The 288,358-nt window shown below is 30.2% G+C and overlaps 1 protein-coding gene across 1 annotated transcript; it reads right to left on the reverse strand.

Moving 5' to 3' along the window:
- Window positions 1-2,981: 2,981 nt before the first annotated feature.
- Window positions 2,982-197,159, reverse strand: LOC107440653 (E3 ubiquitin-protein ligase MYCBP2). Its single transcript, XM_087158274.1, has 78 exons — window positions 196,742-197,159; window positions 193,075-193,138; window positions 188,983-189,201; window positions 187,379-187,532; window positions 186,230-186,432; window positions 183,776-183,911; window positions 182,672-182,778; window positions 178,804-178,869; window positions 178,617-178,713; window positions 174,560-174,630; window positions 174,059-174,200; window positions 173,133-173,209; window positions 171,508-171,712; window positions 165,702-165,869; window positions 165,431-165,583; window positions 163,859-164,063; window positions 160,037-160,209; window positions 158,320-158,490; window positions 151,829-151,951; window positions 147,823-147,904; window positions 144,949-145,078; window positions 142,675-142,930; window positions 138,340-138,418; window positions 138,185-138,259; window positions 134,185-134,525; window positions 133,976-134,103; window positions 130,625-130,716; window positions 129,813-129,947; window positions 129,654-129,737; window positions 126,767-126,863; window positions 122,895-123,087; window positions 122,086-122,372; window positions 116,030-116,314; window positions 114,649-114,744; window positions 113,188-113,283; window positions 110,919-111,128; window positions 109,657-109,791; window positions 106,038-106,216; window positions 104,913-105,049; window positions 100,106-100,206; window positions 95,240-95,434; window positions 93,886-94,141; window positions 90,413-90,640; window positions 90,280-90,335; window positions 87,703-87,875; window positions 83,975-84,119; window positions 78,931-79,128; window positions 78,683-78,854; window positions 77,395-77,495; window positions 77,205-77,321; window positions 74,838-74,972; window positions 74,325-74,421; window positions 73,109-73,233; window positions 71,542-71,788; window positions 67,876-67,962; window positions 67,241-67,793; window positions 64,448-64,607; window positions 62,363-64,351; window positions 54,402-54,551; window positions 51,818-52,111; window positions 50,883-51,107; window positions 50,013-50,078; window positions 49,148-49,390; window positions 47,528-47,695; window positions 46,019-46,276; window positions 43,678-43,955; window positions 40,108-40,198; window positions 39,909-40,028; window positions 38,031-38,147; window positions 27,025-27,153; window positions 24,474-24,609; window positions 21,724-21,821; window positions 20,592-20,777; window positions 17,393-17,500; window positions 12,034-12,243; window positions 10,949-11,056; window positions 9,453-9,618; window positions 2,982-3,225 (listed from the first exon to the last, which is right to left on the reverse strand). Exons 1-78 carry the CDS (start codon window positions 196,912-196,914, stop codon window positions 3,110-3,112), a joined length of 14,226 nt encoding a protein of 4,741 aa, XP_087014400.1. The 5' UTR covers window positions 196,915-197,159; the 3' UTR covers window positions 2,982-3,109.
- Window positions 197,160-288,358: the final 91,199 nt, after the last annotated feature.

The raw sequence follows: 288,358 nt of genomic DNA on the forward strand, positions 1-288,358 counted from the left end.
ATTTGAACCACTCTCTGTCATTATTTGTAATATCCGACATCATCCAAACAATCAAATGTCAGTCTTCAAGCATGATTTTATAAATTTTTTTTTTTATCATTTCTTGACGTCACATGTCGACCAGAATATTCAACAACCTCCTCGAAATTGTTTGTGCAATTCAAAAATTTGACTATGTGACATGCAATTATCTCCAGACTTGCTTTAATATTTTAAAACATGCAGTTGAATTTATTTACAAAATTCAACAAGGAATTCCAAATTAATGTGCTACTATCATTCCCGTGGCAGAATTGCGTCGACATTGTCGCAGAACGTTACAGAGTTTTTGCAGAAAGATTTTTAATTTAGGAAGTAAACATTTTGGTTTTCCTTTCTACATAATTTCTCGAAAAATGTTTTTTCTTTTCTGCTGATTTTTTTTTTTAAAGATGTCTTTTTTGCGCATCAGAGAGGAAAGAAATAATCATGATTTTCTATTCTCATTTGAGATTTTAAAAATAAATCTGTAGTGACTGGCTTCAGCTAGAATTTCAAAATAATAATCTAAAATAAAAAAATCAGAAATTGCGAAAGTGTATAAGATAGTTCGCTCTAGAAATGTTCTTTCTTTCATTTTTTCCTTCTTTAAAGAATTCCATAACTTACATACAATTATTTGAGTATCTCATTTTTTTTTTTTTTTTTAAAAGAGTCCCATTCACGTGATTCTAGATCTTTAATTTGGAAATTACTGCACGGGTTTTACGATATTTAATTTATGTACGAATCTTAATTTACTATCATTTAATTTATTTACGAATTTTAATTTGTGTAATGATTTAAAATTCGAAAGAGGACATAATTAGTGCATTTTTCCACCTACAAAATGCGAGAATATCGCATATAGTATTAGAATTAAAAAAATATTACTTTGACAATTGAGAATTTTTATAAGTTTTTATTCTATACTTTCTTATGTCGACACAATGTTTCTGTTACATTAAATTAGTAATTGTTATAATTAAAAGTATTTTAAAGCAATATATTAATGCTAGGGAAGTTTGTCGCAGAAAGCCCGAAAAAATTCTGTACTATGATAGGTCTTACTCTAATAAGGGGGGGAAATTAGTAAATTAAATAACGTGACGGAATAATGTGCCACATGCACCAAAACCGTCAAGGTCAACTACATTTCATTTCCTCCCTCTACTTCAAGGGCATGTGCAGTTCAGTAATTTAAGTGTTACCTTGTACATAACTTTAGTGAACTGTAAAAAGTTCTCTTCTGGATTTGTAAAATGACTAATAAATGTAAGCGATGATTAAAAACTTTATTAGATCTGAGAACCTTCTGTAAACACCCTAATTTAAGAACAAGTGAAAAAAGCTTCATAAAGGCAATACTTCAAAACTGTTTATAAAACGTTTAGTTTCAAATGTGAATTTTGCATCAATAGCACCATTGTTTGTTTGATGTGTTGATTATAAATATTGGTGATATCTAAAATGGACTTGTTAACGTCTAGTGTTCTCATTTAAGGACAGTTTTTTTACAATAGTTTAATCTGGTTTCACGATCAATTTTTTTGTCACGGGAAACAAAACTTATATATGGTAAACAAAACAGTGAAAGAGCACACCCCATTTAATAAATATCTTTTAAAAATACGATTTGAAAAGTTTTTTCTATTTTTGAGATTGATTGGTAACAGTAACTTACTATCTAACAATAGGAAGTCATCATAATTTGCTTTTAATAACAAATATGCACTGTCATTTAACTGAAATTACAAATTTTGAAATTATGATTTTTTTTTTAAAGACAAAAGCTAAGCTTAAGTGTTCCTTTACTAGTTAGTTTACCCTATCTACCATTATATAATAGTTCAAATAATCAAGAACTGTTTTGTAATTTGTTTAACAATTAGGTGGAAGCTGAAAAAAAATTTCTCACTTAATTTAATGTATTATCACTCTTTTTACCAATAGCACTTGTCACATGATTGCAATGTAAAAATTTGGGCGTTAATAGGTTACTCTTGGTTTACAGGCATTTATACATTGTTATTTTCACAAATTTATTATTCACATTATGGTTTGCAAATCAATAAGAGCAAATATTTCTATTATTATTAGTGTTTATTTATCATGTTTTCTATTGTATTAAAAAAAGTCAATAAAATAAATTTTGCTGAACAGTGTGTTGTGGTGTAGTCGCAACTTTTATTGTTTTAACAATCTTTTCTGAAACTAATTTTCATTGCTGTCATTTTGAAAAAAAAAAAAATTCCCCTCAAATTGATATCTAATAATTACTTTCTTAATAATGACCCCATGGCAGAATCATGACGACGTTGTCGCAGAACGTTACAGAGTTCTTGCAGAAAGAATTTCCCTTTAAAAACTAAAAAAATTTGGTTTTCGGGGCTTCAAAAATTTTTTTCTTCTCCAAAATTATATTTAAAAGAAGCCTTTTTCGCGCATCAGAGGGAAAGAAATGTTCTTAATTTTTTGATTCTTATTTGAGAAGAATTAAAAATAAAGAATATTGAAGCAAAAAATTTCTTTTCTGCAGAAATGTTTGAAAGATTTTTTTTCCTCCACAATTATACTCAAGAGATACCTCATGTGCATCAGAGGGGAAGAAATACTTGATTTTTTTTAACCTTTTTTGAGAAATAAAATTTTTGGTTTTCTTCCACTGATTTTACGATTTTTAATTATTTTTTTATGTGATGATCTATGAAATGCAAAAAAGGAAATAATTAGTGTGAGACAACCTCAATTAACCTCTTATAAAATATTACATATTAATTTTAAAAGAAATACATACAATTTTATTACATCCAAATAGGCTTTTCTTTGTAAATATAGAACGTTTTCATTACTTTAAATTTAGTAACATGTATATTTGTTATTAGTAAGATTTGTTGCGGAAAGCACCCCAAAAAATTCTTCCACAGGGAATAATGTTGCGTTGCAAAGACAGAACAGCAAAGTTGATATTACGTAATAATTTATTATGAGCTTATAAGGATCATAATTTACAGATTATATACAAAATTTGTAATGTACATCCGGAAAATGTGGCACTTGAAAAGCATATTATACACGTCCAGTATCTCTTTCAAAATGTGTGAGCATTGCGGCAGACTCCGCATCCGAGAGCAAACTCTTCACCTGTGGGTGGATGCTTGACATGAAGAGGACATTCTTCACCTTCAAGCTGTTTAGCTTTAGGGCCTGAATGGGGAAAAAAAAGAAGAAAAGATTACCATTAATTCTTCGATAAAACATTGATTTTAAATATATACAAAATAGTAATACATGTTTGGGGGATTATTACGTTTAAAATACACATGAAAGGATGGTGGAAATTTTTTTATTTAAGAACCTTTTTCAAGATGAAATCTCGTACAAGTCTTGCCTGCAGGGTATCTGGTACATTTTAAGCTTTTCAAATTCATGACTTAGCGAAGTTACCATTTTCTCTGACAAAAACACAACAATAAATTTAAAAAAGCATTATAATAACATTCATTAAAATGATAGGTATAACCAAAAACTGTTATACTCTGCATCTTCATATTTATAGATTTTAAATTTAAAAAACGACGTAAAGAAAGAGTTGAAGCTACAACATAGCTGAAAAAAATACAAAAGCAAAAAATTTTTTCTTCCTCTCTTCTCTGCAGAATTATATTCTAAAGATACTTTTCTTGTTCATCGGAAGGGAAAGAAGTATTCCTTATTGGAATAAAAAAAAAATCGCCGATGACTGGCTTGCTTCAGCTAGGATTTTAAATTGATAAAATAAATAAATTAAAAAAATTCTGAAATCACAGAAGTTATTCGCTCTAGAAATGTTTTTTCTTTCATTTTTTGTAAGAACACCATAATTTTTAAAAAACATCATAAAAACATTTTATATTTTAATAAAATATGACTGAGTGAGGATTTTGTTACAAATTCAGATACTTGGAACACCACAAAATTAGGAGGGGGGGGGGTAGATTCCATTTTAAAAATTAGATTTTTTCGATGACTTAAATCCATGACTTTCCAAGATTTTTTTTAAAAAATAGTTAAAATCATGACAAATTTTGTTCAATGCCGAAATTCATGACTTTCCATGATTTCTTATGACTTTCCAGGTGGGCAGATACCCTATACTTACCCAATGTCACTTGTTTTATTGAACAGAACCGATTTTTCGCCTTCACATTAATGATAATGGGTGAGAAAAATTATTTCTCCATATTTGCAGTTAGGTCAGGTTTGTACAACGAAAATAAACATAAACCTGAATAAGATTTTATTTACTAAGAAGCATTATATTAAAAGGACGGCGAAAACTTTTTATTGCAAATTCTGTTTTATCTCAATAATTAATTAAAAATTTTAAGTATAGAAAAAGTGAGATCAGGCAAAACTAGAGAAAGCTGGAAAAAAATTGAAAATATCAAAATGTAAACAAATTATTGGAAGAGAGCTTTTCCATTGCATGATCCCAAGTTATCTTTTAATAATTTATTTTCATTTTAATATTTTGAAAATATCTTTTCAATTCTAATGTCATGGCCTTACTCTACGTTTGTCTGAACTTACTTTTTTTATACTTTAAATTACTTATGGTGGTGAAAGAGAATTTGAGTTGAAAAGTTTTTCCCCTGGTATAGTGACCTCTTAACTCTTTAAATACCGAGCCCTCCAAACCACAACATGCCCAGAATACCGCAAACGCCCGAAGTAGGGAAACAAGTAGCAAAAATTTCCTACCCCCAGTTTTACTCTGCATTGACAGAATGACTGATCATCTCTTTATTCACCTGTGGAAATATCCCCAAAATAGGAGTTCAAAGGGAAGAAAGACATAATTTGAAGCAAGAATATCGCTAACGTAACGAGATTTATAAAATATTAATAAATGCTTGCATTTGTTTTTGGTTTTCATTTTTTTTTTAATTTTATTATTTATATTGAAGCATAAGTATGTAATTCCATGTAATCCAGTTATACAAAATCTAAATAAAACATTTAAATTGATAATAATATTCTCGCACAAATAAAATCCTTTTTTTCTTCTTGTATAACAAAAACTAATATAATTCAATAACTTAAATGATTGAAAAATGAATTTTAAATTTCTGAGAAACCAACATTTAAAATTAACATCAGTCATTAAGAAGAAATTGATTTGGTGATAGTACTAAAATATTATTCAACCTAAATATGTGTCTTATTTTATATCAATTTATAATATGAAATAAGAGAAACTTTTCTTATTATTTAACAAGGCTCTGAAACCATTAAAAATATTATCCCCAGAAACTATTAAATCCTCCTCAAGGTATAAAAAATATTTTTCCCTTTAGCCAGCATTAAATTCATTTCAATGTAGTTTTCATTTGTAAATAATATTCCTTCAAACGCTGCACCATAAAAGAGTTTGTAAACTTGTGCATAAAAATTAAAAAAATGCTGAAGAACTATTGGAACAATAATATTTTAAGTACAATATTTCTATATCATTTTAAAAAATCGAAAAGTTCAATTTTTTTCAAATAAATTATCTTATCTAGAAACTATATTTTTATGTGAATTTCAACTCGGTGCATCGGAAAAAATTTTTAAGTTTGAAAATGAAGAAGTATAATAATTAATAAAATTATTTGTTATAAGGTTCTTGTAAATAATCTAAATTGTTTAACTAATTTTTAATTATTTGAAAGTAAATGACTCGAAATAGATGCCAAATTTTGTATATGTCTTTCCATAATTTATATAAAAATATTTTGAAGCATCCATTTCTTCGTTTTTGAAACATAAATTATTGCTGTAATTTTTCCACGTGTCCTCTTCATACGAGTATTTGATAATTTTTCTCAAGAATTTTTAAAATATTGTCATTAAAAATAAAATGCATAAATATGTGTATTTAACTAAATTGATCTAAAAAAATTATATTCATAATAAAAACAATAAAACTGCTTTTGAATTTCTATAAATAAATGCTATAGTAAAAGTAAGTTTATGTGCAATTTAATAAGAATCTAATAATTGAAAAATTATCATAAATTGAAAAAGTGGATTGAAAGCAAACAAAATAAATGTACAACTATATAACAATATCTTCAAAGCTTAGCAAATATATATACACATACAATGTCTAAATTTTTATTTACTAACTATTAATTTTTCTTAATTTCATTTTTAAAATTTTTAATGACTATATTTAATAATCTATATTTAACTACTATATTTAATGCATAATTTTTTAACCTCCGACCCCATCGTTAATCAGCCAGACAGCTATTCTTTACGTATGCTAGGGAACACAATTACTTCCTATTTCAACACTGCCTTCTTGTCTAAGATTTATCTTTCTGTCACGTTTCACTTGTAATTATTTCTTTTTGAGTATGGGACTAAATTGTTCTGCATTTTACTGAACAGTTGGAAATCGGCATCTGTTTATATACATATGGTGCAGTATATATGGGTGTGGTGACAAGAAATTTCTTTGAAAGGAAAGCGGAATATCAAAGAAATTTCTTACACTACCACACCATAATTTTGGTGACAAAGATATCAGTCCCAACTTCAGGTAAAAATGGAGAAAACCTACTATATGACATGTTAATTTTCATTTAACAATAGCCTTTAGAAGCTATGCTGATAACGCTTATCTTCTACAGAAATGAATGAGTAAATTGTAACATATCTGGGTGGTCTGACAGCTGAATGTAGAACATTCATTATGAAGGAAAAAATGCGTTTATGAGAAATTAGAGTTAACTACAGATAATCCTCCTGTGAAGAAACCCTTTTGTATGAAGATAAGGTGTAAAATTGAAAATGAATAAATTCATAGAGATTTAACTATTTTAAGAGTTTTGACACCAACACATTCTCCACTAGTAAAATTCGTGTTTTTAGATCAGGTGTTAACAATTAAAAAAAAAAATGGGTCGTTGCAGCTTCAAGTGCAATACCTACGTAATAACAAGCATTGAAAAGGTGAAAATAGCGAAGCATTCATAAAACAGCAAGACAACGTGAATGATTTACAGTTGTCGAACTACAAATGCAGAATAAATTTCAAATAATAGTTTTGGTACCCATCAAAGCAGTTTTTTCTCTTGGATCCTACTGTTATAAAAATAAAAACTATTTTGTAAGACATCAAAGCCTACGCTCTAATTCTAAAAAAATAATGTTTAATTATTTATTTTATATTTAAAAATAGATTTATAATTAATTGTATTTAGTAATCTTTCAGTCTTTTAATTATTTATTTTATATTTAAAAATAGATTTATAATTAATTGTATTTAGTAATCTTTCAGTCTTGTAGAATAATATATTTTTAAATTACTGTCATTTCTTTTTTCTGAAAACGCTGCAAATTTCGAGCTGTTTATTATCGTGAACAATTGATATATTTTTAAAGACACAATAACTAAATAATTTAATGCTTTTAAAAAAACACTTTATCACCATTACTCGAGAAGTATTATCAGAAAAAGTTCAGTCGTTAGGGGCAATAGTAGTTTCAGTTGGTGTTAGATCTTCGAATTCATCTTCATCCCCTGATTCATTAAAATCAGACTCATCCAGTCTCATCATTGAAAATTAATTTAATTCAAAGTTTGAAAATTATTTTCGAAATTTTTTCGGTCGAAGGACCTTTACAGCGAAAAGACAATTTTTTGGTTAATATATATATATATATATATATATATATATATATATATATATATATATATATATATATATATATATATATTATATATATATATATATATATATATATATATATATATATATATAATATATATATATATATATATATAATATATATATATATATATAATATATATATATATATATATATAATATATATATATATATATATATAATATATATATATATATATATATATATATATAATATATATATATATATATATATATAATATATATATATATATATATATAATATATATATATATATATATATATATATATATATATATATATATATATATATATATATATATATATATAATATATATATATATATATATAATATATATATATATATATATATATAATATATATATATATATATATATATATATATATATATATATATATATATATATATATATATATATATATATATATATATATATATATATATATATATATATATATATATATATATATATATATATATAACAAGAGAAAACAACTTTACAAAAGCAGAATGATATAAAGCAAACTTTTGTTGAAAAATCCCTCTGCTTTCTTCCCTTTTTGTAAATTACCTTCAAGGGCGATTACTGCCACACCTCCCCCATTGTGTGTTATTTTTCGAAAAGGGGGAAGAATCTCTAACTCGTTTCACGGGCACTTCGGGCGTTTTCGGTAGTCAAGCTTACGAGGCGTTTCGGGCGTTCCGGTAGCGAAAGAGTTAATGGTTTAAGGAACTGTTATTTAGACTGGGTTAATTATTTTTCTCTTTTGGCTAAATTTACACACATGAACACCAGAGGGAGAATGTAGCTATTAATTGCAGGCTTAAGACTAGGACAAACATTCATAGCCGTTGACTAGTTTCTGAGGGGAAAAGCTATAAAGTATACACACTGTTGGCTGTTTGTTGAAATGGATGGAAAAACTGTTGATAAATGACATGGATTTTTGATGGAATCGCCGTGATTTGAGCGCATTAAAGAGTGCTAGCAGAATAATGTATAAAAAACAGCACAATTTGATAAAGCCACAAAGAAAGGGCTTTTTTCTAAATAACAACCGACACCAAAAATAATTTTAAAAAAACATTGGACATTCAAACATCAAAAAGATATTACTAAAATTTGCATGACATAATAATATCTTATTTAAAAAAAAAGTTTTTTTTTTAAAAGGGGAAAAAAACATAATATAAAAAGGAACATTTTATTTATGCTTTTTCTTTTGGAGAAAAATAAGACTTTTAAGAGTGCCTAATTTTTACGATGATTAATTTTTTATGATGCAAAATTGAATTAATTCTATTGAGAGCTTTATATGTATCTTAAAACCCTACAGAAAAAGAAAATCCAATTCATACACAAAATTTCATTCTCCACAGCAAATAAGAAAAGATGAAATTATCTCTCGATACAGTGCATTTCAAGAGGTATCTATTTTTCATCACCTTTCTTTACTTGCTCAGGTAGGTGGCTGAATGAAGGAGGGAAATCTTTCTTTTAATTGTAAAGAGGGGGAAATTGTGAAACGAAAATAAAAAGTGAGATAAGTGACTTAAAAATAGTGAAAAAAAGTTACTATTTTATAAGATAGTTAGAAGAAACCTTGTTTAGTCACCCTGTTGTGGAAAATTTAATTTTTGTCTCAGACAATAGAAGACATCTATTTACTCTTAAAATATCTGAGTAAAAAAGACAAGCAAATAAATTACCTGCAGGACAATGTGGAAGTTCTGTTTTAGGAATATTTGTCACTCGTTGGAAATCATCATGGCAAGCATTGCAAAAGTGAGTAGTGCCAAAACAAAAGAATACAGCAACGGAACAACAGTATCGACACTTATATTCCAGGAAGTCAGTACCATGCTTGGGACACATCTAAAAAGAAATGATTATTCTTCTACAATTTTCAAATATTGTTTGTTTTAAGACACAGTATTTCTAAGACAAGGTAATATATCAATACGGAAACCACATTCCTTATTGAGGCCCTTCAAAATACAATATCAATTCTTGATTTTACAAATGAAGGGAGCTTCTATTTTAAATAAGAGGGATTGTGAGGAATACAGGGGTGATTTTGAGCCAAACTCAAAATTTCTTGAGTAAAATCATTAATAACGCATTTCAAAAAATTTATGTCTTTATAAATTCAAATCATTGATATTTTCACAACATGAAACTCTAAATAAATCATATGCAGCATAATTTATATTAATAATTATGTATCAGTTTAGTTTTTAATCTCTAATCACATTTATTATTATACCAGAAAAATTATTTACAAATGAAAAAGATATTAAGAATAAATTCTAGTTCTAATATTTCTAAATAAAATATGCAAGAATGCTTATACATAAATGTGATGGGATTTCCGGATCACAGTTATTGAAATATCTGGATTTTTTCTGGGAATATAATAGTATAATTTTAGAAAAATTCTCTGCATGTGAAATTCCCAAATATGTTTTCAACTAACCATGATACTTTTTTAACTTAGTTTTTAATGTGTTTTAACATTTTATCTAGAAATAAATAAAATTCGTTTTTCTTTAAGAAGTTTCCTGCTTTTTGACTAATTCCTTTTTTTAAACAATGAATACTTCCATCAAGTTGAAATTTTCTCAAATACCTTTACATACTGTATTGAGATTGAATAAAAAATAAGTAGACGACTAGTTATGTTTCATATCTAAGCAATAGATAATAAATAAATTTTTGAAACAAAATTAAATGAACGATTAGAAACAACATAACATTCCCTTTAAAACTGCATGTTTTTTCTAATCATCCATTCCATTGTTTCGTTCTCTTTTCAAATTTGAGTATATTACTCAAAATTTGTTAAAACAGCGCAACATGAGCTTTGGGGGATAGGGTGTATGCTTCCCAAGTAGGTGCCACAGGTTCAAGTCCCAGCAATTTCTGGTCATTTCAAAATATCCAGAGTGGTAGAGGGATCATTGGTCAGAATCCCATCGCCATCAGGTTTTCGTAGCTGCGTGTGACACCAATGCCAGCTGATTGCATCAAGAAGAATTCCGTGAAGGCTAGTTTGTCTTAATACTTAATCCAAGAGTTACCCTGCTTTCAGGATTGAGTTTAAAATTACAAGGCTATGGAATTAAGCATCAATCTAAAAATGGGTCAACGTAGGCTATAAACTGAAATAAAAACAATGCAATGCAGTTAAAGAAAAAAATCAGACCTGTGCTCTTGAGACATCAGAACAACCTCCGCAGACAAGCTCTGTTGGATCATAATCATCCCCGGCACCCGCTTCGGCATCACATCTGGCTTCTCCACCATAGTATGCCTGCAATAATTAAATGAACAAATAAGATAATGACTCCATTAATATGCAGGACGTTTCATAAAAACCTCCCTTAATATTTTTTTTTTGAGAAAAAAGAGCACACTTTAGGGTTTAAAATTAATATTAAAGCGAGGGCAAAGCAAAAACGTTGTTAAATATCACAAGAAGTTTTGAGGGGTAAAAACAGGCATTTGGAAACAGGAAAGCGAATTGGTTACACAGAAATTCCAAGCATAAAATGTAACTTTCTTTTAAAATGGCACAAATAAAAATAATAAACATCAAAAAATTTCCAAAAATTGAAAGCGTAAAATTTTTTTTTATTGGGAGGCAACTTAGTTGTTATAAAGAGAACATTCTATTCCTTGTTATATAGAGAACATTCTAATTTAACATTCTATTTAAAAATTTCATTATAGGAAGAAATTTGATGTTAGGAAACTTTGTTGTAGAGGGACTATTTTTTCAGTTAATAATTTATAAAGCAAACTATGTTCAATCCTTTTATAATATTAAATAAGATAGAAATTAATTCAATTATTTAAACAATTTACATAGGAAAAAATCCAGCAGATTTTACAAAATATATTTTACAAATGATAGGCATTTAATTAATCAAAGATAGTTAAAAGATTTTTTAAATAAATTTAAAGAGTACTGAATAAAAATAAACTGAACATTTTATAACAAGATTTTATAAATGAGTTCCGCTCCATTATGTATCAGAAATACTTATTTAAATATTCAAGTAAGCAACAATCTGTACAAAAATTCTATTTCAATAGGAAATTTTTTTAGGAAACTTACTCAATTTTATGGAGTTTTCTAAAATGTACAAAAACCAGGAGAATTTTAATTAAACCAGGAGAAACTGGCAAAATCCAGTAGAGTTGGCAACCATGAACATGGCAATTATGAACTGTTTTGTTTAAATTTTTGATATTTTTTCCACCCTAGAAGAAACTTGTCAAAATTACCTTCTTGCACTTGAAGCAGACATAGTAAGCATATCTGTCCATAGCGAAACTTGCAGGATCATTATAGAATCTAGCACCAGGTGTTGTGATAGCTTCTGCTTTATGGAGACCTTCATATTCTAATCTCATGAGTGCTTTTCTCTTGACATCATCAAAGAGGCTCCTTGCCGGATCTAGTAAGTCCTTCAAAACATTGTGATCCATTGGTACCTACAACAACAGTTCATTCATTATTCTCGAATATTTGGTTTGAAGATTTCTGTTTTATTTCCAATAAAATTAATATTTTTTTTCTTTTACGTAAATAAATTCATAACATAAAATATTCATTATTTAAAACAAGTACATATATTTCCCGGTTGCCACTCAAATCTGGAAAATAAATTCCATATACATATTTTACACAATATATAAAAAGGAAAAACACACTGTGCTCTTTTATGGGCTAACTATACTAGTTAGAATTGCAGAAAAAACTTGAAGAAATAAGAAACAGCCAAATATACTTAATAATGCTATAAGTAAACAAAATAGTTTAGTATAACTGAAATATTATCCTTAAACACAAGATATGTTGCACTTTGAGTGGACACCCTTTTTAAAGAGGCTGAAATCGAAAACAAAATTCCCTGTTGCAAGTGATTTTTGAATTCCCTGTATTTTCCAGGTTTTCCCTGTGGAGTGGCAACCCTGTATTTATAAAAAGGAAATACACCTCGAAGGGAAAAAAAAAAACTAACTGCATCGAAAAATAACAAAATAAGCGTTTAGAAAAAATATATAATTGTTACTGCCACTTTCTCTCAAATCAGCATTAAACGGATTCATCAAAATATAAGGGGTAATCACAATATGGTTGTTGTTGTTCATTTACGTCGCACTAGAGCTGCACAATGGGCTATTGGTGACGGTCTGGGAAACATCCCTGAGGATGATCCGAAGACATCACAATTTTGATTCTCTGAAGAGGAGATGGCACCCCCGCTTCTGTAGCCCCACGACCTGCACGCGAAGTCCAGCACTTTACAGTAGCACAGTTTAACGAGGACCAATACCGCACACCCTCGGTCCCTACGCAGACTGAACCAAGTGGTCACCCACCCGCACACTGACCGCAACCAGTGATGCTCGATTTCGGTGATCTGCTGGGAGCCGTATCTTAACGATCTGCGGGTTTATTTTTTGGGTATTTTCCCATATTTTGAAGGGAATCAAAAATTTTTTTTGCATACAATCAAAGTTCCTTTATTCATTTTTGCAAACAAAATAATTTCAAATAGTTATTTGTTGCATTATTTTATTTTATTCGACGACAATCGAAAATCTGCTGGGAGCCGTGTCTTAACGATCAGTCCACTGCGGGTTTATTTTTTGGGTATTTTCCCATATTTTGAAGGGAATCAAAATTTTTTTTTGCATACAATCAAAGTTCCTTTATTCATTTTTGCAAACAAAATAATTTCAAATAGTTATTTGTTGCATTATTTTATTTTATTCGACGACAATCAAAAAATTTAGAAATGTAAGACGTACAATTTTTTAAAAAATAATCTGAAAGTAGTATTGATAAAATACAAAATTTTAATGAAATCGGTCGTAAGAATTGAAATTTTAAATAAAAGATATTTCCCTCCCCAAAAAATACAATGCCTCCTCAGGTTTCAGCAGCATACCTAGAGTATTATTTACAACTAAAGAATATTTTTATGTACTTTTGTATTTAGTTTGTAATTGTTTTATCCAGATACAAAAGTAATAATTATGGGACGAAATATATCGAGTTGTTTAAATTTTTCGTAAATATGTATTTAATGCTTTTGTTAGGAAATAATTTTTCTTTAGAAGTATTTTTTTTCTGTTTACCTTTGTCTTGCATCAAGAAAAAGATAAAGATATTTATCAATATTGGAGTCTTTCGACATTTATACAGCTCTGCATCGTGCTAACTAATTCCAGAACTCCTAACACAGCAATTCTTTTTAAATCTCTGTGGTGTACGGATTACAGTAAAAAATGCAAAAAAATCAAGATATTGGAGTTGATTTATTTCTGATTTTTGCTGAAAAATTTAAAACTTATAAATCTGAAATTCTTAATTGAAGATCTTGCTAATATTAGCTAACAAGGGTTGAATTTTATATTGATAGAGATTTAAACTGTAAATCTTTAAAAATTTAGCGGTTAATATTAAAGGTAACGTAGTTTGGATTTTATATGTTAAACGCTTTTATAACATTATGTTGCAAACGGCTAATAATTTAGGTTTAAAACCTAAATAATATGTGAAATGTCAAGGGTCTGTCCAGGATAAATTCACTACCTTTCAGCGGTGCCTTCACAAATTCAATTTTAGGAAAACCTGTAGTTTCACAAAATACTTTTGCAAAATCAAGTTCGTATGCAAACCCCATTCTCGTTGCAATCTATGGAAAAGAATAGCTTTTTTGCCAGCTGTCTTTCACGAAGAGGTAGCACATGTTTGGTCAGATAGTATAATGTGGTAAGCCTAACTGGTTGCTTACGCCATATCAAAAAGAGATTTTTTTAAATTGAAACAATGAGGCTCTCCCTACAATAAATTTTACAGGAAGTCGAAATTCGAACATTAGTCTAAACATTCGCATATTATCTTCAACACTATTGTAAATTTATTTATTCTAACAGACTTATTTTTTATGAAATTTTTTTTTCTCTGTGAAACTCTTTTCTGTATGACCTAGTCAAAAATGTTCTCATAATGAAAATAACTTTTAGTACTAGTACTGTTCAATGCATGTTTTTATTAAACTCAAGTTGAAATTTAACTATGGACAATAATTTTTATGGAATTTTAAAATTGGATGCAATTTTAAGCCAACAATTTTACAATAACAAAATTATATTTTTTATATGGGGAAAAATGCTTAGAAAATTAACTGTCATAAATAATTTTTATTTGTAGTGATAATTTTTGAAAATATTATCTTACTTTACCATGTTTTTGTTTTTGATTGTTTATTGCATTTCATTGTTTTTGATTGCATTTGATTTTTTTATCATGATTTTAAATTTTCAAAAAATAGGTACCTCTCAAAAAAAGAAAAAAACCTAGACAGAATGTGCATGAAATGGCTAAGAATTTATTTCAGCAGATTATTTTAATTCAGAGAACATTTTAACTAAAAATTTGTTTTAACAATGGAAAAAATCGTTGATTCTCTCTCTCAAATGAAATACTAAGTTGAGTAGTCCACAAGAACCTAAAAAATTTTAAAAATATTTCTGAAAAGAAAATTTTTAAACACTCTTAACTTAGGGAAATATTACTATCACTTCCTTTAACTAATCATCATCATCAATGGCTTGACAGCCCAGGGTGAGCCTTGGCCCTAAGTTTATTCCAGGCTTACCTTTTTCCTGCTGGTGATTTTCAGTTTTTAAGACCAAAAGGTCCTTTTCTAGGCCATGTATGAATCTCGAATTCGGCCTGCCTCTTTTTTGTGTGTCGATTGGTCTGACATTGAAAACTCTTTTTGTGGTACGGTCTTTGTCCATTCTGGTAACCTTGCCTGCCCATTTTATTCTTTGTCGTTTAATAAAGTTAATGATGTCGGGTTCATTATATGAGTGATAAAGCTCTAAGCCACACACCATTTTTTTAAAATTCTTCTAAAAATACTTCTCAAGACCCTTTCTCTCAAAGGTATACAACATAGCCTCATCCGTACAAGATGGGGTCCAGATTTCACAAGCATATGTTAAAATTGATCTTAAAAGAGATTTACATAATAAAACTTCTATTTTTTCTATTCCTTTAACTAATAATCCAATATATTTTTTTTATAGAAAAATAGACCATATAGCCGTGTTATTTTGCACAAAAAAATGAATATTAGGAAAGTGAATAAAGGAATTAATAAATAGAATGAAGACATGGACATTTTTTTATTCATTAATAATTTTTCTTCTCTTTATTTCCATGTCTGCTTTGTATCTTTAAATTGTTTTATGGGTTCTATGTATTTGCAGAGTAAATAAAACTTATTATTATTTTCTTCATTAAACTGTCTTTTCTTTCATTCTTTTTTATCCTTATTGTGTTATACACATGGGGTGGACAAAATAATTACTTCTAATATATACTTCTAATTACTAATTCTAATATATACCTTTAATTTAATTAATTTGAAATATACTCTTAATTTTTTTCATATTTCTAAAGAAATACTTAAAGAATCAATTTATAATTTTTAAAGTCTTTAGCTCATGTGATTTCTCATACTTATCAATGAAGTTTAAAGCTTTTTAAAAAGTTAAAGGTACCATCAATAAGTTACAAATAGAAAATAGTGTTTTTAAACGTCCTATGCCAAAAAATATAGCAACATGTTTTTAACTTCTAACAATTACTTTAGTTATTACATGCAATAATTGAACAAAATTTTGTAATAGACTAAATATTTATAGAGATATTGACATTTTTATAAGAAATTTAATTTTTTTTTGCTATAACTTTAAAAATATTCAATAAAATTAAACAAAATTTTTAGAGAAATTTAAAATTAATGGAAATATGCTTGCTTTAAAAAATTCACTGAGAACTGTGTAATATATAAGAAATGAAAGTATCTTTTTTTTATATTTCACATACGCAGAAAAAAATTACTACTTTTCATAATTTTTACATATAAATACATATAAATACATATATATATTTATATACAAAAATATAATGGTGGTATAAGATGGTCCCCCCCCCCAATAAATTTTAGCTGACGACGTCAATGTTTTGGCATCACACAATTGCAAACTTCCATTATTATAACAGGGTGCGCAGCCAAATCTTTCAACAAAAAATAAGCACCTCTTAAGCACTTTATATATTAACAAAATGCAAAATAATTTTCAAAGACTTTACATGATCATGATAAAATAACTAGTTTTTGACAAAGAGCTCTTTTATTGGTTATATTAGCCACTATAAAATGACCAAGAGATTTTTCGGTTCGATTTCACAAGGTGTAAAATGAAGCTTGAAATCGAGAATATCTTAGAAAATGCAGCAGAGTTAAACATGAGAGTGCAATAATAGCACCGAACCCAGCTCAGCAAACCTGTAAAATAATTGGCGCTTTCATACGCTATGGACCGACGGTACACCAAAATGGATTGTGAAAATGTTGAATAGAATAATGTGAAAAGCACGTTTTTGCATAATATATGTCGAAATTCGACATGGTAAAGAAAAAAAATCTTTTTTTCAAAAAGGGAAAAATTAAGCACTTTTTAAAAACATCTAAGGGCTTTTAAAAGATGAAAATCGAAAATAAGCACATTTTAACACTTTTAAAAACACTACGCACCATGTATAAACACTAACCTGACAAATAGGACACAAGGAAAAGCGAAATGTGATACGTGGACCAGACCATTTCTTGATCAGCACTGCTCGGCAACAGTGAAGATGAAATACATGACCACAGGTCAGCTGCAATGTATAATAGACACTCATTAATGCATTTGATGAATTTTTTTTTTATAAACAAAAGAAAAATATAAGAAGCATACTATTGAACGGTTTCTTGTTCTAACCCTGCGCAGGGTTCAAAAATTCTCAAAGCATAATATTTCCCTCCCCTCCTTCTTTTGAATAAAATTATAACACGCCAAAAAAGAAGTCACAATCAAAAATTTGTTACAATAATTTTGTTACAATAAATTTTTCAAAATATTTTTAGGAATAAAAATTGTACATTTTAAAAATATTTTGACAATTTTTGCTTCCAGAAAGAAAAAAACATAATTTCAACAATGCTGGGATAAACTATCATATGTATTAAAAATAATTTAAAATCAAAATACAGTCAAACCCCGCTATAATGAACACGGTTTATAGTGAAAGAAATGTCGCTCCTGTTCCTTGCCACACACATATAAAGTTATTTTTTGTGGACCAATTATAGTGAACCAAAAAAAGAGTGGAAGTTATTATGAACTTCCAGATTGAACTATGCCTCAGACTGATTTATTTTCTTCATTTTTGTAATAATTTCGAAATTTCTACCTCAAAATAAATAGATATACCGATTTTTAAAACCATCTACAGGGTGGAATGTAGCAATGTGAATTTTCCTTGTTTGCTTCTTTATTGAATAGGTTCAGCACTCAAAGAAACCGCTATCTTCCTGTATCTGGATCAATGCTTGGAAGTCAAAACCGATGAATTTTCTAAGCAATTTGATGAGACTACTTTTATGCGCTGGAATGGCTGGTTAGGCAGGTTTAAAAACCGGAATAACATAATTTCATAAAAATCGGAATAACATAAATTCAGGAAAAATGATCGGAGAATCGGGAAGTGTTTCCATATCTGATGTTGAGGATTGCACATCAGCTAAAGATTACAAATTTTTTTTTTGTACACAAGGCGAAGAGTAATAAAAAATAAAAGTTAACACATTTTCGTTACTACGTATTCTTTTTCAGTCATTTTTGTATTTCATGTTATTCAAATAATGTCGTGTAATAAAAGGGGTGAGTTTGGAACCACTACAGAGGTACCACTCTTTTTACAAAGCATGTGCAGTATCCCCCTAGTCCACACTCTATTCTTTTCTTTTAGAATGCTTCACTCTCCTCATAGAGTACCCTTCTAGACAAAATACTGAAAGAATCAAAATGTTAATAAAAGAAAATACTTTCTTCCCCTTGCTTGTAGCCCCCTCACACATTTTTTCTAGTCTCTCTAAAATGCTCTATCCTCAATGCCTGGTCTAATTCTAAATGATAAAAGAACGATTTTTGTTTAAAAAAGTTGAACTAGCAAATTGTTCCTATCAACTATAGTGATGCTAAAAAATTACTTTAAGCACTTTTAAGGGTCCTTATTTTCCAAAATAAAAATTAAGCAGTTTTTAAGGACCGTGGGAACTCTGCATTAGTTCAAATTGTTTGCAGAAGATATATAGTGAAGGGAAATTTCGGTCCCTCAAAGGTTCATTAAAGTGGGGTTCAACTGTACTTAGAAACAGTAAAATTTAAAAATTATTAAGGTCCCAACTTAAAACACTAAATAAACATACAAAGTTATTTATGGTATTTTTTAGATTGATACACAAATTTCAGAGAAAAACTAAATTCAGAAAAAAAAACAAAATTCTAAAAATAAAAAAAAATTTAGAACAAATCACAGGAAACATTTATAGAGGACAATCACAGGGAAATGAAATTCTCATACTTTTCTAGGAAAATATCAACAAGATTCCAGGTCTATAAATTTTGCAATTTACAATGAAATGTTTTCAGAAAATATAATTTTTTTTATTTAGTATGCCTTGAAAATCACTTCTTCATAGAAAATACACCAAATACACCAAAAATACATTTTATTACAAACGAAATTCAATAAGCCTGCAGATACTTTTGAATTATGTGTGAAGATATTTTATCTTACTATGAACACAAGCATTTGAAAGGGAATTGAAAAAAAAAAAAAAAACAAACAGAAAAACTAGTAATAGAGTTTATTAAATAAAGAACTCTACATCACTCATATAGCCATTATAAGAAGCCACCTGTGATTAAGAACCAAAATTTTAAAAACAATTATAACCAGCTTAGCGAATAGCAAGTATTGTTTATATTAAAGAAAACATTTGAAATAAGAAATCGAGAAACAATGAGCGCTCTGTAGAAAAATTAATTTTCCAAAAACAAGAAAATTTACACATGCTTTAGCACAATTCTTACAAGAAATAATACTATTACATGTTAGAATTCTGAAACTTATTGTTAATCTTAATTTTAAGAATTTAGTTTATTAGGTTTGTTGGAATATTTTTCCAAGTTTCAAATTTACATTTTTAGAATTTTTTTAAAAATCCAAATTCCTTGAGAATTCTTTCATAATGTACATCTTTTTTCATACACTGTTAACTTCCTCCCGCACCAATTTTTTTTAAAAAAATAATTCCAAAAAATCAACGTATTTTTTTAAATTTCATTAATAAATACAAGGAACTAAAATAAAGCATAATACACAAGTTTTAAGTTGAAATTTTAAATTTTTTACGCGTAAAAAAATATTTAATTTACCATCAGTTTACTATCCTAAATTCTTGGGCAAATGAAAAAAGTTAAACATTAGTCTTTGTATATGTTCACATCTTCATAATCTGAAAAATCACTTTCACTTTTGCTCGTGAACGTGCCAATTTTTTACTGTGTAAAGTCAGCGACCATCGTACATACAGTTGTACAGAACACATCTGCAGTCCCACAAATAGCGAAAATCCCAAATAAATATTGATATTAATAAATATTGGTAAAGTTTTAATCACAGCAGAATATTATAATTCTTTATTTCGCTTCCGGCCAAGTAAAAACATAATAAAACAAAATGTATTGACGAATTCGGCTACGCCCGAGTTTACTCGGGAATGTATATATATATATGAGTATGTATATATTTGCAATATATACATACTCAGGATAATAAGGGAAGAGGTTAATGCAAAAAGGATGAGGGGAAACTTCTGCTTCCACACGAAAATTTACTAGAACAACTGACAAAAACTAACTTGTATAGCAGGAGCATTGGCCAGTGCTTCTGTGAAGCAAATCATGCACATGTCATCGGCATCTTGTTTTAGACTGGAGACATCTCCACATCGATGCAGGCATGGAAGACAGGAAATCTCATTGCTGATTCCTCCACACATGTGACCACAAGAAAGCATTTTTGAACACGAATTGCTGGCATGCTCCTGAAAAAATTTTGTTCGTTATAGATAATAAATGTAGAAATTTTTTTTTTTTAAAAATGGTGTGCAATTAAAGTGTATTACATAATTATCAACCCTGTTGCAGAATTTTTTGGAGCTATCTGTGACAAAACATTGTTGCACTAATATCTTTCTGCAAGATACTTTTAATAATAACAAACATATATGTTACATGTTTTTTCTATTTTTTTATTTCCAATGAGCTGCACAATCGGTCTTGCTGATGAGCAGACCTAGTGCAGTCTTCGGAGGTGGTATCCACTCTTTCAGGACCACCACAATGGGTGAGATACCGTTGGTCATGTTAATTTGAATGTCTAGTTTCTACCACACTAGATGGCAGCACTGAGACTCTATTTGGATGCTAAAGTGCATTAGGAATTCAATTTTGCCGGAAATGCCAAGAGCCAATAAAGCACTCCAGGGATCTTTTACATGCAGCATAATCATACGACATGGCCTCTGAGGATTTTCTGCATCCCAAAAAACCGGTGTCTGGGCCGGGGTTCGATCCTGCAGACTTGGGCTCAGAAGGCCGACGACAAACAAACTGCGCCACCCAACCACATATGGTATATGTTACATGTTACTAATTTAAAATAACAAAAATGCCGTGCTTACAAAAACCGCATACCATCCGCATAAATTGCATCAAAAAATTATTATCTGAAAGCATGATTCAGATAATAATTATTATGTGCAAATTTCTGAAGAAAAGAAAAGAAATTTTTTTTTGCTTTTCAAAAGAAAAATCTTTCTGCAAGAACTCTGTAACGTTCTGCGCCAATGTCGCTGCGATTCTGCCAAGGGTTTATTAGAATACATATATCATTGTAACATATATGTTATTTGATCTTATTGTATTTGATCTACATGTTATTTGATATGTTATAGATCTTAGCTAAAATTATTCAAAGTAAAGAAATACTTGGCATTCTGGTTCACTGCAAACATTTCCAATAGAAAGAAGACCAGTACTGCTGCTTGACTGACAAAATCTACAAATACCAGATGAACTTGGCTTTCCTAGAGGAAAAATAACAGGTCAAACACTGGTTTTGAATTAAGTTTAAAGCTGAAAAATAAACCAAAAAAAAAAAAAAAAAAAAAAAAAAAAAAAAAAAAATAGTGCGAAAAAAAAAAAAAAAATAGTGCGTGGAGTCCCTCTGCGCCGAAGAAGTGAAACTTCGTAATGTGGCAATGAAAATAGGAAGGGGTAGAAATTGATTTTTAGTGAAATCATATTGTTTCTTTAAGACAAACTTTATTAACAATGCTCACAATTGATTGCATCTTTTAATTATCATTTTCGAGTGGAGAAATATCCAAATCTATAACATTTACAATGGGATTATGATAACTAAAGTAAGATACGAAATGTTTGAGTTCTATTTTTTCAATATTTCTTGCAAAAACTGCATCAATGGTAGTTACCCCTTTGGTTGTTGAATCATTCCTACCATTTATCATTTCCAATCCAAATTTGTCTTTAAGGAAGGTTAATAATGTTTCAGCTTCAAGTAACGAGAAATTCACATTAAAATCTCCTGCAAGGATCACAGGCCGTTCACAATAATCAATTTCTTCACCAGTAACGTACTTCACCAGTAAAATACTACCCTATCAAATTATATGTGTATCAAATCAAACTAAAATATTTATAGAAAAACAATACTTTTATGACTTTTATTATTTTTATGCTAGTGAGAACCAAAACAATATGGAAATGAATGAGGGAAAACTGGATCCTACCACGTGATTTCCCGGCCAATAAAAATGTAGCATTAAACGTTTAATGCAACCTTGTTGGAAGTCGCATAAGAAGTTTCACTTCAAAAAGGAAAGAACACTCTGATATTTTTCATGAACTACAAAGCTTTTTAAAGAAAATTTTAACTTACTTCAGGGGCATATTTTTGTCTTAGGCATTCAGAAAATATTGTTTACGTTTAATATATAGCATAAATTGAGCCCCAATGAAACTAAAGTTTTTACTAGAAATAATTGTTAAATAAAGATGCTAGAATTATTTAATGTAAGCCTTTCTCCAAAACACTTTTTACTGCCAATTTTTAAGATAAGGTTATTTTCCAAGTTTTGAAAAAAATGCTATAAATATTTATGATCAATCAATTTTTTGTCGAAAGTAAATTCCATAAAAATTTTTCTTGATCCTTTTTTACTGTAGTTTATTTTAAGAAGACGAACTCTATAGGATCTTTTTAACATTAAAGATATACTCATTGAAGTCAATTTTTTTTAAAAAAAATGATAAATTAAAAAAAGTTTTATTTTGCAAAACATTAAAAATCTACAAGCTTTCTTGATTCCAAAATGACATATTACATGAATGTCTTAGGGCAAAACAAGAAAGAAAAATCATGAAATAAAGGTTATAAATAAAATAAAATGTTAAATCAGAAATAGGAAGAAATTAAAAAGAAAGTATAGCTAATTTTTTAAATTAATTAATACATTGCAGTGGTCTCTTTAAAAGAAATTTTTGTTCGTTGACGGACCCTTCACAAAATAATTTTTCGTTTAATCGGACTCTTCACAAACTTGTTTATCTTTGTTATTGTTTTGTTAATCGAATAAACCCTTCCCAGGAAGGGGGGGAAAGAAAAACAGATGTAAGCGAACTAAGTTTTGTCTTCGGAAGACGCTTCTTCCTTTATTCTTCCGAAATGAATATTCTGCATTCAGCAGTATAGGTTAAATACCAAATTATTTGTATGTTGTATCTCTAATTTAGTAGCAGCAATTGTTGTTTATTTTTTAAAATCTATTTTTTTAAAATTATAATTTTACAGTGTTGAGCATAATCTTGTGTGTCTTTACAATTTAAAAACGCCGTGTTTGCAGTAACAAGACCCTATTTGCACAAATTCACAAAAACAGGACCCTGGTTGAAAGAATGGGACATAACGTTTATTTTGTATTCGCAAATTACGAATAATTTTTTCAAAATTTTACAAAAACGGATCTTTTACAAAATGTCTGGACAAACCCCTCCATTGAGTTAATAATGATACACAGTACAGATAATTTTATAATTTTTTTTTATAAATCTAATGATCGAATCTTCTCGTTCTTAGGACCCAATCATAATGATTTAAGTGAATGACCTCAAATATGTTAATTAATTAAGGCAGACAATACTTGAAGTTACGAAATCAGACACGAAAACGTATTTTATCTTAACATACATTTTTTGGGGGGAAAATTTGGATTTTGACCCTCGAAGTATAAACAATTTTGAATACAATTATAAAACTTGTTTATTGAAAGTTAATCCTAAGCAAAATGTAATTTTTTATCATTGTTTTATTGAATAAAAGTAAAAAAATAATTGAATCAAAAGGTATATAAATTTTTGCACCATTTTAAAAAATCTAGTTTTACATGACAAAGTACAAAATAAACCGAACAGTTCCTGAGAAATTGAATTTTAAATGTTTTTGTTGTTATTGCACACTCTGTACATTGTTTATGAATTAGCTTTTTAAACGTTCCCGAAATTAATGTATGTGATCCATATATTATTCAGAAAGTTTTAAATGGAGAGCAAAAGAAATTATTTAAAAAAAAATTGGATTCTAAATGAAACTGCATTTTCTCTTTATAGATAGATGCCTTTAAAAAGTAATTTGAGTTAGATTATAAATGAAGAAATACCTCTGTTTCCTTCTCTGAACTCCACCATAGCCTTCAGTGTTCGGGAGTCAGCTAAGCACATGACCCAAAATAATTTTGTTCTTCCGCATCCCTCATGCAGATCCACCTTGATGGCCTCTTCCTCCTCTTTGAATACCTAAACATACAATTAATTACATATACTTAAACCCTGTGATAGAATTTGTTTGGACTTTCTACATGACATGCCTCTTTAATACTAATATGTTTCTGCAAGATACATTTAAAATTAACAAATATACATGTTACTAGTTTTCAAGTAACAGAATCATCAACTTCAAAAAAAAAAAAAAAAAAAAATTGAACACACTGATTATTTCTATTTTTGCATTTTTTAAATCATCATCACTTAAAAGTAATAAAAAAATTGTGAAATCCGTAGCAGTAACTACCAGAAAAAAGATTGACGGCGATACCACCTGAATCAAACTCTTCGCAAAATTGGTGTTTTCATTTCGAAATTCAGTTATAAATAATATCGTACTTAAAATATAGTATTTTAAAAGCTATGAGGTATTAATTACATGAAAAATTGGAAAAAAATTTCTGCAGAAAAGAAAACCAAAATTTTTTACTTCCCAAAGGAAAAATCTTTCTAAAAGAACTCTGAAACATTCTGCGACAATGTCGTCGGATTGCCACAATTCTGCCACGGGGTACTTATGTTAACTGAAAGTCAAATTTGAAGTTACTTTATAACTCCACTTTCCTAAATTAAAAACGTAATATCATGACTCAATGTGATGTGCAACAAAGCTTTTTCTCCCCATATAAATTGAGTACTAGTTAGCTCTGCCCCTTACATGCTGATGCTCGCAAACCCCAAAGATAGCTTTGCAAACCATGCTCGTTTTGCTGGATACTAAGTTAAACCCATTTGAAATGAGCACTAGTGTTAAATCTTAAGAATTTAAATCAATTATTAAAATATTTCAGACTAATTCCAATTTTAGTCAGTAAGTTAATGAAATAAAAAAACTTTAAATTGAAACAACTGACATGCAAAAGAAAAACAAAACAATTATGTTTCTAAAAAGAAAAACTATTAAAGATTCACAACTTAGTTAAAAACACAATTATAAATTTCAGATCTTTGAGCTGTCACCGTAAAGTTGTCAAATAACCTAACTATTAGGAAGTCAAATTGAAATGAATGATATGAAATAGAAAAACTTAAAAAAATTCAAAATTAATTACAACAAATACTATTAAATATTAACAACTTGTTTCCTAAATTTCAGAACTTGAGAGGCCATAAATAAAAGCTTTTTTCTTTCAAACATTAGGCCTTGCCATTGAGAAGGCAGGGATACTGGTTTTCGCTTAAAAGAAAAAGACATGCAATTCTTAGAATAAAAAATACTCTTCAGTGTTTTTCTCAAGTTTGTAACAATTAGTCTAACAGACCTTTAGGGGACATTAAATTTCTAAGTAGCACAATGATGACAACTTTTTAATTTATGGGGAAGAATTCCTGTGAGAGTGATGCAGTTAGAGTTGATAATCAATAAATTTTATTTTAATTTCATAACCGTCGTTGGACGGCCTACCCAATTTTGGGTTTATGACTACTAATATTAAACTCCGTAGCCTCGTAATTTTGAACCCAATCTAGAAGACAAGATAACTTCTGGATCAAGTATTAGGGGAAATTTGCCTTCGTGGAAAGGAAAACCATGAAAACACGGTTAGCCTGATGGCAGGGGATTCTAAGTCGTGATACATTCACCACGGAGGACATTTTACCTCAGCACTATGGTCGGTGCAAGTCATCACTGGGATACGAACACGGTTCACCACATTGGAAGGCAAACGCTCTATTCCCTGACCCATCACAACTCTCAAATTAGCATTAAACCGTATTAGATTCCTCAAAATATAAGGGGTTAATCATAATATGGAAAAAATAGTTTAGTCAGGAGAGCAGATAAAAGTTTGAGCCTCTCAATATTAATTATATTTCTTGTATAATAGCTCTAACTTTAAATTGCAGCATTTTTTAATTTTTTTAAAATCAATATGAGAAAACAACTGCTTCATCATCCTTGCAATTTCCACAATGTAAAGCCTCTTCATTTGAAGGAGCACACATGTTTTGCATAAGGTGTAAAATCTGAAATTCAGCCCAAAGCAGATATTTATTTTATCACTATTCGAATCACGGGTAATACTTAGCATCATTCACTAGCACACGAACAAATTAAATTATAAATTTGAAAATCTTCATACTAAAATAAATAAAATTAATATAATAAGGCAATTATTAACTTCTAATACAGAAACAAGAAAATAATAATTAAATTTCAAAGATTTCCCCTTAAAAAAATAGGGCACCAACATATTGCTATAAAAAAATAGAACAATAATACTTAACACCAATATGATAAAAATTTGATAAGAGTAGAGTTTGTTTACATTTCATTTTATAAAAAAGCAGTATTGTCATTTACAAGTAAAAATATACCAATATCAATAATAAATAAGGCTTAGCTTGTAATAAATGTAAAACAATGACAGTGATCTTATAACATACCTGTCTCTGATGGTTTCGAGTTTTTCGATTCAAATGTAAATATCTATCACATTCTGCACATAAATTACCACAAGTTGAGCACAAAATAATTGCAGGTGTTTCAGAATCATCATGATTATCACAGAAAGGCTATTGTAAAAAAAAGAGTACAATTCATTAAATCCAAAGAAAAAGCAAAAAGACGTAAGGCATTAATAAACAGAGTTTCAAACAGTTGAATGACTTTGTTTTAAGTGGAGGATTGTGATAATCTAAAAACACGCATAAAAACAAACACCGTAGTTTTGCGGACACACACCGCCTTGGGATATATGCCGCACACATAAAATTTGACTAAAAAGGAAAAGGATTTCCCCAGAAAGGCATCAAAATTTTATTGAGTGATTGATCATGAAGTTAATGCATCTGTTTCTAATAACAAGTTATGTACAAAATAAATGATTAAACATTTAACAACCATTAAAGTTATTATTAAATATACAATAAAATAATATATGCGATCTTACTAAAAATCAAAAATTATTTATTCTGATAATTTTCATCATAACTTTTCAAATGTATGTAAAATAGTACTGTGTACAATTGCGCACAATTCAAATGCAACACAGTCGCATTATGTTAATAAATACCAATTTAAAATACTTGAATTTTATATAAAACAAGTGAACCTAAATATAATTAAAATAAGCTAACAGAATACCATAAATTTATAAAAAGAATCTTACTGGGCACAAAATTGCACAGTATAAAACAACCACATTGTTTTTTCGTAATTTGATTTGAAATACCTAAATAATATTAAATCAAATGATTAAAAAGATAAAAATCTCTACATAATTAAAAAAATATCAGTAATAAAATAAATTTTGTTTTGAGCAAAAGTGTACTATGCAAAGCCATTACAAGTGCAGGCTGTTTTTTTAGTAATTTAAAATTTCTAAAATTTTAACCTATCAAATGAGAAACAGCTAAAAGCCTTTTAAAATTATTTTTAAAAAAATAGATATAGAAAATAAACAAATAATGCCGTTTGGAAAAAAATTAAAGAAAAAAGTGATCGCTAACACATTATTTCTATTGTAATTAAATTATATCACAGTTATTAATAGGTGAAATGATTAAACAGCTAAAATTTGTTAAAATAAACGTTAAATATAGAATAAATAAAGAAGTTCATGCATTCCTCTTTTATTCACATGTTCATACATGTTGCATAATTTTACTCGGACATCTCTAAATTTCCGGATTGTATATTTCCGAGAGTAAAAATAATAAAGTAGTCCTTCAGCTGAAAGTGGTGATAAACTTGACCTTCAAGATAGATCATTTACGCATTTCCCCCCTCTCATTGACTTGCATATTTTCTTTAACTTTTTTTCTTCGCATTTGCAGCGAAAGAAAGGATGAGGAGGACTCGTATTTCTTTGATCCTCGTAAGAGACTATTTGCGAGAAAGGAATTCGTCAACGACTTCTTTGTTTAAAGCATTTGTTACATTCTTGCAAACTGTTTTTCATGCGCATTGTTAATTCTTCAAATTATTATTCAACATTAATTTAAAAAATAGATCTTTGCAAAAGATCAAAAAAATAAGAGTGATTATGAATTTTTGGAGAATCAATTTAACAAAATAGAATTATCAAGCTGAAGTAGTTAAAAAAAAACCACCATCGGATAGCCCCCTATTAAACAGGCTTCACATACTAAACTTTAATGTTTTAAATCATAAATGACATGCCTTATCAACGCTAAATTACGGTATATAAATATATACTTGGCAGTGACCATTGCTAAAAAATTATAGGATACAAAATCATCTGCATCAAATCAAGATAGCAAGAAAGTGATTTTTACATTTAATTAAATCATCAGCGCCATTTTGTAAATGATAAATTTTGCATTTTCTTGTCTGATTATTCAAAACTTTTTATTTCGTCAAGTTTTGAAATCATTTTAAACTACAAATTTTATTGTGTTTCCAATGAACAAAATAACAGGCATGGATTCTTTGGGAAATTGAAGGGTGAGAAATAAAAATTATGAAGTCATGAAAAAAAACAGCTTAAGAATAAAGAATGCTTATCACCCATTGTAAGGTTAATCTATCTTCAATTGATGTGAGAAAAGCACATATTTTACGGAAAAGAAACAAAAATAGTGAATATTATTAACAAACTTCATGTTGGATCTTCAATTTTAAATTTTGCTCATTAAACAAATATTATAATTCAGAGTTACCACTCAAATTTGGAAAAAATATTCCCTGTGTTTTTCCTGTACATATTTTATACAATATATTAAGAGGAAAAACACAATCATTGTGCTCATGTATGAGTTGTATTGGAGAAACTATGCATTTATAATTGCTGAAAAACTTAAGAAAAAAGGAACGGCTGAACAAACTTAAAACAAATAATGCTATAGTAAATGAACTAGTTTAATATAGCTGAAATATATCATATGCACTTAAATATCCCATAGATTGCACTTTGAGAGAGCTGCTCCAGCCAGCATAAGAGAACGACGTCTCCATAACAAGCTCTAAATATCTTCAAATAAAACAATTGTATTTCCTTTATTTTTCTATAATTTCTGTTAAAATCACTATGTAATTCTCCAAGGCATCTCAGGTGAGTCTTTTTTGGCCTCTGGAGGGGCTATTTTCCCAGTAATGAGCATTTTAAATTCAGCTGTTCCATCAAATTAAGGTTAGAGTACTCGGCGGTCATGTTTATATGATTTCCAATGTAGAGCTACTTCTTTGCCAAATTCATCACCTTTTAATATTATTTAAACTAGTTCATTTTTACCTCAAAATATTTCTTTTACATTGCTCAAGCGATTTCCTATTATAATATATATATATTTTTTTAATTTTGGTCGCCTGGTTCTCTTTTAAACAGTTATCTATTTTTATGTGTCCTGTATTTAACATAGCTTTTCGCTATACTATTGATCAGCAAAGTTTAAACATTGACTTTAAACATCCATAAACTAATGTTAATCTTAAATTTTTAATTATATTTTTTAATAGATAATACTTTAAATAGTTCGTGATTGTATAAAATTAATATCTTCTAATTATCTCATTTCTATGATTTTTTAAAATATATCCACTTTCCTTAAAATCATCGGTGTTCTATCACATAACAAATCAAAGTAAATAATATGAATAAAGACACAGTTATTTTTTATCATTCAGTTTCATAGCTCACTTTTCCTTTTGTTTTTTTCTATCAATATAATACTGCAAATAGCCTAATAACACAGGATCATGTATATTCCATGTTAAATAATAGTTTTGAAATTCAATGCTTACACTTAGTATAAAGATACCTTTTCTTTTTTACATATCTTAGTGCCATGTTAAGACTACTCATACATAAGTTTGGGTCATTATATTTATTTCTCACTGTATTTTAATAAAATGTTACGAATCAATTTTGCTTCCGTTTGAGTTAAAAAATTTTAACCAATAGCTCCAGACATCCTGACCCAAATTTAATTTACTTTGTTTTCTATTCAATATTTTAACCATTCAGGCAAAATACTTAGGATTATCTTAAGCAAATAATTAAGGTCATTCAAGCACTCTCTCCCAACCACCTGACCCTATTTTGACAATTCTTTGTTCTCCACATAATCATTAAACAAACCCTGAAAACAACATTCTTTGTTTCAAATTAATATTAAAACATAGTTAAATCACTCGCTCCCGACCACCAGACCCTAAAATGAATTTCCAAAGTTTCGGGACCAACCAAGTAACAAATTAAATAAACAAATAGAATGGTTAAATTCTTCATTCCCAACTTTTAATTTCTTAACCCTAATTGATGGAACACCTCCACTATTATGATATTTACATAATGACATTATGTAAATATCATAATATGACATAATGACATTATGTAAATATCATAATTCATTAAGATTCTCTCCCACCAATCTCTTGCTGCTCTATAACTGTAAATTAACACATAATACTCACAACCCAATGTTTACTATTCTTACTTTATTCTTTTTAAGTTTTTCTGATCTTATTTATTTCTTAATCTAAAAGATTGCTTCTTGGGGGGCTGGGATTGACTCATTATCGCCACATTTCTCATTGCATTAAAAAAAAAAAAACACCCACAAAACAAATATTGTTACACTTCAACACAGCCTTTTGCCTGAGACAATGGACTTCAAAAAAAGACTGGTCCTGTTTGGATGCCAAAAATCCAATTGATAAACTACTACTTGTAATTATAAGAAACATCAATCACAGAGTTAGAGACCAATCTCCTACTCTACCAAAATACCAACGTGAAAACTGCTACAATGCAATTCGTAGTATAAAGGAAATCTTGACAGAGAAGACACAACAGGACTTACTAGTTCCACAATCTGATCAATTAACTACAATTACGGAATACTACACCAACGTACAGTGAAGTCCTTAAAAGACCTCCTCCACCAGCTCCAATCATTTTACCAGCTAGCAAAGACTGCACAACAGATGACATTATGAAAACAATTACGACCAATGTGAATAAGCCAATAGTGAAGAAAATATACAAAAATGATAAGATAGTGGAGATAAAATTCTACAGCAACTACGACAAAGACAAACAGAATGTATAAAGAACACTGGACTACCATATAAGGATAAAGTCAAGCGATTGAATTCACTCATTTTACTTAATGTACCAACAACCCATAATGACGAGGAAATATTGGACAGAATCAAGCAAAGTTCTAAATATCACGATGATTTGGACGAAGTGAACATCATAAAATCAATCTCACACAAAACTGACGAAACCAAAAAACACGTTGTCCATAAAGTCTCGCATCCACTAGCTCTCCATCTACTTGACATAAACTATATATATATTGGTTTCAACAAATGTTACATAAAGAAAAGGATAACCCTCTTACGCTGCAGACGCTGTCAGCTCATAGGACATCACCAAGATAATTGTAAAAATCAAGTATCCTGTGAGACATGTGGAGGAAATCATCCCAAAGAAAACTGCACAAATGAAACACATTCGTGTATCAACTGTTTAGAATCAAACCAACGCTACAAAAATAATTTCAACTACCATCATACCGCAGCGGATCCAGCGTGCCCGAGCTACCTAAGAACACTGGACGATCTCAAGAAACAACAATAAGTTCATCAGCAGAAGATCTTCTCAAACCAGCATCTGAGGTACTAAGTCAGACAATAAGACACTTTCCATCCAAAACAGACTTTGAAGTTAAAGCCCGCAGACTAAAAACTTTTATATATACGTTAAATTTTTATTTCATTTTAATTTATTATTTATTTTAAATTTTATTCTTTATTAATTTCTATTTTCCTTAATTTTCTTACTTTTTTACATTTCAAATATTTTCTCTCTTTATTTAACTAAGAGTAAAAAAAAAAAAAAAACATATATTAATTTAATTCTTTATTCTTACAAAATAATAATAATTTGCGATAATAATAATATAATTTATAATTCTTTAACATATATTTTTTATCCTTCACTTCATCTTAACATCCTCTTATCAAGTCAAAATTTTCTTCTGGAGTGCTCAAAGGTAAGCTACTTTAAGCTATCTTTTCTCTGATGCATAATTCATATCTTACTCAAATTAAAAATTTCACTATTTCAACAAACCTTGATAATTTAAAAATTTTACAAATTAACCTTCAGAGGAGTAAGTCAGCAATGGTTACACTACAAAAGACAGTTACTGAACACGACATTGACATAGTTTGCTTCCAAGAGCCATACTGTCCTAAAAATAAAATTCTCGGCTTCCCTTTTCACTCAACTGACAAAAAAAGTGGTATCTTTATTCTCAATAAATCAGTAATACCCCTACAATTAATTTCATTGAATAATTCAGTAGCAATCTCAATAAATTCTTGCAACAACCCAGATCCACTAATCTTAATCTCATTTTATAATTCCCCTTCGAACAATGAAGATCAATTAATTAAAGATCTACTTTTTTACACCTCAAAATACTCTAACAACTCTACTCTTCTAATTTGCGGGGACTTTAATGCACATCACGACTTCTGCGGTTACGCTAACACTGATGCCAGGGGTGATGCACTGTTTGAACTTATTATGTCTAACAATCTAGAAATATTAAACACCCAAAACGCTCCACCAACTTTTGTTACCACTAGATCTTCCTCCTTTCCAGATTTAACGCTAACAAATAGTCAGGAGCTTCTCAACTATTCGAATTAGGAAGTTTTAGACACAGAAACAAACTCTGATTATAAATACATCAAAATCCAACTAAACAATTCTTTTTCTTTCTCATCCTTTATTAGATTTAAAACAAAATACGGTAATCATAACAAATTTAAGAAAAACTTTTCAAAATTTCATAATGAATTAAATAGTAATTTAGACAACATAAACACTCCATTACAACTAAACGATTTCACAGATGATTTAATCAATAAAATTTTTAGTTCTTGTAAGCTTTCGTATGAAACAAAAGCATTTAACAAGCAATCGAATCCCACATGGTGGAATAGTAAATTGTTGATACTCCAAAACGGACTGCAAGCGATTAGGAAAAGATACCAACGTTCAAAAATAGAAGATGAAATTACCAAATACAAAATCATCTATAAACTTAAAAGAGCCCATTTTAAAAAAGAAATTCTCCAGGCTAAATATAATAGTTGGAAATTTTTATGTGAAAACACCAACAATACATTTGGAAAGCACTATAAAACATCTTTTAAGACAAATCCTCATCCCTCTATATTTACAGATATATTTAACACTAACTCACCTTTAGAAGAAGCGTCACATATTTTAGAGAATCTTTTCCCAGACAATGACATAATCCCAATAGATAATTTCCATTACCCAAATTCTAATCTTGACCCACCTTTTACACACAATGAATTAGATAATTTAATTAAAACTCTAAATAATAATAAAGCCCCTGGCATCGACGGTATTGATAACATAATAGTCAAAAAGCTTTTTCTATTTTTTGGTAATCTAATTCTAAAATTTTTCAACAAATGTCTCTTACTCAAATGCTTTCCAGATCATTTTAAAAAAGGGCAAGTCTTGCTATTTTTGAAAACTAGTAAAAATCCGAAACTATTATCATCATACAGACCAATTACACTACTCCCTTGTCTAGGCAAATTTCTAGAAAAACTTATTACCAAGAGAATAAACTATTATATAGAAAAATATAAAATTTTATCAGACAAACAATTTGGTTTTCATTTTGGCAAATCTATAAATCATGCACTTCAAAATTTTCCAGATAATCTAAAACATCTCAAAAACAACTTTAAACATGTCGCAGCCATTTCCCTTGATATTAAAAGCGTTTTTGATAATATACAATATAATTTAATTTATAAAGAAATTTCAACTTCAAATCTCCCTAAAAATTTATGTCATATGATAGAAGATATCAACAGAAATAGAATTGCTATTCTATCAACAAATCAAGGATTCAAAACAAAACATAACATACTTAAAGGTTGCCCACAGGGTTCTTGCATAGGTTCGACAGCTTGGAATTTTTTAATCAATAGCTTGCTCAATACAGATATGAACAATCAAATTATACAAGCATTTGCAGACGACATCATTCTATTAACGTTTGGAAATTCAAGAAGAGATTTAGAAATTAATACTAACAACACACTCAATATTATTCAAAATTGGCTAACAAGTAATAATCTCAATTTATCAATAGACAAATCTGTTTTCATCCATTTCTCCAACTCAAGCAGGGGTCAAATCTTCAAAATAAACAACCAAAAAATCTCACAAAAGAACTATTTCAGATATTTGGGAGTGATATTAGATAGGAGTCTTAACTGGGGTCCACACGTTAAAGTACTGAAAGAGAAATCAAACCAACTACTCACTTCTCTTTTTAAAATTAATACAAAATCCTGGGGCATAAACCAGAGCGCTCGTAAACTCATATATAAAACTGCTATAATCCCTTCCTTAGCCCATGGTTCATGTGCATGGGCACAAAAAATCTCGCCTAGAATCTCAAGAACTTTAGACTCAATCCAAAGGAAATTTCTTCTGAATATCACAAGAGCCTATCATTCCACTCCTACAGCTGCTCTACAAGTCTTAGCTGGATTCCCACCTCTCTCAGAACAGATTGTGTCGTTGTCGTGTTCAATAATCATAACTCAACTTAAAAAAGACATTTCCTATAACAATATAAATTATCAATACAGTACTTACGAGGAAAAACAAACAATAACTATTTTTCACCCCTCTCAGTCTATCACTAATTTAATCAGTTTAGAAGAAAATAAGAACTATAATCACTTAGATCCATACAATTTTTTCACAGACGGTTCGAAAACAAATACTGGAACTGGTTTTGCATTCTACAACATAAATCATTCTAATCATTACACAATTAATAATAACAACTCAGTCTTTCAAGCTGAACAACTTGCTATTTTAGAATGCATTAGATTCATCAAATCACAGACTTCATTTAAGGCATCTAAAAAATATACAATCTGGTCGGATTCTAAAGCAGTATTAGACTCTATAATCAACCCATGCACGAAAAATTCACTCTCGGCTAAAATACAAAAATTACTCCTTAATACAAATATATTTATCTCATGGATTAAAGCACATGATGACAGAACAGGTAATGAAAATGCAGATGCCCTAGCTAAATTATTGACAACTAAACAACAAAATTACTCATATCCCTTCCCGATCTCACATCTTAAGAATCAACTTCAGAACTCTGTATCACAAATTTGGCAAAATTATTGGAACAATTCAGATAAGGGAAGAAGATTATATAAAATTATTAATAAAGTAGATTATTTTAAGATGATACCATCAAAACAAGAAATCTCGTTTCTAACTGGGCATGGTCCTTTTCCATGTTATTTTAAATATCTAAACATCTCAGATAATGATCACTGCACCTGCGGCCTTCTGGGCACACCAGAACACTATATTACGGAATGCATCTATACAGCTTCATGGCATACTCGTGCATTGAGTATCACTTATCTACCAACTTGGCAAAAACAATTCATAACTAACCAAACAGTAACATTCATAACTAAACAATTCATAAAACCAAATTATTATTAGTGATGAATTTTCTTTCTGATAATGATAATATTCTAAAATTTTAAATATAAAAAAAATTATTATATATTTTGGAATGCCTACCTATATGTTGTAAATACTGTACATATCTTTTCTATTTAACTTTTTTTTATTATTATAACATTTTAATTACTTTCTTTTATTATTTAATACCTATAAATCAAAATTTTAATGGAGAACTAAATATATATATATACATATATATTTTTTTTTTATTACCTTTTTTTTTCTTCCTCTTTCTATTAATTTACTTTCCAAAATTCATTTATTGTCACTTTCTATAGGTCATATATATATTGTTTAAACAATAATTAATATTTCTGTCTATTTGTAAACAAATTAATATTTCTGTCTATTTGTAAACAAATTAATTTTCTGTATATTTGTAAACAAAATTTTAACCTCCTTTCTTTTGAAACTTTAAATAATTAATTGAGGTTGGCTGGAAGTAGTTGCCAGACGCGGATTATACGGGTAAGGGTTTCACTAACCTATGCACGTATCCGCGCCTGGAAGGAAAGAAAGATTGCACTTTGAGAGGTTATCATTTTTAAAAAGACGAAAATAAGACACAAAATTCCCTGTGTTTTGCCAGTTTCTAAAGAAAAACTCAAAATTCTCTGCATTTTAGGTGATTTTTAAATTCCCCGTTCTTCCTACGGAGTGACAACTGTGTAATACGTTAAAGCCCTTGGGGTGTAAATGTAAAAAAAAAAAAATTTAACACAAGTTTGGTTAAAATGTTAAATGTAGATGCAATTCATTTAGCTTTTGGTGTATTAGTAACTTTGAAACACTTTCTTTCACAAAAGCTTTTTTGCTTAAAGACATTTCCTTAAAACATTTTTTTGGTAAGATTCTTCTGGAAGGCATCAGTTAATGGTGATTTGGATAATTTTGTCCCATATCTTTACTTAAAAATTGATAAGTATATTATTTACGTGGTTTTTTTCATTGTATTCAATGTTATAATTAATAAAATAGAAAATTGAGTTAAAAAAGAAAAATAAAGTCAAAATTTGTCATTTAATTTCCTAAAAAAAACCACATTTCTACAAAATAGCAATTAAAAGTCCTTCACCAAACTTTATAGAATAGTTTCAATCTGTAGAAATGGAATGTACTACAAAATAATCTTAATTTGATAGCGCATTAATACTCACTTGGAAAACATAGTCACATTGACAATAGAATAAAACTTAAACAAAGTGATTATTGATTGCTTTGTAGTAATTTATGAAGCATACTTTATTATATTATGTATGTATGTATTAATATTAGGCTAAGTATAGTCCAAAAATTATTCCAGACTCTGTACAACTTTTCTCCTATGTAATCTTCTATGCACTCATTTTCATTTGAGTTGAAAGTTCTTCTTTTCATTTTGCCTGCTTCTATCCTCTTTTCTTTATTTTCCTTTTCAAGTTTGACAAAACTAAATTTCTTGTTTTCAGTCTACTTGTTTTTAAAATTCCATTTTATTATTTTTTTAGTTCTACGTCAGTTCTTGATTGACAAAAAAATATAATTGAGATGTTTTTAAATCGTATGAAAACGCATCACGATGTTACATTTCAAAATTGTGTAAATATGAATTGTGGTCAGACATACGAATCACAATGCTTTAATGATGTATAGAATAAAGGGCCTTTAAAAAACGAAAATAAGCATATTTAAGCACTTTTCCAAAATGCTACGCACCATGTAATATGAAAAAATAAAGAAGCACTTGGAAAATATATATATTTTTCAAAATCAAAAACTAGATAGGTCGCAATATTAAAAAAAATTATATTTTGATAAACGTTTAAAACTAATTTAAAATAGTTTGTGATAGCAAAATAAAAATCTTACTCTAGGTTGAGATTGTTGTCCATCACCAGCATTCTTAGATCCAACCCATTGTCCAGAAGAGAGACGTTCAACATGTTCTTGATCGAGCACACACAAAGAGGCTAATGCCAGCCACAGCTACAAAACATAAATCAGTTATTAAAGTTCGATATACAGCCACTCAATTGCGTATTGAATATAGACGAATAAAATTTAATGGAACCAAATCATTTTATATGAAACTAATGTTAAACGTTCCCGTTTAAATGGATATTTGTTGTTTTTCATCCCTGCCTGATTGCATAAAGAAATGAAACAAATTTTTTTATTTTTGAGAAATATTTCATCAGCTAAATTAGAATTTTCGTTTTTCAGTTAAGATAAAGATACAATAGGAGGTCACTTCAATAACCATTTTGAAATTATTACTAAACAAAAATTGTGTTATATTTACTTTTATGATGAGCTTTACATAAAATTATTTCCAGCCGAAACTTTTATTAGGAATTAACTTTACATAATATTACTAAACAATCTGGTGAAAAACATGAACTAATTTCAAAGCAACCAAAAGTAAAATAAATAAAATAAAAAAAGGATAATAATAAAGAAAAACAGTATGTTAAGTTACAATGTTAACTGAATAAAATAATTATTATGAAGTTTGAATTTGATTCTAATAGACCTAGGGTTTTTAATGAAAAACCTAGATGGGCTGAGATTTTTCAAACCTTGTTTATTACAGATCTGTTTAATTTTTAGTATAACAATCGTGAATTTTAAAAACATGTAACTGATGTTTATAAATTCACAATTACTTACAACACATTGAAATATCATACAAATTTATTTAGTTTCTTAAGATTTTTGGCAACTGTTTTCGTTATGGATTACTAGCTAAAAACTTTTTTCTAATAGTTCTTTTCCTAGGGGTTTACTTAATTCCTATAAGCTAATGCACTACCAGTAGAACTGAATTTCTTGAATTCTGTTGATTTTGAAGGCCAGTGGAATTCTTCTACTTAGGTTCTTTAGAACTGCCCCCCCCCCCCAAGAAAGGCACCATCATTTCTATGCGCAGTATCTCCTTGTCCACACTCTTTTCTTTTAGAATGCTTCACTCTCCTCACAGAGTATCATTCTAGCCCAAAGGCAGAATATATTAATGAAATAACCACTATATAAATGAAAGGACAATCTTTCTTTCTCTTGTCTGTAGCCCCCCCTCACACACTTCTTGTCTCTCTAAAATGCTCTACCCTTGATGCATGGTCTAATTCTAGGTAATAAAAGGACTTTTTGCTTTAATAAATTTAAAATAAATATTGTTCCTATCAACTATAGTGATGCTAAAAAATTAAGGACCTTCAAAAACCTAATACCAAAATTAAGTACTTTTAAAGGCCTTTATTTTCTAAAATACAAATGAAGCAGTTTTTTAAGGACCTTGGGAAGCCTCATCTAGATTAGAGTGATAATCTGAACTTCGCACCTTGTCATTTTTCTGACTGCATATAACATTAGAGTAGATATAGAACCACTAAAATACGATTAAAGAAGGTGCAAACCGATTTGACGCATAGCCTATGACTATAGGGAATAAAAATTAGCCACAAGCAATAGAGGGTTGCTAAAACAATTCTGGAATAAAACTTGTTTTTATAATGATCTGAGTAATAATAGAATGATTAGCACCATCATTTTTCTCATTGAACAAGAATCAACTTTGCGATAAATGGAAAAAAAAGTAAAAATTTTAATGGCAATGTTGTGTCCTTTTCTGTCGTCTTTAGATATCCGCTAAATAACGAACCAATGAAAGAAATATATGGTGTTTATTACATAAAACAATAATGTAAGCTTTAGGAGGGCATTTTTAGAAAAGTTAAGTCAACTAACCGTTGGTGTTTTCAAGCATTCAGTTGGAGATCGATGTTGTTCCTCAAGTTTTGTCAAATTCAAAATATTTTCAGCAACAGCACTCTTTGTAATGTTAGCCCAAGCTTCAGTCAACTTTCCCTAAGAGACAGCCACAAATAAATAATTAAAGATTTGTTAAATACTACCATTACAAATTTAAAGATAAAAGCACACTTACAGCTGCCATGTCCTTTAGCAGTTGAATAATAACTTCAGCAAGTTTGCGTGACATACAGCCCCTGAGCCACCATCGACTACCAATGTCGTCTCTTTTGAAACAAATATTCCAATTAGTTAAACTGATTTTAAAAATACTTTTTTAAAATAAATCTATTCTAAAGACCAGTATAAATTGTTCTAATTGCTTTTTATTTCAATTATAAACAATACTATTATTCACAAAATAAACAATACTATTAACCCGATAGAAAACTTCATTCACTTCAGAAAGAAAAAACAGTCAATATGCTTCAAGTGCATCAAGAAATAGGTGCCCATTTTGCAAGACAAGAATTAAAGAAGCAAAAATGTAAAGAGGCCAACGAAAAATGAAGCTGAGAAACAAAACACGAAAAGCCAGACGCCGAAAGAAGAAAAATATGAAGACAGAACAAGAAAAATCACTGTGACAGAGAGGCAAATGCATTTCCAGGTGTTATGGAGAGGTGCGTCGGAACTGATGTTAACTAGGAAATCAGCATTCAAATGAATAAAAGAAGATTCCAGGGCATCAAGATGAGCAACTGGGATGAGTTAGTATTGGCGAAACTGAATTTATGCCAACAATGTGAAACAATCGAAGATTTCTCGAATTCTTGATAACAGACAAATCTATCCTTTTCCCCCAAGTAAACATTTTAAAACAGTTCCCCAATGGTTGCATCAACAAGGAATGTGGCAAATGCAGCAGGAATTATCAAAGCTAAGAGGATCGTTAAGAGATTTGATTTTGGTAACAGGCCTAAAAATGACATTAAAACCAAAACAGGAGAGAATATAGCAATTTTAAGCCAAATGGGAGAAAAAAATGGTGAAGTAATAAATTCTCTGCAAGAATTAGAAGAAAAGTGGCTTTTGGGTTCAGTGAATTTAGCAAGAGCTGAATCAGCTGAAGGGTCGAATCCACGGATAGTAGCAACTTAAATTTTTCCATTACGTTAATTATATATACATATACAATTATACATATATTTACAATCTAACCAATGCCAATTGACGAACCATGAAATTAAGAAGGAATTGTCATAAATCAAACACTGTATTGAAAATATTAAAATTTAAAAAACCATGAAAGAGAACAAAAAAAAAAAATACAAATAACAGTGAAAATTTTACTTAAAAATATATAAAGAAGGAAATTCGGCAAAAGGTGGAAAATGTCATCCCAATACTTGTGATAAAGCACCAAAAATAATTTATACAGATAACTTAATTTTTAAAAAGAGTAACATTACTGAATTGCAAATGTGGAAATTACATTTATAAACACAGTTAAATCCCGCTATGGTGAACCTTCAAGGAACCGAAATTTCGGTTTACAAAAACCGGGAGTTCACTATATCGGTAGAGCAAAAAAATTTTAACTCATATTTCGAAACTGCTCCCTTTTATTACACATTATTTAGTAACAAAAAATACGCTAACTTTTATTTTTTACTAGCCGCCTAAGGCGGCCAGCTGTCCGCCACGCTGAAGGTTTTCACAAATAAAGTTTTTTAAAACGTAGCAGGAAATCTGAAGATTAGTGGACAATTAAAGTGTTCCTGTCCTGCAATTTTGTCTTCATATCCAGTTCTGCTGCAGATGTGTTATAGCTCTTGAGGATGTTTGAAATTATATAGCTACAACGCTTAAGAAAAAAAAAAACTAAAATGCTAAATACATGAAAAGAACACGAAAACGAATAAATGTTTTATGGTATCAATTTCTATTTCTATATAATTTTTTATGGTATCAAATTCTATTTCTATATCTGTTACGTCACGCACTCAGGTATTATAATTTGATCTAGTTGTGCTTGTATAATTTTGATCTAGTTGCGCTTTCTACGTCATTTTGTTAACATCGTTTGGTTTGTTATTTAACATCGTTTGGTTTGTTATTTCTAAGTTAACTTTCAAAAAATTGGCTGGCATCAGCATTTTTATTCTTTAAGTTGCTTATTTTTTCTTTTGGAATTCGTTCCTTTTTAGCAAAATGTTTTTCAACCTAATCGAATTCTTTGCCGACTGTTCTCTGTATATATAAAGAAAATAAAGTAAATATTTTTAAAGTGTTGTGAAAAGAATTTTTAGTTGTACAAAGTACTACAATATCGCTACAAAAATTATCGTCTTCGCTTAAGAAAAAAAAAAATAGAGCGTGGAAAGAAGAAGAAAAACTTATTATAACAATTATGAACAGCGACAAATATATGAAAGCGAAGCGTTCTATTTACGTATCGAATATGTTGCCACATTTTTAATACAAAAGTTAAACTTTTCTTCACTTTAATAAATGTAAACTAATGAGAACTTTACAATTAAATTATTAATTCCTTCGTATATCATTGGTTTAAGTTGTCGAAAATTAATATTTCAATTGTAAGGTTCGCATTAGCATACATTTATAAGAGTGGGGAAAAGTATATGCATTTTTTAATAGTTTTTTGAATATGGCTCTTTGAAGACGAAAAAGCAGATGAAAAGCATAGACTTACAAAATGACTGATAACTAAATAACTAATCCAAATTTTTAAAAAAGAAAAAAAATACTTCTTCATTATGTCAAAACACAATTATGTGCCGAGTTTCGTGCCTGGGCGAGGCTTCTGGGGCGATATATTGTGATTACAGACACACACACACACACAGCCGCTTTTATTATTATGTATAGATTACTCTACATCTTGCGAGCAAAGAATTTATGGATGACCTTAATTTAAGGATGGGAAACTGAGATAGAAGTAGCAAACAAGAGAAAAATGCTTACGGCTACATTCCACTCAATAGATGGTTTTAAAAAGAGCTATATGTATTTCATCAGGGTTGACACTCAAATCTGGAGAAAAAAAATTCCCCCTTTACCCTGTACATTTTATACTCAATATATTAGAAGGAAATAATAATTACTGTGCTTTTGTGTGAGCTATATTGGGGCTAACTATATTTATTAGTTTTAATTGCAGGAAAAACAGCTGAACATACTTAAATAATGCTATAGTGAATGAAATAGTTTAGTATACCTGAAATATCATGATTATATATCCCCTTAACATACGCTTTGAGTTATCACCATTTTGTAAAAGACAAAAATAAGAAACAAAATTCCCTGTATTTTCCAGTTTGCAAAGAAAAAAAATCAAAATTCCCAGCATTTTTAGGTAGCTTTTAAATTTGCTGTATTTTCCAGAGTTTCCCTGTGGAGTGGCAACCTGTTTAAGTAGAAATTTCAAAATTACCAAAAAATGAAGAAAAAAAAAATCAGTCGAAGAGAGAAAAACGTTAATAATATCTAATTTCCTTTCTTCTTCACTATATCCACAATAAATAATATTATATGTGCATAGCAAGACACAGGAGTGAACATTTCGTTCACTATATCAAGGAGTTCACTATTAACCATGTTCACTATAATGGGGCTTGACTGTATTTCTAAGAAAAAATCTGAACTACGAAATTATTAAATAAAGAGTTTTTTTTACACAAATTAATTATTCTTATATTTCAGCATAATCAATAAGTTTTTGCAAGAGAATGGAGATGATCACCTTGGATGAATAGAGGTAGCTAATGTGACAGTTGTAACACCTTTTCCTCCTCCACTGGAAGATGATCCTCCTTTCACTTTGGTCTGTACAGTGATGGCTTTTGCTATGCAGGAGAGGAAGACATCCAATATACCCGTCTTGTCTTCTTCTTCTTCTTGTTTGCTGCTCTCTTCTGAAATGATGCTGAAATCTGCTGGGGGGAGGGAGGGGACGTCCAGAATGGAGGCCAAAGTGGGAGGACTCACTTCAGGGAGAACTCTTCTCAGCAGTGAAGTCACCTAAATTCAATCACAAAACTTTTTTATAAATTCTTTTCCAAAAAAACAGGAAGAATATGCAGTAGAATTTTGTGTTACATAGATTCATTGAACATTGAAGTATATATAAGTATAAATGAAAATTACTTTAAACACAAAATTATACACTTAAATTAAATTTAAAAAAAAAATTAAAGCTTTAGAATTTGGTTTATCTTAAAACTAACTCAGTTCAAAATACTTCTTCAGTTTTGTTTTGAAAAAAAAATGAACTGTTTCCGACAATAAAAATTACTACTACAGGGTGCGTAGCCAAATTAATCAACAAAAAATAAGCAATTTGTAAGCACTTTACAAGCACTCAAAAAATATTTTTAAGCACTTTTAAAAAATATAATTAGGCAGGGTTGGTAAGTTTTCGACAATTGACGGTTTTATATTGTTTTAACCGACATGTCAAAAATCATGAAATTATGAATCATGTAAAACGAATTTCATACACTACGAACTAACAATACGCTGAAATAGATTGGGATTGAATTAATTGTGAAAACGCTGAATAGAACAATGTGAACTGTGTCTATTTGCATAATTCGTAGCTAAAATCAAGCACTTTTTAAAAACAACCATTCAAAAAACCGCGTTTAAGGGGTTTTAAAAAATGAAAACAAGCACCTTTAAGAACTTTTTAAAAACGCTACACACTCTGTACTAGCATATTTAAATATTTGTGAATATCTGAATTATCATATAACATTGATCATGCTCACTGAAGAATTCTTTTTCAAGAAAACACCTGAAAGTTAATGAATTAGAAGCTCAGAATGAAGAATTATGAAATAAATGAACAATAATGTTGTCTGAAAAACAGTTTCAGAAGTTATACACTAATGATAAAATGAGCTGAAAATTTATTTAATTTCTTTTTTTTTATAATCTAAGGAATGTCTTGCTTTCTAAGCATCAAATCATTTTAATATTAATCTAATCAAATCTTTTATTTTCTGTTACTCTAAAAAGTCAATTTCTCTTTTAATAATTAGAAGAATTTCTAGTTTTAAAAATGGCAATATATCAAACATAAACGTTAAAATTTTAAAGATCTAAACCTTCATTATTAATTTCGTTAGAAAATTATATGTATTTTTCCTTAACACTAAATGTACCAACACCTAATGCATACATATTTCTACCATAGCTGGTCAAATGATCGGACTTTGTTTCGTAATTGAATGTATAAAATATGGATGTTAGGTATTAAATAAACAAACAAACAAAAAAAACTTTATAATTAAACAAAATTGCATCTTTCCAATTTTTATGCACTACAAACACAAAGAATATGAATTTTTAATTAATTGCTAAAAGCATTTTTTACATATACAGGGGGTTTCCATTATACATTTTCGGCAAACATATTTCGTCGAATCATTATTATTTCTATAATTCTTATAATTATAATATATAAGAATTCTTATAATTAATATTATTTCTTCTAAGAACTTGTGCTATCCTGATTGTTTTAACATTTTTCTGGGTAAAAACTAACAGTTAGTTAGAAATGAAGTAAAGCTATCAAAATAAAATATAAACTACCTACTTACCAAAACTTTTAGTTTTTGTCACTTTTTCTGACACAAAAATGCAAATCTAAAATTTTAGGTACTTTCTTGAAATTTGAATTCATAGTTATCCTGATCGAACTGACTGCGCAACAGTCTTTGCAAAAATGTGCAACTCATGGAATGCAATATGCTGAACAAGCATTACATCGTAATTTCTGATCCGATAACCTTATAAAGCAATAAATTGTTCTCCCAGTTAAATGACTGGTTGTGGTAGTAATAGGTATCGACAAGTATTATTTGAAACAAACAAAATACGAATAAGTAAATAAATAATAATAATAGAATATTAAATGCATATAACTGTCAGGAAAAGTCATGAAGTGAAAAGTGCAAAAGCAATAAGATGATATGCAGATTTTCGATGCAAAAGTTCTTAAACGGTTATTTGGTCGGTTATGGCAAAATGTCAGAGTAATAAAAAAAGTTTTAATGCTGACAGACACAGCAAATACATACTTGCCGCTGAACTCTGGCAGATCCCGTGTGCAGGAGACTGAACAAGTCCCTGAGCAGTCCTGCCTGCTGAGCTAAGTAGGAACGGCCTACACTGGAACCACTGAGGGCCAGCACCATAGATAACATTTCAAAACAATAAGCATCAGAGGACTTTGGCAGTTCTTCTGTTGACTGAGATTTGCTGCATAACAAGATTTCCCATTCATCTCTCACACAGGATGCTTCTTTTCTAATAGCAGCAACAATATGGGAACATACCTTTTTTTTTAAGGAGGAAAAAAAAAGGTTAAACTATATAAATATTTAGACAAGGAGTTATTCACATAGTGTCTACCACTACAAAAATACAACTCATTTCATTAGTACATAAGACATGTTAACTCAATTCTATTACATCAACATCTGTACTTCCAGATTTCTACTTCGGATTGATTTTTACGCGTAAGCTTGAAAAAAGGCTCCATCAAATATTATTATACAAGTAGTGTTTGCAATATAACTCGTTTTCTAAATTTAAATGGCATGGAACAAACATCATAAAAATTCTGAAGATACTATGCCCTGCAAGATACTTTGCTGTCATAGTACTGAAGATACTATGACAGCATACTATGCCCTGCAAGATGCGACTCAAAAAATAACTAACGGTGATATTTTACACAAATATAGCCAAATAAGGGATAACACTTAAAACATAGCATTTAAGTGGTTACATTAATTTTTTTAAAATTAGGCTCGCAACCAGTTAGAATTTGTAAATTGCAGGAAACTCATACGAATGCTAAAATTTATGAATAAATTTAAACACAAATCGCAATAATAAAACCTCCTAGAATAATAAGCCTGCTCCCACATTGCCTCGTAAGCATAACATAACCGGAGGGATGCACCGGAAGTTTTCCAAATTTCTTCCTGTTTTCAGAAGCTTGTTATTGTTTACATTCAGTCAATCATCAGGGTTACCACTCAAATCTGTAAAAAATATTCCCTGTGTTTTCCCTGTACATATTAAGAGGAAACACAACAATTACTGTGCTCTTGTGTAAGTTATATTGGGCTAACTAATTTATTAGTTTCAATTGCTGGAAAAACAGCTGAACATACTTAAATAATGCTATAGTAAAGAAAATAGTTTAGTATAGCTGAAACATTCCATAGATTACGCCTTGAGGGGTCACCATTCTTTAAAAGACAAAAATAAGAAACAAAATTCCCAGTTCGTAAAGAAAAAATGAAAATTCCCTGCATTTTCCCTGTTATTTCAGGTGATTTTTAAATTCCCTGTTCTCTCTGTGGAGTGGTAACCCTGTAAGCGAAGGGATTCGCCGGAAGTTTTCCAAATGTCTTCCTGTTTTTGGAAGCCTGTTATTGTTTACATTCGGTCAACCATCCATATTACTTTTTAAAAAAAAAAAACATAAAAAATATACACATTTATGCAGTTATACATATTTTTTAACCTAATACTCTTCGTTCATTAAATTAATAAACAGTTTTTTGACAACTTACTTGTTTCTGCAAATGAGTGAGTTTACTTCTGGAGAATAAAATTCCCACCATATGTTCTTTGAGATCATTTGTCTCCAGTGTGCTTTGAGAGTGTGACAACTGTGCTTCTGGATTGACATCATTCTTTAAATCATCCTCAAACTCGCCCTTGATCAATTTCCCAAACACCTACGATTATTGAAATAATATATATATATATATATATATACATATATAACAAGCAGTTAAAACACACATTAGAGCTTCTAGTTATGAAATATTAGATCAAAAATCTGGTACAAGTTCCACCTTAATTCTTTCAAGTAGTTTAAGCTAGACTCATAATGAAAATTTTATACTTGTTTAAACACAAAATAAATTAAATAAATACTAAAATTTGAGTGATTGATACATAGAATATAAGTAAATATTGAAAGCATCTATTTTCTGGAGACTTTTTAACAATCAAAATAAATAAACATTGGGGAGAAGAATATTCGATGAATATTATTGAAGCTGAATATTAATAGTGTTAGAAAAGAACATTAGCAGATAAAATTTGTTTTGCTTTAAATTACGGTTGATTTCATAAAAAGAAGCGCATTCAATTCAGTTCAATTCCTGTTAAAGATTATTTTTTCATCAATTTGAATTAATTTATTTTTAGAATTTGAAACTTATTTTTAATGTTATTTTAATCTGCTTATCTACGCTGCTGATTCTTCACAACATAAAAAAGAAAGAAAAAAAAACGTTTGTTAATTATGTTTAATTTATTATTCTGTTATTGAATAACACATATTTTGATGTTTGTTTACCTTAAAGACCTATTATCTGAAAAGATCTATTTTTTGAACTTTTCAATGTAATTTTTTTCAATGGCCTTTTTAAGTTAATCAAAAACTATGATACTAACTATTAAAAACAATCTTTTTTCAACATAATATATAATTGTTAAAAATATTCTTTGTATATTTATCTTTGAATAAATAAGTTTTAGTATGGCATACAAAACTATTCCGAAAAAAAGGGAAATTTTTTTCAAGTGAAAATAAGGACTATCATTTATTAAACATTTACACGTCATGCAAGCTCCATCAAAGTAAATATAGAGGTTTGGTCTTGCAACCTTTTTGAAGAAGGCTTTTCATCTAAGAGGGCAATAAAAACCAAATGCAGAAACCCTCTGTTATTGCTTGAGTGCATTTTGCTTTAATCTCTGTTTAATATGGAGTCACATATTAATAAAAAATTTTAAATGTGAAAACATACCATGAAATATATAAAGCAACAACTTATGCTGAAATTTCTTTAAAAATATATTAGTGATAAAATGCAAATAATTCATAAGGGTCATGACTACCAGGTTAGGAAATCCAAAAAGCCAGAATCTTTCAAACATAATGCATTTCTGTGACTGATTCGATAACTTAAAATATCACCTAAATTAATTATTTTCCTTCTTTAAAGAATAACTCTCAAGGAATTAAGATTTCACTTTAATATGTTAATATGCGGAAATTAGATGGAAAAGTTCTTTATGGTAAATTTTTTTGGCAGACCCCCAAAAAATATTAAGAAGTATTTTTGCACATCAATATTTGGATGTATGTCAGAAATGTTGGGAGGTATATATCAAACCTGTGATGTTAGAAGCCTGAAAACTTTTAAAGTCTCAGCCTCACAGTTCTTCTGTTGTATTTGTGTTGCAGTGACATTCTTTCCAATGTGTATGCTGCTCTCACCCTCTTGGACGCCCAATACTTTCACCTGTCTCAGTCTTAGAGTGTTATCTGGACCTTTAAGCTCTAAACGAATGCAAGAGAATTTTCCATCAGGAATATCACAGCTAAGCCATCCAATATACCGCGTCTCCACTTCAAGCTAAATAAATATAGTTTACAACATAAGAGAGACATCATAAATGTTGTACTTTCATTAATTTTGTTATTTGAGAATCATTTCCAACAAATGACAGCATTTAACTGAAAGATGAGAAAACACAGCACCAAAGAAAAAAAGAGTGTCATGAATTACTTTTTTTATCTAATAATCAGATTTTCACATACTAAAACTCAATTTTAATGGTTTGGACCTAATCTTAAATATGCTAATTAACAAGAACAAATAAAATTTTAAGTAATAAAATCAGACCCTGAAAACAAACTTTCTTTCCTTTTCTTTAATGGATTAGAATTCTACACCCTCATATTAGGGGGCAGACACAATCTGGGAAACACAGTTTCAATAGTTTGGTTAGAAAAAGGGTTGAAGGTGTCGAAATTTGGACAATTTCGTTCAAATGTCGCATTTTGCCACATTTAAAATTAATTTCTTAAAAATGATGTAAAATTCAATCTATCTTTCAACTCAATTATTTTTGACTACTATTAAATAAGTTAATAAAGAATAATAATTATTAAAAATTAAAGTGCAATCTGGGAAATATGGTCCCAACAGTTTGGTTAGAAAAAGTAAATTTATAACAATATTGCAACACACTTACTTGTCGCAATTTCACCAATTCTTCAGAGTTTTGCCCAGCTTTAAAAGTTACTCCAGAAACTTTGTTCTGAAATTAAACAATTTAGAAATGAAGTAAAAAACTTGCTAGATCAACTAACATAGTTGATTTATATAATAAATATTCACAATAACAGAATTGTTTGTTTCATAACAAATAAATAAATACATAATCAACAGTGAAAAAAAAAACTTTCTTTACATTGACTTCATATAATTTAGATTTATAGAAACAAAGAAATTCATGAGTTAACATTTTTTTTAACTGTCAGATATAGAACAAAATTCGGAAAGTTTGCTACTAGCTGCTATTTTTGCTAATTTTTTTTTGGATTTTAAAGAAAGGTCATAAAAATACATCATTCATCAGATAATATATTTTTTTTTATAGATGAATTTCACAAAAAAAAAAAAAAAAAAAATAATTTTAAATGTATAGTTTTGATAATGGCAGAAAATACAAAGCATTAGGTTTAAAATTAATTTTTATTTTTATTTTCAAGAATTTTTTTAAAGAAAACTTTTAATATTCAATACACATTTTCCCTTGCAATGGGAAGAAGAATTTATGCTAAGTTCTACACATGACAACAGCACATAGCATTGCATCTTACAAACATTTCATCAAACAATTAATAAAAAATATTTACACAAACTTGATTTTAATAGTTTTGAATAATATTTAAACACTTATGGGATGTTCCAAATTCTTTTTTTGAGCCTAAAAACTTTTTAATGATTTTTGTCAGTGATTTTTCCATTTCATTTAAAATTAATATACAAAATATTATTGAAAAATACCAGATGGGCACAATTAGGTCAGAAATATAATGTAAAAAAAGGTTATACTTACACCCAAGTCCCTGCAATTATCAATATGCAAGTACACCATCCTGGGTTGAACTTTTGCATCACAAGATAAATTAAGTACTTTTACTTTATTGCGATCTTCATCTCCACTTTCCCAAAATGTTTCAGTAGTATTGTCTGTAAGACTATTCACCATCGCTTGACGGCTGGATGCTTTGATATCGACTAATGGCGTCACATCTTTTAAAGCTTCAATATCAGCAGAAACCTGATAAATACAAGTATATATAGATTTTAGCAAATAAAACAATTTTACAAAGGGAATAATGAACTGCATATGATCTTGTGGTGTGTTTTGTTGATCGGTTCAAGTAAAATATAATTCATAAGACTCCAAACAAATCTGATACTTTGAGCAGATGGGCAAATTGTACTGAAATGCATTTGCTATGCACTATGAAAATATCTATTATATGAATATCTATATAACACACCGTATGTGAAAATATCTATTTAATAAACTCTACACAAGCACAAAGGTTTCATAAAGAACTCTTTTCTTGATTATATTAGCCATTACAAAGTGATCAAGAGATTTTTCAGTTCGATATCAGAGGATGAAAAAAGAAGTCTGAAATTTAGAATATCTTGCAAAATGCAGCATAGTTGCATATGAGACTGTAATTATCGCACCAAATCCAGCTCAGTAGACACCTATACAGAGCAAAAAATATTAACCACACATGTGTAAGTCATTTGTATAACTTTCTAATGAATCTAAACATTTCTCAAAATCTAAAATACCCAATTTTACTATATGCTAATTCTACAACATTTTTTAAAAATTTATTTTGGCTTTTCCGGCTTGCTGTTCAGAAAGGCTTCCCAGGCTAAGAAATTAAATAAAATCCAAAGTGTAAAACTTGTTTTATTCTAACAAAATTAGTGTATTAATTATAAAGTTGCTTAACTTAGTACCTGGGACATGTCTTCTACAGCAGTTGTGTCTTCCTCCTCTTCTGTGCGTGAGAGTATTTTGCTAATGTTAGAGAAGACGTGGCTGCGATGTAGGAAACCGTGATCTTCAGGGTGAAATTTTAAGCACCAACACCTCATGGCTATTTGTTGCAGAGCTGAGCCTACAGGAAGCAGCATCATCAAGTCAGACACAGTTTGGAGGAAAGCATGAAATGTTTGCGGTAGAGGATAAGCGGCTTCACCTGCAATCGTGATGTCAGAAAGGGGGTGCTCACAAACACCTAAATCTTTTTCCTGGAAAAAAATATTTACAAAGTCATGTGTTATTTGCTAGTAATTACTTTAGACAGTAAAAACCAATAGGTTTAACTAATTATAAATGGTTCATTGAAAATAAATATAGAATGTATTAGTAGTTAAAAAATGTGTAAATCATGCAATGAAAGAAAGGAAATCTATAGTAAAAAGCGAGTTCTATAATGAAATGAATAGAACAGCTAAAAAATTTAAGCAATGCAAGAACTCTTAAAAACAAGAATGTTCATTTAAAAACTTCTTACATAATTGAAAAGAAACTTCTCAAAATTGTAAGATAATTTTTATTCACCAAGAGGCTCTGTTACCCACTTATTCACTAAACCCCCCTGATTGCTTCCTTTCCTTTTTTTCTTCTTCTTTTCTTTCTAAAAAGCCCATATACATATATTTTAAAAAAGATAATTTTGTTAGTAAAATAAGTATTGATTACAATTTTATGTAAGACCATTTTGTTATTACACTGATCTCGTAGAAATGAAGGATCTGAAAGTCAATAACCTATACTTGAAAAAATAAACTTAGGAATAAAGAGTGTGTGACACAATAAGAAGAAATAGTGGAGAAATATTTTTACCTTTTAATGATTATCTTACAATAATCTTATATCATTTTAACAGTTTAAATTGAAAACAATTTCTATCTATTCTAAAATAAAGGGCACAATATGAATAAATTTTCATACAATAAATAAATTGTAATTAATTGAATCAAAAGAAAACTGGAAAATAAATAGCCCAAAATGCAATAACTCTAAGAAAATTAGAATTTTGTAAAAAAAAACTTGTATTAAGTTCATAAATCAAGTTAAGTATCAATCCCCTTTAAGCACATCAAATTTTAACTCTGTAGTTGCATGTCTGAAACCCATATGATTTGATTTACAAGTTTAAAGTCAATATGAACTAATTACCAAATTTTAAACATTTTTATATCAACCCTTTTTTATATTATTTATATATTTTTATATTACCTCTTTGTAATTTCAAGATCCTAAATTTTATAAAAAGCAACAAATCAAAATGTAATGAAGAGTTGAACATCCAAAATATTGAAGGTAAATTTGATAAAAATATGTTCCATGTGAAGGTATAGTCCCATCTTTATTAATGACATAATATACAATTAAATTCCATACATTTTTTAATAATTTAACTAGAAAAAAATCCAAACACCTGTAAAATTTTATTTGATTTAATTGATCTAGTAATCTTTCATCCAACCAGAATTATGGGATTATATAAACTGGCCTTGAAAGGTCGCACTTTTAAACATGTTTATATTTATACAACACACAGTACTTATAGGGTTGCTACTCACATCCGTAAAAGAAATTCCCTGCATATATTATACACAATATGTTATAAGGAAACACACAATCAATGTGAACTTGTGTGGTATACTGGGAAAACGATTCTAGTTTTAGTTGCTGGAAAAACTCAACAATAAAAAAATAATGCTGTAATATATTAAATAATTTAATATAGCTGAACTATCATCTTTACATATCTCACAGATTAGGCTTTGAGACGTCCACATTTAAAAAAAAAAAAAATTCTTTTTTTTCTAGTTTGTAAAGAAAAATTCCAAATTCCCTTCATTTTCCTTGTTATTTTAGAAGGTTTTTAAATTCCCTGTATTTTCCAGGTTTTCCCTACTCTCCCTGTGGAGTGGCAACTCTGTATCTAAATGGTTCCTGAGGATGACCTCAAATCTAATAAATTAGTGTAGACTATATTTTATGTTATGAAATCAAACACAAAAAAAGTACTATCTCTGATTATACATACTTTTTTCCCCATGGAGTTTTTAGCCTCAAACTATAGGGGAAAGTCACAATCTGTGAAATATAGCCCCAACAGTTCGGCCAGGAGAGCAGTCCAAAGTTTGAACGTTTAATGTTAATTTCATCATTTTTTGCACAAAATTATAAAAGTCCTCTGTTTGAAGATAATTTCAGACAAAAAAATAATTTTTAAAGATTATTTATCATTTTAATAGTCCAAAATATTTGAATTGTAAGGAAAATTTTTACATCATTTTAAAGAGTGTTATTTAATAAGACAAAATTTGAGTTTGCCGAATAGTTACTGAGAAATCGAATTTGAATAAAGTTGAATATTCAACTCAGAAACTATTTAACCTTTGTTCTCCCTGCAAAGTGGAAACCCTGACTTGCTATTAAATTACCACTACATTCTTTTCTACAAGACAACTGTAAAAAGTATATATAAGTGTTAAAAATAGAACTTATATAAAATGAAATTACCATCTCATGATCTTTTTTCTCAGGTGAGTCCTCATCCCCTTCTTCATCATTTTTATCAAAAGGTGCTGGAGAGAGAGCTGCTACAAAACACCACAACAAGTCATGAAGGGACATTGGCTGAGTAACAATTCGCAAAAGCCACTTTAAAATCTGCAAGTCAAAAATCAAAATTAGAAATCACTTTTAATGAAAAAATTTATTATTTTTCATTTGGCTTTATAAAAACTAAACATATTTATATATTTAGTAAATTATTTTAAAAAAATGTACAAAAAAGTAGGTTTAATTTCTTTTTTTTTTTTGAAAAATATTTGATTTAAACTAGCCAACAATAATTGCAAGATTTAAATATTACAAAATAATAATAACTAAAAAAATAAAAAATACACAAAATAATATTGGCAAAAATGATGATTACAATGAAAGGATTTGGTTTAGATTAAAACTTATACAAATAAATAACAAGTCTATGGTAACAATGGCAACTGTCAAAAATCATAGATTATGGTTAGGGCTGCAAGTTTGTCGCGGGAAACAATACCCGAAATTTACAGAAAATTTTTAAAATTACGCATATTCTAAACACAATAAAATTTACCATATAAATGATGAAAAGGACAGAAATTGCACAAATAATAAAAAAAGCTTAAAAAATACACAATGAAAATATTTTTATTTAATTTCAAGCAATACTAATATTTTTATCTAAATGTACAGAATTCTGGTACAAAGTATTGTACATTGTCAGATTATTCTCATTTATACTACGTCTTTCATCACTTAGTACATTTTTATACTTGGAAAACGATCTTTTTGCGTCCACGCTGCTTGTAGGCACCGACAAACATCGAATTGCCACTTTTGGATATCGTTCGGTCTTTGATTTCCAAAACTCTATCAATTTTCCTTCATCAACGTGCAACTCCTTCACAGTTGCTTTGTAAGAATTAAATTCCCTTATCAATTCTTCGTCATTTTTAAACATTGGAATGTGTTAAAAAACTGAAGAATTGTCCTCTTCATTTAAAACACTTAAATACTTATATTGACAGGGATAAAAAACTCGGCATGCTTTAAAAAAGTTTGACGCTGGCTGGCGAAATCTTTGTTTATGGCTGTTGCTGCTTTCAAAAAAATTGTGTTTAATTTTTTCTTCACACAGTCTTAGAACATTTTTTGATTTTAAGCGCTCACAGCGTTTTAATTTGCTTTCCAATACTTTTGAGAAATCGTACATTTCCTTGTAAATAACATGGGAACTAATTCTTTGTTTCTCAAATAAAGTCAATTGATTCAAAATTAATGGAGTATATTTTTCAATTTCTTTTAAATCTATATTCAAATTTGAATCATTACATTCTTCACAAATTGCGCTTAAAACTGAGCTACTACTATTTTCTTTTTCCTTATCAAAAAATTCAGCGTACATATCCAAATAATTTACATGGAATAAACAAGCTTCAAACCAGCTATTCCATCTAGTTTGCACAGTAACCGGTGTTAAAGAAGCTTTTTTGCCCCTTTCCATCAAAAAAGCTCGAAAATGAACTACAAAGCTATTTACATTTTCAAACTCATTTTGCCATATTTCTCCCAAGAGATTTAAAAGATGAGCATTGCAAGTAACATGAACAGAATTTAAAAAAACAGCTTTTAAGCTTTTTCCCCACGTTCTGTTCATATAAGATGCGTTGTCAGTTACAAAAGATGTAATAGCATTAAGGCGAAGTCTGTAATTTGACAACACTGAATAATTGCTTCACTGACAGATTTAAAATTCACACTTTCTAACGCAATGCTTTCAAGAAAAAATGAAAGTAAGGAAAGTTTCGAATCGTCGTTTTGTATTTCTACTGATGGAACAGCTAACACGTTTAGAATATATCTATCTCCAGGGTCTGTTGTTTCATCTGTGACAATACTAACACCAGCGGCAGATGTTAGAACATTTACAACTTGATTTTTGTGAGATTCGTGAGTCTTTGGTAGATAGTGGCTTCGTAGGTGACTGGAGCTTGATATGACACCTATGTTTTTGAGTGAATTTTCTCAATAACTTTTCAATACCAGATTATCAAGTTTACGCAACGGAATGTTTGTTGCAGCAAAAACACCAACCAACTTAGAAATCTCCACAGCGCGATGTTGCTCTTGACGAGTTTTTTTTCAAATAAGGAAGTAATACTTGCTTGAATTACTCTTGGTTCCCCAGCTATCTTCTTTTGGTGAATCTTACTTTTCAAGTGTTTATCACAGCTATTTTTTCTTGAGAAATCAACAGGAACATTGCATGTGCTACAAAATAATAGGTTTTTTCTAACTTAAAAAATTCCATTTTTGAACTGTTGACATCGCTCAAAAGCAGTTGCTTTACTCGCATGGCTCATATTTTTAACTAGCAAACTTACATCAGCAGGGTTTAAAAAAAATGGGACTAGCCTTTAAAATACAAACAAGGCTTATCCTAGAGAGCGTTCTTTCTAACTCTGCTGCTATTAGACCAATGAATAAGAAGGGCTTCAAATATTCGTTTTGAGACAAAGTCATGTGTTTCTAAACACAAAGGCCTAGTTAACAAAATATTAAAGAGCCCCTCCCCCTACTGTGCTGTGAAAACTTAAACATTCTTCATTTAAAGTACTAGTTACAAAAGCCTTATCTCCCGCTCCTCTAAGAAACTGACCCCTATTTAAGAAATCACAAGAAGCCTCTCAGGAGAAATTGTCTGGATATGTACAAAGGTAGTAGAAATTTCATTGCCCAGTGCAATAGCCTGTGAAACAATTTTTATGTCAAACATTTGATTTATGACTTTTTCCCTCTTTTGTGGTTCCAATTTCTTTTGTACTTTAACTGACTTCAGCAAGGTAATCCTATCAATCTATCACCTTCCCTAAGTGTAGAAAGACCACCTTACATGACAAGAGGGGGATTATCTTTTATCTCTGAATTATTTTATTGTCATTTTTCTATTTATTCACTCCTCTTAATATCTAATCAATATTACATGTTCAATTTAAGATTTCAGGAAAGTAAAAAATTCTGTTTACTAAAAATAATAAATTAAAAAAGGGAAGAAAAAAAAATCAATTTTAAGCAATTTTCGTGCAAATCAAAACATATTGCGAAATTCACGGATTTTAGAAAAAAAAGACAATTTCGAGGGAATCATCGCGGAAATTCGCGCCGCGACAGACCTGCAGCCCTAATTATGGTAATCTATTTTATATCCTTTACATCAGTGTTTCACAAACTTATGATTATTGTGTACCCTTTCTAAATTTTTCATAGCGCTGTATAACACTAATAACAAAATGAATGTATTTCTTTACTATAAAAAAATTGCACAAGAGTTAAAAATCACAATGGCTGTTGACACCACTAATTATTAACTGCTAACAAAAATAACATTTGCTTGAGTCAAATTGCGAAATTTTATTGAAATAATACTGTAACGTGTCTAAAATTACAATGATTCAATTTTAATTCACTAGTATACAAGGCATGTTAACTCGATTCTATGTAGGGGTACCTTTTCATAGATGAAGGTTGACATTGTTGATTTCCCACAATACTATTATTTTTGTAGCATAATATTAAGCTTCAATTTGTATTATGTGAAAGTTGAAGCAGAGAAAATTAATGTATGTTACGTGATTTTGTACTGTAAATGTATTGAATTCCAATTAATGAAAATTTAAAGAAGATAAAACTTTGCTCTAAAAGTTAATTATATTTATAGATTTTTAACTAAATATTTCACCCAGATACTATCTATATTTATCTTAATAAAAGTATAATAAAATCAATAATGTGAAACTGCATTTAAATAATGTACGTCAGCATTCAAAGAGTTACAATGAATCGACAATACAACACAGAAAGATCTATTAAGCATGCAATGTCATGTTGCGAAACTCACTCGGGAGCCTCACATGTCTACTAACCTAGGGGTGCACAACCTTTTTGAGTGAAGGGCCGCTTGCACAGCAGGTTGGCTAACGAAGGGCCGCGCATGTATTTAGACATTTTAATGACAAATATAGTAATGTTTATTTAAACATTCGCGTCCTATTTTTTTTTTTATCTATAAACTTAGTGATATATTTGTAAAAAATTAAAGGTGTTCCTGTTTTACTGTCTTAAACTGGGTAAAACTGTCCTAAACTGGGTAAAACTGTCTTAAAGTGTCCAAAACCTTGAACTTTGGTAAAAGGTAAAAATTCTATAGATGTAACCATTGTACACATAATAATTACATGTATCAATAAATATTTGATATTTTTTATACAATTTACTATAACTTATTAAAAGAAAATAATAAAATATAATAGGAAAAAGTTTATAATTTTTGAAGCTCCACAATTCATTGAACAACAAAAGTGAATACCTAATCCTTTAAATATAAATATGCTTTTAATACTGATAAATAATATTTTTGCATAAGGTTAAATATGGCAATATTAAAAAATAATAATTTTTCTCAAAAAAAATACTAAATTTGTTCAAAAATTAACCTTCTATTTTTCACAATATTTCTTAAATTTTTTTTTTATAATTTTTGCATTACAGGATGATAAAAAAGACATCTATTTAAAAAAAATTGTTTTTAAATATAAATATATTAGTTTAAATTGAAAATACAAAATAACTGAAAAATGTATTAACAGTTTTGAAGGGCATAACATCAGTTTCAGTTACTGACACTGGTGATGTATCACCACTATGCTGAAAGAATTGAACATGAATGAAATAAAAGTATTCTTGAATAGTACTATAGATAAATAAACCTGTTTATGTTGAACCAAGTACTTAGTCCCTAATATTTTAACCTGTATGGCAAGGCCAAACTTCAGTTATGCACTATTGAATGAGAGGACCAATTGAACTTGATTACTGATTAATCTTCCTTTGTTTAAATTGAAGAGTCAAACAATATTAATGAAACATTATACTTTTAAAAACAAATATTCTCTAGTATATTTAATTATCAATAAGTTATTAGTTCTATGTTTATTTTACCTCTTAAATATTGTTCAGAAAAAATTGTGACATAATTTGAGTAAAAGGGTTTTGGACAGTTTAAGACAGTTTTGGACAGGACGGTTTAAACCGTGGATTAATCCACTCTGTCCTAAACCTTGCCAACCCTGAATTAGAAAATTGCTTAAAAAAAAATTGCTATTTTTATCATATGAACCGTAGATTGAAGAAAATAAATAAACATTGAAAAAAAGAAACGTTTTTTTTTTTTTAAAATCATATCATGCAATGCGAAAATTTCTTTTAGAATTAAATCCTAATAAATAAAAAAAAATGCAATGCCCACAGAATGAAAGTAGGAAAAAATTTAGTCATAATTAAGTAATATAAATTCAAATTAAATATTTTAATTGAAGAAAAACAAAACTGTGATAGTTCAAAATAAACTTCAATGCTTATTTTGTTATGTACTTTATTATTTCATTTTATTAATTATTAGATTTTCTTTATCGTAAACATTTTCCTTTTTTTTAATCGAAAAAGATCACTTCAGAAACAAAAAATTGAAATCTTAACTACAAACAGTGAGCAGTTTAAAAATTCACGTTTTCTTCCATTTTATGAATTTCTCAAGTTGCAATAACATTACATTTAAATTAGGGATGTAACGAGTATTTGGCCCTCCTGTGAAAAATTCAGTTGGTTGAATGATCTGTCAAATATTCGGCAGAATATTTTTTAGAAATGTATTTCTCTAAGTTTTTTTTATTTTTGAATTTTTATAGATATTACTTTTTTAAAAAAAAAATAGAAAAATTATAATCAGATATGTCAATATTGTAATTTTTTCGATACTTTGAGAACTGAGAAGGATTTTTTTCCATTTTTTGCTGTTTTTATTATAATCAAGTATTTTACAGAACGTCTCATACTATTGATTTATTATCACTCTTTCCCTGTACTGTAATATAAATAAACAGTAACATAGAAAAGTGTGATTTTCAGTATTAAAGTTTTATTTCAGGAACTAAGAAAAATTTGTTTTTTCTGCTTTTCTTTTTTTAGACATTTTTATTATGCCAGCATTTTTTTTAAAAAATAAAGTTTCTAATAAAATTTATTTTGTAGCAATTTTTTTTCTTCTAAAATTATGGCAATGAGAAAAATTTAAATTGAGATTTTCTGCATAAGATTTTCATTTAAAAAATTAAGAACATTTTTGTTTTTTCTAAATTTTTATTTTCTTTAAATAAAAAAAACTTTTTTTAGACGTTTTTATTATAACGCATTACTTTTTAATAGCAGTTCTGTTGACTTAATTCTTTTTTCTTGGCTTTTTCTGGTAATTGGAAAACTGAGATGTTAAGCTTTAAAATTTTCTTCCAAAAATTAAAATTGATTTTTATGCTCTCTTGTTTCGCTTTGCGACATTTTAAAAAACATTCTTGATTGGCCTTATTTTTAGAGTTAATTTAAGAATACGTTTTTCTTAAATTATATTATTCTGAGAATATTATTCTGAGCATTGAAAAGTTAGTTTCAGTGTTGCTATGCTGCTAAAAGATTTTGCTATTTGGCCCCAAGTGTACGGCGTTCAGTCGATTTTTTTTCTTTTTTTTTGCCGAATATTTGGTTATTGACCAAATCACAATTCATTACCACATTTGACCAAATCATATTCATTGTGGAAAAAAGGAAAAATAACTAGGATTTACGATAAAACTGTACTGAAATACCGTATCAAAAAGTGATTATTTAATTGTGCGAATAACAATCAAGTGTCTTAGTAACATCATAGTTAAATAACGGGATCATCAAAATCATGTGGAAAAGTATAGAAATAATTGGGGGGGGGATTACTTATATTTATGCTGAACTCAGCATGAATAAAGCTTGTCAAATGAACAATTTAAAATTTGCATGACGTAATAGAACAATTGAAAGAATTGCAAAAAAAAAAAAAAAAAAAAATCACTTAGACTTAAGATGAAATTGTCACAAAAAAAGTGTACCAAAAAGTGATTATTTAAATGGGCAATCTGAAACTCGCGTCGAAATAAAAATTTCGAGATGTTTGAAATCATGTAGAAAAGCGAAAATAACTGTTTAAAATAAATCATTTATATTTTCCATAAAATCGGCTTAAAGAAAGCGTGTTAAACGTACATTTACTAAAGAATCTGTTAAAATTGATTGTGTCAAAACGTGATGACTTAAAAGTGCGATTAAAAATTGCAATTTTAAAATTTTCTTTTGTGTTTAGAAGCTCTCGCGGGCCACACTTCAGTAGTCGAAGGGCCACAGGTTGTGCACCCCTATACTAACCTTTATATTAAACTATCACAGGGTGCGTAGCCAAATCTTTAAACAAAAAATAAGTACCTTTCAAGCACTATATACAATAACAAAATGCAAAATGACTTCAAAACTTCACATGATCATGATAAAATAACTAGTATCTGACAAAGAATCTTTTTCTTTATTATATTAGCCGCCATAAGAAGATCGAGAGACTTTTCAGTTCGATTTCAGAGGGTTGAAAATGAAGCCTGAAATTGAGAATATCTAACAAAATGCAGCAGAGTTGCATATGAGAGCGCTATATTTTCACGAACTCAGCTCCGTAGACGCACATGAGGACCAGCAAGTATTTCATCAAACATTATGTAAAATGATTGGCACTTTGATACGCTACGAATCGATGGTAGGCCGAAATGGATTGTGAAAGCTTTGAATAGAACAATGTGAAAAGCACGCTTTTACACGTTGGCGAAAATTGACAAGGTAAAGACAAAAATCGAAAAGGGAAAATTAAACACTTTTTAAACACACACAATGGAAAAAGCACCTTTAAGGGCTTTTAAAAAACGAACATCGGAAATAAGCACCTTTAAGCACTTTTTAAAAACGTAACGCACCATGTATCAAATTAATTTTCTGACAAAGAAATGTAATAATATAATGACGGAATAACTTACTTGCAATGCATATACTCTACAAGAAGCCTTTCTAAGAGCTTGTTTCATAGCTAATTGCAAGCTATCCAAGTCATGTTGCTGAAGGATGAAAGCCATGACCGGCCTACGAGAGATGACAGGTCTCTCCATCAACACAGAGACTAATTTCGTTAAGGCTGCTGAGGGTTGACAGAGAAAAGAAGGACTGCTATCTTCGCAACCGCTGCTGTTGTTCCGCTTCCTGGTCATGATGATCCGGCACTCGGCGGCAGCAGCAGCAGCACCCGGGCCACTTTCTTGCTTCATCCAGTCTCTGGAAGTGAGGCCAACAGAAATAGATCTGTGAAATGTGCGTGTTTTGCTCTCGTTCTCTCTCACTTTCGACTTGCGCCTCCTCACGTTGACTAGATGCAAATCGGCCCCGCCGTTCATCGTCAGAGATCGCATAATTCCCGGAGATAAATTCGACAAGGAACTGATATTTTCAACACCATTCTGCAGAGCCCTTATGTCGTCTTCAGAAAGAAACTCCTCTCCTATCATATTCTTATACTGTTGCTGGACACCAAGGGCATCCAAGCACTGAAAAGAAGATAAATGGAAAGGGGAAACGTCATAGAAACCATTCTCTTCATATACACTAGACATACTATTATACAGGGAGAGTCTACTGGGAGTAGTAGCATTGGTTGGAAGACCAGAAGAAGCAGAGGAAGATAATTCCAACAAAAATAAGGCATTGTTTTTCATAATTTGATGAGCCTCCATGGGAGGCAAAGGAGAAAGAAGTTTAGTAGGTGATGCCTTCTTTCTTGATTTTTTAACTTTCTCTTTTATTAAGCTCTGTCCTTTTTGGCGAATGAATTTCTCTCTGCAACGATCACAAATTAAGTACCAACTACTGCCCCCAATGCCTCCATCACCACAATTTCCGGCCCATCCGCCACAGAAATTACCTCCACTGTTGTACCCTTTCCCACCTGCATGATCACCACAACCCGGATGGGCTTGTCGCATGTGATAGGTCACTGGATGGGGGAAAAAGTTTCCACACAGCTCGCACATGCTTTCTCTTTCGGCAGCAAACGGGCCGCCGCCCGCTTCGGCAAGAAAATTACCACGGACAGTCAAGACAGGACGGCAATCTTTTTTCTTCTTAACTTTCTTGTCTTTATTGCTTCTTTCCTTCTCTAACCTCTGAAAGACTTTTGAACCAGTCACTGGACTGGGCAACACAAGCTGCTGAGATACTATCCTTAAGCTAGATGAGGAGATATGTTCCCACAGTATCACTAAGTGCTGAAGCGATTGAGGCAACTGATACTTTTCATTCACGCTGGCTTTTCGTTTTGAAGGACTGTCACTTTTTTCACTGTTGGCATCAAACTGCTTTGAAGCTTCGACAACATCCTCCTTGATAGCAACGGAAGTTCGGCCAAGTTTGCTTTTATATATGTTAGCATTAAACGGAGTAGGCGAAAATGATTCAAAATATTGGAATGTCAGTAAACTTGGACTGGCAACTTCGACAGAATGCCTATACCTAGCTTTCTGTTCTTTAGTTAGGGGGGAGTGCTCTTTTTTCTCTCTAATAGCTACATGAGGAACGACACTAGTTATTTGCTTTGGAAGAGTGGGATTGAACTTAAGAAATGACGCACAGGCCATGGCATCATGAACAATCCCTTCATGCCATAGAAAGGCTGCGAATACTGCTCGAAGACACTCGGCAATAGACGGCGTCATTGCCTCTTTCACGGCCTCTTTGGTAACACTTTTTTCTTTGGTTTTTTCAGAATTTTCACGAAGAGATCCCGGAGATTTCACTCTTTCTCGTTTATTACGCAACTGTCGAGAGGTTCTATCTTTCCTGGACAACTTGGGAGACACCCTTGTTGGTTCTTCTCTGGCACCGGCTGATCCAATACTAAAATGATTCTTCACACCATCGGGACTAGTTTGAGTTCCAGTCTGTGTTACGCTCTTTGTTGTAGCAATGCTATTCACTTCCTGTAATAAGAACACAAAATTAACGATATTAGATTTTCTTGGAGACAAATTTTGATAGGATGGTTTAGCACTGCTTATTGACAAAAATTTAGAAACCTTTTTAGGAGTTCCAGGCGTTGCAGGTGTGCCTGGTGTTCCAGGAGTGCTCAGTGGACTAATAGTTGTTCTTTGAGAGATGCAACCTAAACAACCAGTAGGAGCAGTCTGAGATAAATCTTTGAGAATTGTACTGAAATGTGAGCCTACAGAAGTATCACTGAAATATAAACACAAAACAACATTGTAAGGAATGTCAACAAAGCATTCTTAAATAATTGATTGTATTAATTAGCAGAATTACAAAAACAGCAATTTAGTACATAATTTTTTTTTCATACTGTACTGTGTACTCTATATTTAAAAAACTTAAATAAAACTAATGGTACTTATTAAATATAAGTTTGAATTGTTTTTGATTCGCTAAAGATGTGAACTTTCTTTAAAAAAGATATATCTTCAAAGAAAATTTGTATTCTAGTACAAAAATGAACAAACTTATGATCAGCCATAACACAGTTCTTAGAAAAAAAATTCTGGTACAATGCAGCTTTTTCAGGGGTCTGTCTAGGTTTTTCTGAAAGGTACCTATTTTGTGAAAATTTAGACATAATTTGTGAAAAGTTAAAAATTATATTAAAATATCAGCACAAAAACATGGTAAAAATATAGATTTAATGTTTCTTAACGGATACAAAAACAAAATTTTAAGGAAAAGTATTTTGTGAAGCTACCGTTTTTCCTAAAGTTGAATTTGTGAAACTACCGTTTTAAATAAAATTGAATTTGTGAAACTACCGTTTTAAATAAAATTGAATTTGTGAAGGTACCGCTAAACGGTAGCAAATTCGGCCTGGACAGACCCCTGTTTTTCATCCACTTAACCTTTCAAAAAGAGACTACAGAATCAGGGGGTCAGGAGGGAGTTTAGCCTCCTTCCTTTTTTAGGAAAGAAGGTGTCATACCCCTTTCTAAAATTGCATATTTTCCCTCAATATTAGAGTAATTTAATTTACAATTAAAAAAGACAGATATTTTTTGCGTCTTATTTTTAAAAAAAAATTCTTAAATTTTAGTGTTTTTTTTAAAAAAAAAATAATAATTTCTTTGGTGAAAACTGCTTTCAAATAATCCCCAACCAATCCACCCGCAAAGGATATATACATCCTTATTCCTGCCCGAAGGCAAAATTCTTGGTTTCATATGTCACAGTGAAAAGAATAAAAACATATACCGTAAAACGAGAAATATATACATATACAACTCCAATACATACATATACATTTTTTTTCAACAAATATCTTAAGTTAAATGTTTTTATACTGTTGATTGTTTTGAATTAGTTCTATTATTTACAGTGATTTTTGGTATTTAAATGCAAAATAGTAGAATGTCTTGTTGTTACATAAAAACTACGTAAAATTCTCTAAATTTTATTGTTTTTTACTTGAAATCTAACCCCATGCTTTTTTTTAAATTTTAAATTAAGTTAATTGTGTTTTACAGCTAGAAACAGGTATAGTAAAGTTCAGAAGAAAAAAATACAAAGGTTTGGTTTCCATGTTCCCAATAAATAAACAATTTCTTTCTTCTTTACATTCTATATTTATACATCATTTAATGTTTCGCATACATTATCAAATTTCTTTGCCAGCTTTTTAGGGAAAAAGGAGAAAGATTCGGAAATATCATTACGATAATGCAAGCAACAACTTTCGACATTGTGATTAAATCAAATATTAAAAATTAAAAAATCAATTATTTACCAATGAAAGAGTAGAGTCAAATGTTATCAACATTTAGTTGGTTTTTAAAGGAACCTTTTTTCTTTTTTTTAGAAAAAAAAATTAAAATGTGATTTAAAAGAGTAGGTAATATGAAATTGAGAAAAATAAGATCAATGCAACAATTTTTCTACAAACATTACTGTTTGCAATTGCAAGATATGTAACTGGTTAGCTTGGTGGGGAAAAAAAGAATCCAACGGTTAGATTGGATGGGAAATCTAAAGCTTACGGAAAAAAGTGCAAAATAAAATCTACTGTTAAATTATGACCAGATAATTTTGGAGAATTTTATTTTATAAAATTAAAAATACTAAAACATTTTGAATCATTTTTTTTTTGAAAGAAAAAAAAATCTCCAAACCATTGGAACAAACTTTAATGATAAATGACTTCGTCTTGCGAACTGGAAAGCAAAAAAGTAAATCCCCTGGTTTTATGAACAGGAGCAAATATCCTAATCCATTCTTTCCTTCCAAAACATTCTTTGCTTTCTCTGAACTCCATAGTCCTATAGTTTCCGAAGAGCTGAAATGTTTCTTCATTCATTTAGCAAATATGGAAGAGTTTTGATGCAATGAAAGTAGTGCTAAGTTGGCAATATTTTGAACATTTTGCCATAAATTTCTGTCTAAAAAAGTGTGTATAATGGACTGTAAAATAATAGTGAAATTAAGAAAATCAGTGAAAAAATTAGATTTTTTTTTCCTTCCCAAGTTTTTATCTAAATTTATTCGACTTTCCGAATTAAAAAAATAAAAAACCCTGATAATTATAGGTGGGTGGCTACCCTGATTTACAAGGCTCATTTTTAAATTAAAGAAAAAAAAATTCAGAAAAAAAAGTGAGATAAAGCAGTTTTTTTAAACATTCTAAATAATTGTATATTAACTAAAAAACAATAATAATATGCACCTTGCAATTTTCTGAATCACTATTGGTTATATTTAGTCACCCTGTATCGATTGTAAATTTTGCACTACGTAGGGTAACATAAATTATTTTTTTTAATCCAGTTCCCACTACTTTGCTGATTCCACAATTCTTTAATGAAGAGATAAATTCAAACCTTTGTAAGGAGCTCCTTCGTAAAGAAGACTTTTGTGCCTGGTAGTGAGGAGGCCAAGCAGCAGCATCTTGTGTGGTCAAAGGGTGTCTCTTGGGAGAGGTGGATGGAGGAGGTGAGGAAGATGAAATGCTATTGAGGGAAGGAATTTCACTATTGCAGCGCATCAGAGGATTGGGAACAATTTGAATAGGACTGGAACTACGGCGTGATGGTATTTTAGGTGAAGTGTGCATGGGACTGCTGCCTCTGGAACTTCTATGAGGAATGGGTGGGGTGTTCGGAGGCGTCCTCGGCGGTGTGGCGGCATTTCCGTTCACCCTACTTTCTCCGATAGCCTTCACCAGATCTTTTACGGAAACGCTCTGCAGTTCCGGTGGGATGTCGCAGGTGACAGATGTCCGACAGTATTCCGAATTGGATCGAATGCCAGACTCTTCGCTCAATAAACGCTGGAGGGCGGAAATATGGCTGCTGTTGTTACTGGAGGTCTTCATGGCATCCAATTCGCTTTTTTCGGGCTCCAAGACGTTCATAGAAATGGATGGAGTAGTGCCTAAAAAAACATTTAGTTCGATGTAATGAGTTTATTCGTTTCATGAAAGGATTAAAAATAGCAGAAAAGGTTATTTTTTTACTTGGCGATCCAAATCTAAAAGGACTAGCAGAATCACCAGAAGAAGCATCATCATGATCTGAAGTACCGCTACCAAAAGTAAAAATACCTAGAAACATAAAATCAATTTTAGGTATTATTGAACTCTATTTCCAGACACACTATATTTATAATATGTAACACGACAAACACTTAGAATAGCCAAATGCAAACTGCAACTCGCTATAACTGAGTAGAATATAATCAAATAAAATTCTTAAAAATATAATCCTTCGAATAACTCTTGAAAAATTTCCGTAAGATTATTATATTTTCAAAAAATAAAAAAATAACTGATTAATTTCAGAACAAAAATTTATCATATATATATTTTGTTGTTGTTGTAATAATTGCCATTTAAAGAATTAATTCACAATTAGCGTGGTTAGTGCAACAAAAATTTATAATTTTAATTATGAAACTTTGTAGTTCAATGTCACACAGGAATGTTTGACTTTTTTAAAACACAATTTTCATAATTTGTGAAAAGGTCTCTAAAGACCTAATTATTTTGTTAAAAATAAATAAATTACTTGCATAATTAATTGGAAAGTTTTAAAGGAATTACATATATTAATTAACATATAAATATATTGGTGTGCAGGCAATCAGGGATAAGAACGTGCAATTAAAAAAAAAGCTGAGAAAAAAAAATTGGAATAAGAAATACATGATTTTTATGCTACACACCCCTTTAAGAATCAACGATGCAGGAAACAAAAATAAATTTATTATGAAATTTTAACTCTATTGAAATAAATTTTATTTAAACTTACTGAACTTAAACATAGTGGGTGGTAATGCACTAAGTCAATTTTTATTAATTTTCTGAAATAAATGTTACATTTTACTCATTTTAAATTATTTATTATTATTTTTCTGACAATAGTTGCCACATAGTTCTTAACACTCAATGAGAAAATAGTGCACTGCGAATTTCAAACTGCACATTTAAGTAATCACTTTTTATTTTGACCCACTAAATTAGCAAAGATTCAAATCTATGTGGTTTGTCAATCACTATTACAGATTTCCACACAGCTCTTAAAATCTTCATACTTTAAAACGTCATATTATTCAAAACCTTGCTTAGTAATCATTTCTGAACTCAATTAGCAAGAATTCCATAGTAAATCCGTGTCATTTTGTCAATTGTTTTTATTTTGTAGTTATTAAAAGGGATTTTCACGTACATTATTCAGGGATGAGAGTAGTCAGAAAGTAAAAAAGAGGAAATATATATATATATATATATATATATATAAATATATATAACCAAAAATTTGACAAAAAAAAGTGCGATTTTTAAACTTGTAAACCATGTGATTATAAATCCCGATATGAGGCTTTTAAATCACATGAATATGAAACTCTACATCGAATTTAAAAAATGCGAAAATACAAATCATGATGCGTAATTTTTAGATCAAGATGCATAATTTTAAAATCGCGCGATATTACAACCCGAAAAACGAATCACGACATTGGATTTTAAGCTCGCGTAGCTACATAGGGTTTTAAAAGCTCGTAAATACAAATCGCGATATTGGTTTTTTAAATCTCATAAATAAGAATCGCAATGCACAATATTTAAATGGCCTGAATAAGAATCGCAACGTTCAACTTTTAAATCAGGTAAATACGAAAATCGATGTTTGATAATAAAATCGCGATTTTAAAAATGCAAAAATACAAAACACGATATTAGATTTTTAAATCTCGTAAATACGAGTCATAATGTACGATATTTTAAAAGCGTAAATAAGAATTGCAATGCGCAACTTTTAAATCAGGTAAATACGAAAATCGATGATTGATATTAAAATCGCGTGAATAAAAATCGAGATATTTGCATAGTCTGGACTTGGGATTTCTAAAAGGCTTGTTTGAATTGTTTTTTGTTTACACAATAAATAAAAATTTACAAGATTAATTGAATGAGCAAATAAATATTTTCACTGCAAATCCACCTCTATTTTTTCGCTCTTTTTGTTTGCATTCACTCCAGAATACAAGAAGCAGCGACGTCTAAATTACGAAAATACGAGCTATCCCGCTGAAGGATAAAAAATACGGAAAATCTTATTTTCTGTGGGTGAAATCGGAGAAAATAGCTAATATAAGTAAACATGCGGTAGGGTTAGCAGCTAGGACGTAGTTCGAATTTTCTGTTTTTCTTTGAAAATCGTAAATAAATATTATTATTTGACTTCAACGACTGAATTTTTTAAAAAAAACGGGATATTTATAAATAAATAAGTAAAAAAAAAACGAAACTTTTAGAGAATCTGAGTTTTTGATAAAAAGGCTGAAATTCGAGAGACAAAAGCGAAAAAAATCTCATCCCTGTATAAAGGTCAACCAGTTTTATCCCAAGGAAATGATTTTTAGAAAAAATTCAGAGGGAGGAATGAGGACTTCAATAATTTCGCTCCGTGGAAAATTAAATTTCTCATAAAATATTTTAACTAGTGCAAAAAAAATTTCAGCGGAAATTAGCGGGAAAAATGGAAAAATCTGAGAAAAAGCGGAAATCCGCGAATCCGCGGAAGAATCTCATCCCTGATTATTTAATAAGTTCATCATTTTAATACATTATTTTGTTTTAATATATTATTTTATTTGTCTAACTCATGCATTTGAATAATCCTTTTTTAATGCACTCGATAATTGACAATTCTACCTATAAACCACATAGTTTTATAACAGCATTTTTGTTAGTTACTAAAACGGATTTTCATAGTTTTTAAAATTTTGGATTTTTATGCAACATTGTTTTGTATGGGAAATTTCGAATCAGGTAATATGAGAAAACATTTTCTTTACAGGGTATCTGCTACATTTTAGATTCTCAAATTCATGACAAATTCCCAGAGTTTTTCATGACTTAACAAAGTTACTATTTTCTCAAAGAAAAAAAAATGTTCAAAATAACAATAAACAATAAATTTAAAAAAGCATTATAATAACATTTATTGAAATGATAAGTATAACCAAAACTGTTATACTCTTCATCTTTATTTTTAAATTTAAAAAACAGAGTAAAGAAAGAGTTGAAGCAATGAAATAGCTGAAAAAAATACAAAAGCAAATAATTCTTTTTTCTACAGAATTATATTCTAAAGATACTTTTCTTGTTTATCGGAAAGAAAAGAAATACTCCCGATTTTTCTGTTCACATTTCAGAATAAAAAATTTTTGTCAAAGACTGACTTGCTTTAGCTAGAATTTTAAATTGATGAAATAAAAATAAATAAAAAATAACAAAAATTCCGAAATCACAGAAGTTTAAAAGATAATTCGAATAATAGAAATGATGTTTTTTCTTTCATTTTTTGTACGAACACCATAATTTTTAAAGAACATGAAAACAACATTTTATATTTTAATCAAATATGTCTGTGAGTGGGGATTTTGTTACAAATTCAGATGTTCAGAACACCACAAAATTGGGGGGGGGGGGTTAAATTCCATCTTAAAAATTAGATTTTTCGGCGAGCTAAATTCACTACTTTCCTAATTTTTTTTTTAAAAAATAGTTTACATCATGACAAATTTTGTTCAATACCAAAACTCATTACTTTCCAGGTGCACAGATTGGTTGTGTACTCAAAAAATCTGATGATTGATAAATCAGAGAAATACATACCCATGGACTGTCCAAATGAGGGGAATGTCTGAGCAGAGAAATTGAATCCTTTTCCACCGGATGAAGAAAATATAGAATTCTGTTCAGATGGAAATTTAGTATAAGATTCCTTCATATCATCTCTCTGTAAGTAGACAGCATCCATAGGACTCTGTATGAGGGTCCATGCTTCACCATCCAGATTAAAGCAATACTCCTTCACACTATCTCTGTCCAATTTCACCCATACACCATCCGAGTTGGTCATCTTTTTGAAAACAATTTATAATTCAACAAAACACACATTATACATTTTAAGATTAATTTAAAGAAGTCATTCATGAAAAAAAAAATTACCAACGGTTTATTAAGTTACATAAATGTAAAAAGTTATGGCACAAAAGGGTCAAAATATTTACTTTGAAACCGTGAGAGATAACTATAGTTTGTGTAAAGTAAGAACTCCCTTTGCCATTCAGTTGGACCCGTGGACGGTGACTATGGTAATGAGGTATACCTACAGTTTCTGGTCAAATTATTAGATGATTCTATGTAAAATCTTAATTATCAGTATATACTATACAGTATTACCGTTTTTACGTGACTGAAACCAGTTTACACTTGTTTACGTCTGTGTATCAATAGGTTAAATTAGACGGTATATCATATAAATTTGTCGATAGGATAAATTAGACGGTATATAATATAATTTGTCGATAGGATAAATTAGACGATATATTATATTAATATAGAATACTTATTATATCAGGTATTATATTGTAATAATTAGACCAAATAATTAGACTCACAGTACTGTTTTAATAATGACATGATTTGCACGAGTTTATAGGCAATACTTTTATATTGAAACATACACGTGATGGGTTTTCATTTGGGAGATTTTTTTATATACTTCCTATTAGTATTTATTTTTAACGTATTGCATTCCAATGTTAACCAACTGATACAGAAGCATAAACAAATTCATCCGAGTAAATACGATACAGCTGCACAGCATCACCTGATAATTATAATTTTACATAGTCTTATAGTGAGTCTAATAATATGGTTAGGGACTGCATTTCAAGAAGGGATGAGGGGTCATTGTTTAAGAAAGGTTTTGTCTCAGGTAGGCGAACGAAAGGGAATCTTTTTCTTTGGTCTATTGAGATAGCCCTAAAGTGATGAGAACGTACCCTCCCTATCATTATGCATTACGGACCGACTGTGCACCGAAATGGATTGTTGTTAAATAAATTGTGAAAACATTGAAAAGAACAATGTGAAAGCCTTGATTTTGATGCAGAAAAAATCAACACAATAAAGAATAAAAATCTCATTTTCGGAAAGAGAAAATTAAGCCCTTTTTAAAAACACCCCATGAAAAAAAACACATTTCAGGGCTTATAAAAAAACAAAATTAAGCGTCTTTAAGCAATTTTTAAAAACGCTACACACCATGTTTGAAGAATTTTATAAATACTGAATTTGAAATGTGGCATAAACATAAACTTTATAAATAGTTTGGATTCAGCATGAATAATGAGAGCTAAAATAATATGTTAAAATTGAAAATTAGTTCACTTACAGTTTCTATACCACAAACAGTGTTACCCATGCTCAGCATGCCTACGGCCGAGGCTTTTAAACTAGGTCTGCTCCTGATGTTATGGCCTGATGCCCCGCACTTCACAACTTTATAAACACCAGGTCCTGAAAACGTAAATATAATTTCAAGTAAATAAACCAAACAACTGACAATCAATGAAGAGCATAAAAAGTAGCCTCAAATTATAAATGGAATTTCTTGTTTTATTTGATGCTACAATTTTATATTTCATACACAATAAGTAAATAATAACAACAATAATAAAAAGTTTGGTGAATAGGTGAAATACAATTTTTTTTTATAACTCACAGTAAAAAAATAATAACAGTAATTTTGATGTAATTTCATATCTACAAAAACATTGCCAATTATTAATTTTAAAACTGAAACATGAACATAACAATATTATCCATTCATAGTTCACAACATGAATAGGAAAAAATCCAGTCGATTTTATTAAATAATATAATGTTGTGCTGATAACTGTTGCACAATGTACTAAATATTTTATGCATAGGGATTTTTATAGTCATCAAAAAAGAAAAACTGCAATATTTATTTTTCAGTTACGATGGATATTAAATGAACTTGAAATGTTATGTATTATGTTTACTGATCATTTTCAATAGTAATAAGCATTTAATTTATCAAATATAGTTAAAATATTTTTTTAAACAAATTAAAAAGTAATAGGCATCTCAATAAAAATAAACTGAACATTTTAAGACAAAAACAGTTTTAAACTGATTTTTATAAATGAGGCTAGCTTTATTATACATAATATTTATTTTAATATCCAAGCAATTAATAATCTGTGCAAAATTTTTATTTCACTAGGGATTTTTTAAGAACCTTAATCAGTGTTAGGGAATTTTCTAAAATGAACAAGAACCAGGAGAATTTATATTAAACCAGCAGATCAGGAAAAACTGAAAAAAAAAAATCCAGCACAGTTAGCAGCTAGGTCTATTCATTGTTTCAATGCCTAATATATACATTTGTATAGATATTTATATATGCAGAACTGCATAGATAAATATCTACATATTTATTTATCTATACAGTTCAAGAATATAGCTATACAATAATCAGGAAAATAATTTTGAAGAAATAGTCAGGCAGGGCAACATTAAAGCTTTATAACCTAATTCCTGCTTCTTAATTAGTAAAAAAAAATGAAGTATATATACTCGACCTTGTAATGAATTAAATTTGTTTCTATGATTATCTTCTAAAGACTTCTTTTTCAAACTTTTCTCTTTGAAAAAATCAGTTAATGCAGTTTTTGGTTCCTAAAAAAAATATAGCAAAAAATGATCATTATTCTAAGCGAGGAAACATTTTTCAACATTTTGTTTATCAAACAATGGCACAATATAAGTGTTTTTTTTTTTTAATAAAGATCGACAATAAAGTAAAAAATAAATAAATAAAATAAGCAGAAAAAAGTAAAGAGTGAATTCAGAAACAATGAGGGTTATATTTTGGACCATTGACAAATATTTTACGATGGCCAGAGTCAAATTTAAGTGGACTCCCACCATCGAACTACTGTTAATTTTAAACACTGCAGTTGTTAACTAAAACAAATTCCTTTTTAAAAAAGAATGGTCAGTACTTACTAAAAAAAGGAAGAAAAAAAAAACGATTTAAGCTCTATTGCAGTGCAAAGATTTTAGAACAATGGCAGAGAAGAAAAATATCATACCTCTAAGGGTACCAATAAAGTTTTTCCAAGATGTTTGTTATACTGCAAACACCAGGCTTCGGTGAAACCGTTCTGGCAATACTTCCTGACAGTCTCTGGGCTGAGGCGGACCCATACACCATCTTCATTTTGAAGCTGAAATGAAAAGAAGACATTATCTATAATATTTTTAAAAATACAGTAAAACCTCGCTACAACAATATTTTGGGGACCAAATCAATATAGTGTTGTAGAGGGATATATTGTTATATCGAGGACCTACATACTTTGGGAGGACAATAAGATTTTTTTAAAAACTTTAATGTTATATAAAGTATTAACTATAAATGTATTTATATGTTATGTAAAAAATTAATTTGCAGAGTGTTAATTATGAAAACTAATTAAAATAAATTCAGAAAATAAGATCGTAAAAATAACTGAAAACCATTTTTATTGAAAATAATCTGATATTTTGGTTTGTTTATTCATTTAGTTTTTGTTTTGTCAAGTCAACCAACATAGTATGCATTAAGTCCAAAGCACGAAAATGAATTTCGTTTGTGAAGGGTGCTCCACCCAACCTCTGCAGAAAAAAAAAGTCTCCCTTTTGTGATGCTTGTGGTCATTTGTGAGTCACAATCACCTTTTAACATGAAGGCAATAAAATCAAATAGGAATGTTACATCTGTGACTTATTAAGAGATAAGGGAGGTAATTCTAAGAATGGAAGCTCTTGGGGTGGTCAGCAGTGAGTCTTCTCTTGTCATAAAAGAGGCAAAAGATGATAAAATAAGATTTCTTACATTATTTGAAAACCAACAATAAATGGAGAAAATAAGGTTGAAATAAAAAACTGCTTTACAGGGGTTTATTGCTGTAGAGAATGTCATAATATTGAGAGAAGCATGACATTAATTCATATGCAAGTTCGTCGGGACCACGAAACATTATCATAATAAAGGGAGTTGTTTTTATTGGATATCATAGTAGGGAGAGTTCATCGTATAAAATTTTTTTGCCAATAAATTCTAAAACTCCTTGCTATCAGGCTAACTGAGTCTTGTATTTGGTACAAGGTTGAAACCTGTAAGGCTACGGAGTCGCACATTGATAGCCATAAACTCAAATTAGAATCAGCTGCCAATATCAGTTATAAAATAAAGTACAAAATAAATACTGAGAGTAGAGCTTCTCATAGATGTAACACAGTTTCCCAATGCTGGCTGGTCGCTACGAATTTTGCACTTGGATCCTACCGATCGAAGTGCTGAAATAAAGTATCATCAGTCATAGATAGATTACGGGTTAGAATGCCTTTGCAATTGGGCTAACCCCAGATTTGATTAAGAGGGATGAGATTGGTCACTAAGCAAAAGAAAGGAAAAAATTAAAAAAAAAAAAAAAAAAAAAAAGGAAAAAATATGTTGATGGTGTGATGCAAAAAAATTCAACAAAAACGGGTCAATTTTAAAGATACCATGATATTTCCCAACCCGGGTGGGTTTTTCTGAATTTTTCATGCTTTATTGGGTTCTTTTTTTTTCAAAAGAGAGGGCAGGGATAAGTATCTCATGTTAATGATAGAGATATGACAGATTTTAGCAACTTTAAGATTGCCTTAAGCAAATGTCCAACTAATTCTGCATCACTGGAACGAGTGCTTTCTACTTGTGGACTGGTTTGGTCAAAATTGAGAAATAGACTGAGTGTACAAAAGGTGTTAAAATACATAAACATTTAAGATTGAAGATTTATAACACTAATCGATTTATAATGTATTTCCTCTGTCTGTGTTTATTTTGAATTAAAATCCTTATGAAATAACTTTTATTGTAGTATGATTTAGTCAAATTATTCTGTTTTTTATGTGAGACCTATACATTTTTCTTCATGAATTCTACAAATAATTTTTCTTTTCAGACAGTTGTTAGTGTTTTCATCATAGGTTCATTTTTTTAGGCTAGACTATATACATATTTCAATAGCATAGCTCTTTAATATAACAAAGGATAAAAAAAGAAATCAATTTCAGTAAAACCCACTTTAGGGTGGGTTTTACTGGGTAGGTGCACTTTTTGCAACCCTGATTCTAGTATTTATTAAATTTCTTTGAACCATATAATGTACAAAAAAAAAGTGGTTTAATAGGTGTCTAAAACTTGTAGTTCTTCTGAAAATTCCCAGACATTTTTTAAAAAAAATATTGTTTTCTCTGACGACAACTCCCGGTTTTTCCAATGCATACCAATCCCGAATGTAGCAACAACTAAAATGAGTTTGGCACTGGTAGTAGATCAACAGGATTTCAATAAAACACTGTTGAACTTATTGTGAAACAATCCATGACAGATATTCTACAGGTGCAAGAAAATTTTATGCACTGACCTCATCCATGAAACTAATGACATCATTGACACGAACTGTTCCAATCTGTTCACTCTGCAGAGATGGATGGCTGCGAACTCTAAGACCAGCACTGAATTTTGCAGCAAACTTCCGTATCTGAAATAATAATAATAAATCTTAATTATCCTCAATGCATAACAAAACGATAGGAAAAAAGAGAAATATATACCCTATTTGGCTGTTGTGGTGTTTTAGGTGTGATTTGTTTCATAGGTATGAGCAATCCTTGAGGAGGCTCTTTCACTTCAACATACTTCTGCTGAGAAGTGGCTGAAAACAAACATCAATACAATAGCTTTAGTGAAACATTCCCTCACGATTCATTACAAATTTGAATTAATCAAAATCTGTAAAAATATTTTTTGTTTTGTTTGGTATCAAGATATAATGCAAGGTTGTCATTCAAATCTGTAATCAATTACAGTTATAATCGATTACTGTAATCGACACCCAATTCTGGTAAACACCAGTGGTTAACTTCTTTATCTCTGAGAGGAGGAAATCTGCATTCTAACTCTAAGTTTGGGTCCTCTTTGTTAACATTATTAATGGACGTTGTATATGATTATTTGAGGTAACCTCTTTCCTGGTCTAATAGTCTTATAATTCTTTAGGGCATTGTTTGATGAGATTTCCTTTTTTGAGAGTCTTAAGGTCCTCTGTATTGTTGGTTTCAATTCAACCTTTGCTCACTTCTTTTGATGCCTTCAGCTTGTCAGGATTGATACCAGTGACGAGGTCATGTTTAATTTTGTTTGCATCATCTGTCTCCTGTATAGGGTAAAAAATTGCTATGTGCTCTTTCCTTCTCTTTCTAGGTGAGCTTCTTTCTCTGGTCCTGATCACATCACAAGATGTGATAATTTTGTGGAATAAATGTTTGGTTCGATACCTTTTCTTAAATCTGCCATTATCTTTTTTGTAATAAGTTATATAAATAATTTTCATAATATTCATTAGGGTTATATTTTTGCTTTAATAATTATTTGTCTAAAGAATTTTTGAAAGCCAAAAGATTTATTTTTAATTAAGGAGCCTAATTTTCAACTCTTCCCATCCACTTCTCAGTCCTGTCTGTTTATAATACAGTACAGAATCTCTTACCCGGAAATCAGAATACCAGAATGAAATCCGATACATTTTCCTGCAATTTTTTAAAAAAAAAATTTCTGTTTTCCTCAAAAGATTTCAGAATTCTTCTTCCTTTTTCAACAGATGTTTACCATGATTTTAGAAGTAATTATCAGTTCCCTACACTGTCAAAAGAAGTAAGAGTTTTTGAAAATTATTCTAAATATATATATATTTTTTAGTTGAGTTTGATAAAAAAAAAAAAGACTTTTTGTAGCGATTCAGAAAACAGGAAAAATCAGTTATACGGAATAGCGATGGTCCAGATCGTTCCGGATAATCGGTTCTCTACTGTACTGAAGCTTTATCAAAAATCAGAGTCTTACCAATATCAAATCCATCTATGACTACCCTCAGTAGATACCATCCAGTAGACCCAGGAGTCCAATTAGCGGTATAAGTACCATCATTATTGGTACGTACCAACATATTTTCAATGAGGCGCTTTTTAGCAGGAGAAACATACCGCAGTTCCTCAAAAGAATAATTTTCATATTCCTAAAATATTGAACACTTTAATACATCTGAAAATAAAATGCTTTTGTAAATATTGATTACTCAATGGAAAGCTTACTTTCATTACTGTAATGGCATAGTAAAACATTTTGTCTTTCACTGATATTTCATAAGGAACTTCTAGATTGGGAGGAGAGTGACCACCAAAGGTTAGCAGCCCAGTTTCAGGTTTGCTTATTCTGGCTAATTTACGACTCTGGTTGTTCGTTTCAGTTTCTTTGTCGTACATATTCATAGGAACTGCAAGTACTTCAACCTGCAACAAATATTTAGAATGGCAGCTCAGATAAAAATACGAAATAGAGTATAGTTTTTTCTGTTAATAGTTTATCAATAAAAAAGTATATTGTGCTAAGTTTTACAAGAAAATTAATATTCAACAATAATAAATAAACAAACTTTGGTTTCATATTAATTGTCATAAAATATATATATTTCATCACTAATCTTTCAATTCAATAATTCTGCCACTGGTTGGCGCTGTTTAATTACAGGGATGAGATTGGCCAAAAGACAGTAAAAGCTGAATTTCCACGATAGTAAATTTTACGCAAGCACAACCCTTTAATAATAAATTCCAGACAGTTTAAGGTAATAAATAATGTGTTGACATACAATTATGTATTAATCTATTATTATATAAATGATTACATTGATAATTAACATTTAGTGAAAATAAAAACTACCAATTGAAAAAATAAAGCCTGAAATTATATTTTCCCTCAGTTCACATAAGCAGACGTGCCAACTCTCCCGCATTTTGCGGGAGTCTCCCGAATTTTGAGTTATTCTCCCGCCCTCCGGAATTGATTTGAAAAACTCCCGAATTTTACTGCGATCGACGGCCAAATTCAAAATTACCTAATTTTTCCGCGAGTGCGAAAGTAAGTTTTTCTTTCAGCTTGAATTCCATCCCCTCTTATCAAACTACCATCTGCCTGAAGCGTAGCTGAACATGCTTTATTTTCCCCCCTCTTCAACGTTACCTCTTAACACTCCTATTTCACCCGCCCCCTTACACTGGGGGCGGGTGAAATCTTCCTCTTCTTTCGTGTGGAGTTGAATGCAATGACGTCACATGTCGTTATCGAGTGTCGTCCGTTCAGGAGTGGGGAAACTCGTACTCTCGATAGTTGGATTGGAATTGATATTGTATCTTGCTGTTTTTATAGTTTTTAATGCGTATTTTTCCACGGTTGGCTACAAGCTCGTAAACTAGCAACGTGATATCAATTATTCGCTTAGTTTTCGTATATTTAAAAAAAAAAAAAAAATTCAAGGATGTCTTAAGTCGAAACGGAAGTATGGATCAATTTCAACAAATCATGTAACAATGACTTTAGCAAAACTTAATTGCGGAGAGCTAAGTCTGCAACTCTTTTTTTTCATGCATACAGTAGAGAACCATTTATCTGGTATCAAGATAATCCGGAAAAAAAATTTGCTCGGTTCTCCCGCCATTTTGAACTAAAACGATATGAAAAAAAAAGCGGAAACTGGACTAATCCTTGAAGTTGAGTAGAGGAAAATGTGAGGAAGGGAAGAATTTTTTTCCCCGTTTACCCAGAGAAACGTCATTTCTTCCGCGACCTTGAAGATTTTAGATCTTTATTCTCTTTTAGGTCATTAAACTCAAAGGAGTGGCATGATGATTTCGTTTGCTGTTTGATTTACGAGGGGGCGGGGAAAATGCATTGCACATGCATATCAGTGAACAGAAGATGAAAGAGAAAAATATATTTATCTATTTGACATCGATTAATACAAATAAAATGTTTTTCTTTTGAATAAATTCTGATTCCTTGGAAGTGCGGTATCATTCGCAAGTTTTTCTTGATGTGGAATCACACCTGCTTTAATTAAAAATCGCGTTTTTATTTTAAAAAAAAGGAGAATTGTTTATTAATTTAAGCATACAATTATTTTATGAAGCAGATTGCAGTTTCGTTTTTTTGATTCCACTACGTTTTTTTTTTTTTCATGATAAATTTTGCACTCAATAAAATTATTTGTATTACCAAATTTTTTCATTAGTTTTTTTTTTTTTTTAAGTCCGTTGATCTTGCCTTGTTCTAGGTTTTAATATTTATGCTAGTGCCGTTTTTTAACTATCGTTTCGGTTCAATAATTTTCAAGTGTTGTTTTTATTTAGATTAATAGGTTTTCCTTTTATTTTCGCCCCCCCCCATGAAATATATTGCGTTATTTAATCATTGGTTTTGTTTATTAGTTGATTTAGGAATCGTAATTATTTTTTAAACTTGTTTTTCTTGTCTAAACTTGCAAATTTTTTTATTCTTTTAAATTTTATTTTTCTACAATTTTTTTCCTTTTTAGATTTAGGAGTGCTTTTCTTTTTTCTCTTACTTTAAAATGTGTTTACATTTTTTCCTTGTAATTTGGGTTTGATAAAACATCGATTAACGACACTTTTTTGTCGATCCAGGAAACCGGGAAATTAAGACATCCGGGATAGCGATGGTCCCGAGCATCCCGGATAATTGGTTCTTTATTGTACAGACATTAGTATTTTTATACATTAGTATTGAATTGGTTTTTTAAAATAAAATAGTTATTCAATTTGTTTATTTTTTAAAAGTTTTTGTGCATTTTTATTACAGTGTCAAGGGTTTCTGAATAATGTTTTATTAAGGAAATGGTATTTATTTAAAGAGTATCTACCTAATATAGTTTTGTGTTGCTAAATCTGTGTTTAATTATTTTATTTCCATTTAATATTTTTAAACAATTATTGCTCTATTAGTGTGTAAAATTTCTTGCATTCTTATATTTAATAAATTTTTTACTTAAAATTCCTTAGAAGTGCCAAATGTTGCATACCATGCACCTTTTTTTACCCCTCCTGAAATCTCCTGAATTCTTGTTAGGGAAACTCCTGAATGTTAATTTTGCTAGGTTGGCACGTCTGCATAAGAGACAATTATTACTTGGAAAACTACCTGGTTTAGCAAATTAAAACTACTGAGAATATATATCAATATTTCATTTCTTTTAATAAATACTGTTATGTGATTTATAGCAAATATATCAGTAATATTACTTTTTAAATTATATTGGAAAAAAAACTTCAACAATGGACCGAATCATTATGTTCATATTATAGTCTAATCTAACTAGAGCCCTTTGAAACATATCAATAACAGTGAAGTAGAAATATATAGTAACTCCTTAACACACAAAAATTGCTATTTTACTTTGAAAAATTACATGACAATCAGCAACTGTTTAGATAATTGTGTTTTATTTTATAAGAATTTTGCATTTTATAGCAACAGCAATTATAAATAAAATTTTAATGATGAGTTATTTAACTCTTTTTCCAACAAAAAAAAAAAAAAAATTAAATTAAATCCTTTCTTAAGTGATTGCTTTTGTTTGCTATATCTTTTATGTTTGCTATATTTAGTCGTTAGTACATCTTCAAACATCTTGTGACAAATCCTACTTTTTCTTCTTTGCAAGCACAGAATGTAAGTTTTGAATATATTCCCTTTCAGTTTCTCCGATGTTGTAACACTTACATATACTAATAATCGTCGTTAGAAAAAACAGTCACCTTTATAGTAACTAATTAAAAAAAATTTACTTCTTACAAGAATCGCGATAGTAGATCTTAAAATTGCGAGAATATGAATAACAATTATGGATTTTGAAATCACATGAATATGAAACTAGATATACGATTTTGAAAATGAGAAAAGATAAACTGGGATATAGAATTTTTAAAACGCGTAAATACAAATCACGATTCATAATTTTTAGATCGTGTAAATACGAATCATGATGCGTAATTTTTAGATTGCATAAATAAGAATCATGAATTCTTAGAATGCGTGAATGTGAATCCCAATGCCTTATTTTAAAATAACGTATAAATACGAAAATCAATGTTTGATATTATAAAGCGAATGAACAAATCAAGACATTGAATTTTTAACTTGCGTGAATATGAATCGCTACATAGGTTTTTAAAAAGGCGTAAATACGAATCACAATATTGGATATTTAAATCTCGTAAATAAGAATCGCAACGTACAATACTCAAATCGCGTGAATAAGAATCGCAACACGCAAATATGAAAAGCTATGTTTGATATTAAAATGGTGTGAATAAGAATCGAGATATTAGCAGATTCCAGGAGTGGGACCTCTAAAAGGCTTGTCAGAAGCAGTGTCGTTTGAACTACAAAAATGGGATCTATCTGGAGAGTGGGTAAAAAATTCGGAAAATTTTATCTGCTGTGAGTAAAAGGGGAGAAAATAGCTAAAATAAGGAAAAATGAGAAAGGATTGGTAGCTATGTAGTTTGAATTTTCTCTTTCTCTTTGAAAATTGGTGAATATTCTGAAAAAGCGGAATACTTATAAAAAAAAAGTGAAAATGTTAGAAAAATCTGAATTTTTGATTAAAAAAAAAAGAAGCTGAAATTCAAGAGATAAAAGTGAAAAAAGCGGAAAAATCTCATCCCTGTTAATTATGAAATGCATAGCTTTTTCAGTTTCACTTCACTACACATCGATCCTTCTTGTTAAGAGCTCGCTTACTTGCAAGTTAAGTTCATTCAAAAATAAATTATTATCTTAAAAGGCAATCTGACCTTTTTACAGGATGCCTTAGTTATCTCGAGTAAGTCGAACCAGGTATGACAACACTGTTAAAGTAAACACAAGTGAAGACAAACCAAAGGTAAGCAATATTTTCTCTGCTACCTTTTATTCATTGAGTGCGTGATCACCAACATTATTTTGAGAATGAGTAAATTAAGAAGTATTTTTGACCTTTATTTATTAGGAAATAACACGTGATTGTATATTCAAATAATATGAGTTAATTCAAGAGTAAAGCACTTGTGTCATTATTCGGGCTTCATTCGTTAAGTTTCTTCTTCTTAATGCTTTGTTCAGCATTCCTACCTCAGAAACTAACAAATAACTTATATTGCATTGTCCTCATCTACAACACAAATAGGGCTGATGACACTAGATCAAAGCCTTTAGTACTGAATTTTGATAAAACTGTTTTAATCAAATTCTATGCAAATGAATAGATGAATTCTCCAGATAATTGTAACATATATGTACCTTTAGAGACAGAGCCTGTACAATTTTACAATATTGGTCCTTAGTTGTGACAGTAATAGTGGCTGGCCAACCACACTTTAACTCATCTTGACTACATAAAAGCTCACATTGCTTCGGATCCACATAAGATTCTGGCTGCAACCACCTAAAAATGGGACATTTTATGTTTATTTTTATTAATGGATTGCATCACATTACGTTCTAAAAAAGGCTAATAAAAAGGAAGGTTTTTTAGGATTCAACTCATAACAGATCAGATTTTAAAATTTTTATTATTTTCATCAATAATATAATCATGCACGTTATCAACAATCACTTGAGTTCAAGAAACATAATACAAAAACCTTGGATAAGTACTGTTTAATATATTTTCATTAAGCAAAAGAAAATAATTCCAGGCGATCAATAAAGTTTTATATTTATTTACATTTCAATATAGAGCCCTTTTATACTGTATTTTATAAATTATACTGTGCTGTTTTATAAAATTCATTGAAATAAATTTCTTTAAACCAATACCATAAGTCAAATGTTTAATTATGTTGTTTGTATCGAATGAGCACTATTAGTTTAGAAGATATTCAGTATTCGTAAAGGCAAAATTGTCAAATCTCTTGTTGCATATCCTATAGAAAGAAACTAGATAAAAATTCTTTAAATTTTATTCCTTTTTTTCTGATTAGAAATTAGAATATTTAAAGAATTCCAATCATCAAATTTTTACATTAAATATTTAGTACATCATAACCAATCAAAAAACAATTTGTTTTATAAAAACAGATTATTATAAGTTCAAATTAAATGGATTAAATTCTTGCTGTCAGATATAAATCACATGAAAGCAAAAAATGATTACTCATTTACAAATTGTCTAAACTCTCTGAATTTGCTTGTAATTTAGATGTAAGCTTGACTGAATTTTGAAGCTGACATTTGAATAAAAAATTGTATGCAGTTCTGAACATGTGAAATTTGAAATTTTTTACTTCAGAGTCAGACACAAATGCATACCCTCCAACTGCTACGGAATTTCCGTAGTTTCAGAAATCTTCTTTTCAGACGGTAGCAAAATTACTGTCTTAATATTTTAAAAAAATTAATTTAAGCGTAACTTGTCCACTATTACTTATATAAGTGCATGCCATATGGCTAGATTCTTAAGTTCTGATAAAAGTTTTATGAGAAATCCATTTGCTTTAAAAATTTCTACTTTGGTTCGCTACCACTAGAAAGAATTATTTTCAAAATCCTCATAAGTTGGAGGGTATGTAAATGCAGATTGGTAATCAGATTGGATATAAATTGAAGCCATATTCTAACTTTTTATCCAAATTTCCCTAACTTTTCCAGGTTTTTTTTCCAGTATAAAAAATTTCCCTGATAATTCCAAGCTGTTAAGGTTTTCCAGTTTGGTGGCCAACCTGCCACTCTAACCTGAAAATGTCTTTCAAATAAAGTGTGACGTACACAATGAGCTGATAAATGACAATTGAAATGGTCACAAATGATATTACTTTTTAGTCCCCCCAATAATAACAGAAAAGCTTAATAGTTATAAATCAAAAGGAATAAAATATGCATTTTTCTATACATAAAAAAGTAAAATACAGATAATTCAGTGTATCACATAATTAACATTGAATATTATCAAAAAATATTATTGTCTATCCAAGAAAAACATTTCAATTATCTTCGACTTGAAAACTTATTAAATTTGACTCCTAATTGATAGATTATAAAAGCAAAAAAAAAAAAAAAAAAAAAAAACATGGAATTGTGGTATTGGTATCACATATGAATATTTGTTTATGACATTAAAATATTTCATTAAATTTTATTTTGGCAAATTAATATACATATGTTAAATATTTGGCAAACAATATCATTACGTTAATTTAATTACTACCGATTTAATATAATTTAGATTGTGTAAAACAAGTTATTTAGTTTTATATATATTACTGCCGCAATATTGGGTTTAAATACTTTAAAGAATTGATTATTATTTAAATAATTGTGTATTAGAATATTAATTTTATTTTGAATGGTTACTATTTATTTGGAATAATTCTTAGTTTAATTTTTCTTAAGGAATTGTAACAATATTCCTATTTTATTTCACAATTTTTTCACTGGCATTTCTTTATTTGTTAATGGTTTCCCTTGATGTTGCTTTTGTATTGTAACTATCTAAAACCAAGTATTTTTTTTCTTGTGGGAATAACTGTGTGATCTTTTGTGTATGAGAATCATCTCATCACCTGTTTAAGAATACTGTAATTTAGCTGTCCACAGCTCCCCCAAAAATGTTAACACCTGCAGTCCGTCTCTGACCTTCAGGTAACTTTAATCCTTTGTCAGTGAAAACCGAAGTTTCTGGAACATTCTTTGTATTGCATCACCCCTTTAGCAGACCCACTTTTGGCATTCCTTTTGACCCCTTATCTTACCAAATTTGGCTTATTTTTTAAGTTAATGCTTAAACTCTTACTAGGTGCATATTTATTTCCGAGCCAACCATTTTCGCAAAAGCTTTTAACATAAAAAGCGAGGATATGTGATGTCATCATAAATTGATCGAAATCATTTAATTTTTCTTTGTCACACTTTCCCCCCCCCCTGGGATTACAGTAGTGGCAACTTTCATGTGACAATTATCTTATTGTTTATGTATTGATTTTTGTGATGAAGCTCAACAAAATAAATGTGTCAGTTAATGTAAAATGTTCTCCAGTTTTATTTTGTTTAATTTGACAGTAACAGGTGAGTAATGATTTATTTTTAACTTCAGTGTTTATGCTTTTCAATCTTATGTGTTTTGTTGGACCTTCTGGAACACGCTTTGTTTCACCACTACAATTTTAAATTTAACTTTTCTAAATTTTGATGTTTTATGTTTCATCCTTTTGGCCATCTGGTCCGTAACCTTTTTTTAAAATAAATTTTTAATATCCTCACCATAAGAAGCAAAAGCAAAAGAAATTTTTTGAGTCAACTTTCTTTTTGGAGGAGAATAAGTTGGAAGTACAGCACTGATCATTAAATCATCTACTCTTTAGACAATAGTTTAAATTAAAATTGCCAAAATTACTAGATAAAATGTTATTTTTCTTTGTCCAGACTCTTTTTGCAACAAATTAGCAGGGACAAGTATGAATTTAAAAGACATAAAAGCAATGCAGTAGTAATATATATTTATGGAATATTCAAATAGTGCTCACTATTTAGCAGAAATCAATAAGAAATATTTAATCTTAATGTTTACAGTTATGACGAATAGAACAGCCTTTAAGCTGAAGAGTGGATTCGATACGAATTTGAAGTCCTCAAACTCCTCCCAATAATTTTCACCAGGAGATTTGACTCTATAATTATTGATTACTACAAAAGTAATAATTTGAAGAAAAGGTCGGCAAAAAAAATAATATTTAAATTTTAATGTTAAGCTGTGAGCATTTAATTAATTTTAAAAAGAGTTCAGTTTTTCTTCCCCATAGAAATTATTATTTTTATATGAAAAATCTTATATCTTTGCATTTTAGTTCTTCAATGTTTTTCACATGCGAGCATCAGTAAAATAAAGTATTAAACAACTGCATTAGAATTCAGGCTCTTTCCTTTCACTCGGAACAAAGTTAAATTCAATAGGTTAAAAAATTGTATTTATAAATGTATTATTATGAAGTCTAGCAATGCATGAACATAAATTGGTAAAAAATAATAATTACCTGGCTAGCCTTCCTCCACTAGTACCTTGAGCACAAGAAACAAAATCTTTGAGAAAAGCATGTTCGTTGGATTGACTGCTATAAGGTAACACTCCTTCGAGAGCTTGATCAATACTTGGAGGATGAGCTAAAGCAAAACCCTTGGAAAGAAGTACTGAATGATTCTTGTACACCTAAAAAAGAAACCCATACAATGAAATACTTTCTGATAACTAAGACATTTTGTGACATTGGGTCACTCACTATTTTCAGAGCTCAAAAAGCATATAGTCCCTTGAGTTAATTTGGTATTTTTTTACACTTTCCCTTTTAGAAGTGGACTGGAATGTTGCTCCCCTTAAATTCGTAGAAAAGCAAGTGCATCGGCTCTTGTGATCTATACACGTGAGACCTCTTACCTCTGCATTTTTTGTTGTTTCTGTTAACCGTAACTATCCAAAATATTAAATACTTTAACCTTTTTGTTGCTTATTTAATCGTAACTTCTAATTTTTCTAACTGTAAATTGTTTGTAACATTTTATTTAAGGGGCTGCCTGTGCTTGGCGAGGGGTATTTGATTTTGTATTTTTTTATTGTCACTTTTCTGTTATACGGAGCCCTTTCTTTTTTCCACCTTCCCCCCTAAGGCGGCTGGATGTTGGCATCTTCAGACATTTCTTAACCAAAGTGGAACTCTGATTATCTCCTTTACTGTGGGAAAGAGAGGGAATAGTAACTAGAAATGAATTCTGGCTCATTTTCGGATAACTCCTGTTCAAAGATTTTCAATCTTAACTTCATCCAAGTCACTATCTATAAAATTTTTTTGAGACTGAGCCCAAAAATATTTGCATAATTATGTCAAATAAAAGCAAACATTTATAGTTCCATTAACTCAGACGTCAATGATTAAATAGATATTAAAATTTTCTCCGACGCAAAAAAAACAAAATGCAAACTTAATGCCACAAAAATTAGAAAGACTTGAAATGAATGAACTAAAGGCCGGGATAGCCTGGTCGTAGGGCACTGGGCTTATATCCAAGAGTTCGTGGGTTCAATCCCAGGCCGGCCAAAGACTCCCTGTGTAGTAAATGGTGACTGTTGCATGTTAAATCTGTCGAGTCACAAAGCCCTCCATGTTCCCATAACAAATCAATACCACTGGGGGTACGGATCCAGGAGTTTCCTTGGCAAGATTCAAAATGACAAGACTACAGAGTTCAAAATGACAAGACTACAGAGTTGAACATTAGTAGTCGTAAACTAAAAAATTGGGTTGGCTGTTCAATGACGAATATAAAAATAAAATAAAATGAATGACCTAGAAATGCTGAATTGAGTGAACTGAATCAAAAAAAAAATTTATATATTTTCTTTAATGATTTAAAATTTTCTATTTTTAAAGAAGTAACCAAGCTTAAAAATGTTACAACTGACAAATTCTCAATTTTGCTTTAAGAAGCAGTTTTAAGAAAGTTAAAAAAAAAAAAAAAAAATAATGCTCTGAGGGTTGATCTTGAGCCTGATAACTTCTTTTAGATAAATGAGCATGTCTCACCTCCAACAGAATTAAAGGGTTTTATTTACCCAATCTTTTTTATGGTACAATCTAAAAACATAGTTAACATTACAATGTCACAATTTAATGTTAATTTGATGAGAAATTCATTAAGTTGATAATTGGAAACATAGACTCTATTTATTTATGTTAGTAATATTTCAAAAGCCATCATCTTTGAAAATATACTTTTAAAATCTGTGACAAAAACTTATTTTCTGCTTCTTTCATTTCAGCAATATTATTTTAGCACTTTTTGGCACTAAATCAGTCAGTTTTTGCACTTTGATTTTTGTTTTTAGTAATCAAACATTTTTTGGAGGGGGAAAATTATTAAGTAAATTTTTTCATTATGTGATAAAATTTTTTTCCCAATTATTAAGTGGGAATCAAATGTTTATTCAGGGATCTGTCTAGGTTTTTATAAGAGGCACCTATTTTGTGAAAATTTAGACATAATTTGTGAAAATTAAAAATTATATTAAAAAATCAACACAAAAATATGGTAAAATAAAAAAATATTTTCAATAAATGGGAGAACATTTCCCACGAGGTTATACAGAAAAAAGTTTCACAGATAAAAAATTGTTCATAAAAAATTAAAGGTCTGTAAGAATAAATTTAGAACACTGTTCGAATGTGTAGAATAATGCTCAACTTCACGTAAAGTTTACAGATGGAGTGCCTCATATTTAATAAAAAAACTCAGTGATAAAAAATCTCGCTCTAATATGGCATAAGCGACAGGTTATGCTAACCATACCGCACTATCTGACCAAGCACATGCTACCGCTTAGTATTTCCTTAATTAAATCAGGATTTACTGTATCTTACGGGAATACAAAAACAAATTTTTAAGAGGTGGGGAGAATCTTAGCTTTGTCAAAATCATTTTATGAAACTACCATTTTTCCTAAAGTTGAATTTGTGAAGGTACGCTAAACGGTAGTAAATTTGCCCTGGACAGACCCCTGATATTTTTCTAAATCTCAAAAGGAGATTGGAAAAAATAAATCGAACAGAAATATATTTTACTTGTTGGGCAAGCTCTTCAATAAGTTCTAAATCTTCTTCCATTTCTCCAAATGATGCTGTGAAGGAAAGAAAATAGTAAGAAAGCATGTACTGAAATGCACATAAATCATTATTTATGAGGATAACTACTAACATGGAGGAAGAATAAGATCTCTTCTCATGAGGGATGCAGCACACATTCCACCTAAGTATGCAAGTTCCCGTTCCAGGTGCTTTAGTCCTTCCCAACTCTCTATGTTGCTACCAGATGCAATTCTAGGGCACTCAAATCCAACAACTTGACATCGAAAACCATAGAAGCATGCCTTCTCATCTTTCACATAGTCAGAGGCTGTCTCCAGGGAAAACACAACCTCATTTCCTAAAATACACAGGAGAGAGTAGACATCATATAAAATTGCTTTTTTAGGGTGCGTAGTCAAATCTTTCAACCAAAAATAAGCAACTTTTAAGCACTCAAAATATATTTTTAAGCACTATAGACATTAACGAAACGCAAAATAATTTTCAGACTTTACATGATCATGATAAAATACCTAGTTTCTGACAAAGAACTCTTTTTCTTGATTATATTAGCCATTATAAAATGATCGAGAGATTTTTCGGTTAGATATCAGAGGGTGGAAAATGAAGCCTGAAATTGAGAATATTTTGCAAAATGCAGCAGACTTGCACATAAGAGTTGCAAATGATTGGCCTTTTTCATATGCTATGGTGCGACGGTAAGCCGAAATAGATTGTGGTTGAATTGTGAAAACTTTGAATAGAACAATGTGAAAAGAGAGCTTTTGCATAATACGTGTCGAAAATCGACACGGTAAAGAAAAAAAAATCTCATTTTCGAAAAGGGAAAATTAAGCACTTTTTAAATGAAAAAAGCACAAGGCCTTAAAGGCTTTTTAAAAAACGAAAATCGAAAATAAGCACTTTTTAAAAATGCTGCGCACCATGTTTTAATTTTATTTTATTTCATTCATGCATGCTTATTCATACAATGCTCAAGTTGTCAACAGAAAAGATGTCATCTCAATTCATTATATTTATTTTATAAAATTTTTGATATATTTTCAAGTTGGGTGACTTTTGTATTTATTAATGAACCACCTATGCATTATTCTTTAATTGCATAATGGTCTTTTTGGTGTATAAAGCATTGAATTTCGACTGACATTATTTTGTTTCTATAAAATACTCTTCTACATAAAAAATTGTAGAATTATTTATAACAGTGTAGAATTTGATAATAATTTTGAAGTTGAATTAGAAGAGCATATATTTCAGATTCATAAAACAGTTATGATTATTTTAAAAATTAGGTATTGCTGGATAAACATTAATAAATAGTGTTGATATTAGAAGGTAAATATTTTGAATACTTTTGGAGCATGATATGAAATAACATGGATCAATTTATAAAACAGAAAAATATAAGAGGCATGACTCTAATCAACAAGATTTTTGACTAAATTAGAAACCAATTTCAAACAGTTAGACAGTAAAAAAATATTAGATCAAAGCATAAACTATCCTCCTGATAGTTCTAAACAAATTAAAGAATTAGATACTCTAATTCAACTTCATAATTGATGAAAAAGAATTTAAGAGAAAAGTTGATTCTACGGTGAATTCCAGTCAGACATTAATGTTGTGGAATGTAAAATTGTTCACATAGTTAAAAATAATTTGTAGATATTGAAAGGAATGAAGTAAATAAAAATAATAGAATTCAATCTAATGAAAAAAATAGTGTTGCTGTTTCATCCACTCTTAAAATTCAGAAAATAAAACGGCCAAAACTAAATATTGATAAATATATTGGTGATTCATGATGTTTGTTAGAGTTCTTGAATAAATATCATAACTTAATAAAAATGATTCATAATCCAATTGACAAATTCGCCTATTTGAAATCACTGACGGGTTGCATTGCAGCCAATGTTATTAAGGGCTTCCATCAACAAAGAAAAACTAGGAAGAAGCTCTTAAGTTATTAAAACAAGGATTTGAAAGAAACAATTTTATAATAAATGCCCACATGAATAAGCTACTAAATTTTTTACCCTGTCAATGGTACCAATAATGTTTGGTATACAGGAAATTATATTCAGATTAATAATAGTGATTCATATAAATAATTTTAATAATAGTGAGATTCAAACTCATAATTTAAAATCCTTGAGTTGCCACTTCTTGAGTGTACTTACTGTATTCTATTTTAATAAAATTAATAAGAGATAATTATCACTTGAATTTAGTAGAAACGATTAAATCACGAAATTAGAAGGTTTAACATAACACAGTTATTACAATTTCTTAAAATTGAGATGGAAGGTAGGGAATCATCCGTTATGTTCCAGAATTTAAAAATTGAAAGGGGAAAAAAAGAATCATTCTAATTCAAAGATAGTGTGGGATGAGATTTACAGGATACATCATGCACGAGTCTGTCTAGGTTTTTCTGATAGGTACTTTTTTCCTGAAAATTTAGACATAATTTGTTAAAAATTACAAATTATAGTACAAGACAAACACAAAAGTATGGTAAAAATATAAATTTATCGTTTAAGGGATACAAAAATAAAAGCTAAATTCGGCCTGGATAGACTTCTGTCATGGAACCATGGGCGTTTAATCTTTTTAAATAACGTTAGAAAAGCAGCAGAATTTCCAAAAATCATTGAATTTACTGCAACGAGAATCACAATCCTGAGTTTTATAATAAAATTAATAAAATCATTTGTTTTTGTGCTTACAACCAGGGATAAAAGATTTTAGAGAAAGGATTTTTGAGACAAGTACAATTTGTTTTCAGTTCAAATGAGGATAGTGAAAACATTAAAAACAAAACAAGTCTAAAAAAATTTATTTGAATTTGAGTGGATGAATAAAAAGTATTTTATTAACAATTGAAAATTTGAACAAGATATAGAGAGAGTGTGAACTAATAGCAGGAATCTTCCTCAAGCGAAGAAAAGGTCAATGAGAAATTTGTACCATTTTTTAAAACTCTCATAATAAGATCTGTTTATGCCTTCAGAATTAAGGAAGATTATGGCGTAATTAAAATCTGCCTTATTCTTTAGGGCATGATTATTTTTAAAGTTGATTTCATAGATAATTAAAGTTTCGTCCAACTCCTTGTTTTCAAAATTTTTGGATGCCTAGCTTGAACAAAAATAACCACGATTTTATTTATTCTGTGATTAGTTCGTACTAATTAAAATAATAATATTTGAAACATTTTAGTAAGAAAAACACTATTGTAGCTACATACTGTTAATACATTTTATAATAATACTGTTAATATATCTTATAACAATACTGTTAATTCGAAATATACTGTTTATACATATTATCAAATGATCCAGTTCAGCAGTTTTTTTGTTATGGAATGCTGATATTTCAGCTACAGAACCCTAAATGAATGATCTTCTCTTAGCTGAACCCCAAAGGCTAAAAAGAAATTTCCTAGGCAAATGTGAAAAACAATCCTCTATATAAGTAATTTATAAAAAATAGTTAAGGTAAATCTAGCATAAATCATGAAATTTTTCAAAAAGTAAGCAAATTATGGTAGTAGAGGTAAAAAAGCAAAACATAATTTACCAGGCAGCAGGAGAGCAGTAGTGGGCCAATCAAAATTTCCACTAAACTTTCTGAATACAGGCCAGTAAGGTGCAAACTGGTCCTCATCTGATTCAGATGAACCAGCAATATTGATAGTCTGGGCACTACTCAGCCACACAGATCCACTATTGTTTTTACTAGGTATATAAACCTGAAGAGTATCTTCTACTTGAGCTGTACCACACTGTGGATCAAATTCTAAAGAAATCCATTGAACTTTAGGTGGAAAAGTAACCTGCAATATTAAGTGTTTAAATTACTACTAAAGCTTCTTACTTATGTACACATTACCTACTAACACAGTTGCCAACGTGGATAGGAAAAAATCCAGTAGATTTTACGAAATAACATAAATTTCATGATAATTGTTGCATAATCTAATAAATATTTCACATATAGGGAATTTTACGGATTATTATAGTCATCAAAATAGAAAAACTATAATATTTTCCAGTTATGATTGACATCAAACATAGTTGAAATGTTTTGTATTATGTTTATTCATAATTTCGAATATTAACAGGCATTTAATTTATCAAAGATAGTTAAAAGATCTTGTTAAAAAATTTAAAAAGAGAGTTTTAAATAAAAATAAACGGAACATTATAGGAAAAAAAAAATCAAACAGATTTCTATAAATGAGGCTTGCTTCATTATGTACAGGTAATACTTATTTAGATATTCAAGCAAACAATAATGTGCACAAAAATTCTATTTCAATAAGGTTTTTTTAAGGAAACTTACTCAATATTAGGGAGTTTTCTAAAATTTACAAAAACCAGGAGAATTTTAATTAAACCAGTAGACCAGAAGAAGAAACTGGCAAAATCCAGTAGTTTACTGGAAGATCCAGTAGAGTTGGCAACTCTGTACTAGGAACTCATTAAAGTGAAAATAAGAGATTTGCTGGAACAAATAATTTTGTACACTTAAAAATCGTCATTATTTATTAATTTTTTGATAGTTATCAAGTTTCTACAATCAACACATTAATTTATAGAATCAATCACATTAAAAACTCCAATACAAAGATTCAAATGGTTAAAAACATTATTAAAATCAAGGAAATTAACACAATTCCATAGATTTAATGTTCAATATCTAAAATAACAATCAACAAATTAGTCAATAGCCGTAATTTAACCAAGTAATGAGTGCATTAAAGTTTAAAGGTTTGTTTCTCACATTCTATTAACAACAATTAGAATAGAAATTATGATATTGATTTCGTTGACTTCAAAATACATAAGAAAAAAATACAAATTAAAATGAAATCCAAGAAATGCATATGCTGTCTCAGCAAAAAAAAAAAGAATTTAAATTTTTTTTTTACCCTATAATGAGCAACAGAGGCTGGTCGATAGGGATGATCAGATTCAACAATAGCATAGTGACTGGATGTGGTAGACAAACTAGAGTCATTGCGATCTGCATCAGATTTTTCAGAATAAGGTTTGGGATTTTTTTTATTCAGAGCTGCCACAAGGGGAAGCAAACTTTGAACCATAATTAGCACTTGAACAGCACTCTAAAAATAAAAAAAAATTTCAAGCGTTAATCACATACATATTTCAGTGAATTTTATTATAAATACTGCTGATAGACAAAGATATGTTTTGCCTAACTAGTTTGATAGTTTAAGTGTTGCAGTAATTAATAAGTAAAGAAAATATTTAAGTTTAAAATTTTATAAGCAATTAGTGCACAGTGCCTCAAAAAAAATCTTAATACTTAAAAATATCAATTAATTCTAAACTTTATTAAATGAAATGTATAAGAGGGAGATAGATATTTTGAGGAGATGAAGCTTCGTAATTTTTTATGTGGTAATAAATCACGCTGTCATAATAAAAATAAAAAGATATGTTATAGAATTTATAATAAAACTATTTTTTATTAAATAGTTCCTTTTGTTGCATTATTCGCCATAGTTATTTAGTTATTATTAGACCATTTTCATACAGACCATGAAAGTACATTAATCAGTAAACAGATAATGTTGTAAACATAGTGAAATCAAAAATTTGAATGTCTATTAATGGCAGTAAGAGGGTTAAAGTGTTATAGTTTATATAAATCAACAATGTTAATAAAACTTTGTTAAGTATATAAAGCATAAAATTAGTATATGACTAAAGCGTAGCAGGGTCATTCTCACAAAAAGGTGATTTTTTCAGTCCCTGAGTAATAAATATTAGGAAATACAGCAGATTTCTTAATATTTTTCGTGAAGTTCTTAACTAACAAATCATATGCATTTCTGCTAAATGTATTTAATATTTCATTCTTATTATTTAATAAACATGGCTTCAAAATCCCCTCCGAGGACGTCCCTACGTCTGTGGCACAAAATAATTTTTAATGCCTGTTAAGCAATTTAAATATTATTTTAATGATTTTTGTAGTTTTACCTAGTTAAATGTTTATAGTAACTTTTTATTTAATATTTTTTTAAAAAAAATTTATTTTCATAAAATAAATGACTAGTAAACTTTGTTCATCAAAAATGATGTCTCCCTCCGTGGACAATTAATATAGTTCTGTAAATATGCAATAAAGGGCAGCATATGCGAAATCCCTATAAGACAGCTGCTGGGAGGGGTAACCATTTCATTTTCAATGTTAAATATCAGTTGTTTTTGTTCTCTTTGGTGTCAGTTTTGGATTGTTGTGTTCAACTGGGGTTTGGCAAAGTTCACACCGTATACTCCGTGGACATCATAAAGAAGGTAAGAGAAAATTATTTTATTTTTGATAGATGAATTTTAGATTGCAAAAATAGTATATTTAACAAAAAGAACTGCCCCATTTTTGTAACTTTAAAATTAAAAATCAGAAAAATTCAAGAACTAGTTTTTGTCTCCTCCGTGGACATAACAAGTCCACGGAGGAGAAGACACAGTCAATGTAAGAGACAATGTGTTAGATAACCATAATATAATTTTAAAAATTAAAAAACTGTTTTCTTTTAATTGATATTTTTTAAAATGGAACAAATGTGTTAATTTGTTTCTATTTTTAAAGAAAATCAATTAAGTTTAACTTTTTCTTATCGGAGAAGTAAATATTGGCAATTTTTCTAAATAATTTCTGTGATGTTTAACATTTTTTTTCTCTTCAAATTTTAGGAAAAAAATTTTAAAACCAAAATTTAAGAAAAGAAAGCAATCAAATGTTCAAATGCAAAAGAGAAGGGAACAGAAAAAACTTAGTATGACATAAGCTAGACAGAAATTAAAAGAAAACCCTATATTGTTTGAAGAAAGTGAAAAAGAAAAGAGCAAGAAACTTTAAAATTTGTATCAGAAAGAGATTTAACAGAAAAATCGTTATTAAATGTACTTAAATTTCTAGAAATTGATGGAGCTAGCCGTTTTCGCCGAGGAAAAAAAGAAACAACAACAAGAAGAAAAGAGAAAAAACAAAAACGTTATTTGGATGACAGTATGTTTAACTTGCATAAAATGGTCACAAAAGAGTACCCTCAACACTCAAGTTTCATGTGGAGTCTGAATTTTTATTTCAATAGTCTTTACATTTTAATTTATTAATATTCAGTAAAAGTTACTTAAGAAATTGTACACCTAGGTTAAAAATGGATGTTTCCTTTCATAGCAGCATGATTAATCGGAAGTAGCTCTATTTCTAATGATGAAATATTTTATTATTTACTTATTAATAATAAACTCATACAGTGTAACGTCCCATATCCGGACGTCCCTTTTCCGGAAGGGTCGATTTCCCGGACACTTTTTAACAATCAAAATAAACAAACATTTCTTCATCTTCCCCTCTCCTTTAAAAAAAACAACAAAAAAAAAACGAAGTCTGTTGACAGGTTTTCCCCCCTCTCAGCTTCTAGAGATCTATGCATTGAACCCATAAATCAACAGAAAAGAGAACAGAAGATCTACTAAGACCATGACGCTCCTCCTCTGGAATGCAGGAAAGGGGAGGGGAGATTTGTTTTCAAAAGAGCACAACTGAGTCCCATCCCTCCCCCTTCTTTCCTATGCAGCTGGCTATTAAAAGAGGCATTTCCTGGAACCTTTTTATTTGAGTATCAGGAGAAGAAGAAATACTGTGAAAAAGGGTAAACACAGCAAATGTTAAAGCATGCCACGCCTTTATGCTTGATTGATAGCCAATGATGGGAGAGAAAATAAGAATATGTTACTACCCCGCCCTCAACTTGAATGACAAGTAAGGAGGAAATGAATTTTTCTTCTCCACCTACCCACCTTATTGAATGACCGGAATTTCCCCTTCTTGCTTGAATCTTTCTAGTTCAAAATGGCGGAGAGAGCAATTAATATTTTCATAACTGTGAATTTTTTTCGTTTTCTATATTTATTTTTAGAATAGCAATAATTATTTTTTTTTTCTAATATTTTGTTTATGATTGATTAGATATCATTCTAATACTAAAACATTATTGCCTGAAAAATAATATTTATTTATTTTCTGCTTCTTAGATTCAGATCATTTTAAGCTTTGTTTACCTTGGAGGTCAATTATACGGAAAAATCAAATATACGGACTTCGGGAAGTCCCGCCGATTCCGGATACGCGACTTTCCACTGTATCAGTTGTGCCCAATAATTAATGAGTTAGTCTTCATTGACATTTTATATTTTATAACATAAAATGTGTCCTCCCTTGACTATTACATCTCCTCCGTGGACAAGGCAGAATTCAAAATATTTTAAATCTTGTAAAAAATAAAATAGAAAACTTGACCATTATTATAAGGACATATAACAAAAATAAATAAAGGCATTTACGTAATTTTTATCACTTTTTTATTTACTTTAATTTAAGAAATTGTTTTAGTCTATTTATACCTTTTCAGTGAGAATGACCCAGCAACAATCCCTTGTAATTTTAATGTCTTCATATTAAAAAAAATGCCTTAATGAATAATATTTAGTAATTTATTCATTAATTTCTGGTATTGAAATATCTGAGCACACACTATTTTTTATACATGCATTAAGGGAACGCCATACTGTGGAAGAAAATTTTTGTTACAAATTCTCTTTATCCTACATCATTAATTTAAAAAGAAAAAGTAAGTTCGGGCATACTTATAATAAGTTATGGAGTTTCTATAGCTGAAAAAAATACTTCAAAATATTAAATTGAAAACAAATCATTAGAGGAGAACTTAACTGTTGCGTAATCCTAAGTTATCTTCTCTTAATTTTTTTTTATTTTCGTATTTTAAAATTTTCCTTTCGGCATTTGATAATTTGTGGCTTACTCTAGGTTGGTCTGAACTCACTTTTTCTACACTTAAAAATTTAAATTAGAAATGAAGGAAAAGGAGAATTTGCAAGGAAAATTTTCTTCTGTGGTATAGCAAATTCAACTTTAGGAAAAATGGTAGTTTCACAAAATGCTTTTAAAAAATCAAGTTCTAAGATTCGCCTACCTGCCTCTTAAAATTTTGTATCCCCGTAAGAAACGATAAATCCTGGGTTGATTAAGCATATACGAATAGGTAGCACATGCTTGGTCAAATAGTACGATGTGGTAGCCTAACAAGACGCTTACGCCATATTATAGTAAGATTTTTTCTCCCAGAGTTTTTAAAAAAATTAAACAACGAGGCGTTCCCTCCGTAAACTTCACTAGAAGTTGAAATGCGAACATTATTCTACGCATTCGAACATAGTTCTAAATTTATTCTAACAGACCTTTATTTTTCATAAAATTTTTTTTTGTCTATGAAACTTTTTTCTATATGACCCCATGGGAAATGGGGTCATATAGAAAAAAACTCATAATGAAAATAACTTTTAGTGTAAGTACTGTTAAATGCATGCTTATTTTTTTTAAAAATTCAAGTTGAAATTTAACAATGGACAACATTTTTTATGGATTTTTAAATTTTGATATAATTTTAAGCCCAAAATTTTGCAATAGTAACATTATTTTTGAATATATGCAGAAAAATATATAAAAATTTACCAGTCATGAATGATTTTTATTTGTAGTAACAATTTTTGAAAATATCTTCTTAATTTACCATATTTTTGTGTTGAATTTTTAATATAATTTTTATTAATTGTCTAAATTTTCACAAAATAGTACCTCTCATAAAAACCTAGACAAACTCTATCCCTACTTTAAAATTAAATAACCTTTGAAAACGTCAAAATTTTTTATGATTTAAAAAAATAAAATAAAAATATACTCTGGGATCTGATGTTGCAACAGGTCCTAAATGAGCAAATATTAAAGGAAGAAGCATTGTCACTACATGTGATGTTCCAAAAGCACACAGAATATCGGGATCTAAAAATAACAATAAAATAAAAGTTAAAATTTTTAGAGTAAGATAAAAAAGAAGGGAAAAAATCACACAAAGTTACAACAATAATTGATAAAAACAATTATTACACGAAAATGTATAGCATAGTGGGTCAAAAATGTAGCAGAATGTTTTAACGTTTTAAAAAATCAATAGATCTATTTTATAAGCATTCAAAAACCAAATGTTATTCCACTGGAAAGACCACATAAAGAGACTTATTTCTAGTGGGTCTTTAGCAGTACTAACTATTTTCTGACTTATATTACCTATAGAATCAATAGTTTTTTCGACTAACAATGCATCAAGAGGACTATCTCAAAATTAGTTTTCAAGATACATTCATTATCAATATTAGGTGTTTCAGCTTCAGTGACACAGTTTAACTTAACAAAATGTTCTTTATGCAATAAATTCTTCCACATAGAAAAAAAAAACACAGGCTATTCAATATGTGGGAGATTCGGCTCTTCTGTCAATGTTCTTTTAAAAATTTGCAACATATCTTGAGAGATTTCATTCACAAGCTTCTGAAGAAATTGTGAATCGTTACACTTGAAGTATGTGCTTTGTTGATAAGCTTTCTTTGTCATTAAATCTTTGTGTCTGTCTTGAATGCTTTTATTAAATTCAACGTTTTCATCATCAAATGGAAAAATACCACATTTCTCAAAAGCATTTTAACTTTTTACTTCATCCATTGATGTCTCAAAAGCTTATTTAAAAATGAGTATAAAATTCCCTCTACATATTGTTCTACAACTCTTTTGGTTTTTTAATGTTAAAACGTTTGACTACATTTTTGACCCACTGTAAGAAAATTATGGCCGATTATATCTGCATGAAACAATTAGTTTAATTCATAGTTTCTTATTTACAGTCAATCCACATACTTTGATATCACAAAAAAAAAAAAAAAAAAAAAAAAAAAACTGAGTAGAAAAAAAACCTTGTTTAGCTGAACATATTTCACAAAAGACACGAAAAAGTTTTGCTAACCAATAAATTTTTTTTCTTCTAATTTCAGAGAAATTTTAAAAGATTTTTTGGTCTTTCTAAAAACCTTTATTTGAATAAATTAATGATTTATTTTGTGAAGCAGTCATAAAAAGGAAATTGCCTTTTATTTATAAAGAAGTTATCTGACACATCCATTTTCTAGAAAAGTTGATGCATAAAATAGTGTACAAACAAGTAGATCTGCACATACAATGAAAAAGATTTTGCTAATTCAATGGGTATCAAAGGAACTGATACTTAAAAAAAAAAAAAAAAAAAAAAAAAAAAAAAAAGAAAATGAGAAAACAGGACATTGGAAGACGTACAGTAACTGTTCGTCATACAAGGCAATGTTTTTACCTTTCTTACTTGTAACAAAAGCAAAAAGAATACACTTTTATTGTATTTCTAAATGTAACACTTTTTATTCCTTTTTTCGTTAACTTTTTTTAGAAAAAGTACAAGCGTTTGTAAGGAGAATGCCGAAAAAACTTGTTACTTTTATCTAAAAATTTTAGAAAATTTACGTAGAAAATCCCCCCCCCCCCAAATTTTTGAAGTTATTTTTTTATAAATTAAATGTTTTATGTATATACTAGGAGGCTTCGCCCCCTGCTCGCTGTCGCCCACCAATCCCCGGAACTGCTTTCACAGTTCATTTCGGATTGCTTCGCAATCCAATGCCTGCTTTGCTCGCTCATTGGATACGTTCTTAACGTCTAGTTTTTGTATACTTTTTTTGATACTAAAGTTCCGAAAACTTTTCACTGTAGAAAATTCTAAACCTGTACATTTCAATATTAATTTGAAATTGCAAACAGTTCACATATTTTTCTTAATCACACTATTCTAAATTTTAGTTGTTGAGAAGAGTAACTGTAAGTTTTGTTTTAAGTCTTTCTCACCAGAGGGCTAAAGTCATGTGTTGTAAAACAATATGAAATAGTAGTCTGCCACTGAACGCCGGATGTAAAGCATCGGCTTTGATGAAGATAATTTTGTATTTTTAATTCTCTGAAGGATGCCACCCTATTAATATGGAATTTGTAAAATAAATGTATATATTTTTGATTGTTGATGAAGCCTATCATTTTGTGTTTTCATCAGTGTTCAGAAGCAGAACAACTCTAAGTTTTTTATTTTATCACAAAAATATAAAATGTATAAAAAACAAAGAAAAGAGTAAGAAAATAAGTATAGTCATAGAATAAGTTAAAATTATAATATAGTAATTGTCAGTTAAAACAAAACTTTTTGTTTAAGTCATTGCAAACAATTCAAATTTTTCCAAGGCAATTCTAAAGTATAAATTAAGGTAGTATTGTTAAGTTGAAACACAATATTTTTAGTTTTGATGTCAACAATAAAATTCAATTTTTCACAAAAACGATTGTTTCCATTGTTAAATTCAGTGTCAACAATTCAAATTTTTCTGAGGCAACTCTTAACCACAAAATATTATTTTTTTATGTACACATTTCTAAATGTCAGTATTCAACCACAAGACAACTTAAAGTCCTCAAATTTAGCATGAAGTAGTAAAATGTAATGAAAGAGGGTCATAGCAATAATGAAAGTAGAAGTAAAGTTAGTACTGTAAAATTAAAACAATATTTTTAATCAATGAGCCAAGTTCCTCAAGAAGCAGTTGTAGAAGTAAGTTGTTTATTTAAAACTTTTTATAGAATTTCTTTAAAAACACAATTGTTAATTTGGGCATTTGGCGATACAACACTTTTAGAATTGAAGGATTTGTTACGTCAAGCGCTCAGGTATCATAATTTTGATCTAGTTGCATTTGATCATTTTGATTTATGTTGCGAAGTTAACTTTCAAAAAATTCTATGGCTGGCAACAGCATTTTTATTTTAAGTTGTTTATTTTTATTTCTTTTAGAATTCGTTATTTTTTTAGAGAAATGTTTTTTAACCTAACAGAATTCTTTGCCAACTGTTTTCTCTATGAATGAAGAAAATAAAGTAAATATTTAACTGTTGTGAAAAGAATCTTATTTAGTTGTACAAAGTACTTCAGCCAAAATTTGGGAATTATATATATTAGATCAGAAACACATCATTAAAAGGCAGAATGCTTTGGTGTTTTCAAAACAAAGCAAACGTTGCCACCGGCGGAAAAGAAATACAGCCAAAATTTGGGAGCCACATAAGAGAATTATATATAATAGATAATTCATTAAATGTATTATTTATTAAACCAATAAGCATTGGTTGAGGTTCTTTGTTCATAATATATAATTTAGTTTGGCATGAGACGAAGAATGATAGTAGAGTACCTTGCAGACTTAATCTTTTTTTTTAAAAAAAAAAAAAAAAAAAAAGAAAAACAATTTATGTATTAGGAATCTAATAGTTTGCAATTAGAAATATGCCTTAATTCATTTATTTAATTATGACAAGCAAATACTTTTGTCAACCATATGCGTGTTTTTTTAAAATTAATTTCAATAGTCTTACTACAATTAAAACTTTTGGGCCCAATTTATGATCATTAAAAAATTAACAACAAATAAAAAAATCGCCAATATTTAAAATTCTAAAATAATTTTTTTTTTAACTTTTATAAACACAAATAATAATTAAATGGATTTCAAGGAGTGACCTCCGAAACAAAAACAAAATTTCCAAAAATTTGGTAATTTTAAAATTAGCATAATTTAAAACTCCTTCTGACATGAAAGCATTGAATTTTGATTTCTAGTTGGGTTTCTGGATGTTTCCACTGTTGACTATTTCAATGAATTTTGTAACATTTTCTTTTTTCCTGCACTCAAAAGTTTTATACTTTAATTCATTTTAAATTAAAAAAAAAAAAAAAAAAACTTTTTTCTAACGTTTCATAAAAATTAAGGTTGTTTTCAATTTACAATTTCTTCAAAATGCACTTTAAAATCTTTACCTTTTTTTTGTCTTATACATTTTACTTGTTTGCTTAAAGTACTTATACAGGTTACATTTTAAAAATAATGTTTCCAAGTATGCTGTTTATTAACATTTACAATACTATCAGTTATTATTTTAATTAAAATGTCAAAAATATTGTTATTTTTTTCGATATCCCAAATTTTTGATAAGTCGTTGTTAGTATCTTCGTCATGATCATAGTTTGACTCTAATTTTTAATAATATCTTTTTGTAGATCTTTTTTGACCTATTATAAAATATTGGAAAAATCCTGAAGGCAAGATTTTCCTTTTTAATTGATGGCAAAGCATATACGGACATAAATATTTCAGGTGCTTGTGTCTTATATAGAAAAAACTAATTCAGCCACTTCTGGTAAAAAGAGAACTAGTTTAGTATGTAAATCATTTAAATAAGAAAAAACATGTCACACTTATATAAAGTATTTTACTTTTTGTAAATAAGAAATATTTCAAGCAATATTATATGCAATAGACAAATACTATAATATTGTCATTCATAAATAACCCAAAACTAAAGAACTTTATTTTGGGTACCAATTGTATCAAGAGCACAAAATTAAAGTTATTTTTGGAAATATTCTGCTAGGACAAATAATGAAATAAATTAAAAATAGTTAAAGTATTTGAACATATTGATTTTAATAGATCAATAAGTAAATAGAGACCTTAAAAGAATAAGATCAGTAGATCTTAATAGATTAAACAATTGATCTAATGAAATAAACAGAATAGAAATGAATAACATACCATCTACACATTGGGCTTTCAAAAAGAGATCAACAGCTGTTCTTACAATAGATTCACATATGGAGAGTGCATTTCGTCTAGCTTGAAGTTCAGCCAATTCACGTGAATTCTGTACATTTTCTATATCTTGAGGAGTGCTGGAATAGAAAAAGAAATCCTATTTAGTAGCATAATCAAAATTTGTAAATTATTATTTTTCTTCGGAAAGTACTTATATGCAATAATGAAGAGTCGCGGTGGCTCAGGGAAGAGAGCATTTACCTTCCAATGAGGTGAACTGGGTTTGAATACCAGCGACAGCTGGTCAATACGAATCCCGCATTCGGCTTGCACCGACGCAAAACATCCTCAGTGGTAGACGGATCATGGGTTAGAGTCCCCTTGCCGTCAGGCTGACCACGTGTGATCTTCGTGGGTTTTACTTTCTATTAGGGTGCGTAGCCAAATTATTCAACAAAAAATAGGCACCTTTTAAGCACTTTTCAAGCACTCAAAAAATATTTTCAAGCACTTTAAAAAAATATAATTAGGCAGGGTTGGAAATTCTGTTGACAATTGTCTGTTTTATCTTGTTTCAACCGTCATGTCAAAAAAAAAAAACCTTTTGGCATTGTTTTTGACAATTGTCAAAAATCATGAAATTTTGAATCATATAAAACAAATAGCATTTTCAAACCCTACAGACTGACAATATGCCGAAATTGCTTGGGGTTGAATTAATTGTGAAAATGTTGAATAGAACAATGTGAACTGTGTCTTTTTGCATAATTCATAGCGAAAATCAACATGGTAAAGAAAAATCTCATTTTGAAAAAAGGGAAAATTAAGCACCTTTAAGAGCTTTTAAAAAAATGAAAATTGAAAATAAGCACCATTAAGCACTTTTTAAAAATGCTACGCACCCTGTCTATGTAACGCAGATGCATTAGATGATATGTAACGTACTTACATCAAAAAGTCCTCCACAAAAGCAAATTTCTCCCAATATTAGATCCAGGAAATCCCTTGTCTTCCGGATTGGGTTCCAAAATTACATAGCTATGCAGTTGAACATTGGTAGTTGTAAACCCTAAATTGGGTTCACTGTTCAACGACAGCTATAAAATAAAATGAAATCAATAGTACCTGTAATAAAGAATTTGTGGTATCTGTCCCCTTGTATGGTTTGTGCCATTGAAACTCAAAGAGCAATCGGTAAAGGTGAAAAGGCAACCATCCGGTCCCTTTATTTGAGATAAACCTCCATCTCCATTATTTGTTCGAGAACCATGATTCCTTAATCGTATGGCATACTTCACATTTTCCTACAGAACAAAAAATATGTATATTAAACACCATTCCTTTCTCTTAGAAAGAAGCATGTCATATGAGTCCTTTTTCCAATAGATTTTTGTTTGGTGCTTTTATAGTAAAAAGGAAAGGAAGTTTAAAGCTTCAGGTTCAAGGTTTGTGGAATAGTAAAATAGTGCATATTTTTCCACAAGATTAATAATAATTTTTGATTAGCTGGATTAAAAGTCATCTTAGAACTCCCAGTTTTTAATAATTATGTATTAGCTCTTCAAAACTGCCCCTTTTTTTAAAAAATTTTTTAAAAAAAAAAAGAACTGATTTTTGGAATAATTTTAAAAATGTACTTTGTGATGAAACTTGTCACAATCTGGTTCAACAGTTTTCAGAAAAATTTGAAATTATTCAGGGTTCTCCCTCAAATCTGGAAAAAAAGTTTTCTGTGTTTTCCCTGTATGTATTCTACACAATATATTAAGAGGAAAGACACAATCACTGTGCAAATATGTGAGCTTTATTAGGATAACTAATAGGTGCTAGTTTCAATTTCTGGAAAAACTAAGACAAATAAAGAACAGTTCAACATACATAAAAAAATAATAATAAAGCAAATGAAATTGTATTGCATAGCTAAACTATCTATAAATAATCCATAGATTGCACTTTGAGAGGTCAACATTTCGTAAAAGAAGAAATAAATAATCCATAGATTGCACTTTGAGAGGTCAACATTTCGTAAAAGAAGAAATAAATAATCCATAGATTGCACTTTGAGAGGTCAACATTTCGTAAAAGAAGAAATAAATAATCCATAGATTGCACTTTGAGAGGTCAACATTTCGTAAAAGAAGAAATAAATAATCCATAGATTGCACTTTGAGAGGTCAACATTTCGTAAAAGAAGAAATAAATAATCCATAGATTGCACTTTGAGAGGTCAACATTTCGTAAACATTTCGGAAAAATTCAAATTTCCCTGTTTTTTTTTTTTTTTTTTAAATGATTCTTTAATTCACTGTATATCAGGGGTAATTGTGAGCCCAACTCAAAAATCCTGAAAATTTCTCGAGTAAATTCATTAATGATGCATTTCAAAAAATTTATGTCTTCATAAATTTAAATCATTGATATTTTAAAAACATGAAATTCTAAATAAATTATATGCAGCATAATTTAAATGAATAATTGTGCATAAGTTTACTTTTATGTCTAATCCCATATAAAATATATAAGAATTTTTAGACATAAATATGATTGATGATTTCTTGAAACTTCTGGACCTTTAATTTCCGGAAACTTCTACATCGCGGTTAGCAAAAAATCTGGAAATTTCCCGGAACACATTCATCTCTAGTATATTCCAGTTTTTTCCTGTTCTCCCTGTGGAGTGGCAACTCTGTTATTTTATATCTACTGTATTATAATATTACTATTATTTTTATTTTTCGATATTGAAGCATATCAAAAACACGTTCAAATTTTAATCTAACACAGATTTTATAATAGTGCAGCATCTTGTAAAATCATGACTATCTTTCCAGGTATTTGAAATATTTACAAGAAATGTTTTTTGACACGTCGAGGAGTAAAAAATTTTTTTTTAAAAAATGGAAGAAAAAAAAGAGGCTTATTACCTTAAAAAAATCTGCCTCACTGTTTTGAACTTTCCAATTTCATTTAAAAGTTACACCAGGGAATAAGGCTAACCAGCTATGATATCTTTGCAAGTATTCTAAATTTTCCCCCCATATATTACTGCAATTGGAAAAAAAAAAAAGAGTTGCCACGTTTTCCCTGACACAAGAGTTTTGATACATAGTGTGATGTTGCTACAACTTCCACACCTTAGTTGTTTTAACCTAGTTTCAGCATCTCTCGGACAAAATGTAAACTATCTAAATTAAATCAACGTAATTTTCTCAGTTCAAGTACATTTAACCACGATGGCATTTTAACATTTAAAATTGATTGATTGATTTTTTTGTATCGATTCTTTTCTGCTTAATGGTGACCGAGAGGAGGTTTGCTGTTTTTGGCGTCAGCTGAGGAAACCACCTTGTGAGATAACGACATCTCTGTTGCCTTAAAAGTTTTAGGTGGTCGTCTTCCTGCCGTGCTTCGCGGATTTCACTATTTTGATAAGTATCAGATGGATATACATTTTCAGATCAAAGTTTGACATTTAAATTATAAATAACATTTTTATTCAATATAAATTTTGTCTGATTAAGATGCACTACATGGAGGATGACACCTGCGCCTGTTGCCAATAGTATGAGAGTTTCCCTAGCAACAGAGTCATCCAAGTAGAGTAAGAGATTCCTGATATCATCACACAAAGGATGTTTACAAGCTGACTTTCGATTTTTTTTGTTGTTGAAAAAAGATGCTTTATCTGATCCCGAAATTTTTTACTCAGAATCAGTGTTTCCCATGACCAATTAAATACCATCTGCAAAGGAGACAGCAGCTCATCCATTGAACTAACCAATACACAAGAAAAAAATGAAGGAGTGTGAATTAGGAAAAGTGTTTCTTTAAGCTAATTTTGTCTCTCCAGCAAGCACCGACCATCGAACCTGGAGATCCTTCTAGGACGAGGCAGGGGTCTGTGTAGAAGAAATTTGGGTCCGTTAACGGACCCTTCACAAATTTGTTTATCTTCATTATTGTTTTGTTAATTGAATAAACCCTCCCCAGGGGCAAAAACAAGAAAGACAGATGTAAACGAATTAAGTTTTGTCTTCAGTAGAGGCTTCCTCCTTTATTCGTCCAAAATAAACATTCTGCGTTGAGCAGTATAGGCTAAATACCAAATATTTGTATGTTGCACCTCTAATTTTGAAGCAGCAATTGCTGCTGATTTTTGAAAAGTTAATTTTTTTTATATAATTTTACAGTCCTGAGCATAATCTTGTATCTATTTACAATTTAAAAACTCCTTAAAAAAGTTTTTTGCAATAACCAAACCCTATTTGCACAAATTCATAAAAGCAGGACCCTGGTTGAAAGAATGTGACTTAATGCTTATTTTATATTTACAAATTACGAGTAATTTTTTCACAATTTTACAAAAACCGCACCTTTCACAAAATGCCTGGACAGACTTCTGCGAGGGATCATATAATAGTGATGTATAATCATAAGGCAAAATGTTTTTCTATTTCATAGTATGCTGTAATAGTTAAACCTCATAAATGTTTGATCTATCCTTTAATGTAAAAATTCCTCTTATAAATTTAATTCACATTTAATGATTTCACTTTTTAAATTTAAATTGCCTGAATAGTAACAATACCATACATAGGTAAGTCTTTTGCATCACAAAAATTCTTTATTATTTGAATTATAATGTGTTTGAATATATGCCACACATTTTAATCGAATGACTATCTGGTATATAAATAGGCACAAGTAAAGATAAATAAAACAAGAAAAATTTAGGGTTACAAACCTTAATAGGAACTGCTCTCTCAAATTTGATTTCTGCTACATCGCCATAACAATCTTCGGGTCCAAATGTTCCTCTTACAATAGCTAATGTTTTCCACCTCTGAGTATGGGAAGGATCAACAATTCCACAATTTTGCTAAAACGGTTAAATTATATTTATAGTACAAGAAAGTAATCAGATGTGTTAGAAATTAATAATTATAAGCTTATATTCAAATAAAATGTTATTAAAATTAGTGTTGTAGTTCTCAAGAAAATCAACTCAATTTGAAGATTTCCTGAATTTTGATACAGGATGCGTAGCTAAATCTTTTAACAAAAAATAAGCACCTGCCTTTAAAGCACTCAAAAATATTTTTAAGCACGATATACATTAACAAAATGCAAAATAATTTTCAAAGACTTTACATGATCATGATAAAATAACTAGTTTCTGACAAAGAACTCTTTTCTTGATTATATTAGCCATTAAAAAATGATCGAGATCTTTCAGTTCGATTTCAGAGGGTAGAAAATGAAGCTTGAAATTGAAAATATATGGCAAAGTGCAGCAAAAGTTGCGCATGAGAGTGCAATAATCTCACTGAACCCAACTCACTATATGCACATGAGCACTCGCAAGTATTTCATCAAACATGTAAAAGGATAGGTTCATTAGTACACTAGCAGACTGATGGTAGGCCAAAACAGATTGTGGTTGAATAAATAGTGAAAATGTTGAATAGAACAATGTGAAAAGTACGCTTTTGAAAATACGTGGCTTTTGAAATACTTTCTTTTTAAATTAGATGCTGAGGCATTCCTTTTGTAAAATTTACAGAAAATTGAAATTCGAACATTGTTCTAAATTTATTCCAAGAGACCTTTATTTTTTTTATGAAACATTTCCTTCCCTGTGAAACTTTTTCGATATGACCTCATCGGAGATATTCTCATAATAAAAATAACTTTTTGTGCATGTACTGTTAAAGGCATGTTTTTTTTAATTTGTCTAAATCTTTTAATTTTGATACAATTTTAAGTCCAAAATTTGACAATAGCGAAATTATTTTTGCTATTGTGTTAGTGTACTATTATTTTATAACCATATTTCTGCATTGATTTTTAATATAATTTTTTAATTTTCACAAATAATGTCTAAATTTTCACAAAATAGGTACCTCTCATAAAAAGCTTGACAGACCCCTGTGTATTATCTCTCGGTTACTCGTCTGTATCTAATTCAAACAAGAAGGAAAAAAGGGCTAGATTGTAAATACTTACATCATCTAAAAGTTCCAATTCATAATGCCACTCATTACCCACTCCTCCATAAACAGTGACTCCAGCAATCAAGATTCCTGACCTGTCAACACTAAAGCATATTGCATCAGGGGAACCATTGCCAGTGTTCCACGTCCTGTTTTGACTCACTTTTGTGAAGCGAGAAGGCGTGATGTGCAATACTTGACCACCTGTACCATGCATGTCCAGCTGCAAAAATTTTAAAATAGTGATACTATAAGGAAAGCAAAACTTAATAAGTCTCTTCAAAGTGTTCTGACACACTAGGCATGCAACTGCTTATTTTTATTTCATTCTAACATCTACAACCTGAGTAAATAGCACTAAATGGACAGCACGGAAAAAAAACAGTAAATTATCAACTATCTAAATGGTGGTGGAAGCACTCACTCTCCTATGTAATTAAAAATACAGGGTACACATGATATTTATAGCCGTGGTACACCCACAATATTTATAGCCGTCGTTGAATAGCCACCCCAATTTAGGGTTTAAAGCTATTCTGCAGCCCTGCTAATTTTTTAATCCAATCCACAAGAGAACTCCTGAATCAAATATTGGGAGAAATTTTGTCTTCGTGGAGGACTTTTTACGGGAACTAACCCACATTTGCGTTACAAGGAGAGGAAAACTATGAAAACCTCTCCCGGACTCTAACCCAACATTAGTCTATACTGAGGATATTTACGTCAGTACTGTAGCTGGTGCGAGCCTGGTGCGGAATTTGAACTGACCTGCTGTTATTGGGAGGCAAGCGCTCTATCCCCATAGCCACCACCACTTTACATATATGATTAAATAAATAAATTAAATAAATAAAACAAATAAATTAAAAAAACAATTAATGTAAAAATTCTTAAAATTTATTGATAGGCTACACAAAATTAAAAAGATTTATAAACAGTCTGCTCCTATTTTTGTAAATTTTTTACTATGTCAGATAGTGAGAAAATTAGATCATCATGAGCCTGATAATCAGAAGCTTATGAATATTTTAGACATACATAATGAACATAATAGGTTTAAATTTTTATTATTTAAAATTAGTAATTTGAATGCGATTGATCTGTATGATCCAATTTTGTGCAAAATGTTACTTATTTTTTTAAATTTATTTAAAGAGTTTCTAGCTGTTTAATCATTTGGTATGTTAAGATAAATGTATTTCAATCATGTATTAAATATATGCATTTACAATTAAGTCATGTATTCTAAATTATACAACTTTAAGCAAAAAATTTATCATACTTAAATTATTTTTTGATGTTTAATCATTTGATTTTCGCATAATCTTGATATTTTAAATTAGTATTTACAAATATGATGCTTTTACAATTGTTTTGTATAATTTTGAAAAGTTATGAGTAAGATCATTTCTGATTTAAAATAATATAGTATATATATAGTATATATTCATTTATAGTATATTTAAGAATAATTGTAATGATTTTAAACTATTAACAATTCATTTTATGCACAATTAGTAACAAATGCGTTAAGTTTCCGATATTTCATATAGTAAAATTTTGTTCAGTGTGTGTAATGGTGTAGCCTTTCTGATTAAACACTTCACAATTTTATTGGAATTTTGTAAGTGTGGCATACATCCACAAATTATGGCAATTTTTTTAAAAATATATTGCAGTTTTAACATTAAAATCTGTAAAATTAAATGACAGGAAAAAGAAATGTAATTGCAAAACTAACATTGCAATTTTCAATACATTTCTTACATTCCTGTAAATCCTATATATTCCTGCAAATTTATTTAATACATTTGCAAATAATTCTGCAACAATAAAAATTTATAAAAAATAAAAAGTTTATAAGGGGTAAAATTAAAAATAAAAATGCAGAAAATGGTTATATTTCATCAAAAGTCAATATTATGTAATCAATCATCATAATTATGCAAAAAATTTATACTGTAACCAAATCTCAGAGTTACAAATGAAATCTAATATAAAAATGAATAGAGGAGACAAATTTTTATTAATAAGCAAATTTAATAACTCAGACAAAATTTTACTAAAGAAAGTTGAACGAAAACTTTGTGTTTTTCATTGAATCTTACACGATTTAAATTTTAAGAGTTTTTAGACATCATATTAAAAGTAAAACAAAAAGGCATTTTTTAATGAATTTTCTAGCTGATTTCAAGACAATTAATGTATACAATTATTGTAAAAAAACAGCAACTTGAACATGAATGAGTTCAAGCTTAATTTTTATTTGGAATAACACTTACCACAGTTCCTGAAGATTGATATGATAACTCTGCAACAATCACTGCTATAAAGGCACATGCATTGGTGATTAACTTGGAAGAATGCTTAATACTTTCCTGAAAAACACCAAATATACATACTATATTATATATTCATCAATGGTCGCTCTGCATTTCCCATAAAAGAGAAACATCACAAAAATGTTATGAATTTTTCAAAAACAAGCAGCACTTAATTGTTCATCCACTAGTCGGTTTAACCTACTTAATTTGTTTTCTGTTTAAATAAAAGCCTAGTATTTTTTGTTACATTTCAACATACATGATAACACTAAGTTACTTTTTTTTAATACGAATCTTTCACACACTAAAGTGGTGTAACTTGCTAAGGATATTGCTGTCCTATTGAAACTTTATTATCTTATTTTTATTTGTAAACATCTAACCAATTTTTTTTCTTCGGCGTGTTACATTAGCTCAATTAACACTTCAAACCTCTATTGGATAGAAAAATTATTCTTTAAAGTACTTACAGTAAACTTATGCAATAGTTTATGAAAATTTCTGATACTAGGTAAAATAATAAATTCACTCTAAAACTTCACAGTTAATTGAAGTAAAACATTATTATTGCCAGAGATTAAAGTTGTGCTGCCAGGTTTTGAGAACTGTGAAGTCTCAATATTAAACTTTAGAAAAAACAGATGAAACTAATATTCTTGCATGGCCCACAGAATATGCATTTTCTGTAATTAAAATTTTGTTCTCAACAAACGGTTAAAAACATGGGTGATTGTGAAAGAAAGTGAAAAACCCTGAAAATTTTATGTGCAAAAAATCGATATCAAGATACTAAATTTACATACCATAGACGTTTCGTATTTAACAAATTCCTTTTTTTTAAAAATAAAATTTATAGATAAATATTCCTACCAATGAGGAATATCACACCTTTATAGTAACTAATTTTAAAAAAATCTTAGTTCCTACAAGTATCGCGATGTCGAACTTTTAAATGTGTGTGAATGTGAAATCGCGATGTTGGATTTTTAAAACTGTGTGAGTACGAATCACTATGTAAAATTTTTAAAAATGTGAATACAAATCGCAATGTGTACCTTAAATGAGGAAAATGCAATGATATGCAAACCGTGTGAATAGGAATCGTGACACTAGCGAATTCCAGCAAAGTTTTAAACATTCAAAATGGTAAAAAATCCGCCAAACTAAAATAATTGTGTGTACGCAAGCGTCTTGTTAGCGGGAATTAGCGAAAATTTCATCGGATTGTAAGTTTTCGATTAGTGGAAGTCCAAGAACCAATGGTCTTGAGAAACGCATTATTCCCAGAAAAATCATATGTCCTGCTCATAATTTTTAGACCCAGAAGGATAATACAAAAAACCTGGAATATCGTGATACCCCCAGAATACAATCACTCCTGAAAAACATGAAAATCACAGGGAGTAGGTTGCAACTTACCTGTTGTAACATGGCATCGAGCGGCTGTTTCACAATAGCTAATAACCTGTCCAGAACCTCTTTAAAACTGCAAGGACCAGGATTGCAACCCTCTCTCTGTAATTATATAGAGACAGAGTCAAACATTTGAATTCAGAACAATTTTGAATCAAGATTTCATTTTATTAAGTAATATGTTGAAATATTATAGACTACACAAATTCAACAATGACGTTTTTAGTCAGATTAAGATAGAAAATCCAGCAGAGCCTACTCTAAACTCCAACCCATGGAAAGAAATAGCATCATTTATATTTGCAAGAATCACAGAGATTTAAAAAAAAAAATCAAAACTATTACAAGTTAAACTAATTCAAAAATACTAAAAGCCATAAGGAAATAAAGAATTCCGAAGTAGAGAATATTTAAGGGGCAGTCCATAGACAATGTCATATTTTTTTCTGCATCCTCCTCTCTTTTGTCACTAAGTGTCACAATTCATAACATCCTTATCTACCTTATCATATGTCACACTATATCACGTAAACCAGTGGTTCTTAACCTTTTTGGTAAAATGGACCCCTTTTAAAAATTTTTAAGATGTCACGGACCACACCCCTGTGGAAAAAAATAATAGCAAAAAACATCAATTATTAGAAAATATTTAATTTCATTATTTTAATAGCAAACAAATTTTTAAAATTAAAATTTTTAATGTGAAGGTAGTTGCTGCTTTTCCTTAATTAATAAATTGAATTGAGAGTTGGTTTTGACAAAGCAACGCACATATCATGTACAACATTCAATCGATTTCAATGTTTTGTTTTTATTGTCACAAGTGTGGAAAATCTAGCTTCGCAAAGATACACTGCAGCAAACAGAATTATAGCTGCCATAGCTCGCTTTACAAGCAATGGGTAGGCTTCTCTCACAGAACACCAGAACTCTCCGAGGGTTTTTGAATCTAAATCCATTTTTAGCAAGGACGTTCTAATTTTTTCCAGATTGAAATTTTATAACAGGTCTTGAGTTTCTTGGACACCCTAATATACGTACACAGACATTTAGAGAACTAAACTACTAATAACATAAAATATTAATTTTTAATCCTGTGATTACTGCATTGTGCTGCCATCTATATTCTCATTTCAAAGAAGAAATATTTCAAGCAGAAACACTTGAAATGCACAGAATTCATCAAAACCAATGAAAAAAATCACATGCCCTGCTTTCAGTTTCAAAATCTGGAAGAAACCCAGAATTCCAGGGCACACCCATATTAGGCCTGAATTAAATTCCCTATTTTTTCTAGATTTATAAATTTTCTGATTCTGTTTATCTCTATTCCTTGATTTTCCAGTTATGTTGTTACCCTGAAGTTCTAGATTAGAAATGAACCTACCTCTGTTCTTAGATTAATACAATCAACCAGTACGGGATATCGATAAGTTTCTGAACCGTAAACTCCGGATGACATCTCTTGAGTTTGACCATTGGAACTACAATCTGGCACTTGCTCAGGTGAAATAGGTGATGAGTCACTGGACGAGTCACTCGAGGAGTCGGTTACCGGTTCGTGTTTTAAGGTAACAGGCAGTGTAGACGTCAGCCGAATAGATGAAGCACACAGAGATGCCAGAATAGCTGCCAAAAGATGGTCACCTTCCACAGAATCTTCCACCCAAGGCTATAAAGATAAATATTTTTTTAAATATAGACTACTACAGGGCAACAAATACCAACATATTATAAAGTGTATACGGCAAATTATGCTACTGACGAACAGAAGCCTTTCTCCAGAAATCGCACAGATTGTCACAGTGATGTCATAATAAAGTTAAAAACAGTCACAGTCAAAGGTATGACTGCTTTGAATTGCCCCAAGGTCATAATATGACTTTGATGTTACTGTGCCACATAAAAGCCTCCAAGACAATTTATTGTGATGACTGTTTATGTGACTTTTTACTTGGTAGTCACAAATAATCCTTACAAGTACCAGGGTCTGTCCAGACATTTTGTGAAAGGTCCTGTTTTTGAAATATTGTGACAAAAACTAATCTTAATTTCCGAAAATAAATTAAGCATAAAGTCACATTCTTTCAACCAGGGACCTGCTTTTGTGAATTTGTGCCATCGGGGTCCTGTTATTGCAAAGATTGCAAAAAACCTTTTCAAGAAGTTTTTAAATTGTAAATAGATTCAAGATTATTCTCAACAATTGCAGCTATTAAATTAGAAATGCAACATACAGACATTTGGTATTTAGCCTATACTGCTCAACACAGATTATTCATTTCGGATGAAAAATGGAAACAAAATCACTCACATTTTTTATTTCTATTGATATATTTTAAATAACACAACTTAATTATGTAACTCTTTTAATGTGTTACACATTAAGTAAACTTAAACAATTCTTAAATTTATAATATTTTATTAAAAAAATTGCCAGAAATCAATTTTTATTACACATTAATCTATTAATTCTATGAATAATTAATTGATTATGAATCATAAATTGGTCAATTATTAATTTACAAAAAAAATAAATAATTTAATATTAATAAGAATGCACACGATGTTTGTAAATGTAGGAATATTTTTTCAGAATACTACACTTGGAATTTAAACTTAGGGAAACTTGGAAAACTTAGTTTCGAACCGTCTTCTTTCTTTTTTTTTTTCAGCCTCGGATCAACAAAACAATAATGAAAATAAACATATTTGTGAAGGGTCCGATTAAACGATAAATTATTTTGTGAAGGGTCCGTTCTTAAGAAAAGATATTTTGTGAAGGGTCTGATAACAGACCCAACTTTCTTCTAAACAGACCCCTGAGTACTAAAGCACTGAGAAACTTTGATCCCTTAGAAGTCACATAGAAAAGTATTTCATGACTTATCTTACTAAAGTTCCAGGAGCATTTTCTTACGACTTCTCTCATTCTGTTCTTATATCAACTTTTTATCGAACCTGTTTCATTGAAGCATATTTTTATGTGACTTGTCCTCCCTAAAGTTATCCATTCCATACGGAATGGTAATTTACATCCTTTATAAGTCTTGTAAGCAATTTTATGAGACTAATTTCTTACAATTAAATATGTGTTGTTAAATATTTATGTTTTGTTTAAATATTTCCGAAAGCCTTCATACATGACTATAAAAAAGAACATGTTTTGTAAGTGTATTTGTTAATAATAATTTAAAATGAATTGCCGTACGACAGGGGTGGCGAACCTTTTTACACCAACGTGCCATTTTCTCTACAAAAATTGCTTAATGAGGTCATAGACGTGCCGTCAAATAATTTTGACTTCGTGATTATTGGGAAAATAATAATACTAAATACTATCAACTTAAAACTCTTTATTTACATTGAAAAAAAATACATTTTGCAATATCTCAGTTATACGCATAACTTTCAAGTAACATTAGTGTGACTTGTGTTGTTGCAGATTAGATGACAAATAACTTATATTAGGTTGTAAGATGTTAGTTTAAGCAGAACTGTTAATTTTTCTTTTTTTGCTAGTTATTTATTGCTAGCTTGTTTTTTACGGTTATTAATTGTTTTTTTAGCATTAATTTTTAATTTTTTTTATTGATATTGTTTATTATTTTGTTCATTTTTTGTGAATTTTAATTTAATTGTTACATATGCTTCATAGTGTAACAATAATTGTGATCGGTGGAGTGCCCAAAATATTGTGTCGCGTGCCATTGGTTCGCCATCCCTGCCGTACGATATTGATCCATTCCTTAAAACTCCTTATTGATCCATTCCTTTTTGGCATAATTTATCAGAAGAAAGATTAAATGTAGTATAAGATAAACCCTAAAAAAAGATTAATGTAAACTATCCTCTGTCCAAATATCCAACAATATTTAACTATATTTATTTCAATACAGTGCCCGCCGCTAATAAAATCACCGGATAATAAAATCAGCCGCTTTATAAAATCAAATCGGCAAGAACCGAATCGTTTCAATATTAATACATGTTAAAAACATCCTTTAATAAAATCAATGCATCTGCTTTTTAAAATCAAAATTTTGACTACATAATAAATCAAAAGTGCAATATTTCAGCTTTTTTTGTTCTTATTTATAAAATTTTATTTTTTCGAAGTTTAAATATTTTTTTAGAAGAAGCAACAGTTACTCACAAACCTGTGAAACAGGTGTGGTTAGCACTTCCCGGTGATATACATAATAGTTAAGGAAAAATGTGGGTGGTAAGCGGCGAGTTCATAGAAATCAATGTCAATTCCTTGACTTGAATGAAGTTTGGAGAAACCTATCTCACTCAACAGGGGATCGAATACTTATCTTACTTTTTATTGAATGAACCATAGAAGGGAGAGTAGTTTCTTTTGCTACTTATATTAACAGAGAACATGAATAGATTTCCAAAAACTGTCTGTGCACATGTTCCACATTATTTAAGCCTTTTGAGTAAGTTTGAGCACATATCATTTTTAAGTTCGTTTGGTGTTAAATTTTATCATCATGCCGAAAAGGAAGGATTTGTGTCTTAAAGATAAATTCGAAGTGTTGCAAAACTATGAAGAAAATGAAATGGACGAGAATTTTTCACGTTACGTTGCTATTGACGATAACCTGCAAATATCAGGAGAAAAGTCTGATTCTGAAATTGTTACAGACATCAAAAATTGCAAAGTTATTTCCAATTAAGAAATGGAGGAATCAGACTCAGAAGATGAAATAAACTCATCAGTGCCATCTTCAATGGAAGTCAGAAAAGCGCTTAATGTATTGTGGCAAGTTTTAGAACAAAGAGGAGGAAATATCGAAAACTATGAAAACTTCTATAAACTCTCAAATGATGTTGAAAAGTTAATTTTCTGCAACTCGAGCAACCATTGATCGTTTTTTTGCAAAAATTTTGTAAATTTAATCTTTTATAGGGTTGAACTTCATTAAAATAATTAAATCAGTTAAAATAAAGCATTAATGTTGTCATTATTTCAGCTTTTAAAATGTGTGCATTTAGAATGCATCGTAAAAATGTAATTTTTTTTCTTCAAATGTTGAATCGCCTCTTAATAAAATCAGCCGCTTAATAAAATCAAAAGAGCATAAAACGAAAGTGATTTTAATAAATGGTGGGCACTGTATTACCTTTTTGAAGGAAGAATTTGGATGTTTTTCTATGTTTTTAAAATAGATATATATGCTTATATTTTCTTTAAGATTCATGTTAAAAATTTCAAATTTCACACAACTTTTATAACTACAAACAGTTCTGTGATGTGATTTATTTTCTTCAAAAATATTGCAGAGGGAGAAAAATAACAAATTTTTAGGTCAATAATTTCAATAATTTTGTATTTGATTTGTAATTTTTAAATCTTAAATAAAATGCTTCATTATATTTTGCATACATTTAAACTAATATTGGTTATGTTAGAACTACACAAATTTTTTTTTTCAGAAAGAAATGTTGATAAATTTTCAAAAGAATATTATTCATTTAGCATTAAGTATAATATAAGATTATAATTCATAAATAACTGAGAGATTAAATTATATGTGTAATAAACAATAAGAAAATTTCAATAATTTTTAAATATATTTAAAAAAATTACTGACAAATTTATTTTTGATTTAAATAAATTATTTTAATTTCATAAATGAATATAAATTTAATAAGCAACCTACAAGGCTTAAATAAGCTGATGTATAGGTTTGTGACACATTTTGATGTCTTTTGATGTCACTAAATCTCAACATCACATGGAGAAATTTAGTTGTTGCAGTAACATCAGAGTGTGACGAAGATGTGACATATTTAGTGTGACAGGGCATGAAAAAACTGTGACAGGGCATGAAAAAACTGTGATATATTTATGTTTTAATAGAATCACCGAGTGTCGAAGATGTGACTTATTCACGTCTCAATAGAGTGACAATGTGAGGAAATTATGACATTTACATATTAATAGGGTCAATGTGTGACTAATATAAGACATGAGTATGTGACACTGTGACAATCATATGTTTCATTGTGGTATCATTTTAACATCTTGGTGACATCACCACAGACAGACATAGTAACCTTTTAAGATTCACACATACATGTTACAAAAGTCACATAAGACTCTGTGACTGTCACTTTTTTGTTGCAATCTGGTGACAGTGCTATCTGGGCAGGTGATACCTAATGTAACCGTGTAAGAGAATATATTAAAAAAAGTGGTTTTAGTAAAGCATGGGTAGCACGAAGAATTTTAGTGGAAACTCTAGCATTCTTTTAATTTGTTAGATTATAACAAAGTTGCCCATTAAATTCATACATAATAGAATATACAAATTAACTAGCGGTCTTCAAAAAACATCCAACACATGCAGTAGAAAATCATAAACATGACGGTTTGCATGATATAGTATTTTGTGTCATTTAGATCAATTCACAATCGTTAAACTTACCTACTAAACATGGCAATATATCTGTGGAACAGATCAATATAATTTTTAAATATAAATTCAGTACAGAACCCGTTATCCGGAAATCAGAAAACCGGAAAACCAAAAAACCGGAACGAAATTCGATAAATTTTCCCGCCATTTTAAAAAGAAAAATTTTTTTTTCCTCATAAGATCTTAGGATTTCTCTTTCTTTTTGGAAAGATGTTTACCTTACTATCATTTTGGAAATAATCATTAGTGTATTACTTCGTTTTTTCTTCTTTTTAAGATTATTTCCAAATATTTTTTTTCAGTTGGGTTTAACAATTAAAAAAAAAAACGGCTTTTTGTAGCGATTCAGAAAACCGGAAAAATCAGTTATCCGGAATAGCGATGGTCCCGATCGTTCCGGATAATCGGTTCCCTACTGTATTAAGAAATGTAAAAATATTTTCATATATAAATATTTCATACCTGCCAGCATTACAGAAATAAAATAACGCAGATTTTACTAGCAACTTTTTTTAGGCTACGAGTATAAAGTTTTGATACATGATCTAAGTCAAAAAGAGAAATTCAAAATTGTTAAATATCAGTGCTTATATTATGCCCAAAGTAAAAAATATGTATATAAATCTTAATCTAAAGAAGATTTTTTTTAACTACTATTTATAATTACTTAAAATATAAAAACTCAACATACTGCAATACTAGCAATAGCACCATCTGTTGAGGAATAAGAAGTATTTTTGCCATCAGCGGATATTTTATGGCCAAAATTTTTTTAAATCATTTCTTCAACAAATACGGAGAAATTTGAGAATATACACGGATAAACAAGTGACAGTCATAAAATATAGGAGTCTTTGTTAAAAAAACAGGAGACTTGGCATGTATGTTACTTTCAAAAAAATTGAAAGTATTAAGTCAATCAATTTTGGTTTGCTTCAGTGGTTTATAGCTGTATTTAAAAAGTAGCCACATAAATCTGTCTATAAGATCAAAATATAAAAATTAACCGTACCACATCAATTGTTAGAAGCAGATCACACAATCCTCTCCACTTGAGTTGAGCACTTGGATAAAATGCATGGTAACAAGACAAGAAAGTTTCATGACAATTTTCCAGGACAGTCTGCAAATTATTCACCAACAAGGCCATGGATGACAAAGAGGTTGGAATGCTCGAAAAGGAAGATTTCGCTTGTGCACTCGGTAGCCTGTCGGACAAAATATGCTGCAGTAAAGCTCTAACATCAGCAACACACTCCGCCAGTCGCGATGATTCGGATGATGTTTTCCTAGATGCGGCTGCAAAATAAAACACATTTAACCCATTTTCGGCAAAAACGGTGAGCAAACACACTATTTCAATAAATATTTTTTTTATTAACACTTCAACGTATATTGTTCAGTTATTTCATTTTTCTGCAGTTGTCAAGGGTTCTTAAGACATCCATAAGTTATTAGTAATTCAATCCAAATAAGCACTTTCTGTAGAGAAAGTTTTTAAACAATTTAAGTTTTTTAACTTGAAACAATTATTGACACATGAAATTTTTTGAAAATGTATCATTATTCCTTTTGAAATTTATGATATGTTTATATGATGGATTAAAGTTGGAAGCCAGTAAATAAATAAAAATAAAAAACTAATTTCATAAAAAAAAACAAGCGTTCAACTAAATGGTTTGCTTATTGATTTGGTGAATGATGCCTATATGCAGCATTTTATTTCTTACATAAAATATAATTTTTCATACATAAATTTTTTTTGCGTCTTAATGAATGTAATATTTTAATTAAAAAAAGTAAAGTAAAGAAAGAACTCACGTCCATTTGGATAAATTTCATTGATATATGTTTTTAATAAGCGGAGACAAGCAGAACACATGTACTCTAATCTTTCTAAATCCAAGAGGGCAGCAAGAGCAGGCACAGATGATCCAAGAATTGCTTCACAGTAATTCGCCTTAAATGATTGCCAAGCCCACCTCAACAAAGACAGTATGGATTGAAATGTAAGCTATAAAGGTTGAAAGAACAAAAACATTACTCACAGAAATAATTTACACATTTTGCAGATGTAATATGTTGAGTTGGTTTCTACAATATTAGATGTCTACTAGAAAGGGTGCATTAGGTAAAGAACAGTTAAAAGGAGTTTTCTACTTTAATTTTTTTTAAAGTCAGGGGTCTGTTCAGACATTTTGTGAAAGGTCCTGTTTTTGTAAAATTGTGAAAAAAATTACTCGTAATTTGAGAATATAAAAAAAGCGTTAAGTCACATTCTTTTAACCAGGGTCCTATTTTGAGAATTTGTGCAAATAGGGTCTTGTCATTGCAAAAAACCTTTTCAAGGAGTTTTTAAATTGTAAATAGATACAAGATTATACTCAACACTGTAAAAATTATAATAAAAAAATAAAATTTTCAAAATTTAACAGCTATTGCTGCTACTAAAGTAGAGAAGCAACATGCATACAAATATTTGGTATTTAGCCTATACTGCACAACACAGAATATTCATTTCAGATAAAAAATTGAAACAAAACCACTCACATTTTTAATAATTCAATTGACATATTTTAAAAAACACAACTTAGTTATGTATCACTTCTAATGTGTTACACATTAAACAATTCTTAAATTTATAATTTTTTTTCTTAAAGATTGACATAAGTTAATTTTTATTCACATAATATTTTTTCAATTAATTTTATGAATAATATATTGCTCAATTATTTATTTACAAAAAAAATATAATTGAATATCAATAAGAATGTACACATAATGTTTGTAGAAGTAGAAATATTTTCTTAGAATACTACATTCGGAATTCATAAATTTTTTTTGACTTCAAAGAGGTTAAGGTACATAATATAAATGAAATGAGATCAAACTTAGCCTTAGAATTAAAACAGAAAAACATGATTAACAAAATATCAGATTGCCAGTAAATTTGAAAATATCTATTAATAGCTGAACACTCAGCAGCAGTCAATTTTTCCTGCCCATTTACAATAATACGCAAATGTCTATTGAGTGTCTCTCGTGAAGGGTCCGATTAAAAGAAAAATCATTTCGTGAAGGGTCCGTTTTTAACTTAAAATATTTTGTGAAGGGTCCGTTTTTATGAAAAGATATTTTGTGAAGGGTCTTCTTCTAAACAGATCCCTGAAAGTTTTATAGTTATTCTTTTATTTAATCATTTCATAAATAAGTCATGATTTTGGCAAATTGATGAGAATTATGCTAGCATTAAAATTATTTGTTATCAAAATGTGAATATATGTCTTGATGATTTTGAAAATAAGAGCGCCGATTATCCGAACTGCTCGGGACCGAACGTGGTTCGGATAATGAAAAGTTCGGATAATTGGAAAGTTGTTTAAAATCTAGTTTAAATGATTATTATTTATGCACTAACTTCCCTTTTCTCACTTTTTCCAGGCTTAGAACAGGCAGTACTATTTAAAATAGCTCTGGCGTGTTTAAAAAAAAATTTTCAGCAATTTTTAAATCGTTTTTATTTATTTACTTCCTTTTTTTCATTTTGAATTTTTTTGTCAATTACCGATTTAAACCTTCTTTGTCTATTTTCCATTGCAAAAGAAATCCAGTAAAGACTTTTGTTTTAAAGAAGATGCTCTTTTTTGAGCAGCCTTTATTCTTTTTAACTAAATCAACTGAACTGGACCAGCATCATTTTGGCCTTTCCAGACTGTCATAATGAAGTTCGCATTCTTGGAAAATAATTTTAAGTTGAAGAGGGCCAAAAGGGTATGTAGGTTTAACTGTATGTATGGCTACTATAAGAAAACTGCTAAAAAGGTTGTAAATTAAATATGGTCATTAAATGTAGTGGATATTATTTATTCTTCTGAATTTAGAAGAATTGTCGATAAGTTAAAAAGTTTTTAACTTGGAAAAAAGGGGAAAAAAAACGAATTCGGACATAGTTCGGATAATTGGACGTTCGGATAATCGGCGCTCTACTGTAATGCAATTAGCACTACTTTTGAAACATATATTTGATAAAACACTCTAACTTAATACAATGAACAATATGGATTAGGTGGGAATGAAGTAGTTATACACATAAAATTAAAAGCAATAATTGAACAGATATGCAATCTAAGCCCCCTTCCCAAAATAAAGCTGCGTTAAATATATATTCGGTGTACAAATAAGTTCTTGCCATTCGTCACAAGATGACATTACAAGAAGGTTATGTAGAAATTGACTGGTGTTAAACGTCTCATTGTAAGTTTGTTCGTCTGGTAACAACTTAACCTTAAACTATTAGTGATTTGGTATTAGCATTACGTAATTTTTTTCCTGCAAAAATGTCAAGCTTTGTGCCAAATAAGGGTCATTTGTGGGAACTTTAGATTTACTTCCTTAATTTAAGGAAACTCGCAGCTGAGGATCGATTGCTTAGAGAAGCATAGGGTGAGTTTGCTTTAAGTGAGAGGAGTTGTCGTGAGTGGTTGCAGAAGTTCAAAAGCAGTGAGTTTGCCGTGGAAGGCTGAAACTGTACGAAGACAAGGAATTATTGGAATAAGATTTGTCTCAAACGCAAAAAGAACTTGCTCTTACATTACAGGCGACTCAGCAACCTAACATCGTTTAAAATTGCAGGTAATGATCCAAAAATAAGGAAGTTGGATTCCATTCCAACTGAAGACATGAGAGACATTGAACGTCAATTTTGCTATTTAGAAACACTTCAGTGAGAAGTTCTACCCCCCCTCCCGCCGTATTTGTCAGACCTGGTCCCTTCAGATAATCACCTTCGGTCGATGGCACATAAACTGTCTGAGCAGAAATTTAGATAATTTACAGAAACCAAGGAAAGGATCGATTCGTGGAAGATGAGGAGTTATTTCGACATGGCATCCAAATGCTCCCCACAAAGAAGGGAAAAAAGAGAGTCTAGTAATGGAAAATACTTTGAATAAAAGAAAATGTACTGTTTTTCACAATAAAGTGCTAATTTTTTATAGAAAACGGCAGAAACTTATTTGTACTCCCAATATATATAGAAACATGCAAAAGGAAAGAGTTGCAAAAAAAATATATATATATATATAGTTAAATAATAAAAGAAAATATAAATATAAAAGAAAATTCCTGAAATATAGTGCTTAACGTGCTCTAAATGTAATAACATAATAATACAGTCAAAACTTCACCTCAACAGTAAACAATTAGCTTACATTCACTGTTTTATTAATGATGCTTTTGAATATTGAAAACTATAAACCATTAACTCTTATTGTTCTATGAAAATTCCTATTGTTTCAGAATTTAAATGATTGAAAAGACATTCATGGATCAGTTTGAAGTTTTGGCAAAGTTTTTCTATAAATATCTTTCGTGTCTTTCCCATAACACGCTAACACGTCACACGTTTTATAACACGTCAAAATCCAATAACACGCCAACATCCTGAACTATGTTTTATAATTTAAAGTTTCTACACAGTTATTTAACTTCAAAAGAATAGTAGAAATGGTTAAGAAATTTTCTAAGCATTGTTAATTTCCAGATACACATATTTCTCTAAGATAGATACTTATGCAATTAAAGAACATAATTTCACTAATTCTGAAAAAGAAGGGTTATATTATAAAGGGTAACATTATTTACTCTTCGTGTTAGGCAAAATTGAGGGAAAATGTATAAATAATTGAGCTTACGGGTGTAACAGTCTTGGAAAAGTCTTTCGTTAAAACAGTCACAGGTTCCAACTGATCACTGGGCTTTGATAGTCCTTGATTATCAGGTGTTACAGTTCTGGTTGAACAAAAACAATTTATTAGAGAAAAAATGTAAAAGGCATAGAATTTTGAAGGAAAAAATTTTATGAATAAAAGGGCAATGTCCTTTTAAATATTAAAAAAATAACAAAAAATAAATAAAAATAATAAATTTCAAAGATTAAAATAAAAAAAATCTCTCAAAAAAATTGAAGTTACTTTTTTTAACCCTAAATATTATAAAATAAATTAATCAATTGCATTTAAAATGACTGAGTTACTGATTATTATTTTTAAAAACATTATATAAAAAGTGTTGGAAATTCTTGCTGATCTGCCTTCCTATTCAATAAATTCTCAAAAGTTTGTTTTGACAAAGTAAAATATAATTAAGCCTGTATTTTTGTTACTGACTTAAAATATTGTCACTGTTGGATGAATATTCTCTCACAAGTTTCATCCTGTGAAAAGTGATTAACAACTCCCTCCCCTCAGCTTTGATTTGGCCAACACACACACTGCGTACTTTTCCTACTTCTTTACTCCATTTTGTATCAACCTTATCAAAAGAATGAAAAAATCGGAAATGCCACCTTTTCCTAAAACTCATTCCAAAAAAGATACAACAGATAGCTCACATAAACTTTTTTTTAGAATTAGTTGAAACATTACTCTTAAAAGAAAAACCCTTCGTAGATGCTTTGTTAAAATTTGTGTTGTACTTTTTTCGTTTATCAGGATTTCAAAATTTTAAGTGAAGGTTCTAAATAAGAATTAAGGATAAGACAAACAAGCAACTACAAAATCACTGTAAGAAATTTGTACATTCAATATAATTAACTTTTAATACAGTGGAAAGTTCCAAATCCGGAATCGTCGGGACTTTGGCAAGTTTGGAAAACAGATTTTTGTGGATAATGGGTCCTTAAGGTAAACAAACATCCTTATTCAATAAAAAATAACAAATAGATGATTATTAACATTAATTTCAATCAATAAAGTAAAAATTCGTGTGGTTACGCTATTTTTGCAGCTTTTGTTACAGATTTCCATACGGTTTTTAAAATTTCGATATTTGAACATTCCACAAATTCTGAATGACGGATTTCAGTTGGTAATCCCATCTCAATGATTCCACAGAGGATCCTAGTTGTTTTGTCGATCATTTTCTAGGTAGTTACTAAAACAGATTTTCACTTGGTTTTTAAAATGCTTTGCTATGACATTATTTTGGTTGGCAAACTTCGAATTGCACTCTCAATTACTGACAATTCACCCGCAATCCTATGTGAACTTGCCATTGCATTTTTTTCCGTAATTAAAATGGATTTTCATAGTTTTTTAATGCTACATTATCATACATGGGAAATTTCAAATTGCGCTTTTGAGGAATTATTTTTTGATGCACTCAATTTGTGACCATTTTATTGTCTATGTGGCTTTCTTTTCAATCGCAGTTTCAACAGTTTTCGATTTACACATAGCCGTTAAAATTCTGATTCAGTTTTTAATATAATATTATAGTGATCCACGAATTCTGAATCGAGCTTTGGAATAATCACTTTATCCATTCTAGAAGTGACACTTTTGTCTCAAATCTGCAATTTTCTCAAAATGTGAAATTTTTGCGCAATCTGAAAATGTGTGCTTGATTCTTGGTGGTAATAATTATTTTATACAAGACATGAGAAGAAAAAAATATGTGATATTTTTGAGTAGTAGGGAAAGGTCTGATTTTGTTTCCGTAATATCTAATTTTTTTATTATTGCCTAATTTTTTATTACATTAATATTACAGCGGAAATTCAAAGAAAATCGAAAGAGAATTGCAAAATTGCAAAAAATTATAACGAGACGGAAAATTCTCCTTCCTGCCAACTTCTTATTAACAATTAAATTTATTTTGAAAAAGAAAAATAGTTTAGTTAATTTTGATTGTTAAAAAATGTCCGGAAAAGGAGATCCTTCCGGTAAACGCACGTCTGAATATAGGACTTTGTACTGTACAAACATAAATTTTGACATTTAACTACTGAGGTCCTGAGATTAGGACACAAAAGCCTGAATATCAAGTCAAAATTCAATCACGTGAGCTGGCAAGACTGAAACGCATCAGAAAATGCATCTGGTTTACAGCACTGTTGAAATTCAAATCAGATTATTAAAAATGTGAAGTTATCAAACCTGCTCATATAAAAAATGCTATTTTGAAAAAACTAATTTGTGAAGGCACATTACATCCAATAAAAAATGTGTCGCAATTTTCTCAATTATGCTACTTCAGCTCATAATTTTAGGACATTGTTTTAGAGGTGCAAACCCTCAAGTTATAATAAATAATTATTTGAAAGCTTTCAGCTAAAAATATTAAAACCATTATATTATTTAAACGTGTAGAAAACTACTTTGTTGCTTAAAACTATTTACAACAGAATAGTTTTAAAAATTTTAAATTTGTTTTTGAGATCCCTTATAAGAGAGCTCCTTACAGAGAGGTGTTGAATTTTTCTATTCATTTATTCTTAGAATAACAAAGTGTAACACAGTACGAACACAAATATTTAAAATAGTAATGAAATGCAGACGCTGATAAATTATATAAATTCAGACTTCCGGTTTGAGTTTTTGCACTGTTTCAAACTCCTTCAGTAGTTTTATAATAAAATGTGTTTCAGTAAATTTAAGCCACTATGATATATTATAAGCTAATTATATTCAAAGAAGTAAAACAAATTTATTTTCATTAATATCTCGATTCATATTCATAAATAGGCGAATCATATAGAAACTCTCTCAAAATAATAAAACTTAGAAAAGTGGTTTCAACCTGTAGAGGAGCTGAGGTATCTGTCCTGCATTCACATCTGTACCATTATTGGATTTTTTAGAGCTTTTAAAATAGAACACAATCCTAAAATTCAAAACAAGAAATTAAATGTAAGAAGAAAACAGTCGTTAAATATAAAATGAATATTGTTATTCTTACTGTTCTTCAGTAGTGACTACTGACTGCCCACTTGCACCACAGTCACTACTAGGACCGGATATTCTAGCCCATGCAACATACCATCTGTTGGCCGTCAACTGAATAGGCTCATCAAAAAGCATTGGATATTTATGCCTGAAATAATAGAGTATATCATTGAATTTTAACTATATATACAGGGTATCTGCTACAATTAAGATTTTCAAATTCATGACTAATTCCAAGAATTTTTCATGACTTAACAAAGTTACTATTTTCTCCGACAAAATCACAGCAATAAATTTAAAAAACAGAGTAAAGAAAGAGTTGAAGTGATAAAATAGCTGAAAAAAATACAAAAGCAAATAATTTTTTTTTCTGCAGAATTATATTCTGAAAATACTTTTCTTGCTCATCGGAAAGAAAAGAAATACTCCTGATTTTTCTATTCTTGTTTCGGAATGAAAGAAATTCGCCAATGACTGGCTTGCTTCAGTTAGAATTTTAAATTGATCAAATAAGTTTAAAAGATAATTTGATCTAGAAATGATGTTTTGTCTTTCATTTTTTGAAAGAACACCATAATTTTTAAAAAATACGATAAAAACATTCTATATTTTAATAAAATATGACTGTGGGGATTTTGTTACAAATTCAGATATTCGAAACATGAAATTGGGTGGGGGTAAATTCCATTTCAAAAATTCGATTTTTCGGCGACCTAAATCCATAAATTTCCATAGGCATTACTCATAAAGAAAAATTATTTAGGGAGGGGGGTACATGAATAATACAGACCTTGTAATTAAACAAAACATGAATGATATAATTACCTAGCCCCACATTCATAAGGTATTTCATCTGTTTCAATTAACAGTTCACCGTCAACTTCTTGTTCTCCTCCTTCAGGTCCAATATCAAACACCTATCACAATTTAAATATATTAAAACATAAGCAGCAAATTAGGATGTAAGTGAAAAAGAAAAATTCAAAATGAAAATTTAATTAAAATATAAACACTCAACATAATAGCAATAGCACCACTGTTGAGGATTAAGTATTTTGATATCGGCAGATATTTATCACCATTTCCTCTTTTTTTTTTGTTTTTAATTTCTTTAACAAATACAGAGAAATTTAGGAATATATAGGTAAACAGAAGATAGTTGTAAAATATAGAAGTCTTCGTTAAAAAAAAGGAGACTTGACAAGTATGGTACTGTTACTACTACTTTTCTTGCCATCAGTATCTTTATAAAATTCAGAAAATTTTATTATCGTTTCCCAATAAACCGCCACATCTTTTATTTGAATAATAAACTTATTACATCAGGTTTACCAATGAAATATAGACATCCAGAATGAAATATAGACAGAAATATCCTGTACAAAGAAATAAAGAAAATCAAAATATAACTTATTGAATAGCACAATTTTCAGAAAATTTTCCAAAATCACAGCAACGCTAGCCAATATATACCATATCATCCAATAACCCAATCTGGCCACAGAAATTTAATCACTCATTTTTAAACAATGAGGAACTGTATCCATATTTTCAGAAAATATACAGCAATCGGTTGAAATAAAAAATTTTGTTTCCGCTAAGAAAAAAATAGGATGTTCAAACCAAAATATTCAGATATTTTAAATAAATAAATAAGTTTATTTATCTTTCTTTTGCATAGTTAATATATCTGCAGTAAGTACATAATTTTTCGAAATGAAATTTCTTCTTGTAAATTTATTAACTTTGAAGTCCACTATACCTTTATTACTTTTCATAAATTTGCAAGTCAATACTTGACATTTTATGCTGTTGAGCAGTCTTCATTTTACCCGTACAATTGTTCACAATGAATCAATCAAACGAAAAAGAATAAATCAAATCAAATGCGATCGACTCTTTTAATGAGAATCAATCAACCGAAGTTCTACTGCAGCATGATTTGTTTCTATAAAGATTGAAAAATAAAAAAAAATAGAAAATGAATAATTCAGCTTCATTAACCGCTCCCTTTACCAATTTTTTTGCAAAAAAATACAAAAAATTAACATATTTTTTTATTTCATTAATAAATACAATGAACTAAAGCAAAACATAATGCTCTAAGTTGAAATTGAAAATTTTTTTATGAGTAAAAATTATTTAATTTACCATCAGTTTATTATCCAGAGTTATCTGGGGCAAATGAAAAAAGTTAAATATTAATCTATTGATAGTGTTTAAAACAAGGAACAACACAAAGTGATAATTTCCAAACAGGAGTCAGGGATGAGAGTAGTCAGAAAGTAAAAAAGAGGAAATCCAAGAAGATTTAAGATATATATGTATAAGCAAAAATTTGACAAAAAAGTGCGCTTTTTTAACTTGTAAACCATGTGATTATAAATCCCGATATGAGGCTTTTAAATCACGTAAATATGAAACTCTACATCGAATTTAAAAAATGCGAAAATACAAATCATGGTGCGTAATTTTTAGATCACGATACATAATTTTTAAATCGCGTGATATTACAACCGCAAAAACGAATCACGACATTGGATTTTAAGCTCGCGTGAATATGAATTGCTACATGGGGTTTTAAAAGCTCGTAAATAAAAATCGAGATGTTAGTTTTTTGAATCTCGTAAATAAGAATCGCAATGTACAATATTTAAATCGCCTGAATTAGAATCGATCGTTCAACTGTTAAATCAGGCAAATACGAAAATCGATGTTTGATAATAAAACCGCGATTTTAAAAATGCATAAATACAAAACACGATATTGGATTTTTAAATCTCGTAAATAAGAATCATAATGTACGGGATTTAAATAGCGTAAATAAGAATCGCAATGCGCAACTTTTAAATCAGGTAAATGCGAAAATCGATGATTGATATTAAAATTGCGTGAATAAAAATCAAGATATTTGCAGAGTCTGGACTTGGGATTTCTAAAAGGCTTGTTTGTATTGTTTTTGTTTAGACATAATAAATAAAAATTTACAAGATTAACTGAATGAGCAAATAAATATTTTCACCGCAAATCCACCTCTATTTTTTCTTCTTTTTTTGTTTGTTTTCACGCCAGCTACGCCAGAAGCAGCGACGTCTGAATTACGAAAATACGAGCTATCCCGCCGACGGATAAAAAATACGGAAAATCTTATTTTCTGTGCGTGAAATCGGAGAAAATAGCTAATATAAGTAAAAATGCGGAAGGATTAGCAGTTAGGACATAGTTTGAATTTTCTGTTTATCTTTGAAAATCGTAAATAAATATAACTATTTTACTTCAACGACTGAATTTTTTTAAATAAGCGGGATATTTATTAAAAAAAACGAAACTTTTAGAGAATCAGAGTTTTTGATAAAAAGGCTGAAATTCGAGAGACAAAAAAAATCTCATCCCTGTATAAAGGCCAACCAGTTTTATCCCAAGGAAATGATTTTTAAAGAAACTTCAGAGGGAGTAAATAAGGACTTCAATAATTTCGCTCCGTGGAAAATTAAATTCCTCATAAAATACTTTAACTTGTGTAAAGAAAAAAATTTCAGCGGAAATTAGCGGGAAAAATGGAAAAATCTGAAAAAAAGCGGAAATCCGCGAATCCGCGGAAGAATCTCATCCCTGAGGAGTGAAGTGATATGCCATTTTTGTTTATTCTTCTTTTTCTATGTAAATTCAGTAACCATTGTATATTGCACAAAGTGTACACTCCCACAATCCAACAACAAAACACCCAAACAAAACTTGGCAAATTTCCAAACACAGCAGATTATGCTTGCTTCCTGCTGAGTAAAAAAGTGATAAAACAAAACAAACTGACAAATTCTGCTATGCCCGAGTCTTCTCGGGATAATAAATATTTGCAATATGTACATACAAGAGTTAATTCGGGATAATCAAGGTTAATTGTGCATAAGCAGCAAATATATAGAACTCTTAAGATAATTAAATGAAGAAAGCAAGAAGATAACACAGATAACAAAACGCTAAAAAAAAAAAAGAATTTTAAAAAAAAATATATTAATATAAAATAAAACTATTAATTGGAACTATTAATATAAGAATAGAAATTATGAAAAATATTAAATGGAAAAATTCATTCATTATAACAACTGAATTGATTAACAATTGAAAGTTTTCAACAAATACACACATATAGATTAAGAGAAAATTTTCATTCCAGACCTTTAATTTAGCTGTATATTCTCCTCGGCCTCCAAACAATCCGAAACCACCCAAGAGAATGTCTGTGTCTGCCATGAAACGTATAGCCTCAATAGAATGACCAGAATAACCCCAACCACCACCATGACCTTGATATGGAAAATAAAGCAGTCAATTTTTTTAAAAAATAAATACTAAACTAGAACACATTTTAATGTAAAATCACTTACTGTCAAACCTATTTACAATGGAGAAGTCTTCTTTGCTATAAACTTTGCTCAAATTCTGATGTTTGCGATCGTCGTTGAGAACTTGAAGATTCTGTTCTTGAGCAGAGGTGAGTGTGTCCAAACTGCTCAATATGTTCAATGCAGCATGAGCTCTGCTGATGGGGATTCCGTGCTTGAATGGCAGCATGTGCTCAGGACTCAAAATCTTTGGCAGGGATGGCTCAAAATCTTTGTTACTCATGGTAGAACTAGTGGCTAGTTTGCCAGGCGGACTAGACAAGTTTTGTAGTTCTGTGATACAAATATTGTACAGACTTATTCTTTGGTTTGAGGGACAAAAACTAAAACAAATAAATAAAAGACACATCTTAGCAAACACAATTTCCTTAACTAAATAATAAAACAATTCTACACTTCAACTAAATCCTTCAGAGCATAAGTAGTCCCAAGCAAAAATGTTATCTTGGTCCTCCAGTTGGGCTGAAAATTGGTCCAATAAGGGGGGCCCTATAAAAGCATGCACAGAAGAACCAATATTGAGATGGATTTTTAATATGGGTCCTAGAATGGCCTATACAAGACCAACATAGGGCTTATATTAGCTGAATAATGATTATAAAATATTGAGCAACTCTAACAACTTTAAACAGGTTCTAAAGTGGTTGTAAAATAATGGGTGAATCGTACATTTCTGTGTATGGCCAATACAGGAAAAATACTGACCTTTTGAACTTTTATTTAGCCAAGATTCAGGTACATTGGTCTAATGGGGGCCCAAGTTATTTTGCTGCTAGGGGTTATTCTATTAAATGACTAACAATGAAGAGAGAAAAAAAGAAAAACTTAATTGCATACAATTTAATTGTTGCAAAACTTGGTATGCAAAATTCAATTTTTTATATCACTGTAAATAAAAATAGCTTCTGTAACAGAAGTCATTAAGAAGCTTACCTTTTTTACTCACTTAAATCAGTGATTGTTTATCATTAAAAAATAAAGCAATCACCTTGGTCAATTTTTTCATACTTAAAAAGATAGCTAAGTTGTTTATAAAATCATTTTCAAGCTTCAGACAAATTGACACACTAATTATGTTATTAATATGTCTTTGTCAATTAACTTTCACAAATTTAGCCTCATCATTTATGCTTCAGCCATGGTATCTCTGCTTTTAGTTACCAGCTTTAATTTAGTATAATATGATTGAGATGGGTTTACTGCATTTTTTGAAAATTTCAACTCTCTGTGATTCATTAATGATAAAAATTAAAAAAAGTACATTTATTTAAAATTATTCTGTTGGGTAATTCATGAAGTACAATTTTATGAAGCGATTGAATAATAAGAGTTGCTCTACTATTGAGAATTTATACAAAGTCAAACAATACTTTTATTATTGTATTAGTCTAACGCAGTTATATTTATACTATTTTAATCTCTTCTCAACAATATCTATATGCTCTAAAAGAGATTTTTTTTTTTTTGAAACTACAAAGTCTTTTACACCGTCTTTTAAGTATATTTTTGTTGTTCAACATTCAAAAGAACTGAGTAAAACAATTTTCCATTTCTCTATCACCCCCCAAAAAATGAAGATTTCATTGCCTGCTTAATATTACAATACAGTAGAGAACCATTTATCCGGTATCCAGAAAATCAGGAAGAACTTTGCTTGGTTTTCCTGCTATTTTGAAGTATAGCGATTTTAACAAAAAGTAGAAATTTGACTCATCCTTGAAGTTGAGTAGAGAAAAAGGGGGGAATTTTTCTCCTCCCCTGACCTTGAAGATCATTAGATTGAGAGAGGGCAGGGAAGGGACAAATGTTTTATTTTCTCCCGTGTGTTGGTTGTTTTCCTGGTAAACTGCTGTCAATAAAACTTAAAGGAGTGGCATGCTTATTTCATTTTCTCTTTAATTTACGAGGGGGTGGGGGAAATGCATTGCACACGCATATCAATGAATGTACGAGTTAAGGAACTTAAAACTTCTGGTAAGAGTACTGACATGTGAAATTTATTTTAAATCCACTTCAGTTACTCAGTATTTGTTATCTATGATTTATTACGATGAATAGTTTTATTATTTCAGATGATGCATTATTTATTACGAACAAAACGTTTTTTAATCACCAGTTATATTCATCTATTTGACATCGATTAACAAATCAATATATATATTTTTTAATAAATTCTGAATGAATTCTGAATTTTAGAAATGCGGTATCATTAGCAAGTTTTTCTTGATGAGGAATCACATCTGCTTTCGTTAAAAATAGTCTTTTCTGAAAAACTAAAATAAAAGGAGAATATTGTTTATTAATTTAAGCATATTATTTGTTAATAAAAGAAGACAATTATTTTATGAAGCAGATAACAGTTTTCTTTTTTTAATTTTGATTCTGTTTCTTTTATTCCACTGCCTTTGAGTTTTTTTTTCTTTCTTTTTAAGATAAATTTTGTACTCAATAAATTCCTTTCATTCAAAAATTTTATCATTAAGTTTTATTGTTTTATTTTTTAATTTCGTTGATCTTATAATATCCTGCCTTGTTCCAGGTTTTAATATCTATGTTAGTGCCCTTTTTAAATATCGTTTCTGTTCAATAATTTTCAAAGGTTGTTTTTATTTAGATTAATAAGTTTTCCTTTTATTATTTGATTTTTCTAGGTTTCCACGAAAAATTTAATATAATTCCAGATTTCATTTTTGCTATATTTGGCAGAAGTATAATATTTTTTTAAATTCATTTAACAATAAAAATTACTTTTCGATAGAAAATATGCCAAATATTAAATTAAGTAAAAAAGAGAGAAAAAAAATTTACTGGATGAAGGTTTAAAATGAAGATCTTATAAAGCACAATAAGATAAATTATAGATGGAGCCATTACTTGGTACAAAAACTAGAAAATGTAAATAAAAAAACCCTTGAGAAAACAATTTTTTTTGTCTAATGGCAGGTACTGAACATATGTTCTTTACCTCGGAAGATGCCAAAAGTGTTGCTCATTTAATGTTACCCAGTGGGCACCTGTGAGCCTAAGTCACAGAGGTGAGCAACATTACCCACGCCACAGATACCCGTTTACAGGGTGGGCCGGATTCACACATCACACACAACAGAGGACAACACACAGAGAGAAACATCCATGGAATGAGCAGGTTTCGAACCCATAGCAATTGGCTTCGCAGTCAGGCACGCTAACCGCTCAGCCACCTAGCCGGCGGAAAACAATTCATTGATAATCATATCATTCACATTGTTAGCCTCATATATCTACCTGCGACTAAGAACTAAAATTAATTTATGCAGAGAACTTAGGTTTTAAAAGATTAAAAACTGTAAATATAATTATACTTAAGAAATTTGAAACAAGGAACTGTTTAACAAAAACTAATTTTCACATATTAATTTTTTAATGATAATAATTCTAAAACAGTTTAATCATATGTTGAAGCTGAATTTTCGCAAGAAATAACAAAAGTAGATGTTAAACTTGCTTACTTATTGTTACATTGGTTATAAAGTATACATTGGGTATACTATACATAGTAAACATAGTTACAATATACATATATATACTATATACAGTATACTATACACACCATACTATACATATATACCCACCATAAATAGTATGCATTGTTACAATCAGTTTTGAAATTTGTAATTATGTTCCAGGTTTTGACCGGAAACTACATTATTACCCGAAAGCAAACTTCCTGACCATTCTCTGATCCTATGGCAATTTTAGATCTAGTAACTCATGTACAGTCTAAGTTTGGTTCATTAGTTTTTTAACACATTATTGCTTCTCATGACTCTTTTTAAAGATATTTTTACTAAAAAATTCCTTCAATAAGCAAAAATCTGATCTGAACACAACACTACAGTACTCAAAATCGGGAAATGGGGAAGAAAGAAGTACAGTTAAATAAAAAAAAACATTTAGTTAAATAATTATTATTCACCCCATACAACAAAAAGACACCACATACCTCCAAAGCACATTGTAGACACTGTCAAGACAAACGGAATAATCTTTCAGTTCCAGCTGGTCAACAGAACTGAAGCTACAAAACAACAGGAAAACTATTTACCAAATAACAAAATGCAAAGCACAAATGAATCATAAGAAAAGCGCACAACTCACCTTCGGCACGAACCATCTGATTTGCTTATGACCAAACTCCTAAAAGATGAGGCCTGCTCAATTTGATTAGGAATGATACCTATACAAAAAAAATGCATACACTTTCTCATGTATTTAATTAAATAAAAAGAATACAATAATTTATGTCATGTAAGCTCAGTTTATCAATCAACTTTAATCTCTCAGTATGACCATGGGTGCCACTCTAAAAAAAACTTCAAGACTGAACTTATTTTTGTTAACCAATAAACACAATCCAGCGTTGTTTGCCAGAATTTTCCAAGATGTGAAGTTATCTGACTGCAAAATGCACCTTTCAATGATAATGGCCCATATATTAAATCAATAATTTGTTTACTTTTGCAAAAAAAAATGAACATTTTTCTCTATTTTATTAATTTATTTTTAATAGAAAAAAAAGAATGAAAATAGTAGCTTACATTGTGCAGTAAAACCCCGCAACAACAATATTTTGGAGACCCAATAAATATATTGTTGTAGAGGGATATATTATTATATTGAGGGTCTACATACTTTGGGGACACAATGAGATTTTTTAAAAATTTTAATGTTATATAGGTATTAACCATAAATCTATTTATATATTACATAAAAATTTAGTTTGCAGAGTGATAATTATGGTTCAATATGAAATCAGATAGAAATGTTACATTTGTGACTTCTTAAGAGATAAGAAAGCAATTCTAAGAACGGAAGGTCCTAGGGTGGTCTACGTATATCAAGGATGGAGAATTAAATCATAATACAAAAGCCATTCACTGTGGTGAAAAGAAATAAGTACATAATCAGTATTGGGACTTCTCTTGTTGGGAAAGATTTTTTTAAAAAATGGCAAATATGATTAAAAAAAGTTTTACATTATTTGAAAACCAATAATAAATGGGGAAAATAAGGTTGAAAATTGAAAAAAAAAAATCGTTCTACAGGGGCTTCAGAGAACATCGCACTATTGAGAGGTGGATAACATTAATTCATATGCAAGTTCGTCGGGACTACGAAACATTATTGTAATAAGGGGTGTTGTTGTATCGGATATCGTAGTTGCCAGAGTTCACTATATGTGTTTTTTACTCTAATAACTAAGTAAAATCTTTGATGTAAACCACTAATATACATCATTCATTTCTGCATTTTTTATTTCCCCATTAATTTTTGTCCCAGCTCTAAAAATTTATTTGAAAAAGAAATTAAATAAAAAAAATTAAAAAAAAAAAAAACATTGCAATTTAAATTTGGAAAGCATTTAGAAATGTGGTAGGAAAGAGTACACTAAGCAGATTTATATTCAACAATAGTATAAATTTTATTTATACAACAGGGATGAGATTAGCCAAAAGGCAAAAAAGCTGAATTTCCACGATAGAAAATTTTACGCAAGCGCAACCCTTTAATAATAAATTCCAGACAGTTTCAGGTAATAAATGATGTGTTGACATACAATTGTGTACTAATCTATTATTATATAAATGATTACATTGATACTTAACATTTAGTGGGAAAAAAAATTACCAATTGAAAAAATAAAGCTGGAAATTATATTTTTCCTCAGTTTACATACGAGACAATTATTACTTGAAAAACTACCTGGTTTAGCAAATTAAAACTACTGAGAATATACATTAATATTTCAGTTCTTTTAATAAATACTGTTATGTAATTTATAGCAAATATATCAGTAATATTACTTTTTAAATTATATTGGGAAAAAAAACTTTAACAATGGACCAAATCATTATGTTCATGTTATAGTCTAATCTAACTAGAGCCCTTTGAAACATATCAATAACAGTGAAGTGGAAATATATAGTAACTCCTTAACATACAAAAATTGCTATTTTAGTTTGAAAAATTACATGACAATCAGCAACTGTTTAGATAATTGTTTTTTATTTGATAAGTTGATTTTATTTGATATTTGATTGTTTTTTATTTGATTTTAATTGATTTTTATTTAATATTATAAACAGCATGAGCAAATCAAGACATAGAATTTTAAACTTGCAAAAATACGAATCACTTCATAGGTTTTTAAAAAGGCACAAATACGAATCACAACGCAAAATATTCAAATCGCGTGAATAAGAATCTCAACACGCAAATATGAAAAGCTATGTTTGATATTAAAATCGTGTGAATAAGAATCGAGATATCAGAAGATTCCAGGCTTGGGACCTCTAAAAGGCTTGTCAGAAACAGCGTCGTTTGAACTACAAAAATCGGATCTATCTGGAGGGCGGGTAAAAAATGCGGAAAATCTTATCTGCAGCGAGTAAAAGGGGAGAAAATAGCTAAAATAAGTAAAAATGAGAAAGAATTGGTAGCTATGTAGTTTGAAATTTCTGTTTCTCTTTGAAAATGGGTGAATATTCTGAAAAAGCGGAATACTTATAAAAAAAAAAGTGAAAATTTTAGAAAAATCTGAATTTTTGATAAAAAAAAAAAAAGCTGAAATTCAAGAGATAAAAGTGAAAAATGCAGAAATCAGCTAAAACGCAGAAAAATCTCATCCCTGATACAAGCAAATGTTGAATTCCAATCAATTCGTTCATTGCAGTGTTACATTATTACTTGATCATTCAGCAATAAACATAAAAAAATAACGTTTCTATTGAAATTTATTTTTAACAGAAAATATTGATTACTTTTTTAAGGAAATAAAAAAAAAATAATTTAAAAAAAAAGCATTAAGAGAGATATGAATTGATAGAATTTAGTGCCCACCAATTATCTTCTCAAGACTAATTTCAATCCCTGAGACTGAAGAGTGGCACCCATGAGTATGACATTACTATCAAAATTCTATTGTAACTGCATTTTATAATTCTGATAATCTACTTTTACTTTCAGCAGGCACAGTTTTTAAATACAGCATAACCTTGATTCATGGCTCCATAGCTGCCAACATGGATAGGAACAAATCCAGTAGATTTTACAAAATAATTTAAATTTCCTGATAATTGTTGCATAATGTACTAAATTTTTTACACATAGGGAATTTTAGGGATCTTAACAGTCACCAAAATAAAAAAATTGCTATATTTTCCAGTTATAATTGACATTAAACATACTTGAAATGTTATGTATTATGTATACTCATAATTTTTTGAATATTAGAAGACATTTAATTCATCAAAGATAGTTAAAAAAGATTTTTTTTTAATTAATTAAAAAAAAAGAGTTCAGAATAAAAACAAACAGAACATTTTATAACAAAAGTTTTAAACTGATTTCTGTAAATGAGGTTTGCTTCATTATGTATTAGTAAGTAAGCAAGCAATAATCTGTACAAAAATTCTACTTGAATGAGGACTTTTTAGGAAACTTACTCAATTATAGGGAATTTTCTAAAATTTACAAAATCAGGAGAATTTTAATTAAACTAGTAGACCAGGAGTAACTAGCAAAATCCAGTAGTCTACTGGAAAATCCAGTAGAGTTGGCAGCTAGGTGGCTCTCCCCTTTTTTTTTGTGCATATTGTCTTATTTTATCAGCCTCCATCACAAATGCTATTCTAATAATACTCACTTTAGATTGTTTGCAAAAATAACAGTTTCCCATGTCTATCGTTCGAAAAATTTGGAAAAAAATTCATTTTAAGAGAGAAATTTTTCATGCAATCATTATTTAAAAATGTGATTCTAACGCATGATTCTATCTTTAGACTGTTGTTTATCAGATAATTTCTCATTAAAAAAAACATGAATTTATACACAAAAATGTGAAAGTCATTTGATTCAATACAACCATTTGATTAAGGTGTGATCCATAGCTCTAAATACCATTACAGAGTTATTTTAATTTGAAAAAAAAAATTTAACATAAAATTTATATTCATGCTTTACTGTCAAAATTTAGACACTCTTTTTTTTTCTTGATATAATTTAACAGTTACAAGAAGTATGGGTTTGTTTGAGAAAAAAATATACACTAATAACAATCTAAAAGTTTTTTTAACAAAGAAATTTTGCAAATACACTAAATACACCATAAATACAATATCACAAATAATTCATTAACTTTCCACTCTTAAAAATAATGCTATAATCAAACGAATTAATTCATAAATCAAAATCAATCAACATCCTCAAAGGACCAAGTAGCTTAAAATACAGTGGCCTATTGTAAAAGCTTTTTGAAAGTTTAGAAAAAATCAATATGCTATAAGAAAATGCAAAATGTGTTACACACAGAACTTAATAATAAACACTGATAAAAAAAAAATAATACAAAATTTACCAAGGAACTTAAAGATTTCAGAAATATGTAAACTAATATTTTCATTTCAGAACAAAGAGAAATTGAATAAGACTTACCAATACATGATTTATTACAAACAACACTAGATTTGCTCAAGTTATGAGAATTTATGAGAGATTCATCAATTTTGACAAAAGTTAGGTCGCCAGAAGCTCCAATCCAAGTAGCTCTACGTCCGTATTTTGTTCCTATGTTTGGCACTGCACCAGGTATTGCACTCCAAGTAGCGTCCTTATCTCGTTCCGACTTTCTCCTGTCTTTTTTATTTTCTTCTAAAGAAGAGTGTGGGGGACCTCTTCTTAACTGTCCTTTCTAAATAAATTAATGATTAATTTTTAATATTAAAATACAATTTCATTAACATTAATTTTTCTCTTGCTTCAATGACCAACACTTTTCACAAAGCATTGGAATAGAAAATTAGAAATGCGTCCCATGAACAATTAATTTTCAATATTAAACTAAAATTTTATTTTTTCTCTTGTATCAATGACAAACCCAGATCAGTGGATGCACATACAGACTCCCAAGTATTTCATCAAACATGTAACATGATTGGGGTGCTATCGTGTGTTGCAAGCCGACGGTATGCCGAAATGGATTGTGGTTGAATGATTTGTGAAAACGTTTAATAGTGAACAGAGTGAAAACCAACTTTTACATAATACGCAGCAAAAGTCGACACGGTAGAGGGGAAAAAATCGCATTTTTGAAAAGGAAAAATTTAACACTTTTTAAAAACATCCTATAAAAAAGGCACCTTTAAGAGCTTTTGAAAAAAGCTAAGCACCATGTTTCCCAGTGAAAAAAAGTCTCCTTGTCAGGAAAGTTTCTTCCAACCCAAGTGGAAAAAAAATCTTTTTTCATAAAATAAAGTATCAAATATTAAAACAATTTGTAAAACAGTTTATTTATGCATTATTCAGTGTTTTTTTTAAAAAAAATTATTACTAGCAGCAGCACTTGATGTGTACATCATTCGCTCGAGCGTAAAAACTCTCCCCACAGACCCATAAGGTATAACAACAAATAAAAAAATTAAAGCATTCGAAATACAAAAACAATTAGAACAGATTCCTCCTCCAATCATGTGGTCAAAAATTATCTTGATATGCATGTTTTACTTGCCTTCCACTTTAATGATTGATCCTACTGATGAAGATACTATTGTTACACCAAAACGCATTTTTTTTTTTAAATTTCTATTTGTTGATGTTAAAACGTTTTTTTAATGAAATTCATTAAGTTCTCGTAAGGCTCGTCAGAAATGTAATACACATTAAGCATTGATATCTGAAGTGTCTTGGGCTTACAATGGAAGATTTGATAATGGTGTCTTTGATTGCAATCAAAGTTAACAAACTAATGAAACTATAATCTGACAGGTGTCAGTCAGCTCAGAGGATTAGAAACAACATTCTGGCCACAGTGCATGACACTAGAATTGGGTCTTTTCATTTCAAACCCTCCAGTATGCATTAATTCATTTTAAATTCGAATTCATAAGATCATACCTGCCAACATAGGAGAAACAAAATAACCGCGATTTTACTAGCGACATTTTTTTAGGCTACAAGTAAAGCTTTGATACATCATGCATAATCATGTAAGCCAAATAGAGAAATTCAAAATTGGAAATAATATTTGCACTTACATTTAAGCAAAGTAAAAAATATGTATATTGATCTTAATCTAAAGATTTTTTAAACCATTAATTATACAATTAAGGGGGAAACTGTGAAAAGTTTTTTTAAATGGAAAGATTGAGTGCTAAAAAATATAATTGTCAAAAATTAGGGGCCTTTACTGTATCCTGCATTTGTATTTTACTTACTATAAGAAAGCATTTGTATAAATTAATGACTTCCCCCATATTATACGTTAGAACTTAATAACTTAAACTATTTACACTCAACATACTGCAGAACTAACAATAGCACCATCAGAGGATATTTTATCGCCAATTTCTTTTCTTTCTTTTTTTTAAATTTCATCAACAAATATGAAGGAATTTGAGAATATACGGGTAAACAAGAGATAGTTGCAAAATACAGGAGCCTTCTTTAAAAACAGGAGACTTGGCTGGTATGTAAGAATAAACCAATGAACTTATCACAAGCACTAAATATTTTTCACAAGTTACTTATAACTGCAAAAATTTCAACAGACAACAACAACTTTTTGTATGCTATTATTCAGATGATACCAATCAATTTCGATACAAAGAGAAAGAGTCTGTCGCATCTAGATAAAAATGGTTTTCTGCCTCTCTTTTCTTCGTAAGCTTATTATTGTAACTTAACTTACTATAACATTTACATGAAAAATACCTGAAAACTTCCAAATGTGAAAACCTGTCCCTTTTCACTTAATAAAACAGTATGGCAGCTACCAGCAGCAACTTGAGTTATAGTTGTTGGCAGATAAGCAGATGGAAGCTTCAATAATGTTGGCTGTCCTCTGTAAAGAGATATTTGAGTCACACATCTTAACATATTAAAGAAAGAAACTGACTTTTAAAAGGACATCAAACAGCAATTTTTAGAGAAGTAATTAATGAAGCATAAAATCTAAAAGATTCCAAGTAAATTATTTCCCTTCCTCATTGATGTCTAATTCCGCACTCATGCCTATTTTTTCTTGAAATTTGAACTTTGTCTCTTTGTATGTTAAAATGCTTTGATACTTTATATTATTTCCTTATCTACAATTAGACAATAGAAAACATTCAAGTAAGTAATTTCTACAAGAAGCACAAGGTGGGTCCAAAAACACTTTCTTTTGGGTTACAGATTGTAATAGTTCCAATAATAGTAGAAAAATGAAAAAATGGTGCCAAAATGTGTATATGACTTGTTTTGATTTCTTTAGTCAGTTTATAATATTTAAAATTTTTATTTAAACCACCATTTAGTTAGTTTTTATTTTTTTATACTGTGGTGGTACAGTAGAGAACCATTTATCCGGTATCTAGATAACCGTGAAACCAGAAAACCTGGAAACATTTTGCTCGGTTTTCCCGCTATTTTAAAAAAAGTGGAAATTAGACTCATCCTTGAAGTTGAGTAGAGGAAAATGTGAGGAAGGGAAATTATTTTTTTCCCGTTTGCCCAAAGAAGCGTCATTTCTTCCATGACCTTGAAGATCTTTCGATTGAGAGGAGGCAGGGAAGGGACGAATGCTTTATTTTCTCCATTAGGCCGCCAATCAAACTCAAAGGAATGGCATGCTGATTTCGTTTTCTCTTTGATTTATGAGGAGGTGGGGAAAATGCATTGCATATGCATATCAGTGAATAGAAGATGAAAGAGAAAAATATATTTATCTATTAGACATTGATTAATAAAAATAAAAAATTTTTCTTTGGAATAAATTCTGATTTTTTGGAAGTGCTGTATCATTTGCAAGTTTTTCTTAATGTGGAATCACATCTGCTTTCGTTAAAAATCGTGCTTTTATAAAAAATAAAAGGAGAATTGTTTACAAATTTAAACATACGATTATTTTATAAAGCAGATTGCAGTTTTGTTTTTCTGATTCCATTACGTTTGATTTTTTTTTCTTTTCACGATAAATTTCGTACTAAATAAATTAATTCTTCTTATTCATAAATTTTATCATTAGTTTTTTTTATTTTAATTCTGTTGATCTTGCGTTCAGTTCGATAATTTTCAAGTTAGTGTTGTTTTTATTTAGATCAATGAGTTTTCCTTTTATTTTATTGTCCCCCCGTATAATAAGGTATGAAATATATTGTGTTATTTAATCATTGATTTTGTTTATATTAGTTAATTTAGGAATTGTAATAATTTTTAAAAAATAAATATGAGAATTTTGTATTTTTTAAATTTGTTTTTCTTGTCTAAACTTGCAAATTTTTCTTATTCTTTTAAGTGTTATTTTTCAACCATTTCTTTTTCTTCCTAAATTTAGGAGTGCTTTTCTTTTTTCTCTTACTTTAAAATGTGTTACACTTTTTCCTTGTAATTCGGGTTGGATAAAATATCGATTAACGACACTTTTTGGTCGATCCAGAAAACCAGGAAATTCAGACTTCTGGAATAGCGATGGTCCCGAGCATCCCGGATAATTGGTTCTCAACAGTATCAACGACAAACTAGGTTCAAGAACCAAAGTTTCCACGGTAGAATTTACAACAAACTAGGTTTCAAGGACTAAACTTTTTGTGGTGGAATCAACCACATACTAGGTTTAAGTACCGAAGTTCCTGTGTACTTGTCAGATTCTATACCAAACCTGCAGTTTAACCTGAAACCAACTGAACATAATAAAAATCAATGAAACATGTATGTACACTGTTTCAAAAGTTCATTCTTTTTCATTTTTCTTCATGTTTGACGCCTGGGATCCTGTAATTACGACTATGTTTAAATTTTATCAAAGTTAGGATTAAAATTTGGCACTTCCACTTTACGTTTTTGACGATTGCTACATTTCAAATACTGATAAAACAAAAGCAACTTATCTCGCCAAAATATCATAAAATTTTTTTTTTTTTTATCAAAACCCTATTGTTACCATTCATTTAACGTTGTGGGTAAACAATTAGACTCATAAGAATATATTAAAGATTAGCTTTGAGGAAATATACTTAAGATTGTAAAAAAAAAGTAAGGTTTTAACAAAACTCCTGGATCAAGTATTGGGAGAAATTCGGATTCTTGTGGAGGACCTTTTTGATTTAACTAACCCGCATTTGCATTGCATAGAGAGGAAAACTCCCATGGTTAGTCAGACAGCAAAGGGACTCTAACTTATGATCCGTCTACCACTGAGGATATTTTACAACAGGATTGTCGTCAGTGTAGCTGTTGCAGAATTCGTATTGACCGCTGGGATTCAAATCCGGTTCACCTCATTGGAAGGAGAAAGCTCTATCCCCTGAGCCACCAAGGCTCAAGATAAATGAAATCAATGACAGGGTTAACTTCCATCAAGACGCAGATAAAGTCCACTTCAATTTCATTTTATAATCTTGTAATGTGGAATAATGCGAGCCAACATGATATGGCAAAACTTTAGTTAAGTTACATTTTCCTACAGTCACGGAGAATAGAATTCAGTTTTGTAGATTTTCCACATTATTAATTATAACATTGATTAATTATGACACTGGAATAGTTACACACATAAATTTTTTCGAAAGAAATTAAAGATAATTTTCAAAAAGATGCATTTCTTACCTTATAAGAAAATCTCCTTGGCCCAGCTGCCCATGTTGATTATTACCAAATGTATAAACGTCCCCATTGCGAAGCAGCAGAACTGATTGAAGAAAAAAATGAATAAAAATTGCAATGCTTACATATAAAAGGATTCATATTTTACAATAGCTAAATTGCTTGTAAGATTTTTAAAAAAACAACCTAAAAGTTAGTTTATGCAGATAAATAACTAAGATATAAATAATCTATGTTTAAAACTAACGATTTCCTGATTGAACTTCAGTAATAGAAGGTATATAACTGACTGTATATTATTAGTTTAAGTAAATACTAAAAAACATTTACTATTGGGAATCTAGCAAGGATTTAGAAGAATTTCCAACTTTATTATTTCTTTTGAGAAAGTATTTTATAGACTAAAAACAAAGAATAAAGAGAGGAGACGTTCAGCTATTCAAATACGTAACCAGTGAGAGAAGTTGCTCCATACAAAATTAGAAGAACAAGCAACATGGTGCACAGCCAAATCTTTCAACAAAAAATAAGTACCTTTTAAGTATTTTTTAAGCACTTAAAAAATATTTTTAAACATTATACCCATTAACAAAATGCAAAATAATTTTCAAAGACTTTACATGATCATGTTAAAATAACTAGTTCCTGACAATGAACTCTTTTTTTTAAAAATTATATTAGCCACCATAAAGAGATAGAGAGATTTTTCGGTTCGATTTCAGAGGGAGGAAAATGAAGCTGGAAATTGAGAATCTCTTGCAAAATGCAGCCGGGTTGCACATAATTCCAACTGAATCTAGCTTAGTATATCAGTGTTTTCACTACAGCGCGAGAATGCGAGAATCTCGTATATTTTTTTCTTTTCTCGCATCAAAAAATGATTAGCGCGAGAAATTCGCGAATTCTATATATCAATTTCAAAATTCACGCATTTCTCGTATTTTGGAAAAAGCTTCAAATTACTCCATTTAGAATAAAATCCGCTTCACTTTTCTTCCTGAATCTTTCATTATTTCTCTGCAACCACGTGCTTACCCTAGGTAAGGTTTCTTCATGTAAGACGTTCAAATTTTTCATGTGCTAATGTAAAATGGACAAATACCTTGTAAAGGCAAAATCTTCTATGATGATGCACCAAAAATATTCAATGCTTTAAAAAATAGAAGACGCTAAAAATGTATTATAATTAAGGAAATGATTTTTTTTCCAAGAGTTTTTGTGTTTTTTTAGTTTATAGAAATCTCACTTAACTTTTTGAAATCCCACCCATTTTTTGTCTATGATAAAAACACTGGTATATGCACATGCAGATCTGCAAGTATTTCATCAAATCTATAAAATGATTGGCGCTTTCATACGCTAAGGACTGACGGTAGGCCGAAATGGATTGTGATTAAATGAATTGTGAAAACATTAAATAGAACAATGTTAAAAGCATGCTTTTACACAATAAGTGGCAAGAATCGACACCATAAAAAAATTCTCATTTTTTAAAAGAGTACTTTTTAAAAATACCTAATGAAAAAACACCTTTCAGGGCTCTTAAAAAAGGAATATCAAAAGTAAGCATCTTTAGGCACTTTTTAAAAACGCTATGCACCATGTCCGATCACAGATCTGCTCAGATATTTTGTGAAAGGTCCTATTTGTGTAAAATTGTAAAAAAATTACTCATAATTTGTAAGAGTCACATTGTTTCAACCAGGGTCCTACTTTGGTAAATTTGCACAAATAAGGTCCGGTCATTGTGAAAATTACAAAAATCACTTGCGAGGAATTTTCTAAATTGTAAATAGATACAAGATTATACTTAACACTGTAAAACTATAATAATAAAAAAATTAAATTTTCAAAAATAAACGTCAATTGTTGAAACTAAACTAGAGCTGTAACATACAAATATTCGATATTCAGCCTCTACAGCTCAAATGCTAAATATTCACTTTAGACGAACATTGAAAACAAAATCACTTACATTTTTAATAATTTCATTCGATGTATTTTAAAAAACAACTCTTATGGATCACTTTTAATGTGTTACATATTAAGTAAACTTAAAGATTTCTTAAATTTATAATATTTTATTTAAAAAACTTATAATATATAGTTTTTAATAAAATATTCTGTTAATTAATTTTATGAATAAATGTAAATTAAAAAGTTATTTATTTACTAAAAGAGAACAAAAATTATGATTTATGTACACACATGATGCTTGTAGAAGCAGACAATTTCTCAGAATACTGCAATTTATAAATTTCATATTTGATTTGAAAGGAAATAAGCTACAAAATTACAATTGACAACAGAATGACTCCTGAAATGAAAAACCAACTCTATCTGGCAAATAGGGCTGTCTATTATCAAATCTAGGTTTATTTTTAGAAAAACAAAATTCTTAATCTAGAAAACTCTTGTCAGGCCAGTTTTGAAGCTTAGACAATGACAAAACTGGAGAAAAATTTTATTGCACTATTTGAGAGAAAGATTTTGCAGAGTATACTTGGTGGTGTAAATGAAAACAATAACAGGAGAAGGAGATTCAACTTTGAACTGTACAAGATTTATAAACCACCCTTTATTATTAAATACACAAAAATAAATAGAATGAATTGGATTTTCCCATGTGATTCGAATGAGTGATGACAATACAATAATAAAGATGCTGCTTTTTAAGCCCACTAGAGAAAAAGCCCTGGCTGAAAGCGTGAAAAGCCGTGGTTGAGATTGGCTGACTCAGTGACGTTTGATTTTCCTTCAATTAATGAAAAGAATTGGAGACCAAAGATAAATCAGAAATCATTGTGGAGAAATCTTCAGAGGAAGGGATTGGCCCACATTGGGCAGTCTGGCCAACTATGATGATGATGATGAAGCTACATAATATTAAAATAAAAAATAGCACGATAGGCAAATTTGCAAAATAAAGGAAATAAACAAAATGTGAGAGTCGTACAATGTAACGCCGTAAAACACAAGAGCAGTCTAACCTTTAAGTGATGAAAATAATTTTTATCCAGAGAAAAGCTTAACTTTCATTCTCTCCTTCTACACGCAAAGCCAGAACACGGATCACTGACGTCATCCGCTTCTACGTGGTGGGAAGAGTGGAATGGATGGCAGATGAGGAGAGATGTAAGAAAGGGCGCGGGCCAAAACCTCACAAAAACTTCGCGGTTATTTTAAATATGTCTTTCTTTTTTTCAGGAAGGGTTAATTCAATTCACAAAGCATTAACTATAAAAAAAAATTGTGAAGGGTCCATTTTAAATTAAAATATTTTGTAAAGGGTTCGTAAACAGAACCAAATATCTTTTAAACAGAACCTTGCTATGTATATTTCTTGACTAAAAACACTGATTAACACCAGATAGATTAGAAGTAAACAAAAAAATAATAAGGCCACATCTGCCAAAATTTGAGAAATAAAATAAGGGAGATTTTACTAGCGACATGTTTTTTTTAGGCCACGAGTAAAGTTTTGATACATCATGCAAGTCAAAGAGAAATTCAAAATTGAAAATTAATATAAGCATTTACATTTAGTAAAGTAAAAAATATTTATAATAAATCTTAATCTAAAGAAAATTTTTGTTAAATAATTATTTGGCATTTATAATCACTTAAACTATTAGCACTTAACATACTGCAGTATTGGCAATAGCACTATTTGTTGCGGAATAAGAAGTATTTTGCCATCAGCAGATATTTTGTCAATTTTTTTATTTTTTATTATTATTTCTCCCACTAATACAGAAAAATTTGAGAATATAAGGGTAAACAGGAGATGGTCATAAAATACAGGATCCTTCATTAAAAATCGGAGGCATGGCAGGTATGGGGTGATATAAATTTACACTTTAAAACAAATGTCCACCTTCTTAAAATAGTTTTATCAATAAGAATTGGTAAGCACTTCAATCCATTGGAAATGATACATTCTAAGAAAACAATATTGCATTCTTCAAATGATATATTGATTTGAGGAGAATAATAGATAATGTTTTACCATTATGGTGAAGTCCACAAGCAACTTGTATGACAGGCACTTCTGTAGGAAGATGTAATTGAGCAGGAGGTAATACTGTCAACTTTATGGTTTCCTTTTCTTGATCACTACCAGCAACATCATCTAAATAAATAAATGCAGATATTCAATAAATTAAGCAACATTTGTGCTTCTTAAATGTTTCATTTAAATATAGTAACATCTAAAGATTATCATGAATGTTTCTGCAAAAAAAAAAATTAAGGAAAAATAAGAGATAATTTTTTTAATTTAAAATTTATGAAATACTTATTGTACTCAAAAAGGAAATAACTTTGAAGTTGAAGCTGCATTTTTAAAAATATATTTCAGAAAAAAAAATCATGAGCATAAAAAATACAATTAAATGTTATAGTGTTAAAAGAAAAGAAAAATGCCAGGAAAAACATAAACAATAAGACGTGACTCATTCAAAAAAGTATTGTTTAAATTTAATAACAAAATATTGACTATGTACTTGTTTATACATGCCTAAAAAAATGTAGAGAATCTTCATTCAAGTAGTTAAATTCCTGTCTTGAAACCTGACTCAACAATTTTCAGTAATAAATGAGAAAATTGTTCATTAGCAAACAGGGAGATGGAGTTTTCTGATCAATTATTAATTCCAATCTTTGGTTATTCAAATTATGCTCACTTTTTGCCAGGGTTCACACTCAATCTTTTAAAAAAAATTCAAGGACTTTTCAATGACTTTCAAGGACCTAAAATCAAATTTTTCAAGGACCTATTCGATATTATTGTTATACGCTAAAGTACAAGTCAACCAGATTTTACAATTACGTAGAAGCAGAAATTTTATATTTTTAAATCATAATGCTTATTTGACAACAACAAAAAATTATTTATTAAATTTATCAGCTAATAATCTGAATGGTTGATAGTTACATTGCTGTTTCAAATAACTTTAAAAAATTCCAATTGGCACAGGATACTAGACAACATTTAAAACTAGCATCAGTGAAACTTTTCATGACAAATGAATTAGAATTAATGAAACTGAATGAATGAGTAATGCATATTACATTAAAAAAGCATAGTAAATAATTGATAAAGTTTGTGTAATTGCATAGTTTTTAAAATATAAATACTTTTTTTTATATGTTAGATCAAATTTTAGGTTACAGGAAATGTATATAATTAGATAAATTATCAAAATATATCTATTTAACATATCTGTTTCAATTTTAATATCAAATTTTCTATGTTCTTACTTAAGAATATCAGTAATGTATTTTGAACATAATAAAATCTATTGTAGAACAATATTTTACAGATAACTAAGACTTACCAAGCTTTATTTTCTTAAAAATATATCCATAAAATGTAAATTTTGTGAATATGCCTAATTTTCACAAATTGCAATTTGTGTTTCGAAAGGTGCTTAATATAGGACAGATATGTGATTCTAAAATCATTTTGATGAGAATTGTGAGTGGTAATTCTTAAATCTCTCTTTTATGAATCGCAATGCGTGATTTGTAAACTACTAGAATAAGAATCGTGAGGCATGATTGATAAATAACTTTAATGTGAATCATGATGTGATTTATAAAATACCTTAATATAAATCCTGATGAGTAATTTGCAAATCACTTTAACGTAATATTCGATATGTGATTCATTGATCACTTTCAGTTAAACCACAATTCGTAGAACATTTTATGTGAATTTCTGATCTATAAATCAAGAATCAGTTTAATGTGAATCACGATGTTTATTCATAATCAATGAAACCTGTAGGACTAAACTTTATTTATTAGCAGTAAAAACTGAATGTAAAAATTTGATTGTAAATGATACAAAATTAATTATCCTTCATACATAAATTAAAAGAACAAATCGGACAACAATATTAACCTGTCGTAATAATGAAGTCAACACATTTAACATGTTTCTAAATCAATTAAACCCTATATATAATTCGCAAAACTATGACTAAAAAACCTAAAATTTGCTAGAAATTTCAGCTTTCAAAACATCAGAGATATGAACAACAATTTGGGCTGAAAAATCTAGGAGAGAAAAGTTTTGCATCTTCTTTAACCCCTTTTCACTTCAAGCATTAAAAATTGCATAATTAGAATTTCGATAATTTTCCTTTGAATTTATATTTTTTTTTCATTACTTTTTTGCAAGAAAAATTAGTAGTATTATAAATTCTAAAAAATCAAGTACTTTTCGAGTACCCTATGGCAGAATTCAAGGACTTTCTGGGGCCCTGATTTTTTTCAACCAAATTCAAGGACTTTCAAGGTTTTTCAAGTACCGTGGGAACCCTGTTTGCCAATACATTTAAAATTTGCATTTAAAAAATAATAACACGTGGCAGAGTTAATTGAAATGATAAAAATCATGTCTTTCCAAAAAAATTAACATTCTAAAACAATAAAGTTTATATGAAAGCTTTTTCCCTGTACTTACTGAAATCTTTTGGAAAGCTCAATTAATTAATATACTAGTTAAGAAGAAAAACCTATCTTTGTTGTTGCTTATTTCACGGCATCTGTATACATAAGTTTGTTTTACTATATCATCTCTCTAATGTTCTTTTGTTTTTAAACTATCCTTATTTATTGGTCATTAGAGTTAGAAAAATTATTTTTCGTCAAGTTTATTATACGTTCACTAAAGATTCATAGAAACGAAGATTTCATCCAATAGTAGTACTGTTTTGTTTTTAAAATTGCAGCTTCCAGGATAAGACCAGTACCCCTATTGTGAGTCTATGATTTGCACAAGAAAGCTGCAGTGCAGCAGAAGAAAAAACAACAACAAAGGGTTTACAGGCACCAGGACAACATTTATTGTAAGCCCCTTCTTCAAAGCGCAAGTAAGCCTTATTTCCTGCTGTTCTGTGAGCTATATTGGACTATGTTTATTAGTTTTAATTGCTGCAAAAACTTAGAGAAAAAAAAGGAACAGCTGAACATACTTAAATAATGCTATAACTAGTAAATGAGATTGCTTAGTATAGCTGAAATATCATTCCTAAATACCTTTCAGATTGCGCTTTAAGTGGTCAGCATTTTTTAAAAGACAAAAATACAAAGCAAAATTCCTTGTATTTTCCCAGTTTCTAAGGAAAAATTCACTGCGTTTTCCCAGTTATTTCAAGTGATTTTTTAATTCCTCGCAAAGCAGCAACCCTGTGTACTCAACTAAACAATAAATAAACCCGACAGCTTCTAGGTCAAACAGTTTAGCCTTCAAATCTCAGCTACCCGATATTACCTAGAATTTCCTACATTCACTGAAATTTTTTGGAAAGTTTCATTAATATATGTTTGTATATATTTATATTCATTTTGACATCTCACAACTGATGAATAACTTTTACAGGTGAAGACAGTTGATGTTTGACAATAAATTATACAAATTGTGAACATATTAGCAACTTTCCAACAAAGAATATAAACAAATACATGAATGACTCAGGATAGCCACAAATACACAAAAAAAAAAACATTATTCCAGATTAATATACTCAATTTTCAGCAGCTAATTTTCCATTTACGCATTTATTTTTTGTGTATATAAAATATATTACAAAACACTTATATTTGATAGAAGAATTGAAAAAAAAATTATTGCTACAGAAATATTTTTGGAAAAAATATTGGACTTTTAGATACCTTAAACTAATTAATTTTTTCTGGCTTTTTTTGGTATTTTAATTAAATTCTTTAACATTTCTTTAATTTTTTTGGATGTAATTCCTTTGTTAAATTATATCTAAAATTTATGTTTAAAATTAATATCTTAACAAAATCTTAAACAAAATAAATGTGTAGATAAAAATTGTAAATTAGCTAATGTTAATCTTATGCTGGATGATAAAGGTATTCTGAGAGTGAAAACTAGATTAATTAATTCATCTTTAGATGTGTATGAAAAATGTCCTATTGTTCTTTCTAACGATTACTTTGCAAAATTAATTGTTTATGATTGTCATGAAAAAGTATTACATAATGGTGTTCATGAAACTTTAATTCAAGTTAGAAGTAAGTTTTGGATTTTAAAAGGGAGACAATTTGTTAAATCTATTTTGTATAATTGTAGAATTTGTAAAAAATTTACAGCTAAAGGGGGTAAAGAAATTATTTCACCTTTACCTATTGATAGAGTAGAGAAATTTCAACTATTTGAGATTACTGGTATTGATTTTGCAGGGCCATTGTATTTAAAAGATAATACTAAATTGTATATACGTTTATTTACATGTGCTGTTACTCGTAATATTCATTTAGAATTAATATCTAATTTAAGCACTGAATGTTTTTTGCTATCATTAAGACGATTTTTTGCCCCTAGTGGTATTAGTAAAGTTATATCCTCTGATAATGCTAAAACTTTTAAGTCTGCCGATAAAGAACTTAAGTATTTGTATAAAATGTGTAAAAATGATGAAGTGTGTAACTTCTTAGAGAAACATCAATTAGAATGGAAATTCATTGTATAAGGTGCCCCATGGTGGGGAGGCTTTTGGGAAAGGCTTGTTCGATCTGTTAAAAATTGCTTAAAAAAAGTTTTGGGTAAAATTTCTCTTTGTTATGAAGAATTAATTACTGTATTAACTGAAGTAGAATCGGTTATTAACTCCAGACCATTAACTTATGTTTACAATGATTTACATGAGCCTGACCCCTTAACTCCTTCACATTTTACTGTTGGGTCACGTTTTAACTACTTTACCTTCTCCAAATAATCTTAATTTAATGTCAAATAAAGTGGAATCAATCAAAAAGTGGAATTAATCAAAAAGTGGAAATATGGATTACTATTGTTGGATCATTTTTGGAAAAGATTTTTTAAGGAATATTTATTAGAGTTAAGATCTGTTATGTTTTCTAAACAATCAAAAAATCTGAATACTTATAAAGTTGATGATGCTGTTCTCGTGAGAGAAGATAATGTTAAGCGCCATAATTGGAAGTTAGAAAGGATTAAAAGTTTGTTTACAGGTAGAGATGGAAAAATTAGATCATGTGAGATTTAATTGGAAAACAATGTTGTAAAAAGACCCATTGAAAGACTGTATAACCTAGAAGTGCAATAAATATTTAATGCATCCAATAAATGGATGCATGGTGGGGAGTGTTAAATTATATCTAAAATTTATGTTCAAAATTAATATCAATAGATGGCGCTGTGCCAATTATTTACTTTCTCATATTTGTTATATTTTTATTCCCTCTTGTGCTGTCCATATGAAATAAACGTTGTGTTCGTTTCTCTGGAGTCATCATTATTTTGTGTATCCAAGTATCTTTAGAGTACAAATTTTAATATGGTGCCGAAATCCCTGGAATAGGGTATTTTTATGGAATTGAAAATTTTAAGAAGAATACTTGGATAAATTAATTTAGGACTATGGCTACGAAAGAATTGTTAGGGAATCAAAAAATGAAACGAACTGTGGTAAGACAGCTAACTACGAAATTAATAACGAAAATTGAAGCGAGTTTGGCAGATGATTCGCAGGATGCTGAAAAAGCAGAACTTTTAATGGATTTAAGTGAGCAATTAAATGCAAAAATGATAGAATGAAACAATTGTATGAAAAACTGGAATACACTGTTGGTGAACAGGAGTTCGAAAACGAAATAACCACCTGCCAAGAATATCAAGAAAAATAAGTGACATGGAAAGGTAGGATTCAGAGATTTTTTAAATCGATGTTCTTCTAATTCTAAAATAAATATCGAAAGTGATAGAAACGAAACTGTTGTTGCTAAAACTGAATCAAAAATAATGAACCTACCTCGTCTGCAGATAGGAACATTTTACGGAGATTCTACCAAGTGGTTGGATTTTTATAATCAATTTGAAACAGCTATTCATAATAACGAATTACGAAAGACTGAAAAATTTGCATATCTGAAATCCTTGCTTGGGGGAAACGCTCTCGCATCTATATCTGGATTTGCCATTAGTGATCAGAATTATGATTCCTCTATCGAGATTCAGAAAGATCATGCACATTTACATTTTCCGATCTCTTTGTCAAATAAAGTTAAATATTAATATATACAACATATCAAATATGCCCTTAAATAAAACATAATACTCAGTTTTTTTTATACAGAAGAACAGTATTACGCAATTCTATAAACTGCATTAACTTTATTATCTCTAAAACAAACCGAAATTGATAAATTAGTTGACTTTTAGTTCCATTGAAAATTAATTTTTATTTGTAAAATAGTAAATACCCGAGTACAGATTTTTGCATTTTATGCTATTTGCATTTCAAAATTATTGTTAAACCTTATTGCTCTGTTACAGATGTCATATTTAGTAGGTGAGTTTAATAATAAAATAAATGATCGATTTAACGCAAAATTCTATAGATTCAATTCACTTTAAAATCTTCTGTAATAATGTGCGTTTATGTTAACCACAGATTAAACATTTTTTTTTTTTATTATTATTGATCAATAATGAATTACCCATAATTGGAGGTGAACTTTTTTCTGGAACATCACTCCTAAGCTTATTTAATCCAGCTAAACCAGATCTCATGGCTTTCACAGACTGTATCATTTGCTTTCGACGCTGCCTCACTCTGTACTCTTCAATTCGGCGACGCAACCTGTCTTCCAATCGAACCCCTGCACGACCTGTAAATGATGTGGAATTTTAATACTTCCAAATAACTCATAACTAAATACAGTGTGCAAGAAAGTAAGCTAAAATGCAATTATATTGAACGTGCAATTTTTTAAAACTATAACATCATTTGGAGTATTGCAAACCATTCATCATAGTTTTCATTGCATACATATATGAGCATTACATGTTTATTTAAAAAAATTGAAAACAAAAAAAAGAGTTGTCAAGGTTTAGGACAGAATGGATTAATCCACAGTTTAAACTAGCGTTTAAACCGTCCTGTTCAGAACTGTCTTAAAGTGTCAAAAAACACTTTTATTCAAATTTTTTCACAATTTAAAACAAATATTATGAGCAATACAGGGTTAATTTTTGAACAAGAAACAAATTGAAGAAAATTGTTCGTTTTATTAAAAAAGTTTATTATTATTTTTAATATTGCATTACTTATCCTTATGCAAAAACATAATTTAACAGTATTAAAAGCATGTTAATTCATATTTAAAGGATAAGGTATTCCGTTTTGTTGTTCAATGAATTGTGGAGCTTCAAAAGTAATAAACCTTTTCCTATAATATTATTTTCTTTTAATAAGTTAAAGCAGATTCTATAAAATTTATCGCATTATTATTAATATATGTAATTATTATAAGTGCAATGGTTATGCCAATAGAATTTTAAGGTTATAGAAGTTCAAGGTTTTGGACACATTAAGACAGTAAAACCCACGTGTCTTGTCCAAAACCCCAACCCTGAAATAAAAGTTCAACTTATATGCATTTAAATTTATGTATGAATATACTTTCAGTTTAACTTGTTTTGATTCAACTTGTATTAATTTTAATTTACATAAAATCGATTACTTTTAATCTTAATTTTATAAGCATGCATATACACTATTCATAAACATTTGTGTAACAATCTAGAATGGCACTTAAAAGTTCTTTGTTTTATCTCCATTTCAAAAGTTACAAATATTTACGTAATTTGCACAGTCTATGAAATGAATATCTTATTTATGAGTCTAGGCATAATAGGTTTATTCAATTTATCAGTAGAGAATATTTATCAGTAGAGAGAGTTTTCTATGAAATATTGAAGGGTTAAGTAATTGGTCTGAAACAAAAATTAAAAATAGAACTTTTTAAGGATTCTAAGAACACATATAACAACCTACAGTTAAGCTTTTAAGAATGTGACTCTTTAATTTGCAATTAAGACTGCTATAATCACCCAATCAAAACGAAAATAAAATGATTAAGAAAAATAATAATAATAAATAAAATAATGAAAAAATAGTTCTTATAGTAAATGAATAGGGTGAAAAAACTTCTCAAAGTTCAATGGTGAAATAAAAATAAAAGCAGGATAGATATTGCTTTCTACACACGATATATTCTCCTCTGTACATTCAATAACTTTCTAATTCAATAACATGCAAAGAGAAACTGAAATAGATGAACTATATTTAATAAATGGAAAAAAGTGGTAAAAACTGATTTTTAGTAATAACAATTTAGTTTCAGAGCTTAATAAGATACTTAATGGTCTCACCACATCGAACATCAAACACAATAATGTCAGTCTGTTTATTGTCCACCAGACCTCCAGCAACTAGCTGACCCCAGGCAGCAGCTACATCAACATCCTGGTCATTCTCTCTGGCACATGCTCTACAGCAACCACACTCTAAGCAGCCTGAATCACCTGCACCACAACCACAAGGCCTAGAAAAATATCAGGTTTCTTTGAGATTAAATCCTATCTTTAGAAATAGTAATAATAGGAATCAGTATTTGGTTTAAGATCATAGAAACAAAACTATAAAGTGAATACAGCAAAGAACCGATTATCCAGTTTTCTGAATCGCTACAAAAAGCTATTTTTTTATTGTCAAACCCAACTAAAAATAATATCTTAGAAATTATTTTAAAAAGAAGAAAAAAACGATAAAGTAATACACATAAGTTTAATAAGATAAAAAGGGGAAAAAAATAATGAAATAAAAATATATACAGGTTTAATATAAAATGAACAAAAAAGGTAAGATGGAAAAAAAAAAGAGGGTGGGCTCCATCTTCTTCGTCGCTTTCTTCTACTTCGCTGTTGTCTGCATCAGGACTCAAAACCATCCACTCCATTTTTTACTTCATTATTAACAATGAAAATGGAAAAATCACGAGCATTTTTCCCCTCCTCCGTACAAGAAAGACAACGTTTGAATAGATTTCTGGATGGGGAAAAAAAAAATTTGAAAATTTCTGGAAAAAAGGAAAAACAATTTTTTTTCAGCATTGTTCTTTATTATTCTCAAATGAGAAGAGAAAAATCAGGTGTGTTTCTTTCCCCTCCTATGCACAAGAAAGACATCATTTGAATATAATTCTAGATGGAAAAAAAAAATCTTCAGAAAATTTCTGGAGAAAAAAGAAAACACAATTTCTTACTTCGTTATTTTTTGTTATTATCGAATCGAAAGAGAAAAATCACGAGCGTTTCATTCCCCTCCCATGCCTGAGGAGAAAGATATCCTTTGAATATAATTCTGGAGGGGAAAAAAATTTCTAAAATTTCTGCAGCAAAGAAATTAAAGATTTTTTACTTCCGAAAGGAAAAATCTTTCAGCAAAAAACTCTCAAAAGTTCTGCAACAATATTGCCATGATTCTGGCATGCAATTACTATCTAGAAGCGTTTAACTTGGGTTTTAACATTTTGCTAAAACATTAATCGAAATCTGAAGGAAAACCACGTGTATCACAATCTTTTTCCTCATTAAGATGAGCGATTTTATTTCTCCTCCACTCCAGTTAAACACAAATTAGCAAGCCCACACAGATGCTGACAATAAAAAGAATTTATGTTCTACCAAGTTCTCCCCTCTCTTCACACCCCATTCAAAATGAATGAATTGAAGAACAGGTGCAGTTACAATACTTGACCTTGAGTCATTAATCCTGTTTCTTTGCTGTCACTATGTTAAGGGGGGGGAACAGAAATGTCAGATAATTTTTAAAAAAATAAGAAAAAGTAGAAAAGAACAGAAAAAAAGAAGGGGTACAGAGATAATAGGAAAAATAGGAGTTCTGCAGTCCCTGTAGGGAGTACTTTAAGAGATTTTTAAGAATCAAAGAAGACAAATAAAATTGTTTTTTACTCTCCTGGACTAAGCAATTAACAGACATGATGACTCCTATTTTGAGAAGCTGGTAGTAATGACCCCCCTAGTTGCCAGATGATAGGAAAACAGGTGTTCAATGAGTCACTGAACTATGATTGAAAAGAAACAACTATGTAGGGGGTAATGAAGGAAATGATATTTAGTACAAGACTTTTACTTCTCTTGACAGTGTAGGGAACTAATGATTATTTTTAAAATGATGAAAAAGTAAACATCTTTTAAAAAAGAAAGAAAAATCCTAAAATCTTATGAGGAAAAAAAATGGTGGGAAAATTTATCAAATTTCTTTCCGGGATTCTGGTTTTCTGATTTCCGGATAAGAGGTTCTGTACTGTACCATATCTGTCAACATTTCAAAATAAAAATAAGTGAAATTATTTCATTTAAAAAAGTCAAGCTTAAAAGAGAAATGCACTGAAAATGCAGTCTTTCTGTTACTTCTCTTCGTCAATGTGAAATGTGTTTGTTTTTTCCAAGTTTAATAAATTATTTTCCTTTCAACGAGACTTCAGTTTCGTTTAAATGAAAGTAGGTATTTATTCACATTTATATTCTTGAGGCTATTTCAGCTGTCCAGGTTATGTGTTGCATATTAGATATAGCCGTAATTTATCAATGTCTTCATGAATTTCAAAAGTGCATTACTCTGGAGTTAGTCGGTATTTCTCATTATCAACTTCTTATAGAGAATATTTAAGATAGAGTGATTCCTGCCCGACGTTTGCAAAGTGAATCGCCAGTTTTAGACTGCAGCTCATTAGATTTCACTTCAAGAGTTATCGCTCGTTAAAGTTGCTTTTTCTTGTTATTACAATTTAAAATATGGCGCTTCTAATGAATTTTCACTGGTAGGCATAGTAAATCAAACACATTTTTTATAAAAAAGATCTTTAGTTTGGAGTCTGAATCACTATAAGCAAATTTAATCTAGGAGAACTCTAGAACTCTTACACATGGACGTATGCTGCTCAATGCCTCACATGGTAGAAGTCAGAACTTTCTTTCTGTTACAGACTTTACTGTTTTTTCCATTAAGAAGAAATCTGATGTTTTTAATTATTTTGTAAGATTTCAAAACTTTAAAATTGAAAATGTTACTACTGATAATGGCAGATGCGTTAACTAGTCCGGCAATAAAATTTTGTAGAGTTTATCGGATAGTGTGACCTTTCTGATGAAAAACGTCTAATTTTTAGTAAAATTTTGCGAGTGCGGCCAAAATCCCAGGGGGCTCTTTGAAATTAGGTTAGATTAATAAGTCCCGGGTTTATCTCCTAAAAAATGCTTTTAAAAATCTAAATTATCTTTTATTAAAAGTCTTATATAAGTTACAGCTTAAAGAGAGAAATCTCCTTGATTGCCCCAGAAGCAAAGCCATGGCTGCCTTTTATATAACTGCTATGCACAATTGTTCCTATTGCCCAATTTTATCGATTCCAGATATTGCAGCCTAATGCAGAATTCTGAGTGCAGTTATCCAACTATTAATCAGGGTGTGTTGCCAAATTTTTCAACAAAAAATTAGCACCTTTTAAGTACTTTTTAAGCACTCAAAAAATATTTTAAGAACTAAATACATTAACAAAATGCAAAATAATTTTCAAAGACTTTACATGATCATGATAAAATAACTAGTTTTTGTCAAAGAGCTTTTTTGTTAGTTATATTAGCCACTATAAAACGATCAAGAGATTTTTCGGTTCGATTTCAAATGGTGGAAAATAAAGCTTGAAATTGAGAACATCTTGCAAAATGCAACAGAGTTTCACAGGAGAGTGCAAGAATCGCACCGAACCGAGCTCAGTAGACAACCATGCGGACTCACAAGTATTTCACCAAACCTGTAAAATTATAAGCATTTTCATACGCTATGGACCAACGGTATGCCGAAATGGATGGTGGTTGAATGAATTGTGAAAATGGTGAATAGAACAATATGAAAAGCATGCTTTTGCATTATACATGGCGAAATCAACATTGTAAAAAAAATCTCATTTTCGCTTTTAGCTTCATTAATTGCTTTTTAAAAACACCTAACGAAAAAAGCACCTTTAGGCGCTTTTAAAAAACGAAAATAAGCACCTTTAAGCACTTTTTAAAAACACTATGAACCATGTTAATAAGGGGGTCTACTTTATCACAACTAAAGTGTTTTGAATAATCTAATTTGTAAGGAAGAAATTCTACAGTACTCACAAACCAGGATTTCGGTCTGGTCTCCCACTGGCAATGCAACTAGCTCCATATCCAGTACATTCTCCACACACCGTGCAAACCATACAATGATCATGATTCCATTGGTGCCTGCCAGCAGGGCAAATAATATCTGGCTCTTCCGATTCTACATCTTCATCTTCAGCATCGTCTTCAGTTGCCGTTGCCATGGCAATCGGATGAGGTACTGAAAATTGAATAAGCATTTATTACAATTCGATTTATAATTAACAAACAGAAAATAAAATCACTATTTCAACTCCTTTAATCCTTGATCAAAAGTCAAGTTAAGCGATGCAGTCAAAATTGATATTTTTAACGCCTTAAAGTAGAATGCAGAAAATGATATTCCTTCCCAGGATTGTGTTAAGAAGAAATAGTTTTAGCTATTTTAAAAATAAAATGCTTCATAAATAACTGTGTTTTTTCTTTCTGTCAATTTGGAAATCAAATGAAAAAAGTATTTATTAGTTTTAAACATTGATGTTGGCAGGTCTCCAGAATAACTAATTACAGGAGAGTTAGTATAAAAGTTTTTTATTAATAATAAACATACTGAAGAATGTAACAGGAATACAGATAATATTGAAATGATGAAAGTAAGAGCAACTTATTTAAGTTAAAGGGGGAGGGGGGAATGAGCATTGAACAATTCAAATAGGTCTTTGTTAAGCAATCTCAAAGTAGTTTTATGAATTTCAATTACTGATTCTTTTGTAAGTAACAAAAAAGGTATTTTTATCAAGTATAAAATTTATAATTGATATTTCCAATGTGGTGTTTAAAAAAAAAAAAAAAAAAAAAAAAAAAAAAAAAAAAACATTTTTTTTAAGAGGAAACGATTTCTAGATCTAACCAAAAATTTTTAAATCTTGTTGCTAATTCTAATGCTCTTGATAATTTCAGTTTTTTCTCCATCAAAATAAGTACTTCTTAGATGTGTGTTTTTGTGTTTTGAAATAATTCTTTTAAAATCTAAAGTCTAAAATGTTGACACACATTACAAAGAAAAGGTTTATTATAGAATTCTTTGAAATTTTTGATGTAAATTTTGTACAATGTTATCGATGATGTGAACTAAAAGCAAAGTTCTAAACATGAATTTGTTACTTTTGTCAAGCTTTAAGTAAGAATATATAGAATTTTTTTTAAAAAACTCAAGATTAAACAATGTATTTAAATCTATTTCATTGTTTGCTTGTTTTTTTTATTTTTTTTAAGATTTTAATTTAAAACACAGGCAATCATTCTATTGATCTAAAAAAAAATATTATTTTGAAATTTTTCACACTACAGTTTGTTGTCACGCCGTTAGCGTAACATTAAAAGTTTGTAATTTTTAAGCTAATATTTGCTGTTTCTTTGGAAAATAATTTATAAGTTTTTAAACTTTAGTTTAAATTTATATTTAAAGATCCCAGCTTACAAAACATAAAAATAAAATTGTTATCGGGCCGGTTTTTTTAATTAAAAAAAATAATAAACCGACACTTTAATAATTTAAAATTATAAACCAAAATAATAAAAAATTTTAAGCAAAAAATGATACTATACCTTCCCTGTTTGTACCATGAAGATATTCTCTACCACATTGACCTTTATGATTTATGCCAAATGTATAGATTTGTCCTTTTGTGGTCAGAGCAACAACGTGAGCTTTACCTAAAGCAGCTTGTGTCACCGGCTGTTTAATTTCTGTAACAAGACCTTAAACAAAACAAATATAAAAACAGTTATTCGACAATTTCTCTTCAAATTTTTGAATTTTATAACTAACAAAATGTATTTCTTGTATATGCAAATAACATATAAATGTGTAGCTTACCAGAATTATGATCTGCATGCACTGAGTCTTTTCCGAATAAATACAATTCCCCACTCTGAGTAATGAGAGCACTTGTTCCGTTGTTGCATGCAGACGAAACAACGTGATGCCCCTCCATTTTTATCATCTTTTTTGGTTTAGTAGGTTTTGGCTGCCTTCGTCCTTTGCCTAAGCATAGTGGTGATATAAAATTGTTATCAAAACAGGATTTATAACCATTAAAGTGCTTAAAGAGAATTAATTAATCAACAGTCTCGAAGAATGATAAAAAATTGAGAAAGTTTGAAAAAAAACCCATTACATGGATGTTTAAATATAAAAGTATGGCATATAAACTCGTGCAAATCATTTCATTATTATAATACAGTGAAGCCTGCCAAGTTGACCACCCTTGTAAGTTAGGCACCTGCATAAGTTGACCTCAATTATCAAGAACGGAATTTTTCCTATATAATATAAAGAAGCAAAACCTTTGTAGCTTGACCACCTGCCTATCTTGTATGTTGACCACTGAAATAAGTCAATTTTGTCTAGGAGTATTATGAAATTCTATTCTAAAACCCTCATAAGTTGACCAGAAAAAAAAATTCAGAAAATTTCTGTCATTTTTGCAATGTATGTTAAAATTTCACTTGTTAGGAGAAATAGTGTAAAAAGCTAATCTAAACCCTTTTGTGAGTTGACCATCAGGGGAAACTGTAAGGGGTCAGCTTTTGACCATTTCTTTCCTCCGTTCATTGAAAATAGGTGTGTTAGTTGAAAAGTTGCTCTTCCAGTTGCAATAGTGAGCATTTGAATAAATGAATGCTCTGAAATATGCTTTGATCCTTTATTTGTGGTCTTTGATATTTAAGTGTAGTAAATATATTTTAAAGTGTTCAAATAATTTTATTTTGTTAAAGTTTTCAAATTACATGTTTTCGTGTTCTGATATTTTAAGAAATTATACTTATTAAACACTTCACACGCATAACTAACGAAATAATTTTTAAAAAAAAAATTAGTTAAATATTAGAATTATATGTATCAAATTGAAGTTCTTCAGGTTTAAACACATTTCTTAAGATATTCATTTGCATATTTTCTGAATAAAATTTTTAAGTCAAGTAAAAAAAAAAATGTAAATATATAGCAACATTATATAGGAAACGAAAAAGTAAACAATGACCCACCCCCTCTGTAAGTTGACCACTTGTCTAAGTTGACCACTAAAACAATGCACCACAAGTGGTCAACTTACACAAGTTTTACTGTATACTAATATAATGCTTGATATAATTATTTTATATTTATATAATAAATTGTCTAATTTATCCTATCCTCAAATTTACATAATATATCATCTAATTTTTTAACCAATTGATACACAAACATAAACAAGTGCAAACAGTCACATCAAAACTGTATAGTCACCATGTATAGTATCACATGATAATTAAGATTTTACATAGAATCCTGTAGTGCGTCTAAGAATTTGGCCACGGACTGGATTTGTGAGGCAAAAGTTAATTTTCTTCGGTATCACAGAGATAAAGAAAATTATTACAATTCATAAATTGCTAATACAACACATTAAAATCCTTAGAAATAGCATTTAAAAATTGTTAGTTCTTTAAAACCTAATGGGTAGCAGATCAAATTTTTATTTTGTGGCGTAGCTAAGTTAACCGAGCTTAAGACAAAAGTTTTGCTCATGAAGGCTACACTCTAAATATAAACAAAACCAGGTTCTGAAGAGTGTAAGTAAAGAGGTTTTACCTTTCTCGAACATACACAAAAGTAGAGCTTTTTACTCATTCAATCCGGTTAAACCTCTATACTTGCTTTAGAGATCACCGTACTTATGAAGCAAACATACATTCTACTGAAACAGTTAAGAGATCCCTAATTTGTGTAATTAAAAATGTATTATGAATATGTAACAAAATTTTGATTGGATTGGATGGTTAATGTACACTAACCTCACAAAGTCTACTTTGAGTCAGTTTAATGTTCTTTGTTAACTAAATTACTTTGTCAATTTCTGCTTATCTCTTTAAATCAAAGTTCGTGATTTTTTTGATTTTTTTAAAAAAAAATCAAAAAAGTCAGATTTTTTTGATTTAAGTCAGATTTTTTTTTATTTAAATCAGATTTTTTGATTTTTATTCAAATACACTGTAAGAACTTTCATTTATGATTAAAAAAAACTTTGTAGATGTTTAATCAAAATTATATTAATATTAAAACTTTATTATAACAATATTTTAGAAGCTCTAACTTACTAATATAATTTTTCATTATAATACATAGCTTTGAATGCATAGCAACCATTCTGAAATAGAAAATTTAAAGAATACTTCAGGGGTTTGTCTAGGTTTTTCTGAGAGGTATACCTATTTTGTGAAAATTTAGACATAATTTGTGAAAATTAAAAATCATATAAAAAAATCAACACAAATATGTTAAAAATATGGATTTATCGTTTCTTACGAGACACAAAAATAAAATTTTAAGAAAAAAGTATTTTGTCAAATTATTCTACCGTTTTTCCTAAAGTTGAATTTGTGAAGGTACCGCTAGCTATTAAAACAAAGTTTCAATTAGTAAACCATAATTTTAATTTAAATTTGTGATTTCTTCTCTTTTTTTCTTGATTTTTAAAATGACAAAATAAATGTAACAGATTCTGTTTATAAATGTAGACATTCATCAAAAAATAAACAAATATTTAATCTATATACAGTACAGAACCCGTTATCCTGAAATCAGAAAACCGGAAAACCAAAAAAACGGAACGAAATTCGATAAATTTTCCCGCCTAAAGGAAAATGAGGAGAGAAAAAAAAACATTTTTTCCTCATAAGATTTTAGGATTTTTCTTTCTTTTTTGAAAGATGTTTAACTTACCATCATTTATAAAATAATCATTAGTGTATTACTTCATCGTTTTTTCTTCTCTTTAAGATTATTTACAAAATTTTTGTTTTTTTTTGTTGGGTTTAACAATAAAAAAACTGCTTTTTGAAGCGATTCAGAAAACTGGAAAAATCAGTTACCCAGAATAGCGATGGCCCCGATCGTTCCGGATAATCGGTTCCCGACTGTATTTTTATATTAAGAAAATTATTTTTAATTCTATATCAAAATAGATAAGTTAAGCTAAAAAAAAATTTTTAAATTCTATGTACTCATTGGAATTTTTTTTCACAAAATTTCTTTATAGAAAATCAGATAATGTCAAAGATACTGTAAACGTATTATAACCCTACTGCTTCAAATAGACTTTGAAGAGAAGAATGACACTACATCAGGAGAAAAATATCTGAATTCATCAACCCTTTTTTTTTCTTTTTCTACTTTTGGCATATTAGGGTAATTTCATTTTAATATAACCTCAAACTTCAGAAATATACATTTTCCACCAATAAAATATAATGTAGATTTTAATTCCAAGATTTTTCATTCAAAAGGTGGAATTTTAATTAACATTATTTGCATTATTTTTTTGAAAAAAATCATGCTTATTAATTACTTTCTACAGCTATGCAAGTCTATATTAAGACAGCATTAAATGTTTACTTTAATTTGTACTTTCAATCTCAAGAATCAAAACATTTTTAAAAATGTAATTTTAAATGTGTTTTAAAATTATAAATATGTGGGGATTTAACAAACACCAAGAACGAAAATAATTTCGTTAACTAAAATTAATTAATGCAGTAATTTATTTAAAATAAATTTTAAAACTAAGAAAACAAAATAATAGAAGTATCAATAATTTAAAACACTGATTTGTAACTTTTAAAATCAATATATATATATTTAAAAAGAAATAATTGATTTAAATTAATGATTTTTTTTTAAAAAATCATTTGATTTAAATCGTGATTTAAATAAAGCTGATTTAAATCAACAAACCCTGCTTTAAATGTTGTTCAAAATGTATTTTTCTATTTGTATTTTGATTTGATGAATTTTATATATTTTTTTCTCAAAATCACAGGAAGGTACATACTAGGTATCGAAGTCACATGAAAAATAATTTCTCTCAATTTAGTTTTTGTTCAAAAAGGATTAATACAGCATTTGGGCAGCCAAAGTTTGCAGCAATTTCAGTTCTGGCTCAAAGTCTGCAGGTTAGTTACCTGATTTTATATATATATATATAATGTCATTGCCAAGTGGAAGGATAAAAACAGGTCTTAGGCAGGGAAAAAGGGGTCAAAATTTATTTATTAATTATTGGAGTGAGAACAGCTATAAAAGTGGACATGAAATCGTTGTGCTCCTCAATAAAAGTTAGGGAAAATCTTGCTAAGTAAATCCGTAAAATGTTTCATTTTAGAGAATAAGGGAAAAATTAGTAATTATTATTGGTCTGTTAAAAGGGTCCAGGGAAAAAGTCTTTCTTATGAATTAGTTAGAGGGATAATCGTCAGAATAATAATTAATGCATACTTGAACTAAAAATAGATTAAAAGACCAGATGTGAATTTAAAAGTGTAAGAAAGCCTTTCGTTTTGAATAATAAAGAAAAGGATTTACAGAAAAGGAATAACATAAAAGGATTAATTAAAGCTTTTTATGTTACATATATATATATATATATATATATATATATATATACATATATATATACAAATAGATAGTTCCGGGATTACAGGAACAGACTTCACGAGCATATAAGGGCCATCGCCTTTAACATATGCAGACTATCTCATCTTTTTGCAAGAGCTTTCACCAACCTTGCTTAACTGTGTGCCACAACATGTCAGATGCAGAATGTGGTTTGAACATGATGGGGTACCTTAACATTATGACAAATGCGTCAGCAAACATTTGACTCAGGTGTTTGGTCACCGATGGATTGGGTGAGGTGAACCAATTTGCTAGCCACCACGCTCTCCTGGTTTAAGCAGTTTGGATTTCTTTCTCAGGGATAAACTGAAAAGTGCTGTGTACATAACACCTGTCGATTCTGCTGTGTTTTTGCATATATCTACCGAAATCCATCTGCCAGCGAGTCTGCCAATCCCTGGACTGACAGTGTGATGTATGCATCACTAGTTAGGGTGGAAACTTTGATCATCTTATGTGACATTTTTACATATCATCTACAACAGCACATTTAATATATTCAACCAATAAATTTTTCAGATCATCTCAATCTTGTGTCTTTATTTCTAGTACCTGACATACTATTTTTCTGTGATGCTTCCTACCATGGGATACTAGACAGTTCTGAATCCTTGTGATGTCCCTTACCCAGGGGTAACTGTGAGCCTAACTCAAAAATCCTGAAAATTTCTCGAGTAAATTCATTAATGACGAATTTCAAAATTTTGACCTCATAAATTTAAATCGATGTTTTCAAAGCATGAAATTCTAAACAAATTATATGCAGCATAATTTAAATGAATAATTATGTATAAGTTTACTTTTATTTATAATCACATTTATTATTCTAAAAGAAAAAATATTTGCAAATGAAAGAGATCCCAAGTATAAATTCTAGTTCTAATATTTTTAAATAAAATATACAAGAATTCTTAGACGTAAATGTGATCGATGATTTCTTGAAACTTCTAGACCTTGAATTTCCGGATCGCAGTTAGTGAAAAATCCGATTTTTCTGGAGCACAATCATCTCTTCCTACCTCCCATTAAAGTTTGTCCCAGGGACACCCTGTACATATACATATATATGTGTATATATGTATACATGTATTCATACATATATGTATATGTTATAAGTAGTATATACATTTGCAAAAGAACTAATGATTGATAATAAAAGAACAAATTAAGAAAACTGAGCTAGTACTTTGATCGCCATCCTCTCCCCTGCGGGCAGTTCCAGCAAAGAAAACACTGCCATCTTCTGCAACTAGAAGAGCATGCTGCCCATCATGGCCAACTGAATAATGGACAATCTTAGGTGACTTAGTGATGACCAATTCAGTCCATTTACCAACTGAAGGACCTCCGTGTTTCACACCCATGCTTTGAGCTTTACCAGAGTATAAAATCTATAATACATAAATATTACATTTTAAATCAAAAAAATATTAAGTAATTAAAAAAATAAAATAAATAATAAGTGGCTGGTTCATTGCCTTGGCAACAAAGAAAGCATGGATTCTTACAATTAAGAAGGAAATTACTCTATTGATATTTTTTGACACTTTCTTCTTCTTTTACATGGAAAAAGACGATAACATCTGCTGGGTTAATTGTGAGCCCAACTCTAAAATCTCAAAAATTTCTTGAGTAAAATCATTAATGACGCATTTCAAAAAATTTATGTCTTTATAAATTTAAATCATTGACATTTTCAAAGCATGAAATTCTAAACAAATTATATAGAGCATAATTTAAATGAATAATTATGTATATGTTTACTTTTATCTCTAAACACATTTATTATTCCACCAGAAAAAAATTTTACAAATGAAAGCGATGCCAAGTATAAATTCCAGTTTTTAAATAAAATATACAAGAATTTTTATACATAAATGTGATCAATGATTTCTTGAAACTTCTGGCCTTTGGATTTCCGGATCACAGATAGCGAAAAATCTGGAAATACGGATTTTTTTCTAGAGCACAATCATCTCTGTATTCATAATACTCATAAACACAGCAAACCTGTAGACCGCTACTTTTGAAAAATACTTAAATTGTAGATGATTTACGTGTTTTTAATATTTATGCAAAGAATCTACGGTACAGTTATTGGAATATAATTTTCAAGTGGAAAGTAGTGTTCGAACACAATCTCAGTCTTTCAACCCCAAAGTGGGACGATAAAACTGGGGGAGGTGTTTTAATTAATTTCCCTGCTTTTACGAAGTTCTCACTGCCTTGAGGCTATACCCTGATGTTGTTTGAGAAGAAGGAATATTAATAATAATGAATCAATTTTAGTATAAACTGTAATTTAAATTTAACAATCTTACACGACTACAACAAATATTTTTATAAATTGGGTAATTGTGTGTAAAATTTCTATCAAACTAAACTACTAAATAAAAACTTGCTTTACACTTCCTTTTCATTTTTGTTTCTATTTGTAGATGCGTCAGACATGCATTGAAGACACGTTAAAAAAAACTAGAAAAACTGAAGGCATTAAAACTACAATAAAAAACTAGAAATATATCCCCATCGAAAAAATTATATTTATTTTTAAAAAATGCCCAGTTTCTGTTCAATTAAACCACAAGTTAAAGTGTGTTGTTTTAGTTTTTGCTTTTTTAAATTTATGAGTTTATAATTTGAAGACATAAAAAATTTCCAACTAATATGATAGTTAAAACAATTTCCCCCAAAATTACTGTTTAACAGTTCAAAAAACCATCTTGCTGCCCAAAAATGGTGAATTGCTATAAAGAAAATTAAAGTAATTAGAAGGTTAATGAAATGAGAAAGAATATTATAACCACATACTTTACCACAAACTGTCTTGATCAAAGCAAAATCTTTTCCTGCTGCAATGCTTACAGGTTCATCTTCGGATGGCATGTCTGTGCAAAAATAAGTATGATATAATGAATACTTCATTTGATACATTAAGAAATTGGCTTTACTTTCTAAACAAAATTTTTATGGCTTCCCACTCATAACTAAATGCATCTCACTTTCAATCTATTTATTAAACTTCACATGACATTTGCCATGTGCACATTTTTATGACATTTAATAAATGTTACAAGTCATTGTTCTAAAATGCTGCCAAAAATTACTGTTTCTTAACTAAAAACATTAATGAAAAAAGACGACGCAAGACAAAAAGAAAAAAATTATATATTTTTTTTTTCTTATAAAATATTAAATAATAATTTTTTTAAGTTTCTCTCATAGACATGTGTACAGAATAAAATTTGTTATTCACTCTAAATTTGAAAGAATTTTAAAATAAATTTTAGATTACAAAAAATAAGAAACTGAATAATAAAAAATAAAAAATCATTAAAAACAGATGGGAATGAAAAAATATATAATTTAACAAGAAAAAATATATTATTTAATAACAAAGGTAACATATTAATATTCACTTTAAAATTGAAAGAATTTTTTCATTTTGTACTGAATAACAGGCTTCTATCTGCAAAGAAAATAAAAATAAAAAAAAGAAAGAAAAAAGAAACATTTCAAACTGTTCTACGAACAAAGTTCTTTTTGCTGACATCTCATCAAATTTGGTATCAAGATTCAGCAAGCAATTTTCACTTTTACGTGTACTTTAGATTTTAAAGAATATAATTGAAATATTATAAGAGATATATTTTTCTTTGTGTTTCATCATGACTGTTATTATAACACTGCATAATAAAAGAGTAAAACTATTATAATAACAGAAATTAAGTACTTACTTAATACGTGATATGTATTATCATCCTCAAACAAACCAGAACCAAAAATATCCAGGCATTTGCGAGCCAATTTCAAAGTTAATTCATGAACACAATTCATAGGAGATGAGCCAGGCTTGAACATTTTTATAATAAAGCTATCCTAAAAATTAACGGTTTTACAAAATAGTTTTAAAAAGAAAATTGCAATAGTTTTAAAAAAAAGTTTAGACAAAAATCAAACTTTTTATGGTAAAATTAAGACCTTAATTATTACCATTCTATAATAATCTAATAGTTTTTAAAAGAGAAATAATTTATATTTAATTTGTACCTCTTTTATGGCAATAATAAGTTCAAAATTATAACTAAGAAATAGTAACTTAATAAGAAACTAATTCATACTTAAATTATACTTTTTTACCCTAATAATAGCCTTAAAATTATTACCACAGGTTAGTAATAAAATAATTTTAAATTAGTAATAAAATAAGTTTATATTATTTATAATAAAAATCATACTTCTTTTGTGGCAAGAATAAGTCCTAAATTATCCCCATCAGAGAAAAAGGCACAAGGACCCCATTCTGGAACTAAATTGTAAAACCATGTTAATAAACAATGAGATGATAGCAAGAAAATATAAATACAATATCATATTAACAAATGCAAAACAAAAAAGGGAACCATAAATATAGATCCTTCCAAAATAATTTTACTTTTTTGATAGAACTAACATCAAGATGATGAACATACCTCTTCCTAAATTTTTAAAATAAAATTTACAAAAAATCATTACGGACATAAAGATGAAGATAAGATTTTTTTAAAAAAAAGCCTTTTACGAGTTTTTTTTTTATCTAATTTCTCATTTTTCGAATTTTTCCAGGCTTGTTTAAAACAAAATCAAAATAATATACAAATGAGACGACTTTTCAGCATTTTCCATGTAAAGCAAAAAGATACATTTTTATGCCAGTTACCATCGACTTCACACTAATAAAAATATTTTCACTCAACAATCCAGATAATAGTGTGGTTTTTTTAAAATTCTTTTTCATATTTTAAATAAAAATTTTAAAATCTTTTGTTTCGGATATTTTTAACATAATGCAAAAAAAAAAAACAATATTTTATACTTTTGGCTTTAAATCTCTCTTTTTTTTTTCTTGTCCGAGTTTGGTTTTAAATAAGAGTAAGTTAATCTATTTTAGTAGAGCCTCAATTCATGGGGAGCCCCGGAAAACAGAGGTCAAGGGGGAAGTGCAAAGCATGGTCAAAGTAAAACTATAAACAAAGAAAAACCCTGAAGTCCATAAGATGCACTAAATTAAACCACCCCGATTTGCAGAGCCAATTATGTGTCTACCATTTGTTTTTTTCCTACATGAAAGGTTTAGTTTACAGCATATTACTAAAAAACCTTTTAAGAGAACATCATTAAAATTGTAATAAAGAATAGGGAATTCAGTGAAAAATACAGTTTAATTAAATTATTTACACTTATAAAAATGAATAAAGCATGTCAAGTGAAATGTTATTCTCACATAAACTGTTTTTCTTCAAAAAATAAACTGTTGTGGAAAAAATCCTTTTTTTTTCCAGTCATATTCATATTTTTCTCAAAAAAAAAAAAGGAAAATAAAACAGAACAAACAGGAACATTTCTAGGGAATTCTGACAACCCATTGAAATAAAGTAATTTCATTTATATTTTTGCAATGATCATCATAATTTTAAAAAAATCCATCAATTACTTTATGTTATTGAAAGGATCAGACACAGTTGTAAGGATTAGTTTGGATTTATAAAGTTTAACAATACTAGATCCAGAATCAAATATACTGCACCAAACAGAAATGACCTTGCACAAGTTCTACAGAAAATCAAATATACAGTGCATAAAATAAAATAGTAAACATCCTGAATAATTTTTGATCATAGTATCAAGTACCAAGACTCAATCTAATGGTTGAGCCTAACCTAAAATAATTATTGCACACAATTTTAGGTTAGGCTTTCAAACCATTAAGTTAGAGTATTAATGGTTTGAGAGCCTAACCTTAAACAGTGGAAGCATTTTTATGTTAGGAAATCAAATGCACTTTATCTGTATTTAGATGCCTTTTTGTTGAACCTCAAAAAATGAGCATAGTTGCCAACATGGACAGGAGAAAAAAAACAGTATATTTTACGAAATAATATAAATTCCATGATAATTGTTGCCCCCATTTATGTTATAAAATATTATAAACACAAAGGGATTTTTATAGTCATCAAAATAGAAAAACTGCAATATTTTCCGGTTATGATTAACATCAAATGATATTGAAATGTTATGTATTATATTTACTCATAATTTTAAATAATTATAGGGATTTAATTCATAAAAGTTAATTGAAAGATTTTTTAATTAATTTAAAAAGAGAGTAAAAATAAAGTGAACATTTTTGAACAAAAAGAGTTTTAAACTGATTACTATAAATGTGGCTCACTTTATTGTGTATTACTAACAATGTATTTAAATATTTAAGAAAGCAATATTTTGTGCAAGATTTCTACTTTAAAATGGATTTTGTTAGAAAACTGCTCAATTTCAGTGAATTTTCTAAAATTACCAAAACCAGAATTTCTTAAAATACAAAAACCAAAATTTTTATTAAACCAGTAGACCAGAAGAAACAGGCAAAATCCAGTAGAGTTGGCAACTATGAATGGGGGATAGCTTAAATCTTGAAAATATGATCCTAGTAGTTTAGACAAAAAAGAGACCAAAAGTAAGGTTAATTTCATTTTTTGCGCACTTTGCTATATCCTAAAAATTCAATAGCGAATCAATGAAATATTTAACACAATAATAAAATTTGTATGTCTGAAGATAGTTACAGCAAAAACTAATTTTTTTTCTTTAATTTAAAAACTGTCAAAAAATTTTAAAGAATAAAGTATAATTTTTTTTCCCTTCATAATCTGGATAATGTAATTTTAAATCATAAAATACAAAATTTGAACAGATATTGTATAGTTTCTGAGTCATCAAACTTTAAAAAGTTGAATATTTAAAGTTTGATAACTAAGAAACTATTTAACAAATTAAAAGTTCATTAACTATTATTATTGTAATATTTGCATAGAATTATCTTTGGATAAACAAATGTAACAATTGGAAAAATTTTTATTTATTTGCTTAACAAGTCCTTGAGACAAAGTGAAAAGTGCAAAAAGTAAAATTAGCATTAACACTAAACATACAATTACCGGTCAAATGATCATTTTAGAACTTTTGCATCGAAAATAGGCATATCATCTTATCGTTTTTGCACATTTGACTTCATGACTTTTTCTAACAATTATTTACAGTTAAAATTCTATTATTATTAGTTTTTTGTATTTTATGTTTCGAATAATGCTTACCGTATACCTATTTCTACCACAACCGGTCATTTGACCAGGAGAACAATTCATTGCTTTATAGGGTTATCGGATCAGAAATGAGGATGTAATGTGTGTTCAACATGTTGCACATTTCTGCAAAAACTGTTGCGTAATTAGTTCAATCAGAATAACTGAAAATTCAAATTTCAAGCAAGTATCTAAAATTTTAGATTGGCATTTTCGAGTAAGAAAAAGTGACAAAAAATAAAAGTTTTGGTAAGTAGCTTATAATTAATTTTTATACCTTTACTTTATTTCTAACTACCTAGGTTAGTTTTCACCCAGAAAAATGTGGAAACAAGGAAGACAGCACAAGTTCTTAGAAGAAATACGTAATATAGGCGAAGAGTTTTCGAAAATCTATGAAGATTAATTTTCCGAAAAACGTATTTTTTTCATCAACGCAAGACATGCCAAATAGGATATTGTAACGATAATAAAACCATCAAAATTTGTTCTAAATGTGAAAAATATGTTTGCAGAAAATGTACAACAGAAACACCCTGCATATGTAAAAAATGTGCTGAGAAATGAATGAAAAATTCTTATTCTTTGTGCTTATAATACATAAAAATTGGCAATATACAATTTTGTTTAATTATAATTAAGTTTTTTTGTTTATTTCCTTTCCAGCATCAATTCATACACTCAATCAAGGAACACAGAGTTAGGTCATTTGACCGTCTATAGTAGAAATAGGTATATATTAACTGTTGGTATATTTAGTGATTCAAACTTTTGATTGCTTTTCTGTCTTAATTATTAGCATCTTGGTTTTCTAATTAACACTAACCCTATTTTGAGGGTTAGAAATCCAAATCCATCAACAACAACAAAAAGAAGAGAAAGTGCATTTTTGTATCTGATTTCTTTACTTAAAATACTGTCTGCTTTAAATACTTAGTATATTTAAGGATTGATTGGACAATTAAGATAGAATACTACTATTTGAAATCCGATCATTAGACAAAAGATAAATTCAAGGTATTCCCTTTTCTATTTTACGCACTGTAAAACTCCTGATAACAAGATTAAAAATAGTTGTCATAAAATTTAATGGAATTTTTAAATATATTTTTAGTTTATTTGTAAATGAATGTGCAAGAGAAATATATTAATATATATATATTAAAAAAAACATTACCATCCACTTTAACACGTTCCTTCTCTTTTAATGTTTCTAGATCAATCTTAATCAACTCATTACAAGAACCTGCTTGCGGTTGAAAATATAAATAACCCTAAAAATTAAAAGTTTTACAGTTTAAAATAATCACACAAAAAAACTGTCTCAAATATGAATTGTAAAATTACGTCACTTTCGCACTTACCTTGCAATATCCTAACCATGCCTTTTCATCCACTTTAATACCACCTCGACTCATAATTATTTGCCCCTAATTAAAACAAAACATATTTCAGAACAGATAAATATTGTTTCTATAAAACTCATTAAATACATTTAAATACTGGCTTAGATTTTCACTTTTATAACAATAATTGATCAGTCCTAACATCCAATAATTGATTAACATCTAATAATTGATTAGTCCTAACATCCAGGGATGCCACAAACGACTATTTTTGTAAAAGGTGGTAGAAACTCAGTTCCCCTTTATTTATTTATTATCTCTTTAATTATGATATGGTATTGACGACTTACATTTCATATAATTCATATACAAACATTTTTTGCATTCACTTACTATGGTAAACTGAAATAAACATGCTATAAAAAGTTTCTAATTTTGATTTCTTTTTTTAAAAATGTTGAATTTCATTGGTTGCACTTTTTGTATTTTTAGTCACCCGTGGCAACCTGAAATGCGCCACAATGAAAGAGATTACAATAGTCTTTACTTTTTGTTTTGTAGTGTAATGCATTACTTTTTGATTAATGATTAATGTAAATAAAAAATAATTTTTGAATTTCATTAATGAAAATAAAAAAATATTGTAGAGTGTAGTATAATGCCAAAAAAAAAAAAAAACTATTTTATAACAGTTACCGTTAAACTACCTTTAATATTAGTTATGAAACAGAGTTAAATTGAAGCTGATAGCAGCAAATCTTGTGTGATTCCAGCTTGCTCTGTAACTCTCTAGTACTTTATTATTTAAAAGAATTACGAAAATTTAAACATTTAAAAATATATATATATATATATGATAACCTTCTAACATTTCTTTAACAGTGCATAAAAAGTTGAATGTTGGAGAAAAAAAATGTGTAAAAAATTATTTAGAGTAAAAAGATGGTTAATATAAACACGAATGAAATATTTCTTTATATTTTCATATACTTAATAAGTCAATTATTTTTCCAAACTATTTTTATAAATTTTTTTTGTTCAATCTTCAACTTTTTTTCAGTTCTAAGCATGAGTGTGATGATCAGGAAAATCCATCACCTAAAAGTATGTAGTTGAATATTGTAATTCACTGCATTTAAAAAAAGTAGTAGTATTTACATCAGTAATAGTAATTGTAGTTAATTACCAAAAAAAATTTAGTTTTTCCAATTACCGAACTAAATATTTTTAATCACATTTGTTATCATTACAAATTTAATATTTTAAGACACTAATACAGGGTGCATAGCCAAATCTTTTAACAAAAATTAAGCACCTTTTAAGAACTTTTTAAGCACTCAAAAATATTTTTAAGCACTATATACATTAACAAAATGCAAAATAATTTTCAAAGACTTTACATGATCATGATAAAATAACTAGTATCTGACAAAGAACTCTTTTCTTGATTAAATTATCCATTACAAAATGATCAAGAGATTTTCTGTTCCAATATCAGATGGTGGAAAATGAAGTCTGAAATTGAGAATATCTGGCAAAATGCAGAGAGTGCAAGAATCTCGAAGAATTCAGCTCAGTAGATACACATGCGTACGCGCAAGTATTTCATCAAACATGTAAAAATAATTGGCGCTTCCATAGGCTATGGACCAACGGTATGCCGAAATGGATTGTGGTTGAATGAATTGTGAAAATGTTGGATAGAGCTATGTGAAAACCAAGCTTTTATCCCTCTTGTGTTTCACTGCCAAATATAATGTGCTTGAACAAATATTTCCATTAGATGTAGCAGACTAAAGTCTTGTAATATGTGGTTTATTATATTTAATTACAGTAGGGAACCGATTATCCGGAACGATCGGGACCATCGCTATTCCGGATAACTGATTTTTCCGGTTTTCTGAATCGCTACAAAAAGCCGTTTTTTTTATTGTTAAACCCAACTAAAAAAAAATATTTGGAAATAATCTTGAAAAAACGAAGTAATACGCTAATGATTGTTTCCAAAATGATGGTAAGGTAAACATCTTTCAAAAAAGAAAGAAAAATCCTAAAATCTTATGAGGAAAAAAAAATTTTTTTAAAAAAAAATTGCGGAAAAATTTTTTGAATTTCGTTCCGGTTTTTTGGTTTTCCGGTTTACTGATTTCCGGATAACGGGTTCCGTACTGTATTTATGTAACTTCTCCTCTGCCATCAATCTCAACTGTGGTAGTGTAGCTTGCAAATGAACCAGAATCATCCTTGGGTAGTTGTTAAAGTGAATTCTAGACTATTACTATTTGTGAAATTTTAGTGCAACATAATCACTTTAACCCATTAATCTAGCATTACTAATTTTGGGATTCTTTATTTAAAAATTTTGCAGGGGAACAACAATTGTCAGAACTTTTTAAAACTATACAATACAATATATTAAGATCAATAATAAGTATTTGTTCTCAATGTATATCTCTAGATGGCAGCATACTTTCAGAATTAAAATGGTGAAACAGAAGTTTGATTACAGCAAAACTGTTGAAAAATAGTGTTGTATTTATTATCTTTCATTTTATAACTAATGTTATTTATGAGATAGAATATTATTTTAGAATAGGTATTTTTGACTTTGATATTTCTACTTTTTAGTTGCTCTTTCAGTATTTATAAATTATCCTCATTTTGGAACGGGGTAGGTATGAAAGGGTACTTGTTTTTTTTCTGTGCTTTTTGTGCATAACAATGTTTATTTCAGTGAAAATTCATTTAAACATGTAATCTGACATATCTAATTATTAAAGCAAATTCTTCATTTTCTATTATATACACATGCGTCAAGGCATGATGGCTCAGGGAATAGAGCATTTGCCTTCCATTGAGGTGAACCGGGTTCGAATCCCAGCAACGGGCTGGTCAATGCAAATTCCACATTCGGCTTGCACTGACGAGTTAGAGTCCCCTTGCCTTCAGGCTAACCGTGGGAAGTTCTTGTGGTCTTCCTCTCCATGAAACAAAAATACGGGTTAGTTCCATCATAAGTCCTCCACAAAGTCAAATTTCTCCCAATGCTTGATCCAAGAGTTCCCTTGTCTTCCAGATTGGGTTCAAAATTTCAAGGCTAAACCCAGAAAAATTGAGTCGGCTGTTCAACAACGGTTATAAAATATTAAAAAATATATATACACCTGTGTGTGAAGGCAGAAGTCGAATTCTTGGACCTAGATGGCGCCATTGGGAAATAAGAAGTTTGCCCTTTTGCCCTAAAAAAAGTTTGCCAGAATTGAAAAGTGGCATACAATAACGGCATTTAACCAATGATAATTTATATCTGCACTGTGGTCGGTGCAAGCCAGGAGTAAAATTTGTATGAACCAGTCACTGCTGGGATTCAAACTGAGGACAACTCATTCGGAGGCAAGTGCTTTATCCCATAAGTTACTGCAACTCTCATTTCTCTAATTAAATATTTTAAAAATAGTCTTTTATGGGTTAATATGTTCATAATTTCCTTAATACACTTAAGTCTGGGAGGGTTCCTCTGACAGAAAATTAATTATTTAGTGCTACATAGCCAAAAAAAATTATGTGTTCAACAATGCATCGTGAAACAATGCATCGTGTTACATACATCATAAAATAATATTAATATTCTGAAATAATTTTATGTAAATAAGTAATATGGGATGAAACTTCAAATTCGTGTTGCAAATGTTAGTATTTTAAAAATACAAAAAAATTTCTGTAGTAAGCTAACAGGAGAAAATTAGACACATAATATTAACTACTATCAGGACGCAGTCACTAATATTTTGGTGCAATCACTAATTTTGTCAACATTATTATGGGTTTGAGATTATAATTTCATGAAATGTCAAGATAGGATTTAAAAATAATATTGTAAACTTACCTTAATAGTTCCACCAAAGCCTGAGCCAATTTTATAGATGGAGCCACCAGACAAAATGTACAAAAATTTGCCATCACTAGTTATCGGAGAGCCTTGCCTGTATTTTGCTGTAAAAAATTAAGAACATTTTTAAAAGCAGATAAACAGTTTGAAATTAGAAAGAAAAAGAAAAAAAAAAGGTTTTCTTTCAGAGTGGATGGAAACTGGCAGTGCAATTAGGATTAAACACTGGTTAGATGTGAACATTTACAACACACACTCGAGAATACTTTAAAGAGGTTCAATCAGTTTCTGAAGACAATAGAGAAATTTTAGATTTCTCGTACAAAATCCCTCAAGAATCCCCATTCAGTTTCTTTTATATTTATTAACAATAACTTCATAAAAAATGGTGATTTTAAATGGAGATTTTTTTTAATTTTGTGTGTAGTTCTTTCTTCTTTTTTTTAATGGAAAATTGATACAGATTATGAAGCAATTGTTCATAACTTTTACACCATAACATGGGTTGTGATTCAAAACTTTAAAAAAATTCCCTGTGTTTAATCTGTCTATATTATGAATAATATATTAATAGGAAATACAACAATTACTGTGCTCTTGTGTGAGCTATATTGAGCTAACTATATTTATTAGCTTTAATTGCTGGAAAAACTTAGAGGAGAAAAAAAAGGAAAAGCTGAACATACTTAAATAATGTCATAGTAAATTAAATAGTTTAGTATAGTTGAAATTCCATCCTTAAATATCTCACAGATTACGCTTTCAGATGTCACCATTTTTTAAAAGACAAAAATAAGCAACTAAATTTCCTGTATTTCCGTAGTTTGTAAAGAAAAAACAAAAATTCCCTGCATTCTCCCTATTATTTCAGGTGATTTCTCCCTGCATTCTCCCTATTTCAAGTGAACTCCCTGTATTTTCTCTGCGGATTAGCAACCCTACATAAGAACATATATACATATTGATGAGTCATTCAAAAAATAGAAACTGTTATAGTAATGACCACCACATGCTTTAAATTAAAATACTTAAGAAATAATTAACAATGTGTTGAAGGAAAAAATTAATGTCAGAAACTTTTATAAAATCAAGAGATCATACTTTTTGGAATTTGTACTGAAAACCAACCACAGAGGGCACTGCTAGGAAAACCTCTTGAACACCAATCTGGACCCACAGTTTTTCCAAATAAAACTGCGTGGACACTTCGTTGCAAAGAAGACATTATACCAGGAGTCTAAAAACAATTTGTGCTGTTTTATCAATAATGCATAAAATTTAAGCAGCAGCAAATAATAAAATAATATATGCTTCAGTTTTGCAACCCAACTAAGGCTTTAAACAAATTGTTTTTACATTACAAGCACTTGTTACATTATAAGCACTCACTTAGTGAAACGTCCTTTATACAGTTGCCCAAACACCAACATGTTTACATAAAATTTAAAAGAAATATTTCTAAATAAAAGTAAGTTTTTAGTAAATTTAATTGTAAGTTTCAAAAAATTTCATCCACTAAAAGTAAAAAATAAAAAATAATTGCTATTCATATACAAAGCATTTAAAAAAATATATATATTCCTTGATTTTTTCCAAAATGATATTTTGTCAAAGATTAATACTTTGACGCACTTTAAAAACTTAACTTGAGAATTTCTTATTTAAAAAAAGTTAATAATTTTGTTATAATGCGTAAAAATCTATTGAAAAGTGTCAAAAACTTTTGAAATTCATCAAAACCCTACGGCAAATTTATTTTGACATTTTATTAGATACTAAATCATACACAATACTTGCATTACAATCTTCGATAAATATGATTTATATTATGTATCACTTATAAAAAAAGCTGCCAAAATTAGAACGCATATTATATCTATTCAGTTTACATGAAATAACTATGAGTTATTTATTGCGTTGACATGATGCATCAAAAACCTATTGAAAAGCGTCATAAAGTTTAAGTAAAAATAAAGTGCTTTCCAATCTGTTCTCAACATATATATATATATATTATTAATTCTCTATATTTGTTGTTATTAATTATAGGAGGCTTTGGAGGAAATTCAGACAGCAATGAGAAAATGTTTGGTCTAAGAAAATTTCTAAAAAATTTTGCTTAAAAAAATGCGTTGCTTTGCAAAACTTTTTCTTTTTAGAAAAAAACATAAACCAATTTTTGTATTTATTAGCTTGAATTCCTAAAGTTAATAAAAAGGGACCTTAAAATTATAATAAATTATTGCTATTTCAATATATTTTGACTCTTATCATTATATAACACATATACTCGTTTATTCGGGAATTGTGTAAAATCAAATTAATTTTTTTGTAACATAAACTTCATTTTCCAAAAATATTTTGAAAAATTCATTGTACTGGAAAGAAAAAAACACTTACATTTTTAGAGAAATTTTGATACAAAAAGAAACTTTATTCATAGGGAATATGAAGCTCTGAGAATTTTCTGTACTCCTACTTATGTGTGCTTGAATATTTCTAATGTTAGTAAACTTATGTTAATTACATTAATGCATAATTACAGGGTATCTGCTACATCTTAGATTTTCAATTCCACGACTAATTTCAAGGATTTTTCATGGCTTAATGAAGTTACTATTTTCTCTGACAAAAACACAACAATAAATTTAAAAAAGCATTATAATAACATTAATTGAAATGATAGGTATAACTAAATGAAATGATAGGAATAACCAAAACTGTTAGAGGAATAATCAAAACTGTAAATTAATTGAAATGATAGGAATAACTAAAACTGTTATACTTTTATCTTCAAATTTATAGATTTTAAATTTAAAAAACAGAGTAAAGAAAGAGTTAAAGCAATAAAATAGCTGAGAAAAATACAAAAGCAAATATTTTTTTTCCTCTTTTTTTCTGCAGAACTATTCTCTAAAGATACTTTTCTTATTTATTGGAAAGGAAAGAAATACAGCCGATTTTTCTGTTAAGCAGCTCAGCATCCACCAAAAGAATGGTTTAAAATTTCATAGAAAACTGGAAAATGAACTTGGAGTACGGAGGTCTTCAAAACTTTTTTTTCTCATTGCAATTGTATGTTTCAGGGAAAGGAAATATCAAAATAATTTACGAATATAATTGATTGATCACAATTTTATACATATATTTATTTCTAATACCTTATAATTAGTCTTACACTAAAATTTTGGCACTCGTCAAAAAGAGGGTTTCAACACAATGGATAAAACCATGGTTAAAACTTGATAAAACCATCAATCGTCAAAAACTTACCAACACTGCATCTGGTTAACTTTAAATTAAATTGAAAGTAATTGTAAACACTTTGTAGCATTTTAATTTTTAAACAAATAACATATAAACAGAAATATAACTGTGTGAAAATATGGCATTAAAAAAAGAACAATGTACATTTTCACTTATCACAGAAATATTTAATTTCATTAAATCCCTGGTACATTAATTAAAATGTCATAGAAATAAAATAAGGAGTAAAATAAAATGCATTGACCACAATGAAAATATCATCAAGTAATGAGATAGAAAACAAATTACAGGGATTTCTTCAGATGCTAAGGTTTGAGAGCTCATAAGTAATGCGGAGGCAGCAGATAGAAGCTTGCCAGTGTCTCCCCTGGCCACAACAAGGCTTAGAAGACAGGCACAAGCGTAAGGAGTTAAGTTTGCAGAGAAACTACTCTGTGGTTGGTCTGTTGAGAACGAGGATGATAAATCCAATAATAAATCAAACATTGAATCTGAAATAAAATGAAAATATATCTATTTTTAAATACTGAACATTTTATAATACAACTGCAAGAATTTCACTTTTAAACTCTTTCGTATGAAAATAAATACACTACTTTATACTCGTGATTGTAGAAATTATTTCCTGGAAGAGGACATACTCAAAAGGAAGATCTTAAGTTTTCAAGTTCTTTTTGATATAAAGAAATAAATAACAATCTAAACCTACTTTACAATCACCAGGGGTAATTGTGAGTCCAATTCAAAAATCCTGAAAATTTCTCCAACAAAATCATTCATTACGTTTTTCAAAAAATTAACGTCTTTATAAATTTAAATCCTTGATATTTTCAAAACATGAAATTCTAAATAAATTATATGCAGCATAATTCAAATGAATAATTATGCACAAGTTTACTTTTATCTCTAATCACATTCATTAACTCTACGAGAAAAATATTTACAAATGAAAGAGATGCCAAGTATAAATTTGAGTTCTAATATTTCTAAATAAAACATAAATTTTTTTTACATGAATTTGAGCAATAATTTCTTGAATCTTCAGGACCTTGGATTTCCAGATCGTGTTTACCGAAAAATCTGGATTTTTTCCGGAGCACAATCATCTCTGAATCACGATCAGGAAAGACATAGGGAATACTTCATTTTTTCAACCTCTTTTGTATGTAGCGTATTTTTTGGTTAAATAAAAGTGTAAACAAAACATCTTACAAAATATGAAAATAAGAATTTTGTGCTTTGTGGACAGTGTCTGAAATAAATGGTCTGCTATTAACTGACTTGAATGGTTATTACTTTACATATTAAGTTTGTAATATAACTGCTGTGAAATATGGTCTTTCTTTACAACAAATATTTTAGTCATTTAATATTGACAAATATTTATTAAAATTTATAGACATATAAAGGCAACAGTTGGAGCTATAAAAATTTTACCGATAACTTCAGAAGGCTCATATTTCAGTCCTTCGGGTTGTTGGCCTTGCAGCATGTCTAATAAAGCTTCAAGGGCTCTCATACAAAAGTGTGGATGATTTTTTTGGCTCTCTTTTATTAACTCAAAAACACTGCATAAACCAATACCAACAATCTGTAAAAGGAGATAGAAAACCAATATAAGAATCAGAAAGAATCGTTAAAACAAAACAAATGTAGAGTAACATTACATGGAAAGAAATTTTGTAGAAATCTTTTAAATTCTCTAGTAACTAAGCAGGGGTCTGTGCAGACGTTTTGTAAAAGGTCCGTTTTTGTAAAATTGTGAAAAAATTACTCGTAACTTGTGAATATAAAATAAACGTTAACTCACATTCTTTCAACCAGGTCCTGCTTTTGTGAATTTGTGCAAATAGGGTCCTGTTACTGCAAAAAACTTTTTCAAGGAGTTTTTTAATTGTAAAGAGATACAAAATTATGCTCAACACTGTAAAATAATAATTTAAAAAAAATTTAAATTTAAAAGATGAACAGCAATTGCTGCTACTTAATTAGAGATGCAACATACAAATATTTGGTATTGAGCCTATACTGCTGAACGCAGAATATTAATTTAGGAGGAATAAACGAAGAAATGGCTGCCAAAGACAAAACTTAGTTCGTTTACGTCTATCTTTCTTTCCCCCACCCCCCTGGGAAGGGTTTATTCGATTAACAAACCAATAATGAAGATAAACAAATTTGTGAAGGGTCCGAGTAAAAGATAAAATATTTTGTGAAGGGTCCGTGTTTAAGTTAAAATATTTTGTGAAGGGGCCGTTTTTATGAAAAGATATTTTGTGTAGAGTTGGTTAAAGGACCCAAATTTCTTCTAAACAGACCCCTGCTAAGTAAACTTTTTCCTTATTATGGAAAATATTTTACAATATTAAAGGTTATCGAAAACAAATTATCATGTTTTAATATTAACACAGAAATTTTTCTTATGGATATTTAGATGTTTCAAGATTAATTTATTGTCCAAAGCATAGAGTCAAAATTTAACTAGTCATAGCTTATAAATCTCAGAAAAAATAATATTTCAGAAGAAAAAATAATTCAAAAACTTATGTAGCAGCCAGCAACTTTATATTACATTGAAATTGTAGTATATAATTTATAGTTTGTACTGCTATTTATTTGTTTCATCAATTTGTCAAATACATATTGATACAATTTTTTTTGCTAAAAATATTTTTAAAGAAATTTTATTTTTCGATAAAAAAAAATTTTAAAAAAACTATTTAAAAGTCAATTTAAGAAAAAATAGCAACTGGAAAATGTATTAAGGATCTTTTGCAACTAAATTTTCCTTTACAAAAGACCAAATTACCAAAATAAGTATTATACTTCAGAATTACTCAAGTTCAAAATAATAAAATCTTTTCGAATAATAAAAATTATATAATTGAAACTATTTATGAACAAATTACAGAAGAGCAAAGTAAGTAGTATACTTCAGAATTACTCAAGTGTTAAGTAATCAAATCTTTTCAAATGATGAAAATTATATAATTTTAACTATTTTTGAACAAATTACAAAAAAACAAAGTATTAAAATATACCTTAGGCACTCTAGATCCATCATTGCTGCGATCATCATCATCATCAGACTCAGAATCAGTAGAAGGTGATGATATGCTCTTTAGATATAGGCGTGTAGCCTCACAGGTTTGTTTTTCTAAGACACAAAGACGAACAATAGCAAAAACGACAAAGGACGACGGGTTGCTTCTCACTGCTAAAAATGGGGGCTGAAGAACTGGCAATTCTGCAGTTTCTCTCTGAAATCAAACATCAAAATGTTAAGCTTTGGAAAAAACAAGCAATCATTTATACAGATGTTAAATAAACTCAGCTTTACATCTGAAACTCAATTTAGGCATTTCTTTTTAAAAATTCAAATCACACAATATCTGAAACCTTGCTATGTGAAGAATAGATATTATAATACTCATACGATCAGAATGTTTTAAGTGCATGGGCGATTTTTTTTTTCTTTTAATTATTAGACCCAAAGTCTATCTTATAATATAACACAATATTATTTCAAAATCATCCATTTAGAAACTGAAGAATATAAATTTGAGGTTGTTGACAATTTTGTTAACTTGGGTTCTGTAATCAACAACATATTACAATGGAAATACAAAGAGGAATTACTATAGCCAATAAATGTTTTAATGGAATTCGGAAATGCTTAAAATCTAATGTAATTCATAGAAAAACAAAAATTTTATTATATAAATCTCTTTAAAGATCAATTTTAACATATGCTTGTGAAACCTGGACCCTATCTTGTATGAGTGAGGCTATGTTGGGTACCTTTCAGAGAAAGATATTGAGAAGTATTTTTGGAGGAATTTTAAAAAAATGGTGAGTGGCTTAGAAGATCAAATGTAGAGCTTTATTACTCCCATAATGAACCCGACATTATTAACTTTATTGAACAACAAAGAATATAATGAGCAGGCCACGCTATCAGAATGAACAAAGACTGTACCACAAAAAGAGGCAGGCCGAATTTGAGATGGGTAGAAGGCCTAGAAAGAGAACTCTTGGTCTGAAAAACTAAAAACTGGGAAACTTTAGCAGGAAAAAAGGTTAACCCTGGAAAAAACTCTTTGAGAAGGCCAAGGCCCACCCTGGGTTGTCAAGCCATTGACAATGATTATTATTATTTAAAAATATCATAAAAAAATTTATTACTTTCGCAAAATTAATCTCTTATATATTTATTGACTCAAGTTCCAATACGCTTAGATGAATAGTTAATTTTATAATTTTGAAGAAGTACTTAGGTACTTTATTTACGTTACACAAGAGCTGCATTATGGTCTAGGAAACATCCCTGAGGATGATCCGAAGACAGGCCATCGCAGTTTTGATCCTCTGCAGAAGGATAACTCCTCCACTTTGGTAGATCGATGACCAGCACACAAAGTAAACGCACTTTACGGAAGTTTAATGAGGATCGATATGGAGGCAGATCAAAGTGGTCGCTTACTGACAGCAGCCATTGATGCTCGATTTCAGTGTTCTTCTGGAAACCAGGAAATACAACCACTCCACCGTGGGACTAATTTTGAAGAAACAGGGCAACTACCAATATTGGATATATCTGGCTTAACTGAGCTAATATATTATTCTGACGCTTCTACGATGCATTGAATAAAGTTAAAATATGTTATTTATATATGGTTTTAACAAATTATGAATTTAGTTAGTAGTATAAGAATCATAAGAAAATCAAATTAATATAAACAAAAATATAAAAACAGAACAATAACATCAGCTAAAAAATAAAAAACAGAGGGCATTTTTGGAGTTGATTTTTTCAGATGAAGTTTTTGTGTGAAAAAGTGTGGTAAACCCATTACAAGAAAATATAAAAGAATATCCATTACACAAGAAGAAGTTTTGATTTGCACTATTTGTTTTTGATGTCTTTTGACGGATGAAATTGTTAGAAAACCGTCTTGATAATTTATGTCATTTTTATCAAAAATTGGCTTTCAAGTAATAACAGTCAGTACAGCAGTTATCCATATTACTTTACAGAATTTCATAATAAAAGCCTCAAAAGTTAAGACTGTTGCTGATTTAACCTTGGATTTGGGGTTTCATGCAATTCCAGGGTGTGTAGCCAAATCTTTCAACAACAACAAAAAAAAATTAAACATTAACAAAATGCAAAATAATTTTCAAAGACTTTTTGAAAAACACCCTTTGCATAAAAAGTGGCAAAAATTGACATGTTAAAGAAAAAATCATTTTCGAAAAAGGAAAACTAAGCACTTTTTAAAAACAGCCCATGAAAAAAGCTCCTTTAAGTACTTTTAAAAAACAAAAATCGGAAATAAAAACCGTTAAGCACTTCTTAAAAATGCTACAAACCATGAATAGTAACAAATAATACATAGTTGCTTGTTAACTTGTAGCGTTGATCAGTCTCTATGCTATTTTACCATGGTCAACTTTATCTAATCTAATTATTCTATTCTCTATGGGAAAGCTTTAAATAGATTGTGTATTTGTTGTAATTTTATAATTGTCTGTCTAAATTTAATAATTAATTTTTTAACATTAAATATTTAGAATAGTTAAGTCAAACAACTAGAAGAAAACTTCTTATTTTTAATGTAAATTATATAATTCTGTTGGTCAAAATAATATACATGACAAATTTCCAAAATTGGATTCCATCAGCTTTGTCCCAACACAAAAAGTTAAATAATTTCTTTGTATCCGAACAATACAACATTGATACTGATTTATGACTAACTACTTAAAATATAATGATCCATCTTGAAAAATGAATTATTATAGGTACATTCTAGTGTTTTAACATTTACTGATATGCATTTGTTTCAGTCAATTTTTAAAAAATATTTAAACTAACAAAAAACTATTTTTAAATGGTTCATGCGCATAAATTAATAATTCATAATTAAAAAAAAATTCACTTATAAAAACAGTTATTACAAAAATTAAGAGTCAGTTTAATGGTATTGAGACTTCATATTAATTTTTCATAACTTCTCCATTAAAAAAAAAGAACAAAAATTACTGAAAGTGGGATGTGTATAAAAATTTTCACAAATAAAAACAATAAAATTAGTATGTAGTTGAAATTTTAACAAACATACACTAAAATGTCCTGTGTGTCAAATTTTTTTTCTTCAGAAATATAGATAGTCTTAACAGAAAAAATAAATTTAATTCAGAAAAATAGATAGTCTTAACAGAAAAATAGATTTCATTCCGAAAAATAGATAGTCTTAACAGAAAAATAGATTTAATTCAGAAAAATAGACAGCAATTAACACCAATTGTAAGTAGGCTTTAGCCTAATACAAACAAAATATTCATGTTACATTTATTATTAATAAGAAATTATGATTCAAGAAACATCATAAATGAATAGAATACACAAAAAAAGAGAGAAAAAAAATTATATGATTATTTTCATCTGAATTATAAAAGAATATAATACTTTTAAAATAATAACTATTATTATTTTCAACAAGTTTTTTTTTTACAGATAGATTTAATTCAGAAAATAGACAGCAGACAGATTTAGAAAATAGACAGATATAGATTTAATTCAGAAAAATAGACAGCAATTAACACCAATTGTAAGTAGGCTTTAGCCTAATACAAATAAAATATTCATGTTACATTTATTATTAATAAGAAATTATGATTCAAGAAACATCATAAATGAATAGAATACACAAAAAAAAAGAGAGAAAAAAAATTATATGATTATTTTCATCTGAATTATAAAAGAATATAATACTTTTAAAATAATAACTATTACTATTTTCAACAAGTTTTTTTTTACAGATAGATTTAATTCAGAAAATAGACAGCAGACAGATTTAGAAAATAGACAGATATAGATTTAATTCAGAAAAAATAGTCAGCAATTAACACCAATTGTAAATAGGCTTTGGCCTAATACAAACAAAATTTTCTGTTACATTTATTATTAATAAGAAATTGTGATTTAACAAACATTACAAATGAACAGAATAGAATGCACAAAGAAAAAAAAAACACAACAAAAAAAAGCAAAATTTATATAATTATTTTCAACAACTTTTTTTACAAAAAAAATAATTAAAATAACTTAAATAAATGAGTAAACTTACTTTTGATTTCTGTTTCTCTTTGGACTTTGATTTCTTTTTTGTTTTCTTTGGTTCAATTCGCCTTCTGAAAGCAAAAAATGATTTTAACTCTGTGTACCAATCCACTTCTAAACAGATCTCTTCTCCCTCCATTGCTTTCACTTTGAATTATGAAAAGGTCAGAAAAAGCAAAGAAGGAGGGAGAAATAGTTAATATTCATGAATGTTTCCATGCTGAGACAAACTGGTACAATCAGTTTTTCTCTCAGAAATTCATCATTAAAATTCTAACAACATTAAATACAGGACTTAAACTATACTATATAAGGTAACATTTTTCTTTTCTTCACATCTTAGCTTATTCATTGAGGAATAGCACTTAAAATCATGCTAAAATAGAATTTTTAATATATGTGAATTGTATTTAATTTTATATAGGTATTATATAATTTTTAATATAGGAATTATAAGGATTTAAATAAGGCTTGAAATCAAATATTGCTCATTAAAATGTGAATTTGTACTTTAACAATTTTATTTTAAAAAAAAACATTTATTATGTTTTAATAAAAAATATTTAAAAAGTGCCTAAATGACACTCTTTTTTATTCACTCAGTAATAGAGCGCACAAGTACCTAAAGTGATAATTATACAAAAACTCTTTTTAAGAGGATTTTTAAATTAAAATACAGTCAAAATAGCTCCTAAATATGACTATATGATTTTTAAAAAATTCTTCCATCTGCATTAGTATTAATTTTTTTAATTTCTTATCATGGCAACTTATCGGAATTTAAACTGATGATTCATAAATTCTCTGCCTTTGAAGTATTGCTAAAATATTTAGAGATCTTAAATTATAATTCATATCCCTTCTCTAGTGAAAATTTAAAAACGAGGAAAAGATTATTTAAGGTGAAAATGTTTAATGCTTAAGAAAATTTTCTTAAGATTTTCCTGAGAAGAAAAATAGCTTTAATTCAAAAACTGTTTCAACATATTTAAGATAGTTGAGCTTGTAAATACAATAATAATTTTAAGGATAAACAGCATTTTGAATGACCAGGTTCCACAGTTATTGCTATGTAATTAAATAATCACTGATGTTTTATAAAATTCAATAGTATCCTCGAACGTTCCTTAAATAAAGTTGAGTTATATGTAGATATTTTATCAGGATTTAGTGCTCTAAAGCGACCGTCAAACTGTATTTTTAATTGCTTAAAAAAAAGCATGTTGAGACAAATTTATAAAAATTTTAATTATAGACATATTGTAAAATGAAAATCAACTTTTTAACACATGTATGCAAAAACACTGCACAATATTTTAAAATATTTCAAATGTAGGTTGATTTTCAAAATTAGGATTTTTTAACAACATATAGTGATTATCAAATTAAAAGCCAGATTTTCGAACATTTTATTTTTACTAGGGATGTAACGAATATTCTGTCACTATTCGGCCCTTTTGAATACTGAAGTTATTCGGCCAAATAATGAAGTTATTCGGCTGAATATGAATTTTATTAGATATTTGGCTGAATAAATTCATAATAATAAAGAAAGATATTTTAATAAAAATATATTTAATCTATCTTTTTAATAAAAATATATTTAATTTATCTTTTAAATATATTTAATCATGAATATTGCAGAGTTACATTTCACTGCATTAATTATTAGAAAATCTAACATTTACTCAATTTAAGTTGTATAATACATAAGTGTATTTAATAATGTTACATAAATAAAAACATTTTCTTGTTGCAAATTTATCATCATATGTATTTAAACAAGCATTGGAATTTTTTACATTAAAATACAAATATTTTTTAAAATATAGAAGTATAAAAAAGCAAATTTGTTAATATTTATTTCACTTTTAATTTAAAATTAAAAAAGCAAATTTGTTAATATTTATTTCACTTTTAATTTAAAATTTGAAAATTATTTAATTACAAAATTAAAATTTCAAAAGTGAAACTTTTTAAAAAGTTCTTAATTTTCTGGGCTTTAATAATTTTTCTGGCAAAAAAAAAAGTTAAGAATACATTTAACAGTAGTAATGAGTTCTTATTTTAAATAAAATAGCATATAAATTACAATATAACTATAACTAAAATATGCTATTATTAATTATTTAGATTTATAAAAGCCATATTACCTTGTTATTGGCATCAAGATATTTAAATTATTAAAAAATAAATAAATCAAGTTGTTAAATTTTTTTTAATTATACAAAGATTAAAAAAGCAATCTTGTTAATATTTATTTAATTTTTAATTTAAAATTACTTTAATTACAAAATATCAATCAAAAGAGAAATTTTTAAAAAGTAAGTATTCGGCCACCGAATATTCGGTATTCGGCCCCATCACTATTCATTACATCACTAATTTTTACATGCTTAATTTTACTTAGATAAGAATTTCATATTGGTACCTGCACCAAGACATTTGCCAAGAGTTTTTGCAATTTCCGGGCAAACATCTATGTGTATTTTTTATTTTAAAAAAAATTGCAAGATTAAAATCTATTTAGCACGGAAATATTCCCATGGGATTTTTTTTTTAAAGTTTATCAAGAAAAAAAAATTTCAAATTAACAGGAGACATTGAATATACACTAAATGATCTATAGAAAGTGACAAATAGCTACTGATGCTACAAACACAAATATTAAAAAACTTTCTTTTATTATCATTAAAAATACTTAAAAAATACTATTTCTCATATTATACCCAAAATAGTTTATAAAAAAACTAATGTATTTGTTAATGGAACGATACTATTATATGTTTATATTTTGTTGTGTTCTCCTAGTAACATGGAATTGGCATAATATGAATGGCAAAATAAGTCAATATTTTAAAACGTAAGTATGGATGAGAAATTTATCCTCTAATTTTATGATTTTGGCAACAATTGTGGTTTATAATTATGTAGTTATGAGCCATAGTGCTGTAGGGTGTCTATCAGTACAATTATTCAATTCCATTTCACTAGTATACAAGACATACTAACTCGATTCTATGACGGGGTACCTTTTAATAGAAGATTGACATTGTCGATGGCAATCGCCCCTCAGTGCTGTCAGTTCAATTGAATATTCCCTTGGTTATTTAAGATATGTCTGGTTTATATAATAAAAGTTTAATGTTAAATGCATACAAGAAAGTATACAGACTAACGATAGTAGAAGGAAATAAAATGCTTTCCTTAAAATTTAAAGAAATATTTAGAAGTTAATCACTTCTGTATGTTGATTACTTGGTGTTTTTTTTTATATCATTATTAACTATGTAATATCACCAAGCTGGCGGAAACAATACTTTACAAGTTGACTACTCCTCTGAGTGGACCATTGAGTTGCTGTCCTACAAACAAGTGATCAACTTACTAAATATTGCAATACTATGTTAATCAACAGATACCAATATTTGCAGATCACAATTACCCTTGATTAAATTTGCCGATAAATAACGTTTTCATGCAATAGTCATAGAAACTTGTCGATTATAGAACTGACAGAATAAACTATACTTTAGCTAACCAAAAAAAGAAAGGATGCACTTTGAACTGCGTATGAAAAAAACAAAGCATCGAGTATGAAACAGCAATAAAAATTTAAACAAGATTTCATCCGAGATGTCAAATCATTGTTTACATCAAGTAAAATATCTCACTTTTGATCAATGCATTGACGAAACATTTCGTGAAATTCAGCTCGAAGAATATCTTCACTGATATCTCCAGATTTGCAATGGGGACCACAACGCATATTGACAGAAACTGTTTTGCATGCATTTTCTGTATAAAAACTTGAGATGTCAGGTGTTTGCACATTGGCGGCCGCCATATTGTTTCTAATTAACAGAGAAGAGGACCGGCAACAGTTAAGAAGTGTATCCAAATAATTTGAAAATAAATATAAACATCATCTTAATGATTAAAATGATATCGAAAATAATTACAAACGAATTTCTATTAAGTCATTCTGATAAATTTCAGGATGTATATTATTTCGAAACAAACAGTAACTAGCAGTAGTCTTTAATGCAAGTGATGCCATTCTAGCATAACGACGTTATTGAAATGATTTTCAAATTTATATTTTAGACGGGGAACTATTTTAGCAGCCGTCACTAACACTTCAAATCTGCAGCGCCAAATCTATTTTCATGTAAGACTTGCTGACTAGCGGCAGATGAATTTTGCACAGGTTTTAGCGATGAAACTATTATTTGTATAATTGTGATTAATTGTTGGATGAGAGCAGAATGAATTCAATATTTAGTGATTTTTAAAAAAAAAGAGTAAAATTGAATTATTTAATTTTAATATGCATAATCTTGTAGTAGTTAATGTTGAATTTTGATTTGTATTCTAAGAACAGGAAAGATATACTTGTGTAAGATTTATTGAGCATAATGCTTTGTCTTATAATTGTTGTTGTTGTTGTTGTTAATTTACGTCGCACTAGAGCTGCACAATGGGCTATTGGCGACGGTCTGGGAAACATCCCGGAGGATGATCCGAAGACATGCCATCACAATTTTGATCCTCTGCGGAGGGGATGGCACCCCGCTTCGGTAGCCCGACGACCTGCGCGCGAAGTCGAGCACTTTACGGTAGCACAGTTTAATGAGGACCAATACCGCACACCCTCGGTCCCTAAGCAGACTGATCCAAGTGGTCACCCACCCGCACACTGACCACAGCCAGTGATGCTTGACTTCGGTGATCTCCTGGGAACCGTGTCTTAACGATCAGTCCACTGCGGGACAATGCTTTGTCTTAAATGTCACAATCTTTAAATTTAAAAACGTTATTTATTTAATTTATTTATTGTTTTCAAATAAATGCTTGTCGTTCCGAATTATTGTAGCAAAATCAAAGGAGTATAAAATCCAAAAAAGTGGAATTCTATTTCTATTCTATTTCTACTTCTAATTCTATTTCTTAACAACTATTAACAGGAATGGATGACACAGAGAATGTCCTTTTATTTGTCGACTCCATCTCGGCAATCCAAGCAGCAGCATCTGTTCCCAGATAGCAATATAAGGTTTTTTCAGCACAACAAAAATCTTTTCATGCAAACCTAAAAAGGTTTTTTTTACACGGTTCACGTGTAAACCTTCTAACCTTAAAACGAGGTCTGCGACAATCTGCTCTATTCTACGCACATTACCCTAATCCAAAACCTTGGAAAAGAACTTTCAACATAACAACCTTAAAACGAGGTTGTCTTAGGGTTTTCAAGCGGGAAAAAAAAACCTTGAATAAAGCTAGTTCTAAGATGAAAATCATCTTAAATCTACATAATTATAAGGTTCCCGTTTTCGTATGCTCAGCTAAAATCTACCCTGTCATAAGATTTTCATTGACAATGCAATTTAATGCTATTGCTAGTGTACGTCGGCTAAAACGTCATTCTGATGTCATCTTTGATGTCATCTCTCCCACGATTGCATGACGGCGCGTTTCATTATTTGTTTTATATTTTACTTCTTATAGCTTTCCCTGTCCGAGGAAAATTCTCCTTTCCATCAATTTTGCTTGATTATTTTGGGGAAAATAGTCGTTTTTTATCAGTCTGACTTACTTTGATGTAGGAACTTAATGATTTACAAGTTAAAATATCGTTTAATATGAAATTTTTTATTTTATTTTACGATTTGATTAATAAAAACACAAAATAAATAGAACATATGTAATACTCAAGTCCCGCAGTGGACTGATCGTTAAGACATGGTTCCCAGCAGATCACCGAAGCCAAGCATCACTGGCTGGGGTCAGTGTGCGGATGGGTGACCCACTTGGATCAGTCTGCGTAGGGACCGAGGGTGTGCGGTATTGGTCCTCGTTAAACTGTGCTACCGTAAAGTGCTCGACTTCGCGTGCAGGTCGTTGGGCTACCGAAGCGGGGATGCCATCCCCTCTGCAGAGGATCGAAATTGGTATTGTAATTGATCAAAATTATGTCTTCGGATCATCCTCAGAGATGTTTCCCAGACCGTCGCTAATAGCCCATTGCGCAGCTCTAATTCGACGTAAATGAACAAAACAAACAAACAAACAATGTAATACTCAAAGAGGGTCTGCGTATTTTCTTCTTTCTTATCCAGAAATTGATGCGGTGTGAGAAATTTTGATGAGTCAAAAGTGTTCAGTTTTTTGTATATCAAAGAAAATTAACATGAAATATCTTCTTTTGTCAAAATAAATAAAATGCAACTGATTAATTATCTCTTACTTAATATGCATGATATGATAAATGTAGGAAATTTAATGATAAAATATTTTTTTTTTAAAAAAATCGTTTAATGAATGTAGAAATTCCAAACATATTTTTTAATGCACAACAACAAATAAATATTATGATTATCATAACAATTAGTATATGACAAGTGCATTTGTACAAATCAGATATGCCATAATTATATTAGGTATTTTGTTAATATATAAAAATATTATCTGTATAATAACCATTAGTGAATAATACAAAACAGATGTACCATAATTAAATCAACTATTTCGTCAATACATAAACAAATGATATTATAGGTATAATAACCACCAGTGAATACGTAACATTTTTAACATGAAGGAATTAGCGAAACAATCTTCATTCAAATAAATGACTTCCTCGTCAGATATGCTCCTTTCTCTGAAAAATAAGAGGAAATTTTTGTGTGCGTACTTGCGTATATTGAATGAAATTTTATGCATATACATATGAATTGTATGTACATACATATTGTACGTACAGGAATACATGCCTACATTATATGTATACAGGTGCATGCACACGTATAAATAAAAATACATGAATACACACGCAGTATATAATTATATATCTGTGGTTACTCTAACTATCGTTGTATGAATAACATTGTTATTAGTTTGTACATGCATATAGTACTTGCACACGTGAGTACATTGCATGTCATATGGACGTAGAATGAATAAATTACTTGTTGAAAACAAAAAGCAGACTACTCTGAAAAATTTTTGATCTAATGATCGGTTGTTTTTGTTGGTCTATGTCGTACTAGCGATGAACAATGGGCTATTGGTGTAGAGTTGTAAAACATTCTTGAGGATGATCCGAAGACATGTCAACACAATTTTGATCCTCTGCAGAGGGGATGGATCTTCTCCTTGACGACCTGCGCGTGAAGTCGAGCTCTTAATGGTGGAAAAGCTTAATTAGGATAGATACCGCACACCTTTGGTTCCTTTGTAGGTTGATCAAAGTGATCACCCATCCACACACTGACCGTAGCAAGTGATCCTTGACTTCGGTGTTCTACTGGGAACCGTGTCTTGAAGTTCACTCTACAGCGAGTTGATCTAATGATCGGATATTTACGTTTTTGAACTCAATCTTAAGGGTTAAAAGGACCTCAAATATGTTAATTAATGCAAACCATATTTTAAGTTATGAAATTAGACAAAAATAAAACGTACTTTCTCTGAAAAACATACCTTTTCTCGACGGATGCACATTTCTGACCTACAAAATATAGGGGATAGCCGCACTCTGGGAAATATGGTCCTAATAATAGGTTGGTCAAAAGAGCCGTCCAACGGGTATTCGCAATCCGAAATAAATCGTCCCAATAGTGAGGTCTGAGTCCAAAGCTTAGACTCCTTAATGTTAATTTTACTTTTTGCGTATTTCACCATGTCCTGAGAACTTTTAAAACGAATTAAAGTAATTTTGCATACAAATATAAATTTTGTTTATCCAAAGATAATTCTTTGCAAAATATAACTTTCAGTAAATATTTACTGTTTTTAAATTTTATTTTGTAATAGCCGAAATTTTTTGATTATTAAGTATATAATTTTTTATAACATTTTAAAGAAGGAAATTTTAATAAGTACCGAAATCATCAGAATTTTTCTAAGTACCGAAAACGTCAGAAATTTACTAAGTAGCGAAAACTTCTGAGTCTTTTCAAAGTACCGAAAAAGGCAGAAATTTTCTAAGTACCGAAATCAACAGAATTTTTCTAAGTACCGAAATCGACAGAATTTTTCTAAGTACCGAAATCAACAGAATTTTTCTAAGTACCGAAATCGGCAGAATTTTTCTCAGTACCGAAAACTTCTGAATGTTTAATAAGTATCAAAATCGTAAGAATTTTTCTAAGTACCGAAAACGTCAGATATTTTCTAAGTACCGAATATGTCAGAAATTTTCTAAGATCCGAAATCACCAGAATTTTTCTAAAAACCGAAATCGTTAGAATTTTTCAAAGTACTGAAAAAGGCAGAATTTTTCAAAGTACCGAAATCGTCAGAATTTTCTAAGTACCGAAATCGGCAGAATTTTTCTGACTACCGAAATCTTCGGAATGTTTTAAGTACCGAAATCATCAGAATTTTTCTAAGTACCGAAATCGACAGAATTTTTCTAAGTACCGAATTCGACAGAATTTTTCTAAGTACCGAAATTTTCAGAATTTTTCTAAGTACCGAAATCGTCGGAATTTTTCTAAGTACCGAAATTGTCAGAATTTTTCTAAGTACCGAAATCATCAGAATTTTTCTAAGTACCGAAATCGACAGAAATTTTCTAAGTACCGAAATCAACAGAATTTGGTATAAGTACCGAAATCTTCAGAATTTTTCAAAGTAGCGAAAACGTCAGAAATTATCTAAGTACCGAAAACTTCTGATTATTTTCTAAGTACCGAAATCGTCAGAATTTTTCTAAGTACCGTAAAGGTCAGAAATTTTCTAAGTACCGAAAACGTCTGAAATTTTCAAAGTACCGAAAAATGCAGAAATTTTCTAAGTACCGAAATCAACAGAATTTTTCTAAGTACCGAAATCGACAGAATTTTCTAAGTACCGAAATCGACAGGATTTTTCAAAGTACTGAAAACGTCAGAAATTTTCTAAGTACCGAAAACTTCTGAGTGTTTAATAAGTATCGAAATCGTAAGAATTTTTCTAAGTACCGAAAACGTCAGAAATTTTCTAAGTACCGAAAACTTCTGAGTCTTTTCAAAGTACCGAACAAGGCAGAAATTTTCTAAGTACCGAGAACATCGGAAATTTTCTAAGCACCGAAAACGTCTGAAATTTTCAAAGTACCGAAAAAGGCAGAAATTTTCTAAGTACCAAAATCGTCAGAATTTTCTAAGTACCGAAATCGTCAGAATTTTTCTAAGTACCGAAAACTTCTGAGTCTTTTCAAAGTACCGAAATTTTCAGAATTTTTCTAAGTACCGAAATCGTCGGAATTTTTCTAAGTACCGAAATTGTCAGAATTTTTCTAAGTACCGAAATCATCAGAATTTTTCTAAGTACCGAAACCGACAGAAATTTTCTAAGTACCGAAATCAACAGAATTTGGTATAAGTACCGAAATCTTCAGAATTTTTCAAAGTAACGAAAACGTCAGAAATTATCTAAGTACCGAAAACTTCTGATTATTTTCTAAGTACCGAAATCGTCAGAATTTTTCTAAGTACCGTAAAGGTCAGAAATTTTCTAAGTACCGAAAAGGTCAGAAATTTTCTAAGTACCGAAATAGTCAGAATTTTTCTAAGTACCGAAATCGACAGATCTTTTCTAAGTACCGAAATCAACAGAATTTTTCTAAGTACCGAAATCGACAGGATTTTTCAAAGTACTGAAAACGTCAGAATTTTTCTAAGTACCGAAAACGACAGAAATTTTCTAAGTACCGAAATCAACAGAATTTTTCTAAGTACCGAAATCTTCAGAATTTTTCTAAGTAACGAAAACGTCAGAAATTATCTAAGTACCGAAAACTTCTGATTGTTTTCTAAGTCCCGAAAACTTCTGAATGTTTTCTAATTACTGAAAAAGGCAGAATTTTTCTAAGTACCGAAATCAACAGAATTTTTCTAAGTTTCCGAAATCGACAGTATTTTTCAAAGTACTGAAATCAACAGAATTTTTCTAAGTACCGAAATCGGCAGAATTTTTCAAAGTACCGAAAACTTCTGAATGTTTAATAAGTATCGAAATCGTAAGAATTTTTCAAAGTACCGAAAACGTCAGAAATTTTCTAAGTACCGAAAACTTCTGAGTCTTTTCAAAGTACCGAAAAAGGCAGAAATTTTCTAAGTACCGAAAACTTCTGAGTCTTTTCAAAGTACCGAAAAAGGCAGAACGTCAGAAATTTACTAAGTAGCGAAAACTTCTGAGTCTTTTCAAAGTACCGAAAAAGGCAGAAATTTTCTAAGTACCGAAATCATCAGAATTTTTCTAAGTACCGAAATCGACAGAATTCTTCTAAGTACCGAAATTTTCAGAATTTTTCTAAGTACCGAAATAGTCAGAATTTTTCTAAGTACCGAAATCGGCAGAATTTTTCTAAGTACCGAAAACTTCTGAATGTTTAATAAGTATCGAAATCGTAAGAATTTTTCTAAGTACCGAAAAAGTCAGAGATTTTCTAAGTACCGAAATCAACAGAATTTTTCTAAGTACCAAAATCGACAGATCTTTTCTAAGTACCGAAATCAACAGAATTTTTCTAAGTACCGAAATCGACAGTATTTTTCAAAGTACCGAAATCAACAGAATTTTTCTAAGTACCGAAATCTTCAGAATTTTTCTAAGTAACGAAAACGTCAGAAATTATCTAAGTACCGAAAACTTCTGATTGTTTTCTAAGTACCGAAATCGTCTGAATTTTTCTAAGTACCGTAAAGGTCAGAAATTTTCTAAGTACCAAAAAGGTCGGAAATTTTTCAAGTACCGAAAAGGTCAGAAATTTTCTAAGTACCGAAAACGTCAGAAATTTTCTAAGTACCGAAAACTTCTGAGTCTTTTCAAAGTACCGAAAAAGGCAGAAATTTTCTAAGTACCGAGAACATCGGAAATTTTCTAAGTACCGAAAACGTCTGAAATTTTCAAAGTACCGAAAAAGGCGGAAATTTTCTAAGTACCGAAATCAACAGAATTTTTCTAAGTACCGAAATCGACAGAATTTTCTAAGTACCGAAATCGACAGGATTTTTCAAAGTACTGAAAACGTCAGAAATTTTCTAAGTACCGAAAACTTCTGAGTGTTTAATAAGTATCGAAATCGTAAGAATTTTTCTAAGTACCGAAATCGTCAGAATTTTCTAAGAACCGAAATCGGCAGAATTTTTCTAAGTACCGAAATCATCAGAATTTTTCTAAGTACCGAAAACGTCAGAAATTTTCTAAGTACCGAAAACTTCTGAGTCTTTTCAAAGTACCGAAAAAGGCAGAACGTCAGAAATTTACTAAGTAGCGAAAACTTCTGAGTCTTTTCAAAGTACCGAAAAAGGCAAAAATTTTTTAAGTACCGAAATCAACAGAATTTTTTTAAGTACCGAAATCGACAGAAATTTTCTAAGTACCGAAAACGTCAGAAATTTTCTAAGTACCGAAAACTTCTGAGTCTTTTCAAAGTACCGAAAAAGGCAGAAATTTTCTAAGTACCGAGAACATCGGAAATTTTCTAAGTACCGAAAACGTCTGAAATTTTCAAAGTACCGAAAAAGGCGGAAATTTTCTAAGTACCGAAATCAACAGAATTTTTCTAAGTACCGAAATCGACAGAATTTTCTAAGTACCGAAATCGACAGGATTTTTCAAAGTACTGAAAACGTCAGAAATTTTCTAAGTACCGAAAACTTCTGAGTGTTTAATAAGTATCGAAATCGTAAGAATTTTTCTAAGTACCGAAATCGTCAGAATTTTCTAAGTACCGAAATCGGCAGAATTTTTCTAAGTACCGAAATCATCAGAATTTTTCTAAGTACCGAAAACGTCAGAAATTTTCTAAGTACCGAAAACTTCTGAGTCTTTTCAAAGTACCGAAAAAGGCAGAACGTCAGAAATTTACTAAGTAGCGAAAACTTCTGAGTGTTTTCAAAGTACCGAAAAAGGCAAAAATTTTTTAAGTACCGAAATCAACAGAATTTTTTTAAGTACCGAAATCGACAGAATTTTTCTAAGTACCGAAAACGACAGAAATTTTCTAAGTACCGAAATCAACAGAATTTTTCTAAGTACCGAAATCTTCAGAATTTTTCTAAGTAACGAAAACATCAGAAATTATCTAAGTACCGAAAATTTCTGATTGTTTTCTAAGTACCGAAATCGTCTGAATTTTTCTAAGTACCGTAAAGGTCAGAAATTTTCTAAGTACCGAAAAGGTCAGAAATTTTTCAAGTACCGAAAAGGTCAGAAATTTTCTAAGTACCGAAAACGTCAGAAATCTTCAAAGTACCGAAAAAGGCAGAAATTTTCTAAGTACCGAAATCGTCAGAATTTTCTAAGTACCGAAATCGTCAGAATTTTTCTAAGTACCGAAAACTTCTGAGTCTTTTCAAAGTACCGAAAAAGGCAGAATTTTTCAAAGTACCGAAAACGTCAGAAATTTTCTAAGTACCGAAAACTTCTGAGTCTTTTCAAAGTACCGAAAAAGGCAGAACGTCAGAAATTTACTAAGTAGCGAAAACTTCTGAGTCTTTTCAAAGTACCGAAAAAGGCAGAAATTTTCTAAGTACCGAAATCATCAGAATTTTTCTAAGTACCGAAATCGACAGAATTCTTCTAAGTACCGAAATTTTCAGAATTTTTCTAAGTACCGAAATAGTCAGAATTTTTCTAAGTACCGAAATCGGCAGAATTTTTCTAAGTACCGAAAACTTCTGAATGTTTAATAAGTATCGAAATCGTAAGAATTTTTCTAAGTACCGAAAAAGTCAGAGATTTTCTAAGTACCGAAATCAACAGAATTTTTCTAAGTACCAAAATCGACAGATCTTTTCTAAGTACCGAAATCAACAGAATTTTTCTAAGTACCGAAATCGACAGTATTTTTCAAAGTACTGAAATCAACAGAATTTTTCTAAGTACCGAAATCGACAGGATTTTTCAAAGTACTGAAAACTTCAGAATTTTTACAAGTCCCGAAAACGACAGAAATTTTCTAAGTACCGAAATCAACAGAATTTTTCTAAGTATCGAAATCTTCAGAATTTTTCAAAGTAACGAAAACGTCAGAAATTATCTAAGTACCGAAAACTTCTGATTATTTTCTAAGTATCGAAATCTTCAGAATTTTTCAAAGTAACGAAAACGTCAGAAATTATCTAAGTACCGAAAACTTCTGATTGTTTTCTAAGTACCGAAATCGTCAGAATTTTTCTAAGTGCCGAAATCGTCGGAATTTTTCTAAGTACCGAAATCGTCAGAATTTTTCTAAGTTCCGAAAACTTCTGAATGTTTTCTAAGTACTGAAAAAGGCAGAATTTTTCTAAGTACCGAAATCAACAGAATTTTTCTAAGTTTCCGAAATCGACAGTATTTTTCAAAGTACTGAAATCAACAGAATTTTTCTAAGTACCGAAATCGGCAGAATTTTTCAAAGTACCGAAAACTTCTGAATGTTTAATAAGTATCGAAATCGTAAGAATTTTTCTAAGTACCGAAAACGTCAGAAATTTTCTAAGTACCGAAAACTTCTGAGTCTTTTCAAAGTACCGAAAAAGGCAGAAATTTTCTAAGTACCGAGAACATCGGAAATTTTCTAAGTACCGAAAACGTCTGAAATTTTCAAAGTACCGAAACAGGCAGAAATTTTCTAAGTACCGAAATCGTCAGAATTTTCTAAGTACCGAAATCGTCAGAATTTTTCTAAGTACCGAAAACTTCTGAGTCTTTTCAAAGTACCGAAAAAGGCAGAATTTTTCAAAGTACCAAAATCGTCAGAATTTTCTAAGTACCGAAATCGGCAGAATTTTTCTTAGTACCGAAAACTTCTGAGTCTTTTCAAAGTTCCGAAAAAGGCAGAATTTTTCTAAGTACTGAAAAAGACAGAATTTTTCTAAAAACCGAAATCAACAGAATTTTTCTAAGTTTCCGAAATCGACAGTATTTTTCAAAGTACTGAAATCAACAGAATTTTTCGAAGTACCGAAATCGGCAGAATTTTTCTAAGTACCGAAAACTTCTGGATGTTTAATAAGTATCGAAATCGTAAGAATTTTTCTAAGTACCGAAAACGTCAGAAATTTTCTAAGTACCGAAAACTTCTGAGTCTTTTCAAAGTACCGAAAAAGGCAGAAATTTTCTAAGTACCGAGAACATCGGAAATTTTCTAAGTACCGAAAACGTCTGAAATTTTCAAAGTACCGAAAAAGGCAGAAATTTTCTAAGTACCGAAATCAACAGAATTTTTCTAAGTACCGAAATCAACAGAATTTTCTAAGTACCGAAATCGTCAGAATTTTTCTAAGTACCGAAATCGTCAGAAATTTTCTAAGCACAGAAAACTTCTGAGTCTTTTCAAAGTACCGAAAAAGGCAGAACGTCAGAAATTTACTAAGTAGCGAAAACTTCTGAGTCTTTTCAAAGTACCGGAAAAAGCAGAATTTTTCAAAGTACCGAAATCGTCAGAATTTTCTAAGTACCGAAATCGGCTGAATTTTTCTAAGTACCGAAATCATCAGAATTTTTCTAAGTACCGAAAACGTTAGAAATTTTCTAAGTACCGAAAACTTCTGAGTCTTTTCAAAGTACCGAAAAAGGCAGAACGTCAGAAATTTACTAAGTAGCGAAAACTTCTGAGTCTTTTCAAAGTACCGAAAAAGGCAGAAATTTTCTAAGTACCGAAATCATCAGAATTTTTCTAAGTACCGAAATCGACAGAATTTTTCTAAGTACCGAATTCGACAGAATTTTTCTAAGTACCGAAATCATCAGAATTTTTCTAAGTACCGAAACCGACAGAAATTTTCTAAGTACCGAAACCAACAGAATTTGGTATAAGTACCGAAATCTTCAGAATTTTTCAAAGTAACGAAAACGTCAGAAATTATCTAAGTACCGAAAACTTCTGATTATTTTCTAAGTACCGAAATCGTCAGAATTTTTCTAAGTACCGTAAAGGTCAGAAATTTTCTAAGTACCGAAAAGGTCAGAAATTTTCCAAGTACCGAAAAGGTCAGAAATTTTCTAAGTACCGAAATAGTCAGAATGATTCTAAGTACCGAAATCGGCAGAATTTTTCTAAGTACCGAAAACTTCTGAATGTTTAATAAGTATCGAAATCGTAAGAATTTTTCTAAGTACCGAAAAAGTCAGAGATTTTCTAAAAACCGAAAACTTCCGAGTCTTTTCAAAGTACCGAAAAAGAAGAAATTTTCTAAGTACCAAAATCAACAGAATATTTCTAAGTACCAAAATCGACAGATCTTTTCTAAGTACCGAAATCAACAGAATTTTTCTAAGTACCGAAATCGACAGGATTTTTCAAAGTACTGAAAACGTCAGAAATTTTCTAAGTACCGAAAACTTCTGAATGTTTAATAAGTATCGAAATCGTAAGAATTTTTCTAAGTACCGAAAACTTCTGAGTCTTTTCAAAGTACCGAAAAAGGCAGAAATTTTCTAAGTACCGAGAACATCGGAAATTTTCTAAGTACCGAAAACGTCAGAAATTTTCTAAGTACCGAAAACATCTGAGTCTTTTCAAAGTACCGAAAAAGGCAGAACGTCAGAAATTTACTAAGTAGCGAAAACTTCTGAGTCTTTTCAAAGTACCGAAAAAGGCAGAAATTTTTTAAGTACCGTAATCAACAGAATTTTTCTAAGTACCGAAATCGACAGAATTTTTCTAAGTACCGAAAACGACAGAAATTTTCTAAGTACCGAAATCAACAGAATTTTTCTAAGTACCGAAATCTTCTGGATGTTTAATAAGTATCGAAATCGTAAGAATTTTTCTAAGTACCGAAAACGTCAGAAATTTTCTAAGTACCGAAAACTTCTGAGTCTTTTCAAAGTACCGAAAAAGGCAGAAATTTTCTAAGTACCGAGAACATCGGAAATTTTCTAAGTACCGAAAACGTCTGAAATTTTCAAAGTACTGAAAAAGACAGAATTTTTCTAAAAACCGAAATCAACAGAATTTTTCTAAGTTTCCGAAATCGACAGTATTTTTCAAAGTACTGAAATCAACAGAATTTTTCGAAGTACCGAAATCGGCAGAATTTTTCTAAGTACCGAAAACTTCTGGATGTTTAATAAGTATCGAAATCGTAAGAATTTTTCTAAGTACCGAAAACTTCTGAGTCTTTTCAAAGTACCGAAAAAGGCAGAAATTTTCTAAGTACCGAGAACATCGGAAATTTTCTAAGTACCGAAAACGTCTGAAATTTTCAAAGTACCGAAAAAGGCAGAAATTTTCTAAGTACCGAAATCAACAGAATTTTTCTAAGTACCGAAATCAACAGAATTTTCTAAGTACCGAAATCGTCAGAATTTTTCTAAGTACCGAAATCGTCAGAAATTTTCTAAGCACCGAAAACTTCTGAGTCTTTTCAAAGTACCGAAAAAGGCAGAACGTCAGAAATTTACTAAGTAGCGAAAACTTCTGAGTCTTTTCAAAGTACCGGAAAAAGCAGAATTTTTCAAAGTACCGAAATCGTCAGAATTTTCTAAGTACCGAAATCGGCTGAATTTTTCTAAGTACCGAAATCATCAGAATTTTTCTAAGTACCGAAAACGTTAGAAATTTTCTAAGTACCGAAAACTTCTGAGTCTTTTCAAAGTACCGAAAAAGGCAGAACGTCAGAAATTTACTTAGTAGCGAAAACTTCTGAGTCTTTTCAAAGTACCGAAAAAGGCAGAAATTTTCTAAGTACCGAAATCATCAGAATTTTTCTAAGTACCGAAATCGACAGAATTTTTCTAAGTACCGAATTCGACAGAATTTTTCTAAGTACCGAAATCATCAGAATTTTTCTAAGTACCGAAACCGACAGAAATTTTCTAAGTACCGAAACCAACAGAATTTGGTATAAGTACCGAAATCTTCAGAATTTTTCAAAGTAACGAAAACGTCAGAAATTATCTAAGTACCGAAAACTTCTGATTATTTTCTAAGTACCGAAATCGTCAGAATTTTTCTAAGTACCGTAAAGGTCAGAAATTTTCTAAGTACCGAAAAGGTCAGAAATTTTCCAAGTACCGAAAAGGTCAGAAATTTTCTATGTACCGAAATAGTCAGAATGATTCTAAGTACCGAAATCGGCAGAATTTTTCTAAGTACCGAAAACTTCTGAATGTTTAATAAGTATCGAAATCGTAAGAATTTTTCTAAGTACCGAAAAAGTCAGAGATTTTCTAAAAACCGAAAACTTCCGAGTCTTTTCAAAGTACCGAAAAAGAAGAAATTTTCTAAGTACCAAAATCAACAGAATATTTCTAAGTACCAAAATCGACAGATCTTTTCTAAGTACCGAAATCAACAGAATTTTTCTAAGTACCGAAATCGACAGGATTTTTCAAAGTACTGAAAACGTCAGAAATTTTCTAAGTACCGAAAACTTCTGAATGTTTAATAAGTATCGAAATCGTAAGAATTTTTCTAAGTACCGAAAACTTCTGAGTCTTTTCAAAGTACCGAAAAAGGCAGAAATTTTCTAAGTACCGAGAACATCGGAAATTTTCTAAGTACCGAAAACGTCAGAAATTTTCTAAGTACCGAAAACATCTGAGTCTTTTCAAAGTACCGAAAAAGGCAGAACGTCAGAAATTTACTAAGTAGCGAAAACTTCTGAGTCTTTTCAAAGTACCGAAAAAGGCAGAAATTTTTTAAGTACCGTAATCAACAGAATTTTTCTAAGTACCGAAATCGACAGAATTTTTCTAAGTACCGAAAACGACAGAAATTTTCTAAGTACCGAAATCAACAGAATTTTTCTAAGTACCGAAATCTTCTGGATGTTTAATAAGTATCGAAATCGTAAGAATTTTTCTAAGTACCGAAAACGTCAGAAATTTTCTAAGTACCGAAAACTTCTGAGTCTTTTCAAAGTACCGAAAAAGGCAGAAATTTTCTAAGTACCGAGAACATCGGAAATTTTCTAAGTACCGAAAACGTCTGAAATTTTCAAAGTAAAGAAAAAGGCAGAAATTTTCAAAGTACCGAAATCAACAGAATTTTTCTAAGTACCGAAATCGACAGAATTTTCTAAGTACCGAAATCGACAGGATTTTTCAAAGTACTGAAAATGTCAGAAATTTTCAAAGTACCGAAAATTTCTGAATGTTTAATAAGTATCGAAATCGTAAGAATTTTTCTAAGTACCGAAAACGTCAGAAATTTTCTAAGTACCGAAAACTTCTGAGTCTTTTCAAAGTACCGAAAAAGGCAGAAATTTTCTAAGTACCGAGAACATCGGAAATTTTCTAAGTACCGAAAACGTCTGAAATTTTCAAAGTACCGAAAAAGGCAGAAATTTTCTAAGTACCGAAATCAACAGAATTTTTCTAAGTACCGAAATCAACAGAATTTTCTAAGTACCGAAATCGTCAGAATTTTTCTAAGTACCGAAATCGTCAGAAATTTTCTAAGCACCGAAAACTTCTGAGTCTTTTCAAAGTACCGAAAAAGGCAGAACGTCAGAAATTTACTAAGTAGCGAAAACTTCTGAGTCTTTTCAAAGTACCGGAAAAAGCAGAATTTTTCAAAGTACCGAAATCATCAGAATTTTTCTAAGTACCGAAATCGACAGAATTTTTCTAAGTACCGAAACCGACAGAAATTTTCTAAGTACCGAAATCAACAGAATTTGGTATAAGTACCGAAATCTTCAGAATTTTTCAAAGTAACGAAAACGTCAGAAATTATCTAAGTACCGAAAACTTCTGATTATTTTCTAAGTACCGAAATCGTCAGAATTTTTCTAAGTACCGTAAAGGTCAGAAATTTTCTAAGTACCGAAAAGGTCAGAAATTTTCCAAGTACCGAAAAGGTCAGAAATTTTCTAAGTACCGAAATAGTCAGAATGATTCTAAGTACCGAAATCGGCAGAATTTTTCTAAGAACCGAAAACTTCTGAATGTTTAATAAGTATCGAAATCGTAAGAATTTTTCTAAGTACCGAAAAAGTCAGAGATTTTCTAAAAACCGAAAACTTCCGAGTCTTTTCAAAGTACCGAAAAAGAAGAAATTTTCTAAGTACCAAAATCAACAGAATATTTCTAAGTACCAAAATCGACAGATCTTTTCTAAGTACCGAAATCAACAGAATTTTTCTAAGTACCGAAATCGACAGGATTTTTCAAAGTACTGAAAACGTCAGAAATTTTCTAAGTACCGAAAACTTCTGAATGTTTAATAAGTATCGAAATCGTAAGAATTTTTCTAAGTACCGAAAACTTCTGAGTCTTTTCAAAGTACCGAAAAAGGCAGAAATTTTCTAAGTACCGAGAACATCGGAAATTTTCTAAGTACCGAAAACGTCAGAAATTTTCTAAGTACCGAAAACATCTGAGTCTTTTCAAAGTACCGAAAAAGGCAGAACGTCAGAAATTTACTAAGTAGCGAAAACTTCTGAGTCTTTTCAAAGTACCGAAAAAGGCAGAAATTTTTTAAGTACCGTAATCAACAGAATTTTTCTAAGTACCGAAATCGACAGAATTTTACAAAGTACTGAAAACGTCAGAAATTTTCTAAGTACCGAAAACTTCTGAGTCTTCTCAAAGTACCGAAAAAGGCAGAACGTCAGAAATTTACTAAGTAGCGAAAACTTCTGAATGTTTAATAAGTATCGAAATCGTAAGAATTTTTCTAAGTACCGAAAACGTCAGAAATTTTCTAAGTACCGAAATCGTTCGAAATTTTCTAAGTACCGAAAACTTCTGAATGTTTTCTAAATACTGAAAAAGGCAGAATTTTTCTAAGTACCGAAATCAACAGAATTTTTCTAAGTACCGAAATCGACAGGATTTTTCAAAGTACTGAAAACGTCAGAAATTTTCTAAGTACCGAAAACTTCTGAGTCTTCTCAAAGTACCGAAAAAGGCAGAACGTCAGAAATTTACTAAGTAGCGAAAACTTCTGAGTCTTTTCAAAGTACCGACAAAGGCAGAAATTTTCTAAGTACCGAAATCAACAGAATTTTTCTAAGTACCGAAATCAACAGAATTTTTCTAAGTACCGAAATCGGCAGAATTTTTCTCAGTACCGAAAACTTCTGAATGTTTAATAAGTATCGAAATCGTAAGAATTTTTCTAAGTACCGAAAACGTCAGATATTTTCTAAGTACCGAAAATGTCAGAAATTTTCTAAGATCCGAAATCACCAGAATTTTTCTAAAAACCGAAATCGTTAGAATTTTTCAAAGTACCGAAAAAGTCAGAATTTTTAAAAGTACCGAAATCGTCAGAATTTTCCAAGTACCGAAATTGGCAGAATTTTTCTGAGTACCGAAATCGACAGAATTTTTCTAAGTACCGAATTCGACAGAATTTTTCTAAGTACCGAAATTTTCAGAATTTTTCTAAGTACCGAAATCGTCGGAATTTTTCTAAGTACCGAAATTGTCAGAATTTTTCTATGTACCGAAATCATCAGAATTTTTCTAAGTACCGAAATCGACAGAAATTTTCTAAGTACCGAAATCAACAGAATTTGGTATAAGTACCGAAATCTTCAGAATTTTTCAAAGTAACGAAAACGTCAGAAATTATCTAAGTACCGAAAACTTCTGATTATTTTCTAAGTACCGAAATCGCCAGAATTTTTCTAAGTACCGAAAAGGTCAGAAATTTTCTAAGTACCGAAAAGGTCAGAAATTTTCCAAGTACCGAAAAGGTCAGAAATTTTCTAAGTACCGAAATAGTCAGAATTTTTCTAAGTACCGAAAACTTCTGAATGTTTAATAAGTATCGAAATCGTAAGAATTTTTCTAAGTACCGAAAAAGTCAGAGATTTTCTAAGTACCGAAATCAACAGAATTTTTCTAAGTACCAAAATCGACAGATCTTTTCTACCGAAATCAACAGAATTTTTCCAAGTACCGAAATCGACAGTATTTTTCAAAGTACTGAAATCTACAGAATTTTTCTAAGTACCGAAATCGGCAGAATTTTTCTAAGTACCGAAAACTTCTGAATGTTTAATAAGTATCGAAATCGTAAGAATTTTTCTAAGTACCGAAAAAGGCAGAGATTTTCTAAGTACCGAGAACATCGGAAATTTTCTAAGTACCGAAAACGTCTGAAATTTTCAAAATACCGAAAAAAGGCAGAAATTTTCTAAGTAACGAAATCAACAGAATTTTTCTAAGTACCGAGATCGACAGAATTTTTCTAAGTACCGAAATCAACAGAATTTTTCTAAGTACCGAAAACTTAGAAATTTTCTAAGTACCGAAGACTTCTGAATGTTTTCTAAGTACCGAAATCGACAGAATTTTCTAAGTACCGAAATCGTCAGAAATTTTCTAAGTACCGAAAACTTCTGAGTCTTTTCAAAGTACCGAAAAAGGCAGAAATTTTCTAAGTACCGAAAACGTCAGATATTTTCTAAGTACCGAAAAGGTCAGAAATTTTCTAAGTACCGAAAAAGGCAGAAATTTTCTAAGTACCGAAAACTTCTGAATGTTTTCTAAGTACCGAAATCGGCAGAATTTTTCTAAGTACCGAAATCGTAAGAATTTTTCTAAGTACCGAAAAAGTCAGAGATTTTCTAAGTACCGAAAACTTCCGAGTCTTTTCAAAGTACCGAAAAAGGCAGAAATTTTCTAAGTACCGAAAAAGGCAGAAATTTTCTAAGTACCGAAATCAACAGAATTCTTCTAAGTACCGAAATTTTCAGAATTTTTCTAAGTACCGAAATAGTCAGAATTTTTCTAAGTACCGAAATCGGCAGAATTTTTCTAAGTACCGAAAACTTCTGAATGTTTAATAAGTATCGAAATCGTAAGAATTTTTCTAAGTACCGAAAAAGTCAGAGATTTTCTAAGTACCGAAATCAACAGAATTTTTCTAAGTACCAAAATCGACAGATCTTTTCTAAGTACCGAAATCAACAGAATTTTTCTAAGTACCGAAATCGACAGTATTTTTCAAAGTACCGAAATCAACAGAATTTTTCTAAGTACCGAAATCTTCAGAATTTTTCTAAGTAACGAAAACGTCAGAAATTATCTAAGTACCGAAAACTTCTGATTGTTTTCTAAGTACCGAAATCGTCTGAATTTTTCTAAGTACCGTAAAGGTCAGAAATTTTCTAAGTACCAAAAAGGTCGGAAATTTTTCAAGTACCGAAAAGGTCAGAAATTTTCTAAGTACCGAAAACGTCAGAAATTTTCTAAGTACCGAAAACTTCTGAGTCTTTTCAAAGTACCGAAAAAGGCAGAAATTTTCTAAGTACCGAGAACATCGGAAATTTTCTAAGTACCGAAAACGTCTGAAATTTTCAAAGTACCGAAAAAGGCGGAAATTTTCTAAGTACCGAAATCAACAGAATTTTTCTAAGTACCGAAATCGACAGAATTTTCTAAGTACCGAAATCGACAGGATTTTTCAAAGTACTGAAAACGTCAGAAATTTTCTAAGTACCGAAAACTTCTGAGTGTTTAATAAGTATCGAAATCGTAAGAATTTTTCTAAGTACCGAAATCGTCAGAATTTTCTAAGAACCGAAATCGGCAGAATTTTTCTAAGTACCGAAATCATCAGAATTTTTCTAAGTACCGAAAACGTCAGAAATTTTCTAAGTACCGAAAACTTCTGAGTCTTTTCAAAGTACCGAAAAAGGCAGAACGTCAGAAATTTACTAAGTAGCGAAAACTTCTGAGTCTTTTCAAAGTACCGAAAAAGGCAAAAATTTTTTAAGTACCGAAATCAACAGAATTTTTTTAAGTACCGAAATCGACAGAAATTTTCTAAGTACCGAAAACGTCAGAAATTTTCTAAGTACCGAAAACTTCTGAGTCTTTTCAAAGTACCGAAAAAGGCAGAAATTTTCTAAGTACCGAGAACATCGGAAATTTTCTAAGTACCGAAAACGTCTGAAATTTTCAAAGTACCGAAAAAGGCGGAAATTTTCTAAGTACCGAAATCAACAGAATTTTTCTAAGTACCGAAATCGACAGAATTTTCTAAGTACCGAAATCGACAGGATTTTTCAAAGTACTGAAAACGTCAGAAATTTTCTAAGTACCGAAAACTTCTGAGTGTTTAATAAGTATCGAAATCGTAAGAATTTTTCTAAGTACCGAAATCGTCAGAATTTTCTAAGTACCGAAATCGGCAGAATTTTTCTAAGTACCGAAATCATCAGAATTTTTCTAAGTACCGAAAACGTCAGAAATTTTCTAAGTACCGAAAACTTCTGAGTCTTTTCAAAGTACCGAAAAAGGCAGAACGTCAGAAATTTACTAAGTAGCGAAAACTTCTGAGTGTTTTCAAAGTACCGAAAAAGGCAAAAATTTTTTAAGTACCGAAATCAACAGAATTTTTTTAAGTACCGAAATCGACAGAATTTTTCTAAGTACCGAAAACGACAGAAATTTTCTAAGTACCGAAATCAACAGAATTTTTCTAAGTACCGAAATCTTCAGAATTTTTCTAAGTAACGAAAACATCAGAAATTATCTAAGTACCGAAAATTTCTGATTGTTTTCTAAGTACCGAAATCGTCTGAATTTTTCTAAGTACCGTAAAGGTCAGAAATTTTCTAAGTACCGAAAAGGTCAGAAATTTTCTAAGTACCGAAATCGTCAGAATTTTCTAAGTACCGAAATCGTCAGAATTTTTCTAAGTACCGAAAACTTCTGAGTCTTTTCAAAGTACCGAAAAAGGCAGAATTTTTCAAAGTACCGAAAACGTCAGAAATTTTCTAAGTACCGAAAACTTCTGAGTCTTTTCAAAGTACCGAAAAAGGCAGAACGTCAGAAATTTACTAAGTAGCGAAAACTTCTGAGTCTTTTCAAAGTACCGAAAAAGGCAGAAATTTTCTAAGTACCGAAATCATCAGAATTTTTCTAAGTACCGAAATCGACAGAATTCTTCTAAGTACCGAAATTTTCAGAATTTTTCTAAGTACCGAAATAGTCAGAATTTTTCTAAGTACCGAAATCGGCAGAATTTTTCTAAGTACCGAAAACTTCTGAATGTTTAATAAGTATCGAAATCGTAAGAATTTTTCTAAGTACCGAAAAAGTCAGAGATTTTCTAAGTACCGAAATCAACAGAATTTTTCTAAGTACCAAAATCGACAGATCTTTTCTAAGTACCGAAATCAACAGAATTTTTCTAAGTACCGAAATCGACAGTATTTTTCAAAGTACTGAAATCAACAGAATTTTTCTAAGTACCGAAATCGACAGGATTTTTCAAAGTACTGAAAACGTCAGAATTTTTACAAGTCCCGAAAACGACAGAAATTTTCTAAGTACCGAAATCAACAGAATTTTTCTAAGTATCGAAATCTTCAGAATTTTTCAAAGTAACGAAAACGTCAGAAATTATCTAAGTACCGAAAACTTCTGATTATTTTCTAAGTATCGAAATCTTCAGAATTTTTCAAAGTAACGAAAACGTCAGAAATTATCTAAGTACCGAAAACTTCTGATTGTTTTCTAAGTACCGAAATCGTCAGAATTTTTCTAAGTGCCGAAATCGTCGGAATTTTTCTAAGTACCGAAATCGTCAGAATTTTTCTAAGTTCCGAAAACTTCTGAATGTTTTCTAAGTACTGAAAAAGGCAGAATTTTTCTAAGTACCGAAATCAACAGAATTTTTCTAAGTTTCCGAAATCGACAGTATTTTTCAAAGTACTGAAATCAACAGAATTTTTCTAAGTACCGAAATCGGCAGAATTTTTCAAAGTACCGAAAACTTCTGAATGTTTAATAAGTATCGAAATCGTAAGAATTTTTCTAAGTACCGAAAACGTCAGAAATTTTCTAAGTACCGAAAACTTCTGAGTCTTTTCAAAGTACCGAAAAAGGCAGAAATTTTCTAAGTACCGAGAACATCGGAAATTTTCTAAGTACCGAAAACGTCTGAAATTTTCAAAGTACCGAAACAGGCAGAAATTTTCTAAGTACCGAAATCGTCAGAATTTTCTAAGTACCGAAATCGTCAGAATTTTTCTAAGTACCGAAAACTTCTGAGTCTTTTCAAAGTACCGAAAAAGGCAGAATTTTTCAAAGTACCAAAATCGTCAGAATTTTCTAAGTACCGAAATCGGCAGAATTTTTCTTAGTACCGAAAACTTCTGAGTCTTTTCAAAGTTCCGAAAAAGGCAGAATTTTTCTAAGTACTGAAAAAGACAGAATTTTTCTAAAAACCGAAATCAACAGAATTTTTCTAAGTTTCCGAAATCGACAGTATTTTTCAAAGTACTGAAATCAACAGAATTTTTCGAAGTACCGAAATCGGCAGAATTTTTCTAAGTACCGAAAACTTCTGGATGTTTAATAAGTATCGAAATCGTAAGAATTTTTCTAAGTACCGAAAACGTCAGAAATTTTCTAAGTACCGAAAACTTCTGAGTCTTTTCAAAGTACCGAAAAAGGCAGAAATTTTCTAAGTACCGAGAACATCGGAAATTTTCTAAGTACCGAAAACGTCTGAAATTTTCAAAGTACCGAAAAAGGCAGAAATTTTCTAAGTACCGAAATCAACAGAATTTTTCTAAGTACCGAAATCAACAGAATTTTCTAAGTACCGAAATCGTCAGAATTTTTCTAAGTACCGAAATCGTCAGAAATTTTCTAAGCACAGAAAACTTCTGAGTCTTTTCAAAGTACCGAAAAAGGCAGAACGTCAGAAATTTACTAAGTAGCGAAAACTTCTGAGTCTTTTCAAAGTACCGGAAAAAGCAGAATTTTTCAAAGTACCGAAATCGTCAGAATTTTCTAAGTACCGAAATCGGCTGAATTTTTCTAAGTACCGAAATCATCAGAATTTTTCTAAGTACCGAAAACGTTAGAAATTTTCTAAGTACCGAAAACTTCTGAGTCTTTTCAAAGTACCGAAAAAGGCAGAACGTCAGAAATTTACTAAGTAGCGAAAACTTCTGAGTCTTTTCAAAGTACCGAAAAAGGCAGAAATTTTCTAAGTACCGAAATCATCAGAATTTTTCTAAGTACCGAAATCGACAGAATTTTTCTAAGTACCGAATTCGACAGAATTTTTCTAAGTACCGAAATCATCAGAATTTTTCTAAGTACCGAAACCGACAGAAATTTTCTAAGTACCGAAACCAACAGAATTTGGTATAAGTACCGAAATCTTCAGAATTTTTCAAAGTAACGAAAACGTCAGAAATTATCTAAGTACCGAAAACTTTTGATTATTTTCTAAGTACCGAAATCGTCAGAATTTTTCTAAGTACCGTAAAGGTCAGAAATTTTCTAAGTACCGAAAAGGTCAGAAATTTTCCAAGTACCGAAAAGGTCAGAAATTTTCTAAGTACCGAAATAGTCAGAATGATTCTAAGTACCGAAATCGGCAGAATTTTTCTAAGTACCGAAAACTTCTGAATGTTTAATAAGTATCGAAATCGTAAGAATTTTTCTAAGTACCGAAAAAGTCAGAGATTTTCTAAAAACCGAAAACTTCCGAGTCTTTTCAAAGTACCGAAAAAGAAGAAATTTTCTAAGTACCAAAATCAACAGAATATTTCTAAGTACCAAAATCGACAGATCTTTTCTAAGTACCGAAATCAACAGAATTTTTCTAAGTACCGAAATCGACAGGATTTTTCAAAGTACTGAAAACGTCAGAAATTTTCTAAGTACCGAAAACTTCTGAATGTTTAATAAGTATCGAAATCGTAAGAATTTTTCTAAGTACCGAAAACTTCTGAGTCTTTTCAAAGTACCGAAAAAGGCAGAAATTTTCTAAGTACCGAGAACATCGGAAATTTTCTAAGTACCGAAAACGTCAGAAATTTTCTAAGTACCGAAAACATCTGAGTCTTTTCAAAGTACCGAAAAAGGCAGAACGTCAGAAATTTACTAAGTAGCGAAAACTTCTGAGTCTTTTCAAAGTACCGAAAAAGGCAGAAATTTTTTAAGTACCGTAATCAACAGAATTTTTCTAAGTACCGAAATCGACAGAATTTTTCTAAGTACCGAAAACGACAGAAATTTTCTAAGTACCGAAATCAACAGAATTTTTCTAAGTACCGAAATCTTCTGGATGTTTAATAAGTATCGAAATCGTAAGAATTTTTCTAAGTACCGAAAACGTCAGAAATTTTCTAAGTACCGAAAACTTCTGAGTCTTTTCAAAGTACCGAAAAAGGCAGAAATTTTCTAAGTACCGAGAACATCGGAAATTTTCTAAGTACCGAAAACGTCTGAAATTTTCAAAGTACTGAAAAAGACAGAATTTTTCTAAAAACCGAAATCAACAGAATTTTTCTAAGTTTCCGAAATCGACAGTATTTTTCAAAGTACTGAAATCAACAGAATTTTTCGAAGTACCGAAATCGGCAGAATTTTTCTAAGTACCGAAAACTTCTGGATGTTTAATAAGTATCGAAATCGTAAGAATTTTTCTAAGTACCGAAAACTTCTGAGTCTTTTCAAAGTACCGAAAAAGGCAGAAATTTTCTAAGTACCGAGAACATCGGAAATTTTCTAAGTACCGAAAACGTCTGAAATTTTCAAAGTACCGAAAAAGGCAGAAATTTTCTAAGTACCGAAATCAACAGAATTTTTCTAAGTACCGAAATCAACAGAATTTTCTAAGTACCGAAATCGTCAGAATTTTTCTAAGTACCGAAATCGTCAGAAATTTTCTAAGCACCGAAAACTTCTGAGTCTTTTCAAAGTACCGAAAAAGGCAGAACGTCAGAAATTTACTAAGTAGCGAAAACTTCTGAGTCTTTTCAAAGTACCGGAAAAAGCAGAATTTTTCAAAGTACCGAAATCGTCAGAATTTTCTAAGTGCCGAAATCGGCTGAATTTTTCTAAGTACCGAAATCATCAGAATTTTTCTAAGTACCGAAAACGTTAGAAATTTTCTAAGTACCGAAAACTTCTGAGTCTTTTCAAAGTACCGAAAAAGGCAGAACGTCAGAAATTTACTAAGTAGCGAAAACTTCTGAGTCTTTTCAAAGTACCGAAAAAGGCAGAAATTTTCTAAGTACCGAAATCATCAGAATTTTTCTAAGTACCGAAATCGACAGAATTTTTCTAAGTACCGAATTCGACAGAATTTTTCTAAGTACCGAAATCATCAGAATTTTTCTAAGTACCGAAACCGACAGAAATTTTCTAAGTACCGAAACCAACAGAATTTGGTATAAGTACCGAAATCTTCAGAATTTTTCAAAGTAACGAAAACGTCAGAAATTATCTAAGTACCGAAAACTTCTGATTATTTTCTAAGTACCGAAATCGTCAGAATTTTTCTAAGTACCGTAAAGGTCAGAAATTTTCTAAGTACCGAAAAGGTCAGAAATTTTCCAAGTACCGAAAAGGTCAGAAATTTTCTATGTACCGAAATAGTCAGAATGATTCTAAGTACCGAAATCGGCAGAATTTTTCTAAGTACCGAAAACTTCTGAATGTTTAATAAGTATCGAAATCGTAAGAATTTTTCTAAGTACCGAAAAAGTCAGAGATTTTCTAAAAACCGAAAACTTCCGAGTCTTTTCAAAGTACCGAAAAAGAAGAAATTTTCTAAGTACCAAAATCAACAGAATATTTCTAAGTACCAAAATCGACAGATCTTTTCTAAGTACCGAAATCAACAGAATTTTTCTAAGTACCGAAATCGACAGGATTTTTCAAAGTACTGAAAACGTCAGAAATTTTCTAAGTACCGAAAACTTCTGAATGTTTAATAAGTATCGAAATCGTAAGAATTTTTCTAAGTACCGAAAACTTCTGAGTCTTTTCAAAGTACCGAAAAAGGCAGAAATTTTCTAAGTACCGAGAACATCGGAAATTTTCTAAGTACCGAAAACGTCAGAAATTTTCTAAGTACCGAAAACATCTGAGTCTTTTCAAAGTACCGAAAAAGGCAGAACGTCAGAAATTTACTAAGTAGCGAAAACTTCTGAGTCTTTTCAAAGTACCGAAAAAGGCAGAAATTTTTTAAGTACCGTAATCAACAGAATTTTTCTAAGTACCGAAATCGACAGAATTTTTCTAAGTACCGAAAACGACAGAAATTTTCTAAGTACCGAAATCAACAGAATTTTTCTAAGTACCGAAATCTTCTGGATGTTTAATAAGTATCGAAATCGTAAGAATTTTTCTAAGTACCGAAAACGTCAGAAATTTTCTAAGTACCGAAAACTTCTGAGTCTTTTCAAAGTACCGAAAAAGGCAGAAATTTTCTAAGTACCGAGAACATCGGAAATTTTCTAAGTACCGAAAACGTCTGAAATTTTCAAAGTAAAGAAAAAGGCAGAAATTTTCAAAGTACCGAAATCAACAGAATTTTTCTAAGTACCGAAATCGACAGAATTTTCTAAGTACCGAAATCGACAGGATTTTTCAAAGTACTGAAAATGTCAGAAATTTTCAAAGTACCGAAAATTTCTGAATGTTTAATAAGTATCGAAATCGTAAGAATTTTTCTAAGTACCGAAAACGTCAGAAATTTTCTAAGTACCGAAAACTTCTGAGTCTTTTCAAAGTACCGAAAAAGGCAGAAATTTTCTAAGTACCGAGAACATCGGAAATTTTCTAAGTACCGAAAACGTCTGAAATTTTCAAAGTACCGAAAAAGGCAGAAATTTTCTAAGTACCGAAATCAACAGAATTTTTCTAAGTACCGAAATCAACAGAATTTTCTAAGTACCGAAATCGTCAGAATTTTTCTAAGTACCGAAATCGTCAGAAATTTTCTAAGCACCGAAAACTTCTGAGTCTTTTCAAAGTACCGAAAAAGGCAGAACGTCAGAAATTTACTAAGTAGCGAAAACTTCTGAGTCTTTTCAAAGTACCGGAAAAAGCAGAATTTTTCAAAGTACCGAAATCATCAGAATTTTTCTAAGTACCGAAATCGACAGAATTTTTCTAAGTACCGAAACCGACAGAAATTTTCTAAGTACCGAAATCAACAGAATTTGGTATAAGTACCGAAATCTTCAGAATTTTTCAAAGTAACGAAAACGTCAGAAATTATCTAAGTACCGAAAACTTCTGATTATTTTCTAAGTACCGAAATCGTCAGAATTTTTCTAAGTACCGTAAAGGTCAGAAATTTTCTAAGTACCGAAAAGGTCAGAAATTTTCCAAGTACCGAAAAGGTCAGAAATTTTCTAAGTACCGAAATAGTCAGAATGATTCTAAGTACCGAAATCGGCAGAATTTTTCTAAGAACCGAAAACTTCTGAATGTTTAATAAGTATCGAAATCGTAAGAATTTTTCTAAGTACCGAAAAAGTCAGAGATTTTCTAAAAACCGAAAACTTCCGAGTCTTTTCAAAGTACCGAAAAAGAAGAAATTTTCTAAGTACCAAAATCAACAGAATATTTCTAAGTACCAAAATCGACAGATCTTTTCTAAGTACCGAAATCAACAGAATTTTTCTAAGTACCGAAATCGACAGGATTTTTCAAAGTACTGAAAACGTCAGAAATTTTCTAAGTACCGAAAACTTCTGAATGTTTAATAAGTATCGAAATCGTAAGAATTTTTCTAAGTACCGAAAACTTCTGAGTCTTTTCAAAGTACCGAAAAAGGCAGAAATTTTCTAAGTACCGAGAACATCGGAAATTTTCTAAGTACCGAAAACGTCAGAAATTTTCTAAGTACCGAAAACATCTGAGTCTTTTCAAAGTACCGAAAAAGGCAGAACGTCAGAAATTTACTAAGTAGCGAAAACTTCTGAGTCTTTTCAAAGTACCGAAAAAGGCAGAAATTTTTTAAGTACCGTAATCAACAGAATTTTTCTAAGTACCGAAATCGACAGAATTTTTCAAAGTACTGAAAACGTCAGAAATTTTCTAAGTACCGAAAACTTCTGAGTCTTCTCAAAGTACCGAAAAAGGCAGAACGTCAGAAATTTACTAAGTAGCGAAAACTTCTGAATGTTTAATAAGTATCGAAATCGTAAGAATTTTTCTAAGTACCGAAAACGTCAGAAATTTTCTAAGTACCGAAATCGTTCGAAATTTTCTAAGTACCGAAAACTTCTGAATGTTTTCTAAATACTGAAAAAGGCAGAATTTTTCTAAGTACCGAAATCAACAGAATTTTTCTAAGTACCGAAATCGACAGGATTTTTCAAAGTACTGAAAACGTCAGAAATTTTCTAAGTACCGAAAACTTCTGAGTCTTCTCAAAGTACCGAAAAAGGCAGAACGTCAGAAATTTACTAAGTAGCGAAAACTTCTGAGTCTTTTCAAAGTACCGACAAAGGCAGAAATTTTCTAAGTACCGAAATCAACAGAATTTTTCTAAGTACCGAAATCAACAGAATTTTTCTAAGTACCGAAATCGGCAGAATTTTTCTCAGTACCGAAAACTTCTGAATGTTTAATAAGTATCGAAATCGTAAGAATTTTTCTAAGTACCGAAAAAGTCAGAGATTTTCTAAGTACCGAAATCAACAGAATTTTTCTAAGTACCAAAATCGACAGATCTTTTCTACCGAAATCAACAGAATTTTTCTAAGTACCGAAATCGACAGTATTTTTCAAAGTACTGAAATCTACAGAATTTTTCTAAGTACCGAAATCGGCAGAATTTTTCTAAGTACCGAAAACTTCTGAATGTTTAATAAGTATCGAAATCGTAAGAATTTTTCTAAGTACCGAAAAAGGCAGAGATTTTCTAAGTACCGAGAACATCGGAAATTTTCTAAGTACCGAAAACGTCTGAAATTTTCAAAGTACCGAAAAAAGGCAGAAATTTTCTAAGTAACGAAATCAACAGAATTTTTCTAAGTACCGAAAAGGTCAGAAATTTTCTAAGTACCGAAAAAGGCAGAAATTTTCTAAGTACCGAAAACTTCTGAATGTTTTCTAAGTACCGAAATCGGCAGAATTTTTCTAAGTACCGAAATCGTAAGAATTTTTCAAAGTACCGAAAAAGGCAGAAATTTTCTAAGTACCGAAATAAACTGAATTTTTCTAAGTACCGAAATCGACAGAATTTTTCTAAGTACCGAAATCAACAGAATTTTTCTAAGTACCGAAATCGACAGTATTTTTCAAAGTACTGAAATCAACAGAATTTTTCTAAGTACCGAAATCGGCAGAATTTTTCTAAGTACCGAAAACTTCTGAATGTTTAATAAGTATCGAAATCGTAAGAATTTTTCTAAGTACCGAAAAAGGCAGAGATTTTCTAAGTACCGAGAACATCGGAAATTTTCTAAGTACCGAAAACGTCTGAAATTTTCAAAGTACCGAAAAAGGCAGAAATTTTCTAAGTACCGAAATCAACAGAATTTTTCTAAGTTCCGAAATCGACAGAATTTTTCTAAGTACCGAAATCGACAGGATTTTACAAAGTACTGAAAACGTCAGAAATTTTCTAAGTACCGAAAACTTCTGAATGTTTAATAAGTATCGAAATCGTAAGAATTTTTCTAAGTACCGAAAAAGTCAGAGACTTTCTAAGTACCGAAATCAACAGAATTTTTCTAAGTACCAAAATCGATAGATCTTTTCTAAGTACCGAAATCAACAGAATTTTTCTAAGTACCGAAATAGACAGTATTTTTCTAAGTACCGAAAACTTCTGAGTCTTTTCAAAGTACCGAAAAAGGCAGAATTTTCCAAGTACCGAAAACTTCTAAATGTTTAATAAGTATCGAAATCGTAAGAATTTTTCTAAGTACCGAAAACTTAGAAATTTTCTAAGTACCGAAGACTTCTGAATGTTTTCTAAGTACCGAAATCGACAGAATATTTCTAAGTACCGAAAACGTCAGATATTTTCTAAGTACCGAAAAGGTCAGAAATTTTCTAAGTACCGAATTCGACAGAATTTTTCTAAGTACCGAAATTTTCAGAATTTTTCTAAGTACCGAAATCGTCGGAATTTTTCTAAGTACCGAAATTGTCAGAATTTTTCTATGTACCGAAATCATCAGAATTTTTCTAAGTACCGAAATCGACAGAAATTTTCTAAGTACCGAAATCAACAGAATTTGGTATAAGTACCGAAATCTTCAGAATTTTTCAAAGTAACGAAAACGTCAGAAATTATCTAAGTACCGAAAACTTCTGATTATTTTCTAAGTACCGAAATCGCCAGAATTTTTCTAAGTACCGAAAAGGTCAGAAATTTTCTAAGTACCGAAAAGGTCAGAAATTTTCCAAGTACCGAAAAGGTCAGAAATTTTCTAAGTACCGTAATAGTCAGAATTTTTCTAAGTACCGAAAACTTCTGAATGTTTAATAAGTATCGAAATCGTAAGAATTTTTCTAAGTACCGAAAAAGTCAAAGATTTTCTAAGTACCGAAATCAACAGAATTTTTCTAAGTACCAAAATCGACAGATCTTTTCTACCGAAATCAACAGAATTTTTCTAAGTACCGAAATCGACAGTATTTTTCAAAGTACTGAAATCTACAGAATTTTTCTAAGTACCGAAATCGGCAGAATTTTTCTAAGTACCGAAAACTTCTGAATGTTTAATAAGTATCGAAATCGTAAGAATTTTTCTAAGTACCGAAAAAGGCAGAGATTTTCTAAGTACCGAGAACATCGGAAATTTTCTAAGTACCGAAAACGTCTGAAATTTTCAAAGTACCGAAAAAAGGCAGAAATTTTCTAAGTAACGAAATCAACAGAATTTTTCTAAGTACCGAGATCGACAGAATTTTTCTAAGTAACGAAATCAACAGAATTTTTCTAAGTACCGAGATCGACAGAATTTTTCTAAGTTCCGAAATCGACAGAATTTTCTAAGTACCGAAATCGTCAGAAATTTTCTAAGTACCGAAAACTTCTGAGTCTTTTCAAAGTACCGAAAAAGGCAGAAATTTTCTAAGTACCGAAAACGTCAGATATTTTCTAAGTACCGAAAAGGTCAGAAATTTTCTAAGTACCGAAAAAGGCAGAAATTTTCTAAGTACCGAAAACTTCTGAATGTTTTCTAAGTACCGAAATCGGCAGAATTTTTCTAAGTACCGAAATCGTAAGAATTTTTCAAAGTACCGAAAAAGGCAGAAATTTTCTAAGTACCGAAATAAACTGAATTTTTCTAAGTACCGAAATCGACAGAATTTTTCTAAGTACCGAAATCAACAGAATTTTTCTAAGTACCGAAATCGACAGTATTTTTCAAAGTACTGAAATCAACAGAATTTTTCTAAGTACCGAAATCGGCAGAATTTTTCTAAGTACCGAAAACTTCTGAATGTTTAATAAGTATCGAAATCGTAAGAATTTTTCTAAGTACCGAAAAAGGCAGAGATTTTCTAAGTACCGAGAACATCGGAAATTTTCTAAGTACCGAAAACGTCTGAAATTTTCAAAGTACCGAAAAAGGCAGAAATTTTCTAAGTACCGAAATCAACAGAATTTTTCTAAGTTCCGAAATCGACAGAATTTTTCTAAGTACCGAAATCGACAGGATTTTACAAAGTACTGAAAACGTCAGAAATTTTCTAAGTACCGAAAACTTCTGAATGTTTAATAAGTATCGAAATCGTAAGAATTTTTCTAAGTACCGAAAAAGTCAGAGACTTTCTAAGTACCGAAATCAACAGAATTTTTCTAAGTACCAAAATCGATAGATCTTTTCTAAGTACCGAAATCAACAGAATTTTTCTAAGTACCGAAATAGACAGTATTTTTCTAAGTACCGAAAACTTCTGAGTCTTTTCAAAGTACCGAAAAAGGCAGAATTTTCCAAGTACCGAAAACTTCTAAATGTTTAATAAGTATCGAAATCGTAAGAATTTTTCTAAGTACCGAAAACTTAGAAATTTTCTAAGTACCGAAGACTTCTGAATGTTTTCTAAGTACCGAAATCGACAGAATATTTCTAAGTACCGAAAACGTCAGATATTTTCTAAGTACCGAAAAGGTCAGAAATTTTCTAAGTACCGAAAAAGGCAGAAATTTTCTAAGTACCGAAAACATCTGAATGTTTTCTAAGTACCGAAAACGTCAGAAATTTTCTAAGGACCGAAAAGGTCAGAAATTTTCTAAGATCGGAAATCATCAGAATTTTCCTAAGTACCGAAATCGTCAGAATTTTCTAAGTACCGAAATCGTCAGAAATTTTCTAAGTACCGAAAACTTCTGAGTCTTTTCAAAGTACCGAAAAAAGCAGAAATTTTCTAAAAACCGAAAACGTCAGATATTTTCTAAGTACCGAAAAGGTCAGAAATTTTCTAAGTACCGAAAAAGGCAGAAATTTTCTAAGTACCGAAAACTTCTGAATGTTTTATAAGTACCGAAATCGGCAGAATTTTTCTAAGTACCGAAATAGTAAGAATTTTTCTAAGTACCGAAAAAGTCAGAGATTTTCTAAGTACCAAAAACTTCCGAGTCTTTTCAAAGTACCGAAAAAGGCAGACATTTTCTAAGTACCGAAATAAACAGAATTTTTCTAAGTACCGAAATCGACAGAATTTTTCTAAGTACCGAAATCAACAGAATTTTTCTAAGTACCGAAATCGACAGAATTTTTCTAAGTACCGAAATCAACAGAATTTTTCTCAGTACCGAAATCGTCAGAATTTTTCTAAGTACCGAAATCGTAAGAATTTTTCTAAGTACCGAAAACTTAGAAATTTTCTAAGTACCGAAGACTTCTGAATGTTTTCTAAGTACCGAAATCGACAGAATATTTCTAAGTACCGAAAACGTCAGATATTTTCTAAGTACCGAAAAGGTCAGAAATTTTCTAAGTACCGAAAAAGGCAGAAATTTTCTAAGTACCGAAAACATCTGAATGTTTTCTAAGTTCCGAAAACGTCAGAAATTTTCTAAGGACCGAAAAGGTCAGAAATTTTCTAAGATCGGAAATCATCAGAATTTTCCTAAGTACCGAAATCGTCAGAATTTTTTAAGTACCGAAATCGTCAGAAATTTTCTAAGTACCGAAAACTTCTGAGTCTTTTCAAAGTACCGAAAAAAGCAGAAATTTTCTAAGTACCGAAAACGTCAGATATTTTCTAAGTACCGAAAAGGTCAGAAATTTTCTAAGTACCGAAAAAGGCAGAAATTTTCTGAGTACCGAAAACTTCTGAATGTTTTATAAGTACCGAAATCGGCAGAATTTTTCTAAGTACCGAAATAGTAAGAATTTTTCTAAGTACCGAAAAAGTCAGAGATTTTCTAAGTACCAAAAACTTCCGAGTCTTTTCAAAGTACCGAAAAAGGCAGAAATTTTCTAAGTACCGAAATAAACAGAATTTTTCAAAGTACCGAAATCGACAGTATTTTTCAAAGTACTGAAATCAACAGAATTTTTCTAAGTACCGAAATCGGCAGAATTTTTCTAAGTACCGAAAACTTCTGAATGTTTAATAAGTATCGAAATCGTAAGAATTTTTCTAAGTACCGAAATCGTCAGAAATTTTCTAAGTACCGAAAACTTCTGAGTCTTTTCAAAGTACCAAAAAAGGCAGAATTTTTCAAAGTACGAAATCGTCAGAATTTTCTAAGTACCGAAATCGGCAGAGATTTTCTAAGTACCGAGAACATCGGAAATTTTCTAAGTACCGAAAACTTCCGAGTCTTTTAAAAGTACCGAAAAAGGCAGAAATTTTCTAAGTACCGAAATCAACAGAAATTTTCTAAGTACCGAAATCGACAGGATTTTTCAAAGTACTGAAAACGTCAGAAATTTTCTAAGTACCGAAAACTTCGGAATGTTTAATAAGTACCGAAATCATCAGAATTTTTCTAAGTACGGAAAACGTCAGAAATTTACTAAGTAGCGGAAACTTCTGAGTCTTTTCAAAGTACCGAAAAAGGCAGAAATTTTCTAAGTACCGAGAACATCGGAAATTTTCTAAGTACCGAAAATGTCTGAAATTTTCAAAGTACCGAAAAAAGCAGGAATTTTCTAAGTACCGAAATCAACAGAATTTTTCTAACTACCGAAATCGACAGAATTTTTCTAAGTACGGAAATCAACAAAATTTTTCTAAGTACCGAATTCGACAGAATTTTTCTCAGTACCGAAAACTTCTGAATGTTTAATAAGTATCGAAATCGTAAGAATTTTTCTAAGTACCGAGAACGTCAGATATTTTCTAAGTACTGAAAAGGTCAGAAATTTTCAAAGATCCGAAATCAACAGAATTTTTCTAAGTACCGAAATCGACAGAATTTTCTAAGTACCGAAATCGTCAGAATTTTTCTAAGTACCGTAATCGTCAGAAATTTTCTAAGCACCGAAAATTTCTGAGTCTTTTCAAAGTACCGAAAAAGGCAGAATTTTTCAAAGTACCGATATCGTCAGAATTTTCTAAGTACCGAAATCATCAGAATTTTTCTAAGTACCGAAAACGTCAGAAATTTTCTAAGCCCCGAAAACTTCTGAGTCTTTCCAAAGTACCGAAAAAGGCAGAACGTCAGAAATTTACTAAGTAGCGAAAACTTTTGAGTCTTTTCAAAGTACCGAAAAAGGCAGAAATTTTCTAAGTACCGAAATCAACAGAATTTTTCTAAGTACCGAAATCGACAGAATTTTTCTAAGTACGGAAATCAACAAAATTTTTCTAAGTACCGAAATCGTCAGAAATTTTCTAAGTACCGAAAACTTCTGAGTCTTTTCAAAGTACCGAAAAAGGCAGAAATTTTCTAAGTACCGAAATCGACAGTATTTTTCAAAGTACTGAAATCAACAGAATTTTTCTAAGTACCGAAATCGGCAGAATTTTTCTAAGTACCGAAAACTTCTGAATGTTTAATAAGTATCGAAATCGTAAGAATTTTTCTAAGTACCGAAAACGTCAGAAATTTTCTAAGTACCGAAAACTTCTGAGTCTTTTCAAAGTACCGAAAAAGGCAGGAATTTTCTAAGTAGCGAAATCAACAGAATTTTTCTAAGTACCGAAATCGACAGAATTTTCTAAGTACCGAAATCGTCAGAATTTTTCTAAGTACCGTAATCGTCAGAAATTTTCTAAGCACCGAAAACTTCTGAGTCTTTTCAAAGTACCGAAAAAGGCAGAATTTTTCAAAGTTCCGATATCGTCAGAATTTTCTAAGTACCGAAATCATCAGAATTTTTCTAAGTACCGAAAACGTCAGAAATTTTCTAAGCCCCGAAAACTTCTGAGTCTTTTCAAAGTACCGAAAAAGGCAGAACGTCAGAAATTTACTAAGTAGCGAAAACTTCTGAGTCTTTTCAAAGTACCGAAAAAGGCAGAAATTTTCTAAGTACCGAAATCAACAGAATTTTTCTAACTACCGAAATCGACAGAATTTTTCTAAGTACGGAAATCAACAAAATTTTTCTAAGTACCGAATTCGACAGAATTTTTCTAAGTACCGAAATCGTCAGAAATTTTCTAAGTACCGAAAACTTCTGAGTCTTTTCAAAGTACCGAAAAAGGCAGAATTTTTCAAAGTACCGATATCGTCAGAATTTTCTAAGTACCGAAATCATCAGAATTTTTCTAAGTACCGAAAACGTCAGAAATTTTCTAAGCCCCGAAAACTTCTGAATGTTTAATAAGTATCGAAATCGTAAGAATTTTTCTAAGTACCGAAAACGACAGAAATTTTCTAAGTACCGAAATCAACAGAATTTTTCTAAGTACCGAAATCTTCAGAATTTTTCTAAGCAACGAAAACGTCAGAAATTATCTAAGTACCGAAAACTTCTGATTGTTTTCTAAGTACCGAAATCGTCTGAATTTTTCTAAGTACCGTAAAGGTCAGAAATTTTCTAAGTACCGAAAAGGTCAGAAATTTTTCAAGTACCGAAAAGGTCAGAAATTTTCTAAGTACCGAAAACGTCAGAAATTTTCTAAGTACCGAAAACTTCTGAGTCTTTACAAAGTACCGAAAAAGGCAGAAATTTTCTAAGTACCGAGAACATCGGAAATTTTCTAAGTACCGAAAACGTCTGAAATTTTCAAAGTACCGAAAAAGGCAGAAATTTTCTAAGTACCGAAATCGTCAGAATTTTTCTAAGTACCGAAAACTTCTGAGTCTTTTCAAAGTACCGAAAAAGGCAGAATTTTTCAAAGTACCGAAATCGTCAGAATTTTCCAAGATCGAAATCGGCAGAATTTTTCTAAGTACCGAAATCATCAGAATTTTTCTAAGTACCGAAAACGTCAGAAATTTTCTAAGTACCGAAAACTTCTGAGTCTTTTCAAAGTACCGAAAAAGGCAGAACGTCAGAAATTTACTAAGTAGCGAAAACTTCTGAGTCTTTTCAAAGTACCGAAAAAGGCAGAAATTTTCTAAGTACCGAAATCATCAGAATTTTTCTAAGTACCGAAACCGACAGAAATTTTCTAAGTACCGAAATCAACAGAATTTGGAATAAGTACCGAAATCTTCAGAATTTTTCTAAGTACCGAAACCGACAGAAATTTTCTAAGTACCGAAATCAACAGAATTTGGTATAAGTACCGAAATCTTCAGAATTTTTCAAAGTAACGAAAACGTCAGAAATTATCTAAGTACCGAAAACTTCTGATTATTTTCTAAGTACCGAAATCGTCAGAAATTTTCCAAGTACCGAAAAGGTCAGAAATTTTCTAAGTACCGAAATAGTCAGAATTTTTCTAGGTACCGAAATCGGCAGAATTTTTCTAAGTACCGAAAACTTCTGAATGTTTAATAAGTATCGAAATCGTAAGAATTTTTCTAAGTACCGAAAAAGTCAGAGATTTTCTAAAAACCGAAAACTTCCGCGTCTTTTCAAAGTACCGAAAAAGAAGAAATTTTCTAAGTACCAAAATCAACAGAATTTTTCTAAGTACCAAAATCGACAGATCTTTTCTAAGTACCGAAATCAACAGAATTTTTCTAAGTACCGAAATCGACAGGATTTTTCAAAGTACCGAAAACTTCTGAGTCTTTACAAAGTACCGAAAAAGGCAGAAATTTTCTAAGTACCGAGAACATCGGAAATTTTCTAAGTACCGAAAACGTCTGAAATTTTCAAAGTACCGAAAAAGGCAGAAATTTTCTAAGTACCGAAATGAACAGAATTTTTCTAAGTACCGAAATCGACAGAATTTTCTAAGTACCGAAATCGACAGGATTTTTCAAAGTACTGAAAACGTCAGAAATTTTCTAAGTACCGAAAACTTCTGAATGTTTAATAAGTATCGAAATCGTAAGAATTTTTCTAAGTACCGAAAACGTCAGAAATTTTCTAAGTACCGAAAACTTCTGAGTCTTTTTCAAAGTACCGAAAAAGGCAGATATTTTCTAAGTACCGAGAACATCGGAAATTTTCTAAGTACCGAAAACTTCTGAGTCTTTTCAAAGTACCGAAAAAGGCAGAATTTTTCAAAGTACCGAAATCGTCAGAATTTTCTAAGTACCGAAATCAGCAGAATTTTTCTAAGTACCGAAATCATCAGAATTTTTCTAAGTACCGAAAACGTCAGAAATTTTCTAAGTACCGAAAACTTCTGAGTCTTTTCAAAGTACCGAAAAAGGCAGAAATTTTCTAAGTACCGAAATCATCAGAATTTTTCTAAGTACCGAATTCGACAGAATTTTTCTAAGTACCGAAATTTTCAGAATTTTTCTAAGGACCGAAGTCGTCGGAATTTTTCTAAGTACCGAAAAAGGCAGAAATTTTCTAAGAACCGAAATCAACAGAATTTGGTATAAGTACCGAAATCTTCAGAATTTTTCAAAGTAACGAAAACGTCAGAAATTATCTAAGTACCGAAAACTTCTGATTATTTTCTAAGTACCGAAATCGTCAGAATTTTTCTAAGTACCGTAAAGGTCAGAAATTTTCTAAGAACCGAAAAGGTCAGAAATTTTCCAAGTACCGAAAAGGTCAGAAATTTTCCAAGTACCGAAAAGGTCAGAAATTTTCTAAGCACCGAAATAGTCAGAATTTTTCTAAGTACCGAAATCGGCAGAATTTTTCTAAGTACCGAAAACTTCTGAATGTTTAAGAAGTATCGAAATCGTAAGAATTTTTCTAAGTACCGAAAAAGTCAGAGATTTTCTAAAAACCGAAAACTTCCGAGTCTTTTCAAAGTCCCGAAAAAGAAGAAATTTTCTAAGTACCAAAATCAACAGAATTTTTCTAAGTACCAAAATCGACAGATCTTTTCTAAGTACCGAAATCAACAGAATTTTTCTAAGTACCGAAATCGACAGAATTTTTCTAAATTCCGAAAACGACAGAAATTTTCTAAGTACCGAAATCAACAGAATTTTTCTAAGTACCGAAATCTTCAGAATTTTTCTAAGTACCGTAAAGGTCAGAAATTTTCTAAGTACCGAAAAGGTCAGAAATTTTTCAAGTACCGAAAAGGTCAGAAATTTTCTAAGTACCGAAAACGTCAGAAATTTTCTAAGTACCGAAAACTTCTGAGTCTTTTCAAAGTACCGAAAAAGGCAGAAATTTTCTAAGTACCGAAATCGTCAGAATTTTCTAAGATCGAAATCGGCAGAATTTTTCTAAGTACCGAAATCATCAGAATTTTTCTAAGTACCGAAAACGTCAGAAATTTTCTAAGTACCGAAAACTTCTGAGTCTTTTCAAAGTACCGAAAAAGGCAGAACGTCAGAAATTTACTAAGTAGCGAAAACTTCTGCTTCTTTTCAAAGTACCGAAAAAGGCAGAAATTTTCTAAGTACCGAAATCATCAGAATTTTTCTAAGTACCGAAACCGACAGAAATTTTCTAAGTACCGAAATCAACAGAATTTGGTATAAGTACCGAAATCTTCAGAATTTTTCTAAGTACCGAAACCGACAGAAATTTTCTAAGTACCGAAATCAACAGAATTTGGTATAAGTACCGAAATCTTCAGAATTTTTCAAAGTAACGAAAACGTCAGAAATTATCTAAGTACCGAAAACTTCTGATTATTTTCTAAGTACCGAAATCGTCAGAAATTTTCCAAGTACCGAAAAGGTCAGAAATTTTCTAAGTACCGAAATCGGCAGAATTTTTCTAAGTACCGAAAACTTCTAAATGTTTAATAAGTATCGAAATCGTAAGAATTTTTCTAAGTACCGAAAAAGTCAGAGATTTTCTAAAAACCGAAAACTTCCGCGTCTTTTCAAAGTACCGAAAAAGAAGAAATTTTCTAAGTACCAAAATCAACAGAATTTTTCTAAGTACCAAAATCGACAGATCTTTTCTAAGTACCGAAATCAACAGAATTTTTCTAAGTACCGAAATCGACAGGATTTTTCAAAGTACCGAAAACTTCTGAGTCTTTTCAAAGTACCGAAAAAGGCAGAAATTTTCTAAGTACCGAGAACATCGGAAATTTTCTAAGTACCGAAAACGTCTGAAATTTTCAAAGTACCGAAAAAGGCAGAAATTTTCTAAGTACCGAAATCAACAGAATTTTTCTAAGTACCGAAATCGACAGAATTTTCTAAGTACCGAAATCGACAGGATTTTTCAAAGTACTGAAAACGTCAGAAATTTTCTAAGTACCGAAAACTTCTGAATGTTTAATAAGTATCGAAATCGTAAGAATTTTTCTAAGTACCGAAAACGTCAGAAATTTTCTAAGTACCGAAAACTTCTGAGTCTTTTCAAAGTACCGAAAAAGGCAGATATTTTCTAAGTACCGAGAACATCGGAAATTTTCTAAGTACCGAAAACTTCTGAGTCTTTTCAAAGTACCGAAAAAGGCAGAATTTTTCAAAGTACCGAAATCGTCAGAATTTTCTAAGTACCGAAATCAGCAGAATTTTTCTAAGTACCGAAATCATCAGAATTTTTCTAAGTACCGAAAACGTCAGAAATTTTCTAAGTACCGAAAACTTCTGAGTCTTTTCAAAGTACCGAAAAAGGCAGAAATTTTCTAAGTACCGAAATCATCAGAATTTTTCTAAGTACCGAATTCGACAGAATTTTTCTAAGTACCGAAATTTTCAGAATTTTTCTAAGGACCGAAATCGTCGGAATTTTTCTAAGTACCGAAAAAGGCAGAAATTTTCTAAGTACCGAAATCAACAGAATTTGGTATAAGTACCGAAATCTTCAGAATTTTTCAAAGTAACGAAAACGTCAGAAATTATCTAAGTACCGTAAAGGTCAGAAATTTTCTAAGTACCGAAAAGGTCAGAAATTTTCCAAGTACCGAAAAGGTCAGAAATTTTCCAAGTACCGAAAAGGTCAGAAATTTTCTAAGCACCGAAATAGTCAGAATTTTTCTAAGGACCGAAATCGGCAGAATTTTTCTAAGTACCGAAAACTTCTGAATGTTTAAGAAGTATCGAAATCGTAAGAATTTTTCTAAGTACCGAAAAAGTCAGAGATTTTCTAAAAACCGAAAACTTCCGAGTCTTTTCAAAGTCCCGAAAAAGAAGAAATTTTCTAAGTACCAAAATCAACTGAATTTTTCTAAGTACCAAAATCGACAGATCTTTTCTAAGTACCGAAATCAACAGAATTTTTCTAAGAACCGAAATCGACAGAATTTTTCTAAATTCCGAAAACGACAGAAATTTTCTAAGTATCGAAATCAACAGAATTTTTCTAAGTACCGAAATCTTCAGAATTTTTCTAAGTAACGAAAACGTCAGAAATTATCTAAGTACCGAAAACTTCTGATTGTTTTCTAAGTACCGAAATCGTCTGAATTTTTCTAAGTACCGTAAAGGTCAGAAATTTTCTAAGTACCGAAAAGGTCAGAAATTTTTCAAGTACCGAAAAGGTCAGAAATTTTCTAAGTACCGAAAACGTCAGAAATTTTCTAAGTACCGAAAACTTCTGAGTCTTTTCAAAGTACCGAAAAAGGCAGAAATTTTCTAAGTACCGAGAACATCGGAAATTTTCTAAGTACCGAAAACGTCTGAAATTTTCAAAGTACCGAAAAAGGCAGAATTTTTCAAAGTACCGAAATCGTCAGAATTTTCTAAGAACGAAATCATCAGAATTTTTCTAAGTACCGAAATCATCAGAATTTTTCTAAGTACCGAAAACGTCAGAAATTTTCTAAGTACCGAAAACTTCTGAGTCTTTTCAAAGTACCGAAAAAGGCAGAACGTCAGAAATTTACTAAGTAGCGAAAACTTCTGAGTCTTTTCAAAGTACCGAAAAAGGCAGAAATTTTCTAAGTACCGAAATCATCAGAATTTTTCTAAGTACCGAATTCGTCAGAATTTTTCTAAGTACCGAAATTTTCAGAATTTTTCTAAGTACCGAAATCGTCGGAATTTTTCTAAGTACCGAAATTGTCAGAATTTTTCTAAGTACCGAAATCATCAGAATTTTTCTAAGTACCGAAACCGACAGAATTTTTCTAAGTACCGAAATCAACAGAATTTGGTGTAAGTACCGAAATCTTCAGAATTTTTCAAAGTAACGAAAACGTCAGAAATTATCTAAGAACCGAAAACTTCTGATTATTTTCTAAGTACCGAAATCGTCAGAATTTTTCTAAGTACCGTAAAGGTCAGAAATTTTCTAAGTACCGAAAAGGTCAGAAATTTTTCAAGTACCGAAAAGGTCAGAAATTTTCTAAGTACCGAAATAGTCAGAATTTTTCTAAGTACCGAAATCGGCAGAATTTTTCTAAGTACCAAAAACTTCTGAATGTTTAATAAGTATCGAAATCGTAAGAATTTTTCTAAGTACCGAAAAAGTCAGAGATTTTCTAAAAACCGAAAACTTCCGAGTCTTTTCAAAGTACCGAAAAAGAAGAAATTTTCTAAGTACCAAAATCAACAGAATTTTTCTAAGTACCAAAATCGACAGATCTTTTCTAAGTACCGAAATCAACAGAATTTTTCTAAGTACCGAAATCGACAGGATTTTTCAAAGTACTGAAAACGTCAGAAATTTTCTAAGTACCGAAAACTTCTGAATGTTTAATAAGTATCGAAATCGTAAGAATTTTTCTAAGTACCGAAAACTTCTGAGTCTTTTCAAAGTACCGAAAAAGGCAGAAATTTTCTAAGTACCGAGAACATCGGAAATTTTCTAAGTACCGAAAACGTCAGACATTTTCTAAGTACCGAAATCTTCTGAGTCTTTTCAAAGTACCGATAAAGGCAGAACGTCAGAAATTTACTAAGTAGCGAAAACTTCTGAGTCTTTTCAAAGTACCGAAAAAGGCAGAAATTTTTCTAAGTACCGAAATTTTCAGAATTTTTCTAAGGACCGAAATCGTCGGAATTTTTCTAAGTACCGAAAAAGGCAGAAATTTTCTAAGTACCGAAATCAACAGAATTTGGTATAAGTACCGAAATCTTCAGAATTTTTCAAAGTAACGAAAACGTCAGAAATTATCTAAGTACCGAAAACTTCTGATTATTTTCTAAGTACCGAAATCGTCAGAATTTTTCTAAGTACCGTAAAGGTCAGAAATTTTCTAAGTACCGAAAAGGTCAGAAATTTTCCAAGTACCGAAAAGGTCAGAAATTTTCCAAGTACCGAAAAGGTCAGAAATTTTCTAAGCACCGAAATAGTCAGAATTTTTCTAAGGACCGAAATCGGCAGAATTTTTCTAAGTACCGAAAACTTCTGAATGTTTAAGAAGTATCGAAATCGTAAGAATTTTTCTAAGTACCGAAAAAGTCAGAGATTTTCTAAAAACCGAAAACTTCCGAGTCTTTTCAAAGTCCCGAAAAAGAAGAAATTTTCTAAGTACCAAAATCAACAGAATTTTTCTAAGTACCAAAATCGACAGATCTTTTCTAAGTACCGAAATCAACAGAATTTTTCTAAGAACCGAAATCGACAGAATTTTTCTAAATTCCGAAAACGACAGAAATTTTCTAAGTATCGAAATCAACAGAATTTTTCTAAGTACCGAAATCTTCAGAATTTTTCTAAGTAACGAAAACGTCAGAAATTATCTAAGTACCGAAAACTTCTGATTGTTTTCTAAGTACCGAAATCGTCTGAATTTTTCTAAGTACCGTAAAGGTCAGAAATTTTCTAAGTACCGAAAAGGTCAGAAATTTTCTAAGTACCGAAAACGTCAGAAATTTTCTAAGTACCGAAAACTTCTGAGTCTTTTCAAAGTACCGAAAAAGGCAGAAATTTTCTAAGTACCGAGAACATCGGAAATTTTCTAAGTACCGAAAACGTCTGAAATTTTCAAAGTACCGAAAAAGGCAGAAATTTTCTAAGTACCGAAATCGTCAGAATTTTTCTAAGTACCGAAAACTTCTGAGTCTTTTCAAAGTACCGAAAAAGGCAGAATTTTTCAAAGTACCGAAATCGTCAGAATTTTCTAAGAACGAAATCGGCAGAATTTTTCTAAGTACCGAAATCATCAGAATTTTTCTAAGTACCGAAAACGTCAGAAATTTTCTAAGTACCGAAAACTTCTGAGTCTTTTCAAAGTACCGAAAAAGGCAGAAATTTTCTAAGTACCGAGAACATCGGAAATTTTCTAAGTACCGAAAACGTCTGAAATTTTCAAAGTACCGAAAAAGGCAGAAATTTTCTAAGTACCGAAATCGTCAGAATTTTTCTAAGTACCGAAAACTTCTGAGTCTTTTCAAAGTACCGAAAAAGGCAGAAATTTTCTAAGTACCGAAATCATCAGAATTTTTCTAAGTACCGAAATCGACAGAATTTTTCTAACTACCGAATTCGTCAGAATTTTTCTAAGTACCGAAATTTTCAGAATTTTTCTAAGTACCGAAATCGTCGGAATTTTTCTAAGTACCGAAATTGTCAGAATTTTTCTAAGTACCGAAATCATCAGAATTTTTCTAAGTACCGAAACCGACAGAAATTTTCTAAGTACCGAAATCAACAGAATTTAGTATAAGTACCGAAATCTTCAGAATTTTTCAAAGTAACGAAAACGTCAGAAATTATCTAAGAACCGAAAACTTCTGATTATTTTCTAAGTACCGAAATCGTCAGAATTTTTCTAAGTACCGTAAAGGTCAGAAATTTTCTAAGTACCGAAAAGGTCAGAAATTTTTCAAGTACCGAAAAGGTCAGAAATTTTCTAAGTACCGAAATAGTCAGAATTTTTCTAAGTACCGAAATCGGCAGAATTTTTCTAAGTACCAAAAACTTCTGAATGTTTAATAAGTATCGAAATCGTAAGAATTTTTCTAAGTACCGAAAAAGTCAGAGATTTTCTAAAAACCGAAAACTTCCGAGTCTTTTCAAAGTACCGAAAAAGAAGAAATTTTCTAAGTACCAAAATCAACAGAATTTTTCTAAGTACCAAAATCGACAGATCTTTTCTAAGTACCGAAATCAACAGAATTTTTCTAAGTACCGAAATCGACAGGATTTTTCAAAGTACTGAAAACGTCAGAAATTTTCTAAGTACCGAAAACTTCTGAATGTTTAATAAGTATCGAAATCGTAAGAATTTTTCTAAGTACCGAAAACTTCTGAGTCTTTTCAAAGTACCGAAAAAGGCAGAAATTTTCTAAGTACCGAGAACATCGGAAATTTTCTAAGTACCGAAAACGTCAGACATTTTCTAAGTACCGAAATCTTCTGAGTCTTTTCAAAGTACCGATAAAGGCAGAACGTCAGAAATTTACTAAGTAGCGAAAACTTCTGAGTCTTTTCAAAGTACCGAAAAAGGCAGAAATTTTTTAAGTACCGAAATCAACAGAATTTTTCTAAGTACCGAAATCGACAGAATTTTTCTAAGTACCGAAAACGACAGAAATTTTCTAAGTACCGAAATCAACAGAATTTTTCTAAGTACCGAAATCTTCAGAATTTTTTTAAGTAACGAAAACGTCAGAAATTATCTAAGTACCGAAAACTTCTGATTGTTTTCTAAGTACCGAAATCGTCTGAATTTTTCTAAGTACCGTAAAGGTCAGAAATTTTCTAAGTACCGAAAAGGTCAGAAATTTTTCAAGTACCGAAAAGGTCAGAAATTTTCTAAGTACCGAAAACGTCAGAAATTTTCTAAGTACCGAAAACTTCTGAGTCTTTTCAAAGTACCGAAAAAGGCAGAAATTTTCTAAGTACCGAGAACATCGGAAATTTTCTAAGTACCGAAAACGTCTGAAATTTTCAAAGTACCGAAAAAGGCAGAAATTTTCTAAGTACCGAAATCGTCAGAATTTTTCTAAGTACCGAAAACTTCTGAGTCTTTTCAAAGTACCGAAAAAGGCAGAATTTTTCAAAGTACCGAAATCGTCAGAATTTTCTAAGTACCGAAATCGGCAGAATTTTTCTAAGTACCGAAATCATCAGAATTTTTCTAAGTACCGAAAACGTCAGAAATTTTCTAAGTACCGAAAACTTCTGAGTCTTTTCAAAGTACCGAAAAAGGCAGAAAGTCAGAAATTTACTAAGTAGCGAAAACTTCAGAGTCTTTTCAAAGTACCGAAAAAGGCAGAAATTTTCTAAGTACCGAAATCATCAGAATTTTTCTAAGTACCGAAACCGACAGAAATTTTCTAAGTACCGAAATCAACAGAATTTGGTATAAGTACCGAAATTTTCAGAATTTTTCAAAGTAACGAAAACGTCAGAAATTATCTAAGTACCGAAAACTTCTAATTATTTTCTAAGTACCGAAATCGTCAGAATTTTTCTAAGTACCGTAAAGGTCAGAAATTTTCTAAGTAGCGAAAAGGTCAGAAATTTTCCAAGTACCGAAAAGGTCAGAAATTTTCTAAGCACCGAAATAGTCAGAATTTTTCTAAGTACCGAAATCGGCAGAATTTTTCTAAGTACCGAAAAAGTCAGAGATTTTCTAAAAACCGAAAACTTCCGAGTCTTTTCAAAGTCCCGAAAAAGAAGAAATTTTCTAAGTACCAAAATCAACAGAATTTTTCTAAGTACCAAAATCGACAGATCTTTTCTAAGTACCGAAATCAACAGAATTTTTCTAAGTACCGAAATCGACAGAATTTTTCTAAGTACCGAAAACGACAGAAATTTTCTAAGTACCGAAATCAACAGAATTTTTCTAAGTACCGAAATCTTCAGAATTTTTCTAAGTAACGAAAACGTCAGAAATTATCTAAGTACCGAAAACTTCTGATTGTTTTCTAAGTACCGAAATCGTCTGAATTTTTCTAAGTACCGTAAAGGTCAGAAATTTTCTAAGTACCGAAAAGGTCAGAAATTTTTCAAGTACCGAAAAGGTCAGAAATTTTCTAAGTACCGAAAACGTCAGAAATTTTCTAAGTACCGAAAACTTCTGAGTCTTTTCAAAGTACCGAAAAAGGCAGAAATTTTCTAAGTACCGAGAACATCGGAAATTTTCTAAGTACCGAAAACGTCTGAAATTTTCAAAGTACCGAAAAAGGCAGAAATTTTCTAAGTACCGAAATCGTCAGAATTTTTCTAAGTACCGAAAACTTCTGAGTCTTTTCAAAGTACCGAAAAAGGCAGAATTTTTCAAAGTACCGAAATCGTCAGAATTTTCTAAGTACCGAAAACGTCAGAAATTTTCTAAGTACCGAAAACTTCTGAGTCTTTTCAAAGTACCGAAAAAGGCAGATATTTTCTAAGTACCGAGAACATCGGAAATTTTCTAAGTACCGAAAACTTCTGAGTCTTTTCAAAGTACCGAAAAAGGCAGAATTTTTCAAAGTACCGAAATCGTCAGAATTTTCTAAGTACCGAAATCAGCAGAATTTTTCTAAGTACCGAAATCATCAGAATTTTTCTAAGTACCGAAAACGTCAGAAATTTTCTAAGTACCGAAAACTTCTGAGTGTTTTCAAAGTACCGAAAAAGGCAGAAATTTTCTAAGTACCGAAATCATCAGAATTTTTCTAAGTACCGAATTCGACAGAATTTTTCTAAGTACCGAAATTTTCAGAATTTTTCTAAGGACCGAAATTGTCGGAATTTTTCTAAGTACCGAAAAAGGCAGAAATTTTCTAAGTACCGAAATCAACAGAATTTGGTATAAGTACCGAAATCTTCAGAATTTTTCAAAGTAACGAAAACGTCAGAAATTATCTAAGTACCGAAAACTTCTGATTATTTTCTAAGTACCGAAAACGTCAGACATTTTCTAAGTACCGAAATCTTCTGAGTCTTTTCAAAGTACCGATAAAGGCAGAACGTCAGAAATTTACTAAGTAGCGAAAACTTCTGAGTCTTTTCAAAGTACCGAAAAAGGCAGAAATTTTTTAAGTACCGAAATCAACAGAATTTTTCTAAGTACCGAAATCGACAGAATTTTTCTAAGTACCGAAAACGACAGAAATTTTCTAAGTACCGAAATCAACAGAATTTTTCTAAGTACCGAAATCTTCAGAATTTTTTTAAGTAACGAAAACGTCAGAAATTATCTAAGTACCGAAAACTTCTGATTGTTTTCTAAGTACCGAAATCGTCTGAATTTTTCTAAGTACCGTAAAGGTCAGAAATTTTCTAAGTACCGAAAAGGTCAGAAATTTTTCAAGTACCGAAAAGGTCAGAAATTTTCTAAGTACCGAAAACGTCAGAAATTTTCTAAGTACCGAAAACTTCTGAGTCTTTTCAAAGTACCGAAAAAGGCAGAAATTTTCTAAGTACCGAGAACATCGGAAATTTTCTAAGTACCGAAAACGTCTGAAATTTTCAAAGTACCGAAAAAGGCAGAAATTTTCTAAGTACCGAAATCGTCAGAATTTTTCTAAGTACCGAAAACTTCTGAGTCTTTTCAAAGTACCGAAAAAGGCAGAATTTTTCAAAGTACCGAAATCGTCAGAATTTTCTAAGTACCGAAATCGGCAGAATTTTTCTAAGTACCGAAATCATCAGAATTTTTCTAAGTACCGAAAACGTCAGAAATTTTCTAAGTACCGAAAACTTCTGAGTCTTTTCAAAGTACCGAAAAAGGCAGAAAGTCAGAAATTTACTAAGTAGCGAAAACTTCAGAGTCTTTTCAAAGTACCGAAAAAGGCAGAAATTTTCTAAGTACCGAAATCATCAGAATTTTTCTAAGTACCGAAACCGACAGAAATTTTCTAAGTACCGAAATCAACAGAATTTGGTATAAGTACCGAAATTTTCAGAATTTTTCAAAGTAACGAAAACGTCAGAAATTATCTAAGTACCGAAAACTTCTAATTATTTTCTAAGTACCGAAATCGTCAGAATTTTTCTAAGTACCGTAAAGGTCAGAAATTTTCTAAGTAGCGAAAAGGTCAGAAATTTTCCAAGTACCGAAAAGGTCAGAAATTTTCTAAGCACCGAAATAGTCAGAATTTTTCTAAGTACCGAAATCGGCAGAATTTTTCTAAGTACCGAAAAAGTCAGAGATTTTCTAAAAACCGAAAACTTCCGAGTCTTTTCAAAGTCCCGAAAAAGAAGAAATTTTCTAAGTACCAAAATCAACAGAATTTTTCTAAGTACCAAAATCGACAGATCTTTTCTAAGTACCGAAATCAACAGAATTTTTCTAAGTACCGAAATCGACAGAATTTTTCTAAGTACCGAAAACGACAGAAATTTTCTAAGTACCGAAATCAACAGAATTTTTCTAAGTACCGAAATCTTCAGAATTTTTCTAAGTAACGAAAACGTCAGAAATTATCTAAGTACCGAAAACTTCTGATTGTTTTCTAAGTACCGAAATCGTCTGAATTTTTCTAAGTACCGTAAAGGTCAGAAATTTTCTAAGTACCGAAAAGGTCAGAAATTTTTCAAGTACCGAAAAGGTCAGAAATTTTCTAAGTACCGAAAACGTCAGAAATTTTCTAAGTACCGAAAACTTCTGAGTCTTTTCAAAGTACCGAAAAAGGCAGAAATTTTCTAAGTACCGAGAACATCGGAAATTTTCTAAGTACCGAAAACGTCTGAAATTTTCAAAGTACCGAAAAAGGCAGAAATTTTCTAAGTACCGAAATCGTCAGAATTTTTCTAAGTACCGAAAACTTCTGAGTCTTTTCAAAGTACCGAAAAAGGCAGAATTTTTCAAAGTACCGAAATCGTCAGAATTTTCTAAGTACCGAAAACGTCAGAAATTTTCTAAGTACCGAAAACTTCTGAGTCTTTTCAAAGTACCGAAAAAGGCAGATATTTTCTAAGTACCGAGAACATCGGAAATTTTCTAAGTACCGAAAACTTCTGAGTCTTTTCAAAGTACCGAAAAAGGCAGAATTTTTCAAAGTACCGAAATCGTCAGAATTTTCTAAGTACCGAAATCAGCAGAATTTTTCTAAGTACCGAAATCATCAGAATTTTTCTAAGTACCGAAAACGTCAGAAATTTTCTAAGTACCGAAAACTTCTGAGTGTTTTCAAAGTACCGAAAAAGGCAGAAATTTTCTAAGTACCGAAATCATCAGAATTTTTCTAAGTACCGAATTCGACAGAATTTTTCTAAGTACCGAAATTTTCAGAATTTTTCTAAGGACCGAAATTGTCGGAATTTTTCTAAGTACCGAAAAAGGCAGAAATTTTCTAAGTACCGAAATCAACAGAATTTGGTATAAGTACCGAAATCTTCAGAATTTTTCAAAGTAACGAAAACGTCAGAAATTATCTAAGTACCGAAAACTTCTGATTATTTTCTAAGTACCGAAATCGTCAGAATTTTTCTAAGTACCGTAAAGGTCAGAAATTTTCTAAGTACCGAAAAGGTCAGAAATTTTCCAAGTACCGAAAAGGTCAGAAATTTTCCAAGTACCGATAAGGTCAGAAATTTTCTAAGCACCGAAATAGTCAGAATTTTTCTAAGTACCGAAATCGGCAGAATTTTTCTAAGTACCGAAAACTTCTAAATGTTTAAGAAGTATCGAAATCGTAAGAATTTTTCTAAGTACCGAAAAAGTCAGAGATTTTCTAAAAACCGAAAACTTCCGAGTCTTTTCAAAGTCCCGAAAAAGAAGAAATTTTCTAAGTACCAAAATCAACAGAATTTTTCTAAGTACCAAAGTCGACAGATCTTTTCTAAGTACCGAAATCAACAGAATTTTTCTAAGTACCGAAATCGACAGAATTTTTCTAAATTCCGAAAACGACAGAAATTTTCTAAGTACCGAAATCAACAGAATTTTTCTAAGTACCGAAATCTTCAGAATTTTTCTAAGTAACGAAAACGTCAGAAATTATCTAAGTACCGAAAACTTCTGATTGTTTTCTAAGTACCGAAATCGTCTGAATTTTTCTAAGTACCGTAAAGGTCAGAAATTTTCTAAGTACCGAAAAGGTCAGAAATTTTCTAAGTACCGAAAACGTCAGAAATTTTCTAAGTACCGAAAACTTCTGAGTCTTTTCAAAGTACCGAAAAAGGCAGAAATTTTCTAAGTACCGAGAACATCGGAAATTTTCTAAGTACCGAAAACGTCTGAAATTTTCAAAGTACCGAAAAAGGCAGAAATTTTCTAAGTACCGAAATCGTCAGAATTTTTCTAAGTACCGAAAACTTCTGAGTCTTTTCAAAGTACCGAAAAAGGCAGAATTTTTCAAAGTACCGAAATCGTCAGAATTTTCTAAGAACGAAATCGGCAGAATTTTTCTAAGTACCGAAATCATCAGAATTTTTCTAAGTACCGAAAACGTCAGAAATTTTCTAAGTACCGAAAACTTCTGAGTCTTTTCAAAGTACCGAAAAAGGCAGAACGTCAGAAATTTACTAAGTAGCGAAAACTTCTGAGTCTTTTCAAAGTACCGAAAAAGGCAGAAATTTTCTAAGTACCGAAATCATCAGAATTTTTCTAAGTACCGAAATCGACAGAATTTTTCTAACTACCGAATTCGTCAGAATTTTTCTAAGTACCGAAATTTTCAGAATTTTTCTAAGTACCGAAATCGTCGGAATTTTTCTAAGTACCGAAATTGTCAGAATTTTTCTAAGTACCGAAATCATCAGAATTTTTCTAAGTACCGATACCGACAGAAATTTTCTAAGTACCGAAATCAACAGAATTTAGTATAAGTACCGAAATCTTCAGAATTTTTCAAAGTAACGAAAACGTCAGAAATTATCTAAGAACCGAAAACTTCTGATTATTTTCTAAGTACCGAAATCGTCAGAATTTTTCTAAGTACCGTAAAGGTCAGAAATTTTCTAAGTACCGAAAAGGTCAGAAATTTTTCAAGTACCGAAAAGGTCAGAAATTTTCTAAGTACCGAAATAGTCAGAATTTTTCTAAGTACCGAAATCGGCAGAATTTTTCTAAGTACCAAAAACTTCTGAATGTTTAATAAGTATCGAAATCGTAAGAATTTTTCTAAGTACCGAAAAAGTCAGAGATTTTCTAAAAACCGAAAACTTCCGAGTCTTTTCAAAGTACCGAAAAAGAAGAAATTTTCTAAGTACCAAAATCAACAGAATTTTTCTAAGTACCAAAATCGACAGATCTTTTCTAAGTACCGAAATCAACAGAATTTTTCTAAGTACCGAAATCGACAGGATTTTTCAAAGTACTGAAAACGTCAGAAATTTTCTAAGTACCGAAAACTTCTGAATGTTTAATAAGTATCGAAATCGTAAGAATTTTTCTAAGTACCGAAAACTTCTGAGTCTTTTCAAAGTACCGAAAAAGGCAGAAATTTTCTAAGTACCGAGAACATCGGAAATTTTCTAAGTACCGAAAACGTCAGACATTTTCTAAGTACCGAAATCTTCTGAGTCTTTTCAAAGTACCGATAAAGGCAGAACGTCAGAAATTTACTAAGTAGCGAAAACTTCTGAGTCTTTTCAAAGTACCGAAAAAGGCAGAAATTTTTTAAGTACCGAAATCAACAGAATTTTTCTAAGTACCGAAATCGACAGAATTTTTCTAAGTACCGAAAACGACAGAAATTTTCTAAGTACCGAAATCAACAGAATTTTTCTAAGTACCGAAATCTTCAGAATTTTTTTAAGTAACGAAAACGTCAGAAATTATCTAAGTACTGAAAACTTCTGATTGTTTTCTAAGTACCGAAATCGTCTGAATTTTTCTAAGTACCGTAAAGGTCAGAAATTTTCTAAGTACCGAAAAGGTCAGAAATTTTTCAAGTACCGAAAAGGTCAGAAATTTTCAAAGTACCGAAATAGTCAGAATTTTTCTAAGTACCGAAATCGGCAGAATTTTTCTAAGTACCGAAATCATCAGAATTTTTCTAAGTACCGAAAACGTCAGAAATTTTCTAAAAACCGAAAACTTCCGAGTCTTTTCAAAGTACCGAAAAAGAAGAAATTTTCTAAGTACCAAAATCAACAGAATTTTTCTAAGTACCAAAATCGACAGATCTTTTCTAAGTACCGAAATCAACAGAATTTTTCTAAGTACCGAAATCGACAGGATTTTTCAAAGTACTGAAAACGTCAGAAATTTTCTAAGTACCGAAAACTTCTAAATGTTTAATAAGTATCGAAATCGTAAGAATTTTTCTAAGTACCGAAAACTTTTGAGTCTTTTCAAAGTACCGAAAAAGGCAGAAATTTTCTAAGTACCGAGAACATCGGAAATTTTCTAAGTACCGAAAACTTCTGAGTCTTTTCAAAGTACCGAAAAAGGCAGAATTTTTCAAAGTACCGAAATCGTCAGAATTTTCTAAGTACCGAAATCAGCAGAATTTTTCTAAGTACCGAAATCATCAGAATTTTTCTAAGTACCGAAAACGTCAGAAATTTTCTAAGTACCGAAAACTTCTGAGTCTTTTCAAAGTACCGAAAAAGGCAGAAATTTTCTAAGTACCGTAAAGGTCAGAAATTTTCTAAGTACCGAAAAGGTCAGAAATTTTTCAAGTACCGAAAAGGTCAGAAATTTTCTAAGTACCGAAAACGTCAGAAATTTTCTAAGTACCGAAAACTTCTGAGTCTTTTCAAAGTACCGAAAAAGGCAGAAATTTTCTAAGTACCGAGAACATCGGAAATTTTCTAAGTACCGAAAACGTCTGAAATTTTCAAAGTACCGAAAAAGGCAGAAATTTTCTAAGTACCGAAATCGTCAGAATTTTTCTAAGTACCGAAAACTTCTGAGTCTTTTCAAAGTACCGAAAAAGGCAGAATTTTTCAAAGTACCGAAATCGTCAGAATTTTCTAAGAACGAAATCGGCAGAATTTTTCTAAGTACCGAAATCATCAGAATTTTTCTAAGTACCGAAAACGTCAGAAATTTTCTAAGTACCGAAAACTTCTGAGTCTTTTCAAAGTACCGAAAAAGGCAGAACGTCAGAAATTTACTAAGTAGCGAAAACTTCTGAGTCTTTTCAAAGTACCGAAAAAGGCAGAAATTTTCTAAGTACCGAAATCATCAGAATTTTTCTAAGTACCGAAATCGACAGAATTTTTCTAACTACCGAATTCGTCAGAATTTTTCTAAGTACCGAAATTTTCAGAATTTTTCTAAGTACCGAAATCGTCGGAATTTTTCTAAGTACCGAAATTGTCAGAATTTTTCTAAGTACCGAAATCATCAGAATTTTTCTAAGTACCGATACCGACAGAAATTTTCTAAGTACCGAAATCAACAGAATTTAGTATAAGTACCGAAATCTTCAGAATTTTTCAAAGTAACGAAAACGTCAGAAATTATCTAAGAACCGAAAACTTCTGATTATTTTCTAAGTACCGAAATCGTCAGAATTTTTCTAAGTACCGTAAAGGTCAGAAATTTTCTAAGTACCGAAAAGGTCAGAAATTTTTCAAGTACCGAAAAGGTCAGAAATTTTCTAAGTACCGAAATAGTCAGAATTTTTCTAAGTACCGAAATCGGCAGAATTTTTCTAAGTACCAAAAACTTCTGAATGTTTAATAAGTATCGAAATCGTAAGAATTTTTCTAAGTACCGAAAAAGTCAGAGATTTTCTAAAAACCGAAAACTTCCGAGTCTTTTCAAAGTACCGAAAAAGAAGAAATTTTCTAAGTACCAAAATCAACAGAATTTTTCTAAGTACCAAAATCGACAGATCTTTTCTAAGTACCGAAATCAACAGAATTTTTCTAAGTACCGAAATCGACAGGATTTTTCAAAGTACTGAAAACGTCAGAAATTTTCTAAGTACCGAAAACTTCTGAATGTTTAATAAGTATCGAAATCGTAAGAATTTTTCTAAGTACCGAAAACTTCTGAGTCTTTTCAAAGTACCGAAAAAGGCAGAAATTTTCTAAGTACCGAGAACATCGGAAATTTTCTAAGTACCGAAAACGTCAGACATTTTCTAAGTACCGAAATCTTCTGAGTCTTTTCAAAGTACCGATAAAGGCAGAACGTCAGAAATTTACTAAGTAGCGAAAACTTCTGAGTCTTTTCAAAGTACCGAAAAAGGCAGAAATTTTTTAAGTACCGAAATCAACAGAATTTTTCTAAGTACCGAAATCGACAGAATTTTTCTAAGTACCGAAAACGACAGAAATTTTCTAAGTACCGAAATCAACAGAATTTTTCTAAGTACCGAAATCTTCAGAATTTTTTTAAGTAACGAAAACGTCAGAAATTATCTAAGTACTGAAAACTTCTGATTGTTTTCTAAGTACCGAAATCGTCTGAATTTTTCTAAGTACCGTAAAGGTCAGAAATTTTCTAAGTACCGAAAAGGTCAGAAATTTTTCAAGTACCGAAAAGGTCAGAAATTTTCAAAGTACCGAAATAGTCAGAATTTTTCTAAGTACCGAAATCGGCAGAATTTTTCTAAGTACCGAAAACTTCTGAATGTTTAATAAGTATCGAAATCGTAAGAATTTTTCTAAGTACCGAAAAAGTCAGAGATTTTCTAAAAACCGAAAACTTCCGAGTCTTTTCAAAGTACCGAAAAAGAAGAAATTTTCTAAGTACCAAAATCAACAGAATTTTTCTAAGTACCAAAATCGACAGATCTTTTCTAAGTACCGAAATCAACAGAATTTTTCTAAGTACCGAAATCGACAGGATTTTTCAAAGTACTGAAAACGTCAGAAATTTTCTAAGTACCGAAAACTTCTAAATGTTTAATAAGTATCGAAATCGTAAGAATTTTTCTAAGTACCGAAAACTTTTGAGTCTTTTCAAAGTACCGAAAAAGGCAGAAATTTTCTAAGTACCGAGAACATCGGAAATTTTCTAAGTACCGAAAACTTCTGAGTCTTTTCAAAGTACCGAAAAAGGCAGAATTTTTCAAAGTACCGAAATCGTCAGAATTTTCTAAGTACCGAAATCAGCAGAATTTTTCTAAGTACCGAAATCATCAGAATTTTTCTAAGTACCGAAAACGTCAGAAATTTTCTAAGTACCGAAAACTTCTGAGTCTTTTCAAAGTACCGAAAAAGGCAGAAATTTTCTAAGTACCGTAAAGGTCAGAAATTTTCTAAGTACCGAAAAGGTCAGAAATTTTTCAAGTACCGAAAAGGTCAGAAATTTTCTAAGTACCGAAAACGTCAGAAATTTTCTAAGTACCGAAAACTTCTGAGTCTTTTCAAAGTACCGAAAAAGGCAGAAATTTTCTAAGTACCGAGAACATCGGAAATTTTCTAAGTACCGAAAACGTCTGAAATTTTCAAAGTACCGAAAAAGGCAGAAATTTTCTAAGTATCGAAATCGTCAGAATTTTTCTAAGTACCGAAAACTTCTGAGTCTTTTCAAAGTACCGAAAAAGGCAGAATTTTTCAAAGTACCGAAATCGTCAGAATTTTCTAAGTACCGAAATCGGCAGAATTTTTCTAAGTACCGAAATCATCAGAATTTTTCTAAGTACCGAAAACGTCAGAAATTTTCTAAGTACCGAAAACTTCTGAGTCTTTTCAAAGTACCGAAAAAGGCAGAAAGTCAGAAATTTACTAAGTAGCGAAAACTTCAGAGTCTTTTCAAAGTACCGAAAAAGGCAGAAATTTTCTAAGTACCGAAATCATCAGAATTTTTCTAAGTACCGAAACCGACAGAAATTTTCTAAGTACCGAAATCAACAGAATTTGGTATAAGTACCGAAATTTTCAGAATTTTTCAAAGTAACGAAAACGTCAGAAATTATCTAAGTACCGAAAACTTCTAATTATTTTCTAAGTACCGAAATCGTCAGAATTTTTCTAAGTACCGTAAAGGTCAGAAATTTTCTAAGTAGCGAAAAGGTCAGAAATTTTCCAAGTACCGAAAAGGTCAGAAATTTTCTAAGCACCGAAATAGTCAGAATTTTTCTAAGTACCGAAATCGGCAGAATTTTTCTAAGTACCGAAAAAGTCAGAGATTTTCTAAAAACCGAAAACTTCCGAGTCTTTTCAAAGTCCCGAAAAAGAAGAAATTTTCTAAGTACCAAAATCAACAGAATTTTTCTAAGTACCAAAATCGACAGATCTTTTCTAAGTACCGAAATCAACAGAATTTTTCTAAGTACCGAAATCGACAGAATTTTTCTAAGTACCGAAAACGACAGAAATTTTCTAAGTACCGAAATCTTCAGAATTTTTCTAAGTAACGAAAACGTCAGAAATTATCTAAGTACCGAAAACTTCTGATTGTTTTCTAAGTACCGAAATCGTCTGAATTTTTCTAAGTACCGTAAAGGTCAGAAATTTTCTAAGTACCGAAAAGGTCAGAAATTTTTCAAGTACCGAAAAGGTCAGAAATTTTCTAAGTACCGAAAACGTCAGAAATTTTCTAAGTACCGAAAACTTCTGAGTCTTTTCAATGTACCGAAAAAGGCAGAAATTTTCTAAGTACCGAGAACATCGGAAATTTTCTAAGTACCTAAAACGTCTGAAATTTTCAAAGTACCGAAAAAGGCAGAAATTTTCTAAGTACCGAAATCGTCAGAATTTTTCTAAGTACCGAAAACTTCTGAGTCTTTTCAAAGTACCGAAAAAGGCAGAATTTTTCAAAGTACCGAAATCGTCAGAATTTTCTAAGTACCGAAAACGTCAGAAATTTTCTAAGTACCGAAAACTTCTGAGTCTTTTCAAAGTACCGAAAAAGGCAGATATTTTCTAAGTACCGAGAACATCGGAAATTTTCTAAGTACCGAAAACTTCTGAGTCTTTTCAAAGTACCGAAAAAGGCAGAATTTTCAAAGTACCGAAATCGTCAGAATTTTCTAAGTACCGAAATCAGCAGAATTTTTCTAAGTACCGAAATCATCAGAATTTTTCTAAGTACCGAAAACGTCAGAAATTTTCTAAGTACCGAAAACTTCTGAGTGTTTTCAAAGTACCGAAAAAGGCAGAAATTTTCTAAGTACCGAAATCATCAGAATTTTTCTAAGTACCGAATTCGACAGAATTTTTCTAAGTACCGAAATTTTCAGAATTTTTCTAAGGACCGAAATTGTCGGAATTTTTCTAAGTACCGAAAAAGGCAGAAATTTTCTAAGTACCGAAATCAACAGAATTTGGTATAAGTACCGAAATCTTCAGAATTTTTCAAAGTAACGAAAACGTCAGAAATTATCTAAGTACCGAAAACTTCTGATTATTTTCTAAGTACCGAAATCGTCAGAATTTTTCTAAGTACCGTAAAGGTCAGAAATTTTCTAAGTACCGAAAAGGTCAGAAATTTTCCAAGTACCGAAAAGGTCAGAAATTTTCCAAGTACCGATAAGGTCAGAAATTTTCTAAGCACCGAAATAGTCAGAATTTTTCTAAGTACCGAAATCGGCAGAATTTTTCTAAGTACCGAAAACTTCTAAATGTTTAAGAAGTATCGAAATCGTAAGAATTTTTCTAAGTACCGAAAAAGTCAGAGATTTTCTAAAAACCGAAAACTTCCGAGTCTTTTCAAAGTCCCGAAAAAGAAGAAATTTTCTAAGTACCAAAATCAACAGAATTTTTCTAAGTACCAAAGTCGACAGATCTTTTCTAAGTACCGAAATCAACAGAATTTTTCTAAGTACCGAAATCGACAGAATTTTTCTAAATTCCGAAAACGACAGAAATTTTCTAAGTACCGAAATCAACAGAATTTTTCTAAGTACCGAAATCTTCAGAATTTTTCTAAGTAACGAAAACGTCAGAAATTATCTAAGTACCGAAAACTTCTGATTGTTTTCTAAGTACCGAAATCGTCTGAATTTTTCTAAGTACCGTAAAGGTCAGAAATTTTCTAAGTACCGAAAAGGTCAGAAATTTTTCAAGTAACGAAAAGGTCAGAAATTTTCTAAGTACCGAAAACGTCAGAAATTTTCTAAGTACCGAAAACTTCTGAGTCTTTTCAAAGTACCGAAAAAGGCAGAAATTTTCTAAGTACCGAGAACATCGGAAATTTTCTAAGTACCGAAAACGTCTGAAATTTTCAAAGTACCGAAAAAGGCAGAAATTTTCTAAGTACCGAAATCGTCAGAATTTTTCTAAGTACCGAAAACTTCTGAGTCTTTTCAAAGTACCGAAAAAGGCAGAATTTTTCAAAGTACCGAAATCGTCAGAATTTTCTAAGAACGAAATCGGCAGAATTTTTCTAAGTACCGAAATCATCAGAATTTTTCTAAGTACCGAAAACGTCAGAAATTTTCTAAGTACCGAAAACTTCTGAGTCTTTTCAAAGTACCGAAAAAGGCAGAACGTCAGAAATTTACTAAGTAGCGAAAACTTCTGAGTCTTTTCAAAGTACCGAAAAAGGCAGAAATTTTCTAAGTACCGAAATCATCAGAATTTTTCTAAGTACCGAAATCGACAGAATTTTTCTAAGTACCGAATTCGTCAGAATTTTTCTAAGTACCGAAATTTTCAGAATTTTTCTAAGTACTGAAATCGTCGGAATTTTTCTAAGTACCGAAATTGTCAGAATTTTTCTAAGTACCGAAACCGACAGAAATTTTCTAAGTACCGAAATCAACAGAATTTGGTATAAGTACCGAAATCTTCAGAATTTTTCAAAGTAACGAAAACATCAGAAATTATCTAAGTACCGAAAACTTCTGATTATTTTCTAAGTACCGAAATCGTCAGAATTTTTCTAAGTACCGTAAAGGTCAGAAATTTTCTAAGTACCGAAAAGGTCAGAAATTTTCCAAGTACCGAAAAGGTCAGAAATTTTCTAAGTACCGAAATAGTCAGAATTTTTCTAAGTACCGAAATCGGCAGAATTTTTCTAAGTACCGAAAACTTCTGAATGTTTAATAAGTATCGAAATCGTAAGAATTTTTCTAAGTACCGAAAAAGTCAGAGATTTTCTAAAAACCGAAAACTTCCGAGTCTTTTCAAAGTACCGAAAAAGAAGAAATTTTCTAAGTACCAAAATCAACAGAATTTTTCTAAGTACCAAAATCGACAGATCTTTTCTAAGTACCGAAATCAACAGAATTTTTCTAAGTACCGAAATCGACAGGATTTTTCAAAGTACTGAAAACGTCAGAAATTTTCTAAGTACCGAAAACTTCTGAATGTTTAATAAGTATCGAAATCGTAAGAATTTTTCTAAGTACCGAAAACTTCTGAGTCTTTTCAAAGTACCGAAAAAGGCAGAAATTTTCTAAGTACCGAGAACATCGGAAATTTTCTAAGTACCGAAAACGTCAGACATTTTCTAAGTACCGAAATCTTCTGAGTCTTTTCAAAGTACCGATAAAGGCAGAACGTCAGAAATTTACTAAGTAGCGAAAACTTCTGAGTCTTTTCAAAGTACCGAAAAAGGCAGAAATTTTTTAAGTACCGAAATCAACAGAATTTTTCTAAGTACCGAAATCGACAGAATTTTTCTAAGTACCGAAAACGACAGAAATTTTCTAAGTACCGAAATCAACAGAATTTTTCTAAGTACCGAAATCTTCAGAATTTTTTTAAGTAACGAAAACGTCAGAAATTATCTAAGTACTGAAAACTTCTGATTGTTTTCTAAGTACCGAAATCGTCTGAATTTTTCTAAGTACCGTAAAGGTCAGAAATTTTCTAAGTACCGAAAAGGTCAGAAATTTTTCAAGTACCGAAAAGGTCAGAAATTTTCAAAGTACCGAAATAGTCAGAATTTTTCTAAGTACCGAAATCGGCAGAATTTTTCTAAGTACCGAAAACTTCTGAATGTTTAATAAGTATCGAAATCGTAAGAATTTTTCTAAGTACCGAAAAAGTCAGAGATTTTCTAAAAACCGAAAACTTCCGAGTCTTTTCAAAGTACCGAAAAAGAAGAAATTTTCTAAGTACCAAAATCAACAGAATTTTTCTAAGTACCAAAATCGACAGATCTTTTCTAAGTACCGAAATCAACAGAATTTTTCTAAGTACCGAAATCGACAGGATTTTTCAAAGTACTGAAAACGTCAGAAATTTTCTAAGTACCGAAAACTTCTGAATGTTTAATAAGTATCGAAATCGTAAGAATTTTTCTAAGTACCGAAAACTTCTGAGTCTTTTCAAAGTACCGAAAAAGGCAGAAATTTTCTAAGTACCGAGAACATCGGAAATTTTCTAAGTACCGAAAACTTCTGAGTCTTTTCAAAGTACCGAAAAAGGCAGAATTTTTCAAAGTACCGAAATCGTCAGAATTTTCTAAGTACCGAAATCAGCAGAATTTTTCTAAGTACCGAAATCATCAGAATTTTTCTAAGTACCGAAAACGTCAGAAATTTTCTAAGTACCGAAAACTTCTGAGTCTTTTCAAAGTACCGAAAAAGGCAGAAATTTTCTAAGTACCGAAATCATCAGAATTTTTCTAAGTACCGAATTCGACAGAATTTTTCTAAGTACCGAAATTTTCAGAATTTTTCTAAGGACCGAAATCGTCGGAATTTTTCTAAGTACCGAAAAAGGCAGAAATTTTCTAAGTACCGAAATCAACAGAATTTGGTATAAGTACCGAAATCTTCAGAATTTTTCAAAGTAACGAAAACGTCAGAAATTATCTAAGTACCGAAAACTTCTGATTATTTTCTAAGTACCGAAATCGTCAGAATTTTTCTAAGTACCGTAAAGGTCAGAAATTTTCTAAGTACCGAAAAGGTCAGAAATTTTCCAAGTACCGAAAAGGTCAGAAATTTTCCAAGTACCGAAAAGGTCAGAAATTTTCTAAGCACCGAAATAGTCAGAATTTTTCTAACTACCGAAAACTTCTAAATGTTTAAGAAGTATCGAAATCGTAAGAATTTTTCTAAGTACCGAAAAAGTCAGAGATTTTCTAAAAACCGAAAACTTCCGAGTCTTTTCAAAGTCCCGAAAAAGAAGAAATTTTCTAAGTACCAAAATCAACAGAATTTTTCTAAGTACCAAAGTCGACAGATCTTTTCTAAGTACCGAAATCAACAGAATTTTTCTAAGTACCGAAATCGACAGAATTTTTCTAAATTCCGAAAACGACAGAAATTTTCTAAGTACCGAAATCAACAGAATTTTTCTAAGTACCGAAATCTTCAGAATTTTTCTAAGTAACGAAAACGTCAGAAATTATCTAAGTACCGAAAACTTCTGATTGTTTTCTAAGTACCGAAATCGTCTGAATTTTTCTAAGTACCGTAAAGGTCAGAAATTTTCTAAGTACCGAAAAGGTCAGAAATTTTTCAAGTACCGAAAAGGTCAGAAATTTTCTAAGTACCGAAAACGTCAGAAATTTTCTAAGTACCGAAAACTTCTGAGTCTTTTCAAAGTACCGAAAAAGGCAGAAATTTTCTAAGTACCGAGAACATCGGAAATTTTCTAAGTACCGAAAACGTCTGAAATTTTCAAAGTACCGAAAAAGGCAGAAATTTTCTAAGTACCGAAATCGTCAGAATTTTTCTAAGTACCGAAAACTTCTGAGTCTTTTCAAAGTACCGAAAAAGGCAGAATTTTTCAAAGTACCGAAATCGTCAGAATTTTCTAAGAACGAAATCGGCAGAATTTTTCTAAGTACCGAAATCATCAGAATTTTTCTTAGTACCGAAAACGTCAGAAATTTTCTAAGTACCGAAAACTTCTGAGTCTTTTCAAAGTACCGAAAAAGGCAGAACGTCAGAAATTTACTAAGTAGCGAAAACTTCTGAGTCTTTTCAAAGTACCGAAAAAGGCAGAAATTTTCTAAGTACCGAAATCATCAGAATTTTTCTAAGTACCGAAATCGACAGAATTTTTCTAAGTACCGAATTCGTCAGAATTTTTCTAAGTACCGAAATTTTCAGAATTTTTCTAAGTACTGAAATCGTCGGAATTTTTCTAAGTACCGAAATTGTCAGAATTTTTCTAAGTACCGAAACCGACAGAAATTTTCTAAGTACCGAAATCAACAGAATTTGGTATAAGTACCGAAATCTTCAGAATTTTTCAAAGTAACGAAAACGTCAGAAATTATCTAAGTACCGAAAACTTCTGATTATTTTCTAAGTACCGAAATCGTCAGAATTTTTCTAAGTACCGTAAAGGTCAGAAATTTTCTAAGTACCGAAAAGGTCAGAAATTTTCCAAGTACCGAAAAGGTCAGAAATTTTCTAAGTACCGAAATAGTCAGAATTTTTCTAAGTACCGAAATCGGCAGAATTTTTCTAAGTACCGAAAACTTCTGAATGTTTAATAAGTATCGAAATCGTAAGAATTTTTCTAAGTAACGAAAAAGTCAGAGATTTTCTAAAAACCGAAAACTTCCGAGTCTTTTCAAAGTACCGAAAAAGAAGAAATTTTCTAAGTACCAAAATCAACAGAATTTTTCTAAGTACCAAAATCGACAGATCTTTTCTAAGTACCGAAATCAACAGAATTTTTCTAAGTACCGAAATCGACAGGATTTTTCAAAGTACTGAAAACGTCAGAAATTTTCTAAGTACCGAAAACTTCTGAATGTTTAATAAGTATCGAAATCGTAAGAATTTTTCTAAGTACCGAAAACTTCTGAGTCTTTTCAAAGTACCGAAAAAGGCAGAAATTTTCTAAGTACCGAGAACATCGGAAATTTTCTAAGTACCGAAAACGTCAGACATTTTCTAAGTACCGAAATCTTCTGAGTCTTTTCAAAGTACCGATAAAGGCAGAACGTCAGAAATTTACTAAGTAGCGAAAACTTCTGAGTCTTTTCAAAGTACCGAAAAAGGCAGAAATTTTTTAAGTACCGAAATCAACAGAATTTTTCTAAGTACCGAAATCGACAGAATTTTTCTAAGTACCGAAAACGACAGAAATTTTCTAAGTACCGAAATCAACAGAATTTTTCTAAGTACCGAAATCTTCAGAATTTTTTTAAGTAACGAAAACGTCAGAAATTATCTAAGTACCGAAAACTTCAGATTGTTTTCTAAGTACCGAAATCGTCTGAATTTTTCTAAGTACCGTAAAGGTCAGAAATTTTCTAAGTACCGAAAAGGTCAGAAATTTTTCAAGTACCGAAAAGGTCAGAAATTTTCTAAGTATCGAAAACGTCAGAAATTTTCTAAGTACCGAAAACTTCTGAGTCTTTTCAAAGTACCGAAAAAGGCAGAATTTTTCAAAGTACCGAAATCGTCAGAATTTTCTAAGTACCGAAATCGGCAGAATTTTTCTAAGTACCGAAATCATCAGAATTTTTCTAAGTACCGAAAACGTCAGAAATTTTCTAAGTACCGAAAACTTCTGAGTCTTTTCAAAGTACCGAAAAAGGCAGAAAGTCAGAAATTTACTAAGTAGCGAAAACTTCAGAGTCTTTTCAAAGTACCGAAAAAGGCAGAAATTTTCTAAAAACCGAAAACTTCCGAGTCTTTTCAAAGTCCCGAAAAAGAAGAAATTTTCTAAGTACCAAAATCAACAGAATTTTTCTAAGTACCAAAATCGACAGATCTTTTCTAAGTACCGAAATCAACAGAATTTTTCTAAGTACCGAAATCGACAGAATTTTTCTAAGTACCGAAAACGACAGAAATTTTCTAAGTACCGAAATCAACAGAATTTTTCTAAGTACCGAAATCTTCAGAATTTTTCTAAGTAACGAAAACGTCAGAAATTATCCAAGTACCGAAAACTTCTGATTGTTTTCTAAGTACCGAAATCGTCTGAATTTTTCTAAGTACCGTAAAGGTCAGAAATTTTCTAAGTACCGAAATCATCAGAATTTTTCTAAGTACCGAAACCGACAGAAATTTTCTAAGTACCGAATTCGTCAGAATTTTTCTAAGTACCGAAATTTTCAGAATTTTTCTAAGTACCGAAATCGTCGGAATTTTTCTAAGTACCGAAATTGTCAGAATTTTTCTAAGTACCGAAATCATCAGAATTTTTCTAAGTACCGAAACCGACAGAAATTTTCTAAGTACCGAAATCAACAGAATTTGGTATAAGTACCGAAATTTTCAGAATTTTTCAAAGTAACGAAAACGTCAGAAATTATCTAAGTACCGAAAACTTCTAATTATTTTCTAAGTACCGAAATCGTCAGAATTTTTCTAAGTACCGTAAAGGTCAGAAATTTTCTAAGTACCGAAAAGGTCAGAAATTTTTCAAGTACCGAAAAGGTCAGAAATTTTCTAAGTACCGAAAACGTCAGAAATTTTCTAAGTACCGAAAACTTCTGAGTCTTTTCAAAGTACCGAAAAAGGCAGAAATTTTCTAAGTACCGAGAACATCGGAAATTTTCTAAGTACCGAAAACGTCTGAAATTTTCAAAGTACCGAAAAAGGCAGAAATTTTCTAAGTACCGAAATCGTCAGAATTTTTCTAAGTACCGAAAACTTCTGAGTCTTTTCAAAGTACCGAAAAAGGCAGAATTTTTCAAAGTACCGAAATCGTCAGAATTTTCTAAGTACCGAAATCGGCAGAATTTTTCTAAGTACCGAAATCATCAGAACTTTTCTAAGTACCGAAAACGTCAGAAATTTTCTAAGTACCGAAAACTTCTGAGTCTTTTCAAAGTACCGAAAAAGGCAGAAATTTTCTAAGTACCGAAATAATCAGAATTTTTCTAAGTACCGAAATCGACAGAATTTTTCTAAGTACCGAATTCGACAGAATTTTTCTAAGTACCGAAATTTTCAGAATTTTTCTAAGTACCGAAATCGTCGGAATTTTTCTAAGTACCGAAATTGTCAGAATTTTTCTAAGTACCGAAATCATCAGAATTTTTCTAAGTACCGAAACCGACAGAAATTTTCTAAGTACCGAAATCAACAGAATTTGGTATAAGTACCGAAATTTTCAGAATTTTTCAAAGTAACGAAAACGTCAGAAATTATCTAAGTACCGAAAACTTCTAATTATTTTCTAAGTACCGAAATCGTCAGAATTTTTCTAAGTACCGTAAAGGTCAGAAATTTTCTAAGTACCGAAAAAGTCAGAAATTTTCCGAGTACCGAAAAGGTCAGAAATTTTCTAAGTACCGAAATAGTCAGAATTTTTCTAAGTACCGAAATCGGCAGAATTTTTCTAAGTACCGAAAACTTCTGAATGTTTAATAAGTATCGAAATCGTAAGAATTTTTCTAAGTACCGAAAAAGTCAGAGATTTTCTAAAAACCGAAAACTTCCGAGTCTTTTCAAAGCACCGAAAAAGAAGAAATTTTCTAAGTACCAAAATCAACAGAATTTTTCTAAGTACCAAAATCGACAGATCTTTTCTAAGTACCGAAATCAACAGAATTTTTCTAAGTACCGAAATCGACAGGATTTTTCAAAGTACTGAAAACGTCAGAAATTTTCTAAGTACCGAAAACTTCTGAATGTTTAATAAGTATCGAAATCGTAAGAATTTTTCTAAGTACCGAAAACTTCTGAGTCTTTTCAAAGTACCGAAAAAGGCAGAAATTTTCTAAGTACCGAGAACATCGGAAATTTTCTAAGTACCGAAAACGTCAGACATTTTCTAAGTACCGAAATCTTCTGAGTCTTTTCAAAGTACCGATAAAGGCAGAACGTCAGAAATTTACTAAGTAGCGAAAACTTCTGAGTCTTTTCAAAGAACCGAAAAAGGCAGAAATTTTTTAAGTACCGAAATCAACAGAATTTTTCTAAGTACCGAAATCGACAGAATTTTTCTAAGTACCGAAAACGACAGAAATTTTCTAAGTACCGAAATCAACAGAATTTTTCTAAGTACCGAAATCTTCAGAATTTTTTTAAGTAACGAAAACGTCAGAAATTATCTAAGTACCGAAAACTTCTGATTGTTTTCTAAGTACCGAAATCGTCTGAATTTTTCTAAGTACCGTAAAGGTCAGAAATTTTCTAAGTACCGAAAAGGTCAGAAATTTTTCAAGTACCGAAAAGGTCAGAATTTTTCTAAGTACCGAAAACGTCAGAAATTTTCTAAGTACCGAAAACTTCTGAGTCTTTTCAAAGTACCGAAAAAGGCAGAACGTCAGAAATTTACTAAGTAGCGAAAACTTCAGAGTCTTTTCAAAGTACCGAAAAAGGCAGAAATTTTCTAAGTACCGAAATAATCAGAATTTTTCTAAGTACCGAAATCGACAGAATTTTTCTAAGTACCGAATTCGACAGAATTTTTCTAAGTACCGAAATTTTCAGAATTTTTCTAAGTACCGAAATCGTCGGAATTTTTCTAAGTACCGAAATTGTCAGAATTTTTCTAAGTACCGAAATCGACAGAATTTTTCTAAGTACCGAATTCGACAGAATTTTTCTAAGTACCGAAATTTTCAGAATTTTTCTAAGTACCGAAATCGTCGGAATTTTTCTAAGTACCGAAATTGTCAGAATTTTTCTAAGTACCGAAATCATCAGAATTTTTCTAAGTACCGAAACCGACAGAAATTTTCTAAGTACCGAAATCAACAGAATTTGGTATAAGTACCGAAATTTTCAGAATTTTTCAAAGTAACGAAAACGTCAGAAATTATCTAAGTACCGAAAACTTCTAATTATTTTCTAAGTACCGAAATCGTCAGAATTTTTCTAAGTACCGTAAAGGTCAGAAATTTTCTAAGTACCGAAAAAGTCAGAAATTTTCCAAGTACCGAAAAGGTCAGAAATTTTCTAAGTACCGAAATAGTCAGAATTTTTCTAAGTACCGAAATCGGAAGAATTTTTCTAAGTACCGAAAACTTCTGAATGTTTAATAAGTATCGAAATCGTAAGAATTTTTCTAAGTACCGAAAAAGTCAGAGATTTTCTAAAAACCGAAAACTTCCGAGTCTTTTCAAAGTACCGAAAAAGAAGAAATTTTCTAAGTACCAAAATCAACAGAATTTTTCTAAGTACCAAAATCGACAGATCTTTTCTAAGTACCGAAATCAACAGAATTTTTCTAAGTACCGAAATCGACAGGAATTTTCAAAGTACTGAAAACGTCCGAAATTTTCTAAGTACCGAAAACTTCTGAATGTTTAATAAGTATCGAAATCGTAAGAATTTTTCTAAGTACCGAAAACTTCTGAGTCTTTTCAAAGTACCGAAAAAGGCAGAAATTTTCTAAGTACCGAGAACATCGGAAATTTTCTAAGTACCGAAAACGTCAGACATTTTCTAAGTACCGAAATCTTCTGAGTCTTTTCAAAGTACCGATAAAGGCAGAACGTCAGAAATTTACTAAGTAGCGAAAACTTCTGAGTCTTTTCAAAGAACCGAAAAAGGCAGAAATTTTTTAAGTACCGAAATCAACAGAATTTTTCTAAGTACCGAAATCGACAGAATTTTTCTAAGTACCGAAAACGACAGAAATTTTCTAAGTACCGAAATCAACAGAATTTTTCTAAGTACCGAAATCTTCAGAATTTTTTTAAGTAACGAAAACGTCAGAAATTATCTAAGTACCGAAAACTTCTGATTGTTTTCTAAGTACCGAAATCGTCTGAATTTTTCTAAGTACCGTAAAGGTCAGAAATTTTCTAAGTACCGAAAAGGTCAGAAATTTTTCAAGTACCGAAAAGGTCAGAATTTTTCTAAGTACCGAAAACGTCAGAAATTTTCTAAGTACCGAAAACTTCTGAGTCTTTTCAAAGTACCGAAAAAGGCAGAACGTCAGAAATTTACTAAGTAGCGAAAACTTCAGAGTCTTTTCAAAGTACCGAAAAAGGCAGAAATTTTCTAAGTACCGAAATAATCAGAATTTTTCTAAGTACCGAAATCGACAGAATTTTTCTAAGTACCGAATTCGACAGAATTTTTCTAAGTACCGAAATTTTCAGAATTTTTCTAAGTACCGAAATCGTCGGAATTTTTCTAAGTACCGAAATTGTCAGAATTTTTCTAAGTACCGAAATCATCAGAATTTTTCTAAGTACCGAAACCGACAGAAATTTTCTAAGTACCGAAATCAACAGAATTTGGTATAAGTACCGAAATTTTCAGAATTTTTCAAAGTAACGAAAACGTCAGAAATTATCTAAGTACCGAAAACTTCTAATTATTTTCTAAGTACCGAAATCGTCAGAATTTTTCTAAGTACCGTAAAGGTCAGAAATTTTCTAAGTACCGAAAAAGTCAGAAATTTTCCAAGTACCGAAAAGGTCAGAAATTTTCTAAGTACCGAAATAGTCAGAATTTTTCTAAGTACCGAAATCGGCAGAATTTTTCTAAGTACCGAAAACTTCTGAATGTTTAATAAGTATCGAAATCGTAAGAATTTTTCTAAGTACCGAAAAAGTCAGAGATTTTCTAAAAACCGAAAACTTCCGAGTCTTTTCAAAGTACCGAAAAAGAAGAAATTTTCTAAGTACCAAAATCAACAGAATTTTTCTAAGTACCAAAATCGACAGATCTTTTCTAAGTACCGAAATCAACAGAATTTTTCTAAGTACCGAAATCGACAGGAATTTTCAAAGTACTGAAAACGTCCGAAATTTTCTAAGTACCGAAAACTTCTGAATGTTTAATAAGTATCGAAATCGTAAGAATTTTTCTAAGTACCGAAAACTTCTGAGTCTTTTCAAAGTACCGAAAAAGGCAGAAATTTTCTAAGTACCGAGAACATCGGAAATTTTCTAAGTACCGAAAACGTCAGACATTTTCTAAGTACCGAAATCTTCTGAGTCTTTTCAAAGTACCGATAAAGGCAGAACGTCAGAAATTTACTAAGTAGCGAAAACTTCTGAGTCTTTTCAAAGTACCGAAAAAGGCAGAAATTTTTTAAGTACCGAAATCAACAGAATTTTTCTAAGTACCGAAATCAACAGAATTTTTCTAAGTACCGAAATCTTCAGAATTTTTTTAAGTAACGAAAACGTCAGAAATTATCTAAGTACCGAAAACTTCTGATTGTTTTCTAAGTACCGAAATCGTCTGAATTTTTCTAAGTACCGTAAAGGTCAGAAATTTTCTAAGTACCGAAAAGGTCAGAAATTTTTCAAGTACCGAAAAGGTCAGAAATTTTCTAAGTACCGAAAACGTCAGAAATTTTCTAAGTACCGAAAACTTCTGAGTCTTTTCAAAGTACCGAAAAAGGCAGAAATTTTCTAAGTACCGAGAACATCGGAAATTTTCTAAGTACCGAAAACGTCTGAAATTTTCAAAGTACCGAAAAAGGCAGAAATTTTCTAAGTACCGAAATCGTCAGAATTTTTCTAAGTACCGAAAACTTCTGAGTCTTTTCAAAGTACCGAAAAAGGCAGAATTTTTCAAAGTACCGAAATCGTCAGAATTTTCTAAGTACCGAAATCGGCAGAATTTTTCTAAGTACCGAAATCATCAGAATTTTTCTAAGTACCGAAAACGTCAGAAATTTTCTAAGTACCGAAAACTTCTGAGTCTTTTCAAAGTACCGAAAAAGGCAGAACGTCAGAAATTTACTAAGTAGCGAAAACTTCAGAGTCTTTTCAAAGTACCGAAAAAGGCAGAAATTTTCTAAGTACCGAAATAATCAGAATTTTTCTAAGTACCGAAATCGACAGAATTTTTCTAAGTACCGAATTCGACAGAATTTTTCTAAGTACCGAAATTTTCAGAATTTTTCTAAGTACCGAAATCGTCGGAATTTTTCTAAGTACCGAAATTGTCAGAATTTTTCTAAGTACCGAAATCATCAGAATTTTTCTAAGTACCGAAACCGACAGAAATTTTCTAAGTACCGAAATCAACAGAATTTGGTATAAGTACCGAAATTTTCAGAATTTTTCAAAGTAACGAAAACGTCAGAAATTATCTAAGTACCGAAAACTTCTAATTATTTTCTAAGTACCGAAATCGTCAGAATTTTTCTAAGTACCGTAAAGGTCAGAAATTTTCTAAGTACCGAAAAAGTCAGAAATTTTCCGAGTACCGAAAAGGTCAGAAATTTTCTAAGTACCGAAATAGTCAGAATTTTTCTAAGTACCGAAATCGGCAGAATTTTTCTAAGTACCGAAAACTTCTGAATGTTTAATAAGTATCGAAATCGTAAGAATTTTTCTAAGTACCGAAAAAGTCAGAGATTTTCTAAAAACCGAAAACTTCCGAGTCTTTTCAAAGTACCGAAAAAGAAGAAATTTTCTAAGTACCAAAATCATCAGAATTTTTCTAAGTACCAAAATCGACACATCTTTTCTAAGTACCGAAATCAACAGAATTTTTCTAAGTACCGAAATCGACAGGATTTTTCAAAGTACTGAAAACGTCAGAAATTTTCTAAGTACCGAAAACTTCTGAATGTTTAATAAGTATCGAAATCGTAAGAATTTTTCTAAGTACCGAAAACTTCTGAGTCTTTTCAAAGTACCGAAAAAGGCAGAAATTTTCTAAGTACCGAGAACATCGGAAATTTTCTAAGTACCGAAAACGTCAGACATTTTCTAAGTACCGAAATCTTCTGAGTCTTTTCAAAGTACCGATAAAGGCAGAACGTCAGAAATTTACTAAGTAGCGAAAACTTCTGAGTCTTTTCAAAGAACCGAAAAAGGCAGAAATTTTTTAAGTACCGAAATCAACAGAATTTTTCTAAGTACCGAAATCGACAGAATTTTTCTAAGTACCGAAAACGACAGAAATTTTCTAAGTACCGAAATCAACAGAATTTTTCTAAGTACCGAAATCTTCAGAATTTTTCTAAGTAACGAAAACGTCAGAAATTATCTACGTACCGAAAACTTCTGATTGTTTTCTAAGTACCGAAATCGTCTGAATTTTTCTAAGTACCGAAATCGTCGGAATTTTTCTAAGTACCGAAATCGTCAGAATTTTTCTGAGTTCCGAAAACTTCTGAATGTTTTCTAAGTACTGAAAAAGACAGAATTTTTCTAAGTACCGAAATCGGCAGAATTTTTCTAAGTACCGAAAACTTCTGGATGTTTAATAAGTATCGAAATCGTAAGAATTTTTCTAAGTACCGAAAACGTCAGAAATTTTCTAAGTACCGAAAACTTCTGAGTCTTTTCAAAGTACCGAAAAAGGCAGAAATTTTCTAAGTACCGAGAACATCGGAAATTTTCTAAGTACCGAAAACGTCTGAAATTTTCAAAGTACCGAAAAAGGCAGAAATTTTCTAAGTACCGAAATCAACAGAATTTTTCTAAGTACCGAAATTGACAGAATTTTCTAAGTACCGAAATCGACAGGATTTTTCAAAGTACTGAAAACGTCAGAATTTTTCTAAGTACCGAATTCGACAGAATTTTTCTAAGTACCGAAATTTTCAGAATTTTTCTATGTACCGATATCGTCGGAATTTTTCTAAGTACCGAAATTGTCAGAATTTTTCTAAGTACCGAAATCATCAGAATTTTTCTAAGTACCGAAACCGACAGAAATTTTCTAAGTACCGAAATCAACAGAATTTGGTATAAGTACCGAAATCTTCAGAATTTTTCAAAGTAACGAAAACGTCAGAAATTATCTAAGTACCGAAAACTTCTGATTATTTTCTAAGTACCGAAATCGTCAGAATTTTTCTAAGTACCGTAAAGGTCAGAAATTTTCTAAGTACCGAAAAGGTCAGAAATTTTCCAAGTACCGAAATGGTCAGAAATTTTCTAAGTACCGAAATAGTCAGAATTTTTCTAAGTACCGAAATCGGCAGAATTTTTCTAAGTACCGAAAACTTCTGAATGTTTAATAAGTATCGAAATCGTAAGAATTTTTCTAAGTACCGAAAAAAACAAAGATTTTCTAAAAACCGAAAACTTCCGAGTCTTTTCAAAGTACCGAAAAAGAAGAAATTTTCTAAGTACCAAAATCAACAGAATTTTTCTAAGTACCAAAATCGACAGATCTTTTCTAAGTACCGAAATCAACAGAATTTTTCTAAGTACCGAAATTGACAGGATTTTTCAAAGTACTGAAAACGTCAGAAATTTTCTAAGTACCGAAAACTTCTGAATGTTTAATAAGTATCGAAATCGTAAGAATTTTTCTAATTACCGAAAACTTCTGAGTCTTTTCAAAGTACCGAAAAAGGCAGAAATTTTCTAAGTACCGAGAACATCGGAATTTTTCTAAGTACCGAAATCGTCGGAATTTTTCTAAGTACCGAAATCGTCAGAATTTTTCTGAGTTCCGAAAACTTCTGAATGTTTTCTAAGTACTGAAAAAGACAGAATTTTTCTAAGTACCGAAATCAACAGAATTTTTCTAAGTTTCCGAAATCGACAGTATTTTTCAAAGTACTGAAATCAACAGAATTTTTCTAAGTACCGAAATCGACAGGATTTTTCAAAGTACTGAAAACGTCAGAAATTTTCTAAGTACCGAGAACATCGGAAATTTTCTAAGTACTGAAAACGTCAGAAATTTTCTAAGTACCGAAATCTTCTGAGTCTTTTCAAAGTACCGAAAAAGGCAGAACGTCAGAAATTTACTAAGTAGCGAAAACTTCTGAGTCTTTTCAAAGTACCGAAAAAGGTAGAAATTTTTTAAGTACCGAAATCAACAGAATTTTTCTAAGTACCGAAATCGACAGAATTTTTCTAAGTACCGAAAACGACAGAAATTTTCAAAGAAACGAAATCAACAGAATTTTTCTAAGTACCGAAATCTTCAGAATTTTTCTAAGTAACGAAAGCGTCAGAAATTATCTAAGTACCGAAAACTTCTGATTGTTTTCTAAGTACCGAAATCGTCTGAATTTTTCTAAGTAACGTAAAGGTCAGAAATTTTCTAAGTACCGAAAAGGTCAGAAATTTTTCAAGTACCGAAAAGGTCAGAAATTTTCTAAGTACCGAAAACGTCAGAAATTTTCTAAGAACCGAAAACTTCTGAGTCTTTTCAAAGTACCGAAAAAGGCAGAAATTTTCTAAGTACCGAGAACATCGGAAATTTTCTAAGTACCGAAAACGTCTGAAATTTTCAAAGTACCGAAAAAGGCAGAAATTTTCTAAGTACCGAAATCGTCAGAATTTTTCTAAGTACCGAAAACTTCTGAGTCTTTTCAAAGTACCGAAAAAGGCAGAATTTTTCAAAGTACCGAAATCGTCAGAATTTTCTAAGTACCGAAAACGTCAGAAATTTTCTAAGTACCGAAATCTTCTGAGTCTTTTCAAAGTACCGAAAAAGGCAGAAATTTTCTAAGTACCGAAATCGTCAGAATTTTTCTAAGTACCGAAAACTTCTGAGTCTTTTCAAAGTACCGAAAAAGGCAGAATTTTTCAAAGTACCGAAACCGACAGAAATTTTCTAAGTACCGAAATCAACAGAATTTGGTATAAGTACCGAAATCTTCAGAATTTTTCAAAGTAACGAAAACGTCAGAAATTATCTAAGTACCGAAAACTTCTGATTATTTTCTAAGTACCGAAATCGTCAGAATTTTTCTAAGTACCGTAAAGGTCAGAAATTTTCTAAGTACCGAAAAGGTCAGAAATTTTCCAAGTACCGAAATGGTCAGAAATTTTCTAAGTACCGAAATAGTCAGAATTTTTCTAAGTACCGAAATCGGCAGAATTTTTCTAAGTACCGAAAACTTCTGAATGTTTAATAAGTATCGAAATCGTAAGAATTTTTCTAAGTACCGAAAAAAACAAAGATTTTCTAAAAACCGAAAACTTCCGAGTCTTTTCAAAGTACCGAAAAAGAAGAAATTTTCTAAGTACCAAAATCAACAGAATTTTTCTAAGTACCAAAATCGACAGATCTTTTCTAAGTACCGAAATCAACAGAATTTTTCTAAGTACCGAAATTGACAGGATTTTTCAAAGTACTGAAAACGTCAGAAATTTTCTAAGTACCGAAAACTTCTGAATGTTTAATAAGTATCGAAATCGTAAGAATTTTTCTAATTACCGAAAACTTCTGAGTCTTTTCAAAGTACCGAAAAAGGCAGAAATTTTCTAAGTACCGAGAACATCGGAATTTTTCTAAGTACCGAAATCGTCGGAATTTTTCTAAGTACCGAAATCGTCAGAATTTTTCTGAGTTCCGAAAACTTCTGAATGTTTTCTAAGTACTGAAAAAGACAGAATTTTTCTAAGTACCGAAATCAACAGAATTTTTCTAAGTTTCCGAAATCGACAGTATTTTTCAAAGTACTGAAATCAACAGAATTTTTCTAAGTACCGAAATCGACAGGATTTTTCAAAGTACTGAAAACGTCAGAAATTTTCTAAGTACCGAGAACATCGGAAATTTTCTAAGTACTGAAAACGTCAGAAATTTTCTAAGAACCGAAATCTTCTGAGTCTTTTCAAAGTACCGAAAAAGGCAGAACGTCAGAAATTTACTAAGTAGCGAAAACTTCTGAGTCTTTTCAAAGTACCGAAAAAGGTAGAAATTTTTTAAGTACCGAAATCAACAGAATTTTTCTAAGTACCGAAATCGACAGAATTTTTCTAAGTACCGAAAACGACAGAAATTTTCAAAGAAACGAAATCAACAGAATTTTTCTAAGTACCGAAATCTTCAGAATTTTTCTAAGTAACGAAAGCGTCAGAAATTATCTAAGTACCGAAAACTTCTGATTGTTTTCTAAGTACCGAAATCGTCTGAATTTTTCTAAGTAACGTAAAGGTCAGAAATTTTCTAAGTACCGAAAAGGTCAGAAATTTTTCAAGTACCGAAAAGGTCAGAAATTTTCTAAGTACCGAAAACGTCAGAAATTTTCTAAGTACCGAAAACTTCTGAGTCTTTTCAAAGTACCGAAAAAGGCAGAAATTTTCTAAGTACCGAGAACATCGGAAATTTTCTAAGTACCGAAAACGTCTGAAATTTTCAAAGTACCGAAAAAGGCAGAAATTTTCTAAGTACCGAAATCGTCAGAATTTTTCTAAGTACCGAAAACTTCTGAGTCTTTTCAAAGTACCGAAAAAGGCAGAATTTTTCAAAGTACCGAAATCGTCAGAATTTTCTAAGTACCGAAAACGTCAGAAATTTTCTAAGTACCGAAATCTTCTGAGTCTTTTCAAAGTACCGAAAAAGGCAGAAATTTTCTAAGTACCGAAATCGTCAGAATTTTTCTAAGTACCGAAAACTTCTGAGTCTTTTCAAAGTACCGAAAAAGGCAGAATTTTTCAAAGTACCGAAAAAGGCAGAAATTTTCTAAGTACAGAAATCATCAGAATTTTTCTAAGTACCGAAATCGACAGAATTTTTCTAAGTACCGAATTCGACAGAATTTTTCTAAGTACCGAAATCATCAGAATTTTTCTAAGTACCGAAACCGACAGAAATTTTCTAAGTACCGAAATCAACAGAATTTGGTATAAGTACCGAAATCTTCAGAATTTTTCAAAGTAACGAAAACGTCAGAAATTATCTAAGTACCGAAAACTTCTGATTATTTTCTAAGTACCGAAATCGTCAGAATTTTTCTAAGTACCGTAAAGGTCAGAAATTTTCTAAGTACCGAAAAGGTCAGAAATTTTCCAAGTACCGAAATGGTCAGAAATTTTCTAAGTACCGAAATAGTCAGAATTTTTCTAAGTACCGAAATCGGCAGAATTTTTCTAAGTACCGAAAACTTCTGAATGTTTAATAAGTATCGAAATCGTAAGAATTTTTCTAAGTACCGAAAAAAACAAAGATTTTCTAAAAACCGAAAACTTCCGAGTCTTTTCAAAGTACCGAAAAAGAAGAAATTTTCTAAGTACCAAAATCAACAGAATTTTTCTAAGTACCAAAATCGACAGATCTTTTCTAAGTACCGAAATCAACAGAATTTTTCTAAGTACCGAAATTGACAGGATTTTTCAAAGTACTGAAAACGTCAGAAATTTTCTAAGTACCGAAAACTTCTGAATGTTTAATAAGTATCGAAATCGTAAGAATTTTTCTAATTACCGAAAACTTCTGAGTCTTTTCAAAGTACCGAAAAAGGCAGAAATTTTCTAAGTACCGAGAACATCGGAATTTTTCTAAGTACCGAAATCGTCGGAATTTTTCTAAGTACCGAAATCGTCAGAATTTTTCTGAGTTCCGAAAACTTCTGAATGTTTTCTAAGTACTGAAAAAGACAGAATTTTTCTAAGTACCGAAATCAACAGAATTTTTCTAAGTTTCCGAAATCGACAGTATTTTTCAAAGTACTGAAATCAACAGAATTTTTCTAAGTACCGAAATCGACAGGATTTTTCAAAGTACTGAAAACGTCAGAAATTTTCTAAGTACCGAGAACATCGGAAATTTTCTAAGTACTGAAAACGTCAGAAATTTTCTAAGTACCGAAATCTTCTGAGTCTTTTCAAAGTACCGAAAAAGGCAGAACGTCAGAAATTTACTAAGTAGCGAAAACTTCTGAGTCTTTTCAAAGTACCGAAAAAGGTAGAAATTTTTTAAGTACCGAAATCAACAGAATTTTTCTAAGTACCGAAATCGACAGAATTTTTCTAAGTACCGAAAACGACAGAAATTTTCAAAGAAACGAAATCAACAGAATTTTTCTAAGTACCGAAATCTTCAGAATTTTTCTAAGTAACGAAAGCGTCAGAAATTATCTAAGTACCGAAAACTTCTGATTGTTTTCTAAGTACCGAAATCGTCTGAATTTTTCTAAGTAACGTAAAGGTCAGAAATTTTCTAAGTACCGAAAAGGTCAGAAATTTTTCAAGTACCGAAAAGGTCAGAAATTTTCAAAGTACCGAAAACGTCAGAAATTTTCTAAGTACCGAAAACTTCTGAGTCTTTTCAAAGTACCGAAAAAGGCAGAAATTTTCTAAGTACCGAGAACATCGGAAATTTTCTAAGTACCGAAAACGTCTGAAATTTTCAAAGTACCGAAAAAGGCAGAAATTTTCTAAGTACCGAAATCGTCAGAATTTTTCTAAGTACCGAAAACTTCTGAGTCTTTTCAAAGTACCGAAAAAGGCAGAATTTTTCAAAGTACCGAAATCGTCAGAATTTTCTAAGTACCGAAAACGTCAGAAATTTTCTAAGTACCGAAATCTTCTGAGTCTTTTCAAAGTACCGAAAAAGGCAGAAATTTTCTAAGTACCGAAATCGTCAGAATTTTTCTAAGTACCGAAAACTTCTGAGTCTTTTCAAAGTACCGAAAAAGGCAGAATTTTTCAAAGTACCGAAAAAGGCAGAAATTTTCTAAGTACAGAAATCATCAGAATTTTTCTAAGTACCGAAATCGACAGAATTTTTCTAAGTACCGAATTCGACAGAATTTTTCTAAGTACCGAAATCATCAGAATTTTTCTAAGTACCGAAACCGACAGAAATTTTCTAAGTACCGAAATCAACAGAATTTGGTATAAGTACCGAAATCTTCAGAATTTTTCAAAGTAACGAAAACGTCAGAAATTATCTAAGTACCGAAAACTTCTGATTATTTTCTAAGTACCGAAATCGTCAGAATTTTTCTAAGTACCGTAAAGGTCAGAAATTTTCTAAGTACCGAAAAGGTCAGAAATTTTCCAAGTACCGAAATGGTCAGAAATTTTCTAAGTACCGAAATAGTCAGAATTTTTCTAAGTACCGAAATCGGCAGAATTTTTCTAAGTACCGAAAACTTCTGAATGTTTAATAAGTATCGAAATCGTAAGAATTTTTCTAAGTACCGAAAAAAACAAAGATTTTCTAAAAACCGAAAACTTCCGAGTCTTTTCAAAGTACCGAAAAAGAAGAAATTTTCTAAGTACCAAAATCAACAGAATTTTTCTAAGTACCAAAATCGACAGATCTTTTCTAAGTACCGAAATCAACAGAATTTTTCTAAGTACCGAAATTGACAGGATTTTTCAAAGTACTGAAAACGTCAGAAATTTTCTAAGTACCGAAAACTTCTGAATGTTTAATAAGTATCGAAATCGTAAGAATTTTTCTAATTACCGAAAACTTCTGAGTCTTTTCAAAGTACCGAAAAAGGCAGAAATTTTCTAAGTACCGAGAACATCGGAATTTTTCTAAGTACCGAAATCGTCGGAATTTTTCTAAGTACCGAAATCGTCAGAATTTTTCTGAGTTCCGAAAACTTCTGAATGTTTTCTAAGTACTGAAAAAGACAGAATTTTTCTAAGTACCGAAATCAACAGAATTTTTCTAAGTTTCCGAAATCGACAGTATTTTTCAAAGTACTGAAACTAACTAAGTAGCGAAATTTACTAAGTAGCGAAAACTTCTGAGTCTTTTCAAAGTACCGAAAAAGGTAGAAATTTTTTAAGTACCGAAATCAACAGAATTTTTCTAAGTACCGAAATCGACAGAATTTTTCTAAGTACCGAAAACGACAGAAATTTTCAAAGAAACGAAATCAACAGAATTTTTCTAAGTACCGAAATCTTCAGAATTTTTCTAAGTAACGAAAGCGTCAGAAATTATCTAAGTACCGAAAACTTCTGATTGTTTTCTAAGTACCGAAATCGTCTGAATTTTTCTAAGTAACGTAAAGGTCAGAAATTTTCTAAGTACCGAAAAGGTCAGAAATTTTTCAAGTACCGAAAAGGTCAGAAATTTTCTAAGTACCGAAAACGTCAGAAATTTTCTAAGTACCGAAAACTTCTGAGTCTTTTCAAAGTACCGAAAAAGGCAGAAATTTTCTAAGTACCGAGAACATCGGAAATTTTCTAAGTACCGAAAACGTCTGAAATTTTCAAAGTACCGAAAAAGGCAGAAATTTTCTAAGTACCGAAATCGTCAGAATTTTTCTAAGTACCGAAAACTTCTGAGTCTTTTCAAAGTACCGAAAAAGGCAGAATTTTTCAAAGTACCGAAATCGTCAGAATTTTCTAAGTACCGAAAACGTCAGAAATTTTCTAAGTACCGAAATCTTCTGAGTCTTTTCAAAGTACCGAAAAAGGCAGAAATTTTCTAAGTACCGAAATCGTCAGAATTTTTCTAAGTACCGAAAACTTCTGAGTCTTTTCAAAGTACCGAAAAAGGCAGAATTTTTCAAAGTACCGAAAAAGGCAGAAATTTTCTAAGTACCGAAATCAACAGAATTTGGTATAAGTACCGAAATCTTCAGAATTTTTCAAAGTAACGAAAACGTCAGAAATTATCTAAGTACCGAAAACTTCTGATTATTTTCTAAGTACCGAAATCGTCAGAATTTTTCTAAGTACCGTAAAGGTCAGAAATTTTCTAAGTACCGAAAAGGTCAGAAATTTTCCAAGTACCGAAATGGTCAGAAATTTTCTAAGTACCGAAATAGTCAGAATTTTTCTAAGTACCGAAATCGGCAGAATTTTTCTAAGTACCGAAAACTTCTGAATGTTTAATAAGTATCGAAATCGTAAGAATTTTTCTAATTACCGAAAACTTCTGAGTCTTTTCAAAGTACCGAAAAAGGCAGAAATTTTCTAAGTACCGAGAACATCGGAAATTTTCTAAGTACCGAAAACGTCAGAAATTTTCTAAGTACAGAAATCTTCTGAGTCTTTTCAAAGTACCGAAAAAGGCAGAAATTTTTTAAGTACCGAAATCAACAGAATTTTTCTAAGTACCGAAATCGACAGAATTTTTCTAAGTACCGAAAACGACAGAAATTTTCTAAGTACCGAAATCAACAGAATTTTTCTAAGTACCGAAATCTTCAGAATTTTTCTAAGTAACGAAAACGTCAGAAATTATCTAAGTACCGAAAACTTCTGATTGTTTCCTAAGTACCGAAATCGTCTGAATTTTTCTAAGTACCGTAAAGGTCAGAAATTTTCTAAGTACCGAAAAGGTCAGAAATTTTTCAAGTACCGAAAGGGTCAAAAATTTTCTAAGTACCGAAAACGTCAGAAATTTTCTAAGTACCGAAAACTTCTGAGTCTTTTCAAAGTACCGAAAAAGGCAGAAATTTTCTAAGTACCGAGAACATCGGAAATTTTCTAAGTACCGAAAACGTCTGATATTTTCAAAGTACCGAGAAAGGCAGAAATTTTCTAAGTACCGAAATCGTCAGAATTTTTCTTAGTACCGAAAACTTCTGAGTCTTTTCAAAGTACCGAAAAAGGCAGAATTTTTCTAAGTACCGAAATCATCAGAATTTTTCTAAGTACCGAAACCGACAGAAATTTTCTAAGTACCGAAATCAACAGAATTTGGTATAAGTACCGAAATCAACAGAATTTTTCTAAGTACCGAAAACGTCAGAAATTTTCTAAGTACCGAAAACTTCTGAGTCTTTTCAAAGTACCGAAAAAGGCAGAAATTTTCTAAGTACCGAGAACATCGGAAATTTTCTAAGTACCGAAAACGTCTGATATTTTCAAAGTACCGAGAACATAGGAAATTTTCTAAGTACCGAAAACGTCAGAAATTTTCTAAGTACCGAAAACTTCTGAGTCTTTTCAAAGTACCGAAAAAGGCAGAACGTCAGAAATTTACTAAGTAGCGAAAACTTCTGAGTCTTTTCAAAGTACCGAAAAAGGCAGAAATTTTTTAAGTACCGAAATCAAAAGAATTTTTCTAAGTACCGAAATCGACAGAATTTTTCTAAGTACCGAAAACGACAGAAATTTTCTAAGTACCGAAATCTTCAGAATTTTTCTAAGTAACGAAAACGTCAGAAATTATCTACGTACCGAAAACTTCTGATTGTTTTCTAAGTACCGAAATCGTCTGAATTTTTCTAAGTACCGAAATCGTCGGAATTTTTCTAAGTACCGAAATCGTCAGAATTTTTCTGAGTTCCGAAAACTTCTGAATGTTTTCTAAGTACTGAAAAAGACAGAATTTTTCTAAGTAACGAAATCGACAGGATTTTTCAAAGTACTGAAAACGTCAGATCTTTTCTAAGTACCAAAATCAACAGAATTTTTCTAAGTACCGAAATCGACAGGATTTTTCAAAGTACTGAAAACGTCAGAAATTTTCTAAGTACCGAAAACTTCTGAATGTTTAATAAGTATCGAAATCGTAAGAATTTTTCTAATTACCGAAAACTTCTGAGTCTTTTCAAAGTACCGAAAAAGGCAGAAATTTTCTAAGTACCGAGAACATCGGAAATTTTCTAAGTACCGAAAACGTCAGAAATTTTCTAAGTACCGAAATCTTCTGAGTCTTTTCAAAGTACCGAAAAAGGCAGAAATTTTTTAAGTACCGAAATCAACAGAATTTTTCTAAGTACCGAAATCGACAGAATTTTTCTAAGTACCGAAAACGACAGAAATTTTCTAAGTACCGAAATCAACAGAATTTTTCTAAGTACCGAAAACGTCAGAAATTTTCTAAGTACCGAAAACTTCTGAGTCTTTTCAAAGTACCGAAAAAGGCAGAAATTTTCTAAGTACCGAGAACATCGGAAATTTTCTAAGTACCGAAAACGTCTGATATTTTCAAAGTACCGAGAAAGGCAGAAATTTTCTAAGTACCGAAATCGTCAGAATTTTTCTTAGTACCGAAAACTTCTGAGTCTTTTCAAAGTACCGAAAAAGGCAGAATTTTTCTAAGTACCGAAATCATCAGAATTTTTCTAAGTACCGAAACCGACAGAAATTTTCTAAGTACCGAAATCAACAGAATTTGGTATAAGTACCGAAATCAACAGAATTTTTCTAAGTACCGAAAACGTCAGAAATTTTCTAAGTACCGAAAACTTCTGAGTCTTTTCAAAGTACCGAAAAAGGCAGAAATTTTCTAAGTACCGAGAACATCGGAAATTTTCTAAGTACCGAAAACGTCTGATATTTTCAAAGTACCGAGAACATAGGAAATTTTCTAAGTACCGAAAACGTCAGAAATTTTCTAAGTACCGAAAACTTCTGAGTCTTTTCAAAGTACCGAAAAAGGCAGAACGTCAGAAATTTACTAAGTAGCGAAAACTTCTGAGTCTTTTCAAAGTACCGAAAAAGGCAGAAATTTTTTAAGTACCGAAATCAACAGAATTTTTCTAAGTACCGAAATCGACAGAATTTTTCTAAGTACCGAAAACGACAGAAATTTTCTAAGTACCGAAATCTTCAGAATTTTTCTAAGTAACGAAAACGTCAGAAATTATCTACGTACCGAAAACTTCTGATTGTTTTCTAAGTACCGAAATCGTCTGAATTTTTCTAAGTACCGAAATCGTCGGAATTTTTCTAAGTACCGAAATCGTCAGAATTTTTCTGAGTTCCGAAAACTTCTGAATGTTTTCTAAGTACTGAAAAAGACAGAATTTTTCTAAGTAACGAAATCGACAGGATTTTTCAAAGTACTGAAAACGTCAGATCTTTTCTAAGTACCGAAATCAACAGAATTTTTCTAAGTACCGAAATCGACAGGATTTTTCAAAGTACTGAAAACGTCAGAAATTTTCTAAGTACCGAAAACTTCTGAATGTTTAATAAGTATCGAAATCGTAAGAATTTTTCTAATTACCGAAAACTTCTGAGTCTTTTCAAAGTACCGAAAAAGGCAGAAATTTTCTAAGTACCGAGAACATCGGAAATTTTCTAAGTACCGAAAACGTCAGAAATTTTCTAAGTACCGAAATCTTCTGAGTCTTTTCAAAGTACCGAAAAAGGCAGAAATTTTTTAAGTACCGAAATCAACAGAATTTTTCTAAGTACCGAAATCGACAGAATTTTTCTAAGTACCGAAAACGACAGAAATTTTCTAAGTACCGAAATCAACAGAATTTTTCTAAGTACCGAAAAAGGCAGAAATTTTCTAAGTACCGAGAACATCGGAAATTTTCTAAGTACCGAAAACGTCTGATATTTTCAAAGTACCGAGAAAGGCAGAAATTTTCTAAGTACCGAAATCGTCAGAATTTTTCTTAGTACCGAAAACTTCTGAGTCTTTTCAAAGTACCGAAAAAGGAGGAATTTTTCAAAGTACCGAAATCGTCAGAATTTTCTAAGTACCGAAATCGGCAGAATTTTTCTAAGTTTCCGAAATCGACAGTATTTTTCAAAGTACTGAAATCAACAGAATTTTTCTAAGTACCGAAATCGGCAGAATTTTTCTAAGTACTAAAAACTTCTGAATGTTTAATAAGTATCGAAATCGTAAGAATTTTTCTAAGTACCGAAAACGTCAGAAATTTTCTAAGTACCGAAAACTTCTGAGTCTTTTCAAAGTACCGAAAACGTCTGAATTTTTCTAAGTACCGAAATCGTCGGAATTTTTCTAAGTTCCGAAAACTTCTGAATGTTTTCTAAGTACTGAAAAAGACAGAATTTTTCAAAGTACCGAAATCGGCAGAATTTTTCTAAGTACCGAAATCATCAGAATTTTTCTAAGTACCGAAAACGTCAGAAATTTTCTAAGAACCGATAACTTCTGAGTCTTTTCAAAGTACCGAAAAAGGCAGAACGTCAGAAATTTACTAAGTAGCGAAAACTTCTGAGTCTTTTCAAAGTACCGAAAAAGGCAGAAATTTTCTAAGTATCGAAATCATCAGAATTTTTCTAAGTACCGAAACTGACAGAAATTTTCTAAGTACCGAAATCAACAGAATTTGGTATAAGTACCGAAATCTTCAGAATTTTTCAAAGTAACGAAAACGTCAGAAATTATCTAAGTACCGAAAACTTCTGATTATTTTCTAAGTACCGAAATCGTCAGAATTTTTCTAAGTACCGTAAAGGTCAGAAATTTTCTAAGTACCGAAAAGGTCAGAAATTTTCCAAGTACCGAAAAGGTCAGAAATTTTCTAAGTACTGAAATAGTCAGAATTTTCTTAAGTACCGAAATCGGCAGAATTTTTCTAAGTACCGAAAACTTCTGAATGTTTAATAAGTATCGAAATCGTAAGAATTTTTCTAAGTACCGAAAAAGTCAGAGATTTTCTAAAAACCGAAAACTTCCGAGTCTTTTCAAAGTACCGAAAAAGAAGAAATTTTCTAAGTACCAAAATCAACAAAATTTTTCTAAGTACCAAAATCGACAGATCTTTTCTAAGTACCGAAATCAACAGAATTTTTCTAAGTACCGAAATCGACAGGATTTTTCAAAGTACTGAAAACGTCAGAAATTTTCTAAGTACCGAAATCTTCTGAGTCTTTTCAAAGTACCGAAAAAGGCAGAACGTCAGAAATTTACTAAGTAGCGAAAACTTCTGAGTCTTTTCAAAGTACCGAAAAAGGTATAAATTTTTTAAGTACCGAAATCAACAGAATTTTTCTAAGTACCGAAATCGTCAGAATTTTTCAAAGTAACGAAAACGTCAGAAATTATCTACGTACCGAAAACTTCTGATTGTTTTCTAAGTACCGAAATCGTCTGAATTTTTCTAAGTACCGAAATCGTCGGAATTTTTCTAAGTACCGAAATCGTCAGAATTTTTCTGAGTTCCGAAAACTTCTGAATGTTTTCTAAGTACTGAAAAAGACAGAATTTTTCTAAGTACCGAAATCAACAGAATTTTTCTAAGTTTCCGAAATCGACAGTATTTTTCAAAGTACTGAAATCAACAGAATTTTTCTAAGTACCGAAATCGACAGGATTTTTCAAAGTACTGAAAACGTCAGAAATTTTCTAAGTACCGAAATCTTCTGAGTCTTTTCAAAGTACCGAAAAAGGCAGAACGTCAGAAATTTACTAAGTAGCGAAAACTTCTGAGTCTTTTCAAAGTACCGAAAAAGGTAGAAATTTTTTAAGTACCGAAATCAACAGAATTTTTCTAAGTACCGAAATCGACAGAATTTTTCTAAGTACCGAAAACGACAGAAATTTTCTAAGAAACGAAATCAACAGAATTTTTCTAAGTACCGAAATCTTCAGAATTTTTCTAAGTAACGAAAGCGTCAGAAATTATCTAAGTACCGAAAACTTCTGAGTCTTTTCAAAGTTCCGAAAAAGGCAGAAATTTTCTAAGTACCGAGAACATCGGAAATTTTCTAAGTACCGAAAACGTCTGAAATTTTCAAAGTACCGAAAAAGGCAGAAATTTTCTAAGTACCGAAATCGTCAGAATTTTTCTAAGTACCGAAAACTTCTGAGTCTTTTCAAAGTACCGAAAAAGGCAGAATTTTTCAAAGTACCGAAATCGTCAGAATTTTCTAAGTACCGAAATCGGCAGAATTTTTCTAAGTACCGAAATCATCAGAATTTTTCTAAGTACCGAAAACGTCAGAAATTTTCTAAGTACCAAAATCTTCTGAGTCTTTTCAAAGTACCGAAAAAGGCAGAAATTTTCTAAGTACCGAAATCGTCAGAATTTTTCTAAGTACCGAAAACTTCTGAGTCTTTTCAAAGTACCGAAAAAGGCAGAATTTTTCAAAGTACCGAAAAAGGCAGAAATTTTCTAAATACCGAAATCATCAGAATTTTTCTAAGTACCGAAATCGGCAGAATTTTTCTAAGTACCAAAAACTTCTGAATGTTTAATAAGTATCGAAATCGTAAGAATTTTTCTAAGTACCGAAAACGTCAGAAATTTTCTAAGTACCGAAAACTTCTGAGTCTTTTCAAAGTACCGAAAACGTCTGAATTTTTCTAAGTACCGAAATCGTCGGAATTTTTCTAAGTTCCGAAAACTTCTGAATGTTTTCTAAGTACTGAAAAAGACAGAAATTTTCAAAGTACCGAAATCGTCAGAATTTTCTAAGTACCGAAATCGGCAGAATTTTTCTAAGTACCGAAATCATCAGAATTTTTCTAAGTACCGAAAACGTCAGAAATTTTCTAAGAACCGATAACTTCTGAGTCTTTTCAAAGTACCGAAAAAGGCAGAACGTCAGAAATTTACTAAGTAGCGAAAACTTCTGAGTCTTTTCAAAGTACCGAAAAAGGCAGAAATTTTCTAAGTATCGAAATCATCAGAATTTTTCTAAGTACCGAAATCGTCGGAATTTTTCTAAGTACCGAAATCGTCAGAATTTTTCTGAGTTCCGAAAACTTCTGAATGTTTTCTAAGTACTGAAAAAGACAGAATTTTTCTAAGTAACGAAATCGACAGGATTTTTCAAAGTACTGAAAACGTCAGATCTTTTCTAAGTACCGAAATCAACAGAATTTTTCTAAGTACCGAAATCGACAGGATTTTTCAAAGTACTGAAAACGTCAGAAATTTTCTAAGTACCGAAAACTTCTGAATGTTTAATAAGTATCGAAATCGTAAGAATTTTTCTAATTACCGAAAACTTCTGAGTCTTTTCAAAGTACCGAAAAAGGCAGAAATTTTCTAAGTACCGAGAACATCGGAAATTTTCTAAGTACCGAAAACGTCAGAAATTTTCTAAGTACCGAAATCTTCTGAGTCTTTTCAAAGTACCGAAAAAGGCAGAAATTTTTTAAGTACCGAAATCAACAGAATTTTTCTAAGTACCGAAATCGACAGAATTTTTCTAAGTACCGAAAACGACAGAAATTTTCTAAGTACCGAAATCAACAGAATTTTTCTAAGTACCGAAAACGTCAGAAATTTTCTAAGTACCGAAAACTTCTGAGTCTTTTCAAAGTACCGAAAAAGGCAGAAATTTTCTAAGTACCGAGAACATCGGAAATTTTCTAAGTACCGAAAACGTCTGATATTTTCAAAGTACCGAGAAAGGCAGAAATTTTCTAAGTACCGAAATCGTCAGAATTTTTCTTAGTACCGAAAACTTCTGAGTCTTTTCAAAGTACCGAAAAAGGCAGAATTTTTCTAAGTACCGAAATCATCAGAATTTTTCTAAGTACCGAAACCGACAGAAATTTTCTAAGTACCGAAATCAACAGAATTTGGTATAAGTACCGAAATCAACAGAATTTTTCTAAGTACCGAAAACGTCAGAAATTTTCTAAGTACCGAAAACTTCTGAGTCTTTTCAAAGTACCGAAAAAGGCAGAAATTTTCTAAGTACCGAGAACATCGGAAATTTTCTAAGTACCGAAAACGTCTGATATTTTCAAAGTACCGAGAACATAGGAAATTTTCTAAGTACCGAAAACGTCAGAAATTTTCTAAGTACCGAAAACTTCTGAGTCTTTTCAAAGTACCGAAAAAGGCAGAACGTCAGAAATTTACTAAGTAGCGAAAACTTCTGAGTCTTTTCAAAGTACCGAAAAAGGCAGAAATTTTTTAAGTACCGAAATCAACAGAATTTTTCTAAGTACCGAAATAGACAGAATTTTTCTAAGTACCGAAAACGACAGAAATTTTCTAAGTACCGAAATCTTCAGAATTTTTCTAAGTAACGAAAACGTCAGAAATTATCTACGTACCGAAAACTTCTGATTGTTTTCTAAGTACCGAAATCGTCTGAATTTTTCTAAGTACCGAAATCGTCGGAATTTTTCTAAGTACCGAAATCGTCAGAATTTTTCTGAGTTCCGAAAACTTCTGAATGTTTTCTAAGTACTGAAAAAGACAGAATTTTTCTAAGTAACGAAATCGACAGGATTTTTCAAAGTACTGAAAACGTCAGATCTTTTCTAAGTACCGAAATCAACAGAATTTTTCTAAGTACCGAAATCGACAGGATTTTTCAAAGTACTGAAAACGTCAGAAATTTTCTAAGTACCGAAAACTTCTGAATGTTTAATAAGTATCGAAATCGTAAGAATTTTTCTAATTACCGAAAACTTCTGAGTCTTTTCAAAGTACCGAAAAAGGCAGAAATTTTCTAAGTACCGAGAACATCGGAAATTTTCTAAGTACCGAAAACGTCAGAAATTTTCTAAGTACCGAAATCTTCTGAGTCTTTTCAAAGTACCGAAAAAGGCAGAAATTTTTTAAGTACCGAAATCAACAGAATTTTTCTAAGTACCGAAATCGACAGAATTTTTCTAAGTACCGAAAACGACAGAAATTTTCTAAGTACCGAAATCAACAGAATTTTTCTAAGTACCGAAAAAGGCAGAAATTTTCTAAGTACCGAGAACATCGGAAATTTTCTAAGTACCGAAAACGTCTGATATTTTCAAAGTACCGAGAAAGGCAGAAATTTTCTAAGTACCGAAATCGTCAGAATTTTTCTTAGTACCGAAAACTTCTGAGTCTTTTCAAAGTACCGAAAAAGGCAGAATTTTTCAAAGTACCGAAATCGTCAGAATTTTCTAAGTACCGAAATCGGCAGAATTTTTCTAAGTTTCCGAAATCGACAGTATTTTTCAAAGTACTGAAATCAACAGAATTTTTCTAAGTACCGAAATCGGCAGAATTTTTCTAAGTACCAAAAACTTCTGAATGTTTAATAAGTATCGAAATCGTAAGAATTTTTCTAAGTACCGAAAACGTCAGAAATTTTCTAAGTACCGAAAACTTCTGAGTCTTTTCAAAGTACCGAAAACGTCTGAATTTTTCTAAGTACCGAAATCGTCGGAATTTTTCTAAGTTCCGAAAACTTCTGAATGTTTTCTAAGTACTGAAAAAGACAGAATTTTTCAAAGTACCGAAATCATCAGAATTTTTCTAAGTACCGAAAACGTCAGAAATTTTCTAAGAACCGATAACTTCTGAGTCTTTTCAAAGTACCGAAAAAGGCAGAACGTCAGAAATTTACTAAGTAGCGAAAACTTCTGAGTCTTTTCAAAGTACCGAAAAAGGCAGAAATTTTCTAAGTATCGAAATCATCAGAATTTTTCTAAGTACCGAAACTGACAGAAATTTTCTAAGTACCGAAATCAACAGAATTTGGTATAAGTACCGAAATCTTCAGAATTTTTCAAAGTAACGAAAACGTCAGAAATTATCTAAGTACCGAAAACTTCTGATTATTTTCTAAGTACCGAAATCGTCAGAATTTTTCTAAGTACCGTAAAGGTCAGAAATTTTCTAAGTACCGAAAAGGTCAGAAATTTTCCAAGTACCGAAAAGGTCAGAAATTTTCTAAGTACTGAAATAGTCAGAATTTTCTTAAGTACCGAAATCGGCAGAATTTTTCTAAGTACCGAAAACTTCTGAATGTTTAATAAGTATCGAAATCGTAAGAATTTTTCTAAGTACCGAAAAAGTCAGAGATTTTCTAAAAACCGAAAACTTCCGAGTCTTTTCAAAGTACCGAAAAAGAAGAAATTTTCTAAGTACCAAAATCAACAAAATTTTTCTAAGTACCAAAATCGACAGATCTTTTCTAAGTACCGAAATCAACAGAATTTTTCTAAGTACCGAAATCGACAGGATTTTTCAAAGTACTGAAAACGTCAGAAATTTTCTAAGTACCGAAATCTTCTGAGTCTTTTCAAAGTACCGAAAAAGGCAGAACGTCAGAAATTTACTAAGTAGCGAAAACTTCTGAGTCTTTTCAAAGTACCGAAAAAGGTATAAATTTTTTAAGTACCGAAATCAACAGAATTTTTCTAAGTACCGAAATCGTCAGAATTTTTCAAAGTAACGAAAACGTCAGAAATTATCTACGTACCGAAAACTTCTGATTGTTTTCTAAGTACCGAAATCGTCTGAATTTTTCTAAGTACCGAAATCGTCGGAATTTTTCTAAGTACCGAAATCGTCAGAATTTTTCTGAGTTCCGAAAACTTCTGAATGTTTTCTAAGTACTGAAAAAGACAGAATTTTTCTAAGTACCGAAATCAACAGAATTTTTCTAAGTTTCCGAAATCGACAGTATTTTTCAAAGTACTGAAATCAACAGAATTTTTCTAAGTACCGAAATCGACAGGATTTTTCAAAGTACTGAAAACGTCAGAAATTTTCTAAGTACCGAAATCTTCTGAGTCTTTTCAAAGTACCGAAAAAGGCAGAACGTCAGAAATTTACTAAGTAGCGAAAACTTCTGAGTCTTTTCAAAGTACCGAAAAAGGTAGAAATTTTTTAAGTACCGAAATCAACAGAATTTTTCTAAGTACCGAAATCGACAGAATTTTTCTAAGTACCGAAAACGACAGAAATTTTCTAAGAAACGAAATCAACAGAATTTTTCTAAGTACCGAAATCTTCAGAATTTTTCTAAGTAACGAAAGCGTCAGAAATTATCTAAGTACCGAAAACTTCTGAGTCTTTTCAAAGTTCCGAAAAAGGCAGAAATTTTCTAAGTACCGAGAACATCGGAAATTTTCTAAGTACCGAAAACGTCTGAAATTTTCAAAGTACCGAAAAAGGCAGAAATTTTCTAAGTACCGAAATCGTCAGAATTTTTCTAAGTACCGAAAACTTCTGAGTCTTTTCAAAGTACCGAAAAAGGCAGAATTTTTCAAAGTACCGAAATCGTCAGAATTTTCTAAGTACCGAAATCGGCAGAATTTTTCTAAGTACCGAAATCATCAGAATTTTTCTAAGTACCGAAAACGTCAGAAATTTTCTAAGTACCAAAATCTTCTGAGTCTTTTCAAAGTACCGAAAAAGGCAGAAATTTTCTAAGTACCGAAATCGTCAGAATTTTTCTAAGTACCGAAAACTTCTGAGTCTTTTCAAAGTACCGAAAAAGGCAGAATTTTTCAAAGTACCGAAAAAGGCAGAAATTTTCTAAATACCGAAATCATCAGAATTTTTCTAAGTACCGAAATCGGCAGAATTTTTCTAAGTACCAAAAACTTCTGAATGTTTAATAAGTATCGAAATCGTAAGAATTTTTCTAAGTACCGAAAACGTCAGAAATTTTCTAAGTACCGAAAACTTCTGAGTCTTTTCAAAGTACCGAAAACGTCTGAATTTTTCTAAGTACCGAAATCGTCGGAATTTTTCTAAGTTCCGAAAACTTCTGAATGTTTTCTAAGTACTGAAAAAGACAGAATTTTTCAAAGTACCGAAATCGTCAGAATTTTCTAAGTACCGAAATCGGCAGAATTTTTCTAAGTACCGAAATCATCAGAATTTTTCTAAGTACCGAAAACGTCAGAAATTTTCTAAGAACCGATAACTTCTGAGTCTTTTCAAAGTACCGAAAAAGGCAGAACGTCAGAAATTTACTAAGTAGCGAAAACTTCTGAGTCTTTTCAAAGTACCGAAAAAGGCAGAAATTTTCTAAGTATCGAAATCATCAGAATTTTTCTAAGTACCGAAACTGACAGAAATTTTCTAAGTACCGAAATCAACAGAATTTGGTATAAGTACCGAAATCTTCAGAATTTTTCAAAGTAACGAAAACGTCAGAAATTATCTAAGTACCGAAAACTTCTGATTATTTTCTAAGTACCGAAATCGTCAGAATTTTTCTAAGTACCGTAAAGGTCAGAAATTTTCTAAGTACCGAAAAGGTCAGAAATTTTCCAAGTACCGAAAAGGTCAGAAATTTTCTAAGTACTGAAATAGTCAGAATTTTTCTAAGTACCGAAATCGGCAGAATTTTTCTAAGTACCGAAAACTTCTGAATGTTTAATAAGTATCGAAATCGTAAGAATTTTTCTAAGTACCGAAAAAGTCAGAGATTTTCTAAAAACCGAAAACTTCCGAGTCTTTTCAAAGTACCGAAAAAGAAGAAATTTTCTAAGTACCAAAATCAACAAAATTTTTCTAAGTACCAAAATCGACAGATCTTTTCTAAGTACCGAAATCAACAGAATTTTTCTAAGTACCGAAATCGACAGGATTTTTCAAAGTACTGAAAACGTCAGAAATTTTCTAAGTACCGAAATCTTCTGAGTCTTTTCAAAGTACCGAAAAAGGCAGAACGTCAGAAATTTACTAAGTAGCGAAAACTTCTGAGTCTTTTCAAAGTACCGAAAAAGGTATAAATTTTTTAAGTACCGAAATCAACAGAATTTTTCTAAGTACCGAAATCGTCAGAATTTTTCAAAGTAACGAAAACGTCAGAAATTATCTACGTACCGAAAACTTCTGATTGTTTTCTAAGTACCGAAATCGTCTGAATTTTTCTAAGTACCGAAATCGTCGGAATTTTTCTAAGTACCGAAATCGTCAGAATTTTTCTGAGTTCCGAAAACTTCTGAATGTTTTCTAAGTACTGAAAAAGACAGAATTTTTCTAAGTACCGAAATCAACAGAATTTTTCTAAGTTTCCGAAATCGACAGTATTTTTCAAAGTACTGAAATCAACAGAATTTTTCTAAGTACCGAAATCGACAGGATTTTTCAAAGTACTGAAAACGTCAGAAATTTTCTAAGTACCGAAATCTTCTGAGTCTTTTCAAAGTACCGAAAAAGGCAGAACGTCAGAAATTTACTAAGTAGCGAAAACTTCTGAGTCTTTTCAAAGTACCGAAAAAGGTAGAAATTTTTTAAGTACCGAAATCAACAGAATTTTTCTAAGTACCGAAATCGACAGAATTTTTCTAAGTACCGAAAACGACAGAAATTTTCTAAGAAACGAAATCAACAGAATTTTTCTAAGTACCGAAATCTTCAGAATTTTTCTAAGTAACGAAAGCGTCAGAAATTATCTAAGTACCGAAAACTTCTGAGTCTTTTCAAAGTTCCGAAAAAGGCAGAAATTTTCTAAGTACCGAGAACATCGGAAATTTTCTAAGTACCGAAAACGTCTGAAATTTTCAAAGTACCGAAAAAGGCAGAAATTTTCTAAGTACCGAAATCGTCAGAATTTTTCTAAGTACCGAAAACTTCTGAGTCTTTTCAAAGTACCGAAAAAGGCAGAATTTTTCAAAGTACCGAAATCGTCAGAATTTTCTAAGTACCGAAATCGGCAGAATTTTTCTAAGTACCGAAATCATCAGAATTTTTCTAAGTACCGAAAACGTCAGAAATTTTCTAAGTACCAAAATCTTCTGAGTCTTTTCAAAGTACCGAAAAAGGCAGAAATTTTCTAAG

The sequence above is a fragment of the Parasteatoda tepidariorum genome, chromosome 2, assembly GCF_982258835.1.
Source record: "Parasteatoda tepidariorum strain Cologne lab strain chromosome 2, Ptep-v5.0, whole genome shotgun sequence".
Taxonomy (NCBI): Eukaryota; Metazoa; Arthropoda; class Arachnida; order Araneae; family Theridiidae; genus Parasteatoda; species Parasteatoda tepidariorum.

What these genes read in the sequence shown, in the direction of transcription:
- LOC107440653 (XM_087158274.1), bottom strand. Translation starts at nt 196,914, where the DNA reads ATGGCGGCCGCCAATGTGCAAACACCTGACATCTCAAGTTTTTATACA. An exon ending in TCATGGTACAAACAGGGAAG is followed by an intron (nt 164,064 to 165,430) that starts GTATAGTATCAT and finishes TTCAATTTTCAG; the next exon opens with TACCTCATCCGATTGCCATG. An exon ending in TACAGGCTCTGTCTCTAAAG is followed by an intron (nt 79,129 to 83,974) that starts GTACATATATGT and finishes TATTTGTTGCAG; the next exon opens with GTTGAAGTACTTGCAGTTCC.